This window comes from Dipodomys spectabilis, unplaced genomic scaffold, assembly GCF_019054845.1.
Source record: "Dipodomys spectabilis isolate Male_0828 unplaced genomic scaffold, ASM1905484v1 ptg000024l, whole genome shotgun sequence".
NCBI classification, from domain to species: Eukaryota; Metazoa; Chordata; class Mammalia; order Rodentia; family Heteromyidae; genus Dipodomys; species Dipodomys spectabilis.
Window position 1 is genome coordinate 33218127 of NW_024870701.1, and position 249374 is coordinate 33467500.

Here is a 249374-nt window from a genome sequence, read left to right on the forward strand (position 1 = left end):
AAAAATCTCAATTGGATGATTTGTTCTGTGAGGATGAAGTATAGGATTTGGAAATACCACTCCGTGGTAGAACATCTGTCTGGCATGTGTGAGGCCCTAGGTTTGATCCTGAACACTGAAACTAGGAAATGAAGTGTGTGTGGGTAGGAGCTGGGAAGGTGGCTCAGTGGTAGAGCGCTTGCCTTGCATGCATGAGTCCCTGGATTCGATTCCTCAGCACCACATAAGCAGAAAAAGCCAGAAGTGGGGCTGAGGCTCAAGTGGTAGAGCACTCGCCTTGAGTGAAGAGCTGAGGGACAGTGCCCAGGCCCAGAGTTCAGGCCCCACAACCGACAACAACAACAACAACAAAGTGTGCATGGGTATATATGTGTACATTGTCAAATACTTTCATGATTTTCTGTCACCACAAAATTCATTTTGACTAGAAGGAAAAGCCATGAGCCAGGTGCTAGTGGCTCAGACCTTGTAATCCTAGCTGCTCAGGAGGCTGAGATCTGAGGATCACAGTTTGAATTCAGCCCAGGCAGGAAAAGTCTGTGAGACCCTTGTCTCCAATTAACCACTAGAAAACCAGATATGTGCTGTGGCTCAAAGTGGTAGAGCACTAGCCTTGAACGAAAGAGCTCAAGAACACCCAGGCCCTCAGTCCAAGCCCCATAACCGAAAGAAAAAAAAAAAGTAAAAGCTATGAGAACAGAATTTCTGTAAAAATAAGTCATTTCCTTTAATACCAGAAGAACTCTCTTAATCAACAGGCAGTGGGAGGAATTAGTAGAAGCATCTTGTCTGAATTGGAGCTGTCACCAGGACTGAGATCTCTAGAATCCCAGCCCACTGGTTTTCTACTACATACTGCTGCCTTCCTGATGAGTTCTGTTGTAGGTAGGTGGATAGCTCACCTACGTTAGGTAGGTAGGTAGGCAGGCAGACATGTCTGTCTATATTGAGCAATGTGCCAATTTTCATTTATAATTATAGGACTGGCTGCAAGTGTCAGGAAGGAGACGTGTGGCTTCCATAGAAAAGACTGAAATTTCTTGCTTGTAAGTTCCTGAAACCACTGTAAAGTGATGAAATATTTGTTTAAAGTACAGAGATAGAAATGCTTTCGGAAGCTGCTTATCTGAATCTTGCAAACATTGATATGGTCTTCCATAATAGCATGCTGCATGTTTTTCTTCTGGGATTTTACTAGCCTTAGGAGATAATTTCCTTATCACTTTTGGTCCAATCTAATAGAGCCTTAAAAGACAACTGATAATTAAAAAAAAAAGTGACAAACCGCAGAGCCTTGCAGTGCAGGCAGGCCTCTACCACTTAGCTACGCCCCTAGCCCTGATTCTAACTTTAACAGTCTCACACAGACCATCCCAGACCCCCGGACTCCACTGCCACATTCTACCAGACATGAAAATGAGCACCAGCTCTTTGCAAGCTCTTCCTAGAAAGAGAACACTTCCCAACCCATGCTAGGAAGCCAGTGTTACTGTGACATCAAAACCAAAGACATCACAAGAAAACTACACACCAGTATCCCTTAGGAATATAGACGTAAAACTCGCGAACAAAATACTAGCAGGCTGAACCCGGTAAACTAGAAAGGAAGGACTATATACTACTCTCAAAAGAAATTTATCCCTGAAATAAAACTGGTTATATCCAAAACTCTACAGGGCGGATTGCCAAAGTTCAGTGAGGTTACATTTGGTAAGACCACACAAACATTGAATGAGTGAATTCAGAACCATTGAAGATACAGCGCTGCCCTGTGCGGCTCAGCTGGGAGCATGCGAATTGGGGGTCACTCAGATTTTTCTCTGGTCTGAACCTGTCCACCATGAACCACAAAAGTTCCACGAATACTGGTTTGGAAGTCATAAATGAATTGTAGCAAGCGGCTAAGATTGTAAATTCATAATATGAATCAGGATCCAACTATACAATGTTAATAAAAGACAAAACACACACCTTAATAAAGAAAAAGCACTGAATAAAATCTAACATCCCAACGGCATGCCGGTGGCTCAACTACAATCCTAGCTAATGAGGAGCTGAGATCTGACGATGCAGGTGCAAAGCCAGCCCATGCAGAAAAGTCTGAGGGACTCTTATCGTCAATTAACCAGCAAAAAGCTGTAAGTTGAAGTTGGACTCAAATGGTAGAGTGCCAACCTTGAGCATCAAAGGCCAAGCAAGAGCTCTAGGCTCTGAGTTCAAGCCCCAGTACTAGTACCAAACAAATAAAACCTATTTTGGATTTCAGGGATCTATGAGAGAATAAATTTCTGCTATAAGACACCAAGTAGTGGTAATTGTTACAATAGCCCTGGATAGCAGTGGGTAAACTCCCTTTATAAAAATCCACCTTTTCAAGAGAGGAACCAATGCAACAGTGACATACAAGACACTGTTGTTGGGGCGGGGGAGGCTGGGAAGGGATGGGAAGGGGAAGCAAAGAGGAGGCTACAATGCTTGAAAAGAAATGCACTCATTATCTTGCCCATGTAATTGTAACCCCTCTGTACAGTATTTTCACAATAAAAAAAGAAGACACTGTTGGAAATAATCTGTACAACTTGGGTGGGGAGAGGGAAAGTAGGAGAAAAATGAGGGAAAGAGTAACAAGTTTGACAAGAAATGTACTTATTACCTTACTTATGTAACTGTAACCCCTCTATACATCACTTTGACAATAAAAAGGAAACAGCTAACAACAATAAAAATTCACCTTTTCTGTTTCCAAAAAGCTTTAGCTTGAGGAACTTCTGTCACAATCTCTGGCGCCCCCTGCTAGCCTGATTTCTCAGATGGAATGGGAGCTTGGAGAGAATCTGGGAACTTAGAACCACAGTCATATGAAAACAACAACAACAACAACAAAAAGCCACAGTTTTCTATCTTGAGGAAAAGATCAGGAGTTTTTAGCACTCTTCCTGAAGTCTTATGTCCCAGTGTCTCTCTTTTTATTCTTGGGAACTTCAATGTCATAATGGCAACCCACACAATAACCTCTTTGTGACTTTCTCATCAACAAAAACCTCTTCTCATAATCTAGCTTTGCACTTCCCTGCAGATTGGACCTTGTCCTCACAGAACTCTTGCTTTCAAAACTTCAAGCCAACAATTGGTGGCTCACACCTCTAATCCCAGCTACTCAAGAGGCTGAGACCTGAGGATCATGGTTCAAAGCCAGCCCAGGCAGGGAAGTACATGAGACTCTAATCTCCAATGAAAAACCTGAAAATGAGAAGTGGAGCTGTGGCTCAAAGTGGTAGAGTACTAGCCTTGAGCACAAAAGCTCAGGGACAACTCCAGGCCCTGATTTCAAGCCACATGACAAAAAAAAAAAAGTAACTATGACTTCAAATTGTCTTCTCTGAACAACTGAATGAGGACCTCTAACCCAATGCTCCCTCAAATTTCAGTCAATCTCTCCTGACTTCCCTAACTTTGATTCATTTTCCTTTCTTTTTTTTTTTTGGAGGGGGGGCGGGTGTCGGTCATGGGGCTTGAACTCTGGACCTGGGCGCTGTCCCTCAGCTCTTCAGCTCAAGGCTAGCACTCTACCACTTGAGCCACAGCGCCACTTCCAGCTTTTTCTGCTTATGTGGTGCTGAGGAATTGAACCCAGGGCCTCATGCATGCAAGGCAAGCACTCTACCACTGAGCCACCTTCCCAGCCCAATTCATCTTCTTTACCTTGATTCATCTTATTACTCTCATGAATACCAACAACTCCTGCTGTTACTCACAAGTGGTCTTGGTTAGGTATCATCCCAGGTGGTTGGCATCTCAAAGAACCAAGTGAAATGTACATGCGTAAAGAGAGAGCACAGGTTTGTTGAAGTGAGAACAATGAGAAAATAAAGTGGAAGTTTGCCTCTCTGCATGGGAGCCACCTGAGTTAAGAGAGCGGTATGGCCCTGAGGAATGGAGTCTGGAGAGTTGAAGGTCAGTTGGGGCTGGGGGTAGAGCCAGAGAGGTCCTTCCCACAGAAGGGAGCCTTCATAAGCCGAGTGTGGTGGCTCACGCCTGTAATCCTAACTACTCAGGAGGCTGAGATCTGAGGATGGCAGTTCAAAGCCAGCCTGGGCAGAAAAAGGCCGTGAGATTCTTATCTCCAATAAACCACACAGAAAACCAGAAGTGGCACTGTGGCTCAAGTGGTAGAGCACTAGCTTGAGCTGAAGAGCTGAGGGACAGCACCCAGGCCCAGAGTTCAAGACCCACGACTGACCAAAATAAAGGGGGGGAGGCCTTCATGATGGACAGGTTTGAGTAGCAGGTGGTGGTTATATAACAGGTTTTAAGTTGTGTGTGTGTGTCCATTCCCACAATGCATTCTGTTAGAATAGTATTCAGTGCATAAACATGAGGCCTTAGAGGAGTCTCCTAAAAGTTCACTGAAGACCATGGTGTGCAATAGTAATGCATGTGCACCACTCAGGGGAATTTTATTTTTTTGAGCAAGGGTATTTGTGATCAGGATGCAATGCTCATTTGTCTGGCCTGCAAGACACTTGGTACCTTTTGGTGGTCCTGCGGTGGGGAGGTGAGCAGGGTCTTGGGGGTGGACCTGTGAGCAGTTCTTACAAGCAGCCATGGAAACCATGGGCCCTGTTTTATCTTCCTGCTTCACCCTGACTCACTCTTCTGTCTCCAACTCACCCATTTTCTTTTTTTCTTTCTTTTGTGCAGGTCCTGGGACTTGAACTTAGGGCCTGCGCACTATCCCTGAACTTCTTTTGCTCAAGGCTAGCATTCTACCACTTGAGCCACAATTCCACTTCCAGTGTTTTTTTTGTTGGGGTGCGGAGGGGAGCTAGTTAATTGGAGATAAGAGTCTCACAGACTTTTCTGCCCCAGCTGGCTTCAAACCATGATCCTCACATCTAGCGTCTTAAGTAACTAGGATGACAGGTGTGAGCCACCAGGGCTCTATTTTCATTCCACAGGCCTGACCCTCTTCGCCATGTTTGTTTCTCTCTTCAAACCCATCATTCCACCTCCCCTCTGGCTCTTGATGGTCAGCCTTAATCCCGCTCTGTCCTGGGAAAATGGAAACTATCTGCTGAGGAAGCAGATACCATCTATGCCTCATCACTGCTCGCATTTACAACCGTGCTGGCCTTTCTTCCTGCTACAAAGGCGGACGCATCCTCCTGCCCAGCCCCTCCGCATACACTCTGGGTTCCAACTCCTTTTTGTCTTTCCCAAACTTCATTTCCTCATTATCAATAATCTCACGTTAGTAACAAATGCCACACAAACCCATCGGAGTTGCCCAGGGACAGGACTTCTGAAGTTCCTTTCGGCTCGGGACTCATTTTGAGACTAGGCTGTCACTGCCTGTCAATGTGTGCACAGGGAGCCAGTCCTGCTGCTGAGAATCTTCCTTGATTCTGCTTCTGCTCTCTAAGCTACCAAAGAAACATCGTCTCCACTTCCATTTGCCTCTCACTCCAGCAACTCAATTCAGTTGACTTCCTTGACCTCAGAAAGGGTCCCATCACAATGCTTCGCTCCTGAAAACATCCTCACCAGAGTTTCCAGTGGCTTCCGATGACCACAAATGCTTTTCTAAACTTAACATCTAGATGGGCTAGATGGAACAAATGCTTTTGTCCCTGAAGGCTTTCCTCTTTGGGATCTACCCTATTCCCCATCCTGAACCCCACTGATGGCTTTCCTAACGCTGTTCTCAGTTGTTTTGGAATTTGTGGGGAGGGGAGGGGGCTGCTGGTCATGTTATTTTGTTTGGGGGTTTGTGTTGCAGCTTTTTGGTAACCAGGCCGCTAGTCTCTAGACTAGGCCGCAGGAATCAAGGGCCTAAAGTCTGCCTGGGCTCGGGGTAGTACCTGGCACGTAGAAGTCACTCAATGATATTTATTGAGTGAAGGAATGAATATGCAATACAAAAATCTTAATGAAAATTCAAGTCATCAAGAATGTGCACTGCTTGCTTTGGCAGCACGTCTACTAAAACTGGAACAATACAGAGATGAGCATGGCCTCATCTGATGATAGCAAATTCATGAAGCATTCCATTTTTTTTTAAGTATAAATTAGCTGGGCTTCCATGGCCCCTCCTGAAGTCCTAGCTACTCGGGAGGCTGCAATCTGAGGATTGGGTTCCCAAGCCAGTTCAAGCAGAAAAGTCTGAGACTCTTTATCTTCAATAGACTATCCAAAAGCTGAAAGTAGAACTATGCCTCAAGTGGTAGAGCACTAGCCTTGAACAAAAGAAGCTTAAGGATGGCGCCCAGGCCCTGAGTTCAAGCCCTAGGACCAGTACTCACATGTGCACACACGCATGCATATGCATGTGCACGCGTGCATACACACAGTATAAATTAAGCAGGGAAACATGTTTGTGGCTAGTAGGGAAATTTTTTAAAGCTAGAAATAGCTGATGGGCTGAGAAAAAAGGGAGCAAAAAAAAAAAAGCCAGGCAATGCGTGTGTGTAAACGGGGCACACTAGCACAGGAGCAGTGCGTGTCGGGCTGCCCAGGTGGGTGCAAAAGCTCAGGATTTCTAAGACAATGCTGAGAGTCCCAAGTGCTTACTGACTTGGGGGAGGGATGGTCCTAAGCCGTGGGTGTGGGTCATGGGGATTGGAAGAGAAGATCGAGGACCAGGCGCTGCTCTAACCCAGCTGGACCGACCGATTGGACAAACATTCATGTAATCAGCCTGACAGCAGAAGCGGGGGGGGGGGGGGGGGGGGGGGGGGGGGGGGGGGGGGGGGGGGGGGGGGGGGTGTCAAAGAGAAGGCGTGGCCAACATTTTCCATGAACAATAATGACACTTAAAAAGTGCCAGGTGCTGTTCTAAGTGCCTTATCTATTATTCATTCGCTAACCACTTTAAAAGAAGCATGGTATGCCTGCCATTATCTTCATCTTAGAAATGAAGGCATTGAAGCCACAGAGGTCAGTGAGGTCAAACAGAGAGCGTGTAGGATAGAGCAAATCCGGGCTCCGAAGTCCTCGGACTCTTCGAATGACACGAAGGTGACAACAGAGAGGGAATCGTGTAATTAAACGTGGAGAGGAAAGCAAAGAACTCCGCCTCAAGGGCTTTGGATTTCATGCTAAGCTTTATAATGAGTCTCTTGGCGATCGGCTGGCTTTTAAGGAGCTCAGGCAGTGGCAGTATGACAGGCTCGGCTGAAAGCTCTGGGTGGAGCCGTCTAGCTTCAGCGTTGACCTGGCCTGGAGACTGGAGGACTCTGCAGAGATTCTGTGATGACAGAAACTAATGGTCTAGGTCTAGGGACATGGAACTTTGTTTTTGGAAAGGAAGTTGGGGGTGGCATTGGCAGAGGAAGGCGGGGCACACTAAACAGGCACAAAACTCCCCAGGAACGAAGCTCACCTGGCCTGCCAGGGAATGCTTCTGGGCCACACAGAGGCGGGGTAACACCCTGGGGGTCCCAGCTGGAATGGGCTGGCTGAGAACCTACATGGGGGTCTCCCAGGATCTGAGGTGCCCCTCCCCAGACGGCTGCCATCGTCCTTCCCTTGGCCTTCTTCCTAACTGGGAGAGGAGGAGGTGGGATCTGGCCTTGGGCTCCATTTCTCCCAGCTCCGGCAAGGCTGTGCGCCAGGATCCCCAGCAGGGGGCAGTGCAGGCTTGCCTTCCTCATTGGCTCTCCAGCCCTGTGCTCTTCTGCTTTCCTAATTTAACTCAGAGCAGTAGAGCGAGGAGGAGAGGAAGGAAGGCCCGGGGACTCTGAGGTTTGAAAGCCTGGGGAAAGCAGCCATGGCTGCAGAGCTGTGTTTGGACTGAGCCAGCCATGAATGAGCCTCCATAGAGGGCCGCTCCTCGCCCCTTCCTTCCCTCTCCCACCTCCTGCCAGCCACCAGGGCTCCCTGCGGGAGCTCCTGCTTTGGGAAATGGTCAAGAAGAGACCTGTGGGCCCCATCTGAGCGTGGAGACACAGAAGCAAAACAACAACAACAACCAAAGCTCCAGCTGAGCCTTGTAACCTACTGGCCCTGCTGGGAAAGAAGGCTTGGGGGTCATGTGCGGCAGGGTACAGAGATACACCTGGGCAGAGCTGCTCTGAGGAGGCTCAGAAGCTGCAGGCAGAGTGAGTTCACGGCCTCTGAACACAGCCCCTCACCAGTCACTGGCAAGGCAGAAACGCACTGAATCTGACCATTTGAACCCAAGTCTTCATATTGCTCCTGTAACAGATCTGCAAACACAGGCGGATGGCACACACACACACACGTTCACCAACTATCCTGCCCCATCTCCTCTGACACTCTGTTTCCATCTTGGTACACAACACTTGTTTTTGTGTTTTGTTTTTGGTCCTAGGACTTGAACTCTAGGCTCTGGTCCCTGAACTTCTTTTGCTCAAGACTAGCACTCTACCATTTGAGCCACAGCACCACTTCTGGCTTTTTCCGAGTAGTTTATTGGTAATAAGAGCCTCGTAGACTTTCCTGCTCAGGCTGGTCTTGAACCAAGATCCTCAGATTTCAGCCTCCTGAGTAGAGAGAATTACAGGCATGAGCTACCGATGCCCAACACACTTGTTTTGATGTCTCCATAGGATGTGAGTAAATCTAGACTGTCTTCATCCCCCAACTTTCCTGGGACTACACGGTCTACCTGGGGAGAACTTCCTTTTGCCTGTTTTTCCTGTCATCCTAGATTTTGCTGCCTCTCTTTAAGGGACTGAAGGCTATCTGAGGCCTGGTTAGGGACACAGCTATTGAGGATGGTGCTATCTTTTGATCCAAAAGGGCAGGGAAGAAGAAAAACTAGAATCCAAAATAAAGAAAGATCGTCTATTTCCCTAGACTTCGTTTTTACACATGCATGTAAGCCAGGCAGTAGCTACTCAGGAGGCTGAGATCTGCGGACCATGATTCACAGCCGGCACAGGCAGGAAAGTCTCCAATTAGCCAGCAAAAAGGCAGAAATGAACATGTGACTCAAGCGATAGTGCACCACTCTTGAAAGAAAAAGCTATGTAACAGCACTCAAGCTCTGAGTTCAAGCCCCATACTAGTATAAAACAGGTGACCAGAATAGGTCTTAAAAGGTTGGTATTTAACTGGCTGCTGGTGGTTCACACCTGTAAGCCTACCTCTCCGGAGGCTGAGATCTGCGGATCACTGTTTGAAGCCAGCCCAGGCAGGAAAGTCCCATGAGATGCGTATCTCCAATGAACCACGGAAAAACTGGAAGTGGGGCTGTGGCTCAAAGTGATAGAGTACTAGCTTCGAGGGAGGGCGGGGGCGGAGAGCTCAGGGATAGAGCCTAGGCCCTGAGTTCAAGTCCTGTTACAGACAGAAAAAAAAAAGCTGATATTTCAGTTGCCTCAGACAGTTGTGCACAGCATAGCTTTATACTCTCCCCTTTCTCTGCCTGGTCTCACCTTCTCCAGCAACCCACACCCACTTGGAAAGCCCTGGACACAGCGAGGCCAGCAGCCATTGTAACTGGTGCCGACTGACAGCTCTTGTCACTGCCTAGCTGTACTCATCACGGAACAAAAAGAACCTCCTCCAGTGCCCAAGGGCGTGAAGCACCGCCTGCTTTCCTTTGTCTGTGTAAGGGTGCTCTTTGAGAGCATGGGGGATGGACGTGTCTCTGCAGATGCTGGGGATTCCAGTCGGGTCTCAGGAAGTGTTTGCATCTGAGGCTTTCTTCCAGGTCTCTGCCAGATGGCGATGCTTGCATCGGTCATCGACTGCATTGCCTGGCTGTGGAATTTCTAGGCGTTTTATAGTAGGTCATACTCCTGTGAGCCCCTGTCAAGTGCATGCACCTGCACCTGCCTACCTGCCTGTGGCGCCTGGATAGCGTCTCTGTCCCCAGGACTCTGGGAGCTCCTGACCCAGAAGTGCCCACAGCAGGCAACCTGGGCTCAGGAGTCCAGGTAAAAGCACAATCCACAGGGCCGGGTTTTACAGACAAAGGTATGTGATTTCTGGGCTGGGTGGATTCTGTTCTCTTGGGATTTTCTCCTGACATCCTATTGGATCCACTTAAATATCCGTTTTAACATGGGGAGGCGGGGGAGGTGGTATGGGCATGCGCGCTGGTACTAGGGCTTGAACTCAAGGCCTGGCCACTATTCTTTAGCTCACTGTCCCTTTGCTCAAGGCTAGTGCCCTGCCACTTCATTTGCCGCTTTTTGGTGGTTAATTGGAACAAGAGTCTTGTGGACTTTTCCTGCCTGAGCTGGCTTTCAACCTTGATCTTCAGATCTTAGCCTCCTGAGTAGCCAGCATGACAGGCATGAGCCCCAATCCCCCGGCCTGGTGAGAGGCATTCTTAAGTGTCTGAATGAAAAGCTACAAAAGAAGAAGAAAGTGATCACCTGTGCAAAGAGCTAGTAGAAGCCAGCCCACAAACAGAGCTTAGCGATCTGCCCCACGGAGGAGGCAGGGAGCGGCCCACAGATCCGCCCCATCTTCATCCTTAGCTACAGACCCCAGGCCCAGCCGACCACCCTCCCCCAGGGCCTGCAGGCCCTTCTGATGGTCCCCACCCTCCAGCCACATCCCCTCCACGTCAGGAGAGGTCAGGAGAGGAAGGAACAAGCGACACCCTCCACGTCCCCCCTCCGCTCCCAGACGAACCCTGAATGGTGGGTCAAAGCTGTTCCTCCTTTGCTTTGAGACAAATAAGGAGCTTCTAGGACACGCAGTGCCAATGCCTTACAGCTCCCTTTAACTGCTCCAGACTCAGCTTCGAAGAACTGCCAGCACCCTGCCCCTCCTCTCCTGCCATGTCTCCCTGCCCCCCTCTCTCTCCCCTTCCCCTCTTCCTTTCCCTCTTCCTCCCCTTCCTTCCTTCCCCTCCTTCCTCCCCCCCCCTTCTTCCTCCTCCCTCTCTCTCCCCAGAGCTCTCTTCTCTGGCCACACACTTCAAGGGCTATAGCAAGGACTCGCCAGGGAACATATGGAAAGAATTCCACAGACTTCTCCATAAATAAAAGTCTCACAACTGGCTGGAGCCAATGGCTCTTGCCTGTAATCCTAGTTATTCAGAAGACTGAGATCTGAGGATTGAGGGTCGAAGGCAGCTAGGGTAGAGAAGCCCAGGAGACTCCTATCTCCCATTAGCCAGCACAAATCTAGAAGTGGGAGTTGGAGGCATGGCTCGCTTGGTGGAGCACTAGTCAATGGGTGTAAGTGGCAGGTACGGGGAGAGGGAGAGGAGAGGGGAGCTAGCGAGGGGGAGGGGAGGGAGAGGGAAAGGAGAAGGTGGGAGAGAGAGCAAGCCTCCAAGCAAGAGCACAAAGCCCAGAGGGCAAGCCCCACTACTGGCACAAAAGCAAAGGAAGAGAGAGAGAATATAAAGCTTAAAATAGAAATGAAACATTTAACACACTGAAAGCTAAAAATGCACAGTGACAGACAGTGGCTGGAATCAGGTTCTGAACTCTGGCCTGGCCTCTCCATTCCCTGCCTCTCTATTCCCTGCCTCTTCTTACTCCCAGTAAGCACCCGGTTGTGGGTACTGAGACCCTCCAGCTCAGGGAGTTTGTTGGGAAGACAGTTCTGATCATTGTCCCCCTCACCGGGAGGGCCCCGGGAATACTGTAAGCCGCTTCTCAGAAGTGCATCTCTGGTTTGGATCATTTCTGAGAAAAAGTCAGGGCCTCTAGACTGTGGGGAGCCAGAGGAAATAAGTGTAGAACTCAATTTGTGTGACTTTGTCCATTAAGGGGTGGTGGTGTGTGTAAATCGCCACCAGGTGGCGCCATGATTCTCTTCAAACAAAGGCGAGTGAGTGGGACATGGTGTCTATGGGCTGGTGTGTATGTCAGTGCATGTAGGGAGATGTACGTGGCATACGTGGTAAATGCGTACATGGTGTATCGTGTCTGCATGTGTGATATATGTGTGTGATATAAACCTGCCATATGTAGCATGTGGTGTGAGCTTCATGTATAAACACACATGCATCGGGGTGAAGAGACAATATCCCCCTCACCTACCCCCATCTGTGAGCTAAGTGCTCATTATCATGCACCATCACCCCCACACCTTCCTCTAGCCACTCACCCATCTCTTCCCTTTATTCTTGGGCAGAAACTAGCAGCAGGAACATGGACTCATGGAACCAATAACAAGTTGGAGATGATTTCCCAGGATGCCTTGGGAAGAAGCTCAACATTGTGTAGATTTCCTTGTTGGAATATGCACTGGCAAGGAGAACTCCGGCCAGGGTGAAGATCCCAAGGGAAGGGTCATGGCCTGGGGGGAGGGGGTGCTCTGCGATGATCTAACTGCCCTTGCCCCTAATATCACTCTGGGAGGGGGAACCCAAATCCTGCCCTTGTGTGAATAGATGTCAGGAGCCTAGACTCTGCCCAGCCATCCCTGAGACACAGCAGGATGGATGCACAATTCCTGCCCACTGTTCTTGCTCTCCTCACCTGCTTAACAGGCATTAAAAGCCATGCACCACGGAACTGCCTGTACAGAATGCACTGCTCTGCAGAGCAGACCTCCTGGGACTTAGAGTGGACAAACCATGTATAATACCAGCCCCAGGCAGGGGAGGCTAGGGATGGTCTGTAAAAGGCTTTGGGTTAATTCAGATGACTGCTTTGGATTCAAATCCAGAGGCTGAGATTTGAGGATCATGATTCACAGCCAACCCAGGGAGTCCATGAGACTTTATCTCCAATGAACCACCCAAAAGCCACAAGTGAAGCTGTGGCTCAAGTAGTAAAGTGTCATCCTTAAGTGAAAAAGCTAAAGCCCAGTGCCCAAGTCCTGAGTTCATGCCCCAGTACTGGCAGGAAACAAATCTAGTCTCTGCCATCCAAGTGCCTAGGTGATCCTGGGTGAGTTACTGAACCTTCCTGTGCTTCCATCGGTGCGGCCACCAGAGGGCGCCAGCTCATTGGGCGTCCTGATAACACCCTGTGTTGCTGGGAGTCCTGATAATGCAGTGTCTCATTGGGAGTCTGGATAAGAGAAGATGACACAGGCACCTTCACAAAACAGAAAGGTGAAATGCAGTTCCCTCATGTACTGAGCCCCTAGTACTCTGCTTCATGCATGTAAGTTATCCTTCTTTAGTTTTGGCACTGGGGCTTGAACTCAGGGCCTTGCATATGCTGAGCACATGCTCTACCGCAAGCTACACTCCTATCCCGGGACAAATGATCTGACCCTTCTCAATGGGTCTGTAGAGCCCAGGGGATGCTGGGAAAGCTGAGCTGGCCCAGGGGTCCAGGTCCTTCCTATAAGAAAGACACTGGGCATTTTTATCCTGGGTGGGGAAAAAAAAGGTTCTGGGAAGGCTTAGATTTGGGCTTACAGGCTTTGTGGCATTAACATTGGGTATTCAACATGGAGACTGCCACTTCAGCGTGCCACAGAGGATCATGACATTGTCCAGGCCGAAGCAACATCACCATGCAAATGGCACTGTGGCAGTTATTCAAAACAGCCATGGATCCCTTCAGAAGAGCTTCCTCCCTTCCTCCTCCTTCCTTCCTGAGTCCTAACTCCCTCTCCCTCTTCCCCTGCCTCTTCTCCTCCTCTCCCTCTCCTCCTTTGTTTCAGGTGGAATTTCACTGTAGTCCTCAAATTCAAAATCCTCCTGCCTCAATCCCCTGGGCGCTGTCCCTGAGCTGCTTTTGTTCAAGGCTCACACTCTACCACTTGAACCACAGTGCCAGTTCCAGTTTTTTTCTGTTATGTGGCACTGAAGAATCAAACCCAGGGCTTCATGCTTACAAGGCAAGCACTCTACCACTAAGCCATATTCCCAGCCACAATTTTCTTTTAAAGTGACTTAATTATGCCACATTTATAAGACCCATTAGCATCTTTTATTTTCACCCCTGGTCCTGGGGCTTGAACTCTGGGCCTGGGCGCTGTCCCTCAGCTCTTCAGCTCAAGGCGAGTGTTCTACCACTTGAGCCACAGTGCCACTTCTGGTTTTCTGAGTGGTTTATTGGAGATAAGAGTCTCACGGACTTTCCTGCCCAGGCTGGCTTTGAACCTCGATCCTCATATCTCAGCCTCCTGAGCAGCTAGGATTAGCTTCTATTAGCATCTTTTTCTCGGGGTGGGGGCTCAGAAGGGTGGTGCTTGTGAAGAGCTCAGCTCTTCAAGTACAGAGGCATGTGTGAAAGCCGGTGCACCGTGTGCTATCTGGTGTCTCTGAGTTCATGAAGTTTATTCACATTTTTTTTTTTAGCCTAGATGGTTTTACTGACTCCAGGGCACCATATACTTTTATTATCCTGGTGAAAACTGACACTGGAAAGAGATTTCTGTTGTTTTTGGAACAGGAGAGGAAAATGATAGGAAGAAGGAACGTGGGAGAGACTGGGCCAGGAGGAAAGGGAAGAGAAAAGGGGGAGAGGGAGAGAAGACCCCCTCCAGGTGGGGTAGAGACACAGAAGATGAAGAGTCTGAGTCACTACTGCAGAAGAGACTTAGGAAGCAGGCCTTTAAGAAGCTCAGAAAGGGGGCTGGGAAGTGGCTCAGTGGTAGAGCGTTTGCTTTGCATGCATGAGGCCCTGGGTTCGATTCCTCAGCACCACATAAGCAAAAAGAAAAAAGCCAGAAGTGGCGCCGTGGCTCAAGTGGTAGAGTGCTAGCCTTGAGCTGAAGAGCTGAGGGACAGCGCCCAGGCCCAGAGTTCAGGCCCCACGACTGAACCAAAAAAAAAAAAGGCTCAGAAAAAGCTGGGCCAGTGGCTCAGGCCTGTCATCCTAGCTACTCAGGAGGCTGAGATCTAAGGTTCAAAGCCAGCCCGGGCAGGAAAAGTCCATGAGACTCTTATTTCCAATAAACCACCAGAAAACCGGAAGTGGCGCCATGGCTCAAGCAGTAGAGCACTGGCCTTGAGCTGAAGAGCTCAGGGACAGCGCCCAAACCCAGAGTTCAAGCCCCATGACCGACAAAAAAAAAAAAAGCAGCTCAGAAAACAAAGATGCTATGAAGACTGTATGGGTTTTTATTGTTGTTGTTGTTGTTGTTATTATTATTTTATCTGGTACAGGGGTTTGAACTCAGGACCTCCCACTTTCTCAGCTGGTGCTCTACCACTAGAGCCATACCTCCCTCATACCTTTTGCTGGGTGTTTTGGAAATGAGTCTATTAGTCATTTCTGCCCTGTCTGGCTTTGAACCTTCATCCTCTGGATCTTTGCTAGCTAGGATTACCGGTGTGAGCCACTGGCACCAGGCCTGTGGAGTGGCTTTGTTTTCGGGTTTTGGTTTTGTCTTCTTTTGTGTGGGTTTTTCTTTTGTTTCTTGTGGGTGCTGGTGCTGAAACTCAGGGCCAGCATCCTCTCTCTCAGCTTTTTCCACTCTAGGCTGGTGCTCTACCACTTAACCTACACTCCTACTTCCAGATTTTTGCTAGTTAGTTGGACATAACGGTTGCAGACTTGTCTGCTTGGGGTGGCTCAGAACCTGGATCCTCAGAGCTCAGCCTCCTGAGTGGTGAGGATTACAGGCATGAGCCACCGGCCTGGACAGCAGTCGCTGGCTGGGGCAAGCACATTGGCCCAGAAGACGGTGAGGGGGGCTGGAGGAGGAAGAAACAAGCTCTTTGCACACGGGCCCCTCTGGCCTGCTCCGCCCAGGGAGGAGATGAGGTCCCCAGAGGCACGGGACTCCGCCTCTGAGAAGGGAAGGCCTGGAAAAGCCATCTCCTCCCGCCCTTCCCCTGCGGCAGGGCCTCGGCTCGCGGCGCTGGGAGGGGCTGCCTGGCCAGGTCGCCCACTGGGGCCCTGGGAGAGAGCAGCTGCCCATTGGCCCAGAGGAAGCGGAAGCCACAGGGCCCAGTTGTCTGTCTGCTGTCAATCAGAAGCCCCGGCTCAGCAGGCCGGGGCGCAGGACAGGGGCGCCAGGGCCAGGCCTGGGTGCTTCACTCCCTGGATGGCGTGTGCACACACACACACACTCCCCCCTGAGGCTCACAGAGAGGTGTCCCTCCCCAGCTCCCCTCTTCCCCTGCACCCCATGGCCTTGTAAATGGCCCCACTTGCCTGCCCCACAGATATATGGATTTCATGAGGCCGGGGTGGGACCCAGGGAAGGCCATGATGATCTCACAGAGTCTCTGGTCTAAGGACACTGGTGGCTGGTTCTTAAATTAGCCCCAAGGCAAGGCATGGTAGTGCACATCTGTAACCCCAGCATCTGGAATGAGGGAAGAGGGGAAGAGGAGAGGCAGGAGGACCTTGAGTTTGAGGCCAGCTTGCGCTAAGTTGGAAGACCCTGTCTTGAAAACCAAAAACAAGCCAAGCGCGAGTGGCTCACACCTGTCATCCTAGCTACTCCGGAGGCTGAGATCTGAGGGTCATGGTTCAAAGCCAGCCTAGGCAGGAAAGTCCATGAGACTTTTTTTTTTTTCTTTTTTGCCAGTCCTGGGGCTTGGACTCAGAGCCTGGGTACCATCTCTGAGATTCTTTTGCTCAAGGCTGGCACTCCACCACTTGAGCCAGAATGCCGACAGCTTTTTCTGTGTATGTGGTACTGAGGAATTGAACCCAGGGCTTCATGCATGCTAGGCAAGTGCTCTACCACTGAGCCACCTTCCCAGCCCCCTACTTTGAGGCTCTGATGTCCAATTAATTACTAAAAAGGCAGAAATAGAGCTATAGTAGAATACTAACCCTGAGTGGGGTGGGAGGGGGAGAATGGGGAGGAGGGGGAAGAGCTCAGGGACAGCTCAGGCCTGAGTTCAAGCCCCTGGAATGTCAAGAAAGGAAAAAAGCGGATGTAGTGATACATTTTCCTCCCAGCACTTGAAGGAAAATGGAGAGTTCAAGACCAGCCTGGGTTCCATTATGAGAACCTGTCAAAAAAGCAAAAAAAAAAAAAAAGTTGTAAGTAATACTTATACTTGTTTTGATGCAACTTTTGTTGTTGTTGTTTTTAATGCAGTACCAAGGAACTGGACCCAGCCTCATGCATGCTAGCAAGCACTCTTCCACTAAGCCCCATTCATAGCCCTATACTTACAGAAATGTGTGCAGAACGAAAGCACCCATAACCCTCGACCCTGGAGCCAGCGACGCCAGCACGGGGCTGTCTCGTCATTCACTGCACATACACGATGTAGAAAAATGGGTCCCACCACCAAGATACCAGGAGCCTCTCTCCGCTTCCTTCAAACCCTGCGTGGGGAGCGGGGTCCCTCACACTAGTGTCAGGAATATTTTAATTTTTTTTAACCCTTCTGCCCACTGGTTCTGATTCTAGGAGTCATCTTCCACCATGACCAGATATATGCAAAACCTTGTTTCGATGAGCTTTTGTTTTCATGCTATTGGCAATAACCAAAATTGCCAAACTCATGTATGTAAGATGAAAAAAAAAAAAGGAATCGGACAGTTACGTGAGTTGTGGTTACTCATGAAGTGGAATATTCTTTGGTCATTGAAAATGGTGCATTTCAAAGACGGTGACATGCTTATGATCATCTTTCTCTCCACCCTGGGATACTTGTCCGAGTTCAGCACGTCTTACAGGGACTCTCCCCCCGTGCTTTGATTCTACTGTAACCCTTTGCATGCTCCAGGACCCACGTGTGTCCCCCAGCTCACACAACACGTTTATTCTCAGGACCAAACACTCTATCAATTTATTCATTGTGTTGCTTTTTTTAAACTTCTTATAATATGGGGGGAGGCTTGAACTTAGGGCCTAGAGTTCCTGCTTAGCTGTTTTTGGCTCAAGGCTGGAGCTCTACCACTTTGAACCACAGCACCACTTCCAGTTTTTGAGTGGCTCATTGGAGATAAGAATCTCATAGGGACTTTTCTGCTCAGGCTGGCTTCAAACCACAATCCTCAGATTTCAGCCTCCTGAGTAGCTAGGCTTACAGGTGTCAGCCACTGGGGTAGAGCAAAATATCAGCTTCTTGAGTAGCTGGGGTTATAGGAATGACTCATGTCTTTTTATGACATAGCAAGTACTTGCTCTTTGGTTTGTACCTAGTTGGCGGGTGGGGCTGAATTGATATGCGCATGTGTGACTGTATCTGTTTGTTTAGGTTGGAGACAGAGTCTCCCTGTGGAGCCAGAAGATCCTCCTGTAGAATGACAGGCACACACTCAAGCCCAGCTGTGTGACAGTGCAGGTGTGTAAAACACAGGGCGCAGGACTACAAACTACCTGAGGACGTCTGAAATCCAATTCATTTTCCTCTTCTGTTCTGATTATATCACACACACACACACACACACACACACACACACACACACACACAAATGCATAATACTCTCCCAACTAGTTCTGCATTGCTAGTCCAATCAACTCTCCTTTGAGACGCCAGACTCAAATGTGTTTGAGTTGCTGGCTATGGAACCCTCCCATGGGAGTTTCTTAAGGGCTGACCACATATTCCTTTCTGCTCCCTTGGTCACCACTCCAGGCCACAATTCCCCCCTTGCTTGTCTCTTGGCAAGCTCTGGGCATGCTGGGCCATCTGCCTCTAGAGCCCATCTTCTGTTAACCCTTCTTAGGTCTGTGGATCCCGCCACCCTGCTAAAAAACCATCACTCTGTACTTTGCTTAAAAAATGGCCATTGTGAAGCCAGGCATTGGTGGTTACCTCCTGTCATTCTAGCTACTCAAGAGGCTGAGATCTGAGGATCACCATGTGCAGCCAGCCCAGGCAGGAAAGTTTCTGTGAGACTCTTATCTCCAATGAACCACCAAAACCCCGGAAGTGGAGATATGACTCAAGTGATAGAATTCCAGCCTTGAGCAAAAAAAAGTCAAGTCGAGAGGGCAAGGCCCTGAGTTCAAACCCCAAAAGTTCAAACACATGCACACAAAAAAGGCCATTATGAAATAAAGCGCCGTGGTCTTATTGCAGCACGGGGATCTGTCCTTAATTTGATCCCTACACAGCCATCTTGTTGTTTTGAGTCACAAAAACTCCCTCATGAATGTCCCTAACTCCTGCTAGATCAGCGGGGTACACCAACCCCAGGACCAGCCTGGATCTTCGAGATTTCTCCACCCGTGTGATCTTGGCTAGTTTCCATAACGTCTTCCATCTCAATCCTTTATCCATAGAATGGCGACAATGGTAGCAGAGCCTCTTTAGAGGACTGTCGTGAGAACCAAGCAGACGTATGAATGGAGCAACTGCTGTTTATTTGCTTATAATGCTGTAACCTGAGTGGACATTGGCAAAGACAGCTCATCCTTGCCCCAGTAACATCAGCTGACGTGGGCCAAAGGCTGTAGAAGAGGCGCATGAAGCAGGCTTTCCCACAGAGCTGGTAAGCCAGTGCCATGCCAGGTCACCAAGCTGGGGTCTCCGTCACAGGGAACTATTCAGAGTTTCTCACAGCACATTAGCTGGGACCCTAAGAAATAATAGCTGGGCAAAGTGGTTCATCTCTGGCATCCTAGCTATTCAGGAAGCTAAAACCTGGAGAATCTGAGTTCAAACCAGCTTGTGCAGAAAAGTCTGTGAAACTCTCTATCTCCAATTTATCAGCAAAATGCAAGGCTGGAGACATGGCTCAGGTGGTAGAGCACCAGCTGAATGAAAGTGCAAGAGACTGAGTTCATACCCTGGTATACTACCACAAAAACAGATCAAAGAAATGAGCAGCAGAAACCACTGTGCTCTAAGGCCAGGCTTCTAAGGTTCTATTCTATTCTTCTATTTGTCAAGACCATCACAGGCTTGATGGCAGCCTCTGTTGGGACAAGATGCCATCTTAGAGTCTCTGCCACTCCTGTCTTGTCTAGCAGAACACATATTTCACCCAGTGTCTGTAGGTGTCATTTGTCACAAGATGGCTTGGACGGCTGCCACAGACCAGATTTGACTTTTCCCTCTTGCTGTGAGTTGTCATGTTCTTCCAACCCAACATTAAGCTCTTTGAGGGCAAGGCTCCCATCCACAATATACAGTATTTCATGCCCCTTCTCCTCCTCTCCCCCCCCCCCCCCATGGAGATTTACACATTGTAAACTCCTCATAAATATGCAACTCTTGATTTATTTTCTTCGGACAGCCCCAGGACCAGGAAGGGAGCATAAGAGTGGCTTTCACGGACTTTGTGTACAAGGCCAGGCACTGCAGGCTCTGGGGAAGACAGAGAAACCAGCCTTTGTTCTCCAGCCCAGCCGCAGAGCTGAGCCCTCAGCCCAGCAGAAGGGGAAGCTGGGGAGGAGCGGCCCACAGTGGAGGGCGGGCGAGGAAATTCCATGCAAGACCCTCATTTCCGAAAGTGCTCTGTGATTAGCCTGGCTCTGTGCCCGGCCAGCCCAGCGCCAGGGAGAGGCCAGCCTTGGGTCATAAAAAACACAAAAACAAAAACAAAACCCACCGGGGAAATACAAATGCAGGCGCCTTTACAGCCCTGAACAGGAGGTTAAAGGATTTGCTTTGTTGTTTGTTTAGCTCAGGATGAAGACAATGATCCCCAATTATTTAACAGAAAGAAAAAAAAGTTTACTGGAGATTGTAGCTTGTGTCTTTTCCCCCCTAAACAAGACACCAGGTTTTTGTCTTTTGGTTCCAAGCATGCACACTCAGTCTCTATGGTAGGGAAGGCCGCCCGGGGTCAAGTGTCAGAGGGCAGAGGGCAGGAACTGACGAATGGTTGCCAAATGTGCCCTGCAGTAAATTTGAACTTTGCGTGGCGGCTCCGGGCCTGAGGCCCGCACGGAGGGCACAGCTGGGATGCGAGGCTGAGTTCAAAGGCCGCCACTCTGGTTTCACTGGGCCTAAGGTCTCAGACTTCAAGTGGGCCTTGTGTATACCCTGACCTCGAGTGCGCATGCGGGGGGAGGGGGGGGGCGGGACTGCGGACAGACACTGTCACTCAAAGCAGAATCATGGTGTTGGAGCCAGGAGCCACGCAGGATCAACATCAGAGGCTGGAAAAAAACTCCAGAGGCCTAGGAGTGTTTATCCACAATACCCAGAGTCACCCAAGGCTGCCTGTACCCACCCCCCTCACCCCCACCCCCACCCCCGACCCCGCCTCAGTGTAAGACCAGCCAAGCGCTCTTAGCTTCCCGCCTCAGCCAATACTGTGAAGAGTCACTAATGTCATGACACCATCATCCTGAAATGAAGCTAGATTCTAGCCTCACCCAAGGGGAGAGGAGGTTTTTGCTAGAGTGTGAGTTGGAGAGGAAGTAAAAGGTCCCCAGGGATGCCCTCAAACAATATCTCCACTGAGGCAAAAATCTACCCCAAGTGTGATGTCCGCTTTGCTTATTGGCATGGGAAAGTATCGAGGATACACGGTTAATATACACAGATATTTTTTTGGGTGGGGGAGGCCCCAGGGGGTCAATCATGGGGCTTGAACTCTGGGCCTGGGCGCTGTCCCTCGGCTCTTCAGCTCAAGGCTACTGCTCTACAGCTTGAGCCACAACACCCCTTCTGGTTTTCTGATTGATGTTCTAATCACTCATTGGTGTATTGTGTTTAACACTTTGTATGTACTCGGTTGTTGAAATAGTGTTAATATTTTTATTCCTGTTGTTCACTTTAAAAATCCAAGAAGCCAGGCACCACCAGTGGCTCATGCCTGTAATCCTAGCTACTCAGGAGGCCAAAATCTGAGGATTGTGGTTTGAAGCCATCCCAGGCAGAAAAGACTATAAGACTTGTATTGCCAATTAATCACCAAAAACCCAGAAGTAAAGCTGTGGCTCACATAGTAAAGAGCTGGTCTTAAGCAAAAACACCCAAGGACAGCGCCCAGGTCCAGAGTTCAAGCTCTGGACCAACACAAAAAAGCCAGTGCAAGCTGGGAACCAGTGGTTCACACTTACAATCTTGGTTGTTCAGCAAGCTGAGATATGAGACTCAATGTTTGAAGCCAGCTCAGAGAGACAAATCTGAGACTCTTATTTCCAATTAACCGGGGGGAGAAATGCAAGAAGTGTGAAAGAGGAGCCCACACATCCATCCCAGGGGACCACACAGAGGCAGGCAGGCACAGGAGAAAGATTACTATAAGGTTTATTAGAGGAGCCATATTTCCCCCAAGAGGGAGCACATGGCCTCTGTCCCCATCCGGTAGCAGGAGGGTCTGAGGGGCCAGAGGTGAGGTAGATCGGAGTTCAGGTGGGTCTGGCCGGAAAGAGGGAGGGGCCAGCTGCAAGGCGGGAATGGGAGTGGGCCCAGGTGTGGGTGGAGCTGAGGACCAAAAGTGAGCAGAATACTAACAAAGCAGAGGTACAGCTCAAGTGGTAGAGTTCAGCCAAGGGAAAAATCAAAGCAAGAGGCCCTCAGTTCAAGTCCCCAAACCAAAGAGAGAAATCAGTGAAAAATAAGGGCTGGATACGTGGCTCAAGTGACAGAGCACTTGCTATGCAAGCACAAGGTCCTGAGTTTAATCTCCAGGACAGACAGACAGTCAGATGTAGATAGCTCACACCTATAATCCTAGCTACTCCTGAGGTAGAGATGGGGAAAACTGAAGTTTGAAGCCAAAAAGAGCAAAGAGTTACTGATATCCCATCTAAGTCAATACACAAGTGTGAGGGTACACACTTGGAATCCCAACTACCTGAGAGGCATAAGTAGAAGGATTGCAGTCTGAGGCCAATCATGGACAAAACCATAAGGACCTATAATGATTATGTTTTTTTTTTTGTCGGTCGTGGGGCTTGAACTCTGGGCCTGGGCGCTGTCCCTCAGCTCTTCAGCTCAAGGCGAGCACTCTACCACTTGAGCTACAGCGCCACTTCCGGTTTTCTGGTGGTTTATTGGAGATAAGAGTCTCACAGTCTCTCCTGCCCGGGCTGGCTTTGAACCGAGATCCTCAGATCTCAGCCTCCTGAGTAGCTAGGATTACAGGCGTGAGCCACCAGCGCCCGGCAGGACCTATAATGAAAGTAAAACAAAAACAACTAGGGTATGGCCCAAGTGTAGAGTGCCAGCCTAGCAAGTAAAAGGCCCTTAGCTTAAATCCTAGTACTGCCAGAAAAAGAAAACAAGTATGACAACATGGGTTAGGGGATCTCAGCAAGCTTTCTCGTCTCCTTTCTATTCTGGAGACACAGAGAAAAGACTCCACAAAGTAAAAGACATTCCTCAGCCGGGCGCCAGTGGCTCATGCCTGTAATCCTAGCTACACAGGAGGCTGAGATCTGAAGATTGTGGTTCAAAGCCAGCCCAGGCAGGAAAGCCCATGAGACTTTAATAAGCCACTCAGAAACCCAGAAGTGGTGCTGTGGTCCAAGCGGTAGAGCACTTGCCTTGAGCTGAAGAGCTGAGGGACAGAGCTCAGGCCCAGAGTTCAAACCCCACAACAGACAAAAAAAACAAAAACAAAAACAGAAATTCCTCATCAAAACTCACCATACTAGCATCCTGCCCTTGACTCTCAACCTCCATAGGACTGTGAGACATATGGACAAATAAATAAATTTCTTCCATATATTTATTGATATCAGCACTAGGGCTTGAATTCAAGAGCTGGGCACTGTCCCTTGGCTCTTTTTCTCAAGTCTGGCACACTGCCACTTGAGCCCCGCCCCCACTTCTAGCTTTTTGGTGGTTAATTAGACATCAGAGTCTCAGGGACTCTTTAGCCTGGGCTGACTTCAAACCATAATCCTCTGAGTAGCTAGAATTACAGACCTAAGCCACTAGTGCTGGGAGAAAAATACGTTTCTCAGTTTTATGAGACTCACAGTTTATAGCATAAGTGTGCGTCCGGTGTCACATTCTTCCCAGGATATGTTCTGAAAATTTTGTCATTCATTTGTCTCAGTAGCTGCACAGGCCTCATGACCTGTGCAATTGAGATGACAACAGCATCAGTACATGATGCAGTCTTATGGGACCACAGTGCCTGTCCTGTGTTACATTCTTCCCAGGATATGTCCTAAAGAATTTGTCATTCATTTGTCTCTGTAGCTGCACAGGGCTTATGAACTGTGCAATTAAGATGGTGGCAGTATCAGTAGACAATGCAATCTTTTTTGGTTTTTTTGCCAGTCCTAGGGCTTGAACTCAGAGCCTGGGCACCATCCTTGAGCTTCTTTTGCTCAAGGCTAGCTCTCTACCACTTACGCCACAGCGCCACAGTGAACCCAGGGCTTCATGCATGCTAGGCAAGCACTCGAGCAGTAAGCCACATGCCCAGCCCAACAATGCAATCTTGCAGTCTGCTACACAGTCCGTGGCTCCCCAAAACCTATTTTGGGGCTGTACTTTGCTACTGCAGCCCACTCCTTTTTTAAAAGCTCTATGTCCAGTGTTAGACAGGGATGTGGGAAGTGACCACTGAGCCCTTCTGTCTTGGGCTTGCTTTCCAACTGACCCTTCCCCTCCCTCTCTCCTTTCCAAGGTCCCGGGAATTGAAAGTAGCCTACCAATTATCTCCCTGGCCTGCACTTTGGAGGGAAGCTTCTAGAATTGCTACTTCCCACACTGGACTTCTGCTTAGCTTCACTGGATTCTTCTGATTAGGACTGACCTCATGAACTCATTTGCATAAGCAAGAAAGAAACTGCCGGCCAAATCAAGGATGCCAGCGGAGAGGAGGCACCCAAGAATCACAAGGTGAGTCTCCCCTGCCCTTGCTAGTCACGTGACCCCAGGTAAGTTATTGAAACCCAGCTGTAAAATGGCAACGGTCCCACCTATCTGATTGTGATGTGACAAGAGTGAAACTAGAGGCCAAGCATCTAGGCAAAGCCCCACCGGAGTAGCTACTACCCACTGGAACCAAGGAGCTCGTAAAATGTCAGGGACGGGGTCGGAGGTGGGGCTCAGTGGAAAAACATTTACCCAGCATGCCTTAGGTGCTGGGTTCCATCTCCTCCACTGGGGCTAGAAGCAATGTAACTACTCTGGAGGCTGATATCTGAGAATTATGGTTTGAAGCACGCCCAGCCAGGAAAGTCTGTGAGACTCTTATCTCCAAGTTACTAGCAAAAAGCAGGAAGTAGGCTGTGGCTCAAGTGGTAGAGCACCAAGCTGGAGTCAAAAAGCTAAGGGATAGCTCTCAGGCCCTGAGTTCAAGACCCAGTAGTGCACTAAAAAAATTAATAAATAACAATGGACATTACTAACTTTTCTCCGTTGATATTCTACATTGGTCCCATAACTAGCAACCACCCAGGTGACTCTGAGCGCTCTCTGAGATGGACTGACCACATTTTGAGAAATACTTATTTGAAATGTTTTTGAATGAAATAGAGCTGCAATTACAGTATTCGCCCTCCTTAGGCATTCTCCCATGCCTTTGATTTTGCTGTGCTGGAGATAAAAACCAGCACCTTGAGACTGCTGAGCATGCGCATGCGCACTGAGCTATTAACCCCCTGCCCCCCACTGTTTGCTTTCAAGTAGTTAGTCTTATTGCATGATACCACAGGCTGCCTCAGGTTGGATCCGGCCAGGCTTGGATGGAAGTTGGAGTTTGCACTCCACATGTCTGTCATCCTTCTTGGACCAGTGAGTACCCACGGCTTATTCCTGGGTCACAGTTGCTGACTTTCTATTAGCCAAGCAAACACATGGCCACACCCAACATCCTTTGGAGGATCAGGCTGCTATTAGACCATCTCAGAGGCAAATGCTTGTTTCTGTGAACCAGGAATCGGTAACGCCTGGTATGCAGCCAGTTTTACATATAGTCCACAAGCTATGAATGAATGAATGCCTTTTACATATTTCACAGGTCGTAAAGAAAATAAGATGAATATGTAACCAAGACCATAGCTGGCTCACAAAGCCTAAGAAAATGACTGCCTGGCCCTTTAAGACCAAAGATGTTGATCCTTGCTATATGTCACCAAAATGTGAATATTTTTGTACACAGCATTACTACACAAACAGAGGTGTATAGTTTCTTTCTTTCTTCCTTTAATCAAGGAGACTTAAAGATGTTTCTCAGGCTAGAGGAAGAATAATAAGTGCTTAGCATGCTCCCCAGCTCTAGGTTCTGTTAGCCCAAAGAGCTCCCTTCCCATAGCTTAGCACGCTCCTTCCCCTCTCCACAGCTTAGCATGCTCCCTTCTTAGGCAAATACTGGGCCCATGTAGTAAAGGCAGTAAATAATCAGCCTCCAACCCCCTTTACCTTAGGATGGCACTTCTCTGGGGCAGCTACCACCATATAAGGCAGCAAGAGCCCCTTAGAGTGAGCTTCAGGTCTGGGCAGCTGCAGGACCCTTATCTACTATTTGGTCAGCAGCCATCAATCCTAGTCTGCCATGATGAAGCCCTGGCCCACATTCCACAGCAGGGTCTCTGCCTGCTAGCCCCCTGTAGCCCCTCCTAACCCTCCTAGGTTATATAGGTCACCCCAGACGATAGCCGGCGCTCACTCTTCCCTTGTGAGAAGGGGTCTTTCCCGGCCCTTTCCCAGCAATAAACCTTTCTTTGTTCTCTGTACCTGGACATTTGCATGATTTTCTGGCAAAGTCTAAAGTAATCTAACAGGTTCAATCCCAGGCACTTAAAAATAATATAGCAGGCAACAGTGTCGCATTCCTGTAAACCTAGCTACTCAGCAGGCTAAGATATGAGGATTGTGGTTCCAAGCCAGCTCAGGCAAGAAAGTCTGAGATTCTTATCGTCAATTAACCACTGAAAAGCTGAAAATGGAGCTGTGGCTCAAGTACTAGCTTGGAGCAGAAAAGCCCAGGGACAGTGACTTGGCTCTGAATTCAAGCCCTAGGACCTGCACACACACACACACACACACACACACACACACACAAATACATACATACATATATGTGTGTATAGGTATATATATATATACACACACACACATATTTACCTATACCTATGTTTATAGGTGTGTGTGTATACATATAGGAATATAGGTATAGGTATATATGTATGCATGTAACACACACATATATACCTATATATAAATATATATATATATGTCAATATATGTCAGTGTAGAGTAGGAACCAAGGAAAGAGGAGAGAAACTATTCTCCACATGTCTGTCATTCTCAAAAGACTGTTAGTTAAAGATGAATGTTCTGGGGTCAGTGGTATGACTCAGTGGTACATGCCTAGCAAGCAAGAGGCCCTGTGTTCAAGCCCCACCACCAGAAAAAGAAAGAAAGGTGTCTTTTCCTGTATACATCTTATGTTCAAGGGACTCCTAACAACAGCCTAATTGACAAGAGAAAAGCATGTAAACTTTATTCTAAAGTTCACAGGACATAGGTGTCAGCCTAAGGCACAAAAGCCCAAAGAAACAGATCAGTCAGAGAATCTCATGGTTTTAATGAAGAATGAGAAGTTGTGGCAAAATATGATTAAGTACCACAATGTGATCTCGTGGTAATAAATGGGAGGGGGGAGAGAGGGAGAATTAGCAAGGCCTTTTTGATTCTTCCCCGAGTCCCAGTGGACACTTCTCATGTGAAGGTCTGTGCCCCATTTCAAAGTCCAGAGCATCCTTCCTAGGTTTTACAACCCGTTTCAGAGGAGAAGAGCAGGAGAAGGTCAGAGAGACCTTCCTGACATTCTCTTTTTGAAATTCTTTCAATGCTGTACATTTTAGGAGAGCATGTTCTGAACCCCACCAAAGGAACACCTTTTCTTCATGAAAATAAGTTGGGATCTTATCCACCTGAGAAGATGCTGAGGTGGGATTGTAACCGGTACTTAGGATCGATGTTTCCAGCACTGATTCCTTGCGTCCACAAATTAACGAAAAGCAGGAGAAAAGCCTGGCGTCTCTGCTTCCATTTTGTATCTGTTTTTGCTCTGAGTCATTCTCTTGGCAGCCATTCTGCAATCACTTTGGAATGCAGGAAGGATAGGACTCCGGATAACATCTTTACAAGGAGAAATGGAGGAAATGCACCAGGAAGAGCCAGAACTCCAATTCTGGTCTTCTTGTGGTTAACTAGAGATAAAAGCCTCACGGACTTTCTTGCTTGTCTGGCTTTGACCCATGATCCTCAGCCTCTTGAGCAGCTAGGATTACAGGCTTGAGCCACCAGCATCTGGCAAGGGTAGATTTTTTTGTTCTTGTTCTTGTTGGCCTGAACTCTCAGTCTGAGCGCTGTCCCTCAGCTCTTCAGCTCAAAGCTAGTGCTCTACCACTTGAGCCACAGCGCCACTTCCGGCTCTTTCTGTTTATGTGGTGCTGAGGAATGGAAGCTCATGCGTGCAAAGCAAGCGCTCTACCTCTGAGCCACCTTCCCAGCCCCAGATTTTTTTTTACACCTAACTGTTGGGTGTCCCATGGACCAGCCTGTTTTATCTGTTTTATTTGTCATCTTTCTTTTCTTCTTTAAGAACATCACAATACCTTTATCTTACTCCTCCTTAAACCAATTTTTTTTGGGGGGGGGGTCAGTTGCGGGGCTTGAACTCTGGACTTGAGCGCTGTTCCTGCGCTCTTCAGCTTAAGGTGAGCACTCTACCGCTTAAGCCACAGCACCACTTCCAATTTTCTAGTGGTTTATTGGAGATAAGAGTCTCACAGACTTTCCTGCCTGGGCTGGCTTTGAACTGTGATCCTCAGATCTCAGCCTCCTGAGTAGCTAGGATTACAAGTGTTGAGTGCTCAGCTTAAACCAAATTTGTAAGCCACAGGCCTAGCTGGGCCGGGATGGGCCAGCCCAACCCAGGCAACAATGACTATCATTCTGACCAAAGGTTCTTCCTCAAGTGAAGACAGTGATAATAATTTCTTTAGACTCTGTCTATCATGATCAACTAGACCCCAGGACTACTAAATAATTATGCATACCTCTCCTGCCCCCAATTCTTTTTCTATTTACTTATCTGTTCGTTTGTTTGTTGTTTTATCAGTTGTTGGTCTTGAACTCAGGGTCTGAGTACTGTCCCTGAGCTTTTTTTTTTTTTAATTTTGCCAGTCCTGGGGCTTGAACTCAGGGCCTTGCCTGGGCACTGTCCTTGAGTTTCTTTTGCTCAAGCCTCACACTCTACCACTTGAGCCACAATATTCCACTTCTGGCTTTTTCTGTGTATGTGGTACTGAGGAATTGAACCCAGGGCTTCAATCATGCTAGGCATGCTTTTTGGCTCAAGGACAGCGGCACTCTACTACTTTGAGCTGCAGTACCACTTCCTGTTTTGCTGGTGGTTAATTGGAGATAAGTGTCTCCCTAACCTTCCTGCCCTGGCTGGCCTTGAACTGCTATCTCTCGATCTCAGACTCCTGAGTAGCTAGGATTACCTGTATGAGCCACCAGCGCCCTGCTTTCTGTGTCTATTTAAACTAAAGCTCATGCTTATTCTCCAAAATTGGCTGAAGATGAGCTGAAGTGTTTACTTTGCCTCTTGCCATGATGGCCAATGTCAGGTGGCAACTCTCCTTTCTGTTACCCCACCCCAACATCATGTGTGCCTTTGTTTGGCATATGGAGCCTAGTGACTGGACTTGACATGAAGAAGCCCAGGAGTTTGGGCCTAGGACTTAAAACTCTGGTTTCAGGAAGGAGTAAGTTAAATGGGTTGTGATGTTCTGTGTGTGTGTGTTTAATTGTAAAAATGCTGTGCAGAGGGGTTACGGTTACGTGAGCAAGGTAATAAGTGCATTTCCTATTGAGCATTGTTGCCTCCTCCTTTGTTTTTCCCCTACCATCCCTTCCCTCCCATTTCCACAACTACCCCGCCCCCCAACCCCGCTGTGATGTTCTTAAGGAAGAAAAGAAAACTGACAAATAAAATGGGCTTGTCCTTGGGACACCCAACAATTAGGTATCTGAAAAAAAAAATCTGTCCTTGCTGGGTGCCAGTGGCTCATACCCATAATCCTAGCTACTCAGAGGCTGAGGATCATAGATCAAAGCCAGCCCAAGCAGGAAAGTCTGTGAGGCTCTTATCTCTAGTTAACCACCAGAAAACCAGAATTGGCGCTCTGGCTCAAAGTGATAGAGCACCAGCCTTAAGCAAAAAAGTCCAGGGACACGGGCTGGGAAGGTGGCTCAGTGGTAGAGCGCTTGCCTTGCATACATGAGGCCCTGGGTTCAATTCCTCAGCATTATATAAGCAAAAAGAAAAAAAATCTGGAAGTGGTGCTGTGGCTCAAATGGTAGAGCACTAGCCCTGAGCTGAAGAGCTGAGGGACAGCGCCCAGGCCCAGAGTTCAGGCCCCACGACCAGACCCTCCCCCCCCCCAAAAAAAAAAGTTGAGGGACAGCACCTAGGCCTTTGAGTTCAAGCCCCATGATTGACAAAACAAAAAGAAAAAATTAAAATATTGTCAGTCAGGCGCTAGTGGCTCACCGTTCAGAGCCAGCTAGGAAAGTTCTTGAGACTCTTATCCCCCAGTAAACTACTCAGAAAAGCCAGAAGCAACTCTGTGACTCAGTACAGTGTTAGCCTTGAGCAAAAGAAGCTCAGGGACAGCACCCAGACCAGAGTTCAAGCTTGTGCAATTCCTTTAGCTTTTTCTCTGAAGTCTATAACTCTACCACTTGAGCCACACCTCCACTTCCTGCTTTATATGGCTTGGGGGTGGGGGTGGAGATAAGAATCTCATGGACTTCCTGTCCAGGCTGGCTTGGAACTGCAATCCTCAGAACTCAGCCTCCTGAGTAGCTAGGAATAGAGCTAAGAGTCACTGGCACGCAGCTTGAGCGTACAATGTGTCTCACCCTTTGTCGGACAAACACACAAAAAGGAAACAATGCCATGATTTACACACTGTTTTATTAGCTGTAAGAACTATTTTAAAACCCCATCATTTTTTTTAGAATAGCAGTAATCTCGTAGAAATGCAAATGAATTTTGTCAGGAACCGGGCACCCATCCACCCCCGCGCACCCTCCTGAGGCAGACAGTTCCAGGTCCCTTCATAAACCTACTCAGCATTCCTCAGTAACTACACAAGTCTGCTGTTTCGGCTTCTCTTTTCATTTTTAACATTTTACTGCCTGCAGTAATTAATAAGTCAAATAAAAATCTTTAGCTACTTGGGAGGTGGAAATGGAGAGGATCACAGTTCAAAGTCAGCCTAGGCATTCGCAAGATTCCATCTTAATAGGCCAATGCAGTGACTTAAGTCTGTCTTCTCAGTTACCTTGAGAGGCATAATAAGAAGGAGGAGCATGGTCTGAGGCTGATCGAAGCAAAAAGTGAGACTCTAAGAAGGACTGGTGATGTGGCTTAAATGGCAGAGGACTTATCTAGCAAGCACACGGGACCCCAGTTCCACTACTACAAAAAATAAAAATAAAAATACCCAGGCACCTGTGGCTCATACCTATAATCCTAGCTCTCAGGATGGTGGTTCAAAGTCATCTGGGGCAGGAAAGTCCATGAAACTCTTATCTCAAATTAACCACTAGAAAACCAGAATTGGTGCGATGGGTCAAAGAGGTAGAGCATTAGCCTTGAGAAAAAAAGTTCAGAGACAGTGCCTAGGGTCTGAGTTCAAGCCCTATGACCAATCAAAACCAACCAACCAGACTAAAAACAACTTTGACATGTGTCTATTTTATAGTTATATAAAAGTCATTTCTAATTTAAACATCATCTCGCATTTTAAACACTCTTAAACAACATTGATATTGATAAAGACAGGCCATTCTAATTGTCCTTTTTTTTTTGGTCAGTCTTGGGGCTTGAACTCAAGGGCTGTGTGCTGTCCCTGAGCTCTTTTGCTCAAGGCCAGCACTCTACCACTTTGAGCCAAAACACCACTTCTAGTTTTCTGGTGGTTCATTGGAGGTTAAGAGTCTCATGGACTTCCCTTCCTGGGCTGGCTTTGAACCATGATAATCAGATCTCAGCCTCCTGAGTAGCTAAGATTACAGGCTTGAGCCACTAGCACCCAGCAAACAGTAGTTCTATTTATTTATTTTAGTACTAGTTTTTGTTTATGTGGTACTGAGGAATTGAAACCAGGGCTCCATGCGCGGTAGACAAGCCCTCGACCACTAAGCTACCAGCCTCCGCTTGTCATTTTTATCCTTGCACTCTTGTGTGTGCTGTGTGCCATCATCACTGGAGCTTGAACTCAAGGCCATACCTCCACTTCCAGATTTTTGTTGGTTAATTGGAGATGAGAAGCTCACAGATTCTTCTTCCCTTGCTGGCTTTACACTGCAACCCCTCGTTATCTCAGCCTCCTGAATGGCTAGGATTATGGGCCTGCATCTCCCAGGTCAATCTATCTCCTGTATATTGAGGGTGTCAGAATTGAGGACCATGTCCGAGTGACAGAATCAAGCCTGGGACTTAGGGAGTCTTCTAACTCCAGTCCTCTTGACCTTTCCCCTGTTAACAAAGGAGAGGCCCTCTTCGCACTGCTTACTTACTCTTCTCTGACCAGTGCAGGGCCTAGCATGGCTGAGGTGCCATCCTGGACCACGACAGGAGGGAACAGTAGTCTGCCCAGAGCTGACAGCACTTGAAATCAATAATCCTGCTGGGGCTAACGGAGGCAGCAGGAAACTGGTATCTGATGATTACTCCTCTCATCAAAATTCTCACAGCTAAATGTCTCACCTGAATCCTCCAAAGCTTTTATTGCTGTGTGTGTGTGTGTGTGTGTGTGTGTGTGTGTGTGTGTGTGTGTGTGTGTGTGTGTGTGTGTGTGTGTGTGTGTGCGCGCGCGCGCATGCGTGGTGGTTTTTCTGGTTGGTTTGGTTTGTGTTAGGCTAGGGCTGAATTTAAAGCCTGGGCGCTGTCCTTTAGCTTTTTTTTTTTTTTTTTTTTGCTCAAGGCTGAATGTTCTCCCACTTGAGCCACACCTCTACTTCTGGCTTTTTAGTGGTTAATTGGAGATAAAAGTTTCAGGGACTTCACTGTCCAGGCTGGTGTGGAACTATGATCAGATCAGAACTAATCCTTTCAGTCTATTAGAGAATTCTGGAAAGTGAAACAAACTATTTACCCGGACATTGAAGAATATGTAAGCATATGCCTAGTAGAGAAATAGGAGGTTTCCAGACAGAACACTGAACACAGGGTCGCTACCAGGCTAAATACAGCTCAGAGCGGAGATGCTGTAGCGATCACTTGTACAGTGAACTATTCAAATTTTCCGGGGCTGGTGGGACTTGAACCCACGATGGGTGAAAGGGGTCATCAACATTCAATCAAGCTAGGAATCGTTTAATAGCCGCTGAGGCTGCCCCTCACTATACCAAGACAGTGAAGAACAGCAACCAAGCTCAAAATGGGGTAGGCTTTTATAGGAAAAAAGTGGCCAGGGGGCCACCCATAGGTGGCCAGTAGTAGTTTCACAATTGGCAAAGAAGCAAGTTACAGAAGCAGAGCTAGCAGTCCGTGATTACAAAATGGTGGTTACAATTCCAATCATTCCAATATCCAAGGCAGTAAGTCACAAGGCAAAGTCCTCATCCCAACTTCCCTTTTTCTCAGCTCCAGGTTTGGGTTTGATATTGACCAGAACACATTCCAAACTTACTTACCACACCCAAAAACCCAACCACCTTCTGGGTTTTCTGGCTCTTTCTGGGTTTCAAAGTTATTTACTGAATTCCTGAAACCCTGGGTTTAACTCACCAGTTTACTACAAGTCCTTATCTTTGGAATTTCTCCTTTTAATAACTAGCCTGGAGTTTTTGTGTTTTCTACCAGGAGATCCTGCCTTTCCAGCCTGGCCTTATTCTTACTCACTTTGCAAATCTCAGTAAATACCAAGCTGCAGTTTATTCCCTTCCCAGGGGTCGTACTTCTTCTTAGGTCTTGGGACTTATCCCAGCTAAATTTCCTTCTCCCCTGGTCTAATCAATACTCTATCTGCTTAATTTTGACCGGGTCCTAACATTTCCAATGCCTCTTTTGCTAAGTTCTGAATCATGAGCACCTTTTCATCTCCTCCTGTTGGAGTAACTGCTGGTAAGGAGTTTGAGCATGCAACACCATTAGCTTGACTGGTTGAATTCTCTACTGCACATTGCACTTGAGACCGTTTAATTAGATGTGGACCAACAGTTATTGCTAGAAGCAAAAGAACTAGGCCACCAAAGGCAATGATCAGGATTGTTGCCCATGAGGGCTGATACCAATTGTTACTTTCTTGCCTTTTTCTTTCTCTCTCATTTAAGTTATTTTTAACCAGGTCTAGGGTTTTTCTAATGACTCCTGAATGGTTTGCATAAATGCAACAAGATTCTCCCAGGGCCTCACATAGAATTCCTAGTTTCATGCCTTGAAGGGCCACTTCTGCTGGCAAATCCACTTGTGTCTCCAGTCTAGTTGGGGAGTGTCCTAAGTGTCTTAAGTCCCTATCAATCTATTCACTCAGTTCTCTGAGGATTTGATCTCCCACAAGTAAATCAGATATTCTAACTGGACCTGGTCCTGCTATTCCTGCTGTCCCTGGGGGGGGGGGGGGGGGGGAGGGGGCACCAAGGCTTATACTGCTCTTTTTCGTCTTGGTAAAGCTGCCTTTAGGCCCAAATGGACTCTCCCCTCCTCCCTGCTATACATCATGATCTGAGGAAGAACATAGACTAGGATGCAAAGGTCATTTCCTGGTCCTAAGGAATCAGTTGGGAGGCATCGTTCTAAGTCCATGGTACAAGCAAACCATGTATTAATTTGGTGCCCTGAAATATTTTCTGCCCGTTTCATTGGGATCCCCTCTCTGACCAGAGTGCAGCTATCCTGGGAGGGAGAGCTTTTCATGTCCTAACTGGCAGACACGAAGCATGTGCCCTCCCCCTAGGAGTCCCCCAGAATAATCCCAGAAGGATGACTCCAGTCACAACCCTGCGGCCCAGCCTGTGGAGTAAGTGTCAAGTGAACACGCAGGCCTATGTAGTAAGGAGGGTCTCGGGATGAGGCAAAGCCAACCATCCTGGTTCAGGTCAGGATGGGAATGATGAGGACATTATACACTCTCTGTAACATGGTTATCACGGAAGCGTGACCCTCTGGGACTGGAGAAGGCCAGGCTTTTTTAAGCTTGGCAGTAAAAGCAGAAGTGGCCTTTGGCATAGTAAAAGGGCCTTGTGTGCTCCTGGGGAACTTGAGTCCCGAGTCCTTGGGACCCTTAGGTATGGGCAGGAAAAGGCCTCAGTTTGGGCCTATAGGGTGGATGTTCTTCTGGGGGAGCCGCTTTTGTATGGTGAAACTGTTCCCTGGGTCTGTCCCAGTCACACACAACCTAATTCCAGAAGTTCTTCCAGTTGCTCAGGAGGCATAGCTGGTCAGATTCCATGTTTTAACTCTTATCTCAAAAGGGTTACGTCGGCCTACTCCACATCAGGGCTACTGTAAACGGCCATCAGCGGGAGTCCAGGAGGCTTCCGCTTCACATCCCCAGGCCGAGCAATGGAACCGACCGTTCCCTTGGCACGGGCATACATGGAATTGAAGGGCTTGTAATTTTTTCTCAGACCATAGCTCACCACAGCCATACCCTGTCACCAGCCTAGCTGGATATGCCTGGCTGATGCCTCCAAGCGTGCCTGGGAGCAATCCCAGGAGATGCCAACCTGAAAAAGAGGTTGCTTATCCGTGGTGACCTGTGCCAAAAGCTGGCCATCCCCAGGCCTTCTGAGCTGCCAGTCCCGGACCTGGGGTTTTTTCTGGTTCCTAGACCATGAGCCGGTATCCACACCTAGGGGCGAGAACAAAACTATGAAGGCTAACACGAGGGAGTTCTTTGGTACAGTCTTGTCTTTGTGGGGTTGTTCGGGTCCACTGTGCCATCCATTGCTCTCACTGGTCTGAAGTGGTCTGGTGGTTGTAGGCTGCCTCTATTTGGAAATGGGGGATCCAAGGAGTCTTTCCAGCCACCTTCACTGCCGTGGGGGTCGTGAGGATGACGGTAGACAGTCTCGTCCACTTAGGCTCGAGTGCTGGGGTCTGGTGGCTGCAAATCCACACCTGGGTGCCTGGTAGCAGGGGACAAGTAGTCTCATCCTTTGGTGGCGTCAGGAGGGTGCTGGTCTCTGGGGAACGCAAGCACCCCAAAGTGAGCTGAAGGGCCTGTAAAGACTGAGGCAAGCTGTGATTAGTAAAGCTCTGCAGTTCTACTTCCTTCAGTTTTGGCAACAGAGGAGGTGGACGCCCAAACGTAATTTCAAAGGGGGTTATCTTTAACCGAGGTGGTACATCTTGCCCACAAAAAGGCACGGAGAGAAGGGTCACCCAGTCCCCACTAGTCTCCGCTACTAATTTTGTCAATGTCTCTTTAAGGGTCCGATTCAGTCTCTCTACCTGTTCTGAGCTCTGGGGCCTCTATGTACAATGCAACTTCCAGTTCAGTCCCAGAGCTCGGGAAATTAATTTGATAGAAGGGGCCACAAAAAGTGGGTCCATGATCTGAGCCAATGACCTGGGGGAGACCAAACCTTGGCACTACCTCTTGCAACAATTTCCTTACCACTACCTGTGCTGTTTCTGAGTTGGGTGGGAAATGCTTCTACCCATCCTGAAATTTTTTTGTCCACGAGGACGAGGAGGTCTCTATAGCCAGCTTCTCCTGGTTTTACCTCTGTGAAGTCTTCTTCTCGAAATCCGCAGGGTGAAGTTCCTCATCCTCTGATTCCTTCCTGAACTGGGGTGTTTGGGCTGCTTACCAGCCTTCAGTTGGCACACCAGGAAACAGTACTATGCACAAGGGCTTTAAGGTGGAAGGTATAGTAAGTCTGGGATGACAGCTGACAAAGCTTGCTCTCCCCGATGTGGCTGTGTTGATGTGTCTTCTTTATAAGTAATAGTCCACGTGCTTGGGGAATTAAAACCCTCCCATCCGCCAACCTTTTCCATCCAGATGGTAAAGTACATGGCGGTATCTGGTCCCCAACTTTTAAATCGTCCTCAGTGTAGTCTGCCTTCGGGGACAATGCAGGGAGTGGGGTCACCAGCAGGAGATCTACAGGCTTTACTTCTTCTTTTGGCTTTTACTTCTGTTTGGCTGCCTAGTCAGCCGCTATGTTTCTCTGGGCTTCTGGTGTGTCAGCCTTTTGGTGTATAATAGCCATCTTTCTCGGTAACCAAAGTGCATCCAGGAAGGCCAGAATCTCCTCCATATTTTGTATCTGTTTTCCAGCTGAGGTTAACAGTCCTCTCTTCTACCGCCCCTCTCATATATATATGTTTATTTATTTATTTATATATAATGCCCATGGATGCAGGCAGTGGTGAAAGTGTACTAGCTGTTGGTATAGATGTTTACAGTCTTTTCCTTAGTGTGCCTTAAAGCCTGTATTAAGGCAACTAGTTCTGCTTTTTGAGCCAAAGTTCCCGTTTAAGGCCTGAGACCACACTGTCTTTTCCTGGCTCACCACTGCCGCCCCTGCGTACCTGTCTCGGTCCTGGACGCAGCTGCTTCCATTGGTGAACAAGGTCTCCTCGGGGTTCTCCAGGGGCACATCACCAGCAGCTGGCCGGTCTCTTCCCAGTCATGGGAGTGGCCCAGTGGTGGAGGCATCCAGGAGCAGGGAGGCAGGGTTTAAAGTACCAGTTCGGATAAACTTAAGTCTTGGGTGGTCTAGCATTTGCACTTGGTACTGAGTGACACGTGCATTAGTGAGCCATCGTCCCCATGGGCCTTTTAACAGGGTCTCCACTGCATGCGGAGCTGTCCCTAATAACGCTTGCCCGAAAGTCAACTCATTAGCTTCCTTTACTAAAGTTGAGGTGGCTGCTACTGCCCAGACGGAGGCAGAGGCGCCATCCTGAGGCTGCAGGGTCTAGTCTGTTAGAAATAGAGGCCACAGGTCTCTTCATGGCCCTCGGGTTTGGGTCAGCACGCCCTTGGCTACTCCTCTTTGTTCTGAGACCAAAAGCTGGAAAGGCTTTTGTCGGTCCTGAGGTGCCAGGGCTGGTGCTGATGTCAGGGCTAGTTTTGGGTTTTCCAAAGATATCCTGGCTATGGCTGAATACAAATCCTAGAATCTAGGGGCGATAGTAACTGGCTGCTCCTAAGAGTTCCTGCGCCTGCTTCTTTGTCTTTGGTGGAGAAATCTTTTCTGTCCTTCTCTGAGATAGTTTCCCTTGATCCTCCTTTAACTCAGAGCCCAAATAAGGCTCGGGGTAGGCCCAGCTGTGTCTTTTTTTGCTGAGACCTTGTAGCCTAGTATGTCAAGTTCCTTTTTTTTTTGGTTGGTTGTGGGGCTTGAATTCTGGGCCTAGGTGCTGTCCCTCAGCTCTTCAGCTCAAGGCAAGCGCTCACTCTACCACTTAAGCCACAGCGCCACTTCCGGTTTTCTGGTGGTTTATTGGAGATAAGAGTCTCATGGACTTTCCTGCCCGGGCTGGCTTTGAACCACGATCCTCAGATCTCAGCCTCCTGAGTAGCTAGGATTACAGGCGTGAGCCACCGACGCCTGGCTGAGTGTCAGGTTCTTTAAGTAAGTCCTTGGTTGCCACCCCACACTCCTCCTCACTGGAGGTAGCTAACAGGAGAGATCATCTACATACTGTAAGAGGCTTCCCTCAGGATGCTCTGCTTGGAATGCTGCCAGGTCCTGACTTAGGGCTTCATCAAAAGGGTTAGGGAGTTTTTGAAGCCCTGTGGAAGTCTTGTCCAAGCCAGATGCCCCAAGAATCCACCGTCCAGGTCTGTCCATTCAAAGGCAAAGACGGGCTGGCTGCCTTTTGCCAAAGGCAAGCTGAAAAAAGCATCTTTTAAATCCAAGACAGCATGCATGGTCTTTTCTGGAGGAGGCAGGCTCAAGAGAGTGTAGGGGTTGGGCACTGTGGAGTGCATACTCTCCACCTGTTTACTTCCTTCCGTCAGATCCTGTACAGGGCAATCACCATCTGTCCTGGGCTTCTTTACAGAAAGGAGCAGTGTGTTCCAAGGGGCGTGGCGGTTAATGTGCACCACCTTGCCTCTCCGCTTCTTGAGAATCAGATACTGCCTTCCCCTCACTGGCTGAGCTCTGCTTGTCAGCTGGACCACAATGGCAGCTCGGTGCTTTGCCAACCCTGGGGGGTTACATTTCTGCCCATACACGCCCCCCCCCCCCCGTACTTGTTCTCGGAGGGTGCGTAGGAGGGAGGATGTGTCCCTTGACTCTTCTGGAAGGAGGAGGAATTCTTCTCCCAAGGGAACAAGTGGCCAAAAGTGTCACAGGGGGGTGCTCTCCTACCACCACACTCGTTTCAGTGCCCAGGAAGGTGATGGTGGCTTGCAATTTACGAAGCAGATCTTGTCCCGGGGATGACCAGGAAGGAATGCGGCACAATGTGCTGACCCATCTTAATGGCCCTGTCTGTGGTCCATGGGTGGGAATTAACCTTGCCAGTAGCCCCTTGCATCTTAGTTTTTACTTTCGTTATCTGTCCTCCTGGTTCTCTTAAAACCAAGTAAGTCACCCTAGTGTCAATTAAAAAACTCAACGTCTTTCCCCCAAATCTCCAGTTTTACCATGGGCTCCAAGGTGGGGTTTAGAGCCCTGACCGCCTCAGGCTTCCAGGTTGAAGACTGACCCATTCCTTCTCTTTTTGGGACATTCCTGTTTCCAGTGCCCATGCTTCTTGCAAATCCCGCATGGGTCCCTTCCCAGGGGGGTACTGGGAAGCTGCTGTCCCTGCTGTCTGTCTCAGGACTCGCATGGGGCGGGGGGAGCGTCCCTGTCTTTGGTCTGTTGCAAGGCTGCTATTACTGTTCTAGTAATCCTTCTGTCCTGGTCTCTTTCCCTCTTCTCTTTTTTTCTGTTCAGCTTCTGCCTCCTCTCTATTCACAAACACTTTCTGAGCTACTACTTCCACCAACTCTGACAACACTTTCCATTCAAATCCTTCTAACTTCTGTGGCTTTGGCCTGATGTTGGGAGTAGCTTGTGCAACAAATGCCATATTAATCATTCTTCTGTTTTCTGGTGCTTCAGGATCTCAGGGGGTATAAGCGCAGTATGCCTCTGTGAAGCACTCGAGAAAAGCTGCAGGAGACTCATCTCCTTCTGAAAAACCTCACTGACTTTTGCTATGATGATGGGCTCCTTGCTGCTGCTCTTACCCCTGCCAACCGAGACTGGCAGTACCTGGTGACCACCTCCTTACCTGATCCTGACAAGTAGTCCCGCTCAGGGCGGAACTCTTCCTTGGTCTAGCCATCGGTTGTTAAGGTCCCATCTGGTCCCAAACTGTTTTTAGAGTTCCCTGGTGGACTGGATCGTGCTCCTCAGAGGTAAAGAGGGACTGTAGGAGCTGCTGGCAGGCCTCCCAAGTAGGCTATGTGTAAAGAAAATAGTCTCCAAAAGCTGGAGGACGGTCTGGGGTTTCTCTGAGAAAGGAGGGATCTGATGTTTCCAATTAAAGAGGTCAGTAGTGGAGAAAGGAACATGCATCATGTGACGTGTCCCCCCTGAACAGGAACCTGCCTGCGGGGAGAAGGCTTGGAGGGGCTGGCTGGTGATAAGCTGGCATGCTACAGGTATGGGAGGGACTAAGAAGGGCTGGGCTAGGGGCTGGGGGCTGGGTGGGCAGCGTCGTGGGACTAGGGGAAGGGTAGCAGATGGTGGTAAGGGGAGGTCATCCTCTGGGTCCCTGGGTCAGAGAACCAGGTGGAGTGGAGTGTTATATTGTTGAGGAGGCAATGTTTCTTTTAGTCTCCCCGAATCTCGAGGCTTGGCCACTGCCATGAGCTGGGCTTCCCCTGTTTCAGATTCTTCTTAATCCAAGAAGGATTCTCTGTCACTATGTCAATCCAGGCCATTATATAGAGAATCTGGTCAGGATGACCAGGAGTCCCCAAAATGACCCTGCAAATGGCATAAAGAGTGGTAAAGGCCTAGAAAGGTGGCTCAGTGGTAGAGTGCTTGCCTTGCATGCATGAGGACCTGGGTTCAATTCCTCAGCACCACATAATCTGAAAAAGCCAGAAGTGGCGCTGTGGCTCAAATGGTAGAACGCTAGCCTTGAGCTGAAGAGCTGAGGGACAGTGTCCAGGCCAGAGTTCAAGCCCCATGACAGACAAAAACAAACAAACAAAAGCAACCCTCAGATGGCCAGTGGACACCAAAATCCAGCCATCAAGCTCACACAGAGTGTACAGCTGGCCCTTGGTAACCGGGTAGCCATAACCACCTGCTTTGTTCTTGACATCAGAAAAATGTTGGAGCATTAGTTCCAGGGGGTTGGTATTAGCCCAATGAGCTCCCTTCCCATAGCTTAGTACACACCTTCACCTCTCCACAGCTTAGCATGCTCCCTTCCTAGGCAACACTAGGCCCATTTAGCAAAGGTAGTAAATAATCAGCCTCCAGCCCTCATTACCTTGGGAAGGCACTTCTCTGGGGCAGCCACCATCATCTAAGGCAACAAGAGCCCCTTAGAGTGACCTTCAGGTCTGGGCAGCTGCAGGACCCCTTATCTACTATTTGGACAGCAGCCATCAATCCTAGTCCACCATGATGAAGCCCCTGGCCCACACGTCCACACCAGGGTCTCCGCCTCCTGCCCCTTCCAGCCCCTCTTAAACCTCCTAGGTTATATAGGTCACCTCAGACAATACGCAGTGCTTCTTCACACTTCTCCCTTGTGAGAAGGGGTCTTGCTTCTTCCCTAGTCTAATGAATGCTCTGCTTAGTTTTGACCTGGTCCTAACATAGAGAAGAATCCAACTATTAGAGGAAAAACATGGTCAGAACAAGTTGTGTCAGGCCACGAGGAGACAATGTCCCTTAGCCACCATTGAGGGAGACACTGTACCCAGAGCCTCAACAGTACCCAAAGACGCCTTCCAGGGTAGGCAAGCACCCCTGGAGGACAGAGCTATACCCTGGTGAGCAAATCAAAGACAAGGTCCATTCTCAATGTATCACCCATGAAATAGGTTCTCTAGTTCCCAAGATACACACTCAGTCAGGTACTAGTGGCTCACACCTGTAATCCTAGCTACTCAGGAGGCTGAGACTAAGAATCATGGTTTGAAGCCAGCCTGGGCAGAAAAATCCTCCAAAACTAACAGCGAAAAACTAGAAGTAGAGCTGTGGATCAAGTGGGAGAGCACTGGCCTTGAGTGAAAAAAACTAAGTAAGTGTGTGAGGCCCTGAGTTTAAGCCCCAATAGAAGCACAAAAGGAAGGAAGGAGGGAAAGTAAGGAGGAAGGAAGGCAAAAAAGGAAAGGAAAAAAGGAAGAAGAAAAAAAAAGAGATATATATGTTCCAGTGAAGGGAAGCTAAGGAAATTACTTCTGCCATTGGAAATACCTTTGGTCACTGGGTTATTTCTTCAAGATCTGAAGTCTCCATGCAGTGCTTTGCTGTTTTTCATATTTTAGTTTGGGGAAATAGGGCATAGTGGGTTTGGGGATGTGACACGTTTGCAAATCAATAGCAACACACTTAGACTTAATAGTTTCAGTTCGTTTATTTAAGCACTTCAAATACCATCCAAACTAGTAACTAATTCCAAGGCTTAATTCTACTAAACACGTCCCAGGGAAGCTCACGTGTCAGGTCACTTGGTCCGGAGGTCGAGGGGAGTCTGTTGAGGGTGTCCTCCGGCTGCTCCGAGTTGCTGAAGGGAGAAGCGTGGAGGGTGGGTCCGACGTGGAGTCACTCGCTCAGGGAGGACGTCACACTGGGTCCCTGCTGCCCTGGGTTTTTATGTTTTAGGCTGGCCCTTCATATCTGGCTATGTCTGGTTGTCTGATTACCAGGGTTGTCTTGGTGACAGTTTCCCTTCTAGTCAGGTCTGGTTATCGATGAAGGCAGGGCTGGCTTACCTCTGGCTGAGTCTGGTTATCCACCGGGGCTGGTTGCCTTGGTAACGACTCTGCAGGCTCCCTGGGTGTGTTCTGATCTACCCATGCCATAATTCTAGCTTCTAACGTCCAACTCCTAATTTAACATTGCAGGTTATTTCATAGCACACATACATCAATATTTCCCTTTAATAGTTCAATATTTAATATCATGTCAATATTCAATAAAACACTATGTCTGCACATAAAGAACTAAGGAGGTCAGGTCTGGCCGGCGCCATATTGGCCATAGGGTGGATGGTAGGGTCTGGTATCTTGTCTTCATGCTGGGGGAAGGCCCCCCCCATCACCTGCCTCCCAGGTAATGGGCGTGCTTGGACCCCTGGAGGCAGGGGCAGGCACTTGGCTGATAGGTTATTGAATCTGTCAGTCTAGTGCCTGGGACTGGGAATTTCCTGAGGATCTGCCCCCTGTGCCCACCTATTTAGGCACAGACCAGCATAGCTGTGCGACACACCATGCTATGTGTGTCTTTGTGATCATGTCCTGTGTCCTGTGTCCTGGTTCATCTTTAGTCATCATGGCGTCCCGATTCAGCTCTCAAATGGAGCTGAATTGGCTTGTTGGTATTGTTTTTGTTGTTTCTTTCCTCTTTAGCATGTTTCCCAGCTGTGTTATTGTATTTGCGTGCTGCAGACCTTTGTAACAACTGGCGGCCTGCAGCCTGTTGTAATAAAGACTCCAATATTCTATATTTTAAAATGTGGCTTCTGGGATTTTTCACCTTACAACAAAACTATGTCAGTATTTAATAAAACACACCATGTCAATATTTCTAATGTTCACTATGGGAGAATATGGCAAAGCAAATTTTGAGATTAGCGAAATTATAAGACACAAAACAAGAAGTAGATTCCTATGGTTCTAGCTGTACAAGGGGCTGGGGCAGGAGGATTATAAATTCTAGGCCAGCCTGGATTACATAGTAAAACTCTGTGTCAAATAGATAAATAAATAAACAAGCAAGCAAGCCAGCCAGGCATCAGTGGCTCACACCTGTAATCCTAGTTACTCAGAAAGCTGAGATCTGAAGATTGAGGTTTAAAACCAGCCCAGGAAGACAAATCCAGGAGACTCTTATCTCTAATTAACCCGTGAGGGTTGGGGGGCAAAGTGGAGGTGTGGCCCAAGTGGCAGAGAGCCAGCCTTGAGCAAAAAGCTAAGGAAGAGCACTGTAGCTCCGAGTCTAAACCCTAGCACCAAAATATAAACACACATACATACCTACGTACATACAAGCCAATGGGTTTCTTTGCCACCCATTCAGCCAAGACTTCGGTGATGCTATTGGCAGGATTCAAACGGCCACCTTAAAGGCCACAGTTCAGTGGGCCTGGGTTTCCTTCTCTATCCATCTGCATGGCCCACCTCCACTTATCCCCTGTCCCTGCTTCGTAGGAGGTTGCAGACACATTTTCCTCACTGGCATGCTCCTCCACCCAATTTCCAGGGAAGAGACTGCAGAGATAAAAAGAGAGGGGATTCATGTGTTCCTCCAAGAGAGCCTGCCTCAGCTGGCTGACAGCTTCATCTCCCTGGGGTTTCCAACATTGCTTTGTTAAATGTGCTGATTTTTTATGTTATAAAGTACTGTTGAAAAGAAACAGAATTTTGAACAATTAGGCAGTAGCGGTGTTTCTCACAGCTCAAGCAGTTCCACTTTATTAATGACCTTTGTGATAAACACCACTGGAGGGGATAGGGGAGGGGCATAGGGGAGATTAGCTCATTAATTTTTAGCAACAAGTGTTATTTAGCCCTATCTCTTTTCCTTGATTTAACTTTTACTTCCTGATTTCTCCTCCATTGATGCTGATGTTGAGAAAACAATTGCTCCCTTCAAACATACTTGTCCCTTTATAGATATGTAGATCACCCTCAGGGCTCTCACACCAATTGAATGTTAGAGGTTATGTTATCATTGGACCCACCTAGCTCACCCCTGGCTCCAGTGTCATCACCATGGCCCATAGACTTGGATTGCCCATGCCTCCATTGCTGTCTTTAGTTCTATCTCTCTCTTCAGCAGCCTGCATCTCTTGTCCCAAAATCAAGCTTCTGGAAGGCTGCATCTCTGTTTCCATTCTGTCCAGCCTCATGGCTGACTCTTGGATGCTTGGTTCTGAAACAAATGCTATTGCTCTGAAACAAATTCCCACAGAGATGGCTCTTACACAACCTCGATTCATAAGCTTATAGTTCTTGATGTCAGAAATCCACACAGGCTCAACTGGGGTCTTTGCTCTGTGTCTCAGAAAGCTGAAACCAAGTTAGTAGCCAGGCCAACCCAGGCCCTAGGGAAGTTGGAATCTCAAAGCTCCTTCATGTTGTCAGCAAATCTAGTTCTCAGCATCCATAAATAAGCTTGAGGTCTTGTCACCTGCAGGGTGGACACAGGTCACTTTCAGGACTGTGCTGTGGTCTTACATATAGCCCTCTCTGCCTGCACGTAAGGACCCTGCACCCAGGCTTTCCCTTGCTTTCAATCACTCTGACTTCCCAGTTTGCTGCCAACTGGTAGAGCTCTCTGTTTTTAATGGTCTTATGATTGGATTGGGCCCCCGGAGATATCTCCCATTGCTTCTCTCTTTTTTTAATTTTTTTTTTTTTTGGTCGGTCATGGGGCTTGAACTCTGGGCCTGGGCCCTGTCCCTGAGCTCTTCAACTCAGGGCGAGCGCTCTACCACTTGAGCCACAGCACCACTTCTGGTTTTCTGGTGGTTAATGGGAGATGAGTTTCACGGACTTTCTGCCCAGGCTGGCTTTGAATGGTGATCCTCAGATCCTCAGATCTCCACCTCTTGAGTAGCTAGGATTACAGGCATGAACCGCTGGCACCTGGCTTTTATTTATTAAGGAGTTGTACAAAAAATCTGTAAGTCCGCTAAGGAGTCCATTGCTTCTTGGACAATGTCACCCCTTCCTTCACTTTCTCCCTCCCATCCTTACCCATAAGTTACATAGTTTCATAGTGTATATTGAATACAATGACTGTATTTGCTCACTCTTCTTCCTTCCATCCCTATGCCCCCACTATTTGTCCCTCTTAAAAATATATTTCTAAGGGCTAGGAATATGGCTTAGTGGTAGAGTGCTTGCCTTGTATGTACCCTGGGTGGTTTGATTCCTCAGCACCACATAAACAGAAAAACCAGAAGTGGAGCTGTGGCTCAAGTGGTAGAGAGCTAGCCCTGAGCAAAAGAAGCTTAGGGACAGTGCCCAGGCCCAGAGTTCAAGCCCCAGGACTGGCAATAAATAAACACACACACACACACACACACACATTTCCAGCCAGGCACCGGTGACTCACGCCTGCAATCCTAGCTACCCAAGAGAATGATATCTAAGGATCGTAATTCAAAGCCAGCCTGGGCAGGAAAGTCTGTGAGACTCTTATTTCCAATTAACCACCAGAAAACCAGAAGTGGTGCTTCCATTTCCTGGAATGTATTTTGATAAATAGTCCCTTATATGGTCAGAGCAGTTACTCTGTGTTTAGGATTCTCCCCTGAATATATCCTCCTTTTGCTTTTCTGTTTGTGTGTAAATGCATACAGCCCTGAATATGTTATCATGTGCAGTTGTGATTTTTTTTTTGGTCAGTTGTAGGGCTTGAACTCTGGGCTTGGGTGCTGTCTTGCATTCTTCTGCTCAAGATGAATGCTGTACCACTTGAGTCACAGAGCTACTTCTGGTTTTCTGGTGGTTAATTGGAGATCAGAGTCTCACAGACTTTCCTGCCTGGGCTGGCTTTGAACTGTGATCCTCAGATCTCAGCCTCCTGAGTAGCTAGGATTACAGGCATGAGCCACCAGCACCCAGCTGCAGTTGTATTTTAAATTTGTCTTCCACATATGAAAGAAAACATGCACTGTTGTCTCTATGAACTTGGCCTACCTCTTGTTTAACATGATTTGTTCTAGGTCCACCCATTATTCCCTACAAATAATATCATATTTCTTTTCTGTGCTGGTCCTGGGGCTTGAACTCAGGGTCTGGTTTGTCCCTGAGCTTTTATGCTTAAGGCTAGTGTTCTACCACTTTCAGCCCTGGCACCATTTTCAGCTTTTTGATAGTTAATTGAAGATAAGAATATCACTGAATTTCTTGCCCAGGCTTGTTTTGAACTGCAATCCTCAGATCTCAGCATCCTGAGTAGCTAGGATGAAAAGCATGAGCCACCAATGTCTGGCGTATTATTCTTTCTAGCAGATGAATAAAATCCTATTGTGTGTATATACCACATTTTCTTGTAGGGCATCCGGGCTGTTTTCGTAACTTGGCTGTTGTGAACAGTGCAACAACGAACATGGATGTGCAAGTGTCTTTACCTACCTTTTGATTGAATCAGCTGACCAGTAAACTCCATGACATCTGCAGAATCCAATTTTGGGACTGATTGGAACATAATCAGGGTATGCTCGGGCCCTGGGGTTAGCATAGAAAGTGTTATGAGTAGGGGACATTTGGGGATTCCTCCTCCCTCAGGGATCTCAGAATACAGACAGTGCATGAATGTCAGGGGTAGGAGAGTCCTCTGGTGTACTTTTGGTAAATGATGTTTTGCTCAGCCTGATACTGGCGGCTCACATCTGTATCACCAGCAACTCAAGATTCTGAGATCTAAGAATTACGGTTCAAAGCCAGCCTGAGCAGAAAGGTCTGTAAGACTCCTATCTCAGTAGAAATCAACAGAAAGCCAGAAATGTAGGTGAGATAGAACACCAGCCTAGAGAGAAAAAGCCAAGCGAGAATGTGAGGACCTCAGTTCAAACCTCATTACCAACACAAAAAAATGTAAAATAGGGTGGCATTATCCAGAAAGAAATGTGCTCCCTTTACCTGACTTATGTAACAGAACACCTTTTATAAATCTTTTTTTCGGTTGGTCATGGGGCTTGAACTCTGAGCCTGGGCGCTGTCCCTCAGCTCTTCAGCTCAAGGCGAGTGCTCTACCACTTGAGCCACTGTGCCACTTCTATTTTCTTGGTGATTAATTGGAGATAAGAGTCTCACAGACTTTCCTTGCCCGGGCTGGCTTTGAAACACAATGCTCAGATCTCAGCCTTCTGAGTAGCTAGGATTACAGGCGTAAGCCATTGGTGCCCCGCCTAAATCATCTTTATAATAAGAATTTTTTAATTCTCTTTAAAATGCAGGACAAAAAATGGAAGGAAAAGTATTAAAAAAAAAAAAAAAAAAAGCCAAATGCCAGTGGCTCATTCTGATCAACCTAGCTACTGATGAGGCTGAAATCTGAGGATTGTGGTTCAAAGCCAGCTCCGGTAGGGAAAGTCCATGAGACTCATATCTCCAATGAACCACCAGAAAACCAGAAGTAGAGCTGTGGCTCAAAGTGGTAGAGTGCTAGCCTTGAGCAAAAGAACTCAGAGACAGTACCCAAGTCCTGAATTCAAGCCACATGACTGACAATTTTTTTTTTTAAGAGAGAATTTGTGCTTAGTAATGAAATGGAAACATTCCCTTCCGTTGGGAGGTTTCCCAGTCTAAAGACATCTTTAAAAAATCAACGTCTCACAGTACAAGCTACTGTCAAATTTAATTACTAAGATTCCAGGTCTGCCAACAGTGAGCGATAGAATTCCTTTCTTTTGTGAACTACAGCATTCTCATTGTTTCCCACTAAAAGAGACACTTAAATTTGCTTCCCACCAGGTTTGAGGCCGATGCCTAATGTGGCTGAAAATGTTTTGAGCCTAGAGAGGAAACTCAATGGCCCAGGACTGGGACTGAATGGTGACCTTGTTTCATAGCACATTCTCCTTTGTCTGCCTGGGATCTCAAATGACATGTTTGGACACAAAGCCTCTTAGGTGGAAATTACTACATTGGCCAGCACTCCTAATTTAGACTTCGGTTTATTATTTCCAAGTCTTTTTTTTTTTTTTTTTCACAATTGCAGTACATCTGAGAAACGATCCTCATTTGAAAAGATGTTTTATTATGATATTTATTTATATTCTTGCCCTTCCCCCCAACCCCCACTCTCTCTAGGTTTTCTCTGATGGAGAGCCCTGTGCATTGAACTTTGCCAGTGAGGATTTCACTTCCCAGCTATCTAAGGTCGATTCCGTAACCTCTCTGAGCTATTCATCATGAGTTTTGTACTTTTCTGCGTGAAGAAAGCCTGCAGGGGCCTAGTGACGGGAATGAGGAAAGGCAGAGCCCTGGGGAAGCTGGGAGGAGACCAATTTCCTAATGACTCTTCTTCCAAGGCCAGTAGATTAAATAGTTCCTGAGCCATCTGAGCAGGTCAGAGCCAAAGGACACAGGAGCCCAGGAGTCACGACCGTATTGAGAGCTGCCATGTGTGTGTGTGTGTGTGTGTGTGTGTGTGTGTGTGTGTGTGTCCTGGTGCTTGAACTCAGGCTCTCGAACTTTCACTTGGCTTTTTTCTGCAAGTCTGACATTCTGCCACGCCACTACTCTGCCACTACCACAGCTCCACTTCAGCTTTTTACTGGTTAATTGGAGATAAGAGTCTCATGGTCTTTTCTACTTGGGCTGGCTTTGAACCTTGCTCCATCCTCAGATCTCAGCTTTATGAATAAGTAGGATGATCATTTGTGATCCTAAAGGCTGGCTTTGTGGTGTTCTTGATGTTCTAAGATGTCCTCACACTGGGGCCACACTGGCTGCTCCTCTTGGGGTGCTAGTTCTTGGAAATATCTAGACCCCACCCTGCAAAGCACTGGTTATCTTACATTCCCAGAGACTCCAGTCTTCTGCTATTCAGAAAAATAGTTCTTTAATGGCCATTGGTCCTGTACCTAAAAGGATTTGGGAATTAGTATGGGAAACAAATTCTTAGTATAATCATTTGGATATACAGCATATTGAGCAAGACAGTTTAATTCCACCTTCATTATTATTATGTCATTGCTTAGTTCATTAAGACAGATAAATCTGTTTCAAAAATTCATGCATTAATACATTCTCAGAATCTACCAGCAATAAACCTCAAATGGATTTGTAAGTCTTCTTTTGTTCCCCCATAGCTCCTCAAAGGAAGCTTCTAGCAAAATGACAAAAGGTCACAAGGTGGAAAGGAAGACCCACTGGCACATTGGTGACTCATACCTATAATTATTTCTAGCTACTCAAGAGGCTGAGATCTGAGGATTGAAATTGGAGGCCAGCCTGGGAAGAAAACGCCTTGAGTCTCCCATTTTCAACTACTCAGCAAAAAGCCACAAGTGGCAGTATGGCTCAAGTGCTAGGGTGCCAGCCTTGAACAGAAAAAGCCAAGCAAGAACTTGAGGCAAGCCGGGCATTGGTGGCTCATGCCTATAATCCCAGCTACTCAGGAGCCTGAGATCTGAGGGTTTTGATTTGAAGCCAGCCCAAGCAGGAAAGTCTCCTAGACTTATCTCCAATTAATCACAGAAAGAGCTGGAAGTGGTGCTGTAGCCCGTGTAGTAGGGTGCTAGCCTTGAGCAAAAGGAGCATAGGGACAGCACCCAGGCCCAGAGTTCAAAGCCCAGGAACAGAAAAAAAAAAACCTTAGGCAATGAGTTCAAGCCCCAGTACTGGCAGAAGGAAGGATGGAAGGAAGGAAGGAAGGAAGGAAGGAAGGAAGGAAGGAAGGAAGGAAGGAAGGAAGGAAGGAAGGAGCACCCATTGCAGATAATAATTTTTTAAATTAACTAAGTTGCTTACAATAAATTTCATTCTAAAGATTCCCTAGTATCTTATTTGCATAAGACAAATAAGCATGCTGTTTGACAAAAGTCGCCTTGTTTTTTAGAATATATCTATTTTGAACACAGCCAGTTGTACTTATAAGACATGGGTGTCCTTATTATAGCTTTTCTCTTGCTATAGCCCCTGCCAAAGCATCTTGAAATAATAGACTCATTTGTCTATTGGTCCTATTCGCAGGCTCCACCCCAGGTAATCCAGGTTTCCTTTTAAGCAAACATTCATTACTCATCACTTAGGTTGCTGTGGCTCAGCACTGCGGTTGGCAAGCATCAACTTTCATACACCACTTGCACTCTGTCCTTCATTAGCCTAATCATGTGTCACCTTGCATTGTCTGATGGGATTATGGGGATGCCAGATCATGACAGATCTAACCTTTTTGTTGTTATTGTTTTAGCATTCTGTTTTGAGGTAAGATCTTGTTATGGAAGTAGCTCAGGCCCAGGCTGGTCTCACAATCCTCCAGCCTCAATTTCCTTCCTGAATAACAGTGTGTGTGTATGTGTGTGTGTGTGTGTGTGTGTGTGTGTGTTCTGGTCCTGAAGCTTGAACTCAGGGCCTTGTGCTCTTTATTTGTTGTGCTGGTCCTGGGGCTTGAACTCAGGGCCTGTATGCTGTCCCTAACCTTTTTGTATGTTTGGGGTTTGGGGTTATTTTGGCTTTTTTTTTTTTTTTTTGCTCAAGGCTAGCATTCTACCGCTTGAACCACAGTTCTGTGTCAGACTTTTTTAAAGAAGTCATTGGAGATGGGAGTCTCTTGGACTTTGCTATTCAGACTGGCTTTTTTTTTTTTCTTAATTGTGAAAATACTGTACAGTGGGGTTACAATTACATGGGCAAGATAATGAGTATATTTCTTTTTTTTTTTTTTATTTTTTTTATTTTTGGTCGGTCATGGGGCTTGAACTCTGGGCCTGGGCGCTGTCCCTCAGCTCTTCAGCTCAAGGCGAGCGCTCTACCACTTGAGCCACAGCGCCACTTCCGGTTTTCTGGTGGTTTATTGGAGATAGGAGTCTCACGGTCTCTCCTGCCCGGGCTGGCTTTGAACCTCGATCCTCAGATCTTAGCCTCCTGAATAGCTAGGATTACAAGCGTGAGCCACCAGCGCCCGGCTTGAGTATATTTCTTATCAAGCATTGTAGCCTTCTCCTTTGTTTCCCCTTCCCATCCCTTCCCATCTCCCACCCCCCCCCCCCCCGCCCCCCTTCAGACTGGCTTTGAACTGTGATCTTCAACTCTCAGCCTCCTGAGTAACTAGGATCACAGGTTTGAGCCACCAGTGATCGGCCTTTGTATTTCGTTTCTTCTAATATCTATCATTCTATCACTTGAGCCACACCTCCAGTCTAAGTTGTGTGTGTGTGTGTGTGTGCGCGCGCGCGCGTGTGTGTGATTAGTTCGAAGTAGAGTCTCAAAATTTTTTTTTTAATCTGAAGCGGCTTCAAACCTCAGCTTCCTGAGATGCTAGAATACAGGTGCAAGCCACCTGCACCAGGCCAGAGCCAGGTTTTCATTGTGCCCTGCCAATGTAGTGGGGGATATCTTGCCAATCTTACATTTATTTATTTGTTTGTTTATTTATTTATTGCCAGTACTTGGGCTTAAACTCAGGGCACTCTCCCTTGTCTTTTTCGTTCAAGTCTGGCACACTACCACTTGAGCCATACCTCTATTTCTGGCTTTTCAGTAGTTAGTTGGAGATTAGAATTTCATGAACTTTCTCACTGGGGCTGGCTTTTAGCCATGACCCTTAGATCTCAGCCTCTTGAGTGGTGAGGATTCCAGGTGTGAGTTAATCTCTAGATTAACTCCTTACTGTCCTCTCCTAGGGTTTTCACCAACACTGCAGACTCCTCTTAACCACAAGCAGAGTAATTCCTCTTCCCTTCAGACACTGCTCTTCCCAATTGTTTGAGTTCTGATATGTTTGTGGTCACCAAATCTCCACATTCCCAGTAACCCTGATTAACAATGTCTCCTCTTCTTCTTCCTTCTCCTTCTCCTCCTCTTCCTCTGTCTCCTAGTTCTTCTTCCAGCTTGTTAAGCAAGCAGTTGCCATTAATCTATGTCCCTACTAGTCCTTTTTTTTTTGGTCATGGGGCCTAATCTCTGGGCCTGGGCGCTGTCCCTCAGCTCTTCAGCTCAAGGCTAGTGCTTTACCACTTGAGCCTCAGTGCCACTTCTGGCTTTTTTTTTTTTTTTTTTTTTTGCTTATGTGGTGCTGAGGAATTGAACCCAGGGCCTCATGCATACAAGGCCAGCGCTCTACCACTGAGCCACCTTCCCAGACCCTCCCCAGTCCTTTTGGATTTTCATTTAAGACAGGTTTTCATGCTTTTCCTGGATGGGCTTCCCATGGGGCTGGGATTACAGGTGAATTCCTTCACCCCAGGTTCCAGGTCCTGCTGTCTTCGCCCCTCTCCACATCCCAGCTCTGGTTTAGACTCTCATTATTGCATTTCTATCACGGCTCCTTAACTGCTTATCTTACCTCTTTGTACCTCACAGGGGCAAAGTCTACTTTCTTGTCAATGACTTTTCTTTCACATACGTATGTGTAATGTCATTCCTGTGCCTTCAAAGCACTGATGGCTCCCTGGTGCAATGGAGTACAACCCCAATTACCTCATAATCGCACCCTGGACTACTTCATCTCCTGCCCCCAACCACGTGGATGATACATGGAGTCCATTTCATGACTCCAACCCTTCATGCCATGCACAGTCTCACACCTACTTCTCCTTCTCTTAGCACAGCTTTCTCTGGCTAAGGATACCTATGTGCTTCTCAAGTCCAAATTCCAATTCCAAACGATAGAGCCCAGCCTTGAATTCCACACTTAGCCTACCTGAACTCACACCAACCCCTACCACAAATGAAACACACCCTACCCAGGAAATCCAATGCATTTGTTCCTACCTTGGAGGAACTTTGCATTAGGAGCTTCTGGCTTTTTGCTTAGAAGGAGGCTGTGGCAGTATGGGTAGGTGGAATTACGTTTGTCGCATCCAATGCTAGTTCATGACTTGGCTCTCTCTTCTCAGACAAAGACCTGATCTTTCTTAGTTTTACTTCACAGTGCCTTGCATACATGTTGGCTAAATTGAAATGAATTGTTGAGGATGTATTAAAGATTGCACACCAGAATTTGGAGAGAATGAGAAAGAAGGAAATTGTATTCGAGTCAATAATAAATTTTATCTACTTCATATTTGTAAACATAGAGATACTCTCAGTACTCAAAAGTTTAATGAATGAGTTGGGCTGATAGTTCAAGCCAGAAGTAACACCCCTGCATTTTGCCTATTCCGGAAGTCACATCACTGTTCCTTGCCTACTGTTGGCATGGTCCTTGTCATGTGTACCAACCTCCTATTTCTTACTGACAGACAATGTCAGTAAGGTTGGAATTCTCTGTTTTCCAACTATGCGTCATCTTAGCACAATCAAGAAACCTACATGTATTTTTTTCCCAAGAATTAAGAAATCTATTCCATTTTGGAGATAGGCTCTCATTACGTAGTTCAGGCTGGCCTTGAATTTACAATCCTCCTACCTCAGCTTCCCAAGTGCTAGGATTACTGGTGTGAATTACCACACCAGCCAAGTAAACAAAGTAGTCTGTAGTAGGCATTTTTATTGTCTTTATCACCTGAGGTTATTGTTATTGTTGGCATTATGGTTAATGTTTAAAATTTCTTTTTCTCTAACCTAAGTTCCTAAGTTCCTTGAAAGCAGAGACACTGTATCTGTCGTATATTAAGTGTCCAGTACATGTTTTGTTGAAGTTTTAGAATGATGGATGGATACATGGATGGATAGATGCATGGATGAGTAGATCGATGCATACGTGGATGGATGGGTAGACAGATACAGGCATACGTTCATAAATGGGTGGACAGATGACAATTGAGGTGAATTGTTGCTGTCTCTCCTCCCTTATAGTCAGAATGACATAGTTATATTTCTAGGTAAATAAGAAAGAACAGGCACATAAATTGGCTGCACATTAAAGTAATTTGAAGGAGCTTTCCAGAAAATATAAACCATAATTTGTGGAGGAAGATTCCAGATGTCAGTATTTTTAAAAGATTTTTCCCACGGGATTTTTAAAATGCATTCATATTGTACTTATTGTACTTTATCTTGTTTGTTGGAATTTGCTTTATTTTATTATTTATTCATTTATTTATTTTTGGTATGGGTATGAACACTGGTACTAGGGGATTGAACTTAGGTCCTAGAACTCTCACTTGGCTTATTATTATTATTATTATTAGTCTCTCATGGGGCTTGAACTCATGTCCTGGATTATCCCTGAGCTCTTTTTGTCAAAGGTAGTGCTCTACTACTTTGAGCCACAGAGCTACTTCCAGCTTTCTGGAGGTTAATTGGAGATAAGAGTCTCATGGACTTTCTTGCCCAGACTGGCTTTGAACTGTGATCCTCAGCTCTTAGCCTCCTGAGTAGCTAGGATTACAGGCATGAGCCACTGGTGCCTGGTTTCACTTTTTTTCTGCTCAAGGCTGGTGTGCTGCAACTCTACTTCTGGCATTTTGCTGGTTAACTGGAGATAAAAGTCTCATGAAGTTTTCTCCCTTGGGCTGGCTTTAAACTATGATCCTCATATCCTAGCCTCCTGAATAGCTAGGATTACAACCATGAGCCATCTGCACCCAGCTAATTTTTCTAAATAGTTTTGCTACATACTTGATAGTTACTACTAAACTGTCCAGTGGAGATTAACCCTGAATCCAAATTCCAGAATTCAAAGACTAGAATGTTATTATCGTGTGTTAGATACATATATTAAAGCATGCTTACTGTATTCAAGTATAAAATTAAAAACAGGGTAGCAATGACAGAAGTGATTTATCTGTCATAATTCAGATTGGTGGTGACTTCTGGATAGGGTTGGCTGCTCACTTTGTTGTTGTTGTTTATTTTTCCCCCTTACCATTAAAGAGTTTTGTTCTGAGACAGGAAACAATCTGGACTCTTTGATGTGGTTCAGAGAAAAGGAGGGCAGTACCACATTTTGAAACACTTTGTAGTAAAGCATCCAGACCCGAAGCAGCCCTCCAGGGCTCCCAGAGCTGTTGCCCAAATGAGAGATGTCTGCAGAGAGGGAATGTGGGGAATCTCCCACCCTGCACCACGTTCTCATTGGAAGAAAGCACAAAAGCAAACAGTGGGAGGTGCCACACAGTTGTGCTTTATTTGAATAGGAATAACTTTCCAATCCCAGTGAGTCTTTACTTTGAACCTCTGCCAGACACTGAAGACAGGAAACCAAGCCTTGGATTAGAAACACACTCTTGTACAGAGGTATCTGCTTTGGGAAGTACAAACCAGACACCCTCTTGGAAGTGATTGCATTTTCACACCATTATACCTTCCTGTGACATTTCTCTCTCAGCTTCCTTTCTCTAATCCTTCCTTCTCCCCTTCTAAAAGAGACAGAGTCGGATGAGAATGACAGAAACATGGAGATATAGAGGAAAGAGAACAGATTTCCCTTTGGTTGTGACCTGGTTTTAAAATTGCAATCCAGGGGCTGGGAAGGTGGCTCAGTGGTAGAGTGCTTGCCTTGCATGCATGAGGCCCTGGGTTCGATTCCTCAACACAACATAAGCAGAAAAAGCCAGAAGTGGCACTGAGGCTCAAGGGCTAGAGCACTAGCCTTGAGTTGAAGGCCCAGAGTTCAGGCCTCACAAAAAAAAAAAAAAAAGCTATCTATGACATGATGAAAGGAAGAGCCCATGATAAAATAGGTCATTTTTATGTTCATTTTATGTTCAGTGAGATCTAGTAGTAGGACTTGAACTCAGGACCCTGCCCTTTTGCTAACCTTTTTTGCTCAAGGCTGGTGCTCTACCACTTGAACCACAACTCCACTTCTGGCTTTTTGCTGGTTAATTGGAGATAAAAGTCTCATGGAGGGGCTGGGAAGGTGGCTCAGTGGTAGAGGGCTTGCCTTGCATGCTCAAGGCCCTGGGTTCGATTCCTCAGCACCACATAAGCAAAAAGAAAAAAAAGAAAAGTCTCATGGACTTTCTTGCCTGTTTTTGAACTGTGATCCCTAGGTCTCAGCCTCCTGAGTAGCTCAGATTATATCTACTGGGAGATCTTGCCATTCACTGGCTTTTTTCATAGTCCCAGGAAGAATAGTCTGGCTGTTTTGGCTTTGTCACTTGCCTACTTCCTGTAGTCAGGGGCTGAGTCTGGTATCAGCAAACCCTGAGGGAAGCTGGGAAATAGTGCTGTCAGAAATGCAACCACAACCCCAAATCACCTGTGGTTTGTAAGCCTGTGTGTTAGAAGTGGTTCATAGTGGCATCCCATTCAGTGGCTCGTCATCCCTATATGTCATCTTCGGGAAAATTTGTAAAAGTCTGACTAGAATAAGGATGGGACAAAACTGTTCATGAGGAAGGGTGAACATCATTTGGTCTCATGCACACTGTTATTTTATTTACAGTGGGTATTTATTCCCTTATTTTTTGAGATGGGGCCTTCCTATTCTACCCAGGAGTCCGCGGCTCCAGAAATTCTCCTTGCCTCAACTGACTACAAATACAGATGTGTGCCAACATGCCAGGTTTGCAAGCAGCAATTTTGTAAAAGCAGTGTAACAATATTTAAACACCTGTGTTCATAGCAGCATTAATCACAACAGCCAAGGGTAGAAGCAATCTAAAGGGTCCCTTGATGGCTACGTGGATAGATGACATGGAGTATGTACCTACAATTAAATATTGTTGAACCCTAAAAAGAAAGGAAATTTCCAGGGGCCAGTGGCTCATGCCTCAATCCTAACTACTCCGGAAGTGAAGTAGCCAGCCCAGACAGAAAAATGCAATATACCTAGCAAAAAGAAAGGCTGGAGATGTATGTGGCCCAGGGGTAGAATACCAGCCGAGCAAGCAAGTTAAGCAAGCATAATAATTCTTGAGTTCAACCCCCCCCCTCCTCCCCGCCCCGCCACACACACACACAGATAAATAGGAGGCTGGCGTATGTCTGAGTTAAAGCACATTGGTTTGTTACTTAGCACTACCAAGGGGGGAAAAAAGGTGAAAATAATAGTAAATTTCATGTTATGTACAGCTTATCAAACTATTAAAGAAACAAGACTGAAACTGCCCAATAGTAGAAATACCTGAAGAACAGTAAGGAATCTGAAAAAGGAGAAGACAGGTGTTTTTTTTTTCAAACAAGGTGCCCTGTTCCAAGGTTTTGGACAGTGGATTGACTTGCCTTATCCCAAGCTTTATAATTAGTCATTCCTCCCTCTTTGTGTTTCTGTGTGTGTGTGTGTGCCCACGCACGCGCGCATGTGCACATGTGAACACATTGATCCTGCAGCTTGAACTCAGCGCCTGGATGCTTCTTCCTAAGCTTTTGCACTCAAGGCTAGCACCCTAACACTGAGCCACAGTTCCATTTCCAGGGTTTTGGTTTTTGTTATTGTTGTTGTTGTTATTGTTTTTGGTGGTTAATTGGAGAAAAGTCGCAAGGACTTTCCTGCTCAGGCTAGCTTTGAACCTTGATTCTCAGATCTCAGCTTCCTGAGTAGCTAGGATTACAGTTATGAGCCATCATACCTGTCATTAGTCATTCTTTAATGTACAGAATTAAAAATTCATGAGTTCACATGAAACTTCCTTTCGTCGTCGTCGTCTTCTTCTTCTTCTTCTTCTTCTTCTTCTTCTTCTTCTTCTTCTTCTTCTTCTTCTTCTTCTTCTTCTTCTTCCTCTGTCCCTCCCTCTCTCTCTCTCTCCTCTCTCTCTCTCTCTCTCTCATTCTCTCTCTCTCTCTCTCTTTCTTGTCCTGGGGCTTGAACTCAGGACCTGAGCACTGTTCCTGAGCTTCTTTTGCTCAAGGCAAGTACTCTACCACTTGAGCCACATTCCTAGCCAAATGAAACTCTTTCAAGACCAGGAAACATGTTCCTACCAGTCAGGCTGGTAATCCGAAGCCTTCCTGCATGCACACAGGCTTTCCTCACTTGCTTGCTCTGTAGGACCCAGGATAAACATAAAAACTTTATGGCCAGCAGCACTATTTCATTTCCTTTCTGAACGCCACCCATGACAGGCCACCCATGCAGCCTTTTGCAGCTGTGAGCAAGAGGGTGAACCAAAGAGACTGTATCTCAGTTCCCCCTAGGTTGAGAAAGCAAACCAACCAAACAACAAAACAAAACAAAACAAATGCCATGAATATAAACTCCCTACAAGGTCTGGTTTGCATCTTGATAGCTTAAAATCAGTGGAGCTGTAAGGTTATCTGTAGTCTTTCATGTGGTTAGTTTCAAAATAATATTTATTATCTTCCCCTGACTGTGGTTTTTTGCCTTTTCTCCTTTTTATGGCTTTCTTTCCGGGTAATTGGCCTCCTAGCCTTCAAAGACTATTGTCTATTCTAAAACTCACCAAAATGATCAGCATCCTTTCGAGAAATCTTCCTGAATTCCTTCGTTCAGAGAATTGCCAGGACTCTAATGACTTTCTTGCTTCCCTATGACCCCACAGGATTTGGGGCTATCAACTCAAAGCATCAGTTGCAAAAAGTGATTCTCATCCAAAGGCAGAATGAACATGTGTGGATTATGTAAGTTTACACGTGTGGATTAAATGAATTCAGGAGCTCTCGGGAAGGTGGTAAGGCTAGCTCCAAGGACAATCGGATGAACAGAAGTGCATGTGACCCCTGTGGAAAGACATCCTGCAGTATGTTTTCTCAATCACAGACAAAAAGCAGAATGTCCTAAAGAGCAAGGAAACTATGACCTTAAGAATTATCTTAAGCACCAGTGGCTCACACCTGTAATCCCAGTTACTCAGGAGGCTGAGATCTGAGGATGATGGTTAGAAACCAGCTTGGGCAAGGAAGACCATGAGATTCTTCAATTAATCAGAAAACAAAACAAAACAAAACAGCAACAAAAACAAACGGAAGTGAAGCTGGCCGTGGTTAGTGGTAGAGCACCAGCCTGGAATGGAAAAAGGTAAGAGACAGTGAATGCTCAAGCTGTGAGTTCAAGTCCCAGTACCGGCACACATGCACACAAATCTATCTTTGTCACTATTGTGTGTGTGTGTGTGTGTGTGTGTGTGTGTGTATGACAATACTGAGGAGTGAACTCAGGGCCTTGTGTTTGCTAGACAGACAAACTTCCTCTTGAACCACACTGGGCAACATCTAGGCCCTAAGTTTAAGCCTTAGGATTGGTGCATACACACCCAAAAATGCTATCTAAACTTGTTCTTCATGAGTTGGGTTTATGAATGCTTTAGAGAAGGATCCAAACGACAATAATAAAAATGTAGAATGACTATGGTTAAAATTTTTAAAAATAGCTAAACAATTGACAAAAGTCTTGCTACTTTAATTACATATGGCATTTTAGGATAATAATTTTGGTTGATAGCATTATATTAGCATTATCAGAGTCTTCCTGCTTTTGCCTTTTGTTGGCCTTGTAATTTCTTTTTCTTTTCTTTTTTTTTCTTTTTTTGGTCGGTCATGGGGCTTGAACTTTAGGCCTGGGCTCTGTTCCTGAGCTCTTCAGCCCAAGGCTAACACTCTTACCACTTGAGCCACAGTGCCACTTCTGTCTTTTGGTGGTTAGTTGGATAGAAGAATCTCACAGACTTCCTAGCTCAGGCTGGCTTTGAACTGTGATCCTCGGATCTCAGCCTTCTGAGTAGCTGGGATTATAGGCAGGGGCCACTGGTACATGGTAGAGAGAGAGAGAGAGAGAGAGAGTGTGTGTGTATGTGTGTAACACTCAGGCTTAAACTTAGGGTCTTTTGCTCTTGCTGGCTGTTGGTGGTACAGCTGGTGACATGAGCCAGTTCCAGCTTTTTGCCAGTTAATTGGAAATAGAATCTCTCAGCTTTGTCTGTCAGGGTTGACTTTAGGCCACCATCCTCAGATCTCAGCTTCCTGAGTAACTAGGATTATAGGTGTGAGCCCTCAGCGCTATCTCCTCTCTTGAGGAGATAGTTTAATCAGCCCACTGGAGACTCCATGACATCACATTACCCTACTTGATTCTTGCAACATTTCTGCCTAGCGATGACTACTTTGCTCATTCTGTAGATGAAGAAACCAAACTTGAGAGATAGTTCACATGTTTTCTGAGGTTGCACGTGAGCAAGCAGAACTAAGCTGAACTCCAGAGTCTGTTTTTTAAATGTCATTCATTGCTGTCTCTCTGCCAACAAGCAAGATTGGAAATCTCTGCTCTAGTCAGAGCCGATGCTGATCTTTGTCAGTTGATGATGAACATACTTCCTGGGGTTGGAAATTCCATATGTTTAAGTTTTGTGTTGATCTGGTTTTTATTTTCTGTATCCTATGATATAGTGACATGGGGGCAGGGGGTAGGGGGACTTCTGGAACTATAGAGTTCCTGTGGGGTAGCACATTAATAAGAATGAAGACTATAGGCCCAGCCGGACACTGGTGGCTCACGCCTGTAATCCAGGCTATTTAGGAGGCTGAGATCTGAGGATCACTGCTCAAAGCTAGCCCGGGGCAGTAAATCTGTAGGACCAACAACGATTGATTAGGAAAAAAAAAAAAAAAGGCTGGAAGCAGAGCTGTGGCTCAAGTAGTAGAGCACTAGCCTCAAGCTGAAAAAGCTTAGAGACAACTCTCAGGTCCTGAGTTCAAGCCCATGCCAGGCAAAACAAACAAAAAACCTACGTGTTGATGAGTGTTTCTCCTAAGCAAACCAACTAATCCTAAATCTGTAGCCCTAACCAACTCCTACCAAACTCCCACACCAAGCCAGTTTTCCTCTACCCTAAATCATGCCAGACCCAGACCCTAACCAGCAACCAACCACTACTGCAGCCCCAGGCCTGCTGAAATTATTCAAACAATCCAGTCCTGTTCAGCTCACCCAGCCTGGCCTCATCTTCCCTTAGAAATCCTGATAAAAGCTCTGCCCTGACTGTCTCCTCATTCCTACTTTGTATTGGCTGAACAAAACCCAGCATTCCTTCCTCCCGTGAGTCTGGGGAGCACTGTGAGTAAGCAGGGGGGAATCTTGTGGCTTGGAAAATTACCCAAGCCATATATTACAAACAAACAAGATAGGCCCAGGCTCCCTTGTTGGGATTCCTGCCCAAGCTGGCCAACTTCACCTCTAACTAAAGCAGTCATGAAGATGGAAATTCATTCATGCTGCTGCTTGTCACAGGCTTTTTTTTTTTTTTTTTTTTGGTCAGTCATGAGGCTTGAACTCAGGGCCTGGATGTTGTTCTTGAGTTCTTTTTTTTTTTTTTTTTTGTCGGTCCTGGGGCTTGAACTCTGGGCCTGGGTGCTGTCCCTCAGCTCTTCAGCTCAAGGCGAGCGCTCTACCACTTGAGCTACAGTGCCACTTCCGGTTTTCTGGTGGTTTATTGGAGATAGGAGTCTCACGGTCTTTCCTGCCCGGGCTGGCTTTGAACTGCGATCCTCAGATCTCAGCCTCCTGAGTAGCTAGGATTACAGGCGTGAGCCACCAGCGCCCGGCTCTTGAGTTCTTTTTACTCAAGGGTAGCACTCTACTTTGGGCCATGTTTCCATTTCTGGTTTACTAATGGTCAATTGGATTTTTAAGAATCTCTTGGATTTTCTGCCAGGTCTGGCTTTGAACCATGATCCCCATATCTCAGCCTTCTGGGCAGCTAGGATTATAGGATTATGGCTCTATCTGCCCTGGGGCCACAGCAGGCTTTTATTGATCCTTCTGGTGTGGGCTAAAGTCTGGAAATTGTCCATTGGTGAAGGACTTGGTTTTCAATGATGTTTTTCCTCTTGTGTACAAGCATTCTGACTTTGAGGCCCAAGGTGGGAACTTAACTCAAAAAGTGTTCCCTTCCTCTTACTATAGCTGCCGTTCTCTTGTGTAAGTGTGCTGGCTTCTGGCTGAGGAGCTGTAGGTATTTAAACTGCCAAGGAAGCACACAGTGGGGTAGATGAAATGACTATCTGCTTCAGTAGGTAAGAGGCCAAGTTAACCTTTTGTTAAAATCTTACAAAACATTTTGAATGGTCAACATGCCTATGTGCAGACAACCAAAGACAGATAAAATATGAAGACAGAGATGCCAAGCCTTTTATCTCATTTTAGTCATCCATCAGATATCTGTAAGGCTCTGGTAAAGAGCTAGTGTATGTGTGTGTGTGTGTATTATATTATTATTATTATTATTCTGGCCAGTCCTGGGGCTTAAACTCAGGGCCTGGGCACTGTCCCTGAGCTGCTTTTTGTTCAAGGCTAGCACTCTACCGCTTGAGCCACACACAGCAGCACTTCCGGCTTTTTCTGTGTATATGGTGCTGAGGAATTGAGCCCAGGGCTTCATGCATGCTAAGAAAGCACTCTACCAGTAAGCCACACTCCCAGCCCCAGAGCTGGCCAAAGGTGGCGGTCAAGTGCCTATGGAGTAGCCTAGGCAACTGTTACACAATCAATAGGTGTTATCTCCAGGTGGTTAATAGTGTCATCTCCCAATTTAGAGTTGTTGTTGTTGTTGTTTTTTAAGCTGACGAAACAAATGTTGTGTTCTCAGATCAGACTGCCTCACATCTAAGTTAGTTCTGGGAGTTTGTCAAGTACATTTTAAGAGGTGAATTTTCTCCTTTTCAGCCATTTCCCCTTGCCTTTGTCTGAGATTGTGTCAACATCTCACACTGCACCAGTCTTAGCTCGGTTAGTCACGGGGGCTCTAGGCCATCCACATTCCAGTCCTATCATCCAAGCTCAAGTTTCATGATAAAGCTACAGATAGCATGCTTGTGAGGGGTAACAGGTTAAGGTTCTGGAATTTGTGTGGCTTTTGTTCCCTTGTGCTGGTCCCTATCTGTTCTAGAATGGTATGCCCCTTTAAGATCTCAGGTACAAATTGCCTTTTTCTTTTGAGTTGGTTCTGGGGCTTGAATTCATGGCCTGGGCACTATCTCTGAGCTTTTGTGCTCAAAGCTAGTACTCTACCACTTGAGCCACAGCTCCACTTTATAGCTTTTTTGGTGGTTAATCGGAGAGAAGAGCCTCAAGGATTTTCCTGCCCAGGCTGGCTTTGAACCATGATTCTCAGATCTCTGACTCCTGAGCAGCTAGAAGAAGGCATGAATTTCATGAGCCAACAGTGCCTGGCACACTCTCTCGCGCTCTCCCCCCTCCCCCTCTCCCTCTTCCTCTTCTTTCCTTCTCCTTTTCCCTCTCCATCCCTCGCCCTCTGTGCCAGTACTGGGGTTTTAATTCAAGGCCTTGCACTCACCCTGCTGGGTGCTATATGACTTAAGCCATGCCATCCACCTGGTTTTTGCAGATTAGTTTGGGGATAGCGCTCAAGTGGTCTTTTTCTGGGAAGGCTGGCTTCAAACCACAATCCTCTAGATCTTAGCCCCCAAAGTAACATATTAGAGGAGTGAGCCATCAGCACCTGACATACTGTACTAATATCTTCATAGTTATATGTATTAGCTTATCTGTTACAGCTCACTTGGGAACCCGTGGTCTCTGAGACAAGATTTTGAAATCACTTTTAATATAAAATTATATCCATCAATGTATTTCCTGCTATATCACTTGGTTTATTCAACATCTTGTTGATTGATTCTTATAACTACAGTCTAGAGAATTCCAGGAGCATATTATAAGGCAGAGATTACCAATTCCCAGCCATATTTATTTTTCTCATCTTTCCTGGTAGTAAAAATTTCAGTGGTGCTCTTGGCCACCCAGAAATGATGGATTTGCTGGCTTCCCTTGCAGGCAAGTGGGCCTCTTGACTAAGTCCAGGCCAACGGGAATGATGGCTGCAGTTTGTGTGGCTTGCAACCTTTTCCTTCTCTCTTGTTCATTGTCCTTTCTTGTATCCAGACACTTGGGAGGTGGTTGTCACCCTGTCGAACGATAAGAACTAGACCCTGGAGATTTCTTGGAGCAGATCACTTAAGTGATTGTTATTTGGGGTTTTCTGTCACTCACAGCCATACCAAATTGTTACTAGTTCCGTGACAAATGGTATAAGTGGAATAGTCTAGGATGTGGCACTGGGTGATGAAAGTAATACCTGCCTGGCTGAGTTGAGGTGGTACCATATGGACCTCAGCAGCTGTAACAATAATGATTGCTTAGAGGAAGGGACTTGGCTCTGAGCAAACACAAGGCTTTGAGCTCAATCCCCAGTTACCCTAATAAACAAAAAAAGAATGGCTTGCTTTGGGAGTGCTTTATAATTTCAATGCAGGTTCACACTCGTTTTCTCTTTTGATCTTCATGATAATGACTATGTAGGCCACAGAAATAAACACTTTGTTTGTGGCCTTTAAACTGAAAGCTACTTTCTGACCCTGAGGGCTCAGGTTTTTCTGCCCTAGCTTACACCTGGCTCAATTGAGCCAATTATTGGAATGGTAGTTCAGCTGACATGACCTAAGTACTTCACCTTATTATCACCTAAATTATTTTAAAGCTAAGCCCAGACATTATATCATCTCCTCTGCAAATGTTGTAGCACCAGTCTAAAAGATAAAGACAATTCTTATAACTATTTGTTTACTTCTTTTCAACACCAAAACCTGTAAACTCTGTAAGAACAGGCTTTCTCCTCTTTCCTTTTTCTCTGGAAGAGAAAATAGCAGGCAGGTGACTTGTACATTATATAGGGCTCATGAGCCCATTCCTCAGGCTTGGTTTACTGGCCTGCCTGCCATCCTGAAATTCGTGTGTGTGTGTGTGTGTGTGTGTGTGTGTGTGTGTGTGTGTGTGTGTGTGTGTGTGTACCAGTGCTTGGACTTGAACTCTGGGCCTGAGCATTATCCCTCAGCTGTTTTGTTCAATACAGGCACTTGACCACTTTTGGCTTTCGGTTGTTCAATTGGCGATAAGAGTCTCCCAGACTTTTCTTCCCAGGCTGGCTTTGAACTGGCAATCTGCAGATCTCAGCCTCCTAATTAGCCAGGGTTATAGGCTTGAGCCATCATCAACCTTCTCAGCCAGCACTCAATAGCAGATGGTCCCACATCCTTCCAGATGTGTAGATCTAAATCCTAAGGGTCATCTTCTCTTCCTCTCCCTCAGCCTTCCATCCCATACCACGTGACACATACACATCCTGACACAGGCAAACACAGAATTCGGTGAAGGATGGTTAGGGAAGGGAGAGCTAGTTTTGAGCTGTCTTTGCAAAAAGCAAGCATTCTATTTCTTTCAGCTCCTGTTGGTTTGGGTGACCTACAGGATGGTGTCTTTGTGTTTGGATTCCTCCAGGTGCTAGTGCTTTGCTTGGGAGGTGATTTCAGGAAGCACTGTGAGCGGATGGGGAAGTGGGACAAGGAGGGGAATGAGTCACATGTGCTAATGAGTGGGGTACTTCTGTAGACACCTGGGGTTGGATCTTGTTGGGTATCCTCTGAAAGACGGTGGAGGACTCACTCTAGCATCATCCAACTGAAAGGAAAGGAAGCTGGGGGATGTATCCACCAAGTCCTATGTCCTGTTTGGCTTGTTCATTTTTTCATCAGTCCTGATACTGAATACACTAAGGATGTGCTCACCACTGGCTACATCCCCAGGGCCTGTTTACTCATGATGGCTTCTGGGACCTTTAACCCTCCAGCATTTGCAGCTGTGTGCATGCTGGCTTAGCACACGTCTGCTGCTATGGAAGGCCCGCAGGCTTGGTAGACAAAGGGCTTGAGCCAAGAAGTCATTGGGGCATAGGAGAACTCTCTCTCAGATCTATGGCTGAGCTCAAGGTGGACTGAAGGATTATGGGCAAATATCAACAACATCTCCTTTAGAAAGACGATGGAGATTGCATATCCTCTCCTTTCTGGGATCCCTTCAAAGATGTCAGACATCTTTCCACTGCCGAGCCATCCTCTTTCCACTCCTTGGTCAGTCCTTTGCTACCTGTATTTCCATTTCACCAATCTAAAAGGTGGGGTGAAGTGGTAAGAAGGACGTTTTTCAATCTTTGATTTTCTTTTTGTCGGTTGGGGTGGGTGGGGGGGGGGGAGCCTTGAACTCAGGGCCTGAGCACTATCCCTGAGCTCTTTTTGTTCAAGGCTAGCACTTTGAGCCACAGCACAGCTTCTGGTTTTTGAACTGCGATCCTCAGATCTCAGCCTAGAATTATAGGCATGAGCCACTAGTGTCTAGCTAGATTTACTTTTATAATAACTTTTTAAATATTAGTAAGGTGGAATTTTAGGCATCTACCTAGGAGACATTTCTTTTGTGGGGAGGAGGGATGGGTACTAGAGCTTGAACTTATTACCTTGCTTGGCTTTTTCATTCAAGGCTGGCTGGCACTCTACCTCTTGAGCCACAGCTCTACTTCCAGCTTTTTTGCTGGTTAATTGGAACTATGAATCTCTTGGATTTATCTGCCCAGGCAGGTTTTTAGCCATAATCCTCAGATCTTAGCCCCTACCAGTATTATCCACCAGCACCTAACCATTTTTCTCTTTCTATTGAGAGTATGTCTCTGCCAGGGAAAATGGACTATGGTGTTTATCCCTAGGAAGTTTTGTTACTTGTCAAAAACATCCATAGGCTCCAGTTATGAGAGAAACGACTGTGTTATTTTATCTTTTGTCTTGTTGAAGGCCACTGGCACACTCCACTATGCCACTTCCTTTCCTTAGAAAGAAAATTGGCAAAGTCTTCCTAGATTTGTTTGTTGTCAAAGCAACCCATACTTTTGGCTGGAATACTCTCCATTTAGCGAGGAGAGGGAATGACTCTGAACCTGTTTTGTGTTTGAAAATGTTGCTAGTAGATGAAGTCAAGGAACTGCTTTTTTGAACCCCAGCCACAGTGCTAGCTTTCGTGGTTAATTGAATCTATGCTTACTGAAAGTCAGAGCACCTATTACTCTACCACACCTGTGGGAAATTACAACAGAGTTGGAATTAGACCAATATACTCGGAATTCAGTCAGTCTCCCAGTAAGAGAATTGCAATCCCTCTTATGTCTATATTTCTTTATCTGTAAAATGGGAAGAACATACATTTTTTGTAATTAATTTGACATACAGGTATCTACCTATTTCTAGAATAGGGAAATGCAGAATTTAACCACCCATTTGGATAACTATTATTCAAGACAAAAACAAACCAGGCTCAGATGGCTCATTCTTATAATCCTAATTACTTCAGAGGCTGAGATCCAAGGATCTCAGTTCAAAGCCAGCCCAGCAGAAAGACTCCATCTCCTATTAGCCAGCAAAGAGCTGGACTGGAGTTATACTCAAGTAATAGATCACCAACTATAAAAGAAGAGCAAGAGTGCTAAGCCCTGAGTTCAAATCCTAGTACTGACACAAAAACATTTTTTTGAACTGAAGGATACCAGCTCTCAACCTTTCAGATTGCGGACTTTTATCAATTTATCTAAAAGTGGCCAGATTTTTTAATGATGATGTAATGGTGATGTACAGAGGGGTTACAGTTACGAACATCAGGTAATGAGTACATTTCTTTTTGAACAATTACCCCTCCCTCATTTTCTCTGCTTTTCCCCTCCCTAGCCCTTTGCTGCCAAGTTGTGTAGTTCATTTTCAACGTAGTGTCTAGAGTATCACTGCTGAATTACTTCACCCTTTGTCCCACTATTTCTGTGCTTCTCCTTCTCAGGAGACCAGATATTTCCCAACAAATTTTCTAAGACCTGTTCCTCAAACTGGAGGTATAGCTCAGTGATAAAGCAAGCGTGAAGCCCTGGCTTTGATCCCCAGCATCATAAAATAAAATAAAAATAAAGGAAAAAGTGCACAGTTTATTTTGTTCTAAGGTATGTGGATTTTTAAAAATCATTTTAATCTAATTACTGTATATCTGTTTTTCAAATAACACATTAGCTGTAGTGAAGGAAATGAAGAAATACAAAGTCTAGAAGTTAATACAGCACCTGCTAGGCCTGGGCTGAGCTAATAGACGAGCGCTTGGCTGCAGCACGGCAGACCTGAGGTCATCCGTTCACGTCAGATTTTATTGGGTGGAACCACACAGATGTGGTAGATATACTGAGTGGTACCTTTAGCGTTTTCTGATTGCTTATTTGCATCCACAAATAATACATACTTAGATCTGATGGCTTTTTAATGAGCTGTATAAATGTCATCTCAAAACAGAGGAAATTCAAGGCATCTCATTTCTGGGACACTGGTGAATTTCTTGCTTGGTTAAATTCAATTTGAAACTGTTCAACTCATGACACTAGCATCCCAAATTGTGTGAACTCTTTATGCATGCCCTTTGGAACCTCATATGTACATACAAGAGGAAGATTGTTTTTTGGGGGTCCGGTTGTGGGGCCTGAACTCTGGGCCTGGGCGCTGTCCCTCAGCTCTTCAGCTCAAGGCTAGCGCTCTACCACTTGAGCCACAGCACCACTTCTGGCTTTTTTCTTTTTGCTTATGTGGTGCTGAGGAATCAAACCCAGGGCCTCAGGCATGCAAGGCAAGCACTCTACCACTGAGCCACCTTCCCAGCCCAAGAGGAAGATGTTTATACTGCCCCCAACCGAATATGGGGAGCAGGGTGTTGCTAATTAACCACTTTCTCAAACTTTCGTACAGGTATGGCTGACAGTGCTGAACATCTCTGGGCCATGATAGCTAAGCAAAAAGCTGCTTGGAGTTTTCTAGAAAAGATTTTCATTTCCTGATAAAAGGGCTGGTGGCTCACACCTGTAATCCTAGCTATTCAGGAGGCTCAGATTTGAGGATGGAGGTTCAAAGCCACCCTAGGCAGGAAAGTCTGTGAGACTCTTATCTCCAATTAGCCACCTAAAAACCAGAAGTGAATCTGTGGCTCGAAAGTGGTACAGTGCTAGTCTTGAGCAAAAGGGCTCAGGGACAGTGCTTAGGCCCTGAGTTCAAGCCCCACGACTGACAAAACAAAAAAACCCAAAAAAATCCCCACAAGCCTTAAACTTTAATAAGTTCTGTTACAAAATGAAAGAAGCCAGTTCCCAAAGACTGTGATTCCTGTGCTGTTCTTTCTCGCCAAATGAGGCCTTTTCAGCTTGGCTGCTCTAAAAGGAAAAACTATGAAGACAGTGCAAAGATCACTGGTGGCTGGGGTGAAGGGAGGATGGCCAGGATGCTGGGGGGAGAGGAGGAGGGGAGGGAAGTAGAGAGGATATTTAGAGCTCTTTTTATACTGTACTGGTGAGTGCATATCTATGCATCCATTGGTCCAAACCAATAGTTAGAGGAAAATTTTAAGGTGTCTAAATTATACTTAATAAACCTAATTAAAACTAAAATGAATGTTGGAAGAGGGATAGAATCTGAGATGAGAAGAACCCCAGAGGGCGTCCTGTACCTGTGGCTTATGCACATAATTGAAGCCACTCAGGAGGCTGAGACCTAAGGATCATGGTTCAAAGCCAGCCCAGGTAGGAAAGTCAGTGAGACTCTTATCTCTAGTTAACGACCAGAAAACCAGAAGTGGTGCTGTGGCTCAACATGGTAAAGTGCTACCTGTGAGCAAAAAGAGCTCAGGGACAATGCAAAGGACCCAAGTTCAAGCCCCACAACCAAAAAAAAAAAAAAAAAAGCTGTAAGTAGTAGAGCATTAGTCTTAAGCAAAAAGCTAAGTGAAAGCATGAGCCCTGAGTTCAGTTCCCAGTAGAGCACACGCGTTCGTCCGTGTGTGTGTGTGTGTGTGTGTGCAAACACACACACACAGTACCCACCCAGAAATTACCTAGCTCCCTTAACTCTCCCAAGCAGGGGGGAGGGCCCTAGCCTGCCTATGTGAACTTAAGATGTGATTCTGTTCTGCACTTTACTAGCTGGATTGTATTGCTTTCTACAAAAAAATTCCATTGATGTTGCCTTGATATAAGAAGCTTAAATAGAAGCCGGGCGCCGGTGGTCACGCCTGTAATCCTAGTTACTCAGGAGGCTGAGATCTGAGGATCAAGGCTCAAAGCCAAACGGGGCAGGAAAGTCCGTGAGACTCTTATTTCCAATAAACCACTAGAAAACCGGAAGTGGCGCTGTGGCTCAAGCAGTAGAGTGCTCGCCTTGAGCTGAAGAGCACAGGGACAGGGCCCAAGCCTAGAGTTCAAGCCCCACGACCAACCAAAAAAAAAAAAAAAAAAGTTTAAATAGAGAAATTCAGATGAGTGAAATGATCAAACCCTGTTTAAAAAAAAGAAAATCCCAGTGACTGTGTGGTGAATCAGGAGACAGTACCAGGCTTTAATGTCTACCAACTTCAAAATTGCTCTGGGCAGCCATGAGCAGGGCAGCCTGCTAAACTAAGTGAAGACCTCAGGATCTGTGCACAGTGGTTCTTCCATCCCTCTAAGCTGGCCTGGCCCAGCCAGCCTGGCCCTTCAACTGCTCCCCCAGGCCTTCGGAGCCCTGTTTAAAGACCTTGCCATTTAAAGGAGGGAAGAAGCAGCACATGCATAGAGTTGAAAATAAAACACTTTTTCTCCAGGGTTAAGCCAAGTGCCCGGGTTAAGACTTGTTAGTGGAGCCCACCTGCTATCCTTTCAAATAGATAAAAGACTCTACCCACAGCCCCTTCCACTCTCTCAAAACCTGCTTCCCCCACCCTAAAACCCTGTAATTAAGAAGGTTCTTTTCAGGATAGAATACAATTCAAGCACAATTTTCAAGAAAACCCAGCTCTGCTGGCTCTGCTTTCTTGGTGACTGACAACTCCCTTTGTGTAAATCTCATTAAATCAAACCAGTGATTCCTGGTTTTTGAGACAATTTGTAGGAAGAGAAAGCCATGTTGATTTAAGCAATAATGTTGCAAATATGAGGTATGAGACCTCTTTGGATTAGAAAGTAATATTATTTCTCTCTCTGAAATCATTAACAAATCAACCATGAAAAATTGATAATAGTTTTTGTCATCAAAAATCCTTTTTTCTAGCCCCAAGTGTTCTCCAGGCGTAAAAGAAGAGGAATACACACAGCTTTCTTTGAAGAGCTATTTTATTTTCAGGCCTTTCAAGAGACAAATGAAACTCCTGGAAGTATTGCTTTAGAACCCATTTTAAATTCATTTTCATCCTATACCTTTTTTAGTACTTAGGAACAATTTGCTTCTTATTTGATGAGGAAACAAAAGGATTCTTAGTCAAACCATAAGCAGCAGAGGGTTTGCTTTAAGCCTTGCAAAGCTTGAAAAGTAAAATGTTTCTTGTGTAAAATTAGACACAGCAATGACACTTCTTCTGTGCTTGGCTGAGCAACATCTACTATCAAAATTGTTAGCCCAAAGAGCTCCCTTCCCATAGCTTAGTACGCTCCTCTCCTTCTCCACAGCTTAGCATGCTCCCTTCTCAGGCAAATTTTAGGCCCGTGTAGTAAAGGCAGTAAATAATCAGCCTCCTACCTACTTTACCTTGGGATGGCACTTCTCTGGGGCAGCCACCACCATATAAGGCAGCAAGAGCCCCTTAGAGTGAGCTTCAGGTCTGGGCAGTTGCAGGACTTTTAGCTACTGTTTGGGCAGCAGCCATCAATCCTAGTCCGCTATGATGAAGCCCCTGGCCCACATGTCCACACCAGGGTCTCCGCCTTCTAGCCCCTTCTAGCCCCTCCTAGGTTATATAGGTCACCTCAGACAATAGCCGGAGCTTCTTCTCACTTCTCCCTTGTGAGACGGGGTCTTGCTGGCCTCTTTCCCAGCAATAAACCTTTCTTTGTTCTCTGTACCTGGATGTCTGCGTGGTTTTCTGGCCAAGTCCAAATCTAGCAGAAATCATAGGCATATTTTTAGGGCCTAGAAGATGTGGTAACTATTATTATCTTGTATTTTCTCTTTTAATTCTGTTATTTTTATCCCCATTTTAGAATTTCCAAAGTCCCTAACTTTTAGAAGTTTCCTTCTTGTTTATATACACACACACACTCACACACAATTTTTATTTTTATTGTTTTGATGCCAGTAAGAAGATTTGAACTCAAGGCCTGGGCGCTGTCCTTGAGCCTTTTTCCTCAAGGCTAGTGCTATACCAATTGAGCCTCAGTTCCACTTCCAGCTTTTTAGGTAGGTAGTTGGAGATAAGAGTCTCAAGGGCCTTCCTGCCCAGGCTGGCTTCAATCCAGGATCCTCAGATTTCAGCCTCCTGAGGATTAGAGGTATGATCCAATGGCACCCAGCTCCCTGACAGTTGTTACTGTCAAAGAATATAAATGGCTTAAGACTCTCCCTTAACATTAAATGTCCAAATAGAGCATGTTGGGCATTGTCTGGCTCCTACCAGGAAAGGGCAATGGTGTGACCCAACCCTGCCATTCTCGTCTCTCTGAGTTAAAGATGTGGACATCTTTGTTTGCTTGAACTAGAATCCCTTCAGGGTTACAAAGTTTTCATTTCAGACCCAAAAGTGGTGGTATACACTTATAAATGGAGCATGTGGGAGCCTATTGCAGGAATATCAAAGTTCCAGGGCAACCTGAGCTACATAGCAAGATCCTGTCTCAAACAAAAATGAAACAGGGCACCAATGGCTCATGCCTGTCATCCCAGCTACTTAGAAGGCTGAGATCTGAGGATTGTGATTTGAAGCCAGCCTGAGAAGTCCCCCAGTCACTTATCTCCAATCAACCAACAAAAAACAGAAGTGGAGCTGTAAGGTAGAATGGTAGCCTTGAATGAAAAAGCTCAGGGACATTGCCCCATTTCAAAGTTCATGTCCCAGAATTGGCACACATACACAATCCCCAAATGCCTGTAAATCTAGCTACTCTGAAGGCTGAGATCTGAGAATTATGGTTCAAAGCCACGCAGGGCAAGAAAGTACACGACACACATTTCCAATTAATCACTGAAAAAAATAAAAAAGCCAGAAGTGTAGTTGTGGCTCAAGTGTTAGCCTTGAACAGAAAAGCTCAGGGACAGTACCTAGGCCCTGAGTGCAGGCCCCAGTCTCCTCCCCTTCCCCCCCTCTGCCCCCCCCCCCCATCCCCTAAAAGCCAGGCACTGGTGGATCACACTTTTGTGATCCTACCTCCTCAGGAGGCTGAGATCTGAGAGTCCAGATTCAAAGCCAGCTGGGGCAAGCAAGTTGGTGTGAGATTCTTATTGCCAATTAACCACCAGAAAACCAGAAGTAGCACTATGGCTTGAAGTGGTAGAACACTAGACTTGAACAAAAGAGCTCAGGGAGAGCACTAAGGCCCTGGTTAAGAAAAAACAACAACAACAAAAAAGTGAATTATAAAGGCCTAATTTTTTACCAACCCTTCAGCCTTTTGTTTGCAGTGAAGGCTTTCAGCCTGCTCTACCTGGCATTATACCACTTGAGCCAGGTCTCCAGTCTGGCTTTTTATTGCTTATCTTAGAGACAGAATCTTGTGGACTTTCCTACCCAGTCTGGCTTTGAACCTCAGTCCTCCAGATCTCAGTCTAGCTACTAGCTAGGATTACAGGGATGGGCCACTGGCACCAGGGCTCCTCCTTCAGTCTTATACGGATCTTCCTCCTTCTCCATCTCATGTGAACCCTGGCCTCTTGGCTAACTTTGAGCACAGCTGATGCAAGCAATGACCAATGTCAACTGAGAAAAGAGAGACAACCAGGTTACTGATAAAAGATCCGCAGTGTGTGTGGAGGTGTAGCTCAGAGGTAGAGTGCTTGCCTAGCATGTGTGAGCCTCTGTCCTTCAGCTTCTAAGTTCAATCCTCAGCCTTGCAAAATAAACAAACAATAGTGAGTCTAAATGGTCTGGTAAGGAGCTGGCAGGAAGATTGTGAATGCCACGCCCGGCCCTCTCTCCACATCTCCAGGCTCCATCTGGTGCCAGCTGTTCCCTGTGTGTTCAGGCCTCTTTCCTCGTACATCTGCTTGGGAGCATTTTATCCAGTATGTTATTAAGGAACAGTTTCCCTGTCCCTACTCTGCACAGATCTGGGAGGCATCATCCTTCTGGGTGGTCCTCAGCTCCGGCATCACCGGACCTTCATGCCTTCCTAGTAGTGAAGACACTTTCCTTCCTATCCTCCTCTACCGGCCAGTGCAGACGCCTGAGAATTCAAATCTGTTAAAGCCCAATCAGACACATTTTACAAAAGAATAACCTTCTGGTAGAATCTCTTCTGAGGGAGATAAATAAAGCAAGCTTGGGCTCAGAACCAGAAATATCCTTCCCCTAGAATGAGCTTGTGAGGACCTAGGAAGACTTAGGAAGGCTTAGGCTCGGAGAAAAAAAAGTCTCAGACAAAGGGAGGAGAGAGGGCAGAAGGGAGCAGGATTATGGGGCACACCCTCTAGTGAGATGCCGAGTGATTAGCAGGGATGATGAATATTTATGAAGGCCTCCTTGATTATTTTTACTGGGCTTCATTTGAATAATCATGAATATGTTTCCATGCATTTGCACCTAATGCAGGCTTTAATGAGGCTATGGCGTGTGTTTGGAGGGTGGGGGAGAGGAGAGCTGGAGCAGAGAGGGGAGTGAACGATGTGGGTCACGACCCTTAGGCATGGTTTTTGTTGTTCGTGGCACAACCCTCTGATCCCTGCTGTTCTGTCCATCAAGAATTCGAGGGGAAATGTCTAAAATCAGACATGCGCCTACTGACGCATAGGCAGTCATTGGTTTTGTTGGGCCTGGGAAGAGGAAGAGGTCCCCGCAGAGTCTCACCTTTCAGTCCTTCCCATTTCCAAGATGATCATCTGATTTTCTGGAAGGTGAAGTGACCTTTTTAAGGACACATGACTGTATGATGGCAAACCAAGGCTTCAGTTCCTCTCTTGGTCTTGTCTAACAAACAGGCATGCCCTTCGCAGGGTCATTCTGCTGCTAGATAGCGAGGTCTATTGTTCTATCACAGTTACTGCTGCCCCTTTCACGTGTGGCACAGCCAGGGTGTAAAAAGCCCTGTAATCGTAGCTACTCAGGAGGCTGAGCTCTGAGGGTCTTGCTTCAAATCCTGCTGGGGCAGAAACATCTATAAGAGTCTAATCTCCAATTACACACACACACACACACACACACACACACAGAGCTGGAAGGGGAGCTGTAGCTCAAGTGCTAGAGCCTTGGGTGAAAAAGCTCAGGGACAGCACGTGAGACCTGAGTTCAAGTCCTAGTACCAGCACAAAAATAAAAATTCCAGCCAGGTGCTAATGGCTCACGCCTATAATCCTAGCTACTCAGGAGGCTGAGATCTGAGGATCATGGTTCAAAGCCAGCCCGGGCAAGAAACTCCATGAGACTCTTATCTCCAATAAACCACCAGAAAAGTGGCGCCACCAGAAGTGGCGCTGTGGCTAAAGTGGTAGAGCACTCAGCTTGAGCTGAAGAGCCCAGGCCCAGAATTCAAGCACCACAACCAACCAAAAAAAAAAAAAAAATCCAGAGAGGGGTTCTTTTGAGGCCTCTATCATTCAGAAAGGGAGTGTGTGTGTGTGTGTGTGTGTGTGTGTGTGTGTGAGTGTGTGTATGTGTGTGTGTGTGAAGAATAACTTTGGAAGTGAATCTCAATCTCCACCTGAGACAGGAAAGCAGATGGAAACCCCGCCCATCCCTCACCTCCTCCCTTGCAGAAGCAGACAATCAACTGAGTTACTTCCTAGGAATAGTCCAGGCAAATTCGTGTGGCCAGGATGTGCAGCCTTAGCAAAGTCCAGCTCATCTGTCCTGCAGCTGTAGAGGCTGGGCTCCGCGTTAGCTTCTCTTGGTATCTGCAGCTTGACCTTGGGCAAGTTCTCTCTGGCTCTCCAGGTTTCCAGGGCTGGAAGCTGCACTGTGGAAGGACAAAAGGCAGTGAAGGGTAGAGCCCAGTGCCCCACATGGAAACCGACCAACACAGGGCATCTATTCTTAGGCAATCCCTGCTGGCAGGAGCGGAATTGCAGCTCCCGGGAAACTGGATGGGGGTGGGGAGGAGGCAGGAGGTGACTCAGCCGCCGCCTCCGCATCCTTCCAGTGCCAGTTCCTGGCCACACCTGCCACACCAGCTGGCCTCTCCCGCACCGGAAGGTTCTGGGCCTTCGGCTGTCCACGCTGGATTCTGATTGGAGTTTATTTTTCAGGTGCTGTAAACTAACCCTCCTCCTTTTGACTGACACATTCTTTCACCTTCAATTATGTTAGTGTGGGCTGGTTGGGCTCTGAGGCTTTGACTCTTAAGGGGACTTTGCCTAGGCTGGGCTTCTTGCTTTAAAGTGGTTTTTGTGTTTTTTTTCTTTTTTTTGCTGGTCATGGGGCCTAAACTCAGGGCCTGGGGGTTGTCCCTCAGCTTTTCAGCTCAAGGCTAGTGCTCTACCACTTGAGCCATAGCATCACTTCCGGCTTTTTCTGCTTATGTGGTGCTGAGGAATCGAACCCAGGACCTCATGCATGCAAGGCAAGCACTCTACCACTGAGCTACCTTCCCAGTCCCTGTTTGTTTGTTTGTTTTACTAGTTCTCCTATGGGAGGCAAGTTCTAAACTTTGTGTCCAAGGTATTTCAGGGTGTGTGTATGTCACTGGAGGACGAATGAAGAGTCCAATCAGGTCCCCAGTTTTCATGAAAAATTTGAGGTTTGTTTTTTAAAAAAATTTGTTGTTGTTGTTGTATGTGTGTGTGTGTGTGTGTGTGCTGGTACTAGAGTTTGAACTCAGGCCCAGGCACTGTACTTAGCTTTATTACTCAAGGTTGGTGCTTTTTGGTAGTCAACTGAGGATGAGAGTCCACGGGCTTTCTTACCCAAGCTAGTTTGGAACTGTGATCCTCAGATCTCAGTCTCCTGACTTGCTAGGATTACAGACAGGATTGAGCCACCTTTGCCCAGGGGCTCTCACAGTTCTCGAGATCCATTCATGGAAAGCATTTCAGGGTGTTTCACAAAAAAGTAGAGTCTCACAAGGTCCAAGCTTTAGTAAAGGTTTATTTTCATATAACAAGGTTATTTATAGTAAGGAGACATAGAAAAGGAAAAACACGTTTCCAGCATCCAATGTAGGAAATGAGAGTTAAAGACTCAAAATGGTAAGGAAAGGCACAGAAACGGAGGGACAAAGGATGAACCAATGCCGCAGTGGTACTCACTAGATACTACGCTGAAAATGAACTGGACAGCTTGTGGTTGAAGACAGATGGGAAAATCTGGGAGAGAGTGACAGAAGGGGAGACATGGTTCAAAAAGAAAAGTACTCTTCTTTTGTTGTTGTTAAATGTGGGGCTTGAACTCAGGGCCCGAGTGCTGTCCCTGAGCTTTTTCCGCTCACGGCTAGTACTCTACCACTTTAAGCCATTCTCCACTTTGGTTTTCTGGTTGTTAATTGGGGATAAAAGTCACACAGATTTTCCTGCCCAGGCTGGTTATGAACTGCGATCTTCAGATTTCAGCTCCTGAATAACTAGGATTATAGGCATGAGCCACTAGCACCTGGCACTATAGGTACTCTTGCCAGGGGGTTGGTACTATGCTTTGTCAGTTTTAATGAGCTAGATCCAGGAACTGCCCTCAGGGAGCCTACCATCTATGAGGAAAAGGGACAAATAAGGCAATCCCAGTGCTTCAAGAGAAATGCATCCAGCAAGGAAATAGAGAATGTCATTGGCTACCAGAAGTCCCAACCTAGTGGTGAAATTCCCATGGGTCCACAGAGGAAGAGAACTCCAAGCTACAATATGACAGTGAGATCTGATCAGGCAGAGGTGGAGAACTTCCGGTAATCCCCAGTTAAGGGACCATCCTGGTAGAAGGCCATAAGGCAAGACTTTTATCCAACACTGGAAGTATAGGTGCTGAATCTAACCAATGCCATCTTGGCCACGTGGTGGATGATAGGGTATTGGACTTAACTGGAACCATCTTGCCTTCATGGTGGAAGAAGGGAAGTCCCACCTCCTAGGCGATGAGCATGTCTGAATTCCTAGAGGCAGGGACAGGGACTTGGAGATAGGTTACTGGGCCTGTCAATCCTGTGCCTGGAACTTGGGAGACTCTGGGGTTTCCTGTGACCCTGTCCCCTGACTAGACCCAATTTTAGGGTCAGAAGAGAGCAGACACCAGTATGCCAGGCCTCATGTGCTGTGTCATGTCTCCTGGATCTGCTTTGATCAATATGGTATCCTGTTTCTGCTCCCCATGGGTGGTTGGCATTGTTTCTCTGCTTTTTCTTTCCTCTAGTGCTCTCACAGCTCAGTTTTCCAACAGTGGAGCTGTAGGTCTTTGTGACAATAGTCCACTTGCAGATGCTGGCCTTTTAATAAAGACTCCCAATTCAGCCTCTTAAAATGTGGCATCTCTGTATCTCACTGACTGGATTCACCTCACAACACGAATGAAACACCAAAGAGCTACAAGGAGTGCTCCTTGCCTGGGACTTGGGCCAAAAAGGCTGAAAATGTCAACTTGGATTGTAATTTGGAGGAATTAAAAAATCCTAAAAGCTGCAGATACTGAGAAAAAATATTCCTAGAAGAGGTCTTGTTTCACAGGCATGAAGAAAGGCAAAAACAGAGCATGAAAGGAAGAAGTATAGGTGACTTCAAGTTTTCAAACATGAGTTCCAAATTCCATCATATGCATCAGACTGCCTGAGATTGAATATGGACTTAGTTGTTTGTGGTTGCCTGCTTGAGACCTTCGTGGTCTTTGTCTGTCTTTTATTGCTATAACAGAACCCCTGAGGCCGAGAGGCTTATAAAGAAAAGGGGTTTATCTAACTCACAGTTTGGGAAGTTGGAAATTTAAGATTGGACAATTGCTTCTACTTGGCCTTTTTTTTTTTTTTCTCCTTTTTCTTGTGCTGGTACTGTGGCTTGAATTCAGGTCTTAAGAGTTCTCACTTGGGGCTAGGAAGGTGGCTCAGTGGTAGAGCACTTGCCTTGCATGCATGAGGCCCTGGTTTGATTCCTCAGCACCACATAAGCAGAAAGAAAAAAGGCCAGAAGTGGCACACAAATGTACTCTTTACCGTATTTATGTATTCGTTACCGTATTTATGTAACTGTAACCCTTCTGTACATCACCTTTATAATAAAAAAAAAAATTAAAAAAAAAAGAGTTCTCACTTGGCTCTTTCTTTCTTTCTTTTTTTGGTTGTGGGGCTTGCACTCTAGGCCTGGGTGCTGTCCCTGAGCTCTTCAGCTCAAGGCTAGCAAGGATGGTGCTCTACTACTTGATCCATACCTCCATTTCCAGCTTTTTGCTGATTAATTGGTCATAAGATTCTTACAGACTTACCTGCCCCAGCTGGCTTCAAACTGCAATCCTCAGGTATCAGCCTCTTGAATAGCTAGGTATGAGCTACTGGTACAGGGCTTCTACTTAGCTTGAGACAGTTCCATGCATGGTAGAAAACTGGAAGACTAAGTGGGGGTTTGCAAAGAAGGAGAGCAATAGGGTAAGACCCAATAACAGCTTGCCTTAACAATAACTAACTTACCCTCATTGGGACCATGTTAATGCACTCACGTGGCCCAAATATTACTTCAAGTCTCACTCCCTCTCAGTATTGCTGCATTTACCATTAAACTTCAACATGATTTTAGGGACAAATTACATCCTATCCATTGTGGTTCTAGGACCTCATTTGTACAGTGGGTAATCCCAAGAATCTGTTCAGGGTCTTGTGGGAGAAGGGGAGTAGAATGAGATACAGCCATCTACAGCATAGAGGAACTGACAGGGAGAGGCCTGCCAACTCTTGGAACAGGGAAGCTCCGAGAGCTCATCCTCTTCATGGTGGTGACTTAGTTGTAGTAGGTGTTCAGGAAGAAGGGAGTTACTTGAAGATCTTCCTAGAAAGACAGAAGTAAGTCTAGAAGTAGGACTTCACTTGGGAAGAAATGTAAAGATCCTATGAAAAAGAAATACAAGATTTACAGAGGTTGAGCAAACTGGTCACTCAGAACAGCTGGGCACTGATAGCTCATGCCTATAATCCTAGCTACTCAGAAGACTAAGATCTGACAATCACAGTTCAAAGCCAGCCCAGGCAGGAGAGTCTGTGAGATTCTTATCTCCAATTAACCACCAGAAAACTAGAAGTCGCCATATGGCTCAAAGTGGTAGAGTGCTAGCCTTGAGCTGAAGAGCTCAGGGACAGTGCCCTGGCCCAGAGTTCAAGCCCCATGACCAACAGAAAAAACAAAAAACAAAAAACAAACCAAACCCTAATCCGGAGGGCAAGAGAATGATGCATTTAAAACACACTAAATACTTAACTGTATTCTAGAACAATTATTGAGGGCATGAAGGCTCTGTTCATAGTACAGTGTTTCCATGAAAGCTGGAGATTTATCAACCAATAATGTTTCATTTGTTTGGGGGATGTGTCTCAGTGCTAGGGTTCTTGTCTAGCCTATGTGAGGCCCTGGGTTCAATCCCTACTACCAAGAAAAAGAAGGGAAGGAGAAAAGAAGAAAGTTAAGCAGAAAGTGTATTTTAGAAAATTCATGAGTAAATTCAGTGCAATACAACCCTGTGTATATACAATTTCCAAGCCACAGTTCCAACCCAGCCAGCCTCTAGGCATTGCCCCTGTTTTGACCTTAAACCCACCCTTTTGCCCTCAGGGGTGGGGAGTTCTTAAATCTTTGAAATTTTCTTGTTGGGTTTATGCATTGCTTCTAGTTTTAAGTCACTGGCTTAAAGAAAATGTTAAGGTAAAAAACAAACAGAGCCAGACACCAGTGGCTCACACCTGTAATCCTAGCTACTCTGGAGGCTGAGCTTTGAGGGTAATGGTTCAAAGCCAGCCCAGGCAGGAAAGACCATGAGACTCTTAACTCCAATAAACCACCAGGAAACTAGAAGTGGCGCTGCGGCTCAAGTGGTAGAGCACTCAGCTTGAGCTGAAGAGCTCAGGGACAGCGCCCAGGCCCAGAGGTCAAGCCCGAGGACAATCAGCCAGGTGCTAGTGGCTCACACTTGAAATCCTAGCTACACAGAAGGCTGAGATCTGAGGATCATGAGTTCAAAACCCTCTAGGGCAGAAAAGCCCATGAGATTCTTATCTCTAACAAACACACACACACACACACACACACACACACAGCATTCATGACAATTTATTTGCATAAAGGCATATTTCTTTCTTTTTTTTTCCCCCTTGTCCCTTTAGAGATGTGGAGTAGGAAGAAGAGAAAGAAAGAAAAAAAATCTGATATCTTTCTAGGGGGAAACTTCAACATTCAAATGATGACTAGAAGCATTTATTTTCTGCTGCTGAATAAAGAGGTGTGTCTTTGGGGCTTTAACTGTCTTTCTGGCTTCCTGCCTGTGGAAATTGCTCACGTGAAGAATGCCATGGGTCAAAGAAATTACTTAGCTGAGTAAATACACTTGAGTGATTGGGAGAGAATTACAAAAGTCTTCCCTAAGTAACCAAATCAGAACTAACAATACCCAGTTGTCAGAACATCAGATGAAACTGCCACAGCGATCACCTCTATGCATCCAAGTGTTTTAAAGACTTGCTGTAGAGGACAGTATTTGATAGACTTAGTTTTGCTTCCTAGCTTAAAGGCACAGAACTCAATAGAGCAGGAGCAGGGATGGCAGAAAGGAAAATGAAGTGATTTTTAAGGGGGAGAGGGTTACAACTTGTCAACGAGGCAAGGATGGATGAGCAGAGTTAAAAAAGGGGAAGGGCATTGTTTTACTGCCAAATTTATGGCTCCATTCTGACTGGTATTAATGGGATTTGTGAGCTGCCATTTGCCAGGGGTTGGATGGTTTGATACTGATGCTCTTAATCTCATATCAGGACCAGAAGGCAAATAGTTGCATCATTGGAATCCCCATTGCAATTGAGAAATTTCCAAAGAGACCATTTCTGGTGGGAATGTGGCATGATCACCATCGCCCAGCTAGCACTTCCATTCTCAGCCACTGTGGCTTACGCCGCCGGCTGTTTTCCTTCTCTTCTGAACGCTCAGCTGGACATGCAGACAACTGGATGATGGGAGTTACTGGCTTGAGTTCAACAGGTGATGACTGCCCTCATAAAGTTTGCCTGCCACTTGAGTCACAGCTACACTTCTGGCTTTTTGGTGGTTAATTGGAGATAAGAGTCTCAGAGACTTTCTTGCCTGGGCTCACTTCAAACTGTAAGCCTCAGATCTCAGCCTCCTGAGTAGCTAGCATTACAGGCATGAGTCACCGGTGCCGGGCCAGTTTTATTTGCTTTATTACTATGCCAGGGCCCCACCCCTGGGCATCATGTATGCTAAGCACACACTCTGCTGTACGGGAACTACACCCCCACCCCACATTTAATATACAAACTCTGGTTGCTTAAGGACTGTTGACTGAGAAAATATTGGGTGAAAACAGTATGAGATTTGTGTTTGCCTCCCAGTGGCTCATGCTTGTAATCCTATCTTCTTAGGATGCCAAGCATGGGATTCTAAGTTAGACCAAGCAGAAAAGTCCACTAGACCATCTCTAAAATAGCAAGCAAAAAGCCAGGCTGGAGGCATGGATCAAGTGGTAGAGCATCACCTGACCAAACAACCTGAGCAGTCTCTGGATCCTACATTCAAATCCCAGTGCCTGGGCTGAGTGGAGGGGGGAGAATCCTTCAGGAATCTGGAAGAGCTCCGGTAAGAATAAGCTGTTTTGACTGCTCAAGTTGAATGACTTGCTGTGGTGGAGGGTAAAAGAGGAAGAGATACATTTTCAACTTCCTGGAGCAGCTGTGGGACACCTATTATTTGGCAACTCTTTATGATCTGCAATTAGAAGAGAGACCAGACCTAGTAACTCAGTTTAGGAATCATCTGAAGAAGCTTGAGGCTTTCATAGTGGGTTTTTGTTGTTGTTGTTTTTGGTGCTAGTCCTGGGGTTTGATTTGAACTCGGGGCCTGGGTGTTGTTCCTACACTACCATCTGAGCCACAGCTCCACTTAAGGCTGTGTGTGTGTGTGTGTGTGTGTGTATTCAATTGGAGATAAGAGTCTCACAGACTTTCCTGTCTAGGCTGGCTTCAAATAGCAATCCTCAGGTCTCAGCCTCCATTGTAGCTGGGATTACAAATCTATGAGTCACCAGTGTCTGGTACAAACTCCATTTTTAGTAGTGAGAGCAATTTTTGAGCAGATGGACGTAGCTGGGTGAATTACCTGAGAAGAAAGGACTGAGTAATCTCTGGAGACACACCTTTGAGGGACTCAGCTGGGCAGGATTTGAAACAAGATTACCTACCATGCCCTGGTGCCTGGGGCTGGGGCCAATGGAACTGGGAGCTTTGGTTCTGGGTGGCCTTTGGCGTTGGCTCAAATTCAGGCAGAGGGCGGAGCCTTTCTATCTCTTAAATCAGACCTTGTCTGTTTCCTTGGGAAGGGTGATACAACTAAGAACTGTCACAAGACGGTGACTAAGGTAATTTGCAGTGAGAGATCCAGCTGCCAATTTTCTCAGTAGCTCAGGACTGAAGATGTACATCCGGAAGACGGACCTAAGACAGAACACTCCAGTATCAACTAGAACAGCAAACTAAAACAAAAACAAAAACCAACTTGAGGCATAATTACTTTAACATGTGGGTTTAATTAGTTTACATCAACTAGGAGGAAAAGTGAAACATCGTGCCAAATGTTGGGGATACCATTCACAGGGGTGAACCAGGAGGCTGAAATGAGGAGGAATGATACCCAGGAAGTCTCTGTACCTCAAAGGATCCATGAGATCTCTTTCAGGGGGGACTGAGTCCCCAGCTCCTGTAACTCAGAAAATACTAGCAAAGGTCTTTTGCTAGGAGATGGTGGCTCTCAAAATAGTAAGCCTGATGTCTTTTTTCAAGATACCTTTTCAGCTTTTCCTTCTCTTTCTCTTCTGGACTTAAGAAAGTGGGAAATAAACAAACACACAAGTTCCTGTTAAGGATGTCCTGGCTCAAAAGGGCTAGGAAGTCTTTAAGAATTGTCAAACACCAGGCTGGGAAGGTGGCTCAGTGTTAGAGCACTTGCCTTGCATGCCTGAGACCCTAGGTTTGATTCCTCAGCACATAAGCAAAAAGAAAAAAAAAAAGAATTGTCAAACAGGTTTCTCCTGTGGGTTATAGTTTCTGGAAATGTTTCTTAGTTGTTCTTCCCAAACTTGTAGCTCTCCTTTGATTCCTAAAGGCACTGCTCAGACAACCACCCACTTTCCTTCCTCCCCCACCCTTTCCTTCCCTTGGACAAGGATATTCTTTGGAAAAAGTCAGCTCTTGGGTAGTTAAATTTCAAGAAACCACAGGACTTAAGAATGTATGGATTCAGCCAGGACCCAGAGGTCTTTCAAATATCTGGGGGCCTCCGGAAGAATGCCCTGTTCTGAGTTCAATTCTTAACCCCTGCAAGTCTTCTCCAGCGAAGGTTGCTTGGGTAGGGATGTGGAGAGGGGTGGAGTGCTTCTGAACTGAGCTTCAGAAAAAGGTGCTTAGGTTATGGAAAATCTAGGAAGTCACTAACCAAGGATGTTGAGAAACGTTCTCTTAGCCTCTTGCTGAAGCTTGGTTATGATTTCTTTCAACAGTCTGGCTCCCTGAGTTTAAAAGAAAATGGTAGCTTGTTTTCTTTTTTCCTTTTGTTTGCCACTCTTCTTTTTCCCTTTGTTGGCCACTCTGCCACGTATCTTAAAATTATTGTGCTAGGATAGACCATTGTAACAGTTCTTTAAAAAAATATTTAAAATGTCTACAAACACCTAGGCCTAGCTTGGTTTTGAGCTCAAAAGGGCAACCCAAGCCAAGGGTTGGGAGTAGTTTGCAAGAACAGACCTTTGATGGAGAGTTTAAAAAAAAAAAAAGCTTTTCTTTTGGTCCCTCCCCTCACCCTCCGGAACACACCTTTTGTGTGCTCTGCCAAACAAAGGAATTTCCCAACTTCATTGATGAAGGAGGGAAAAGTAGGAGATCTACCGGCTTCCGCCAGACAGGCTTCTAAGTACAAAGGATTACACGAAACAAAATAAAAAAGAACCCAGGATGCTTGCAATATACTAATTGGAGACAAAACCCGCGATACTTTAGAGTTAGCAACAAAAACAGCAACAGCAAAATCCTAAAGCATTTGGAATTCCTTTGGTTTCTGTTTGGCTTGAGAATCATATGATTTCTTTGTTCTGCTTTTCCTTATCTACTATGCTCGGATAATAGTTTTATTTCATTCACGTAGTCAAATTACTATTTTTCTTGTTGCAGAATGGTACACAAGGTGGTCTGACATAGAATAACAGAATAGATCTTTTTGCATTTGTGTGTGTGTGTGTGAAAGGGATGGAGAGTATTTTTTTTTCTTAACTTAGAAGCTTTTGTCAGCTATGAAATCCAGCCATTTGCCACATGAGCCAAGATGGATGCTTTGCTTTTTAACTATTGGTCTACCTGGCAAAGAGGTTTCTCTGAAATCCTCTTTGTGAAGATAGAACTGAAATACTCTGCTTGAAATGAGTGTTGTTTTACTTTTCAGGGGGTTGCTTGTGGTATTTAAAAGCAGATTCAATGCTATCTCTTGGCATTTGTGCAAATGATGAATTGTGCATTTAAAACAAATTTCCTGCTGTCAAAGGTTGACCAAAACATTGGTTTTATAGAGAGCCTCATTAAGTATTTGGTATTATGAATTGCTTATGATAAGCAATTCAGACTTTGGTTCTGAGAGTTCAACTCTTGTAACCATTCAAATGCTGCTTGGCTCTGATTTCTACTCTGAGAGGGTGTGGGGGAGGGGCACAAGGGCTTTTTAAGTAAACAAAGATTTCAAATCAACCGCAGATTTACTAGGGGGGGTATACATTATGAAATTCCATGTTTTGAAATGTGCATAGAATATCAAGACTTCAAATGAGTAGATCCTTGTATACAGTCCAATACACTTTTTTTTTTACATGCATATTAATACTGGTCTACCTTTAGGAGAATAAAAAGGCTTCCTTTCAAATGAAATTAAGCTCAGGTACAGTGGAAACTCTACACACAAGAGTACTGGCATTGTTTTCCTGGCTCAAAGAAGACAAGTTTCAATTTCATCGTCTTGTAACACTGATAATGGGATGTTGTGGCCGGCAGAATTGGCAGATCACCTAGGTTTTTCTAAATGCGTGTAAATATGTATTCCCACTCACATACATCCCCACATAATTTGCTCTTTGAAACTGAACACAACTCTTCTGTGGGATAATAATTCGGGTTATGTGCACGCAAGGTCTTATATAGCAAATGTGCTCTGTAAGGGTTACATCATTCAGTCTTCCTAGATCAGAGAACAATGGCTTCCTCCAGGGAAGTGAGCCAGAGTGGGATACTGAGATTTCTTTTCTTTTTCACTTTCTGCACACTTTGTGGACATTAAGCAATCAATCTGATCTAAAATAAAACACGCTGGAATGCCTTCTATGCTAGGGAGTCTCCACTGCGGCTCCAGTCAGATTATTGTCTTCAGAGTCAAGCAAACAGGAGGGGGCCTTTTTAGGAGGTAATGGTGACTTTTTTTTCCCCTAGTCCTTCCATTTTGTCGTTTCCAGTGTCAGCACAATTAGCTTGACATGGAGGGTTTCTGTGCGTGTGTGTGTGTGTGTGTGTGAGAGAGAGAGAGAGAGAGAGAGAGAAACCCTTTCAATGGAGGGCAACATAGGGACCAGGAACCCAGGTTGGAAAATAACATGACTTCATCAGGAATGGAAATATTGTTGCAGTATTCTCCCCCCCCCCCTCCGGTCCTCAGCTCCACCCAGACCTGAGCTCCACCCGGCCCCGGAGTTCCCGCCACATAGCTGGCCACTCCCTCTCCCTGCGCCAGGACCTGGCTACGGGCCCCAGAGCTACCCATCTGGGTAGGGGCAGACGCCATATTGCTCCCTCTCTCGGGGAGCTATGGCCCCTCTAATAAACCTTATAGTAATCTCTCTCCTGTGCCTGCCTGCCTGCCTGCGTGTGGCCCCCTGGGATGGCCGGGATGGATCCCAACAAAATACATTGTCTCAATCTCCACTGGATTGTGATTATAACCCTTCAGTGGCCTTCCACGTGTGCGCTTCAGTGTTTTGTAAACCATGGCCACCTGCTGTATGTATAGAATGTGCTGGTTACATTTTGTACAACATCTTCTTTCTAGAATGTAAAGATCCAGCGATTACATCTTGTTTACTCAATATCATTCCTCCATTAAAAAAACACAAAAATCCACCCCCCTCCACCAACCCCTCCATGAACTGAACATGCCATGTTTCAATCTGGCCCCAGTGGCTTTTTCTCTGCAAGCAAAACGTGTGTCTTTTCCACTAGGGCTTTCTCACTCCACCCCAGGGGTGTCTTCTATTCTTTTGTGGCTCAGTTTAAGGCGAAAAAGGCCTCCAAAACCCACTAAACTAACCCGAGGAGAACCCTGGCTTCCACCTCCAGGGAGAATTTCCGAGTTAATTCATCTGAAGATAGCGTGCTCTCTTCTTCTTACTTATTTGCCACCATTACGAGGAGGACAGAACACCACGTTGGCTTCCAGATCCTGGGTCTTTTGCAACCAACCCCGTCTCTGGCGAGGCCTTGCTTCCTTCCACTCGAGTAAGTTGCGGCTTGGGGCCATGGAAAGGACCGGGTGAGAGTCAGAAATGTCGTTTGAAAAGAAAAAAAACCCCATCCACAACAACAACAAAAAGCAGCAGCAGCAGCAGCCGCCGCAGCCGCCTTTCCCTCGGCCCCCCTTACCACCACCCGCACCAGCACCGCAACGCCCGGCTCTGATCTCCCCGGGCGGGCCGAGCCGCGCTTCCCGCAGCCCCGTGAGGGCGAGACCCGGCGGGTCTGCGGGGCGCCGCTCCGCCGCCCGCCGCGGGGCTCCCGAATCTCCCTTCCCCCGCGGCCGCCCCCTCCCCCTCGCCCGCGCTCCCTTTTGTTCGCTCGCCGCCGGGCCCCGGCCTCGGCGCCCCCCCCCCCCCGACCCCCAGTCCGAGCCGCCGCCGCCCTCGCCCGGGCCCGCACCCCCAGCCCTAGGCCCCGGCGTGGCGGGCGGGCCGCTGCCGCCGCCGCGCGGCCTAGAGCGCGCGGGGCCCGGGGAGCGCGGGGCCGGCCGGGCGCACGGCGAGGCCGCGGTGGCGGCCCGGGAGTCCGGGGAGGCGGCGGTGGCGGTGGCGAGGCCGCTCCACCGCACACGCACACACAGACCCGGCCGCGGGAATGCAGACGACACGCCCGTAACATGGAAGCCGCCGCCGCCGCCGCCGCCGCTCCGACGACAGCAGCAGCAGCAGCAGCAGCAGCCACAGCAGCAGCCGCCGGCGGCGCCGCGCGGAACAAAGGTCATCCGAGCTGCGGCCCAGACGCCCGGGCTTGACCGCTGCCGAGGCCGACCCGGGCCCGGGGGTGGGTGTGCGCCTCCGGGCTGAGCGCGTGGGGGGGCGGCCGGGGGGGTCGGCCAGGCCGAGCGAGGGGCGCGGGCGGACACCCGGGGAGCAGCCGGGGCGCCGGCCCCGCGTGCCACCCCCAGCCGACCGGGGCGAGCGCGAGGCGCAGGCCCCGGGGCCTGGCTGCGGTGGCTTGGCCCACCCTCGCCTCGGGGACGCTTGGCCTTCGCGCCCCACCACCTTCCGTGGAGGCGGGGGGGGGGGGTGTCCGGGCCAGAGCTGGCGGTGCTAGGCCCCACCGGCTCGAGAGAGAAAGGGGGGGGCACGTGAGCGCAGCCGGCCCTTCTTCTCCCCCCTCCATGGCTGGCTGGGCTGAGCTGAGTCTCCCAAGGCCTCTGTGGCCCCTCTTCACGTGCCCCCCCCCCCCGCCCGTCGTCCCCAGTCATCCCCGAGGTGTGCCACCCCGAGGTGAAGGCATTGGGACTTCTCCCCCCAGGTGCTTGAAAGAAGAGAAGGTTGGAGAAGGAGGAGGAGGAGGAGACTTGGGGGGGCTGCTGGTGCTGCTGCTGCTGCTGCTGGTGGTGGTGGTGGTGACAGGGCTGGGAGAGAAGAGAGGGACGGAAGGGAGGAGGGGGCTGGGTGGGGTGGGGGTGACAGGCAGAGAGGAGCCTGGTCAACAAGCCAGCACCACTCTGCTAGGAGGCCAGGCCGGCTCCTACAGCCGACGCATCCTGTGTGAGGAGACACACATAGATTGCTTTCTTGGGGGCTCTTTGTCAAGCCACCAACACTGAGAACACACACTGACACACACGTACACAAAGATCTGAGCCAGGTTGTGGGAGGTAAGTGGGGGAAGGAGAAGGAGGGGGAAAACAGTGGCTGCGGTGGGCTTTGGGGTGGTCAGGGACGGGGGGATGAGCCCTGAGGGGCCCGTGGAGTGCTTGTGAGGTGAACATTTCCAAGGCTGTGTGCTTGTGGGGGGGATGGGGGGGGGGACGACACACAGGATGACCTTCCCCTCCTCAGGAAGGCCTAGAAGGGAGAGGCAGCCCCCAGCGAGGTCCCCCCATGCTGATGATTTTCAGAGACTTGTTGGCAACTCAGGGAGGGTTGCCATAGCTTTTTTATGTAGGGTGACCAGAACCGGCTGAAACTGGTTTGAGGCAGATCAGCTCCTGAACACAATGCAGTCACTGAGCTACTACAGTGGGATAGCAGCTTCCTCCCTTCATGGCAGCCAAAAGCAGAGGAGCTTGCAGGAAGGTGCCATCCCTACACAGTATGTGAATGCACACTTAGACACCACACAGCACTGGTACGTGACTAATGGAACCCTAAAAAGATCCTGTGTAGAGACGATGGGGAAAAAAAAGGTGCAGGTTTGCAAGGTCTGAGATGACTTGGGCTTTTCCTGCCTTTTTCTTTTTGCTTAAGGGATGGACAAGGAGCTGAGATTTATGACCCTTATTAAAGAAAAAAAAAAGGTGCCTTGCTAGGGTGGGGACACTTGGTTTGTGCAGTCTCTCTCCCTCTCCCTCTCTCTCTCTCTTTCTCTTTCTCTCTCTCTCTCTGTGCTTTTTTTTTTTTAAACAAAACAAAACCAGGATGAACTGATGGATTCGTAATGGTAGTTTGTTTGTTGCTGGAGAATGCTACTTTGCATGCTTTTTTTCTCTTGCAGGGTATGTTCTGTTTTGTGCTTTTCCTTTTAGAAGCTCCTAAAGGGTGTTGGGGATACTTCTGACTATTATGAAGGCCAAAAGGTAACAGTATTGTTCTAGGAAATGAGCAGAAATGCAATCCAGTGATGCTGTTAGCCATACATGCTGTCTTTTTTTTTTTTTTTTCCTTGTAGGCCTGTTGACTGGGGCTGCTTTTAACCCTTTCCTATTTGCAGAGAATGCAGCCGTGTGACAGTAACTGAACACTGGCCCAAAGTCTTTCCCAAAGGTCAAGGTTCACAAGGTGAGAGATGCTATTTTTAGCATGAATTTAAATATTAATTTGCAGATCCATTCAGACACAGACTGACAGTGCATTGGTATCCTGGAAGTGAATGGGGTTCGGTGTGGAGAAGAAATTCTCTTAATGTTGTCTGTGTTTAAGTGGGATTTGAGTGGCTTTTTGATGGTATTGCTACCAAGGTGAAATCTGAATGCCTTCATTAAATCGCATGTGCCTGGGCATTTGAAACTTCAGGCCTGGAAAGAGGCTTGTTTAGAGAATGGTAGGCGGCTGGGCCTTGTGAGAATGTGCTGGTTTGCATACGACTGAAGCAATACACATGGACCATTCTCCCCATGTTTGAAAGAAAACGTGAAGAAGGGCTTTACCAAATTGAGGCAGCCTAGCTACCTTTTTGTAGGATTTGAGGAGCCTGGAGGTAAACTCGTCTTTTGTTCATTCATCACTTTTTTTTTTAAACCTTTTTCTCTCTGTTAACTTGAAAGGTTTTTCACTTGAGTCAAGTGGTGGAATGTCTTTTATTGATTTTGGGGGCTGTCGACGGTGAGTTCTTCATCGGATTATTTGTAACATACATTTTAATGTGGAATACTAATGGAAGACCAGGAGGAAGGAAACCGGGGAGTCTGGTTTCATCTCAGCAAAGATATCTCTCAATTCACAGCTTTACTGTAATGGGTAGTAGAAAATGTCTTAATGCTTTCAAAAGACTGCAGTTAGATTTGAGCTGGCATTTTTGTGCACCTTCCCAAACCAGAGGTTGGAGAGGGAGAGGAGAAAGCAGAGAGGAGGGTAGCAGAGTGAATTCAGAACAAAGGCTGGGGGAGCTTCCAGAGGAACATGAAACAATTTGCCTTGGGGGTTCCTTGTGAAAAGAAAGACAACTTCCCCAAACAGGAAACCTGTCTCTCCAGACTCTGATCCCACTTGAGCTCAGCCACAGAACTTGTTCTGCCCTTCTGCTGGTTTGGTTAAAAGTATAGTCAAGAGGTGCCCATAGGAGACGTGATTGCAAGTACATTTCTCCCTCACTTTGAAGTGGGTTATTTTGTGCCTCTCTGGGCTCAGCAAAATAGTCTTTTCAAAATGTCGTGGATCTCAGAATTGGTTAAGTCCTGTGCTGGCAGTTGGTGGGCAGTCTAGCTGCAGTGAAGGGTGTTAAGTATGCAGGGTTTTTTTTAATTATTGAAATGTTTTTCATTTGCCTGTAGTAATCCACTGGTAAAAGGGGGACAAGAGTACGTTGGTTAGCTTGGAAGACTTTGGGCAGTATTTAATGGAGATAAATGTAATCTCGGGTGGATGTACCAGCAAATAGCTTAGACGATGGAACAAAATTCTTTGCGAATCACTGGGTTAAAATTGGTTTTCAGTTCTATCTTATTTCCAACTGCCAGAGGTTCTGTGGATGACTGGGGCAGAAATATGCTTGCAAAGCAGATCGGAACCTATGTTGCATGATATGCTGTTTCGGCATTTCTGGTGCCAACTAAAACTCAGATGGCTAATATGATAAACCTTAATTAGCTTAATACAATAAGCTGTTTTACCATTCAGTCCTTCGTTCCTGTGTTTCTAGAGCTGGGGATTTTTTATTTAACTTGGACAACTTGCCTCTTGCAATGACTATTTCTTAAGAATATGTTAAAAAAAAAAAAACCAAAACAAAACAAAACCTTTTTTAGGTACTTCATGTCATGGAATGTTCTGGCTTACTTGCCTGATGGTTTTTAGCTTTGTTAACCCCCCCCCCCCCCCCCCCCACTAAGTCTCCTGAAAATAGCATTTGTTTTACATCCAGGCCAGTCTTTCCAGCTGCAAATGCTGCTTAAGGTTGGAGAGCTGGTTCCCCCGGGCAGCAATCATGAGCTCATCTTGGATTGGAGCTGGCCTCAGGTGTTGATCTCACGCTGGGCTCTAACAATGCAGCAGGCCCTGGGCTCTGGGGAGCGGGACCTGAGAATTCTGGAGAATATGCAAGGGCTTGTTCCTTCCTGGGCAAACCGGGAGAGCCGGGAGAGCCAAGAGGCAAGGCCAGCCCAGGCACCCACACTTGGGGCGGGGCCTGCACTGGAGTCTGAGCCTGGCGCCTGCTTGGAATTGCCTGTGGCTGTCTCCTGGGTGGACGACCCGCGGGCCTTCCCTCTGCAAGCTGGAATGTGTGGGTTTGGCCCAGGGTACACTGGAAAGAAAGTGTAACTGGCTCAAGTGTTGAACACTTCTTGTTTTTATCCTTTGCCTGAAATGTAGTCATATTTTCCGTGTTCAGGAACACTAGATCCAGGCTTTTATAGCTTTCAGCCTCACCTGGTTCAGGAGTGTACCCTTACTCCTCCCCCACCCCTTTCCCTTTCGACTTCTATTTACTTTAAAATCAGAATCTTACTATGCAGCCAGGCTGGCTTTGAACTCACGAGCCTCCCACGTATCTCCCAAGTGCTGGAATTATAGGCATGTGCCATTACTTCTGGTCACTTTTTTTTTTTTTTTTTGTCGGTCGTGGGGCTTGAACTCTGGGCCTGGGCGTTGTCCCTCAGCTCTTCAACTCAAGGTGAGCGCTCTACCACTTGAGCTACAGCACCACTTCCGTGGTCACTTATTTTTTTAAACGAAGGTCTAGGGAAGAGGTAGGTGGCATAAATACAACTTTTTGCATATACTTTGGGACAGGGTGATTTAGGAGCCTCGTTTTTCCATTCCCCTATACTTCTTCCTTTGAGCTTTCCTAGGAGCATAGGTTATTTTTATGGCTTTCAAATAGTGCCTTTCTCTATCCCATGTGCCCTGCTGGTGCAGAGGTGGCCCAGATGTGAAGCCTGGGAAGAGGAGACAGTACTAGGGAGACTGGAAGGACTTGAAGAATCCTTGGGGCTGTCCTTTCCTTACTTTCCTAAAAGCTCCTATTCCATGAATCTTGGAAAAGGAGAACAGCAGAAAGACACATCTTTGTGTTAATAAGGATGGTCTTCCTCCTCCCCTCCCCCACGGCTGTGCTGGTTAGAGGGGTTTGAACCCAGGGCCTCATGCTCCCTTGTTTATCCTTCTAGGCTGATGCTTTATCACGTCATCCATACTCTCTCCATTTCCCTCTAGGGCTGTTATTCTTCTGTTTATTTTTGTTTTGGCTGAGCCCTGGGCTTGAACTCAGGAACCTGAGTGGTGTTCCTGAGTTTTTCCCTTTCTGTTGGTTGTGGGATTTGAACTCAAGACGTGGGCACTGCCCCTGAGCTTTTTTGCTCAAGGCTAGTGCTCTTCCACTTTGAGCCACAGCGCCACTTCCAGTTTAATTGGAAATAAGAGTCTCATGGACTTTCTTGCCCAGGTTGGTTTTGTACTGCGGATCTTCAGATCTCAGCCTCCTGAGTTGCTAGAGTTGTATGGACGTGAACTATTGGCACATTAAAAAAAAAATCACTGAGTAGTATTCCACTGTATGGATGTACCACAATTTGTTTATCTGCTTACTGGTTGAAAGACTTTAGGGTTGTTCCCCTTTCTTGTTGATTGTGATGAAAGGTCTTCACTTCTCTGGGAAAATAGGGCACTTGCCAGGTCCTATGGTCTGTACATGGGAATGAGAAGTTTGAATGAAACAAACTGAGCTCATTGTAACAGCGTGGAACGATGTGACTTTGGCACACCCGTGAACACTGTGGACACTGAGGGATGATCATGATAATACAGCTCTTTAATGGGATGACATGCTTTATAGCCCTGAACTAATCGGAATTAGCCAAAATGGAAACAAAAACCTGCAAGTTGTAAAATATCCTTTATTTCCTCCAGCTATTTTTAATGTCTTCAGAACCATTTGGCTGTTTAAGTTTTCACATTTGTCTTCAGGTTCAGTTAAACAGCACCCAATAATAGAGCTGAAATTTTGGAAAATGATACCGGAGATCTTTGTTGAAATAAATCATAGTTGTGTGTAAATAACCTCTTCATTATAGTTTGATTTATTGACTGCCAAAATATTGGTGACACTCTACTTACTCTTTGAAGTTCTTATTCAGCTTTAATACCTTGTAAGGGAGTAAATATAGCAAAGCAAAGCAACTAAAATAGGGGCACTGGAGTTCGCAAGCAGATTATTAGCATTGAAAAGGATAAAATAGCTGGGGGCTGGGCGCTCACACCTGAGATCTGAGGATGGTGGTTCAAAGCCAGTCCAGGCAGGAAAGACTGTGAGACTTTTATCTCCAATTAAACCACCAGAAAACCAGAACTGAAGCTGTGGCTCAAGTGGTAGAGTGCTAGTCTTGAGCAAAAAAGCACAGTGCCCATGCCCTGAGTTCAAGCTACAGGACTGGCGCGCGCACACACACACACACACACACACACACACACACACACACACACACACACACACACACACACACACACACGAAAGGATAAAATAGCTTTCAGGATGGGAGAGAACCAGTAGGCAGAGGTCATGGTGGAGGACAGTGGTGAGCTGGGTTAATTCAGGGATTCTTTCAGCTGTTCACTCCATACTTATTGTTTCCTGAGCCCCCAGCATTGTGTTAGTTAGGTCTTGTGAATGCACAAGGCAAAGGAAACCAGAGAGAAAAATCCAGTGGGAAGTAGACTAGAGAAGCTATGAGAGGAATGCAAATGGCCTTATAATGCCAAGGGTCGCGAGGGGAGCCCCTGAAGAAGTGGCCTCTGAGCCAAACCTGGAAAGCCCTGAGTGAGAATGTAAGGCATGGTGCCCGGCAGGCCACCCAGGCTGAGGGGAGAGAGCGTGCAGGGCTGGAGTAGGGGTATGAAGGCACAGAGAACATGTAAGAAGCCAGGTTGGTACCTCTAGGCATCAGGCAAGGCCAAACTGCTGCAGGTCTTAGTACACTGCAGTGTAAACTTCTGTGGCCAGCATTGGCAGAAAGACTTGCCTGTCACCACAAAGGTCCCGTGGCAGTCTCTGGGTGGGAGTGGGGGGGTGGGATGGCGGCAGGGAGGATGAGTGTGTTCCCTGTAACAGTTCAGAGGAGAAAACCTGAGGGATATGTGGCTGTAGGGTTGGAACAGTAGGTAGTGGTTGGGCAGAGGGCCAGGTGTTGATAGGGTGCCCGTGAGTGGCCATCTGGGTCCCTTGGTTCTTTCTGTCTTGATGGCAAACCAGGAGAGATTTGGGAATGGTCTGGGAGGGGAGGTCAGGTTTGGGCTCAGTGGCTCAGTCTGGACGTTAGGAGGGTGTTTAGGCTGAAGGTCTAGGTTGGGAGGCCAGAACTGTCACTTTCCTCCACAGGACATGTTCCAAAAATGCCATTGGGCATCTGAAATGGTGCAGGGTACATAGTACTGAGCTCAGTGTGCACAGTACTGAGTAGATAGTACATAGTACTGAGCTCTGTGTACTGTTTTCTGTACATGCCTACCTGTGATAATATGTATGTTAGATACAGTATGAGAATAACAATAGCTAGTACTAGAACAGAACAATTATAACACTATAGTTATTTGAAACTTACAACTCATTTCTGGAAGTTTCCACTTAACTTTTCTAACTGCTGTTGATCCCAGGGGACTGGAAAATGAAGTCACAGATAAGCGGAGACTGCCTTAGTATAGAACTGAGGGGTGAGAAGAAGAAAGGCTAAAAAGGATTGAGTTAGGGGTCCTGGGAGGTAATGGTTTACATAGTGAAAGCCTATTAATAAGGAGGGAACTTAAAATGTATGCACCAGAAATTGTGGGAGGGCAAAAGTTTTTAGTGATAGAGTGCTTGCTCGTACAGGATATGCTCTGGGTTTGGTCTGTCTGCAGACCAACATTTCCAGAAAGGTTGAAAATAGTGTCCAAAGCTAACACCTATGGACATGCAATGTGGGAGTGATCCTTTGCTAATGAGATCACACAATGTCAATGCGATGAGATGCGCACCCTACAGGTATCCCCTATGGTACCAGTAGGGAAACTGAGTCAGGGGCCTTGGCTAACATTTCCCAGATCATAAATGGTGATTGAGGAGGACTGGAAGTATGGGTCAGGTCACTCACCTAGGGGTTCAGCACTAGGGCTGTAGGGAAAAGGATGGACCCCGGGAGTTAGCAGGTGTCAAGCAACAGATACTAATAGTGCTCAGATGAGGTGAGGCCTGGTTCCTGGGCCTGTGTAATGGTGAGGTTTGAGGTCCACCATCTTCATGTTTAGCCAGATCTCCCAGACTACCCTACAGAGGAGAATCTGCTGTCGGTAACAGAGCTCTAGCAATAGCATGTTGAACAATTTATGAAAATTCCCCCTTCCCCCTGCCCTCCAATGTCAAGGTTTGAACTCAAGAGGCTTGCTTTGGGCTGGCTTTGAACCTCAGTCTTCTAGATCTCAGCTTCTTCAGTTTCTAGGGTTACTGGTCTGAGCTACTGGCCTGTCAAGACTTTAACAGTTTTCCAGAGCACAAGGGTACAGGCACAGAATAAAAGCAAGGATTCTTCCTTTTGTCTTATGTGCTCTTTGAAAAAGAGAAGAAAAGTGAAATACACTGGAAGTCATGCTGAGAAAAATCCAATAATAAATAAACACAGTTTAGGGAATTATTTGAATCATCTCTAGGCCAGAAGTTCTAAATTCTGGCTGTCTTAGACCTCAGGGGATGGAAGTAAATTTGGTTTAATCTACATCTGGAGACTGAAATAAGTAATTGTAGACAAACTGTAAGGGCTTTTTTTTTTTTTTTTTTAACTGTCCCATGTATTCTCTACTGAGGAGCTTCTACTCAGTGGTTGTAGGCCCCCAAATGCTATTTTCATGTTGTTTTCTTTTCCATTATTACAACTTCATATAGTTAGAGCTTCTAAGCATTACGAATGACCTGTAGAGACCTAAAGACAATTTGATTGTACAGTTCTCAGTTCAGCCTTTTCTTTTTGGGATACAAACTTGTTTTTGAGGCTGATACTTAGGGTTAACAATGATTGTTGCTTTTATAATTTTCTTTTGAACAGGTTTTTTTTTTCCCCCCACCTGGAGATCTAAGTACTAAGAATTAGATTGTTGAAAACTTTTTTTTGCTCAAGGTTAGTGATCTAACACCTTGAACAACAGCTTTACTTCTGTTTTCTGGTAGTCAATTAATTGGAGATCGGAATCTCACAGACTTTCCTGCCCAGGCTGGCTTTGAACTCTGATCCTCAGATCTCAGCCTCTTGAGTAGCTAGGATTATAGACATGAGCCCCCAGTGCCCGGTGGTTGAAAATTTCAATAGGTGGAAAGTTTAACCCAGCCTGGAGGTGTCTTATGCCTGTTATCCTAGCTACTCAGTAGGCTGAGATCTGAGAATCATGACTCAAAACCAATCTGGGCAGGACTGAGACTTTTTTTTTGGTAGGTCACAGGGCCTGAACTCAGGGCCTGGGTGTTGTATCTGAGCCTTTTTTGATCAAGGCTAGCACCCTATCACTTTGAGTCTCAGCTCTACTTGTTTTTTGGGGGTGGTTAATTGGAGATAAGAGTCATGGATTTTCCTGCCCAGGCTGGTTTGGAACCATGATCTTTAGATCTCAGCTTCCTGAGTAGCTAGGATTACAGGTATGAGAGCTACCAGTGTCGCAGCTCTGTGAGACTCTTACTTCCAATTAACCACCAGAAAACTGGAAATGGTGCTGTGGCTCAAAGTGATTGAGCTCTAGTCTTGAGAGACAGTGCCTGACCCTGAGTTCAAGTCCCACTACTGGCCAGAAAAAAAAAAAAAGGTCAACGCTCCTGTTTTAAAGTCTCACATAGCTGAAAATAATTCAGATCTTTGAAGTTATCACCTCATTTTCTAGAGTGAACCCAAATTGTAGGGAAAGGCTCATCAGGAAACCAGCAGCTGGTCAGGTAGTAAAATCCTGAAAGCAGCCAAACTCCTTATTCTGGCCCATCCGCCATGCTCTTTTCTCTGCCTTCCATTTATTCTGTGTTTTGATGATAAATAATCTCACTCATGTTTATAATCCTGAATTCATGGGTTAATCAAATTAAACGTCTCATAAGCTGACCTTTAACAGTTGGGCTGGTTTTCTATAGCAGGAAGGGAGAAGAGGTCTCAAATGGTGATGCTCAGCACTTGGCCAACCCTGGGTGATAAGGCCATGCAGATGTGTAGGGCTGTGTCAGGTTCCTCATGACATGGTTCTGTGTGCTGACCCCTAGTGATACACACGTGTGTTCTGCCTGTTACTATTGTGAATGTGGCTCTAGCGGTGGGACCTGGAGCAAATGACTTACATTCCAAATCATGCTCTTCTTGCGGGTGGTTGTGAGGATTGAATGTATACACAGTGCTGTAAGTCTTTCATATAATTGTCGCTGTTATTCTGTTTCCTGGTCTCCTTGTTTAGGGAAAAGGACATTTTCTGTGCTGTTTTGGGGGTGGTGGTGGTGGTGGTGATGGTTGGTCTTGGATCTCCTCTCCAACCTCATTTCATTTGCAAGTAGATGTTTTTGACCATGAAAACACACAGTGTGTCACCTGCCTGTGTCCAAGGCTTCAGCTACAGTTTCCCTGTACCTGGATAAAAGTGGGTGAAATGGCTGGGTACTGGTGGCTCATGCCTTTAATCCTAGCTACTCAGAGGCTGAGATCTAGGGATTGTGGTTCAAAGCCAGCCCTAGCAGCAAAGTTCTTTAGACTTCTCCAGTTAACCAACAAAAAAGCCAGAAGTGGAGTTGTGGCTCAAGTGGTAAAATGATAGTCTTGAGCATAAAAGCCCAAGGACTGCCCAAGTTCAAACCCTAGGACCCAATCCTCCACCCCCCCCCCCTCCCAAGGTGTGTGAAATGTAGGTAAAAGGGTAGTATACATGTTCCTACTTGGTTGTAGTTTCATTTGTAGTTGGACGTCTTGCTCAGATTTTCTAATTATAATCTTGTACCTCAACTTTCCTGCTCATGGAAATAGTCCAATCAGGGCTAAGGTCATGGTTCCAGAGAACCTTAAATTCAAACTCAGGGAGAAACAAAAATTTAAAAAAAGGCAGCCCAATCAATGATTGACCATGGTCAAGATTGTATATTGTTGTCACTTCTCTTGACCAAAGTTTAAAACAGAATCAAAGTTAGCTGTGAAAATCTGCCAGGTTAGCAAATACCTTTCCTTTCATCCTACATTTATGTCCCAGTGACTGCACACTGGGATTTGGGTCTAACGGAAAGTTGAGTGGAGATGGCATTGACAGATCCATGAAAAGTTATTTTATTTTGGGAATTGCTGTGTCCAGTAGCCACTGGCCACCTATGGCCACTGAGCTCTTGAAATTTTGCTTAGTAAGATGCACACTCAGTTTTGAAGACTTAATAAAGAGGATATGAAATATATGATTGTATATTGAACTGAAGATTTTGGTTAAATACAATTATTATTTATTTTTTGTCCATACTGGGCATTATCCCTGAGCCTCTTTGTGCTCAAGACTAGCGCTCTACCACTTGAGTCACAGTGCTACTTCTGGCTTTTTTGAGTTGTTTAATGGAGATAAGAGTCTCACAGGGACTATTCTGCCTAGGCTGGCTTTGAACTGTGATTCTCAGATCTCAACTTTCCAAGTAGCTAGGATAACAGGTGTGAGCCATTGGTGCCCAGCTTGTTACTATTTTTTTGATGTTAGGATTGAACACAGCTTGTTACTATTTTTTTGATATTAGGTTAGCACATTCTAAGCACATGTTCTACTGAGTTATGCCCCCAGCTTCATAATTAATCATTAAAATTTAATCATTCTCCTTTTTTTCCTCTAAATTATAATTTCTACAAAACTTAGAACTATAATTTTCATGTTTCTATTAGTGCTGGTCTGGAATAAGTCAAGCTGTATTTCTGTGTGCAGTAGTGTTCATATTTAGTGATGTTGTGGATCTCTCCCTTAGGTTAGATAAGGTAATAACTGTGTTCGAGAGCTAGGTGCTAGAGGCTCACACAATGGAATCTTAGTTACTCAGGAGACTGTGATCTGAGGATCACAGTTTGAAGCTATCCAGGACAGAAAAGTCCTTAAGACTCTACCCTTCAGTTAACCACTACAGAGCCAGAAGTGGAGTCGGACTCAAGTGGTAGACACCAGCCTTGGGCAATGCTCAGATACTGAGCTTAAGTCCCAGTACGGGCACACAGAATCCGCTTCATGAGAGGAAAGTGGGAGCAGTGGCCAGCTCTTGGTGAGAAATGGTGAAAAATGAGAGCCCCACTATGAGTTGAAGGATGACTCAGCTACTTTGGGAAAACGGAGTTAGGGAAATGGGCTGCTTTTTGATTTCTGTGTTGTTAGGGCTCACAGCAAGCCAGGCAACTGCATAGCCTTATGGTCTTGTGCCAGGGAGATTAAGGCTCGGAGAGGTTAGGAGTATGCCAGGAACAAAATTAACTTGACAACCAGGCCCTTCTAATCTGAGCTCTATCTTTATCATTCTCATGCCAGGAGCCAAGATGGATGAACTCTTCACAATGTAGAAAATGTGAATCTGAAGCTGGTGGCTCATGCCTGTAATCCTATCTACTCAAGAGGCTGAGATCTGAGGATCGAGGTTTGAAGCTAGCCTTGGCAGGAAAGTCCATGATACTCTTAACCTCCAATAACCTACTCAGAGAAAGTCAGAAGTGGTGATGTGGCTCAAGTGGTAGAGCACTAGCCTTGAGTACTGAGGCTGAGGGATAGCACCCAGACCCTTGAGTTTAAGCCCTAAGGACTGCCAAACAACAACAACCAAACAAAACACCCCCCACCCCCGTGTGAATCTGCGCGCTCTCTCTCTCTCTCTCTCTTTCTCTCTTTCTCTCTGCCATTCCTGGGGCTTGAACTTGGCCTGGGCACTGTCCCTGAGCTTCTTTTACTCAAGGCTAGCATTCTACCACTTGAGCCACAGTGCCACTTCCGGCCTTTTCTGTTTATGTGGTATTGAGGAATCGAACCCAGGGCTTCATGCATGCTAGGCAAGCACTCTACCACTAAGGCACCTTCCCAGCCCCAATATGTTCTCTATAAAAAATGATTCAGAATCATAAAACCAGCATCTTGTTTTTAGTATTTGCTCTGTAAATGCATGGCTCATACTGGGTGTCTGAGCAATGTATTGGGCAAAGGCATCGAAGGAAGGAAACGTGACCAAGTGACTGGAGGAACTTTTCAGAGCTAATGCTAAGGGTCCCTCATGGGATCTAAATGTACAGGCGAGGCCTCTGTGACAAAGGTGTGTATCTGCGTCTGTGGTGGCTGCACAGGTGCACATGGTGTGCGACTGGGCCTGTTATAGTATGTATAGTATTTGGCAAAATGCTAGTCCGGTTTTCTGGTGAGTGTTAATTTTGGGGAAGATTAAACACATAGTTTAGTGTATGACAGCAATGAACAGGCTTTAATGGTTTTGATTTAGATGACTCAGAATTAAAACAGCATTTGTTCTCTGATCTTGAGCTGTTGGATATTGTTGACTCTGGTTGGGTTTTGAATTTAGCTGTCACGTCTGGTTACACAGGGCTCAGGTTTCAGGTCATTGAGGAGAGGAAAAACCTTGTCTGCATCTGTTTTGTTTCTTAGAAGACCTTGCTGGGCTGCCGGTCTCTACAGGCCACATTAGGATGTGCTTGACCATGCTCTGTGTGTTATTGGCTCTTCTGATGACGTCTGTCTTCTTACTGTCTGCACGGGTGCGTCAGTGTGTGCCTTACTTTCCTCCAGACCTCTGTGCTACAGTCTTGTCCCTGAGCTTGCTTGCTTTTTTTTTTTTTTTTTTGGTCAATCATGGGGTTTGAACTCAAGGCCTGGGCACTGCCCCTGAGCTCATTTGCTCAAGGCTAGTATTTGACCACTTTTGAGCCACAGCTCTACTTCCAGTTTTCGGTAGTTAATTGGAGATAAGAGTCACGTGGATATCCCTGCTGGGGCTGGCTTTGAACCCTGATCCTCAGCTCTCAGCCTCTTCCTACTGTTTTTTGAGGCAAGGATTGTACTGTGTATCTCAGGCTGGGCTTGAACTTCCTGTGTGTACCAGGTTAATCTCAAACACATTTCCTCTTAGTCCCCTGAGTGTTGGCTTTCAAAACATACATACTACTGCATCCAGCTGGATTTTTTTACCTTTTTTTTTGGCCAATAGTCTACCACTGAGTTATGCCTCCAGCCTGGTTTTTGGTTGGTCATTTTGGAGACAGAGTCTCATAGACTCTGTGTGGGGGCTGGCTTTGAACTGCTTTCCTTCAGAGCTCAGCTTCCTGAGTAGTTATAGGCTTACTGACATGAACCACTGGTTCCCTGATGAATTTTCAGACTTGGAAAGGGAAAAGCCGGGACTCAATTTATCTTACTCTGATTCCTGTGTTTCTGCCTGCTGCAGTGTGCTGTGGTTTAGAAGTGTCATTTCTGTAGCGGTGTGGTGGAGGCTCAAATGTCTTTGATGTTCAGAGCCACTGCTTTGAGGTCAACCAGTGTTTCTACTGTTGTCAAAACCTAGTGTGTTCCTTGCTTGCCTCAGGGCCCTGATGTGGCTGTGGCTCCTGAAAGCCCGTGCTATGCTAAGTAGCAGTTTCCCTATCTTACCAGACCTACCTATACCTGCTTGTGCGCATGTACCCTGTCTAAATACACAGAGCCTGTTTTTGGCAGTACTCACAGATATCCCGCTGAGATTTTGCTGTTGTTGTTATTTTGCCAGTCTTGAACTCCGGACCTGGGCATTTCCCCTGAGACTTTTTGCTCAAGGCACTCTACCACTTGAGCCATACTTCCGCTTCTGGCTTTTAAAATAATCTTGATATCATTAAAATTCAGCTTCTGAAGAAACCTTTCATTGCTGTCTTTCCTATTTGGTCGAGCATGTATGCTTTTTTTTTTGTATATATATATATATGTGTGTGTGTATATATATATATATCATCAACTTCAGGTTGATGTAGAGTTGGCCTGCGGGGAAAAGCATGTGGAGTTCCAGTTGTCAGGGAAACAAATGGGCAGGCAGTACTTTTCTTTAATCAAACTCCAAACTGAACCATTTTCCTAAAACTAGCTCTCAAAGAGTCATTACTTGACACTTACCTCCAGTATAAGCAAATATGGTGCTTTGTGAGAGCTCCAGCATCTGGGAGGTCTGGGCACTTGGAGCACAATTCACTCCATCAAAAGTTCAGAGGACTGTGAGAAAAGGAATCATGTGTATAGTGTGTGTGTGTGTGTGTGTGTGTGTGTGTGTGTGTGTGTGTGTGTGTGTGTGTGTGTGTGTGTGTGTGTTTAGCCCAATACTCCCAAATTCCTAGTCTGTAGAAGCCAGCCTTCTTTTTTTTTTTTTTTTTTTTTTTTTGATGGATAGTTTTAGTAACCAGAGACGCATGCCTGGGTAACAGCATTGGATGCTATTGGTTGTCTTTTTGTGTATCTCCTGGTCCTAGGGCTTGCACTCAGGGCCTGGGTACTATCCCTGAACTTTTGTGCTAAAGGCTAGCTATCTAACACTTAAGCCACAGCTCCACTTGTGGCTTTCAGTTTTTGGTGATTAATTGGAGATGAGTCACCAACTGTCCTGCTCAGGCTGGCTTTGAACCTTGATTCTTAGACACCAGCCTCTGAGTAGCTAGGATTACAGGCTTGAGCCACCAGTGTCTTTGAAGCTTCTGGAAGATGGAAGAGACTTACTTGTGAGGAATTCTTAGAGATTTCATGCCTCTCCTCTTCCTCCTGCTCCTCCTCCTCCTGCTCCTCCTTCTTCATATAACTGTGATTTTTGAAATGATGTAATTCATTCTCTTGATTTTTTAAAAAAATCTGTTTTCTATCTACTCTAGGATGAGGGCTGATAGATGAGTTTATTTTAAATATCAGCAGTGGTAGACTGGGAATGATAACTATGGGGTACTCTTAGTCATTTTTTACAGATGCAAATACAGTATTTCCATAATCAAAAAAAAGGTTTTTAGTGAATTTGGCAGCTACGCTTGATCTCAGTTGAAAGGTGGAGAAACGATTGGATTTACCATCTAGTGAGAATTAGCATGGTTTTGGTGTGGTTTTGGGGACTCAGAACTGTAGAGATAACTTGCAGGGAGCTATTTGTCTATGCTCTCTCCAGCTTGGAGGGAGAGGAGGATGGAATGGAGCAACGGAGCAATGGCTTGCCACCATACTGAGAAGCCAGTAGTGCATCATGATTTAGAATTCTGAGTTAGCACCCAATGCTGGTGGCTCATGCCTATAATCCTAGCTACTCAGGAGGCTGAGATCTGAGGATCTCAGTGAGAAGCCAGCTCAGGCATAAAAGTCTGTAAGATTATTAGCTCCACTAAACTGTCAATAGGTTGAAAGTGGAGCAGTGGCTCTAATGATAGAGCACTGGTCTTGAGCAAAACAAAAAGCTCAGGGCAGCACCCAAGCCCCGAGTTCAAGCCCCAGGACCAGCCAGTACACATACAAAAAAGAATGCACTTGAGACATATTCCCAGTCCAAACTTTTAAAATAAAGATGTCAGTGACTAACGATTAAAATATTTAAAAAAATAAAGGAAAACAAATGAGAAGGAACAGGAAAGATTGCTTCTGGTGGCCACAATGTAGGAACAGGCTTCTGAGCAGAATTTAGGACTTGGGTGCAGACATTTTAAAGGCTTATTCAGGTGACAAAGGGAAATTATTTTAAAGTTCTTTCTGTGCGCAAAATACTACTTCTAATTTAAGAAATCTATAATTTGCTTCAAACTAAAATTGTAGAGGTGATGCTAAAAAGCATGAATATTATAAAACACCAAAAGCATCCTTTTACAGAGTAAACAAGGTTACTTTTAAGCATTTTACTCTTTTGTTACTAGTATTTACATGAAAAGGTAGTATCTTAAGACATTTTGGAATTTATCAAATGTGATTTATTAAGAGAAAGGCAGTTTGTATCTAACAGTGAAGATATTTAGACTAGCCCACTTTAAGCAGTCTAAATGCATTTTCTGAGGTTAATGGAGACAGACTTTGCTTAGACCCATTCAATCTTTGTATAAATTCATTAGTACACTGCTAGCACAAGGGTATCCTATCTAGTGGGAAATGGAGCTTATACAAAAGTGTCTTGACACAATTGTCCTGACTGATGGTTTTGACTTTCTCTAATTTTGTAGTAAATTGAAAATTTGTAGTAAATTGAAACTTGGACCTGTTTCCTTTTTTGTATAGATAGGAGTTTGAAAAATGCAAATCTTATCTATCCATCTATTCATGCATCTGTGCATACATCCAGATGAGCTTTTTTGGGGGGTGCTGAGCCTCATGCATGCTAGGTTAACTCTCACAGAGGTTTATCCTCAACCCATATAACGGGGAAATGTTATATTTAGTTTTTTTTTTAACCAGTCCTGGGGCTTGAACTCGGGGCCTGGGCACTGCCCCTGAGCTTCATTTGCTCAAGGCTAGCATTCTACCACTTGAGCCCCAATGCTACTTCTGGCTTTTTCTGTTTATGTGGTTCTGAGGACTCGAACTTCATGCATGTTAGGCAAGCACTCTACCACTTTGCCGCTTCCCAGCCCTATATTTAATATTTTATGTAAAGAAATTTTTCTTTAAATAGAGTAAAAGCTCAAAGTACTGTGACAGTTCTCCCCTGCCTTTTTCTAAATAAAAGGCAAAAGGTGTCGTGTGCTCTTTATAAGCCTTTCTGTGAATCTTACATTAAAAATATGACCTAGTTTTTCCTTGATGGTCTTTTTTCATTGTTCCAGGTCAGTAGTTTATAGTGACTCTGCCTTTTAATGACAGCACAGTCAAAATCATAAAATAGATTGTACCAAAGACATCATAGATGTCTCTAACACTTCTGAAGTGTATACTGAAAAGTGGTTAAAATGGAGCTAGAGATGTAGCTCAGTGGTAGAGCACTTGCCTGGCGTGTACGAGTCCTAGGGTTCCATTTCCAGGACCACAAAAACTAAACCAAACCAGATGGTTAAAATGGTGAATTTTACCAAATTTTTTAAAAGAAATTGAGTAACTGATATAGTCATTTGTATAGCATAATCATTTTCTTTTTTTTTTTTTCTTTTTGCTTATGTGGTGCTGAGGAATCGAACCCAGGGCCTCAGAGGCATGCAAGGCAAGCGCTCTACCACTGAGCCATCTTCCCAGCCCCATAATCATTTTCTTATTGGTAAACATTTATATAATTCCTAACGTTTTACCTATGTTTTACAACCAACTGTTCCCCAAGTTCTTTTTTTTTTTTAAATTAATTTATTTTTGTCAGTTGTGGGGCTGGAACTCTGGGCTTAGGCTGTCCCTCAGCTCTTCAGCTCAAGGCTAGCACTCTACCACTTTAGCTACAGCGCCACTTCTGGTTTCGTGAGTGGTTTATTGGAGATAGGAGTCTCATGGACTTTCCTGCCCGGCTGGGGCTGGCTTTGAACCGCAATCCTCAGATCTCAGCCTCCTGAGCCACTGGCGCCTGACCCAAGTTCTTTTTTGCACATATGCCCTTGAATTGAGCAGACCTTCTTTTTTGGTTTAGAACCTTGTTCCTGTACCCTAAAATCAATGACATGTCATCCTGTTGTAGCAGATAGAATCCTTGCTCATTTTTCTTTTTTTTTTTCTTTTGGGTCGGTCCTGGGGCTTGAACTCTGGGCCTGGGCGCTGTCCCTCAGCTCTTCAGCTCAAGGCGAGCGCGCTCTACCACTTGAGCTACAGCGCCACTTCCGGTTTTCTGGTGGTTTATTGGAGATAGGAGTCTCACGGTCTTTCCTGCCCGGGCTGGCTTTGAACCGCGATCCTCAGATCTCAGCCTCCTGAGTAGCTAGGATTACAGGCGTGAGCCACCAGCGCCCTGCCCTTGCTCATTTTTCTTTGCGAGTAATTATAGAAAGTGCTTTCTTTTTCTTGTCTAGATTTTTTTTTTTGGGGGGTCCGGTCGTGGGGGTCTGAACCCTGGGCCTGGGCACTGTCCCTCAGCCCTTCAGCTTAAGGCTAATGCTCTACCACTTGAGCCACAGCGCCACTTCCAGCTTTTTCTGTTTATGTGGTGCTGAGGAATCGAACCTAGGGTTTTATGCTAGACAAGTGCTGTACCACTGAGCTACCTTCCCAGCCCTAGATTTTTTTTTTTTTTTTTTGCCGGTCCTGGGGCTTGAACTCAGGGCCTAGGCACTGTCCCTGAGTTTCTTTTGCTCAAGGCCCGCACTCTACCACTTGAGCCACAGTGCCACGTCTGGCTTTTTCTGTGCAGGTGATACTGAAGAATCAAACCCAGGCCTTCACACATGCTAGGCAAGCACTCTACCACTAACCTTCCCAGCCCTCTGTCTAGATTTTAAGAATTTGGGTTGGTGCTAGTGGCTCTTGTTTATAATCCTAGCTTCTCAGGAGGCTGAGATATGAAAGATGATTTTTTTTTTTGGCTGGTTGAGGAGCTTGAACTCTGGGCCTGGGCACTGTTCTGAGCTCTTCAGCTCAAGGCTAGCACTCTACCACTTGAGCCGTAGCACCCACTTCCAGCTTTTTCTGTGTATGTGGTGCTGAGGAATTGAACCCAGGGCCTCATACATGCAAGGCAAGCACTCTACCACTGAGCCACCTTCCCAGCTCCCGAAAGATCATGGTTTGAGGCCAGCCTGGGCAGAACATTCATAGACTGTATCTCTAAAATAAGCAGCAAAAAGCAGTGCTAGAGGCATGAGTCAAGTAATAAAACCACTAGCCAAGCAAACAAGGTGATTGAGCTTGAGTTCAAATCTAAGCACCTCCAAAAAATAAACATTTTCAGGTGTGGGAAGCTGTTGGAGAGAAACCACCCCATAGCAATCTCCTGGGTTGAGGATTTTCTTTCAGTAAACAGACCACTAACTCAATGGATACCTGCGTAAGTCCTGTGTACTTTTTTTTACTGATCCTATGCCAGTTCCCTATGGCTGTGCACAGCTCATGTCTAAACCAGGTGGGTGACCTGGTTCTCAATGGCTCCGGCAGGTGAAATGAAGGACAGGACATCCACCCCCCAGGTGGGGGGAGGTATATATATACACACACACACACGCACGCACGCACGCACGCACGCACGCACGTACGTACGTACTTGCGCGCACATGGTCAGATAACCAGCTGGGTCAGGTGACTTATTTCCTGTTACAGTAGGGCCAGGGGCCTTAGGCAAGGGCAGATGCCAGGCCTCTCCACCCATGCAGTGACCTTGTATTTAGCAAAATCTGAATTCTGAGTTTTGAGTTTTTCTTGCAGATTTATCCTATAGAAGTTCGGAGGGCACTGTTCCTTTTAAATTTACGTTCTCTTTTCTACAGAGAAATACTGGGCAGGTATTTTTGGAAGCTTTGTATATTCCATAAGTAGATAGACTGCTGTTTAGAACCTTCATCTCGTGGCAAGTCAGCACAATTCTATTTTTGAACTCTTGAGCAAGAAAAAGAAAACATGGGTCATGTGGGTTGAGCAGAGTTGCTTAATTTGGATGTGGTTTGCTGCAGATTCGAGCACCTGCCACTCATGCGCTTGAGGGCAGGTGGGATGGTCTGATGGGGAGAATGAGTGGAACTGTGCCCTGCAGAGCCCTTGCCTTCCACCTGGGCTGCCACATGAGGCCACAGACCAAAACAGAAACCACCACGCCTGACTCCTGCTCTCACCGCAGCCGCTGTCACAGAGGCCTGGCCAGGATTGCTGGTTGTGGTTAGGGGGTACTTCTCCGTGGTGGCCCTGTGGGTGTTGGGGGCTAGCAGTCCTGGGGGCTGTGGTGGTGCTTCCTGGGGAAGTGACTAAGGCACTGGCTCTGAAGCCCCCCTATTCCCAGTAGCCCTGCGGCAGGCCAGGGTGGTAGAAATAATATGCAAATGGCTTTTCTTAAGCATGGCCTGAAATGAAAGGAGTCTGACACACACACACAGTCTTTTCGTTCGGCGACTGCTGTGCTTTCAAAAATTCCTTCCTCTCTGCTGTTCTAGTTCTCAGTCTAGAGAAAATAACTTGATATGTTTCTTTTTTGTTTTTTTCTTCTGTCGGTTGTGGGGCTTGAACTCTGGGCCTAAGTGCTGTCCCTCAGCTCTTCAATTCAAGGCAAGTGCTCTACCACTTGAGCTACAGCACCACTTCTGGTTTTCTGGTGGTTTATTGGAGAAAAGAGTTTCATGGACTTCTCTGCCTGGACTGGCTTTGAACTGTGATCCTCAGGCCTCAGCCTCCTGAGTAGCTAGGATTACAGGTGTGAGCCACATGTGCCCCGCTTAATATGTTTATAGAAACATAAAAGAAAGAATTTTCTAGGATTATAGTCGTTATAAATGATAAGATTTAGGATTAAAAAAATCACCTTACTTGAGTAATAAGATATACCTTCCATTAAGAGTTTTATAAGCCAGTCCCTAGGTAGCTCATTAATACAGGAAGACAGGAAGGTGTAGGAGAATATAATCATAAGATTGAATGCATATGAATATAAAACTAGGAAAATTGAGGGGCGTTGGGTTGGGAGATGGGGACAGTGATCATCTAGATGCATTGTTTTTTGTTTTTTTTTGTCAGTCATGGGGCCTGAACTCTGGGCCTGGACACTGTCCCTCAGCTCTTCAGCTCAAGGCTAAAGCTCTACCACTTGAGCTACAGCGCCACTTCTGGCTTTTTCTGGTGCTGAGGAATCAAATCCAGGGCCTCATGCATGCAAGACAAGCACTCTACCACTGAGCCACCTTCCCAGCCCTAGGTACATTGTTTTACTTTATCTCATTTTATAATACAAAGCAGCTTTATTAGGAAGATAATAATGATGGCATGCCAAAAACAATAATGATGGTATACTAACTTGTACCTCTGGTCTTGGCCAAGGAAGGATCTGAAAATTCCCCTTTTAATGTCTTCCAAGATTTGGGCTACATTTATATGTACTCTGTTCTTTCTTCAGACCTGGAAAAAATAGCCACATGTTTTAGTAAGTCATGATTCTTCCCTTTGCCATGTGCAGAAGTTCTGGTGATACTTCTTTTCCTCTTTTACCCTAGCCAGCTTTAGTGGGTTCAGCTTTATGGGCTTTAGAGCTAGGACAGAGGAGGTATGGCCTTGTGAATTTTTCTCCATTGGAAATTGGTTATTTCATTATCATATTGATAGTGGCATAGCCTGAAAATGCCTTGTATCATTGTTTCTATCTTTCAGTGTTTTTTCTCTTCTTTCTCTCTGTTTCCGGGCTGGGATGGAAGCCAGTGCTTTGTGCATACTAGGCAAGTGCTTCAGTGCACCACACCCCAGGGAAAGCTGCCTGTCTCATTCTGTCCTTCTGATCACCCTTCCTTGTTGTTGAATTTGCCATTTTCCTTCTCATCTAGCATGCTGCCACGTACCACCTTTGGCCAATGTGCTCTCTTTCCTAAGGATGATGAGCTTCTGGTTCATTCTTTCCTGGATTTGCGTTTTGGAAGATTTCTTTTAGGCTAAGATCCTAGGAAAGTGAGGGGATAAAAATGAGAATACAGGAAGTAGAGCTGTGGCTCAAATAGAGCCCTAGCCTTGACCTGAAGAACTGAGGGACAGTGCTCAGGCCCAGAGTTCAAGCTCCACAACTGACAAAAAAAAAAAGGAAAAAAAAGAAAGAGTTTTTTAGCTGGGTGCTGGTGGCTCACACCTATAATCCTAGCTACTCTGGAGGCTGTGATCTGAGGATCATGGTTCAAAGCCAGCCCCAGCAGAAAAGTCTGTGAGACTCTTATCTCCAATTAACCACCAGAAAACCAGAAGTGGCGCTGTGGCTCAAGTGGTAGAGCACTAGCCTTGAGCTGAAGAGCTGAGGGACAGCGCCCAGGCCCAGAGTTCAAGCCCCATGACCAACAACAACAACAAAAAAAGGGAATCCATCCAGTATGTAGTGACACAAAGGCAAGTCTAGTGCACTGTGAAATCCATAGCAGATGGTGTCTTTTTTTTTTTTTTTCCAGTCCTGGGGCTAAAACTCAGGGCCTGGGCACTGTCCCTGAGCTTCTTTTGCTCAAGGCTAGTGCTCTACCACTTGAGCCACAGTGCCACTTGTGGCTTTTTCTGCTTGTGTGGTACTGAGGAATTGAACCTAGGGCTTCATGCATTCTAGGCAAGTACTCTACTACTAAGCCACATTCCCAGCCCTCAGATGGTGTCATGATGGATGGAGTGATGGAAGTTGTTCCTGGGCACATGGTAGACATCAAGGTTATGATTTTTCATACTGCTGAGGATCAAAACCAGGATCTTGCACATACTTGACAAGTACTGTCCCATTGAGCTCCACCTGCAGCCATAAAGGTTGTGATTTAAGAACCTGAATAAATTATTTTAATGTCTCTGTTCCCTCCTGTTCTCTAACCCTTCATTTTACCCTCTGAGTTTAAAATATATGTTCAGGATTTTAAAGCAAATGGGTGAAATTCAACACTGTATGTGTTAAAGGTTATTTTTTGAAGTGTTCTTGCTTTTGCCAGAATTCGTGAAGGCGCATCTCTTGGGATCCTTACTTTGCCTTAAAAAACAGCTTGGAAATACCAGAATCTGAATATAAAAGGGTAGTCTTTATTTTTTAAGTGTACATTAACTATATAGTGAGGATTGCCTTGTTCCTAAAAGAGTACTTTTGAACAACTTTGTATGTTTGAGTTGATATAGAAGCATGTCTGTCGCTGTGATGAGAGTGCACAGGTGTGCACTTCATGTATGTGTCAAAGCTTAGGGTGTTCAAGTGCTGGGTGTGTGTATTTATGATCGTATGTGTTTAGAGATCTCTTTCCCAAATGGTACCAGTTTCTGTCTGGTGAGTTGGCCTCTCCAAGGCTTTTGCCTTCTGCCGCTGAACTTGTGGGTCTCAAAGTTTAGGAAAAGAACATGTGTTACTCTTGTAATATAACTCAGTAATTAAAGAAAGGTGCATTTGAACATGGCAAAATTGGGCTCTGGTAGTTCATGCCTGTAATCCAAGCTACTCAGGAGGCTAAGATCTGAGGATTGTAGTTTGAGGTTAGCCCAAGTAACAAATCTATACTATTTCTTTTCTTTCTTTTTGTTTTTGTTCCCCCCTCCACCCCGGTTGTGGGATTTGAATTCAAGGCCTAGGTGCTGTCCCTGAGCTTTTTCAATCAAGGGCTAGCACTCTACCACTTTGAGCCACAGGGCTACTTCCAGTTTTCTGGGGATTAATTGGAGATAAGGGTCTCATGATTCCTGCTCCAGCTGGCTTTGAACTGTGATCCTCAGATCTCAGCCTCCTGGGTAGCTAAGATTACAGTTAGGCACTCCTGGTGCCCAGCTTCAACTTGAGTTGAAGCTTCTATTTTGAGTATCTATAGAGGGTTTTATGCTTCTATAAGAAGCTGAGAGAGTGGTGATTAGTTGTGTGTAGATTGCTTGAATGATTCCTCCATTTTCAGATTCTTCAGGAAAGCCACGAACATTTTCCTGTCCCGAATTTAATGTTGGTAGTGAGGTAGAAGAACCATTTTCCAAATGCCCACCACTTAGCGGAGGAAGAGATGCTCTGCTAGCTATTTCTGTCCTAGAACAGGTTGATGGCTGTCTGCCCTCATTTATCCACCATTCTTTCATACTTGCATATAGAAGCACGCAGATGTGATTTTCTTCTTGCCACTGAAAACTGAAAGACTGTCTAGGAAGGGCTTAAATAACTGATACTACTCTTATTAATGTATTCTTTTGAGCTGTGGCTCATCCTGGGATTAAGGTGCTGGCTGTGTGCATCTTGACCTTCTTCTTCCTTAAGGAAGTGATCATCATTTGCTTATTTGCTTTTCCTGCAGCTTGATTTCCTCTTCCATTTTTATTATACACAGAACTGTCCTTGACATTACAGAGTTCCTTGCATTTTAATAGCATTTACCTGCCAAGTTTTTTTTTTCCACCTAGATAGTTTGACACTTTTGTCTAGATTTGTATTGTTTCTGACCGTGGGGTATTGTAGAGATTAGTGTATGTTAAAATTTTAGGGGCTACTATAAAGAGTTTGTAATCTTTTTTTTTTTTTTTTTGTCCTCCCAGTACCAGGCTTGAACTCAGTGCTTGCTTAACTTGCTTGGTTATGTCTAGTGCTATACCACTTGAGTCATACCTCCAGTTTGGCTTTTTTTTTTTTTTTTTTTTTGGTTCTGATACTGATTGGGACTTAGATTCAGATCCTCACACTTTCACTTGGCTTTTTTTAAATCAAGGCTGGTGCTCTACCACTTGAGCCACACCTCTGCTTTTGTCTTTTTGCTGGTTATATCATAGACTTTTCTTACCCAGGCTGGGTTTGAACCTTGATCCTCAGCTCTCAGCCTCCTGGGTAGCTAGGATTACAAGTGTAAACCATCAGTGCCTGACCAGCCCAGCTCCCCGGCGCAGCCCCTCCTCCCCCCATTATTTTGTAGATAAAGTCTTAAAAACTTTTCTTCTTAGACTGGCTTTGAACTGCAGTCTTTTAAATCTCAGCCTTTTGGGTAACTAGGATTACAGATGTGAGTCACTAACCTTAATTTACAGTTTGTGGTCTTTTAAGTATGTGGAACTCAGGAAAGTTAGCAAGTTGAATCTTCTAGGAATGAACAAAGAAAACTGCCAAAACTTACACCACATTGCTATGATACCGGGCCATTGGCAGAGGCTCCTGCTGAGCTTTTCTCTGTAAGTTCTTGCTACAGCTTAAACTACCTTGGCTTGCTCAGCTTGGATTGTCCACCAGGGAGCCAATCACAGAAGGCATCAGTGGCCCTGTACTTAGCAGTAGCCAGGTCATTGGCCTGGCTGGCTGAGCACTGCATTTGGCAGTAAACCAGCAGACCCATTTCTTGAAGATAGTATTTCCCAAGGCACAAGCAAGGTCCTGTGATGCTCGTAGGGGTGAAAGGGTGTGGAGATTAGATCCTGGTGAACAATTTATTCTCTAGACCTTCTTTTGCCAAGTTGAAGGGGGAAAAAAGCACATTAATACATTATAGATCACATAAGAGACTGAAAATGGGGAAGTGTTGTGGTAAAGAACCAGTTTAAACTTTGTTTAGCTACTTGACCTTTGACTCTTCTTTAATATCTGAACATGAATATGCTGGTGACTTGTGTGTGTGGAGTAGAGGTGGCTTTCTTTCCTTGTATGCAGGGCTCTGTTCTCGTGTTAGAAGTGGCTCGGGGTGTTGTATAGGGGCGTCATGAGGGCAAAATTTATTTTTGCAGAAAGGTGCCCTATCAGCCAGACACCTGTGAAGCAAGCACACAGAGCCGGTGGGCTTCTCTATTCCTAACACAGAGGCTCTGCTTCTGTGCTCAAACTGGCCAGGCACAGGTTCACAGCCTGCTTGTGACTGGCTAGTTTAAAGAAAGTAAGATATATCTTATATATTTACACAGAGTGACCATTGAAAAGACTTTGAACGAAGAGTAACAGTACACAAGTAATCTCTTTTTTTTTTTTTTTTTTTTTTTTTTTTTTTATTGTAAAGCTACTATACAGAGGGTCACAGTTACATGAGTGAGGTTATGAGTACACTTCCTCTTGAACATTGTTACCCCCTCCATTGTTTTCCCCCTACCATCCCCTCCCTCCCTCCCTTCCCCGAGGTTCTTTTTTTTTTTTTTTTGATTGTGATTAAATGATTACATAATTTCAAAGTCACAAGTTCATTCTAACTTCCCTGGAGCAAATTGTCTACCACAGTCTGTAATATATAACAGTGTTCACATGTTATATACCATATTTGTGATCAGCAGCATGAGGATATTTAGTAGTGGTTCCACCAGATGAGCGGGAGTTCTTTGTTTCTTAAGTCCTGTTAGTTTTGTCGTATCACTAACCTTTTGGATTTAGCATCCACTTATGAGGGAGACCATGTACCGTTTGTCTCTTCGTTCTTGGCTTACCTCGCTCAACATGATTCCTTCTAGCTCCATCCATTTCCCTGCAAATGCCATTATTTTGTCATTTCTAATGGCTGCATAATATTCCATTGTGTATAGATACCACAATTTTTGGATCCATTCATCTGTGGTGGGGCACCTAGGTTGTTTCCATATCCTAGCTATTGCGAACAGTGCTGCAATAAACATGGAGGTGCACGTGTCCTTGTATATTGGTTCCTGTTGTTCAGGGTAGATGCCTAGAAGTGGTATGACTGGGTCGTAAGGGAGGTCAATCTTTAGCTTTCTAAGGACCCTCCAGACTGCTTTCCAAAGTGGTTGTATAAGTGTACATTCCCACCAGCAGTGTAATAGGGTTCCTCTTTCTCCACATCCCCTCCAGCATTTGTCGTTGGCTGATTTGTGGATGTGGGACATTCTGACTGGGGTAAGGTGGTATCTCAGGGTTGTCTTTATTTGCATTTCCTTCACCACCAGGGATGATGAACATTTCCTCATGTGTTTCTTTGCCATTTTTATTTCTTCATTTGAGAAGTCCCTCTTTAGTTCCCTTGCCCATTTAGTAATTGGTTTGTTAGGTTTGGGAGGGATTAGTTTCTTGAGTTCCCTGTATATACAGGATGTTAACCCCTTGTCTGATATATTGCTGGTAAATATTTTTTCCCAATTAGTTGGTTGTCTTTCTAGCTTAGTTGCGATAGATTTAGCTGTGCAGAAGCTTTTTATTTTAAGGTAGTCCCATTTGTCGAGTCTCTCTCCAACTTGTTGTGACCCTGGGACTCTGTTCAGGAAGTTCCTTCCTGTGCCTATTAGTTCAAGTGTCTCTCCTACTCTGTCCTGCAGTAGTTTCAGAGATTCAGGTTTAATGTTAAGGTCTTTAATCCATTTTGAGTTGATGTTGGTGCATGGTGATAGGCTGGGGTCCACTTTTAGTTTTCTGCATGTGGCTGCCCAGTTTTCCCAGCACCAGCGGTTGAAGAGGCTGTGTTTCTTCCATTGTATGTCTTTGGCTCCTTTGTCGAATATCAGCTGGCTGTAGGCCTGTGGATTTATATCTGGATCTTCTATTCTGTTCCATTGGTCTTCGGGTCTGTTTTTGTGCCAGTACCATGCTGTCTTTGTGATTATAGCTCTGTAGTAGAGTTTGAAGTTCGGCATGGATAGCCCTCCCATATTGTCTTTATCCCCTAGAATTGTTTTGGCTATTCTAGGTCTTTTGTTGTTCCATATAAATTTTTGGACTGTTTTCTGTATTTCAGTGATGTACGTCATTGGGATTTTAATAGGAATTGCATTGAATTTGTATATTAATTTTGGAAGTATCACCATCTTTACTATATTAAGTCGGCCTATCCAGGAGCATGGGAGGTCTTTCCATTTCCTAGTGTCTTCTGCAATTTCTTTCTTTAACTTTTTATAGTTCTCATTAAATAGTTCTTTTACATCTTTGGTTAGGTTAATTCCTAAATATTTTATTTTTTGGGAGGTTATTGTGAATGGGGTTGCTCCCTTTATTTCCCTCTCTTCCTGTGCGTTATCAGTGTATAGGAAGGCAACTGATTTTTGTGGGTTTATTTTGTATCCTGCTATTTTGCCGAAGTGACTTATGATTTCTAAAAGTTTGGGGATGGAGTTTTTGGGATCGTGGAGGTATAGTATCATGTCGTCTGCAAAAAGGGATAGTTTCACTTCTTCTTTCCCTATGCGGATCCCTTTAATGTCTTTTTCTTGCCTTATTGCCCTGGCTAAGGGTTCTAGGACTATGTTGAAGAGGAGTGGAGACAGTGGACATCCTTGCCTTGTTCCTGTTTTTAGGAGGATTGGTTGTAGCTTTTCCCCATTAAGTATAATATTGGCTATTGGTCTGTCATAAATGGCTTTTATTGTTTTTAGAAATGTTCCTTCTATTCCTATTTTCTCCAGAGCTTTTAGCATGAATGAATGTTGAATTTTATCAAAGGCCTTTTCTGCATCTGTGGCGATAATCATGTGATTCTTGACCTTGGCTCTGTTGATATGCTGGATTACATTTATTGACTTACGTATGTTAAACCATCCCTGTGTCTCTGGGATGAAGCCTACCTGATCATAGTGTATTATTTTTTTTGTGTGTTTCTGGATTCTGTTAGCTAGAATCTTGTTAAGGATCTTTGCATCTGTGTTCATCAAGGAGATTGGCCTGTAATTCTCCTTTTTGGTTGGGTCTTTGCCTGGTTTGGGGATGAGTGTGATATTGGCTTCGTAGAATGAGTTTGGGATAGCTCCCTCCTTCTCTGTTTCTCTGAAGAGCTTGAGGAGTATGGGTATTAGTTCTTCTTTAAAGGTCTTGTAGAATTCTGCTGTGAATCCATCTGGTCCTGGGCTTTTTTTTGTTGGAAGACTTTTGATAGCTTCCTGTATCTCGTTATAGGATATTGGCTTATTTAATTGGTTAACTTCTTCTTTGCTCAGTTTGGGTAACTTGTATTTCTCTAAAAATGCATCCATTTCCGCCAGATTTTCTTCCTTTAGAGAGTATAGCTTTTGAAAGTAGTCTGTTAGAATTGTTTGGATATCTTGGGTACGTGTTGTGATGTTTCCCGTGGCATCCCTAATCCTATTAATATGGGTTTCCTCTCTTCTTTTTTTAATTAATCTTGCCAACGGGCCATCAATTTTGTTTATTTTTTCAAAGAACCAGCTTTTTGTTTGGTTTATTTTGGTTATGGTTTTCTGATTTTCTAATTGGTTAATCTCTGCTCTCAATTTGGTTATCTGGCTTCGTCTAGTAGCTTTAGGTCCCATTTTTTCTTGTTTTTCTAGCTGTTTTAGTTGCAACATGAGATTATTTACTTGGTCTGTCTCCATTCTCTTGATGTGGGCACTGAGGGCAATAAATTTGCCCCTCAGGACTGCTTTTGCTGTGTCCCACAAGTTTCTTTGTGAGGTGTTTTCATTTTCATTGAGTTCTAGGAAATGCTTTATTTCTTCTCTGATCTCTTCTGTTACCCAGGCCTTGTTAAGGAGTGTGCTGTTCAATTTCCATGTATTAGAGAAATTTCTGCGGTATGCTTTGTTATTGAGAGCTAGCTTGATTCCACTGTGGTCAGATAGGATACAGGGGATTATGTCGATCCCTTTGTATTTGCTTAAGTTCCTTGAATGAACTATGATATGGTCTATTTTGGAGAAAGTTCCATGAGCTGCTGAGAAGAATGTGTACTGTGTTGTTTTAGGGTGAAATACTCGGTAGATGTCAGTTAATTCCGCTTGAAGTATGGCCTCACTTAATTCGGTAGCTTCTTTGCCAATCCTCTGGTTGGTAGACCTGTCCTTTGGTGAGAGTGGCGTGTTAAAGTCTCCTAGTATTATCGTATTGGGATCTATTTTATTCTGTAAGTTTGAGAGCATTTGTTTAACATATCTGGGTGCACCGATATTTGGGGCATATAAGTTGATGATGGTTATATCCTCCTCTTGGATTGTTCCCTTTATTAATATGTAATGTCCGTCCTTGTCTTTCTGTACTGATTTTAATGAAAAGTTTATTTTGTCAGATATCAGGATAGCTACACCTGCTTTCTTATTGGGGGAATTTGATTGGTAGATCCTTTTCCACCCCTTCACTCTGAGTTTGTTTGTATGTTTGGCTGAGAGGTGGGTCTCCTGAAGGCAACAGATGGATGGGTCTTGTTTTCTGATCCAGTCCTCAGTTCGTTTTCTTTTAATTGGCGAATTCAGCCCATTTATATTAAGAGAAAGTATAGAGAGATGCATTGTTGTCCCTGCCATTCCGTTTTCCTAAGTTTTTCTTCTTTCCTTTCCTCCTGTGCTTGCTCAGTTAGACTTTGAGTAATGCCTGTTTGGGGCAGGTCCCAGTTCCTGGTTGCTTTCTTCAGGTTGTGTCCCCCCTCTTAGAATTCTTTGTAATGCTGGCTTAATGTTTATGTATTCATTTAGTTTTTCTTTGCTATTAAAAGTTTTCAGTTCTCCATCGAATGTGAATGCTAGCTTTGCCGGGTATATCAGTCTGGGTTGGCAGTTATTGGCTCTCAGGGCTCGTATGGTGCTTTCCCAGGCTTTTCTTGCATTCATTGTTTGTGTGGAGAGATCTGCAGTGATTCTAATTTTTTTCCCGTTGTAGTATAGCTCCTTCTTCATTTTTGCTGCATGCAGGATTGTTTCCTTATTATTCAGATCCATCATTGTTACTATTATGTGCCTAGAAGTGTTTCTCCTGGGATCTTGCTTGTTGGGTGTTCGATAAGCTTTTGTGATGTAGTTAAGATGGTCGTTTTTGAGGTGGGGAAAATTTTCATTGACTATCTTGTTAAATAGGTGTTGCATTCCCTTGCTCTGGAATTCCTCACCTTCGTCCACTCCGATTATGCGAAGGTTAAATTTTTTAGCATTATCTGCTTGCTCTTGAATTTCCCTTTGGTTTAATTTGAGTGATTTTTCCATATCTGTCACTTTTTGGTCCAGTTGGTGTATTCTGTCTTCTGTATCTGACACTCTACCTTCCATTTCATTCACTCTGTTGACCGTGGCTTCTATTGTGGTTTGCATGATGGAAATGGATCCCTTTATGGATTCAATGTTGGTTCTCAGAGTACTGATCTCACCTCTCAATGAGGTGATATCAGTATGCATTACCTCTAATTTGGCGTTTATCTCACTTCTTACTGAGGTTTGTGCAGCTTCTATTTTTGCATCCAATTTTTGTTTGATATCCTGTATATCTTTTGATAGTTCATCCTTGTGCTCTTTCAATTTCTGATCCATTTCTCGCTTTATTTCTTGAGTCATTGCCTCCAGCAACCCTTGGATGTAGTTTTTGTCTTCCATTCCTGCTTTGCTCCCACTGGGGCTCTCCCCTTCGTGGCTGCTGGCTTTTGAGGTGAGCTTGCTGTCCTGGGTAGTGGTAAACCTTGTGATTTTTCTCTGTGATTTTCGCATGGGGGTTCAGGAGACTGCTCTTCAATCTTGTTTTGGTGTGTCTGTCTTTGCTTGGTTGCTGATTCTCTATTGGTAGAGAGAGTCTGTGTCTGATCTGGATTCTGTTGGGAGCCTATTTCCAGCTGCTATTCACTTAGGATTCTCAGCTCTCTGCTGTAGCAATTCCCGCCTTTGGAAGGGTTGAGCAGCCTAGACTGCTTGTGTTTGCTCCTGCGGGTGCTCTTGGGAGGATCAGATGCTCTGGATGCACTCTCCCAAATACTGGAGTCTGCTATGGGCTCCTGATGTGTTTTTGTTTGTTTTGGGCTGGTTGTGGGCTTGACCTCTAGGTTTGGGTGCTGTCCCTCAGCTCTTCAGCTCAGGGCTGGCACCCTACCATTTGAGCCACAGCCCCACTTCTGACCCTTTTTGCTTTGTTCAGGCGCCGGTCCCCTGGCCTGGTTCCGGCCCCAGCCTGGAGCGCGCTCGTTAGGCCTGTGCTAATGTGTATACCACCTTGGTTATGCAGCCTGGAGGACACAGTTCAAATTTCTTCTACTGTTGGTAGTCTTGACCCAGGGGCACTGTTCCTGGCTTGAGCATTTAAGCTCCCTTCCCGGGGCGCTCTTGCTCTGGCCTGGCCAGCAGAGTGTGCTCCACCGGCTGGTGGGGCTCTCGAACAGTTCCCAGTTTTAGTGGGTCCTGTGGTCCGGGTGTTGGGGTAGGGAGTCTAGGTCAGGGTCTGGGGATTCCCTCCAGCTCTGGTCTCCCTTGATGGATTCCCTGTCCCCTGATGGGTACTCACCCTGTAGGTCGTCAGTTGTTGTTGCAGTCCGTCAGTTGTTGTTGCAGTCCGAGTTCAGTTGGGGTGGTTGCGGGCTGGGTTGGGCGGCCCCCCGCCGGGTCGTTGCGATCGCGACAGGTCCCTTTGTGGCGCTGCTGGTGCCGGGCGGCTTTGGCGGGATGGAGCCTCTCCGCTCCGGTGGAGAGTGATGGGTGGGGTGGGATCCTCCTGGAGACTCCCGGCTGGTAGGTTTCTCTGTTCCTGGCGATCTGCTGTTCTGCAATCCGGTACCTGGTGATCTGCAAGCAGCCCCCTGTGTCTCTGTGGCTCCGGCAGCCCCTGCCGGGCCGGCTGGCCGGCGGCTTGGCGCACTGCCGCGCGGCCAGTAAAGGTTGGGGGAGGGGTCTTCGCTCTTCTCTGTTCTGAAATTCTTCTTTTCCTCTCTTTCTTTTTTTGTTATTTTCCACCTCTGGTTTTTCTCTGAGTGTTCGTCTTTTTGTTGTTGTCGGTCTCTTGGGGAGATTAAAGGTTGGAACTCGAACTCTCTTTTTGGTTGGAGAGAGCTGTGGCGTTTCCCTACTGCCCCGTCGCCATCTTGAGAACTCTACACAAGTAATCTCTTAACACACACCTACACCCTCTGCTATTTCTTGAACAATCTGAGGTGTGTCTTAACTTCATCTTGGAACAACAAGTTAAGATAAAATCTCACATTTCAAAAATCCCTCCTTATCCCAAAATAGTTCTTCTTTCTCCTTTTTTTTACTTGCTGATATTGTCCTAGCAAAACGATCAACGAGTGCCAAGCTACCAGGCCAAACCCGGAACCCTTAAGCAACCCACTTCGCTAGAAAATAAAAAAGAACAGCTTTTCCCACATCTGTGTGCCAGCTCATTATGTCCCTTTTCTCCATTCCATTCTCTTGTAATGTCCTGCCAGTAGCCTAGAATACACATGAAGAAAGACTTCCTTCCTTCCTTGCTTCCTTCCCTCCCTCCCTCCTTTCCTCCTTTCCTCCCTCCCTCCTTTCCTCCTTTCCTCCCTCCCTCCCTTCCGTTCTTCCTTCCTTCCTTCCATGCTGGGCTTGGACTCAAGGCTTGGGTTCTATCTCTCAGCCTTTTCCTCAAGGATAGTGCTGTACCACTTGAGCTCCAATTTCTGCCCTTTTTTGTGGCTAACGGGAGAGAATAGTCTCATTGACTTTCCTGCCTGGACTGGCTTAGAACCATGATCCTCAGATCTCAGCTTCCTAAGTAATGAGGATTACACATGTGAGCTACTACTGCCTGCCTTTTGTTGTTTGCCTTTTATATTACTTATCTCATTACCTCATTCTTCTTTAGAGTTATTTAATAAATAAGATAACATCTGGTATACATAACTATTGAAAAGAATATTGAGAAGACTAATGAAATAAAAGAATTTGAAGGCGATTGGGATGAATCAGGTATATGATGTTGACAGGGTTTTGGACAGGCCAGAAGGAACTCAGGAGAGGCTGACACAGTAAGATTAGAAAGCAGGATTAGAAAGAGAGGAGAGCCTTGTCCCATGTGACCATTCGCTAGGTGGAGACATGAAGAGCGCATGGTCTGTGCCCTTCAAAGACTGCAGGCTTTGTTCTGGGGTCCAATCTTAGGTTATGAGTCTGTTTCTTTTTTCTTTGTGCTTTTCCCCCAGGGCCTGGACAGATACACAAAAAGTTCTCTGGGTTGGGATTTCTCTTTGATGTTGGTAATGTAATGGTATAAGAGGGCGATTGTTACTAACATTGCATTTTGTGTGCTCTTAGAGTTGATAAGTTTGAAGCAAGAGTTCCTATGTATCTGAATTATTATTAAATTTAATAATTTTATAACCTATACAGTTTTCAGGAATATAGATAACCCAAAAGAATGCATATACCAAGGGCTTTTCTTCCCTATTTCCCCTTCCTTTTATTATATATTATATTTGTATAAAAGGAATATTTGTGTGTGTGTGTGTGCATGTGTGTGTGCACGTGTGCGTGTGTGCACGTGTGCGTGTGCATGCACCAGTCATGAACTCAGGGCCTGGGCGCTGTCCCTGAGCTTTTTTACTCAAGGCTAATGGTGTACCACTTGAGCCACAGCTTCTCTTCCAGCTTTTTTGGTGCTCTATTGGAGACAAGAGTCTCATGGGCTTTACTGTGAGATCTGGCTTTGAACCATGACCCTTAGAACTTAATCTCCTGAGTAGCTAGGATTACAGACGTGACCTATGGGTACCCGGCCTCTTTTATTAAACAAAACACTCACTAGATGAGGTTCTTAAAAACACTGAGATTGAGAATAGTGTTGGAAAAAAGAAAAATACATCTAAAAAGTACACCTACATATTCACGCATTCTAATTTTGCAGTCTGAAATTGATTTTTAGTTAACATTTTCTGCAAGTAGAATTGATTGTATTTTACTATAAACAATTTTGGAATCACACTAAATGCTGGATTGTTCTTAGGGTTGCAGTGAGTAAAATATTTTCTCCCGTGTTAGACTTATACTCATATTAGCAAAAACCATAAATTCCATACTTTGTGTTTTTAAGTTGTTTCTACTGAAGGAAGAGATGTGAAGTTAGGGTTGTTAATTTTTCAAAACTTTCCAGTGAGGTTTTTTTATCCTCCAAAGAAAATTACATATAACTTTCCATTTTGGTTTGTTACTCTATTATTGACTCTTTTCTTATTTCTGTATAATATGCTCCTATCACTAAATTTGAACTTCTTCATTGTAGGTATCTGTGGTCATAGAGACAATTAGAAGCCTGGATTTTGGAGACAGAGGTATAGATTTGATCTCAGCCTCCCCTTCCCACTACTTAACTGCTCCTTGAGCAAAGATAATTTCTCTCCTTACATAATAAAGTAGGGATGGTGATGGTGATGATGATGATGATGATGATGATAGCATTGCTCACAGGCCTGTCCTTGGTGTTTGTAAAACTTAGGATAAAAGTACAAATAGAGACCAGAGGGCTAAATATTTAAAATGTATAATTAAATATTTAAAAGGTACATTTAAATATTTAAAAGGTATATACCATATGCCTAAATATTTAAAAGGTTTAAATCAAGCTCTGTTTGTCTTGGCCCTGTTGTCCACCCAGGCCGGAAGTGGGCTGTGCCTGGACCTTTTAGGTCCAGTGATGTCTGAGTAGCGCCAGCTTCCCAGGGAGCTCGGATGGCTCATGACCACCCAGGATAACTTGCTTATATTTTCCCCACACCTCGCACCTCCCCAAACTACCTCCTGTGTGCAGACAGGTCTGGTTGCTCAGTTACCTGGGGTTTCCCCTTCATGTCTTCTATTTCTCTGGTGACCCAGACGGAGGCTGTGACCTGCACTCACAGGCCTTCCCGCCCTCCCCCCTTCCCCCCCTACTTCCTGGCTCTCTTCCAGAATTCCCATCTGCTCAGCTAGTTTCCCAAATTAAAACCAGTTTCCCACGAGACTAAAAAAAACACAGTCTTCTGATTGTGTGCTGGAGATAAGTGGTAGAGCACAGGCCCAGAGGCTCCTTTGTCTGTGCAAAGGTACTCCGTGCACTGTGATTGCTGGGGCACCGTGTGATGAACCTGCACAGCCTTCAACCTGTGCCTGGCCGCGGTGAGGCTGGACCATGTTGCATGTGTCTGCTGCTCGGGTTCCCTGAGGGCCATGTGCACTCAGGCAGTGTGGACCTCTCCGTTTGTGTCTTGGGTCATCCAGGGAACTGGATTGCCAGGTTGGCCAAGTAAAAAATACAAAATGCCCAGATATACAAGGGAACAAACGTGCACTGAAGAATTACTAGTTGCTTATCTGAATTTGGCAAGTAATTGAGCATCATGTGGTTTATCTGAGGCTCTGTGACGGCACTTTCAATGACTCCTTTGGGCTCTGGAGTTCTTCCCCCTTTATGTGGCTTGAACTCAAGGACTTGGGCTGTGTCACGGCTGTGTTTTTTTTTTTTTTTTTGCTCAAAGCTAGTGCTCTACTGCTTGAGCCGCACCTCTGTTTCTGGCTTTTTGTTCTGGTGGTTAACAGGAGACAGTCATAGATTTGTTAGCCCAAGTTGGCTTTGAACCTCTATCCTCAGAGCTGAGCCTCCTGAGTAGCTAGGATTACAGGCGTGAGCCACTAGTACTCAGTTGGAGCACTCTTATTCACTTAGATGTTAGGTCAGCTGAATTGAACTTTTGATTTTGAAGCTTTTTTCTAATGTTCTTATTTCTTTTTTAGTTCTGCTTTCTGAGAGAGATTCTGTTTTCCACCGGTTTTATCTTCTATTTTGGTCCCAAATATAAACTTCTAAAAGTTTCTAAATAACTCAAAAAGATAGCAAGTGTATATACAGTAATCTGCTTTGTGCCCCAGTGCTCCCTGCCTGCCCTCCCCACCCCCCCCACCCCCCGTTTTATTTTTCATTTATTCCCATTTTTTCTGTATTCAAGGCTCATGCCTGTGGTCAGCTGGAGGGATGGAGCTGTGGGAAGCGACGTGGGTGCTGGACCCACACACAGGCAGAGCTCACGTTTGGGGGCTCTGATTTCTCAAGGGTTCGGGTCCTCACTAGAGGATCCACAGGCCAGCACCTGAGCCCATTCCTCTGAGCTGTCATTTCCTGGGAGACCTCTTGGGTTCCTGTGTGGAGCACAGGGCATGGCGTTGGTCTTACGGGCAGGAAAGGGGAGAACTGGTTCTCAGCCCCACCTCCTCCCTCTCTCAGCTTTACTGTGAGGCCTCTCAGCCTGGGTGACCTTGAGAAGTCCCTTGTTCCCCGCTCCCTTTGGGAAAGGTGCTGCTGTTTGGATTCCTTCCATGTAGCCCTGATGTCAGATCCACCCACTTCTTTCTACTTGGCTCTCCTCTGAGGACAGAGGCCCCATCATCCCTGTGTGGGACATGCTAGCACTGGGCATCTTCCCTCTGAATGGCAGCCTTCACACACCTCTATGTGGAGTGTCTCCACCCAGGATATAGCTACCCTCCCTGACCTCTTCTTTCCCCAGACTGCCCTCACTCTTACCTTGGCTTTGACTTGGTCCTGACAGCCCTGACCTTGAGTGTCTAGACTGTATTTTGGTAATAGCTACTGAGATACAATTTATGTGCCACACAGCTCAACTATTGACAGTGTATCATTCGATAGTAATTACATCTTCACCATCACCTCAGTCAATTTTAGGTCTTCTTTTCACTTCATGAAGAGCCCCTCTTTTTTTTTTTTTTTTTTTAAAATTGGTTGTAGGCCTTGAACTCTGGGCCTGGGCACTGTCCCTCAGCTCTTCAGCTCAAGGCTAATGCTCTACCACTTGAGCCACTTCTGGTTTTCCATGGTTAATTGGCGATAAGAGTCTCATGGACATTCCTGCCTGGGCTGGCTTTGAACTGTGATCCTCAGATCTCAGCCTCCTTAGTAGCTAGGATTATAGGTGTGAGCCATCAGTGCCTGGCTGAAGAACCCCGCTTAATGAGCCAGGCATAGCAGTGTATATCTATAATCTCAGCTACTTGGGAAGCGAAGGCCAGGTTCAGTACCCAGTATCAAAAAAAAACAAGATAATCTTCCTCCCCCCCCCCCCCCCTGCCCCCCCACTAATACTATATACTTTGGGCTCCTTTGGTGTTTTTCCAAATCCCTTGTCCTAAGCAGCCACTAATCTTGAGAGAGGTGGGGAACAGAGGGGCAGGGGTGCCGGGTGCGGAGAGGGAGAGAGACAGAGACAGAGTGCCAAAGTAGATTTTACTTTATTTTTTCAGTGCTGGGGCAAAACCTAGGGCTCATGCATGCTGCCACTGAGCTATATATAATACTATAGCCTCATTTGCTTGTTTATATCATTTTACTTTATTTTTGTGCTAGTCCTGGGACTTGAACTCAGGGTCTGAGTGCTGTCCCTGAGGTGTTTTTTTTTTTATGTGCTTTTTTTGTTGTTGTTGTTGGGGCTTGAACTTGGACCCTGGGCACTGTCCCTGCTCCAGGCTAGTGCACTACCACTTTGAGCTCTACTTCTGGTTTTCTGGAAAGAGGCTCACAGACTTCCCTGCCCAGGCTGGCTTTGAACTTTGATCCTCAGATCTCAGTCTCCTGATTAGTTAGGATCACAGGCATGAGCTACCAGTGCCTGGCATCCCTGAGGTTTTGCTCAAGGCTAGCACTCTGCCACTTGAGCCACTTATGTCTTTATTTGGTAGTTAATTGGAGATGAGTCTCAAGGGTTTTCCTGCTTGGGCTGGCTTTGAACCATAATCCTCACATCTCAGCCTCCTGAATAGCTAGGATTATAGATGTTAGATAGTGGCACCCAGCCCTGGCTTTGTTTGTACCTTAAAAACATATTTAATGTCATCTTTGTAGGATATCTGGAGGGAAGGAAAAGACAGTCTTGGATTCCATCCACAATGCTCCTGGGTAGCCATCCCCATGTGAAAATCTCAGTATGGAAGACACTGTGCTGAGAGACCCATGGTATGTGCTGCCTCCTCCCAGCCATCCTGTGCTCTGCAGCCAGGTGTCAGTGTGAGCGTGGGGTCCAGGTACAGGCTGGGCAGGGTTAATGAGGCTGTGTGTGTGTGATGACATCACAACTCTTCCCAGAATAAAGCTGATCTTGAAGACACTGACTAGAGCCTTGGAGCGGGACTCTGAGGTAATGTGCTTGAGATTGATGAGAGTTTACTGCATTCTAAGAGAAAATGGTGCCTCTTTTCCATATGTGACCTCCAGAGGCCCTCCCAATGATGGATACTTACGGTAGACAAGAGGCAGGTGCACATTGGGAGAAAGCTGCCCATTTGGAAGTGAGTGCCTTCAGCCCGTTTCCCTGCTACTGCTGACATGTCACCCTCCCAATTCCTTCACCACTGCTTCTCAAAATGGCGATGTCTTATTACAACTAGCAGAGGAAGAAAATAGAATTTTAGTGTGTGCGCACTGCACATTTTTCACATGCTGCTCTGTTTACTGAACAGCCCTGAAAAGGCTGCTGTCGTTAGAAGTTGGGAATGGAACCTGGTACTGGTAGCTCATGCCTATAATCCTGGTTCTCAGTCAATTAACCACCAGAATGTTGGACAGGAGGTTTGGGTGGTAGAGCACTATCTGTGCACCAAAAAAGCTGAATGAAAAGCTAGGCATCAGTGGCTCACGCCTGTAATCCTAGCTACTTAGGAGGCTGAGATCTGAGGATCATGGTTCAAAGCCAGCCTGGGCAGGAAAGTCTGTGAAACTCTTATCTCCAATAAACCACCAGAAAACCGGAAGTGGCACTGTGGCTCAAGTGGTAGTGCACTCTCCTTGAGTTGAAGAGCTGAGGGGACAGCGCCCAGGCCCAGAGTTCAAGCTCTGAGACTGATTAAAAAAAAAAGAAAAGAAAGCTGAATGAGAGAACAAGGTCCTAAGTTCAAGCCCTATCATTAGCATATTCACATGCATGCGTGCACACTTACATCCCCCCCTCCCCCACACACACAAAGAAGTTGAGGAGGAGGAGTGGGTTATGGAGACTAGATTGATGGAAGTGTGTGTGGACAAGTGCGTATGTGCGTGCATGCATGTGTGTATTTTCAAGGTCAAGCAAAGCAAGAACCAGCAAGGAAGGGCGAGAATGCTGAGACACGCAAACCTGCTGGGTTAAGGGCTCAGGTTGGAGTCCAGCGAATTTGAACTTAGTTTGGAAGAGAGTTCAAGGGTTTTTAATTGGGAGAGTGACAGGATTGAAATGAGGTTTGAAGATCGATCTGTCTGTTTTCAGTGAGATGATGGAGAATCAGAGTGGGAATTTCTCTGGGTGTTGATAACATGGTTCCTCTGTGAGGTGAGATGGAACTTAGACAGACCGCACATGCATGGGAATTTGGCTCAATAGAAGAGCACTTACCAGGCAAGTGCTTGCAAAGCTCTGAGTTTGGTCCAGGGCTGGGGCTGGGCGTGGGGTGGAGTGGAGGAGGGGACAGTGGGTGGGGGGGGAGGGGGGGAGGGCACATGTAAACCAGCATTTTGCCAGTGAAATGCCCAGAGTGTGGCAAAAACACAGAATGGGAGGTGCAATTTTTACTTTGAGAAGCTGATCACATAGGAAGGAGGCTGGTGCCAGGAAAAGATGGTGAATTCTGCTGATGGGTTTTTGTTGCTGTTTTGTCCCTTTTTGCAACGTTGTGGATAGAAGCAGGGCATTGTACACTCTAAGTAAGCACTGAGCTGCATTCTCAGAGCCGGATGGTGTTTGAAATGGCTGCATGGTAGCTCATTATTTGGATCATTGTTCAGGTCCCTGCATATAGGTATTCTAAGAATCAACACAAATTGCAGGGGAACCTCTGTGAAGGGAAGTAACCATTGCATGAGGTGAAGGTCACATCTCAAGTCTAAGCCTTGGAGATGGTATGCATTTATAAAATTGCCTGATAGAGGTTTCTAAGAAATACTCAACCTGTGCTAGGACAGTTCAACACTTTTTCTTTTGGTTCTTCATGTTTTCACTTAGTAATAGGTGGAATTTTCATTTTTTTCTTTTATAATTTTGTGTTTCATAAAAAATTAAATATATGTAGTTCAGATAATGTTTTTTAACAACCAGTACTGAGGTTTGAACTCAGGGTCTCTAGCTCTTTCTCAGCTTGTTTGCTCAGCTGATGCCTAATACTTGAGAGCTGGATCTCCTGCCCAGCATTTTTCTGGTTATTTTAGAGATGGACTTGCACGGACTTTTCTGCCTGAGCTAGTTTTGTTATTGGGGAGCTTCTCAATCGTTTTCTATGCGGAAAGCATAGAGAGTGTGAACTTGAAAATTCTTTTTTTGTTCACCTTAAAAGTTGCTAAGTCATTTGATTAGTCTGACCTTGCTTAGACTGGCCTTGAGGGCGCTTATGGTAAGAGGATAATATGGAAAATTAATCTCCGCATATAAAGAGCTCTTACTTGAACATGGCAGCAATGAGTAAGTTGTTTTTTTTTTTAAATTATCTTTAAGCAGTTGTACAAAGGGGTTACAGTTCAGCATACCAACTTATAAGTGCAATGTGTATCAGGATACATTGTTACCCTTCCATCCTTATCCCTCATCTCTCCTAACCCTACCCATCCCCTTAAGTTGAACTACCTGCTTCCATTTTCACATTTGCACATTGAATATTATGACTGTATTCGTCCACCTTTCCTCAATCTATCTGCCCTCCCTATTCCCCGCAACACTTGTTCCAGCTTCCTGGTATTCGTTTTGTTAAACTATGAGTAAGTTGTTTGAGGGAGCTACACCATCGCAATCCTCCCCTGCATATACTGTGCAGAAATGATTTCTTGCCAATTTTAGTTGTAAATAAAAGGATTGCAGTTTGTTGTTATTGCTTTTTGGGGGGAGTTGGGGGGAGAGTCAGTTGTGGCACTTGAACTCAGGGCCTGGGGGCTGCTTCTGGTTTTCTAGTGGTTAATTGGAAATAAGGGTCTCATGGACTTTGCTGACTAGGCTGGCTTTGAATCATGATCCTCAGATATCAGCCTCCTGAGTAGCTAGGATTATAGGTTTGAGTCCCCCAGTGCCTGCCTAAGGATTATATTTTATAACCCTGCTCATCCTAACTCTATTCCTTGCGTTTTCAGACTGTCCCGTTCTTTCGGGCTATTCATCATTTCCATCTTGTTTAAATAAAATTAAAGAGCCCGGCTCCGCCCCGCGCCGGCTCCCCCGTTCGCCCACCATGGTGAACCTGGGCCTGTCCCGTGTGGATGACGCCGTGGCCGCCAGGCACCCGGGGCTCCGGGAGTACGCCGCGTGCCAGTCCCACGCCTTTGTGAAGGGCGTGCTCACTTTGCTCGCAGTTGTTGGTTCTGTGGCAAGTTATGGGGTGACAAGAGTGGAGACCCAGAAATGCAGCAACCTCTGGCTTTTCCTGGAGACAGGGCAGCTCCCCAAAGACAGAAGCCCAGATGGCCGCAGCTAGGCGCACTCCAGCTGAGATGTGGAGGATCTGGGACAGAGGCAGCCCTGAAACACAGCCCTCTGCACCTCCAATTCCAGACCTTGCCCCCACCTGCACAGGTGTGCGGCCAGATCTGACACACCTGAGACCTGCCAAGGAGTTGGCTCAGAAAAGGTTGGGGTGGTGAGCTCTACTCCAAGATGACAAGAAACAGGGTCAGCACCGTGAGCCAAGGACCCTGCAGCAGCCTGCAGGTGGAGGAGACTCCTGCACTGTCCCAGGAGCTCAGGGTCACCTTTCAGCCCCCTAAACCTCCGAGACTCAAGGGGACATTGGGTACTGGGACATCCTTTCTTCTGAAAAAAAAAAATAAAATTAAAGACCATGTTTTATCTAGATTTCCTCAGGCTCCTCTGTTTTGATGACTGGCAGTTTTTTGTTTTTTTTTTTTTTTGGATCTGATCGTGGGGCCTGAACTCTGGGCTTGGGCGCTGCCCCTCAGTTCCTCAGCTCAAGGCTAGCACTCTACCACTTGAGCCACAGCACCACTTCTGGCTTTTTTCTTTTTGCTTATTTGGTGCTGAGGAATCGAACCCAGGGCCTCATGCATGCAAGGCAAGCGCTCTACCACTGAGCCACCTTCCCAGCCCCGATGACTGGCAGTTTTGAGCAGGGATTGTTTATGGTCAGGGATTGTGTGACTATGTCTCGGGTTTGTCTGCTGGTGAGGCTGGGTGCTGTGTCTGGGACAGGTGCCGTTGCTCTGGGCTGTACTGTCAGTGTGACTTCTGACTGCCGATATTGACCTTGGACACCTGCTGGGAATATGTGTTGATGGGTTTCTGCGCTATAAGATGACTTCTTTTCCCCCCTTCTGCTGCTGCTGCTAGTATTTTTTGGGGGGGGGGTGTTGTTCAGTGTAGAGCACTGTGTTTGTGTACACTGTGATTGTGTTGTGATCCGGGTCTCTGGTCAGGCTTCTGTTGGCTGCTGCTTCTTGAGGATGGCTGAGCATCTTTTCCATTCACCTCTCTGACTGTGGTCCACAAGGTCGGTCATTTGTATATCAGCCACTGATTCTGATCATTGCTGAGTGAACAGATACCCCAGGTTTAGGCTGTGTTTGACAGGGTTGAGCCTCTGATCGCACTGACCTCCAATTCCAGTCTTCCCCTCTGTGGATGATACTTTCTCAGCTGCTTCTTTCTCTAGTCCAAAGCCAGGGATCTGTGATGTAGCTGGTTAATGATAAGAACATCACAAACCCTTGTCTAGGATGTCCCCCCAACCTCTCATCAATGGTGGGAAGCAAAAAGTAGGAGCCTTCCTTAAAATTCTATAATCACGTCCTCATTATTATTATTATTATTATTATTATTATTTTGCCAATCCTGGGGCTTGAACTCAGGGCCTTGGCACTGTCCCTGAGCTTCTTTTGTTCAAGGCTAGTACGCTACTACTTGAGCCACAGTGCCACTTCCAGCCTTTTCTGTTTATGTGGTACTGAGAGCTTCATGCATGCTAGGTGGACACTCTACCACAAGATAGCCACATTCTCAGCCCTCCTTATTTTAATGGATACTACTTTTTTTTTCTTTTTGGTCCTGGGGCTTGAACTGAGGATCTGGATGCTGGAGCTGTAGTTCAAGGCTAGCATTCTACCACTTAAGCCACCACACCACTTCTGGCTTATTCTGAGTAGTTTGTTGGAGCTAAGAGTCTCAGCCTTGCCTGCTCAGGCTGGCTGGGAACAGCGATCTTCAGTCTCAGTCTCCTGAGATTACAGGTGGAGGTACGAGGCATGGCATGATTACTGTTTTATGCTGTGTGTTTGACTGTCATCCCTCTAAGGATCATATTCTTCTCCATGTCCCTTTAAATGCTCTCATCCTCTTTTTACCTGCCCATTTGTTTGTCTGTATATTTATAGATAGAAACTCCTTATGTAGCAGAGGCTGGCCTGGAGCCCTATGTAAGTGAGCTGGCCTTGAACTCATGATTTTCCTGTCCCAGCCTCCTTAGTCTTCCCATGCGTGGCTTAACTTTGTATTTTAGGGGGGAAAAAGACCGGAAGCCAAGGAGATACGGTGTTATGGTGTTGGGATGGAATTGTGCTGGAGGGGGTACAGTGCCCTTCCACCTAGGGTATCCTAGTCCTGGGGCTGGAACTCAGGGCCTGAGTGCTGTCTCTGAGCTTTTTGCTCAAGGTGAAGTACTCAAGGTTAAACACTTGAGCCAAAGCTCCACTTCTGGCTTTTTTGGTGCTTAATTGGAAATGCAAGTCTCCCACAGATTTTTCTGCCCAGGCTGGCTTTGAACTTTGATCCTCAGATCTCAGCCTCCTGAGCAGCTAGGATTTTAGGCATGAGCCGCTGGCGCCCGGCTTACCTGGGCTGTTCTGTGTTTGTGCCCTCCACTAAGAATTGTTCAGATACTCAGCACTCTTTTCTTGCCATCCTTGGATAACTGACAAGAGAACAGAGTGGTAAGTTTCATGAGCTGCAGAATGAAGTAAATAGCCAATTTTCTTAGGTTTTGCCTTTTATTCATTTATCATTTATTGACCAAACATTTCATTTATACCAAGTAAGCTTTGAAATAGTCCTATGGAAATTGAAATATTAAAAGGTACCATTTTGAGTGAAGTTGTATACATGTGTGGGAATGTCACAATAAAACTCCCCCTTTGCAACCAATGTATGCTAATAATGAAATAACAAAGGCCCTATTTTGTTGCCTTTGACATCAGCTAATAAATATTTATAAAACTAAAGAACAGATGCACTAAATATAACTAATGCGTGACTGGGAGCTACAAAAATTTTGTATCCTTTTGGGAAATCATTTTGGCAGTTATGTTTATGGCTCAGGAAAGGTGGCCTGTAGCGATATCAAAATCTGTGAACTGTCTAGCATCACTTTTTTTTTGAGATTTAAAATATTCGTTAGTATATATTAGAGGCTGTGAAAGAAATCTGTTTAGAAAAACAGAGTATTTGTGGTTTATTTCAGTCCTGTCCTTGTAATGACCTGGTCTGAAAGGCCACTGAGGGTTTGTGTGTTCTCAGAGAAGGTGAACGCCATGGGGAAACAAAGCCAGGGCTGGAAGAGGAGCAGACTGTAAGGAACAGCAGTGTTTTCACTTAAGTGTGGCATCCTATTAGGAGAGCCATGGAATATGAGTCTGGCACAGGGCAGGATGGCTCCTAAGGTAGGAGTAGGCTGAGTTCCTGTGTGACCCTAGGAGTTGTTGATCCAGAGTCTGCGGGGACCCTGGAAAGAGACAATAAACTCCTAGGAAGATAGCAGAAGCTAACTCTCAGCAGTGCTGTGAGGTCCGTGTTGGCACTGGGGATCAAGCCAGGGTGTCACCTGGGCAAGGCAGAGCTCTTCCACCAGCCACACCCTGGCCCTTTGTAGTGTTTTCTAACTGCCAGACACTTGTTTTCTTTCATGTAGCAGCTCTGTGCTGTTGGTGGAGGGAGTGGTCTTCATATGCAGTGCTTGGGGCCAGAAGTGTTTCAGATTTTGGACATTTTTGTAATTCTGGAATATTTGTATTCATAAAACTGGTGTTAGACTTCCTTTGGCATGACAGAATATCTGAGAAACTCAACTTGCAAGGAGGGAAAGGTCTGTTGGTTCTAATCTATGGGTTCAGGGCACAGTCCTCCTCCCCGTGGTGAATGAAGCTTCATGTGACAGGAATGTGGTAGAGCCAAGACACTCACCTCCTGCCAAAAGGAGGGAAGGGAAGGTGGAGAGAGAGGAGAAGGAGATAAGTAGAAAGGAAGGAGGAAAGGATAAAGAGAAAGGAAGGAGGAAAGGATAAAGAGAAAGGAAGGAGGGATAGGGGAAGGAGGGGGGGAAGGGGGGAAAGTCATCCCTTTTCTGTTTAAGGGTACACCCTCTCGGGACCTAGTTCCTCTAGCTAGGTCCTACCTCCTAAAGGACCCCCCCCCCCCCCCCCGAAAGAAAATCCACTGGTACAACTAGACTACAGCGTTTATTTGGATTTTTAGCAGTTTTTCCACTAACCAGGGAGAAAGTATTTGTCTATACTTCCTTTCCTCTCCAGCCTTATAAGACTTATCATCAAATTTTTATTTTCTAGTTCTTTCATTTAGTTGGCCATACAGGAGTTTGAATTCAGGGTCTCAAACGTGTTCACTTTGCTCACTGGCTGGTGATCTATCACTTGAGCCATACTTCAAGCTCTGCTTTCTGCTAGATATTTTGAAGATGGAGTCTCCCATACTTTTTCTGCCTAGGCTTGCTGCTTCTACTCTGATCCTCCAGATTTCATCCTTCTGAGGAGGTATGAACCACTAGTGCCTGGCTGTGATCATGTTCTTAACTCACAATATGGATAGGCTCTCTTGTTCCAGGTGGTCTTTCATGTTGAGACTGTGTGTGTGTGTGTGTGTGTGTGTGTGTGTGTGTGTGTGTGTGTGTGGTACTAAGGTTTTAACTCAGGGATTTGCTCTTGCTAGGCAGGCACTCTATTGCTGAGCTTCAGTCTTTTTTCTTTTTTTCTGCTGTTTATTTAAAAACAGAGCAAGCTTTTTTGAAAATGAAAGGAAAGTAGCAAGACTCTCAGAAGAGAGGGTCCGTAACAAGAGACCAGTGGAGTCCTCTAGGAGGATGGTTTTGATAGTATGGGGCTCTTGCTGTGTCTCCTCCCATATGCTTGTTTGATGGTATACAAATGAGCCACTCCAGCTCTTTTCATTGGTTAAATGGGCTCCCAGGGCATTATGGGAAGAAGTGTTTGTGTGGGACCGGAACAAGAAGCACCATGATGGGCTGCAGGTGGGAAGGTCCTGGTTATCTTGGGATTTGTCTCAGTGTTGGGAAACTTGACAAGGGGACATAGAGTCACAGCTTCCTCAGATGAGACGGAAGGAGCTCTGTGTGCCAGCAGACAGGAGATAGGAATGACTAAATATAGAAGAGGAGATTAGGAGGATCCACAGGGCCAGGCCAGCAATGAAGAGAGGAAGCAGCCCGGGGAGCCATTGTTATCTTTACCTGGAGAAAGAAAAGGGGTAGAGTAGGGAAGATGGAACAATTAGACAGAGCCTCTGCCCCTGGCACGATGAAGTTAATAAGGAAGTCAATAAGGAAGACCGGAAGGACTTTCGGTGCTAAATGACATTGAAATCCTGCCAGAGGGCGAAGAGCAGGATTTGTGCATTTAGGCCTCATGACATTTGCTGTACTCTAGGGCTTCCCTTGGCAGTTGCAATGATATAACAGCTTGTTCTCGCTGAGCTTCCTTTTGGCCCAGGTGTGCTTGGAGGAGGCCAGTAAACTCTTTGGACAGGGCACAAAGGCAAGTAGGCCCAGGAGGCAGGTTGAGCTGTGGGGAGGACTGGAGTTGTTCAGGAATCCTTGCCTAGGTGGGGGGCTGCAGCCCCAGCTGCTCCTGGAGAATGGATAGGGCCTTGAGGGTAAGGGAAGGGTAGAGAAGCTTTGGAATGGCCTGGGGCTGGTTTATGTTTGTGTCCCCCTGCCCTGATTAATGCCATTAGTAAGGGATTCCAGGCTTCACTTTCCAGGAGCAGTTTGGTGTTCACATCTGCTTTATTTCACATCAGAAATATTGTTAACTGAAGAAGGAAACATTCCATTGGCCAGTTACCCATTTGTATATTCTGCGTAATAGGAACTATATTTGCTAATGTCTTGTAAATGGACACACAGAGTAAACATGTGTGTTCTGATGTCCCCCGCCCCACAACTGAATTGCATTTGGAGTGGGCCGTAGAGTGGACCGTTCAGAAAATGAATGAACTATTCTCAAATGGCAATGCCATCAGCTCCCTACCAGGGCTGCAGGGTACCCAGATTAGGGTGCCTTTCATGTTTCTTAGGAAGTATCCTGTAACCTACAAGGCCCTGAGGCTTTGAGATGAGCCGAGAGGCTGGCTGTTGTGAAGGACACAGGACTGACCTTCAGATGGCATGTGATTTTTAAGAGATTCCATAACTTTGAGTTTGGCTTACTTTTCCTGAAAACTTAGCCATCCCCGGGTGTGTTTGAGGTCCCATTATCTGTTAGTTTTGGAGTTTAGTCCTTCCTCCAGCTTCTTCTACAGAGCTATAGTGAGCCAGTAGCAGCAGGGTTGCAGCTGATTTTTTAAAAAAAATTATTCTTGTTGTTAACCCATTCACCTCTGGCTTAGAAGGCGTGAGAAGAACAAGACAGACCTGGAACAGAACGGAACTGGCTTAGTATTACAGATGGAAAATATTTTTTCCTGGTAACCAATTCAGATGAATTGGAATAGAAACAAAAGGTCAGTCAGAGAAAGAGAGGAGATGAGATTTCTTTCTTCCCTTGGTTGGAGTAATGGGAAGAGGGAAGGTTGGATAATGCACATGGAGGTAGGCATGGGAGGCCAGTCCCTGTATTTTCCTTGAAGATGCTGAGGACTGTTTGCTTGCTTTTTTTTTTTTTTTTTCCTTTATTCACAAGGAATAACCTAAATTTGAAGTGCTGTAATGTAAATGTACAATAAAATCACATTTTATATCTGAAGGGAAGAAAAGAAGGATACAAAAATGAATTAGATCCATCTAGCTCTTGACTTATTTAAGAATCCAGTGGAATTACAAAAGACACAATGATCAGATAGTGCTAGAAAATGGTGACAGGAAGTCCCCAGAGAGAGTAACTGACCTTGTATGAACACAGTTGTCTTATGGGAAGTTTGTAGAATACTGGCAGGATGATGGTTTGTAGAATATTTGGTTTTGCTTTTAGTAGGACTGCTGAGATTTAGAATACTTATTCCTTTATTGAAGAATCTGAAGCTTTTCACCAGTCAGATGTGCTTACTTGGGGAGCAAACTGGTAACTGGATTTAGGGCTATGTCTTTTGCTTGGGAATTATTGGAATTAGGATTCAATGGCTTGGGTACTCCTGAGCCTTTCAATACTGACTTTTTCTAGCCAACCTATTGCAAAGAAGAAACAGTTTTCTTGTTTCTGTTGCAACATAAAAAAAGCATGATTAGGAGTGAGTGATAGGTTCTTTTGAAAGTTTTCTTCTGGCTTGATAACTTCTTGTGTCTGCCAAGAAAAATGAATTATCTTTCTGTAATTTTCAGAGGTTTTGGTAGGAAAGGGGATATTTTGTCTGTTTGATAGGGAATAAAGCAATCATTCGGCAGCTCTCAATTCTTTTTATTTCCTCCTTTTATTTATTTTTATTTTTGTGCTGGTCTTGGGGCTTGAACTCAGGTCCTGGGCACTGTCCCTGAGCCTCTTTGCTCAAGGCAAGCACTTCTCCACTTGAGCTATAGCTCTACTTCCAGCTTTTTGGTAGTTCATTGGAGGTCAGAGCCTCAAAGACTTCCTGGTTGGGCTGGCTCTGGACCTCCATCCTCAGATCTCAGCTTGACCTCAGTAGCTAGGATTATAGTCATGAGCCACTGGCCCTGGCTTCCATGTCCTCCTTGAATTGGGTCTCACATTTTCTCCTTAGAATCAATGAAAGGGACCTTGGCTGAAAGGACATTATACATTAAGCACAAATGCTATTAGGGATTTATAGTTATTTATATAGGGTTTAGTTTAAATTAAATGACCATTGGTGCCTTTGTAGGAAGATATATTTTGTGGGTTATAAATGAAATGAAAGCCATTGTGATCATAAGTAAAGCTAATTCTGTTTGAAAATCCAAGTGTTGGATTTACACTATCAATTAAAAGACAGATTTATCACTACAATATTTTTAGGCAAATGAGTCTATTTTAAGATGGTATTACTTAAGAATTGGGGTAGAAAATGAAGGAAATCTTCAGACATAAATGTCCTCTTTGTATTCATTATGACTGGGAAATAGAGTAGGAGGAAAGCATTTCCCCCCTCTCCAAGTAGAACATTTGTGCTTGCCTTCTACTGTGTGAAGAGAAAATTAATAGAACAATGTGAAAAACATTTCTAGAAACCCAAAAAGAAGTATGAAGTTACAGAGAGCGGTTTTTATTACGTTAATCATACAACCCAGAGAGGCGGGTCCACTTCCTCAGCCATCTCAGGTTTCTGGTGATGTGCAGAGCCAGCTACTGCCTTAAAGCGCCTTTCTACCTGGGCTTCCTTCCATGTGTGTTGTGTGCACGCACACGCGTGTGTCTGTGTATTTTGTGTTCTTTGAGTCAGGGTATTGACTCTTGGTCCTCTTGTTTCTGCTTCCCAAGTGCCTGGATTATAGGCATATTCCACTAATACTTGGGCTAGTTTATACTAACATCCTTTTTTTTTTCTTTTTTTGGTCCTGGTGATGGAACTCAAGCCTCCAGCCTGCTAGGCAGATGCTCTACTACTTGAGTCGCCCCATAGTCTAGTAATTCATCAGCAATATGTACCATTCATTGGTTCACTGTGGGCTCACCTGTCTTCTTCGCTTTGAGAGAAGAGGATCAATCTTCTTGACCCCTAGGGGATTTGCAGGTGGCATGGGTTTCTCTGGAGCTTCCTAGACCTTCATGCTGCTTGAGCTGGCCAGATAGCAGAGGATGTGGGAGGCATAGGGACAAGCTAGCCCTCACTGGAGGACCTAGTCATACTGCTGCCTGTGTGTGTGCCTGTGTTTGTGTGTGTGTGTGTGTGTGTGTGTGTATCAGGAGAAAGTAATAGGGCTCAGGGTTTGATTGTGCAAGTGTCATAGGAGTACTTGCCAGGTGCACTGCTGAGCGGAACTGACAACTACCCAAGTTTTGTTTCATGTGGTAACTTTTTACTATATCTCTTGGTTGTATGTCCTGGGCCTTGGTTGTATGAATTATCTATGAATTATCATTTTGCTCTGAACAGACTGTCCTGTGGAATGAACAGTGTGAAACTGTGTGATGTCTTTGGCTTACCACATCATACAGAGATCTTTAGTGGCACAAATCCTTCTGGCTAGAGGGACTTAGGCAGGGCTCAGTTACTACTGGGGACTACAGGAGCCTGAGTCCCAGCTTCAGGTAAGTGGTAGCACTGAATAAAGACCTACCTTTCAGACTCTTTCAACCTTGGTGATTTGGGGGAGAGATTGGTCAGGATTCTGAATCATTTATTTTATTTTTGCCAGTAAGGAAGTTTGAACTCAGTGCCTTGAGTTCACTTGGCTTGCTTGTTTGTCTGGTGCTCTTATCATTTGGACTAGTCCTTGAGCCCTGCTTTTTGCTGGTTATTTTGCATTTTGGAGATGCTCCTCTAGACCTCAGTCTTCTGAGTATCTAGTATTACAGGCATGGGCACCAGTGTTTGGCAAGGTTCTGTGTCTTTAAGTTTCTAAAAAATAGTGATATATAATCTAGGGGTCAAGATAGATGGACCACAGGACACTTTGAAAATATAGCTTGATTTGGTATATTCAGTTCACAATAGCAAAGTGGTTATTTTACGATAAAAGATTTTTTTTGTAAATTTTCAATTTTGCAGTGGGTGAATTTCCCCAGGCTGACCTTGAATTCTCCTCCTTGCCTTCCTAGTTCTAGGCTTACAGGCACAAACTACCACTCCTGGCTCCAGGATTTTTGTCTTCCTTCCTTCCTTCCCCTTCCCGCCCTCTTCCCTCCCTCCCTCCCCCTCTCTCTTTCTCTCTCTCTCTTCCTCCTCCCCCTATCTTTTGCTTGCTCTCTCATTCCTTCTTTTTTTTTTTTTTTGTTCTGGTACCTATTCTCTCTTCCTTTCCCTCCTCCCCTTCCCCCTCCCCTTTCCTCTCTCCCTGGCTTTTTTCTTTTTGCTTATGTGGAGCTGAGGAATCGAACCCAGGGCCTCAGGCATGCAAGGCAAGTGCTCTACCACTGAGCCACCTTCCCAGCCCTGACTTTGAACTTTTATTCTTTTTTTTTTTTGGGCCCGGTCATGGGGCCTGAACTCTGGGCCTGGGCACTGTCCCTCAGCTCTTCAGCTCAAGGCTAGCGCTCTACCACTTGAGCCACAGCACCACTTCCGGCTTTTTTCTTTTTGCTTATGTGGTGCTGAGGAATTGAACCCAGGGCCTCAGGCATGCAAGGCAAGCGCTCTTCCACTGAGCCACCTTCCCAGCCCTTGAACTTTTATTCAGCCTCCTGAGTACCTAGGATTACAGGCATGAGCCACCTGTGCCTGGCCATAATTTATTCTTCGTTGTTTTTGTGGTGCCTGCCTGGGGCTTGAATGAAGGGCCTGGGCACTGCCCCTCTTTGAGCTTTTATTGCTTAGTGTGGTGCTTTACCACTTGAGCTACAGCTCTACTTCAGGCTTTTTGGTAGTTTCTTGGAGATAAGAGTCTCATGGAGTTTTCTGCCCAAGCTGACTTTGGGCTTTGATCTTTAGATCACAGCCTCCTGAGTAGCTAGGATTATAGGTATGAGTCACTGGTGATGGGTCAGGATTTAACAAGGAGATTCTTAACATGGACACATTATCTCACAGATGGATTTTTAATTCCCCAGAGTTTGCAGTTTTGCCTAATTCAATTTTAAAAAGAAAATCATCATCACAGTTCCTCCTGGTTATGATTTCTCCTGGATATTTTCACATCAGTATCACTTAGGAAATTTCCATGTTTTATTTCCTGTGTGCCTTTTATGTTGAAGGTGACTTTATGCTGGGGATATTGTTGTTGTTTGGTTGTGCAAATAGAGAAGAGTGACCGCAGTAGTGTTCTTTAAGCAAAGTACCAAGCACACAAGACTTCTCCAGTGTTGTGTAATTGAGACATGTACAAGTGGTAGGTGATTTATACTTGAACGCCTGCTTAACTTAAATGTTTCTTTCATTTGCCATGGTAGATTTTTCCCTGTGAGAATCTTAGAAGTAGTTAGAAATGTCTCCAGAGTGAGTTCATATGCTGAGGGTCTTAGCAGCCATTGATGCATTTTTTAAAAATAATTTTTTATTGAGATTGATTACATAAATTTCACAGTTTCGCAGATAGTGATAATTAAAGTCAGAAACACATTTTAACCTCCACAAGGCAAATTATCCACAAGATCATTATCATGATCTATAATGTTTGTGAATTCTATGAGCTTTGACAATACCAGTATTTCTTCCACATCTGGTGATATGTACATTTCTTTCCTTTTGCTTAGTGTAAGCTGTTCCCTTTTTCCCTTTTATTCCCTCCCTCCACTGATGCATTTTATATGAGTTTTCATAGGGATATATATTCTCATCTGTAGAGGTTCTACCTTGACCCCGTGTTGTTGCCTTCATAAGGAATGTCTGATCTTTTATAGATTGTACAAGAAAGAAGGTCATTAGCTACTCCAATTAAATGTGTTAGACCACTTCTCAGGGACCACTAACACAAGTTTAAAGGAGGAACAACAGTAAATACTGAAGTCTAGGAATATATGCCTACCAATCAGATTTTGTTGTCTGTCAGCTGCAGTCCTTCCATTGTTGATTGCTTGCTTATCTCTCCCCCCCCACCCCCCTTTCCCTGCCTTTTTTTTTTTTTTGGGTCTGGTCATGAGGCCTGAACTCTGGGCCTGGGCACTGTCCCTCAGCTCTTCAGCTCAAGGCTAGTGCTCTACCACTTGAGCCACAGTGCCACTTCTGGCTTTTTTCTTTTTGCTTATGTGGTGCTAAGGAATCGAACCCAGGGCCTCATGCATGCAAGGCAAGCGCTCTACCACTGAGCCACCTTCCCAGTCCCCCCCCCCCCCCCTTTTTTTTTAATGTCAGTCGTGGGGCTTGAACTCTGAGCCTAGGCACTCTCCTTCAGCTCTTCAGCTCAAGGCTAGCGCTCTACCACTTGAGCCACAGTGCTACTTCCAGCTTTTTCTGCTTATGTGGTGCTGAGGAATTGAACCCAGGGCCTCATGCATGCAAGGCAAACACTCTGCCACTGAGCCCCTTTCCCAGCCCCTTTCCTTGCTTTTCATTCTCCTTTGTTCTTTCTTCTGTCCTTACCCCAAATACTTTTCCTCCTAGATGCTTGCTCTACTGCCAAAGCAAAGACCAAGTCCAAGGAGATTTCCTGTGGTTCTGAGTGCTAGTAAGTGACAGAGCTGAGCCCCTGTTCAGCTATAAATCTAGCCTCTAACCTTGTGGCTTGTTAATTATATCACCTGTCCTTAGGCAGGTGATAGGCCAGTAGGTAAGAAGAGACAAGGACACTCATTAGAGGACAGGTCTAAGATGGGGCATTGTGGAGACTGTTCAATTAGCCTCCAAAGGTGGGATAAAAGGCTCCCTTTTAGTGACCCCAACACTCTGTATATTTATGTGTCTTTCATCTTTGGAAATGCTCTCCATTCTCCCATGGAGAGTATCTCTTATAACCTAAAAGGAAAAATTAGATTTAAATAAAAATGGTTGGAATCAACTCATATTCCATTTCCTTTTTTACTTACAAATAAGAAAAGTTTCTTTCCATTTTTTTGGGGGGTGGGGGGTTGGTCCTGGGTACTATCCCTGAGCTTCTTTTGCTCAAGGCTAAAACTCTACCACTTGAGCCATTATGCCACTTTTTTTTTTTTTCTGAGTAGTTTATTAGCGATAAGGGTCTCATGGACTTTCCTGTCTTTTTTTTTTTGGGTTGGTCCTGGGTGCTGTCCCTGAGCTTCTTTTGCTCAAGGCTAAAACTCTACCACTTGAGCCATTGTGCCACTTCTGTTTTTTTTTTCTGAGTAGTTTATTGGCGATAAGGGTCTCATGGACTTTCCTGTCTGGGCTGGCTTTGAACCATGGTCCTCAGATTGCAGCCTGCTGAGTAGCTAGGATTATAGTGGTGCGACACCAGTGCCTGGCAAGAAAAGTTTCTTTTAAAATATAACTTAAGGGTTCCTCCACCACCGGGGTCTGTCTGCCTCTCTGGTTTTCATCTCTTGACATACTCCTTCATGGACAGCTTAGGGGTACTTGGGGAACTTTGGGGTCTTAAAAAATATCTCCCAATTGGACTTATGTCTATCTGGTGGCAGGTTTGTATGCCCATTTCTTCTGTGGATGAATATTAACATCTATAATACCCTTACAATCTCTTTCTTTTAATTTACTATCCCAAATAGTATGATGACTATGGTAATGATGTTTTGCAAATGGGATTAAATGCTACCAAGATCAAAATATGTTTGGAAGCCAGGTAGAGTGGCTAATACCTGTAATCCCAGCCAAGAGGGAGAGGTAAGGAAATGTAGGTCTTAGGAGGATTGTAGACTAAGGCTGGCCCACAGTATCTGAAAAAGAAAAAAAAAGCCAAAAAAGAGGTTGGGGGACTGGAGGTATTTGGCTCTAGTGGTAGAGTGTTTGCATAGCAAGTCGGAAACCCTGAGTTCAGACCCCATTATCATACTCCCAGCCCTGAGAGAACAAGTTTAGGGATTAAAAAACAGTCTGGAGACAAAGCTTTATATGAAAACAGTGTGAAAATGACGCTTTCTCGTTTCTGCACTAAAACCTGCTTTTCTGTGCTATCACAGCTTCAACCAACTTCATTCTTAGGTGCACTGGTGATGCTGTACGACATTTTGGAAAGGTTCCTTTTGGAACTCTGAATGATGGGGGTTTTGTGCGGTCTGTGGATGCCACTTTGACTCAGGTTCCCATGGTTTCCCTAACTGCTATTACCGAGTTGAGTTGCTCTTTCTTGCTGTTCCTCACTGTGTTGTAGAAACTGTCTGGTGGGATTTTTGACTCATCGTCACAAATGTTCATCGCTGATGGATTTCTTTCCCATTCCTTTAACAGAACATCTGATCAAATTCATGACCATGGGGGATATGAAGACCCCAGACTTCGATGACCTCCTGGCAGCATTTGACATCCCAGATATGGTCGATCCCAAAGCAGCTATTGAATCCGGACACGATGACCACGAAAGCCACATCAAGCAGAATGCTCACGTGGACGACGACTCGCATACCCCATCGTCCTCCGATGTGGGTGTCAGCGTGATTGTGAAGAATGTGCGGAACATCGATTCCTCCGAGGGTGCGGAGAAGGAAGGCCACAATCCCACAGGCAATGGCTTACACAACGGGTTTCTCACAGCGTCCTCTCTGGATGGTTACAGTAAAGATGGAGCCAAGTCCTTGAAAGGAGACGCACCTACCTCAGAGGTGACTCTCAAAGACTCGGCATTCAGCCAGTTCAGCCCTATCTCCAGTGCTGAAGAGTTTGATGACGATGAGAAAATCGAGGTGGACGACCCCTCGGACAAGGAGGAGGTGCGCTCCGGTTTCAGATCGAATGTCTTGACGGGGTCTGTTTCTCAGCAGGACTGTGATAAACTAAAGGCACTGGGAGGAGAAAACTCAGGCAAAACTGGAATGGCCACGCCAGGCAGTCTAGATAAAAACAAAGTCAAGAGAGAAACAGAGAGCAATTCCATAAGTCTGAGTGTTTATGAATCGTTTAAAGTCAGAAAGCTGGAGGATAAGTTGAAGGAGAACTCTGAGAAGGTGCTCGAAAATAGGGTCCTTGATGGGAAGCTGAGCTTGGAGAAGAACGATATCAGCCTTGCTGGGCTTGCACCATCCAAGACCAAGGCGGCCTCCAAGCTCTCGTCCTGTATAGCCGCCATTGCGGCCCTAAGCGCCAAAAAGGCGGCTTCTGACTCATGCAAAGAGCCTGTGGCCAACTCCAGGGAAGCATCTCCCTTACCGAAAGAAGAAAATGACAGTCCGAGACCTGCTGACAAGTCTCCCGAATCCCAGAGCCTCATCGATGGCCCCAAGAAAGCCTCCCTCAAGCCATCGGATAGTCCCAGGAGCATCTCCAGTGAGAACAGCAGCAAAGGGTCCCCGGCGTCTCCTGCAGGCCCCACACCGGCCATCCCCAAGGTCCGCATCAAGACCATCAAGACATCTTCCGGGGAGATCAAGAGAACGGTGACGCGGGTTCTGCCGGAAGTGGACCTTGACTCGGGGAAGAAGCCTTCTGAGCAGACGGCGTCTGTGATGGCTTCTGTGACATCCCTTCTGTCATCTCCAGCCTCGGCCACTGTCCTCTCCTCTCCCACCAGGGCGCCTCTCCAGGCAGTTTCCTCTGCCGAGCTGACCCCCAAGCAGGTCACCATCAAGCCCGTGGCCACCGCGTTCCTCCCCGTGTCCGCCGTGAAGACAGCAGGGTCCCAAGTCATCAATCTGAAGCTGGCGAACAACACGACGGTGAAAGCCACGGTCATCTCTGCTGCCTCTGTCCAGAGTGCTAGCAGCGCCATCATTAAAGCTGCCAATGCCATTCAGCAGCAAACCGTTGTGGTGCCAGCCTCCAGCCTGGCGAACGCCAAACTCGTGCCAAAGACTGTGCACCTTGCCAACCTTAACCTTCTGCCTCAGGGTGCCCAGGCCACCTCTGAACTCCGCCAAGTGCTAACCAAACCTCAGCAACAAATAAAGCAGGCAATAATCAATGCAGCGGCCTCGCAGCCACCCAAAAAGGTGTCCCGTGTCCAGGTGGTGTCCTCCTTGCAGAGTTCGGTGGTGGAAGCTTTCAACAAGGTGCTGAGCAGTGTCAACCCAGTCCCAGTTTACATCCCAAACCTCAGTCCTCCTGCCAACGCGGGCATCACGATCCCCACACGCGGGTACAAGTGCTTGGAGTGCGGGGACTCCTTCGCGCTGGAGAAGAGTCTGACCCAGCACTACGACCGGCGCAGCGTGCGCATCGAAGTCACCTGCAACCACTGTACCAAGAACCTCGTTTTTTATAACAAATGCAGCCTCCTTTCCCATGCCCGGGGCCATAAGGAGAAAGGAGTGGTAATGCAGTGCTCCCACTTAATTCTCAAGCCAGTCCCAGCAGATCAGATGATAGTTTCTCCGTCTAGCAATACTTCTGCTTCCTCTCCCACTCTGCAGAGCTCCGTGGGAGCCGGCACACACACTGTCACCAAAATCCAGTCTGGCATCACGGGGACGGTCATATCAGCTCCTTCCAGCACACCCATCTCCCCAGCTATGCCCCTAGACGAAGACCCCTCCAAACTCTGTAGACACAGTCTCAAATGTTTGGAGTGTAACGAAGTCTTCCAGGACGAGACATCGCTGGCCACACATTTCCAGCAGGCTGCAGATACGAGTGGACAAGTAGAGTATCATTTACATTTTGGTGTTTCGGTGACGAGTCTGTAGCCATGAGTGCTCAGTAGGATGTCTTGTTTTTGGGGTGGAGGAGCGTGTGCGCGTATGTATGCTAGCAAGGCACAGGGGAGGGAGAAAGAGAGGATTGTTTCCATAGAGCAGAAGCAGTGCTGAAACATGGAGATACAAAGTCTATACACTGGTTTGGGTTGTGGTACTTCAGTTCAGGTAATTGTTTGGTTATCGGAATATATGTTGCTAGTCCAAGGTTTAGCTATCAAATTAGTGTCACCCCACTGTCAGGTTACCTGGCCTTATCTCCTTAGTTATTAGCGACGATTTTTGGCATTTTTACAAGTACTTCCTGTGGTTACTTACAGTACTGAAATGTCTTTTCTGAACACATCTGATGGGTGCCAACTTTTCTAGCATATCTGCTTAAGACAGTGGTTCAGCAGCATATTCAGTGGATTTAAGCTACGGACGACAAACCAGCACTTCTTACCTAAAGCTGCTTTTGCAGCTCTTTTGTGTTTCTGCAGGTTGGTGCGTGTGAAAGGCATTTCACAATAGGCATCAGGCTTGCCTCCCCGTCGTCTCCAGCTCTCCATGAGGCAACTAGATAACATGTTTGACAAATATGCCTATTATTTGGAAGTAACTGGACATGCTGAATCAAATAATTTCCAGCCAGGGAAACCATAGGACATGCAGTCTGGATCGGAACCTGTGTGCTGTTCGGAGGGGGAGGGGCGCTAGTGTGCACTCATGTTCACTGCTACTCGGACTTCTCTTTATGAAGAACCAGTGGGTTTTTTTCCTACTGTTTGTTAATTAGGAGATTTGTGCTGTGGTCAGAAGTCCTTCACTGTCTTGGTAATCCAAGACAGTGATCCCTTTGAGTATGAGGAAGAAAAGATCAACATGACTTCACTTTATATTCTGGGTTTTCAGTTTAGTGGCTGTGGAAGTGAGAGTTCTGACTAGCTTCTGGCAGGCTTGGTGTTTATCCTGTCATTGGTTCCCACAGTAGATGTTTCAGGACGAGAACAGCAGTGAGCTCAAGGGAGAAGCAATGGCTGTGGCTCTTGGCTCATGTCCTAGTGACAATGCCCAGGGTCTCTCCATCCTGCTGTTCCCTTCTCTTGCCACCTCTTCATCAAAAGGGTGGAAGTTCTTTCCATCTTAAAAGAATGCAGTAAAAGGAAAAAAAAAAGGCATCTCTTTAGTTGTTTATCCTGTCTTCTGCTGTGCTAGGACTCCATGGCCTCTGGCCTGGCCCAGGAGGGTTGGCATGGAGGTCCTTGGTTGGAACTGCCTTCCTATGTTCTTCTTTAGGACACTGCCTTCTCCAGAAACATGCAAGACAGTGGGCTAAGGGTTAAGAGTCTCGCTGCTCTCTGTGTTCCACCAGGTTTGGTTCTGGATTACTTTTGGAGGCTCAACAGCCACGCCAGGCTCAGACAAGGATGAAGTCTCTAACTGAGAGAAGAAGAATGTCCCTCACTGCTGGGACGAGTAAAATGTGCACGCCACGTGGAGTCCTTAAGTATAGCAGGCTGTACTTATGGTCAGATATACATGTACTCCCTAGTCTCTTGCCTACCTAAGTTGTACACTCAGCACCTCTCAGAGAAGATTTATATCTAGTAAGCATCAGCCGACTGGTCAGCCAGGTGCTTATGGGGCTGGCCACATGAGCATAAGTCCATATTATGCTTTCCTCCCATAGCACTCGTGGTCAGGAGACCCTGTATGCATTTCCTGGTCTGTGCAGACTCAGCCTTTTAGTTCTCACCTGGATGGAGGCGGGAAGTCTGGGTTCTAACTGAGCCCCAGGCCGTGGTAGCCCTGTGTGAAATGGCTGTTTTTCCACTTAGAAGCACCGCCTCTCTTTCCCTGCTACAAGAGGTCTGTAGAGTACCAGTACCACAGTCTACTATTGCACTTGAACTGGGGTTCCTTCTACATCACTGTCACAGGTGTAATATTGGTAATTGGGGTGGCCGGAAGTGGGGCAGCAATAAGAAAGAAGAGAACAATCATTCCATCTTTCTACTTACCAGTCACATGACCCTTGCCCAGTTTATAATTGTAACCTTAAACTCAGTTGAGAAAAAAAAAACAAAAAAAACTTTGCCTGTGTGAATGGGACTGAAAGCCTTGTGATTTTTTTTTTTCCCCCTACAAAATCTAGAAGATGAACTAGTGGCTCCGCTAGGACCAGAGACTTTGCTGACTTTACCGAACCTCTTCTTTCCTCTGTTGTCTACTGTGTTTCTAGATTTAGAACTTCCCTTTACATCCCCTGTCCCCTAACCCCTGTGTTCTAGTAACTTATTGGTAAATTGGGAAACAAGGACTTCCCACTGTTGAGTAGTGGCATCCCCTGTAGGTAGGCTTACACCCTAACCTGTCTTTCCCCTGCCAGTTCCCCATATAGGCAAAGCCTCTGGCCTGCAGTATTGGTGGTCTTGAGTTGGGCTTGGGCTCTGCACAGCTGCCTGGTTTATATCTACACTGTTGTCAGTCCTGAGAAGGGCCTAGGGTGTGCACGCTGCCTGGTCTGCAGAAGCTTCCCCACGAGCCCTTGCTGCCAGCGTTAGGTTCTATAGGAAGTCCACTGGTCCTGGCTAGATCTGCAGATCACTGCCCGTCAGGCATTGCCTTTCAGCTCTGGTTAGCCAGGCCTGAGGAAGGAGGAACCACTGCTGGCAGCTGGCATCGTTCTTCCTTCTTTCCCTTTTAGTTTGAGGTAATGGTAGACTCATAGAAGTAACAGGCACCCGTCATCCAGTTCTCCCTAAGGATCACAGCTTACAAATGCCAATCAGTATCACAACCAGGGTGCTGACATCAATACAGTCAGGAAAGAGAAAAATCCTATGATATGAAGCTACTGTTACTGCCCATTCCACTGTAAGCCCTGGTAACCACTACCTGCATTTCTGTCATTTTGAGAGTGTTACCTGCCTGGAACTATACTGTGTGCATAGTCATTAGGATTTTTTTTTTCTTCATTCACCATGATTCCCTGGAGAGTCTTCTAGGTTTTTGCCTGTGTGAATACAGATGCTTCTCTGCTCATGACGATGGTACTACCTTCTTGATAAGCCCTTTGTAGGTTCAAAGTACTGTATTAGCCAAAAATGCATTGTATGTTCCTACCCTGCCACATACCCTAGCTTAGCAACACAATATGCTGTAGAGTATCAGTTCTTTCCCCAGTGGTGGCTCACTGGCTGTGGCTACCTAGCATTGCGAGAGAATGGAAGACTGTATTGCTAGCCTGGGAAAAGATCAAGATCCAACACTCCAAGTATAGTTCTATTCTGAGCATAATTCTATTGAAAGTGTATCACTTTTACACATTGAAAAGTGATAAGTTAAACGATTACAAGTTGGGCCTTCTGTATCTTATTCCTTTTTATTACACAGTGATATTCGAGTCTGTTGTTACACCGTAGTTTTCTTTAATCATTTGTGGTGGGACTTGTGCTTCGTTCCTAGTTTGGGGCTGTTAAGAATATGGCTCCCATGAACACTAGTGTACACGTTTTTGTGTGAACAGGGTTTTTACTTCTGTGGTATAGTAACCAGGAGCTTGGCTAAATGCTGGTTTTTATGTGAGTTGCATGTTTAGACTCTTAAACTGTTCTAGAGTAGCTATCCCCAGGAACCATCAAGTTTCTCTGTAGACTTGCCAAAATTGGCTGGTGGTACTGTTTTTTTATTCCTTGCTTATTCTGGGCCTTGTGATATTGCTTGGCCTTTTTGCTCATAGCTGCTGCTCTTACCATTTGAGCCTTGCCTTCAGTTCCAGCTTTTTGCTGGAGTTAAGAGTCTTGGACTTTACTGCCCAGGCTGGCTTCAAATCTGTTCTTTTAATTGTGTCTACCTACTCTGATAGGTATATTATTTCATTGTGTTTTCCTATTGGTTGATTATGTTAAACATATTTTTACAGATTTGCTACCTGTGTGTGTATATATGTGTGAGTGTGTGTGTGTATATGTATATGTATGTATGTATATATATATATATATATATATATATATTTGGGAAATACCTTTTTATATCGTTAAGTCTATTTTCCAGTTAGTTTAGTTGTTGTTTTTGTTTTTCTATTGAGGTTTAAAAGTTACTGATAAAAATCTAACAAGGGTCCTTTGCAGGGTATGTGTTTGCAAGTCTTTACTTCCAGTCTGCATCTTGTCTTTTCATACCCTCAGTAGCCCTTTGGCCTGTTAATGAGGTTCAGTTCATCAGTTTTATCGCTTGTTTATTCCTTGTTCTTTTTGCTTTGCTTAGCACTAGATTTTTGAAAACTTACTCTTTTTTTTTTTCTAGAGGGTTTTTAGTTTTGAGTTCCACATTTAAATCTGTGATACATTTCAAGATACTTTCTGTGTAAGACATGAGGCTTAGGTTGGGTTTATTGTTTTGGTCTATGTGTATTGAAAAGTTGGTCTCTCTCCAGTGAATTGCTTATGTGCCAGGTGAACGTATTTGTATGGTGCTTCTTCATTCTATCTAGTCCGTTTTTCTCTGTCCTTAGACCAATATCACCACCCAGGCTTGAGTACCTAACTATATTATCTTCAAGTCCAAGGGACTTTCTTCTTTTTCAAAATTTAAGTTTTGCCTTTTCTGGTTCTTTTGTCTTTCCATATAAATTTTAAAACAATCTTGTCCATATCTGCAAAAAAAAAAAATCTTCCTAGTATTTTGACAAAAATTGCACTAAGCTCAAATGTCAGTTCTGCAGAGAATAGACACCTGTATTGTGTTGAGTCCATGAATATAGGCTCTCTGTCCTTTGATTTCTTCCATAGTTTTCTTGTACATGTTTGCTTTTAGTTTTTAATTTTTTTTTCGGTTCTATGGATTGAATCCAGGGCACCATGAAAGCTAGACATCTACTGTGCTATACCTAGTCCCAATGTTTTTCTTTTTTTGTCAGTCATGAGGCTTGAACTCTGGGCCTGGGCGCTGTTCCTGTGCTCTTCAGCTCAAGGCGAGCGCTCTACCACTTGAGCTATAGTGCCACTTCCAGTTTTCTAGTGATTTATTGGAGATAGGAGTCTCATGTTCTTTCCTGCCCAGGCTGGCTTTGAACCTCGATCCTCAGATCTCAGCCTCCTAAATAGCTAGGATTACAGGCTTGAGCCACCGGCGCCTGGCTCCAATGCTTTTACTTTAAGTAACTATAAAACATTATACTTTTAGCATCTATGTATTTATTGGTAATATATAAAAATACAATTTATTTTTGCATATTCATTTTGTATCTTGTGACTCTGTTGAGCTCATTTATTGGTTTTAGAGTTTTTTGGGGAGTAACTTGTGTTGGTTTTTCAGATACTGGAATGGTTCTATATCCCTGGAAGTACTTGGTAAGGCTGCCTAATTCCTGTCTGTTTTATAAATCATACTTGGTACTATTTTGTTGTCATTTCATTTATTTTATATCTGTAGTTATGTAGATTCCTTTCCCCCCATCCTTTTCTAGTGTTGGGTAGTTTACTACAAGCTATCAAATGAACCAAGAAGTGCCCCGTTAGGTGTTTTGTGGATGAATATGTTATAATTGGTATTAGGCATTTATTAAATGTTGTAGAATTCTCCAGCAAAATCACCTGGGCCTGGAGATTTCTTCTGGGTCATTTATGCCTGCTGAGCTCCTCACCTGCTCCTCACCGCCCCTGACTCCAGCTGTGCAGGGTGCTGGGACACTTCACTGAAGTCCGGGAGGGCTGGGAGTCTGGCATGGCGTGGTGGGGCCGCAGCGTGTCCTATGGGGTTTGGCTGGAGTGGAGCAGTGGTTGTCTAAACGTTTTCTCCTTCCCTCGGCTGTCCCTTTCCGCTCCTTTGGCAACAGAAAACAGGGTTTTGTTCCACAGAGAACAGGGGGTTTTGTTTCTTTGTGTTGACATCACCATCACCGTTGCCAGCTTCTTCAACGTAAGCACCGGATATGTGAGGCCAGGGGAAATGTCCAGCCCTCCAGCCTCCGTTCTTCCATCCTGAACTCCCTGACTGGTCTGCCCTCTTGCTCCCCTTTCCGAGTCCTTCTGTGGCTGTTCAATGCCCCAGCTTTCTACTTGCCCTCCATGGGAAGGGTAGGAAAAGCACTTTTGTTTCCTAGAAGTGAAAGTTGTACTTCATTTTCTTCTCTACCTCTGTTGTCATCATCCTCTTCCTCTCTTTCCCTTTTTTAAAGTGGTTTTTTTTTTTTTGAGAAGTGTGTGTGTGGTGTGTGTGTGTGTGTGTGTGTGTGTGTGTGTGTGTGTGTGTGTGTGTGTATAGATCTTGAACTCTGGGCCTGAGTGTTGTCCCTGAGCATTCTTTCTTACTCAGAGTTAATGCTATACTACTTTAGCTACAGCTCCGCTTCTGGCTTTTTGATTAATTGGAGATAAGAGTCTTTTCTGCCAGACCAGCTTCAAATCTTGATCCTCTTATCTCAGCCTCCCACTTAGCTTGGATTACAGGTGTGAGCCACTGACACTCTGCAATTTTTTTTATTTTTGAGATATACTCTCAGGCCTCTACCTCCGGCGCACTGGGATTACAGGTATATGCTACCATACCTGGCTGTCTGCCACTCCCTTTTTCTAAACTTTGGAGTGTCAGGCTCTGCCTGAGACTTGCAGACAGTGCTTTGCACTATGGGAATTTGAGAATCAGACCTCCTGTTGTTTGACATTATGAGGTTTCTCTCTGAATCACAGTTGTTCTCTGTCCCATCTTCAAAGCAGTTAGGAAGGAAAATCTCACATCCGGTATACCTGCTCAAGCCCTTGGCCTTGCTCCCAAGAACAGCCTTTTCTCGATTTAGCTCAGTCCATCCTCGATAGCTCACTTTGCCACTGAGCCTCACCCTAGCCTGCTCCCCTTTTTTCTTCGTCTTCTCTCTGTTTTCCTTTGCCTCCTGCGCCCACAGCATAGGCCTTTTTGTCCCCCTTGCTTGTGCAAACCAAGACTCTCCTGGACATGTCTGGTTCTGCTGACTGCATCTCCATCCATCTGCCAGCCCCTTGCACGCAGGTATGCAGTCTTCTGAGGCTGTGCCAGGCTATCAACACCCAGGGAAAGGCTTTGCTTCCTGCTGTCTGTCCAGTAGGCCCCCCGCCTTCCTCCTCCCCTCCTGTGGATATGTGAGAGGAACTATCGACCTGGCGCTGCAGAGCCGTTGCCCTTTGTTAGCTCTGGGCCCAGCCACGCCCTGCCTGCTGCGGCTCTCTGGCTGTCTTGGAAGGAATTCAGGCTTTAGCTTGAGCCTTCTTTGTTTCTTAAGCTTGGGGATTTTATCGCACTCAGGAAGGTGATAAGTTCCAGAGCTTAACTCTTGCTTTGGGGGCAGCTCTGATCACCCCCTACCTGAGTATAGGTACCCCACTGAGAAAGTCTAAAGTGAGGGAAGAGAGCAGGGGCATGGAATCAAGCAGTGCAACGCCAATGGAGCTTATTGGGAATTGGCAGGCACACCCACACATCTGCCTCAGTTGGAGGCTTCTGGTTTGAACTGTTTCATAACCCTGGCTGTGGGGAGAAAGGCAGTGGGCAGAGGCCAGGGAAGCAGGCCTTCTCTCCATGAAGTATTTAAGAGTGGATGGCTGTCAGTTTAATAATTGATACTCGAAATGTATTGGAATGTCTTTGCTTCACTCTTAGTAAAACTGTGACTAAATTTAGCCAAGTACAGTCTGGCAGTGCATACATACTGGAACCTTTAATTGCTAAAATGTGTTTTCTATGGAATCTGAGTCAGCCCTAAAAAAAAAAAATCAGAGAATGTGGTAGATAGATCCTTTGCTCTGCTTGTGTTTTGCAATTGGAAAAACAATGTCCAGTTAGTGGCAGAAGCATATTCAAGGCAAGGTTTCTTTAATGCTGGCTCATGACCTTTTCTTTTCATCATTCCTTTGGCTAGAGAAACAGAGTTTTACAGGGACAGAGACCTCAGTGATCAGAAGAATGGACTCTTAGGATTAGATCCATTTTGGCTTCAAGAGTACAGTTAGAGGAGATAGATTTGAGCTGCTCCTCCTATGCTGATTCATTTCAGATTCTGGAACTTACCATAGCACACCAATATATCAAATGCTATTGAGAGTTAATTCTGACAGCTAGGTATACTCTGCTACAAGTGTTTTCTGCTGTCTCTGAGGCCTTCTTCCCTTCCTCAGACGTCATTGTTTAGGGCTGGGAAGGTGGCTTAGTGGTAGAGTGCTTGCCTAGCATGAATGAAGCCCTGGGTTCAACTCCTCAGTACTACATACACAGAAAAGGCCAGAAGTGGCGCTGTGGCTCAAGTGGTAGAGTGCTAGCCTTGAGCAAAGGAAGCTCAGGGACAGTGCCCCGAGTTCGAGCCCCAGGACTGTCTGTCTTGGTTTGGGACCCTGCTCTCCCAAGTGCTAGATGTTTCCGTTGTTCAGACTAGCTCATATTTTAGTGTTATCAACCTTTAGTATATGTATATTCTCCAGTGATAATCACCTAAGTAGATTATACATGTCCATCATGTAACCTTCTGTAAATTTGGTCATTTAATTGTCAGCCCTTCTTGAGGCTTTTAACTGCACATGCTTTGAGAACAAAACTGCCACCAACTAGCTTTGGGAACAAAGGGATTTTGTAGCTAGTTCCTCTGTAATGCCTTGTGTTATTCCCATGCAAGTGTGAACTGAAATGGAATGTTTTCTCTGTGTTCTTTTTGTGAAACTGGATGGATCGAAAGGCTAGGAAACATATCTCTATGATGACCATTGTTTTGTTAATTGTACTGTGAGCAGAGCTTAGGAAGCCGCTGTTAATGAGGCGGCAGTAATTTACTTAGCCTCTGGTTGACTGTGAAGCTGGTGGTGTTTTGACCTCTAGATTTAGTGTTCTGAGCTGTCACAGGCTTTGGGTCTATTTGTATAAATGCATGCTTCACTTACCACTCCAGCCTCTCTCACCCTTCGCCTTTAATTTTCCCAGGCTATTTTTCCTCTCTAAAATATGAATGGAAATGCAATTGTTTTGCTTGTTACTCAGATACCTTCTCACTTAGGGGAAGGGCAGTAAGCCCCATGTCCTTGAGTCCTGAATGCCAGCCCTGGCATTTGTGAGCTCGTGATTCATTTCAGTGGCAGGATGGGGTAGAAAAGGCTCAAGATGAATTTTGTAGCATGGAATGGGATTACTGCTTCGGTTTTCTTTCCCTGTACCTTTCTAATAGTACCCGACTCTATTAAAAACATTTACTTTAAAAAGGAATTATCTCTTGTGCAAATGAAACTTCTCCGGAGTAGAAATTAGTTGTTTATTACCTAAGGATGAAAAACATTTTTGTTGGCATAAGTAAAATATCCAGAGACACACAAAACCACTGGAATTCGTTTTATCAGGTTTTCTTCTGTTCAAAAGGCAGGTGATCAACCAAGACTGCTTCCTTAATAAATAACTTCAGCTTATGTGATGGGGAGTTAGGTTTTTCATAGATATTTTAAAATGTGTTTATTAATCAATCACTTAATATTAATCCATCAGACGGATTATTCAAGCAGCTATTAATGTTGCTATGAAAATTTTATTGGCATGATTTATTTGGTTGAAAATTTTTTTATTAAACAAAAGTATTTTCAGTAACATAAAGAAGGGAATTTGGTGCTGGTGGTGGCTTCTACTGGTAATCCTAGCTTCTCAAGAGGCTCAGATCTGAGGATCTCAGTTAGAAGCCAGCCAGGGCAGGAAAGTCTGTGAAACTTACCTCGAGTTAACCACCAAATAGAGTAACCTGAAGTTGAAGCGTGACTCAAGTGGGAGAGCACTGGCCTTGAGTGAAAAGCCTCTAAGGGACAGTATTCAGGCACCAGACTCAAGCAGTACTGCCATCCGGGATTAAGGGGGGAAAGGTAATAAATTAATAAGTAAAGAAAAGGAAGTTACAGTCAGATTCTTTAGACTACAAGGAAATCTTTGTCCTCTATCACTTTGCTAAAATATATCCCCTAGATCTAGAAATCTCTGTCATGAAATTCAAAGCATCCCAGAAAAGCTATTGGAGAACACTGCTGTACTGTGGGGAAGCAGTGCACTTGGATGCAATGACATCTCTGTACCAGGTAGACAGGTAGTTTGGTTCAGTCAGTGATTAAGTCAGTGATGTCATATGAGTTTAAAACAATTGTACCATGCAGACACCAAGAAGAGAATGTCTACAACCAAAAATAGCATACTTTCTGTCAAAATGAAACAGGCTAGCTGTGGAAACAGGTAAACCATGAGAGAAAAAGTAGGATCAGGTGCAGTGTGAGCACAAGATCACGAGTGCGTCTCTAAACTGAAGGTCAGAGCACAGCAGCATGATCTCCAGGAGCCAGCTTCCCCCATTTCACTGCTTTTTTTTTTTTTTTTTTTAATCTGAGTTTGGTCCTTACAGTCTCTCACCTTTTCCTTCGTGTCTCCCACAAGTGAGGCCTCTGAGCTGGTGAAGGTGCATTTGTGCTTCTTCCTGTGGTCAGCGCAAAGGGGGACATCGGATGGTGTGGTGACCATAAGCTTAAGTAACTAACTCATTGCCCATTTTAGGTGTGTTAGGAAGAGTAACCTACAGTATGGAAAGATTCTTTTTAACTTTTAGGTAAACACATACCTTATCCCTCTCAGATTTTCGTTTTTTATTTTGTGCTATTATAAAAGTAGTATGATCACATTACTTTCGATAACAGACACGCTAGCGGGGGAGATGAGGGCAGATTCTAATGTTAACCTGTCCTCCTTGGCATTCGGTATACTTTCGGTATAGTTTTCAACCCCGTATATTTTGTTCTTTGTTCCTCGTGACATCCCCTCTCCCTCAGTAGAGGCCTCAGAACTGAATCTCAATAGCTGTGGGGCCTTGGATAAGTGTCTTAAGTTTGCTAAGCCCGATTTCCTCATCTGTAAAATGGAGGTATTGTGGACTTCATAGATGAAAAAATAAATGAGATAATGTATTTAAGGCAAGTGCTCTACCACTGAGCCACCTTCCCAGCCCGAGATAACGTATTTAAATTTTCTTTTATCGTTAACGTACCTGATTCACTATTTAGCTCATGGTGAAATGGGCCCAATCCATATTTACATTTTACATGTACACGCACATTGTGAACATATGTATATATATGTATATATATGCATATATGTAGACGGATATATATGTATAGATATGTAGTCTTTTTTTGTTGTTGCTTACTTTAATTTGAAAGTATGAATTTTTATCCCAAAAAAGTGCTAGGCCTAAGATGTCTGTGGAAGTCCAGACATCATAATTCACTGCCTGGAAGGAAGGAATTATGGTGTCAAGGTAGATAGATAACATTAATTCAAAGAAGCAGATGATGGCCAGTAATAATGTCGATACCTACAGATACCAACGGGATCCTATAATTAATGAATTTGTCCATTGGATTTCCTTATGGCTTATTTTAACCTTTGACATGTGTGCTATCAGAAAAGGAATGCTATTTTTTAAAAAATATGCTTAATCTCATCAAAGCTGCCTGTAATGTTATTTTGTGATTATAATAAACATTTTATGGGATAAAATTTGTATTTTAGTCCTTTCAGGAGAAAACCAAGAAAGAATTTTCAAGTGAGTTTTCTATTTTTCTTAGTCTAAGGTCCTCTAAAGTTTAAAGATCAATTTTTGGGGGGCTTGATTTAAAATAAATATGAAGAATAAGATATAAAGGCGCATTCTTGATTTAAAATAAATATGAAGAATAAGATATAAAGGCACATTTTAATCTATATTTGAGGCTTTCTTGTGTGTTTTGGAGGTCCTTGTTTTTGCATGAATATCTGAAAATCATTTTATATGCTGTGCTAGAAGAAAGAAGTCCTCAGTTTATTTTACTTTGAGTACTTTTGGGTTTGTGTTTAAAAATATATATATTACGTCTAGGTTTTTATAAAGTGGTGAAAAGTAGCATTCTGGGTAGTTAATAATATAGACACATTTCCAAAGATGGTTTCAGTCATTAAACACAAAAACATGAAATCAGCCTTTAAACTCTGTAACATGGTAACTTAACCTATTTGAGTTTGAGCTTATTGGTTTTAATTATAAATCATATTATGGCCACTTAATTTAAAGGCCAGTTTAAGTGCAAAAATCAAGTGGCCATTCATATAATGGAATTGATTGGCAGAGAAAGAAACTAGACTAGCCTCCAGTTAATTTTTATTATTTTGAAGAAAGTTGATGAACTGTGAAACTGTTAATACTGTCAAAATTCACATGCCTATGGACTTGTTAATATAAAATAAACTTGGTTTGCTAACATAATTCGCAAGAATACAACTTCGAATACTTTTTTGCACTAAATAAAATGTGAGGTAATGAAGCTGGAACCATTTAAAGCTGAAGTTCCCAAGAGTTCTTATTTTGGAGCACTGATAATTTTATTTTACACAGTTAAGAGTTTTCCTTTGAACATGTAATTTTCAAGTTTGCTATTTCCCCGTGGGCTTAGAATCAATAATAGTATTCAAAATGACAAGACGCGTAATTACTGTGAGGTTTAACTAAGGTTCTTTACGTATTAGAAACTACTTAGCAGGACCAACCCTGTTTCCCCCTTTGGTTTATTTAGAAGACTTGCACTATCTGCCAGATGCTGCTTCCTAACCAGTGCAGTTATGCTTCACACCAGAGAATCCATCAGCACAAATCTCCCTTCTCCTGCCCTGAGTGTGGGGCCATCTGCAGGTCGGTGCACTTCCAGACCCACGTCACCAAGAACTGTCTGCACTACACACGGAGAGTTGGTTTTCGGTTAGTATCGTTCACTTAACGTGCAAGTACAGCTCGGTCGCTAATAACCACACTGCCAGTTGAGAGATCTGTGCACATAGCATTCAGGGGCAGACGGTGAGGCCTTCATGAACAGATCCTCTGGGAACCCAGTTCCTTCATAGTACAGTTTACCTCTAGATCCTTTTCACGCAACATTGGCCTTGCTGGTCAACACATGGGGGGAGTGGGCCCATCCTTTTAGATGAGTGTGCGTGCATGGAGGTTTGGCTTTGAATGACCCACAGAACCTTTTCGGACCTTTTTCTGTTGTCACACTCTTTACCTTTTATCCCCTATAAGAATACCATGCATTCCTTCACCTCTTAATACTTCCCCTCTGCTGAGGAAAACAGAAATGGTAAGACTAGTTGTTTTATCCACATGAAGAGGATCACATGCACATCCTTTCCTAGCATCGCCCATTTTGGAAGAATTTCCACTCCAATTAACCTTCCCTGCCTCCTCCTATACATACCTGCTTCCGGGTTTCTCTCTTCTCTCCTCTGTGAGCTTTACCTCGGCTCTTTACTGCCCCCCCCCACCCCCCCTGAAGATTCACAGATGTGTATTTGCAACATCTGGCAGATTTAATGGTAGCTTAGCTAGTGTTGTACTGGAACTTTATTCACCATTTTATGACCTTCTGGGCTCAGTTTCTCTGCCATTTGTATTTTGCCCTGATGAAAATCCTTCAGAACAGGTCATCGGAAACACCGTGCCTTTGTTCACAGAGGTATTACCGAATCGTATGTGTATCTGAACCATTGTTAGGTTACCTGGTAACTTTCATATGAGGCTGTGAGTCCACAGTATTTCTTTTAGTTGTGATTTAGTTATGTTTGATGAAAATGAAACCCAGTCGGCATGAATTGATCATTTCATTGCAGTTTAAGTGATGAGATCTTTGAGTGCTGGTTGGTGGCTCTGCCCACTTTTCCTAGCACTAAAAAAATAAGAAACTGACTTCCCATTTTTATCTCCTGCCTCCAAACCTGCAGCGCACACATGTTTCATGGACTGGAATCTATGAAGCAAATGGAAGCTGGTAGGAAGCACTTGGTTTAGGAACCAAGAAACTGGAGCTTTTTTGGTGCTAATTTGCCTATAACTACTTGTGTGGGATTCTCATGGATTCTCCTCGTGCTGGTACATTGCCCGCCTCTAGCTCCAGAGGTGGGAGTGGAGGGGGAGATGTGATAGTTAAACAGGACAAAAGGTGCCTTAGGGTCCACAGAGTCTACACAGAGTAACTCTTTGGTTCTTACCATCACATGCATGGAAATTATTAGTAGATTCTACAGTAGTAATAGAAAGCAGCATTGCAACAGCGTACAAGTGCTGGCCTTTTCTTAAAGCTAAACTCCCCTCTAGCATTGAGTTTATTCTCCTAACAGAATGGAAACAAAGCTAGGTTGGAATGACTAAGGGAAGTTAGCCTTCCGCCGTTCGTGCGATTCCTGGTTTCTTTCCTTAAATGAAGGCAGACGTTCCAGATGTGCCCCGATAGCAGCCGCCTCCACTGGGGAAAGACCTCTGGGCTCTCCTTTTCTTCTGTCCCATTCTCAGAGCTCTGTATATTTGGGGCCTTAAACTGTGTGGCTTTTAAATTTTTACTGAAAGATCTGGGTTAAATATAGGGTTTTCTTCCCTTGAGGCTCTATGAGCTGTCAACATAGTGTATTTGTTACAAAGTTTAGTTCATGTTAGAAGAGAAATTTGAAAAAAAATGGCTTAAACTTATTTTTTTTTTCTTGCTGTTTTACATAATGGCCCAGTGTAGCTGGATTGGAGCTTGGCAGCCGCTAGTCCTTGCCCCTCCCTCTTTGGCTCCATAGTTACTTGTTTATTCTTTTCTTCTGACACTTCCCTTTGTCTCATCCTGATGCAAGTGCCTTGCTCTTTTTCTCTTCTCTTTGCTCAGGCTGCATCTCCCAGATCCTTAGAGGCTGGTCACCTCTGGCTCCTGGTTAACCTGGAGCAAGTCAAATATTGATAAAGATGCAGTATTTTTCTAAATTTTCCTGCATGGATACATTGGCTGTCCATCTAGAAAGAGGATTATTAGAGGATTGCATTTGATGAATTTTTTGTGTTGTTTTTGTGCTGGTGGGGGCTTGAACTCAGTGCCTAGGCACTATCCCTGAGCTAATTTTGCTCAAGGCTAGTGTTCTACCACTTGAGCCACCGCTCCACTTCCAGCCTTGTTTTTTTGGTTGGTCATGGGGCTTGAACTCTGGGCCTGGTTGCTGTCCCTGAGCTCTTCTGCTCAGGGCTAGCGCTCTACCACTTGAGCTATATTGCCACTTCTGCATTTGATGAATTAAAAAAAAATTTTTTTTAAAGTTGAGTGATAAACTAAGGCCTCTTAAATACGTGTTAATATACCTGAGTATTATTTGTAGTGTGATATTATTTGTAGTGTGAGCTCTGCCATAGTGAACCTGACATGTTTCTGTCCTGTGGGCAGATCCTTTATAACTTTGTCCTTTCTTAATAAGACCTAATTCTCTGTGTTCTCAGTTGTAGGAAGGCTTTCTCTTGGCCTCTGCTCTTTAGACTGATTCCTTGTAATCTCATCAATGATGTTACGTGGAATATAGACTAACTTTATTTTATTTTTGTGACAGTCCTTGAACTCAGAGCCTTGGTACTGTTCCTGAGCATTTTTTGCTTAAGGCTCGAGCTCTACCAATTTGAGACACAGCGCTACTTCCACTTTGTTGGTGGTTAATTGGAGATTAGAATCTTACAGACTTCATTGCCTGTTCTGGCTTTGAACTGTAATCCTCAGATCTCAGCCTCCTGTGTAGCTAGTATATTACAATTGTGAGCCGCTGGCACTGAGCTCCTTCATAATCTGTAGATTAAACCTTCCTCTTATTCCAACTGACTTGAGGTGATTAGTGGTTTGTTTTCCTTTTTATCCTTTGGTCTTTGGCCCTTTGTATACCACCTTACCATGATTGACGGAGAGATCATTGTGGCTGGTGGCGTGGTGGATCTTTGGATTTCACTAGTTACCTGTCTGTCTTCTTTGGCATAGTCCCTCCCTCTTCCTTTCCCTTGAGTCAGGCTTTTAGAGTGGGAAAGGATGAAAAAACGATCTGTGTCTTCTCATTTTACAAATGAGTAACTGGCTTGGAGAACAGCATTAATGTGATCAAGATAGCACTGTAACTTAACTCAAAACGACTTGAGTGTGCTCGAGTGGCTCCTGTATTTTCCAAAAGAGCAGTTGCATTAGATAGGGGAAATAAAACTTTCTACCTATTCTGGTCTTTAGTGGTTTTACTGTCTATGTTTTCTGGGCACTTGGACTTAAGACATCAAAAATGCTGATGCATACATTGTGATTTGTATAAAATGCTCATAACACCTACACATGGCCTACTGTATAGAATATGTACAATGTAGAACCCACTTGTTCCTGTGTGGTCTTGGAAGCAGTTCCAAGATTTAGAAGCATGATGCTTTGAAGCAGAGATACTTTGAGTCACTGCAAGATCCTTAGGCACTGTATCCTAGCAGGCAGGTCCTGTCTACAGCCTCGCTTCCCCTGGTGACTCACACACATGTCCAGGAACACGTGTGTTCCGTCATCCTGAATTATTATCGACAGTGGTTCCCAAGAGTCTAGTGGCCAAACTTAAATAGTTTTCAGGTGCGAACCAAGAAGACTCATTACATGGAGGGCTATGGGTCCTTGTGCAAAAAAAAGGTGAGATATGAGAGAGATGTCTCTTAGTTTAACTTGGTTTCTGTGGAATTAGATGACTAAGGAATGAGCTAAATTGTGCGTGGGGAGGGAATTAGGAGTTCAACAAGAAGAAGGTCAGTTAGGCATTTTTTAAAAAGAGAATTATTTTTCAGAAGCTTACAATTCATGTAGTTTTATTAAAAACAAATACAAGTATATTCACATTTATTTTCCAGGAGACAGAAATCCTGAGGTTGATTCCACCCTGTAGGTTACCATGCATTTATACCTTATGTCCATTACATGCTTAATCATACCAGAGTGCACTGCGAGACGGTGTACACCCAGAGACAGTGGCCCAGTCCTTCTCTCTTCCCCACTGTCAAGGGCTTGTAGGTTTAGATGTCAAAAGCATCTTCCATTGGGAGCCTTTAGGGCATTGGGATGAATGGCCCTGCTGTCTGTCAGAAGCCAGCATCTGGAAGTCCTCAGAGCCAGGAGTCTTGAGGTCATGCCGTGTTCCCTCATCTTCATCTGACCCCACCCCCACCCCCATAACTCATTCTCCTCAACAGACTGGAGTACACACATCATTTCTAGAAACAGATGTTCCCCCCAAATTGACCATTTGAGTTTTGCTTTCCTTCCTCATGATCCTCTCTCTTCAACATCTACTTTTCATCTGCTGTACATAGAAAACAACAACAAAACAACCTCCAAATTCAAAACATTTCCACAAAGCCATTTGAAACCTAAACTGGCTGTGAACAATGTCATTTTACCTGGCTTCATACACAGTGAAGTCACATGTTTAGTGGTCTGTGCTAACAACGGTGTTGTTTCTCTAACAGATGTGTACATTGCAATGTTGTGTACTCTGATGTGGCTGCACTGAAGTCTCACATTCAAGGCTCTCACTGTGAAGTCTTCTACAAGTGCCCTATCTGTCCAATGGCGTTTAAGTCTGCCCCAAGCACACATTCCCACGCCTACACACAGCATCCTGGCATCAAGATAGGAGAACCAAAGTAAGTCATCCCGACTGCCGAGTTTTACTCCCCTTCTGTATGAGTCATTTAGAGGAGATGGTCGTTCTATTGAGTAAAATTTCAGATATGAAGTTTATGCAGCTGTGTCAATTTTGATAACTTTAAATTACAGCTCCTATGTAGCTCACCAAAACCTTTCTATTTTTTTCCAGGTAAAAAGCCTTTGTCAAAAAATGTCACCTATCATTTATGCTCTTTTCATCAGTTTTGGTCCAGTAGATACTTATCTATTTCATTCTTCAGATGATTTTTTTTAACCAAAAAAGTTGAAAATAAAAAAAAATACATCCCCAAACACCCAAACCTCAAAACTGTCCTCTACGTTTTCCCATAATTTCTGTCTTACAGGATATACTTTTCCCTGTAGAATTTAGAAGAGAAAGTCAACTTAAAATGTTGGTTAACAAATTTAACTTTATAGTCAGTCTAAGTCTTTAGTTAGTAGGATTAGTAAAAGTTAACTTTACTTTTGCCTTAATCTTGCTCATCCTGTGAGCAATAATTGCTTTGCGAAGTCTTCAGCAGTGAAGTGGTTCCTTGACACTTGGGTGGGCTGCCTGTCCGACCTGGGGAAGGTTAGCAGGATAGTTAGGAGTACAGTGTGGGCAGGCCAGAATCCCAACACCTACCAGCTGTGTGACCCAGGGCTCTTGCCTATCTCCCCTGTAGCTTTCTGCCTGGTACAGTGAGGATCATGCTGCATCCCAGGGTTGTGAGAGGTTAAATGGGATGGCGGATTTAACGTGTAGTACTTGGGCCCTCTGTGGGAGTGCAGAAGGCTTTGTAAGCATTAGTTCCTTCCTGTGTTTCTCTACTCCTCTTTGTGTATGTAGCACTGGTTCAAATGCTCTGGGTTATGTTCATTTTATTCCTGGATTCATTGTGGAAGTGTAGTTTCATAATCACTGAAGGCTAGATTTGCTGCCTAGACAATCTGTAGACAGATGTTTGCCTATAAGTCCATTACCAAGGTCTTATTGTGAGAAGATCTGTAGGTATACAAACTTTTTTATTTTTTTAGTTTTTGTTGCCAACCCTAGAACTTAAACTCAAGGCTAGTATTCTACCACTTGAACCACAGCTGCACTTCCAGCTTTTTGGTGGTTAATTGGAGGTATAAGTCTCATGGACTTTCCTGCTTAGACTGGATTTAAACCACGATCCTTAAGTCTCAGACTCCTGATTAGCTAGGATTACAGGTGTGAGGCACTGGTGCCTGGCATAACTTAACCTTTTAATGTAGTATTTAGGGGAAATACTATTGAACAAATATATAAGTAACTTTACTCAAAACAGCTACGTTAAAATCTAACTTTATTCTAATAGGAGTTTCACCCCAATCCTTTGTGTACTAATCCTTAAAGTAAAACAGATGATAAATTATGCAACTTCATTTGTTTTATGTATCTTTTCGGCAATACTGGAATTTAAACTCAGCACCTAGCACTTGCTAGGCAGGTGCTCTACCACTTGAGCCACACCTCTAGCTCCCAGCCCCCATTTAGGTTGTAATGCCTGACTGAAGACAAGGATTAGTATCTTCAGTGTTTGTGATGCTATGACTTCTGGAAATGAATGCAACTTTTTCTTACTAGTGTCGTACTTCTTTATTTGTAAATGGAATTTTACTGTCTGGAATGAATATGAAGTCTGGAATAGTAGTTGTAACCTGAAAATATAGGGCAGTGATGCTTAAAATATGCTAAGGCGGTATTTGAGTATAGTAGTCTGCTGCCACTCCCATCCCTTATCTAGAATTTCACTTTCTGTAGCTTCAGTTACCTGTGGTCAACTATAGTTTGAAAATATTAAACGGAAGATTTCAAGCATGAACAACTTGTAGGACTGAGACTGTGCATGATTCTGAGTAGTGTGATAAAATTTCTCAATGTCCTGTGGCACAAATTCCCACTTTGTCCAGCATGTCCACATTGTGCATGCCACTTACTAACTAGCCTGGCATTGGATTGAGGAAGTGCAGCACTTGTGTTCACGTGATTTACGTAAATGGTCCCAAAGCACAAGCATAATTATTCTGAAATGCCACAAAGTGCTTCCTTTAAGTAAAATCATTGAAGTTTTTTGATCTTTTAAAAGGAATGGGTAAGTCAGGTGCTGGTGGCTCAGGCCGATTATCCTAGCTACTCAGGAGGCTAAGATCTGAGAACCCTGGTTTGAGGCCACACCGATCAAGAAAGTTCGTGAGACTCTTACCTCAATAAACCATCAAGAAGCTGAAAGTAGAGCTGTGGCTCAAGAAGTAGAGTCCTAGTCTTGAGTAAAAACACTCCAGTACAATGCCCAGGCCCCGAGTTCAAGCCCTAGGACCAGTACAAGTAAAAACAGGATAGATGCTAAGATGCATGCTAAAATAAATCTTGGGTGTGTGAAACTATGACAAAGGGAGAGGTTAGTGCTAGTCTTGCTATTGCACCTCTAAGAGGAATAGACACCGCCACGGTGCCGACATGCTGCTGAGATGGAAGAGGCCCTCAGTCACGGTGTGGGTACTGTCCACAGCTTTGGGCATTCCAGGGGCCTTGGAATGGAACCTTTCTCTCCTGTGAGTGAGAGGGGTCTGTCGTCACCTCTCTCAAGCCAGGCTACTGTAAGACTCACCCTCAAATCACTGGGCCTGCATTTGATCCAAAAAGTTCATTTTGGAATTAAGTCTGAAATGAGTATGCAGTCTCTATCTCAAAGAGACCTGGGACTTGGAAATCTCCTAGCAAGCTTTGGTTAACAGTGGTTATGCAAATGGTGACTAAAAATTAATGCAAATCGTGTAAATTATTAATCATCATGATAAATTAGTATTAAATATTTCCCACCCATTTTACCTTAGTGGATAATAAATGGCTGTCTGAAAATGTTCCATAATGTCTGTAGCCCTAGCCCCTGAATCCAGAAAACACCATACAGGATTTTGACCTACTTTACATTTGTAGATTTATTTTTTCCTCCTCCTGGTGGTTCTGGGGATTGAATTTAGCCTCTTGCTTGCTAGACAAATGTTCTACCACTGATCCTGAGTTCCCTGCCTCCCTCCCCTCCTTTGTCTTTTCAGAAAATTTACTTTGTGCCAGGCGCGATTGTAAGCATCTTGTTTCTCAGTGTATGAGCAGGTATATTTCCTTGCTATCTAAAAGGAACCTTTGTACCTCATTTGTTTTTTTGCTAGAGAGCTCAAGATCATGTCACTTGACTACTACTATGTTTTATGGGGATAAAGACTTGTGTCTTTTGAAAAAATATATAATTTTATTGTTGTTATTAAGTTGTTGTACAGAAGGGATACCATTTCATAAGTCAGATACTGAGTACATTTCTTTTTGTCACCCCTTCCTTCACGTTCCCCAAGTGTCTCCCTTCCATTCCTGCCCACAAGTTACACAGTCCATTTTCTACATAGTGATCCTGAGTGCCTGCATTTGTGTCTTCTATTGATTGAGCTTAACATCTCAAATGTATGTAAGTGTTAGAACCTCAAAGTTAAGAGACAGAGGTTTTAAGCAAGTTCCTAAGAAATGGTGCATGTAGAATTAGAATTGCGACTGGCAGTGGGTCATGCACATCTCAGAAAAGGCTGACGTTGAACCTTGGCCCTGGGGTTTATTGAACGCCGAACAAATAATCTGCTGTCTCTTGAGTCTCAGTGTACCGCCTGGGCATGATAGTAGTGTAAATTCACCTCGCCAAGGGTGTAGGAGGTCTTGTGAGGGTGTAAAGAATGGTATACATGGGAAAGGATTTAGTCAGTGGCTTACAACCCTTTTGCCATTTGTTCACATCCAATTTACTTGTAGTTTACTTGTGGCCTGCAGAGTTTGCGTTGCTGTAAGTTTGACTGGAATCAGTGTGTGTGGTTTTAGTTTTCTATTCTCTTATTTCCTTCCTGTTCTACCTCTCCTTTCTTTCTCTCTCTCTCCCTTTTTGTTATAATGTAGTTACCTGGCCCCCTCACAGGTCTTACAAATAGGGTTAGGTTTTAGGGTAGCTTTCCCTCCATACCCTATACCCACCTCACACCCTGGAGACCCAGTTACCCTGGGGTCCTCACGGTCCCCCATAACATGCTCTACCCTTTATAGGAAGGGATCTTCTCCTATGGTAGACCTTCCTGTCTCTCTGCTGGGTTGGCAGCTGTGTGCCTGGGCTTTCCCACTGTGGTTTTGGAGTTTGTTTCATCTTCATGATCTGTCCTTTAAAAAAAGTTAATACTTGTAAGCCTGTAGTACTTGTGTTCTTTGTTTTTAATGTATTAGCAGCAGCTTTTTTGTTATTGTTGTTTTTCATAGTTTTTGTCCAACAAACTACTGGATTAATGAGCCGAGACCTGTATATCCTGGTTACAGAATCTGGTTCTGTCCATCACTGATGAGTCCCATCCTCACCGTGCACACCTAGGATGCTTGGGTGTTTCCTCTCCTTCCAAAGCATGTTCACGTAGGTCATCACCACACAGGAAGCTGGTGTGGACTGTAATGCCAGCTGGCTCATAAATTGTTTTCCAGTATTCCCAGTGCTCTAACATCCTCATCTGGGTGGAACCTTTGGATTCAATTACCCTATGTTTCCTCTGGCTGCCAACTAGCTGTCCCTCTCCACCCCTCCCCACTCCGCTTCTTGGTTCTCCCAAAGAGGATGCGAGATTCATCCTGAAGATGGTCTTTCCATGCCATCACTGCTTTCTTGCTAGGAATATCTCAGGAGTGACATTCTCTTCTTAATGGGCTTCACTGGGGGCTTGGGCAGTACCTAGTTATAATGCCAGCCTTCATCATTGACCCAGATTGGCATCTACCAGGTCTCTCCACTTACCTGATTTTCCCTTAATATTCAGTAGTGATGTCATTTGTTTTGAAGCTGGTCTCAAACTCATAAGTTTCCTGCCTCTGCCTTCTGAGTGCTGGTGTTACAGCGATGAGCCACTGTGACTGGCTATAGTGTTTGGTAAGGAACTTTTCTGATAGCATGCTAACAAGCCATTCCTCAGATGCCAAGTAAACAGCTTGTCTCTGTTTAATACTTTCTCTGTTGATAGGTATAAGACTTCACATCAAAACAACCCAGGGTTGTACCTAGCTACTCAGGAGGCTGAGATCTGAGGTCTGAGGATTGTGATTCAAAACCAGCCTGAACAGGAAAGTCTGTGAGATTCTCTTCTCCAATTAACCACCAGAAAACTGAAAGTGGTGCTGTGGGTCAAAGTAGTAGAATGCTAGCCTTGAGCAAAAGAGCTCAGAGACAGTGCCCAGTCCCTGAGTTCAAACCCCATGACTGACCAAAAAAACAACAAAAACCAAAACCAAACAAACCAAAAATCCCCAACCCTCTCCAAAGGAATGTAACATGAATAAAATGAGAGCCATGTCATATTTTATAAAATAGTTATTTCTTAGCCCAGTGTTAGTGGCTCACACCTTGTAATCCTAGCTATTCAGGAGGCTGAGATCTGAGGATTGAGGTTCTAAGCCAGCCCAGGCAGGAATGTCCGTTAGACTCTTGCCTACAGTTAACTACCAAAAAGCTTGGAAGTGGAGGTATGGTTCAAGTGGTAGAGCATCAGCATTAGGTAAAAAAGTTAAAGGCAACCTGGCACTGGTAGTTCACACCTGTAATCCTAGTAATTCAGGAGGCTGAGATTTGAGGATCATGGTTTGAAGCCAGCCTGAGGAAGAAAAGTCCCTGTGAGACTCTTACCTCCAATAAACTACTCAGAAAAAGCTAGAAGTAGCACTCTGTATCAAGTAGTAGAGCACTAGCCTTGACCATGAAGAGGTGTGTGCGTGCACATACACACACACCCCCAAAAGGTATTTATAAAAATGTAAGAAGAGAATCCTGAGCAAACTCTTAGTCCAGCTAATCTCAGTGGTTTTCTTGAAGCTATTGGCTTTTGTAATAGTTGTCCTCTAATTATAGAACACCCAGGAAATGCGGATAGGCAAAACTAGAAAGAATGCAGATGGTATAATCCAGTGGAGATGATGATGTTTTTATGCTTTCTTATTCTTTTCTACAAGTACTTTAAGAAATTTGATCAGCCGGGCACTGGTGGCTCACACCTGTAATCCTAGCTACTCAGTAGGAGGCTAAGATCTGAGGATCATGGTTCAAAGTCAACTCAGGCAGGAAAGTCTGAGACTTATCTCCAATAAACCACCAGAAAATCGGAAGTGGCACTGTGGCTCTATCAGTAGAGAGCTAACCTTGAGCTGAAGAGCTGAGGTTCAGTGCCCAGGCCCAGAGTTCAAGCCCCACGAACAAAAAAAAAAAGAAAAGAAAAAAAAAATGTGATCATATCATTAAGCTATCTTATATCTGTTGTTTTAGTTTTCACAGAAATCTTTCCTGTCATAGGCCTATGTCTATAATGTCATCTTAACAAATCTTTATTTGCACTGTTTAAATACATACTTTATTGGGTACTGGAACCATTTATATCCCTACATACCTACACATTTTCAAACACTGAGGAAAGGAACAATCTTGGACAGCTGCTCTCATTGATAATGGCATCCCACAGGTCCCAGCACAGGGCTGGATAGTCAAGCCTTTGAGACTGAGTCTGGTTGTAACTCCATCCATCCTATCAAGACGTTGGGAAAACATGTGCCCCTCCAATTACATTTAGAAATCTTCAGTGTAAAGGGAAGGTAAATGGGCCAGGCTCATGCCTGTAATCTTCCCTCCTTGGGGGTCCGAGATCTGAGGATTCTGGTTTGAAGCCAGCCCAGGCAGACAAATCTGAAAAAGCTGGAAGTGGAAATGTAACTGAAGTGGTAGAGCACCAGCTGTTACCCAGAAAGCCAAATGAGAATTCGAGAGGCCCAGAGTTTTAAGTGCTGGTGCCAGCACAAAAATAAATACAATAAATAATTTTAAAAAGTGAAGTGAGTAAGCTGTTGTTAACAGAGCATTGTACGGTGATGTTTGAAGCTATGGGAGAAACACAGTATTAAGAAGAGCTGAGAAGGAGGTCTCTGACTACTGTAGAAACACCAAGACAAACAAACCTCAGCTTTTCTTCTTTTCTCTGTGACCTTCACCTTCAGCCAGTTTTCCTCTGACCTTTTTCTAAGCTGCTTCTTAGATTCTCTATGCCACATTAAACACCCCCCTGCCCCCCCCCCCCCCCCCCCCCCGGTTCTTTAAAGGATAGACATATTCCCACAGGACTTTTTACTAAGGATCAGGCTGACCCTGAGCATCATGTGGTGCAGGTGTTCACACGTGACCTGTTGGAAGTGAAGGGGGCCAGCTTGAATCCATACATGCCTCTTGCCCCAGACTTCAGTGGAGACTACAGATTGGTAAAGAGAAGTCTTTCCAGGAGACGCAGATTGTTGAGTTAGGGTAAAGAGGTTGTTATATAAGAATCCTAACACAACTATGGAAATATCTGGCAGCAGACAAATATCTGGCAGTAGACAAATATACAGTGCCACTTAGTTTTTGGTTTTTGAGCTAGAGTGTTGGGCCTTGGATGCTCTCCATCCTCCTGCCTTCCCCTCCTGAGTACTGGGATGACAGGTGCTACAAGGGTGTCCACACTTGAGGTCATTGTTGCCAGTGTTAAAAGAAAACTTGTAACAAGTAGTAACTTGTTCCAGCATTGGAGTTTAGTGGGCCTACTTAACTCATTAACCAAATGCTTTTTTCAAGTTAGGGTACCACCACTGAGCTGTTAAGGTCCCGTCTTCCCCTTGCCCACTCCCCACCACGCCTTCCCCCTCCCCCCCCCAAAGATGCTTTTGCTCCAGAGAAACATCCAAATGATCCAGGTATCGATTTATAAGGTGTCAAATGGTCTTTAGTTTAGACTTCTCAATAAATGTAGCCTAATGCTTCTTCCTGTGGAATGGTAAGATTTATTTGTAATTGAGTGCTGCCAGCTGTCTTGAAAAGTTTGTTCCAAAGCTAAAATGTTGTTCTTTTAATTGTCTGTGTGTTCTCAACGTGCTTCTGCCTCCTGAGTCCCTTAGATGTCAAGTAGCAGCTCCTTTGACTTGAGATGAGGCTGACTGACGTGATCTCGCTGCACTTCTTCTATTTTAGAGTAATCTATAAGTGTGCCATGTGCGACACTGTGTTCACCCTGCAAACCTTGCTGTATCGCCACTTTGACCAGCACATTGAAAACCAGAAGGTGTCTGTTTTCAAGTGTCCAGACTGTTCTCTTTTATATGCACAGAAGCAACTTATGATGGACCATATCAAGGTGTGTGTGCATCTCCTCTCCTCTCCTCTTAGTGAGTTGCAGATACTTAAGCCAAGGCTGAGCCGCAGCCATCTGCAGGGCGTGTTGCACTTTCCAAAGAAGGGATGGAAGCTGTTGTTGTCAATGAGCAACATAGGAGCCTGTCTTCCTGTGTTCATGTGATGTGGGCGCTGTTTACACAGGGTCTGGATCTGCCTTCTGCAAAGATGAATGCAAGGGAACAAATGCATGCTCTGATTTTTCAAAGAATAATCAAGCATTTGGGCACATGTATGTATATAATACATACATATATATATATTATATACATATATATGTATATATTATAGTATTTTGAGTACTCTACTACATATGATATTTAGAAATCGGTAAGAATTATGCTAATTCATACAAATACTACTCTATTTCTTTTTTTAAAAAAATGAAGATTTTGCTCCTTGGTATTATATCAGCAGTTCAATTTGATGCCCTTGAGTTTTTAGTTTAGGGTTTTTGTTTGTTTTTTACTTAGCCTATGAAGGTTGCATGTAAAAATGAGGATTAAATATTCAGGCTAGGGTGGGTGCCTGTGCCTGGTGTGCTGTTGGGTTAATGAGGAGCACCATGTCTTACTTGGACCATCTCTGTCTGCTCTCGAGGGACTCTCAGCTGTATTTTCAGCCTTTTGAGCTTTCTGAGGCCAGTGTTCCCTCCTGGCCTTTTGCCTGTTTGCTGGGACACTGACAGGTTACCAGTTTTGTTCCTTGAGTACTTAGGAGGGAAGGTTCTCTGGCTTTCAGCAGTTACAGGGACTTCTAGAAAAACAGGAGATCCAATGCCATCATCAACTCAATCTTTTTCTTAACTTTTTTTCTTCTAAAAGTGTATATTATAGATCGATCAATCAACCGATTGATAGATAGCTCATTCAGTTAAAAGTCAAATAAAGTAATCGGACACTTTGGCTCCTGCCTTCAATCTTAGCTACTTAGGAGGGAGATTGAGACCCAGAGGAATGTGGTTTAAAGCGAGCGTGGGCAAAAAAGTCCAAACTCCTCCTTTCCAGATCCCTACCAGAGAGCTACCAGGTGTTAGTGGTTCACACCTGCAATCCTAGTTACACAAGAGGCTGAGATCTGAGGGTCGTGTTTTGAAGTCAGCCCTGGGCAGAAAAGCCTAGGAGACTTTATCTCCAATTAGTCACTAAAAAGAGTTGAAAAGTAGAACTGTGATCCAAGTGATAGAGTGCTTGCCTGGGACAGGGCCCAGGTCCCGAGTTCAAACTGTAGAACTGGTGCACGTGCACACACACACACATGCACACACACGGGACCCGAGTTCAAACTGTAGAACTGGTGCACGTGCACACACACACACACACACACACATACACACGTGCACACACACACACACACGTCCCGAGTTCAAACTGTAGAACTGGTGCACATGCACACACACACACACGTGTGTGCATGCATACACACACGTGCACACACACACACGTCCTGAGTTCAAACTGTAGAACTGGTACACGTGCACACACACGCACACACACACACACACACACACACACAAACATGGGTCCTGAGTTCAAACTGTAGAACTGGTGCACGTGCACACACACACACACACACACACACACATACACATGCACGCACGCACGCACTCCAGATTGGAAACATGATTCAAGTGTAGTTTGCTAGCCAGACAGCAAGCTGAGAAAGCATGAAGCCCTGAGTTCAAATCCTGGTTCTACTTGGGATCACAGGATCAAATGAAGTGTCTTAATAATTTTATTTTCATGTTCATTAGACGAATGGATTGTTAATTCTTGAAATTTCCTGTCTTAAACCTATCCGGACACATGTAGCTTGAACATGCATAGCCTGCTGTTGCTAGGGAGTATGAAATGTACTGGGAGAGGGAGATGCTTCATTTTTAGTTGGAAGTTCAGTAAATCCTCTTAAGATATTTTAAATGTTTGAGCCCAGATGGTAATATGTGTATGTGTATATGTGTGTGTATGTGGTGTTAGGAAATGGAGTGCAATGCTTGCTAGCATTCTAGGCAAGTACTCTACTACCCAGGATCCCCAGCACTTTTTGTGTGTGTGTTTTTTGTGTTTTTGTTTGTTTTTAGAACTCAGAATTCTTCTGCCTTTGCCTCTCAAGTGCTGAGATTACAGTGTGTACTGTAAAATGGATAGGCAGTAAATAATGATGAATGACAGGACAATAAAATTACTAAAATAAATACATGGGCACATTGGATCAAGCTGTTTCAATATTTTATGTGCCAAAAAAGAGAAGAAGGAGGAAGGCATGAAGAAGAAGGGAAGGAAAGGGGGAAGGAAGGGAGGGGGAGGAAGAAGAGTCTCTTGGAAGAGTCTCACAAGGTTCTGCCTTTGGAAGTCACCAGCCGATGAGAGGGTGGGGAGGGGTCTTTGTGGTTAGGGTTTCTTGTGAATGCTGTGGAGTGGTAAAATCTTATGGCCGCAAGGAGGACACTAATGTTTTCAGTCGTCCAATGCTTTAAGAGCCTCTGTGATACAATGGAAATGCTCACTCACTGAGGTTCTCTGTTCAAACATGGATTTTTGTTGTTTTTTGTTGAGACAAGCTCTCATCATGTAATCCAGGGTTGTCTAGAATTTTAATCCTCCTGCTATAGCCTCCTGATTGCTGGGATTACAGGCATGTTGAACCATGCCTGACTTTCAAGGATGATCTGTGCATCTTAAAATATTACTCTACATTTATGCAATTTGGGTAGGCAAGAATAAAGTTCTAGCTTATCATCTTTTTAATGATATATCTAGTTCTGGCTCTATGTGGTTTCCCTGATGCCTGGGAGAAAGGATTGAAGAAGAAATGGAATGGGAGTGGGGCTGTGGCTACTCACAGGCACTCATTTACAGGTGGCTCTTTGTTCTGTCAAAACAGATTTATTTACTTTTAGGTCCTGTGTGCCATTCACATTTGCAGTAAGCCTTTTAGTTACAAACTGTCATTTATTGTAAGAGCTAAGGAAAAAAATCAATTCTGCCTCCCTTCCTTCCTTCCTTCCCTCCCTCCCTCCCTCCCTCCCTCCCTCCTTCCCTCCAAACTCAAGGCGTTGTACAAAGAACTCTAACTCTACCACTAAGCCACATCTCAGTTGTATTTCCTTTGTTGTTGGTGGTGGTGGTTGTGGGGCTTGAACAGAGCCTCAGCACTGTCCTTGAGCACTCCCACTTTGAGCCATGGCTCCAATTGTAGTATGAGTGGTTAATTAGAGATACAAGTCTCATGGGGACTTTTCTGTCCAGGCTGGCTTTGAACTCAGCCTCCTGAGCCACAGGCCACCCAGCCCAACTGTCTTCTTTTACTTTAAAAAAAAATTTTTTTGTTTTAGCCTTTTTTTTAAAAACTACATTGTATAAATTAAGTGAATAAAAAATTTAAAAATCTAATTTTAGCACATCTCTTGTAGTCTTCTTTAGTCATGGCAGAAGTTTTACTTTTTTTTTTTCTGTAATTTCTATAGGACTTTAGAATTATAAAAGATCCTCTTCAGTCTCTTCATTGAAATGCATTTGTCTAGATACAACGTTTTATTGGAAGGTTTTAGACTTTGTCTCTTTGTGTTTAAAACGGCTTAAAATGTAAAAAGTTAGCTTCTATTTTGAAAGAAGACCAAACGTAGAAGCTTTGTGCCTGCTTCCCTGGTAGAGATAAGACCGGTGCATAGTTTTGAGCTGACTGAAAATTCTTTCTGTCCAGCTTTTCTCTGAAGAGGAAGACTCTGAGGCGGACCACTCTGTCCATGCTGATCCGCCAGTTTAATGTTTATCTGTTAGTTAGGCCTTGTGACCTGCTAAAGAGAACATCATGGCAGCCTTTTCTACCCAGGAATGCGGGCCAGCTAATCCTGGTGCTGTTTAGATAAGCCCTTTGCTCTGAGAGCTGGAGCAGGCAGAAGGCATTGTGAGCTTGAGCTTCAGCAGGAGTGTGGCGGGGAGGTCATGGAGCCAGGCTCTGTGATTTAAGGGACTTGGGTTTTTGGGGTCAGAGTCCAGGTCTTGTCTTCTGTAGGCTCAGGGATGTAGAGGCCAGCTGCCATTCTGCATCCTATTCAGCAGAGTCAGGCCCCATTGGAAGATAAACTGTCAGATAAACTGAGTAAGGCACACACTGCTTCCTTTTATTGTTGTGGGCTTTATGCCCTGAGTACATAAAAGACAAAAACCACAGTGAACCCATCTTTACAACCAAATAGCACTGATTCTTATACCTCTGGCATTTGGTGTCTCGTGAGTTTTAGGTTGCTGTTTTGTCTATTATGCTAATAGTAATAAATAGCTACACAATTAGGTACCTTCTGTGGAGGGTTCACAAATCTGGGTGCTGTTAGTAAGAAGGGATGCATTCAGATAGGAGCTGGGGAGATGAAAATTACCCCCACCCATCAGCAGAATCCTGCAGAATCACAAGTGTTCGGAATCTGGGAAAGGGAGAGAGAAAGTTTTGCTGCTAACTGAGGATCTTAGAAATTGGGTCATGTTGGTAAGCCATGGTATACTAGCCCATTAAAACATTGCTGCAAATCAGAAGAGAAAACAGTCCAGAAATGGTCTGTTGGAGAGAGGACTCAGTGCAGGCCAGGAGAGGAAGAGTACCACGACTAATTTGATTTGAGTGTGGGGATCTGTCTTTAGAACATTTTTAAATGGCATAGGTATATAAAGTTTAAAGAACTATTTGGAACTAGAAACACAAGACAATTACCAAAATTCTCTTTTATCTCTTAGCTTTTTTTGTTTGTTTTGGCTTAGCTTTTCTTCTTTGCTAATTAGGAACTATTCCTAAATGATTTTACAAAAATCCTGTTGAAATGTCTGTAAAGTATTAAGACCATCTACATGTGCTTTCTTTCTACGGTGTGACTTGTGATAGTTATTTCTTTTCTTTTTGTAATGCAGTCTATGCATGGAACATTGAAAAGTATTCAAGGGCCTCCCAACTTGGGTATACACTTGCCTTTGAGCATTAAGCCTGCATCTCAAAATTCATCAAACCACAGCAAAGAGGACACCAAGTCCATGAATGGGAAAGAGAAATTGGAAAAGAAGTCACCGTCTCCTGCAAAAAAGTCCGTGGAATCCAAGAAGTCGACCATTCTTGGGTGGACTTGTTGGGAGTGTGACCGCCTGTTCACGCAGAGGGAAGTGTACATCTCCCACATGAGGAAGGAGCACGGGAAGGTCAGTAAGAGACAGAGCCACGCAGGGAGTACAAGAGTGCCGGCGGCACTGACCACCTTCCAAGACCTGGTTCTTGGCTTGGCTCTGAGGGTGATTAGTAATAGTGCCAGCTCAGAAATCCCTCTGTCCCTTTGCCTCTGTGCCTCAGTTTATCGGACACTCCCAAGCCCTCCCACTACTGTTGTGTGACTTCCCCCAGCAGCCTTCACAGCGTAGGGGTAAGTTGGCCCACCACGTGGGTGTTTAGAGCTGAGCCAATGGAGAGCAAGATTCATGCAGCTCAGTACATTGTATAAATAAGTACTGTTAGGTAAGTAACTGCTGAGCAGGTCTGTGCATCTGAATGGCATCCTGGGATGGGAAAAGAAGGAGGGCCTGGTGGCCCACCCACCAAGAACCTCTGGTAGCTTTCGTTCCACTTGCTTACCTAATCTTCCTTGAGTTTGTAGAGTGAGAAGAGGAGCCCAATCCTTCAACTCCCAGGAGTTCTGCAACTCGAAATCATGAAAACTCAGTCACAATGTGTATATTCTTTCTCTTTTTTTTTTTTTATTAAACACACACACACACACACACACAGAGAAATAAGTGCATTGCCAGGTGCCGGTGGCTCATGCCTGTATTCCTAGCTACGACTTAAGAGGTTGAGTACTGTCTGATACCATGTTTAGGTGTAATCTTAGGTTGTGTTTGCATTTTTGTTTATGTAGTTGGGAATCCAGGAGTCCATATTCTATATGGTTTTATAATTTAAATCATCTCCCTTCTGCCCTCCCCGCGGCCCCCCCTTTTCCCCACAATAGTGTTCCCTCCATTTTAAGTTTTAATATGCTGTTGATTTGTTGTTGAGTTGTTTGGTCTATGGATTAATCCTCAAATTACTAGGTTTTGATAATTGCTTGTTTTTTGACATTGTTTCTTGTTCCTCTTTATCCCCTAATTTGTAAATTTTGGTTATTCAATTTGATGATTTCAGATGGGTATACATCAGAGGGACATAATTGGTCATGAAGAACCTAATGCCAGCTTATTTCACTCTGAGCCATATACTGAGGTGGATTAATAAATTCAGCGGTTTGATACTTTTAAAGAGAACCATCTTACTGCTTCATCCTTTAATCTCGCTTTGTCTTTTAGCAACCTGTGTAAAGTGTACATAGGAATTGGCTTATAATGAGTATATACTGGCTCTTTCTTTAAAACTTATTTTTAAATTAGCATGCATTTGTCATCTGAGGGGGTTTTACTATGATGTTTTCATATACTTGCCGGTTCCCTGTCCTCTGTACTTCTAATCATTTTCTCCCTACCTTCCTCCTTTTTCAAACAGTATTTGGCAGGTTTCATGATTCTGTCTTCATGTATATTGAACTGGAGCTTTGAAAAGTTTATTTTATGAAGTGTTCGTCGTAATGATGAATCTCATTTACTGAATGACTCGTATTACCTCATGCACATCTAAATGGTATAAACTTGTCTTTGCACAGCCGTCACAATGATCACAAATTAAATAGAGATTTGTTTTTGTTGCGTTTTGTGTATTTGCAGTATGTTTATATAATGTCATTTGGCTTGAGTGGCATGTCGCTTATTGTTGTGATTTGGGTTTTATTGTAAGTACTGGGCAGTTCTTAGGAAGCATTGTCTTTTCAATCCACTGTATTAGTTCTTTTAGACAATCATTTCAGAACTGTACATCAGCAGAAACTAGGATGTTGATTCTAGAATCTTTTTTACTTCATACCAAACTGGGTTTCATAAATGTTAAAAGTAGGCAACTTTAGTTATCACGTAGTCTAATTCTTTTTTTCTCTTCCTTTTTAAATACTCATTTACTATATATGTATGCTGGGGATTGAACCTAAAGCCCTGGGTATGCCACTTGAGCCACAGACCCGTCTCTGACATCCTGCTTTCTGAAGTGCAGAATACCAGATTACATTGGAGCTTTACATTGTGTTCACTCAGTCTTCTGAAGGAATTGAGGGACTGTGGAAGAAGGAAGGAAAGAAGACCTGGCATTACAAATTAGTAAAATGAAAGAGTGTTGAGGGCCAGTTAGAAACCAGTGTTGCCATCAGACTGGAGCCTTCAACTTTCCATCATCCTGCTTACAGGACACTTGTGTTTATTTTGATTATTTTGTCAGAATACTCTTGCTTTAAAGCCCACACTTTGAATTATTGCACCTATGTTCTCTTCTTCAGGTCCCAGTGTAGCAGGGCACTCTCTCCATGCTTCCTGCCGACATACTCCCAAGTTGCACCTATGAGTTGATTTACACCTCACTGCCCTCGGCAGCTCGGTTAGCTCACCTGTTTGTTGAATTCATTGGATGTGCTTTGAGCTTTGCTTGGATCAACCCCCTGCTGTGTTTCATGATTGGTGGTTCTTTCCAAAAAGCACTTTGTGTCCTTGTTGTTGAACTTCCCCTGGTTGTCTAGAAAACCCATCAGGTTTCTTAAATGTTTTCTAAAACCTTTAAAAAAATTTTTTTTAACTTATTTTAAGTAGTTGTACAAAGGAGTTTGAGTGCAGCAAGACAGATATGAGTACAACGCGTCTGGATCAATGTCATCCCCTTCCATCGATCACCCCATCTTTCCCAGTCCCATTCTAAAAACATTGTAACTCTCTTTCTGGAAAATGGAACCACTCACAGAGCGTCACTTCTCATATCTATGCTGATAGCACCCTAATCTGTGTCGTAAACTGTGTTTTCTTTTTCTTTTTTTTTTTTTTTTTTGGTCGGTCGTGGGGCTTGAACTCTGGTCCCGGGCGCTGTCCCTCAGCTCTTCAGCTCAAGGCGAGTGCTCTACCCCTTGAGCTACAGCACCACTTCCGGTTTTCTGGTGGTTTATTGGAGATAGGAGTCTCACAGTCTCTCCTGCCCGGGCTGGCTTTGACCCACGATCCTCAGATCTCAGCCTCCTGAGTAGCTAGGATTACAGGCGTGAGCCACCAGCGCCCGGCATAAACTGTGTTTTCTTCCTGAATTTTCGTCTCCAGAGTTTAACCATTGTTAATCTACCGTGTTCCTCTATTCTACCCTAGTGCATGGTGCCCTGCTTGACTCGGGGATTTTATGCCTGTCCCAGTTCCCAAACCCTAACCATCACCAAACACCACTAGCCAGTCATTTCTCTTTTTGCCTTTGCCTAGACAGCATCAGTTCTTGCCTGGATTGTTATTCTCGCTGCAGGCCTGGAGCATTTTCTGAAGGACAGATCTGATTGGATCACTCTTAGAAAGTGTTACGTTCCCATCACCTTCAACACAGTGAAGTGTAGGTTTGGTGATGTAAATAGTTTTCTACTCATTTGTTTATTTATTTTTATTGACTGGTCCTGGAGTGTGAACTCAGCTGGGCTCTGTCCCTGAGCTTTTATGATGAAGGCCTAGTACTCTATCACTTGAGCAGCTTCACTTTTGGGGTGTGTGTGTGTGTGTGTGTGTGTGTGTGTTTGTGTGTGTGTGTTTGTGATTGGAGATAAGAGTCTCATGGACTTTCTTGCCTGGACTGAGGTGTGTGTGTGTGTGTGTGTGATTGGAGATAAGAGTCTCATGGACTTTCTTGCCTGGACTGAGGGGTGTGTGTGTGTGTGTGTGTGTGTGTGTGTGTGTGTGTGTGTGTGTGTGTGTGTGTGTGTGTGTGTGTGTGTGTGTGTGTGTGTGTGTGTGTGTGTGTGTGTGTGTGTGTGTGTGTGTGTGTGTGTGTGTGATTGGAGATAAGAGTCTCATGGACTTTCTTGCCTGGACTGACTTCACACTGCAACCCTCAGATCTCAGCTTCCTGAGCAGCTTGGCTTGTTGGTGTCACTAATTCACTTGGTGATCTCATCCAAGCTATTAGCTCTTCCTAGAGAGGTGTCTACACACAATTTCAGTTGGGTTATACGCCTCTTGGTATTCTGGTCTTTCAACGAACCTCAAAGTAAGATTCTTTGAGTAAGATGGAATCTGAGTTCATTTTTATAGATAAAAGCACCTGTAATGCTGTGACTTAATAGTAAAGTAAAAAGTAAAAGTCATCTATACTTGTGCATAAACAAGTTAAAAACTGCAGTGTGATCTGTGGTAATAGATGAGCCTTTCTATTTACTGCCGGCTACCCCCCCCCCCCCCCCCAAACTCATGAAGGAACTGTGACTCAGCTTGTTCATGGGAAGACCGTAGAACAGAGTGGCATGTTCAAAACTATAGAGCTTGGCTCCATCTACATGAATCTTAAATCCTTTTGTGAAGTGGCTAAGTTCTGTCTGTAATGTGGGAGAAACCTGGGATTTTGGAATTTGACAGAGTTTTCTTTGAAATTGATCATCAGCACAGTAGTGTGACTTTGTAAGATTATAACCATCCAGCTTCTTTTTCTGTTATCTAGAACAGAAGTAATAGTGTTCACCACAGAAGGCCCTCTTGAAGACTAAATAACATGAAACCATGTATGTATCTCCTGTGGTACTGCATATAGTAGCTATTTTCTCTCCATATTTCCTCTCAATGTTAGATTTTTAAAAATGATTTTTTAAATGTGATTTTAGATAAATCTTATTATCTTCACAAATCTTGTTTTTCTTTTTTTCTTAAACTGCAACAGAGCATGTTGGACTCAGCAAAACTTTTGGCAGGTGTAGCAAGGTGTTGGATGGGGCGTTGACTTTATAGCTGACTCGTCGCTCAATTGCTGTGCTGGACAGAAAGCTTCTACTTTGGATCAGGTTTTTCCTGACATTGTAGGGACAGAAGCTGTAGGCATTTAAAGTAGATCTTACATAAATGCAGGGCTTTTCACTTACATATGTAGGTATGACATGAGGTAGATATGGCTTTGTTATGTGAATATATGTCTTTGTGTGTTAATTACCTTTCTTTTTTGTGGGTTATAAGATAGCTGCCTATCTGGGAAGCCAGTACCTCTTTGTGATGTGGCACCATCATCTAGTTCATGGTTCTCAGATCTTGATTGTGTATCAGATTCCTCTGGAGCTTGTTGGACTCCCCGAGTTTCTGATTCTGCAGGTCTGCACCTGATCATTTGCATTCATGTGACTCAGGTGTTGGATGCTGCAGCTGCTGGTGCGGTGGGGACCACCCTTTGAGAACCATTTGATTAGACTGTGTGACGGGAAAATCCTCAGAAGCTCATTGATGCCCACAGTGCAAGTTTCTTGCACATGCAGGGTTTGCTTTGCCTACTGAAAACGGTTGTTTCTCCACTTCCTTAGTATAGGTATTAATAATGGGAGAATAATAGCTGGCCTTCACAGTCTCTTATTCTGATGTGACACAATCATGTGAGCAGTCCATTGAAGGATTCTAATATGTGTGTTCTTCTCTTTGCACCCCAGCAAAGGTGGCTCTGGCAAATTTGATTGCGCATGCTCGGGTTCTCACTGCACAGGCATTTAAGATGCATACTGATAAGCTAGCACTCAGAGAGGGGTGGCCAGGATGGCTGGAGACAGTGCCTTTCAGAATGGGTTGTGGGGGGAGGTCAAAGGGAATTTTCATAGATGTCTTTAGAGATCTGTGTTGTGCACTGGAGGACCCATGTGGATGAGTTACAGGCATTCTGGAGCTGGTCATGTCACTGGCATTCTTCAGGCAGTGGCCAGATGGCCACTTGTAAAGGGATAGACTGGGGGGAGATTCTAGAAGACACCAAGAGCCTGGTGTTTCAAAACCTGCTTAAATTTCACCTCATCAAATGTTCACAGGAACCAGTTAGCAAAGACCCCTCTCCATGCTGCGTTTCCCCTGTCTGCACTGGTCATGGGGCTGAGCTCTGTTGTGGTTGCAGCTGGCTATGTTAACCCTAATGAATGAGGCTTCTGGTGATTGTCTTTTCTGGAGCTGATTGCAAATGTTTAACGCTGATATGGTGTAATCAATCAATTGGGCATATCTTCCCACAAAATCAATGCCATTTTTTAAAAGAGTGGTATATATGGCTTAGCTATTTTGCATGCATGATGTATATGCATGCTGAGTAGATTAGGTGGTTGGATAGTTAGTTCTCAGAGGGGTGTGGCTGTAGGGGTTGGGGCCAGGGCATCGTGGGAGTGAAGTCTATTTCTGGCTTCTCCTGAGTTGTGGAGGCATGCACACACTCACCTTCCTTCCCTCTCTTCTGCCCCTTCTTACCCTGGAAAAGTTCTGCTGCAAAGGAATTAAGTCAGCTGACAGCTGAGAGAGAAGCTATTTAGAGTGCTTAGCTCTTCATGCTACAGAACTTGGAGAAACTGCTCTAACAGGAAGACCATGTTGGAGAATAACTTCAGATGGGGAGATAATGTATTTTATTTTTTTATTTTGTGGTGCTGGGGATGGAACCCAGGACATGAGTATGTTAGGCATGTGTTCTACCACTGAGCTACATCCCCAGCTCTCTATATTACAAACAGAAAGATCACAGGTTTTTAACGTTGGCCTTTACTTTCTATTTCAAATGTTTATCTTAAAAATCATAGGTGTTAGCCAGGTGCTGGTGGCTCACACCTGTAATCCTATCTACTCAGGAGGCTGAGATCTGAAATTGTAGTTGGAAGCCAGCCTGGGCAATAAAAATCTGTAAGACTCTTATATCCAGTTATTACCAAAGAGCCAAAAGTGAAACTATGGATCAAGTGGTAGAGCATTAGCCTGGAGCAACAAAGCTCAGGGACAGTGACCAGACCAGAGTTCAAGCCCTATGATCAGCACACACACACAATTGCATGTCTGAATGTTGGCTTATAATAATTTTCAGTTAAACTATTTTAGCACACCAGTTTATTTTTGGATCATCAGCAAGAATCTGGAAAGTGCCAAGCTTGCCAGCACAAGGCAGGTCTACTGCATTGTGCTAAATCTAAATAAAGCAAAGTATACAGAAGGAGCTACGGAATTGGGAACTCTAAATGAAAAGAAAATGAAATGGCAAGTAACCAATTTCCCCTTGTAAAATTTGCTGGTTATTCCACAAAGGACAGAAAAATAGAGAAAAATCTTGCAAGAAATGTAAATGATTTGGAAACTTGATTCAAGCAAGGCTGTCAGCTCTTATTCTTTGCATTGCTCATAGCCAGAAGAGGTGCATTTTAAATGTGTTTAAGTATTTGCTCTAGAGTCCATCATTGGTTTCTGGTCAGATGTCTGTGTAGCCATTTGAGAGGCATTTTCCTGTGAACTCACTTGAGTTTACTTCACAAAGAATGTAGGTATGGATTTATTTGTGCTCTAAAGGAAAGGACGTGGATTTCTTAACTCCTTTTGTAGTCATGGGGAGATACTGTTTACTTCGTATAATTGCATTGTATGAAGGTATAGATAGAAGTACATTGCATTGGTTATCAAGTTGAAAAACCCCAAATCAAAGGAGATTCTTGTCAAGTTTATAACAAAGTAGTAAAGTAAATGAGTTGAATTCTAGGATGTAGATCACTAGTTTCATCCCAAAAGTCTTTTAAAATCTTAAAAGTCTTTTAAGGCTTAGGAGCTGGAATGCCTAGAGCTTGAATAGTGAGGGTCCTCAGAAGAACCAATCTCCTGTAATTCTAACCTAGGATAGTTGTCCCTTGAATTTGAGTCTCCTCTCCCCCAAGTCCCTTTTGTAGAACAGTGTATGATTTGTGAACACCCTTCCAATGTATGCTGGATCATCTCTAGATTACTTATTTTAAAAAAAGGTACAAATCCTATGCAGATTCTTGTTATACTGTATTGTTTAGGGAATAAGACCGAAAAAAATGTCTGTCCATGTTCAGTACAGATGTAGAGTCTTCCCCGCCCCCGCCCCCCCCCCCCCCCCCCCCAATATTTTCGCTGGGATGTTGGTTGGATCTGAGGATGTGAAACCAATGTGGGTTCACTGGGCAGTTTTAGACAGTGAAAGCACTCCAGATGTAAGCACACAGTGCATCCTTGCATATGAGATGGGGCGCTTGGAGAGTCCAGACTTGACAAGGAGTGGAGGCTGGAACTGGTTGCGCTGGGTGCTTGGACACAGTGAGTCAAATGTTTAGACATGCAGACACATGTGGTGCACGGCCTGCAGGCCGCAAGCATTTTGGAGACCAAGGAGGAAGCTTCCTCCTCAAGCCTTTCCTGTTTATGTCTAGGAGGCTTGGGAGGAAGGTAGGGGGAGGCGCCCTTGGCACTGGGCTGCTACTGTTGCTAAGACAGGACCTGCAGGATCCTGGTCCCATTACAGTCTCCTTATTTAAGCCAATGCCCAAAGCCTTGCTTGCTTGAGAACATTTCTTATTAAAAAATAACACCACTGGCCAGAGCACAGACAGCAATTTGCCCTGGGTTTTGTTCCCAATGCCTGTGTCTGCAAGAGTTCCATTCCCTAGGTCGCCAGTTCATCTGACTTATTTGAGTTTTGCTGTCTTTGTGCCGTGTACCTACCACACAGGGCGCCAGCCTGCCTTGGTTCTTATTCTGAGGCTTCCTGCCCCAACCCCACATGGCTGTCCCTGCTGCGGAGCCTGGCTGCAGCTCCTGTGGGGTGGGGGGATGTTGGAGCTTTCCTCCCTGTGCAGTCCAGATTTGCCCTGAGAGGAGTTTCTTGATGGGATCCGTGCTGAAAATAGTCGTGATTGTGCTGATCCGGGATTGTGGCGCCAGCCCCTCAGTTTCAGCTGGTAGAAACCTGCATGGTGTGATTAATTTTAGTACTTAAATTATATTCTCAAAGCTTCTATGTGTAGGTGGCTTGGGTTTCCTGTGCTGTGTGCATCAAAATATGCTTTGTCTATTCTTGGATCTAGTGAAGTGGGAACTGGAAAATCTTACCAGAGCCCTAGATACTGCATTTCACACTAAGTCTCCAGAATTTATGTCCTTGTAATATTCCAAACTTCTGGGAAGGCTACTTCTTGTCTGTGTAAAGGATCATTTGCTAAGACAGCAGGAGTGGCTTGGGTAAGCAGGTTTATTCCCTGTAATTTACTGTCGGTAACTGGAGGTGATGTTTATATAACAGGAGTCGAAGCTTGCCAGTTACCATACCCAGATTTAACAGGAGTGAATGAGAAACGTTTTGTACGTGTGTATATATGCTGGTCCTGGGACGTAAACTCAGGGCCTAGCTGCTGTCCCTGAGCTTTTTTGCTCAAGGCTAGTACTATACCACTTGAGCCACAGTGCCACTTCTGTTTTTGTTTTTGTTTTTTGTGTGTGTGGTGTGTGTGTGTGTTTAACTGGAGATAAAAGTCTCACCAACTTTGCTATTTGGACTGGCTTGAGGCATGATCCTTGGATCTCAGCCTCCTAAGTAGCTAGTAAGCTACTGGAGCCCAGCTGAATGAGAAACTTTAATACCTATGACTACTCAGAAAAGGCCAGAAGTGGCATGGTGGCTCAGGTGGTAGAGCATTAGCCTTGAGCACAATAAGACTCAGGAATAGTGCCCAGGTTGAGTTCAAGCCCCAGGACCAGCAAAAAAAAAAAAAAGTATGCTGGGAAGTAGAGCTCTCAGTTCAAGGCCAGCCTATAATTCCAGCTAGTTGGAAAGCTTAAGTAAGAGAAAGTGGTCTAATCCAGCCTGGGTAAAAGAAATGCAAGACTCTTATCTGAAAAATGACTAGAGCAAAGGGTTGGAGGCATGGCTTAAATAGAAGGGTACTTGCTAAGCAAGGGTTTGAACTCAGATCCTTGAGCTTGTTGAGCTTGCTTAGCTGGCACTGTACAGCTAGTGGCATGGCTCCAGCCTGGTATTTTAGAGGTGGAGTCTCATATACTTTTCTGCCCAACTGGTTTGAACTATGATCTTCCAGATCAGCTTCCTGAGTAGCTAGGATTACAGGTATAAGTCACTGGGACCCATGTAATATTTCATTTTTAAGTGAGTCTTAAAAAAATATCATATCTTAAAGTGGAGCTGTGGTTCAAGTGGTAGAATGATAGCCTTGAGCAAAAGTGCTAAGGGACAATGCCCAGGCCATGAGTTCAATCCCCAGTACTAGTACTCATTATTCAATTAATGAAAGAAATAGCATCAGTAGGTTTCTATTTTCTGGAAAAGCTAGTATATTTTAGAGTGTTTTTTTGGTCATGGGTCTTGAACTCTGGACCTGGGTGCTGTCCCTCAGCTCTTCAGCTCAAAGCAAGCGCTCTACCACTTGAGCCACAGTGCCATTTCCGTTTTTCTGGTGTCTAACTGGAGATAAGAGTCTCATGGACTTTCCCTGCCTGGGCTGGCTTTGAACCCTGGTCCTCAGATCTCAGCCTCCTGAGTAGCTAGGATTACAGACGTGAGCCACTGGCGCCCAGCTTAGAGATTTTCTTTTTTAAACTCATTCAGTGTATCTGTCTATTTTACAAGTTGGGTTTTCCTTTTCCAAAATGTTTGAGTCCTGAAATACGTTTCAGATTTCAGGTTATTGTTATTTTTAACATTGGAATAATTGCATAGACCTGACTGGTTTTTCTGGTTGGAGATTATCAGTCTGTCTTTGTTCTTCTCTTTCTTTTTCCCTTCTTTTCTTTTTCCTCATTTGTTTTCTTTCTTTTGCCCTGACACTTGGATATTACAGATGTAGTATACAATTCTGAAACGGAAAACAAGCCATTTATTTGTATCCTGGGGATGTTTAACTTATAATCATTTTTTTCTTTTGTGTGTATCACTTTCTTTTATTTAGTAAATACGTACCAAGCATAGCTTTTCCTATGAGCCATATAGATGAAGCTGTGCTCTACAAATACTTACAGCGTGGTAGAAAGAGAAAACAAAAACATTTTGAAAGCTTGGACGAGTTTGAAGAGTTGACCATCTTAGATCATGTACTTGGTAATGTAACAAAGGGCTCAATGAGCCCTTTCTGAGTTAGATTTCAGTTTGCTGAGACCCTGTGACTAGACTAATACAGCCAGATGTTAAAGAGGTAGGAGAATGGAAGGAAATGTGGCTGTTCAGTATGAGTTCAGAAGAGTTCAGAGAGTTGAGGGTCCCACAGGGCTGGGCCATTCCAGGCAAGGCTCCACACAAGTCAGATGACTCAGAGCTGTGTTTGAAGGATGAGCAGGAGGAATTTGCTTGTGTGCCGAGAAACCAGAAGAGGTGAAGTGGTACCACGCAGAGCCAGACAAACTCTGACTGCTGGACACCCAGTCCTCTCCGTGTGTGGAGGGAGGGAGGTTAAGACTGGAGAGGAGGCCTCGCTCCTGAAGGCCGGGGTGCCTCAGCTGGCTTTAGGTAGTCGCCTGTTGGGATGTGAACTTTCTGTGGTTTGTGGTTTGCTCTGATAGCAGTGTGGGATGGAGAGAGGAAGAAGAAGGGACTGTGGTAACAGCAGGGGTCAGAAAGCTCTCCCCCTCACCCCATAGAGCTGAGGTGGGCTGGCTTGAATGGGCCTCAGGAAGAACAAGGCTGTTTCAAATGGGCAGGAGGGGTGGGTCATGGTGTCTTAACTCAGAGAGATGGCTGTACAAACCCTTTTATGTTTGGATCTCTATACTCTGGCCCCTTCTGTTCCAAGGTTGATGCTGGGTCACCCCAGACTCTTTATTGATCATCTAGGTGTCACAGCACACTTGTTCTCTCTTGCTTGTGTCTTCAGATTTTTTTTGTCTCCCTTTACAACCAATCTTACAGATGGAGTCTTTCCCCCCCACCCATCTCCTCTGTGCCATCAGCGTATCCAGAGATGCAGGTCTCCAGGACTTGATTCTCAGCCACTGTCTTCTGGCTGTGTCTGAAGCACTTGTTCTTGAAATGCTGATCGCCAGGCCTTCGGGTTACCGTTTTTCTCTAGGTATTCCTGCTTTATTGATAGCTACTGCTGTACTGTCTGAGTGTCGATGTATCCATTTGTTCTTGGATAGTTTTTACCCTGGCCCATAAACATCACCTGAGGTTTATGTCTCTTATTGGGATTTATTTCCCCCAAACTGTAAACAACTTGATGTCTATTTGGTAACTATCGATCAGTAAACTAGAGAACATCTCTATATGTGGCATACTTCTCTGCAGTGAAAAAGAATGGACAACCAAATTGTCCATGTTTTATGTTGGATGAAGGAAGCAGACCCCAGGAAGCCACCTGCTGCTCTACAACAGGTGGGAAAGCAAAACTGAAGGGATAGAAAACAGGGCATGGAAGCCAACAGCCAGATGTTGGGGCTGGCTGCAAAGGGGGGTTACATGGGGCCTTAGGAGGTAATCTATATCTTGATTGTTGTGGCACCTTCTCAGCTCTCAAAGCTCACAGAACTGTAGTTGAAGATGAAATTTACGTTCTGTAAACACTTCCTCAGCAGGCAAAAAAAAATCCCTTTATTAATATGTACTACAGTCACATGTTTTAAAAATCCAAATAGGGCCAGGCGCTGATGGCTTACACCTGTAATCCTAGCTACGCAGGAGGCTGAGATCTGAGGATCGCAGTTCAAAGCCAGCCCAGGCAGGAAAGTCCATGAGATTCTTATCTCCAATAAACCACCAGAAAACTGGAAGTGGCACTGTGGCTCAAGTGGTAGAATGTTCCCCTTGAGCTGAAGAGCTGAGGGACAGCGCCCAGACCCAGAGTTCAAGCCCCATGACTGACCCCCCCCCCAAAAAAAAAAAAAAAAGAAAGAAAGAAAGAAAAATCCAAATAGGGAAGAATGCAGCAAGGTATGTGTGTGTGTATGTGTGTGTGTGTGTATGTGTGTGTACATGCACGTGTGTGCTCTTTTACTACCCATAATCACTAAGTCTTATAAGAAGTTTCTTTATACAAATATGGTGATCCCCATCTACCATCTAGTGGAAAATTCTAGAAACAAATCCATTTTTAAGTTGTATGTCATTCTGAGTAATATGACAACATCTTGTACTGTCCTACTTAAGTCTTCCCTCCGAGGAACTGAATCATCCCTTTGTCCAGCATTTCCAGTTTTGGAGATTGATTATCTATCTATATGTAAATACTATACTGTCTGCCATTTGTCACTATCTTGCTTATCAGGTCAACGGTTATAGTTTTGTACAGTAGTAGCCTTTATTTGTCTAATTATGTCCCCAAAGTACAAGAGTTGTGATACTGGCAGTGCAGAGATGCCAAAATGTGCTTCATTAAGTGAGGTGAAAATACATTGGTTCTTTTGGAGGAGAAGGGGAGACCCTATGCACGTCTCGTTAGAGCTTGATTTGTTCTGTTTTATTCATTGTTAACCATTTGCTTCAAGTCAAAGCTCAGCAAAATAAAACTCCAGGAAGTGAGTACTTGAAAGGGATGGGTTGGGGTCGAGGGTAGAGGGGTAGACAAATGAAGAAGTGGAGGATGCAGTCAAGAATGCAGTGTATATCCCACAGAATGAAGAGTAAGGGAAGGGATGGAGAGAGGAGGGCTGGGTGAGAATGTTGACAGGCGGGACCCTGATGAAGACAAGTTGTGTTCATGAACTCCTTGGTTAAATGGCAACTCTTTGTACAACTACTTAAAGGTACTGAAATTTAAAAAAAGATCAGAGTTTATCATAAGTGTGTATGTCCAGACTGTCCTCAATATTCAGTGGTTTGGCTTTCAGTCTTTCAAGTTTATAATGGATTTATTTGGGTACTAAGTGCATTTTCCACTTAGGGTGGCAACCCCATCACAGACAAGTAGCCCCAGTATGTGGAAGAACTTAGTCCACACGGGCTCCAGTGCTGATCAAGGCTTCAGGCAGCCTTTGGGAGACTTGGCATGTACCCCCTGGAGTGGGGTGTCTCATCGTAGGACAGATCCCAAATGGAAGCGTTCAGAACTTAGAATTCTGAGGGACTATGGCTGTGAAACACTTCAGATGTGGAATTGGTTTTGTGTGTCCTTTTTTCACAGAGTGTAGTGGCAGCCGAAGGGTTTGTGTGGACGTGGCTGGAGAACAGTGTTCGCCTGGTGTTGTAGGTTGTGGGCGTAAGGAACCCCTTCCTGCGGAAGTAAGGCTGAGGCCGCGAGGAGGTGAAGCAGGGCTCTCACGAAAGGCCAGGGGTCTCTCCAGATGCGCAGGCGAGGTTGGGGTCCCTTTCACTCTCACAGTGTCTGCTGTGGGAGAGCCAGTGGCAAACCAAGGCACGCTCCCCACAGCCTCCACGGGAGGGGTCGCAGCACTGAGCTGGGTCTCTCCCCCTCTGCCCCTCACAGCAGAGGGTTTGCGAGCAGAATGAAGCAGTGAAGTTGGGATGCGCGGGGAGTCAGAGATCAGGGATAAAGTTTAGGAAGTGGACACCTTGTTCTCCAGCTCCGTGTGAGCATTTTTGGGCTCTTGCCTGCTGGCAAGTTGTTTCTCTCAAGAGTACCACTCAGCAAGCAGAGTAACTGGACATTGTGTGAAAAGACATGCTCCTTTTCTGTTAATGGTCCAAAGCCTCCTCAGACTCTTTCTTCTCTCTCCACTTCTACATGAAGCCAGAAGGAAAGCAAAAGCCAGAAGCATCCTAGACACAGAACGACAGCCTTCACACCTTCTTCACACTGGTTTTCGTTGGTCTGTGTTTTTTCTTTAGTTGCTGTGTTTTTGGTTTTTTGAAAGTGGGTTGTGCCTTGTAGCCCCAGCTGGCCTCAAACTGAAGCTCCCCATTCTTCTGCTGAGATTACAGTCATATACTACTATGTCCGGCCTGTTCTTCTGTCTCTTTCTGATTTATCAAAGTTGTTTTTGGTGTCATAAAGTAGCTAGCTGCTGTGAATCATAGTTTTGAAGATAGAGAGTTATAAAAAAAAATCCCTAAAGCATACTTGGATGCGAATTTGAAGTTTAACAGGGAAGAAGAATGGCACTTGTCTTGATCTGGAAAGCAACATTGAGCTCTCTCATTTTCTTGTCACCAGTAAAGCTGAAGTCCTGCCTGTTTGGAGATTGTACAGCTCAGTTCTGTGTGCTTTCCTGAAGATAAGAGAGAGGAGGGTAGCTTATGCTTGTGTGCGGTGTGAGAACAGACTTTCTACTCTCTGAGGACTGGTTCCAGTATTGCTCCATGCAGGTTTTGCTGCGATGTTAGTATAACTATGTAGCAAGACGTGGGATCTTAAACACCTTGAGAACAAGGCCGCTCTTGCACTTTTACCAGGAAAGGTGTATTTCCTTTCTCAGCATCCATAAGGAATGTTTCCCAAAGCAGTCTTTTAAAAAAGATGGCTGTGTTTTGGCCTTTTGGATCAGTCTTAATATTGTTGTCATATATACATACATACACAATTAGAAAAAGATGAAGTATTTGCTTTTTAAAAACCATGATTGAGACATAAAGCTATTATTCATGCATCTGTACTTCAGGCTTTCCTTTAATAAAGACCTATTGCCCCTTCCTCATTCTTTGGCTACATAAATAGATCAGGGATTGCTGACAGTGTATTTATGTGATCAAAAATGTTTATGAAGAAATCTCTTTGGGTGAGGATGAAGCATAATGTGATGCATAACTGGTCACTTTATTCTTTTTTTGGGGGGGGGAGGGTCTGGTCGTGGGGCCTGAACTCTGGGTCTGGGCGCCGTCCCTCAGCTCTTCAGCTCAAGGCTAGCGCTCTACCACTTGAGCCACAGCGCCACTTCTGGCTTTTTTCTTTTTGCTTATGTGGTGCTGAGGAATCGAACCCAGGACCTCGAGCATGCAAGGCTAGCGCTCTACCACTGAGCCACCTTCCCAGCCCAGTTTATTCTTTTTTAAAAAATACAATTTTATTATTGAAGTATTTACAGAGGGATTACTATCCCATAACACTTTATTTTTCCCCTCAAATTATATGCCAAGGAAAACAGTATAAGGCATTGGTGGTACTGAGGATTGAGTTGAGGGCCTAGTGCTTACGAGGCAAACACTCTACCAGTTGAGCCACTTGCTGTTTTACAGGAGTTATTTTCGAGGTAATGTCTTGCTTTAATTGCTGGGCTAGTCTGTGCTTCTCCCTTTGTTGCCCGGATGACAGTCATACACCACTGTATCCAGACAGGGGTTGAGACAGAATCTCACAAATTGTTATGCCTCATCTGACCTTCAACCACAATCCTCAATCTCTGCTTCCAAGTGGCTGTGATCACAGGCTTAAAGCACCACACCTGGACAAGGAAGGCATGTTTGTGACACCTCCCCCCCCCCCCCCACCTCCTAGGTGAGGAAGTGACTACTGTGTAGCTGTACTCTGTCACACTCTGTCTGGCCTTGGTGTCAGCCTCTCTTTGGTTCTGTCCAGCCAGACGCTGCTCATCAGATTAAATATAGACGCACTTGTCGGCTAATTAATTGAAGTTTTCAGAAATATGATTTCTTCCTCCGTTATCTTGTAGTTGCATGTGTAGCTCTCTTGCTGCCAAGAATGGTAATATTATCTCACATGAGGACTGATTTTCAGCCTTATTTTTAATGAGGGTCCATGCCAAATTGTGGGGGATTTTTTTTTTTCTTGTTTCCGTTTCCAGGAGTTCATTTTCATGCTCCATTGTGTCAGCTCTTAGGATTCTGTTTCCTTGTGACAAGGCTGCTTGAAGAATGTCATACTCAAAAGAATTTGTTTTAAAGCTAAGCCTCTAATCTATTTCAAAGATTCTTCATGGACACACACTTAGCATAGCTATGTCTTCACCAAAGTGGAAACGTAAACGTGGAAAGTTATTCGATCTACTTGATAGCGCATTTGTGAATGTGTCAACTCTGAATCTCTCTCTCACATCACCCTACACATACATCCTGAAAGTGACTCCAGCGTTCTCTGTAATGACAGTGTGCGGAACAAAAGCCCTTATTCCTATACTGAATAATTTAGTCATTAAAGAGGAAAGTTTAAGAAGTGTTTATAATCAGCCACTGGAAAAAGTGGCATCTTATATTTACAACACATCAAGTAATAGTCGTAATTTGTTATTTGTTAAAGTATATTTTTCTTGATATTTTAAATACTAGTATTAGTCTTTTGTAAAAAAATTATATTATGTGCTGTTATTAAAACATCTGTGTATTTGTGTCAGATTAAATAAAGTACTGGGAAAGGGGGTAATCTCTTAGGTAGTTTTAGCCTATCTTCCTGAAATTAGTCCTTTCCTCAATAGTGTGGTACTGAGGATCCATTCTAATTACATCTTTAAAAAGAACCTTGTGTTTTATTGATACTTTCCTAAGCAGTGATTACTGGACTTAGACCATGATGGGCATCCTTTAAGTTCTTGCAGTATTTTTAGGTCTGGGGGTGTAGTTTAGTCAGTGTTGAAGCACTTGCTAGCATGCATGAGGCCTCCAGATGGATCCCTAGCACTGCCAGAAATAAGGAGATAAAATAGTGTTTTTCTCTTCACTGCCTCAAATGGCCTTCTCTTCTCTCCTGACACAGCAAATGAAGAAGCACCCTTGCCGCCAGTGCGACAAGTCCTTCAGCTCCTCCCACAGCCTATGCCGCCACAATCGGATCAAGCACAAAGGCATCAGGAAAGTCTACACCTGCTCGTAAGTCGCGGCTCCTTTCCTTGGCCTTTAAGTGACAGGAAAGTTTATTAGGACAGAGAAAGGAGATTGCGTGGCCTGAGGCCACATGATCAGGGCGCCCGAGTTTACCTCCGGCCATCTTCAGGGTCAAGGTCAGTCTGTGCTTTCTAACATGAAAGTACCGTGGACATACCATCAGAACATCTCAAAAGATCATCCCTTCTTGCTGTCTACCTCTGAATGCCCTGGTTTCCAGCTTACAGTTTTTACAGTGTTTAATTTTGGTTGGCACACAGCATTTTTCATTGGGCAGAGACAGAGAAAGGGTGAAGTGGCAGCAGTTCCTCACATACTCCATGCCCAAGTACAGTCTGCTACCTAAGGCAGACGTGAGGCAGACTGAAACCATTGACAGACACCAGACAAGTGCAAGGGGCTGAAGGGCCCATGGAAACCCTCCCTGGCTACACGTAAGCCAGTTCTTGATAGAGGTGACCAGGATGAGCTTTATTATGGCTGGTGGAGAGTCTTTATCACCTACAAGCCAGAACTGAGGGCCCTCAAGATGACTCCTTAGCATGAGTGTAATGTGGCAAAAACCTGGTGGGGGCAGGTGCTGGGGCCCCATAGATAGATAGCTGCTGGGTGAGGAAGAGTGTTCTGGAACTTTGTTTCCTGGGTAAGAAGAGTATCAAGGTGGAGAGGGATTCTAGTAAGCTGTATTATATAACTAAAGCATGTATGCTGACTGAATAAAAAGAAGATGCCCTGGGCTGAGAAGGAGAGGAAAAGGAGGCCACCTGGGTCCTGTGAGGTCCCTGTAAGGCAGTAAAATGTCAGGTTTACTTCCAGCAAGCACTTGATGGGAGAGCATTTTTATTTTATTTTTTGTCCGTTGTGGGGCTTGAACTCTGGGCTTGGGCGCTGTCCCTCAGCTCTTCAGCTCAAGGCTAGCGCTTTACCGTTGGAGCCACAGCGCCACTTCCAGTTTTCTGGTGGTTTATTGGAAATAAGAGTCTCACGGAGTTTCCTGCCCGGTCTGGCTTTGAACCATGATCCTCAGATCTCAGCCTCCTGAATTCTAGGATTACAAGCGTGAGCCACCGGCATCTGGCTGATGGAGAGCATTTGTGTGGGGGCTGGGATGCGTTCGCTGCCAGTCATCACAGAACCCCGTGAAGGCTTTCAGAGGGAGCAGTTGTGGTTGTGCATAAGAGCACAAGATGCGTTCCACCCCCCTCGCCACTTGCTGCTCTTCTCTGTGTGATGGACATCAGCCATCGTCACAGAGCCTCGGGGACGATGGCTGGTGTGCTTTTGGCCAAAATTGTCTTATTGAGAAACAGTCATTTTACACCTTTCAAAGAAGCTGCCTTCCTAATCTATAAAACGTAAATAATTTTCCTGCCTTAGATAAATGTTCTATTTTCTACATTTTAGCCCAGTGAACAAATGTTCTCAAGGGCTGTGATGATGAGCACGTGCGTCCATCTGTGTTCTGATGGGTCGTCAGCGCTGTCTTGTCACACAGAGGGGACAGGGACAGTTGAACAGCATCAGGGCCAGGTCCGCAGTGGGCTATTTTCAGCCTGAGGCACGTGACATGATGTCTGTTCTGCGGGCATTCTCCGAGCCATGCTAAAGAAACCTTGGGAAGTGTAATTCCTTTACAAGGCAGTGGAGAAGTACAAGTTAGGCAAACAAGTAATGCACTTCCATAAGACTTCCTAAGAAGCACTAAACCAATCGAGCTTTATACAGTAGCCATTTCGAGGGAGGTGCTTAGCCCAGGGACTGGCTTGTTCTTCATGTGCAGCCCTGATGTTAATCAGCCCTCCTGACCTGGGTGCGAGTTCTGCTAGCCAGAAGCTACATGGCAGTGATAGTGTTTTCCTCCTGCCTTGTGCTCCGCAGGCACTGCCCGGACTCGCGGCGGACTTTCACCAAACGGCTGATGCTGGAGAAGCACGTTCAGCTCATGCATGGGATCAAGGACCCTGACCTGAAAGAAATGACAGAGGCCACCAACGAGGAGGAAGTGGAAATAAAGGAAGACACGAAGGTGAGACACTGCACCTCTTTCCTGTACCAGGGTTGTTCTTTCTTTCTCTGCTCATTCCCTTCCCCTACATTTGGGCTTGAACTCAGGGCCTGAGTGCTGTCCCTGAGTCAGTTTTGCTCAAGGCTAGTGTGGTACACAGCACCACTTCCACTTTTTGAATGGTTAATTGGAGATAAGAGGCTCCCGACTTAACCTGCCCGGGCTGGCTTTGAACCATGATGCTCAGATCTCAGCCTCCTGAGTAGCTGGGATTACAGGCGTGAGCCACCGGCGCTGGGTGGCAATTACACAGTGTTAAACATTACTTTCTACCTATGAAGGCATAAAATACCCCTCTTTACAAGCTCCCCTTCTGGCTTGGGCCTCCCTGGGTCCCTCCGCTGCTTCCCTGCCGGGTCACCCCGTCTCGTTCTTCACCCCCTCCCTCCCTTGCAGGCTCCCAGTCCCAAGCGCAAGTTGGAAGAGCCGGTTCTGGAGTTCCGGCCCCCGCGGGGCGCCATCACGCAGCCCCTGAAGAAGCTGAAGATCAACGTGTTCAAGGTGCACAAGTGCGCGGTGTGCGGCTTCACCACGGAGAACCTGCTGCAGTTCCACGAGCACATCCCGCAGCACAAGTCGGACGGCTCGTCCTACCAGTGCCGCGAGTGCGGCCTGTGCTACACGTCGCACGTGTCCCTGTCCCGGCACCTCTTCATCGTGCACAAGCTCAAGGAGCCGCAGCCCGCCACCAAGCAGAACGGGGCCGGCGAGGACGGCCAGCAGGAGAACCAGCCGGGCCCCGACGACGAGGCCGCCGACGGCGCCGTGTCGGACCGCAAGTGCAAAGTGTGCGCCAAGACCTTTGAAACGGAAGCTGCCTTAAACACGCACATGCGCACCCACGGCATGGCCTTCATCAAGTCCAAGAGGATGAGCGCCGCCGACAAATAGCCCCCGCCGCGCACGGTCCAGGCTGCTGCAATATCCCGCCCTCGCCGCCCTCCGCCACGCCCCGGAGCATCCACACAGTATTTGCGTTGAAAAGAGTTTGTATATATTTAAATGACAACTTTTTATACTCTTTGTTACATGTTTGTATCAGTATTTAGTAGAAGATGTTTTGAGGTGTCTTTTGTTGTTGTTGTTGTTGTTGTTGGTTGGTTTGTTCAGATGGGTTTCGATGTTTGTTTTTCTTCCTTTCTTTTTGTACCGTTTCTTTATAACAGAGTTCTTAGTCCTAGGGGCAGTTCCTGAATTCCAACCCAACCCTTTTTGTATGGCCACCAATTGGAATGGGTTGCTGACCAAGTAACAGGCTAACTAATGTGATGCCTTTTTTTAGTGTTTTTAAGTTTTTTAGAATCCACTACATAATTTGTAGGTGGTTGTGGCTCTCACAACACTAGAAACTTTGAAGTGTCTTAGCACCACCCCAGCGTGCCTGCCCCCAAGGAAGCCAGGGTGCTGGGGGGGATACCCCGCTCCCGTGGGCACCTGGCCTCCGGTCAGGCCGTGCCCAGTGGCAGCCAAAGCAGCCTTGCAGGGCCTCCTCTGTCCCCAGGGCTGGCTACAGCAGGCCAGAATCCAGTGAGGAATGTAGACTTCCTCAGTTCCATCCTAAGAAACGGGGAAGGAGGGAATTGCAGAATGGGGAAAACCAGGCCTGATGGTTTTCCAGGCAGATAGGCAAGGCTGATTTAAAGAGCACAAGGAGATACGCCAGGAAAGGGCTGGACTACTGTAAAAGTTATACCTGGAGAGTCAGACCTAGCTCCGTCTAGTCAGGTTAACTGTCATGTAACTTATTACCTATTACAAACACAACAACTACGAGTATCAAGTATTTCTCTCTGGCTCTTGATGGGGGAAAAAAAAAAGTCAATAGTTGACTTACCCCTTTGCCGTCTACACAGTTGGCGTTTCCTGTTCTGGGTGCTACTGCCAAACGTTCTGGTACTTAGAGTTGGGATGCACAACTTCAACCACCGAGCTGTCAGTGCAGGAGCCTGCTGCATTGGGCGATTGGCCATTAGATGACGCACTGAGCCACCACCGGCTTTCCTTCAGCATTTCAGTAGTGTAGCTCCTGTTCGTGGTTCTGTTAGCTGAGGCACCACACAGGTGCTCTTCTGTCCCTTCCGTTCATAGTTCTCTGGGAGAGTTATAAACATATTATATATATATATTATATATACGTATATATGTGTATATATATAATATTTTTGTCTTTGAGTTTTGTGTTTTCTTTTGCATTTTATACCTTGTACTTATCCCTGAACATGTTTTATACTCTTATTTTTTTTCCCCCCTATGAAAAGGAATTCTTTTGTGTATATATAGATACTTGCATGATAGACTGTAGTCGATGTTTGGTTCCTCAAAAGGTCTTGCTGCTGTCAGGTGTAGGCCCCACACCTATCATGACTGTATTCAACACATTTCACATGTAAATAAACATGAGACATTTGGCCTTGTGCTTCTATGAGAGAGTTATTGATGGTGGGGCTGACCCTCCCTGGAGTTTAGGAAGCGATGCATTGCTGGATGGCATAGACTACCGGATGCTGCAGAATTCTTTCCATTCTGAAGAATGGCCTCCTCGTTCTCCTCAGTCACCAGCTGTTCTGTCACTTTCTCGTTGACTCCATCCGTACATCGGTACAATCGGAGGGTGTGACGAAGTATTCCTCCACTTGAAGTTGGACCGCTGTTCCTTGTTTTGTTTGTATTGCTCTAAGTCGTATTCTTGGCACTTTCACATTGCTTCTGCATTGGAACCTTGCAATAAGCCTGCGTGGAGGCCGCGCAGGTCTGTACAGCCTAGATTTACAGTTGAGGAAGCCGAGCTCTGATGACGTTCTTTGCCTAAGCCCTCCTATCTGGCGAGTGGCTTTGAGTATTAGAACCCAAATATTTTGCTCTAAATCTAGTGCTCGCTCTTTGTGGTTATGTACATATCGACAAATATTCATTTATTCAACAAATAAAAAAAAAGTATGTGCAAAACACGACCCTAGAGCTTTTTGTTTTTGGCATCCTGGCTTTTATAAGATCATGTCAGTCTTCCTACTTTTAAAAACTCAGGAAATACTTGATAATATGGAATTCGTATTCAATGTCTGGTTGAAAGCATAAAGAAAAATTTTTAAGTGCTTAAGGGTCCCAAATGAAGCAGCTGAGACGCAGACAAGAAAAGCACCATGTGGTGTGGGAGCTTGGGGCGGGGATGGGGGGAGCTGGGTGGTCAGCTCTGGGGAAGGGGGGGGGGGTCAACTGGAAGACATTTGTGGGGGGGAGGGGAATCAGTGGGTTATAGCACAGAGATGAGGGTTAGACTCTGGAAGAGAGGTTATAGAAGTCAGGGTGTCAAGTGCTAGTGACTCACACCTGTAATCCTAGCTACTCAAGAGGCTGAGATCTGAAGATGGACGTTCAAAGCCAGCTTGGCCATGAAAGCCCATGAGACCTTATCTCCAATTAACCAGTCAAAGCTGAAATGGAGCTGTAGCCTAAGTGGTAGCATGCCAGCCTTGAGTAGAAAAGCTAAGGGACAGTGCCCTGGTCCTGAATTCAAACCCCAGTACTAAAAGTCAAGAAGGACAAATTAAAATCCAATTTAGGGTCAATGGGAATTCTAGAAAGAAGGAAATAATCGAGAGTGTGAAAATACCTTAGGCATTAAAGAAAACCATGAAGAATCCCTGGCTTGGGACTGTGAGGCGTGCACAGGGAGTTCCTAAGGAAGCCATTCACCACAGTGGAAGGGTGGGAGCGGAGGCCAGAATGGGTGGGATAGGCCTTAGAAGAATCTTTGGAGCCAGTTTCTGGTGGCTCACGCCTGTAATCCTAGCTACTCAGGGGGCTGAGATCTGAGGATCTCTGTTCAAAGCCAGATGGGGCAGGAAAGCCCATGAGGCTCTTATCTCCAATAAACCACCAGAAAACTGGAAGTGGCGCTGTGGCTCAAAGTGGTGGAGCAGTAGCTTTGAGCTGAAGAGCTTAGGGAGACACACTAACTGTACTTGGACAATTAGAAATATGTTACATGGTAAAGCATGAAGACCCTAGATGGGTTAGTGGCGGTATGTATGCTGGATGGGGGCACTGTGGAAGCAGAGCAAGCAGGTTTTTATATGGTTACAATCTCAAACGGCTCAGCTCAAGACTGTGTCTCTCTGATCAATGCCTATTCCAGGTTGGCTGAGGCACGCCTCTCTATCTCTTAATCCTATTTTGTCAAGGTCACAAAAATTGCTGGGCTAACCGGGGCAGAAGGGTTTAACTGCTGTGGTCCAGAAGTAATAGCTCTTCTCACGACTCAGCCACAAACCACCACCTGCATCCACACAGTCCCCAGCGCTGTCCTCCCCTGCTTAGAAAGCTGAGAACAGTGGATGGCATAAATGACAGTCACAGGCTTTAGCTCTGATGCTAACCCAGTATGACGATATGACCTAAGGTAGCCAGGACTGGCTTAGAAACAGTTGTAAGTAGTATTAAGGGTTTCATACAGTGAGATAGCGAAAGAGATTCTATTTGAAAGTTGAACTTGGGTTACTTTAAGTAACAATAAAGAGCTGGTTATGAGGAAGATGGTGAGTTGTCTTTTTTTTTTTTTTTTTTTGGCAAAGAGAGATGTGGCCAGCAGTAGATCTCGTTTCAATGAGAATCCTGGCACAAGATAAAGCACAAGAGAAGCCAGTATCCTGTGGCACACATGTATAATCCTAGCTAGTTAGGAGACTGAGTTCTGAGGACCAAAGTTTGAAGCCAGCCTGGGAAGGAACATCATGAGACTCAATCTCCCACTAGCCACCAAAAAAGTCAGAAGTGGGGCTGTAGCTCAAGTGGTAGAATATCAGCCTGAGCAAAAGGGCTACAGGACAGTGCCCAGTCCTTGAGAGCAAGCTCCAGTTCAAATATGCACACACACAGCACAGCACAGCAGAAAAGGTTTAACTGGGGAATTACTGAATGGAATACATACAGAGTTATGGGCTGGAGCAGATGTTGAAACATCCTGGGACTAGCAAAATGGGAGCCCTCCTCCCATGTCATGCCTGAGAACCTAAGCAGGGAGCCATGGAACAGGACAGGACCACTCAACAGAGGCCACTGCCAGAGCCAGGGTGCCCCAGGGATGATGTGGGGAAGAGAGATTTTTAGGCTCACTCTCCTGACAAAGACTGTTGCCTGAACCTACCATGATCAGCACCATGTAAAGAGAGAAGACAAGGAGGCCATAGTATTAGTCTGCGGACATCACTGTGCTGGGCGCAAAGAAGACAGAGAAGAGTGGAGGAAAGAGCTACCCCTGCTTTCCTGTCTACAAGCATCCCTCCCCTCTAGGTAAGCTGTCAGCACAGAGTACTGAGTGCGGATTTTACCTTTCTTTTTAATTACTCCACCTGGTTATCTGGAAATTGCCCTAAGTGGTTATTTTCCCTCAAGGAAACAGAATAGTATTTCCCGGCAAACATTCTTTTAACTTTCAAAATTCATTTTATGAGTTTAGTGCTGAGTCCTATAACAGGGCACTATTTGTAATGTTTCATGATATTTAAGAGAACTGTAGACTCAATTTGCTTCATTGTTTTACAGCAAGCTACCTATCCCCCAGCTTTTCTTATAGCTCTCCTGGCAAATTATGCACCAGGTCAGATCTGCTTGCACACACAAGATAGACCATGTCTGCAGGACTGAGTTGGGAAAAAGGCTGTATTTAGAGGCCATCACAGTACATGTTCCATTCAGCCCCAGAAATTGTGGGTTTAGCTCAAGAATGGTTTTCTGACCTTGAGGTGAGGTCAGGCTTCATTGGACTGGAGAATAAATAGCACCCCCAGAAAAGAACAAGGAAGGCTGATGTTGATAGGAAAGGATGGTATGAGGTTGACGAGAGCCAACAGACAGCGAGCAGCATTTGCTGCTGCTGTAGGAAAGTGGAAGATGGGTTGGTCATCTGGGAGGATCCACGAGTATTTAGCCACTTCAGCATCTGAACTTCCCATCCAGTGCTAGGGAATTTGTTATTGTGTGACTCTTGGCAAGAGGTGGGTCTGGTCTACCAGGAAAGCTGGAAGGTCATTCGCCTGCCTTCACCAGCCTGGCACAAGACGAAGCACAGGATCATAAACCACGCCCCTGCTCTGACTCTCAAGTGAGGTAAAGCAGCAGGGACAGGTGAAATGTGTGACATTGGGGGCATGGTAACCACAGTCTGATTTGCCCATGTGGTTGGGCTGAGGGAAGATGGCGGCCTCTAAGGGGCCCCTGAGTCATGTTGGGACACAGTGAGGTTTAGACCCTGGTTGCTCTCTGAATAAAAGCCCATCCAAAGAACGTGGGGATGCCAGTTATTGTAGGAGGCACTCGCCCAGACAAAGGGAAGTGACATTCATCCCAGGAGACCTGCCTCCCCCACATCTTGCTTCATGCCTGACCTCATCTCCTGCCACTTCCTTCCTCCCTCAGATGCAGCTCTCCCATTCCTATCCCATCCCACACCTTGGCACTCACAGGAATATTCTCCACTCTTCTGGAACATTCTTTCCCCAGTGGTTCCCATGCAAGCTTTTCCCTTCCTTTAAGTCAGTTCAGGATTGCCCTGCCCAGAAAGCCTTCCTGGGGTCCCTCGCTGAAGCCCATTGCAAGCTTAGACTCCCCAGCACTCAGCCTTGCCAGACATGGCATGCCTGTTTACTGTCCACCACCCTCTGGACGAATGTTCTCAGCTTTTCCGTGGACTTCTCTTGCTTCCAGTCAGGCTGTGGCCATTCTCTCTTACCACAGATGCACTTTTTCCCTTTGCTGCTGAGAGCAGCAGGAATTGGGTACCCTTTTTCGATCACATCACTCCTTATTTTTGTCAGCAAAGGCAGACCATGTTTTCTCCAGGTCCTTGCTGAATGATGCAAGGCCCCGTGCCTTTTCTCTCTCAGTGGCCATGGTGTTTGTAACAGCATTGCCAACAGCAGCTGCTTCTTCAGGAAATGACAAGGGCCTGCTTGCTGGAAAAGAAGGCAGCAGTTATTTCCCTGTCCTAGTTTTGTATCCCCCTTCCCCGGCACTGTCTTGCATAAAACCGGTACCTAAAGTATCCTTGTGAAATGGTTGCATTGCTTTAAATTTGGACTCATTTTATTTCTTAGAGCTTCGGCCCAACATGTGAAGAGTGTTGAACCATTCATTACTCAAAAGTACAATGTTCTTTCTTCTTATTTTGGTGGTTTGGCAAACCATTCTAAGGGGTTGTGACTGTTGAAGGCACATTTAACACTGAATCCTAAGAGTTAATGTCATTCTGATTGTGTGTGTGTGTGTGTGTGTGTGTGTGTGTATGTGTGTGTGTTTAGTAGAGGATAAGAGTCTCCTGGACTTTCCTGCCTGGCTGGCTGTGAATGGCAGACCTCAGATCTCTCCTGATTAGCCAGAATTATAGAGATGAGCCACTGGCTGCTCAGAAGTGTGTGACAGGCATCGTGGGCTAGCGGCAGATGCAGAGGACTGTGTACTGTTTGGATCTCTTGCCCAACTCCCTGGGCCAGTCAACCAGTACCTCAGCCCCTCTAGTCTGGAGCTCTGTTCTGGTGAAGAAGCCTGCCTATTTCTGAACGATTTTGATGACTAGAAAGCTTTGTTCTGTTGTTTTGAAGTTAACTGTTTTATAACGTGATATAATAATTTATTTCTTCAAGGGACTATTTATCCAATGGTGGCTTAACAATTTCCACGAGCTTACTCCCCTCTATCCACCCCCTTAAGACCCATAACAACTAAATAGTTGCAGTTGTTACAGTAACAGATCTGAGATGGCAAGGTCCCCTTGTATGTATATTATATGAATTTCTAATATATATCTGTGTGTGTGTGTGTGTGTGTATATTTGTATACACACACACACACACACACACACACACACACACACACATATGTATACTGGTTTTTGTCAATTGTGGGGTTTAAACTCAGGGCCTGGGTACAGTCCCTGAGCTCTTTTGCTCCAGGCTAGCATTCTACCACTTTGAACCACAGCGCCATTTCTGGTTTTCTGGTGGTTAATTGGAAATAAGAGTCTCATGACTTACCTGCCCAGGCTGGCTTTGAACCATAATTCTCAGATCTCAGCCTCCTGAGTAACTAGGATTGCAGGCATGAACCACCAATACTCAGTTCTGATAAATACATGATCACCTAAGAAGAAACCCTCCTGGGCTTCCTGGAAGAGGCGACACCTACTGAGAATAAGGAGTAAATGAATACCACCAGAAGACAGTGGGGAGAAGAACACCTGGCACAGGGGCCCTGTGGGAGAAGGACCCGGGAGTGTATGCTTGGGAAGATACCATGGTTGGGATTCCAGAAGCAACTCTGAAGCCACAAGGACCAGGAAGCACAGGCATGTTTCAGCAGCATAGACAAGGCACGCAGACATCGTGCCACGTTTTTTTATTTGTGTGGGTCCTGGGGCTTGAACTCAGAGCCTGGTGATCTCGCTTAGCTTTTCCACTCAAGGCTGGCACTCTACCATTTAAATCATACTTTTACTTTGGACTTTAACTGGCTGAGTGAAGATAAGAGTCTCAGATTATCAGCTTTGAATCAAGATCCTCAGATCTCAGCCTCCTGAGTAACCAGGATTACAAGCATGAGCCACCAGCGCCCGTGTGCCACCCTTTAAATAGAGATAGAGTATACTATTTAAAGATGGGCTTTTTTTGGAAAGAGTACTTACACTATGAGAAATCAAAATCAACACAGTTTATGTTTCCCAAAAGTGGCCGGCCAGCAGCACTAACATGGGCACATGTGCTTTTTGTCACAAACGTGTGTCATAAGCCCACACATGTGCGTACACATGCATTTGTCCTGTAAGATCTTCTTCCCAGGGGTGAGGGCGGCATTCCTGCGCAACACCACTTTCACAGCTTGGTGAATGCATTCACAGATGGATGGCCAAGCTATAGGACCACAAAGAAGCCCTTGTTTGCTTAATATACATCCAAACATTTCTCAGTTGGATTTGTCATCATTCCTGGGCAAAACCCAAATATTGTTACTTAACGTCATCAATATATATATATATATTTAAACCCAGAGATGTACACCAGATCCTCAATAGATGTCAAGTTTTATTCATGTTAATCTGCATAACTAAAGAAAGCCAGGTGGTCAGCGGGCCCCACCTCCGCACTGCTATTTTATTCAGCAATAACAGGCTGTACATAAATTGGTTTCCATGGTTTGTTTATCTCGGCCGCTTTGCAGGTGGCTGAGGAGATGCGGCTTGTCTCCCTGCTTGTTACGGAGTGAGTAATGTCACATTTACCACCGACGTGTTGTAGACAAGGGCCTCATAAATATAAGACTCTCCATCTGAGAAGGGAGGTTGATCCTGACAGACTGAGACAGGGGGATGGTGTTCACTGCATTATTTTGTCTTTTGTTCTTTAAATTTCCTTTTGATTTTTTCCCCCTCCACAAGGAACATTTCTCTCAAGTGCATGCAAGATACCAATGAATTCCTTTCTGATCTGAATTCAGGGAAGCCCAAAGAATATGCTCTGAGAAGTAAGTAGGCACACAGGCCCATGGTAGGCAGTCTGAGGGGTGTGGTACAAGCATTTTAGATGACCTCATGAGAAATGAAAAACACAGCATCAAGTCAGGTTCAGTGGCTCACGCCTGTAATCCTAGCTACTTGGAGGGGATATGGATTATGATTTGAAGCCGGCCTAGGCAAAAAACTCTTTAACCAATAAGAATCTAGGTGTGGCCGTGTTCAATTTTTATCCCAGTTACTCGGGAAACCTAAATAGGAGGATTGTGGTCCAGGCTGCCTGAGGGGGTAGGGGGTGGGCGGGGAGGGAGGACTATTTTGAAGAAAAATTAACAAAAGCATAAAAAGACCTGAAGTATGGCTCAAGGGATTAGAATGGCTGCTTGACAATACTACACTGAACAGAGAAGAGCCTTAAACCTTAGCTCATGGATGGCACCAGGCTTCAGAGTCTAACCATGGGAATAGCATAAGGACCAACATTCTCATAGGAAAAGAATTATTTATAAATCGCATAATATTGATTATTATGACTGGAAACAATAGCATTTTGCTGTCTTATGGTGAAGGTTAGTTTCTTTTTCTAGATATGAACTCTGCTTGTGATAATAAGGTGTTTTATTATTCAGGGAAGCCATCTTGCTCATTGCATAACTGACTGGTATAGGTAGCTATAGGTACATATCTGTGATTGGCTCAGATGAGAAGCAATGATATGCAAGTGTACCTCCTTGTGGTATAGATGGGCTTTAGGTGGTTGGGTTTTATATGCTTGCCAAAGTTATTTTCAAAATTAAGGGGACTCACAGCTTTCTACCAGTGTGGAGATGGGTTTTCAGTGGGGTAAACTTTCCTTTGAGAAAATGCTTCATTGTTGTTTCTAACAAGGGAGGGAAAGGTAAAAGTTCATTCCGGAGCCAGATAGCCTAACACAGCGATTTCTATTTCCATGTAGAAGGTATGGCTGCTTTGTACTGAAAAACACTTCACAATATGTATCATCTAAAATAGAAGTTTTCAATCATGTGGAGAGAATTCCACGTAGCTGCTCTGAAGCAGTTGCCATTGTAATCCCGAATAGGTAATTTAATGAGATGGTGGTAAAATATAAATCCAATCAATTCAATTGCTGTTTTCTTCAAGTCATAATTTGGAATTGATGACGGTTGCTACAAACACTTAGTGACATGGATAGGGAACATGGGGACAAAAATGGGCCCGAAGAGGCTAGTCGGGAGAATCCAGAGATGTGCTGGTTGGCTGGGATTTCTGATGAGGTGACAGTGAATATTGTCCTAATTGGTCACGGCCAGGCTAACACATTATAGTGCCTTGCTGGGTCCTCTACTCAGGCACCACGCGTGTCTCCTCTGCAGGCGACTGAAAACAGAAGAGATTGTTGTCTTGTTTTGTTAACACACATTTCCCCAAGATAACTGGTCCCAGACAGAATTGACTTATGGAGATGGGCTTAATGACTGTTAAAATTTTGTTTTGTTTTGTTTGTTTTGTGGTGCCAGTCCTGGGGTGTGAACTCAGGGCTTGAGTGCTATCCCTGAGCTTTCTGCTCAAAGCTAGCCTTCTATCACTAGAGCCACAGCTCCACTTCTGGCTTATTTTAATTTTATTTTTTGTCAGTCATGGGGCTTGAACTCAGGGCCTGGTCATTGTCCCTAAGCTTTTTTGCTCAAGGTTAGCACTCTACCACTTAGAGCCACAGTGCCACTTCCAGTTTTCTGGTAGTTGATTGGAGTCTCTCATACTTTCCTGCCTAGGCTGGCTTTGAACCTTAGTCCTCAGATCTCAGCCTCCTCCTATGTAGCTAGGATTTCAGGCATGATGCATCAGTGCCTGGCTCTGTTAACTTACTTTAATGGATAAATACATTTGTGTATAGTTGCTATGTGTGGTTTTCATTCTAATGTATTTATATTTGTCATTGTTGCTTTGAGATTTTTCAGCATGGCACACAATTCTGACCCGGATTTTCAGCATGGATTTCCTGAGAGCCATGTGGATGGGAAAATAAGAGTCAGTGCATGGTGTAGTTTAACACAGCAGCAGGTGTCCCTCAGAGCCCGGTACGGGAGCTGTCCCTTTTAGTGCTCAAGCCCCTTATTTAGGGGAGGAGAGAGCCATGATAGGCTATTTTGTAAAGCAGAAAATGGAACCACAGTGATGTAAAGGTTCTTGCCCAAAGTAGGTGGTAGAGAGACAATTCAAACCCATGTTATTGGACTCCTAAGCTTATCTTTTGCATCATTGCCTAAAATAATCAATGGTTAAAAAAAACAAAGCTGAAGAATGGAAAGGAATGAGAGACACCAGTACATCAGTACAGTGGGGGAGGTTCCAGAAATAACATCAAGGAGGAAAAGCAACTGGGCATGGTGGCACACTCCTGTAATCTCAGCCCTGGGAAGGCTAAATCAGGAAGATCTTGAGTTCAAAGCCTGCGTGGGCTACATACCAAGATCATGTTCAGAAAGAAAGAAAAATCAAAAGAAAAAAATCTTGCAAGAAGATTATGTATAATACCTAAGTTTAAACTAATACAAATCAAGGCTCTCTGTTGCTCAATGTATGTAGAATAAATGTTAAGAAATGCATGCAAATGATAACCTCCAAATTCGCCTTTGTCCTCCATGTGTTCTCATTCCTTTTTTTGTCTTGTTTGTACTGGAGTTTGATCTCTAGGCTTAGTGCTTGCTTGTCTCGCTTTCTTAATGGGCACTCTACCACTCGATTCATGCCCCCAGACTATATTCTTTTTGGAGATAGTCACTTGGACTTTTCTGTTTGAGCTGACTTTGATCCATAATCCTCTGGCTATCAGGCTCCAAAGCAGCTAGGATTACAGGGGTGAGCCATCAACACCTAGAAATAACCTCCATGTGATTTCTAACAGATATCTTGACCTCTCTGGAAAGCTCTATTTGGACAATCTGTCTTTCTTCTTTCTCTGTCTGACCTGCACAACCTTCCCCCCAGGAAGTCCTTTCTGTTCCTCATTACACGGTTCCTGTAAACTAAAACAAGTTATGAGAGCGGCGGGAGCTGTGCTAGGCCACATCACCTAGCTCAACCTGCTCCCTCCCTTCCCCCCATGGCCAGCGTATTCCCCACTGGGGAATTAGAAAATTCTGATTCCCAGGCCCAGTAGAGTGCTATACAGGGTCTGTACTGACTTGGGAGAGCCAGTTTTCAAGCTGGTCGTTAAGCAGTTAATGATTTAATTTACCATTAAATCATGTTAAGGATAAATATTCAAAGAGTCATCATTTCTTGGACATATGTCTACATTTTACTAATTAGATTGGGGGGGGGGGGATGATGCCCGGGATGAAATCCAGGGCCTCATGCATTACTACGCAAGTGCTTAGCTGTATTATTTATTGATGCTTTGATGCCATTTCTCTGCCAGGTGTCAGCATGGCGGAGTTGTGGCTGCATTACTACACACAGCCTTCTAGCTCTGTGGTCAGCCGTATTTCATAGGGAGATGGAAGTCAGCGGAGCTGACATGGAATTTAGCAATTGCTACAAGTTGGAGCTTGATTTATTGTCTTGTTGACTGTCTAGACTTAGGAAACTGATGGAGACATTGTTACAAATGCAAGTTCAACTTAGAGATGTGTAATGTCTATAGTCATCAAATTATCAATTCCACAAAAGACAAGGGAATAGTCTTCAGGACTCAAACTGCCATCTGGTGCAGCATGCAAATTGTTCATGACATGGTCAGGTGCAGGCCAAGAACATCTTTGCTTCACATTCCTTTTATTCATGAAGGCCAGCAAAATACCAACTAGCATTCAAGTCAAGATTATACTTGTTGGTCAGTTGAAGCTATAGACTAGATATGGATAAAAAAGTGTATCCCCATCTGTCTCCAGTGGGGAGCGGAGATGTAGTGAAAGCACTCTGTGAAGTTGGCTCTTTGTGGAGTTATAAGGAGTACCACAGATTTTTTTTATTACTATTTGTAATTAGTGTCTGTTATGAGTTGAATCATGTGCCCCCAAATTCACAGGTTAAACGTCATAACCTCATTCTCTCAGCATGAACCTTTGTGTGGAGATAAGGCCATTAAAGAGATAATTATTCTAAAGCAAAGTAAGTAGAAAGGGCCTCAACCCAATGCCAGGTGCCAGAGGAGATTACAGCTGGGTGCTGGTGGCTCATGCACGTAATCCTAGCTACTCAGGAGGATGAGATCTGAGAATCACAGTTTGAAGCCAGCCCAGGCAGAAACGCCCATAAGACTTCTATCACCAATTAACCAGCAAAAAGCTGGAAGTAGAGTGAAAAAGCCAATTGAGAGCATGAGGTCTTGAGTCAGGCCCCATTACTGGCACAAAGAGAGAGAGACAGAGAGACAGAGAGACAGAGAGAGAGGAAAAAGAAAAGAAGAGAGTAGAACACTGGCGTGTTCACAGAGGGGCCATTTGAGGACACACAAGAAAGCAGCCATCTGGAAGCCCCAGACAGAGACCTCAGAAGAAACCAACTGTGCCTACAATCTGATTTGGGGCAGAACAGTCCACAGAACTGTGAGGAAATGAATTCCTGTTTCTTAAAGCACTAGCCTGTGGGGCTGGGAAGGTGGCTCAGTGGTAGAGTGCTTGCTTTGCATGCATGAGGCCCTGTGTTCCATTCCTCAGCACCACATAAGCAGAAAAAGCCGGGAGTGGCGCTGTGGCTCACGTGGTAGAGCGATAGCCTTTAGCTGAAGAGCTGAGGGACAGCGCCCAGGCCGAGAGTTCAAGCCCCACGACCAAAAAAAAAAAAAAAGCACTAGTTTGTGGTTATGGCAGCCCTAGCCAGCTAATACAGAATGTCACACGTCGTCTTTTATCTCAGGACAATCTGGAACAGCACACACTTGGAGAGTATTGTAGGCTGAATTGCCCCAAACGAGGCTCTCTGGTTCCTGTGGCTGCCAGCTTATTTTGGAAATAGGATCTTTGCAATAATTCTATCAGGGTGAAGTTCTAGAGCAGGTTAGGGTGAGCCCTGATCTGTGATTGGCGAGATGTTGAGAGTACTGGTTGGGGTTTTTGTTTATCTCACTTAATCTAAACTGAAAACAACAAAGATGTTCATCAAAACTGCACACAAGCCAGGTGCTGGTGGCTCACATCTGTCACCCTAGCTACTCAGGAGGCTGAGATCTAAGGATCACATTGCAAAGCCAGCCCAGGCAGGAAACTCTGTGAGACTGATTTCCCATAAACTACTCAAAAAAGCCAGAAGTGGTGCTGTGGCTCAAGTGGTAGAGTGCTTGCCTTGAGCAAAAGAAGCTCAGGGACAGTGTCCAGGCCTGGAGTTCAAGAAAAAAAAAAACACCACCAACAACAACAACATCAAAAACAACTGCACCCATCTCTCCAGGATGTGAGCAACCTGGGCACTGAAGCCGACAGCCATTTTGATTCTGGTGAATATAGCTTCCTCTTTTTGTGGTGTTGCTAATATGATGGAGCTTCAGACTTCCAACAGAGGAATTGGGAGAACACACTTCAACCCATTCTGCACATGAATTACAATGAACACAATGAAATCTGCCATATAAATTCCACAGAGGCAACTGACTTTAAGAGAGGGATGCTGGACCCAGAGAGACAGCAGAGCGAAGCCACAAGAGGCTGGCAGCCAGTGGAAGCTGGGAGGCTGGCGGGAGCGGGGGTGGGGGGGTGGGGGGTGGGGGGGGGTGGACAGGAAACAGCATCCTCTGCCAGCCCTAATGGTAGACTCTCAGTCTCCAGCACTGTGTAAGAACACAGTTCTGTTGTTTTAAGCTACTCCGGCTGTGGGGATTTGTTAAAATGGAGCTAGAAAATAAATACAGAAATGAATTCAGATTGCCACAGCCTCCCAACACCGTCTCTAGAATTAAAAGCAGATATTTATCACCTGGGATAGAAAAGAAGCCAATCTACCTCTGAACCTCTCTTTTCCCTGAAGTGCAGCAGAATCACGTGAAGCTTTTCTTTGTTTTGTTTTTATGTCCGTACTAGGGCTTGAACCCAGGGCCTGGGTACTATTCCTTAGCTTTGCCACTCAAGGCTGGCATTCTACCATTGGACTCCACTTCTGGCCTTTTGCTGGTTTGTTGGAGAGAAGAGTCTCACAGACTTTCCTGCCCCATCTGGCTTCAAAACATGATCTTCAGACTTTAGCCTCCTGAGTAGCTAGAAATACAACAGTGAACTACCAACTCCCTGTTTCTAAGCTGCTTTTAATTATTTGAAAATGAAGACTTGGATCAACTGCTGTGTGATTTGAATTCAAGCGCAGGTGCAGTCGGGGCTTAGTTTCTTGTGTTGCTGCCTCAGGATGATTGAAAGCACATGGAGTTTGAAGGGGCCCAGGCCCTGCTATCTCTTAGCTCGCACCAGAACTCATTAGGATGGAGGCCAGAAAAGGACAACTTGTCAGTTTCAGTTCATAACTAGAAATAGATGCAACCTGAATGTTTGTAGAGCTGAGAAAATGAGCTCAAGTAGAAATACCATCAGTTTACAAAGCAAAACACCAACTGGAAAGAACCACAACTGCATGATCTCAAAATAAGGATCTGGGCCTCCATGTGTGTCCTTGAGAGTTTTTCTAGTGGAAAGACAGGCTCAGAACAGCTGTTACTATGCTAGTTTCTTCAAGTTTAGTCTACAGAATTTGAGCAACCTAATGAGGGAGAAAGTAACTTGAAAAACATGTTCGTTGATGTATCATAAATGCATCCAATGGTTTATAATTGTTTTGCTTTTCTGACACTTTCTGAGGAGCTGAGTTTGGGCCTGTGAAGTCATTTTTACCAAAGTTTAATTCAATTCAGCAAATATCCACTGAGCTCTTTCTCTGAGACACCTATTAGGTAAAAGATGAGCAACCTCCTCTGTGTGGGAGACAGAGAGGGACGCAGCCACAACGCCTCTCCTGGATGCCAGAGTCTGGACTATTTCCTGGGAGAGGTTGTCTTCCATCTAGGAGTAGTGACTCAGTATTTCCCAGCAGGCAGGAAGGACAGACAATCTAGGCCGGAAGATGGCAAGTGCTGACCTGGTATGGGTTTGTCCTTACAATGGAGGAAATGTAGTTGGGTTCAGGAGGATTAGACGGGAAGGGCAAAGAGCTTTTTAAGTGCCTGCGCAGGAGTCTGGAATAAGTGCAATGTTCAGAGTAGTAAAACCTGGCCGCGCTGTTAGGAACACCTGGGAAACGTGCGCGGCCCAAGCCCCTCCCTTGGCCTTGGGTGCACTCTGCGAGGGTGGAGCCTGTTACCAAAACATCAGCCAAGCTGATCTAACAGGAACCTGGCGTCCAGCAAGAGAAGAATTCAGACCTGAAGTGAATGTTAGTACAGGCGATAGGGAAGTGTATTAGGATAGAAACATGGCAAGAGAAAGGAGATTCTGTGCCATGGACATGTCACAGAGAGCCAGCACTCCAGTTCATCCTTTGCCTGAATCTTTAGGGTATGCGCATGAGCGTTAGGTGTAAGTAGAGGAAAAATTAGAGTCAGGGGATAAAGGTATGCACAGTTTAGGAGTCCCAGGTACAGTGGTGGTTTAGCTGGTCATTATCTCAGCTCTGCTTCTCCAAGGTTCTTAGAGTTGTTATTGCTTGTTGTCACTTGAAGGGACCAATCTGGTTCCCATGAGATGACTTCTCTGGCTCCGAGGTGCAGTCTGATCATTACAGGTAATTATCCTCATTTGGAGGCCATCTGTCCTGCAAGGTTCCCATAATCCCCAGGGGTAGCTTTAAAGTCCTTGGTCTTAGAGACGTTGTCTTTCTTGGAGCCCACGATGATTGCAAAGTAACGAGAAAAAACAGCTTAGAACAACGACAGGCATAATGGAGGAAGAGTTGCCAGCCTTTTCTCTTGTTTTTTGTTCATTTGTGGCAGCAAAAAGCAGCTTACGGACCTGTTACAAATACACTTTTAAGAGTGTATGGAAGAGGATAGTTCTAGAGAACAGCATTAGCCTTGGGATGTGAGTACTTACTGAGATGGCCTGCAAGAAATTCTTAGCCCTAGGTCCCAGTCTCCAGGGCCGCAGTCACTTGTGAATTGGGAAGTTTAATTACTGTGTGTTCGCCGAGCCTTTGTGATCTCATCCTCCATTTCCAGTTCTCTTTGCCCTTCCCTGTCTCTCAGGGTTAGCTGCCGCCTGAAAGAGCCTGAGCATCAGTGTTTATTTATTTTTTAATTGTGGTGGGCGATTCTAACACCCACCAGAGCTGAATGTAACAGCTATAAATACATGTCTGAAAAGCCGAAGGGGTCAGATCATAGCTGCTCTTGGCACTGTGGGCCAGGCAGCCTCTGGTGTAACTACCCCACTTGGCCATTTTGTGGGAAAGCAATCCTGACAGTATGAAAACATAGCAACATGGCTGCCTTCCAACGAGACCTTACTGACAGAACAAAAGGGGTCAGAGTTTGCCAAGCCCTGCTCTAGACAATAGAGGAATATGGAAAACATGTTGAGGTAATTTTGTTTTATCATGTTAACATAATATATGAATCTACCCGGAAAAGGAATCTAAACAATATAGACAAAGTACAAGACTTTTATTCTGTCATTCAAATACATGGCTCCTTGCTGGATAAAAACTTGTCAGCAGGGTATATAATTTCCTAGAAGGTTCAAGAATTTTCTTATTTATTTAAAAATTTCTTTCTCTCATCTTTCTTCCTTCCTTCCCTCCTCTTTCCTTCCTTTTTTCTCTCTCTCTGTCTCTCTCTCTGTCTCTGTCTCTGTCTCTCTGTCTCTGTCTCTCTCTCTCTCTCTGCCTCTTTCTTTCTTTCTCTCTCTCTCCCTCCTCCCTTTGGTAGTACTAGGGTTTGAATTCAGGGCCTTGTGCTCATTTGGCTTCCTTACTAAGGTGGTACTCTATTGTTTCAACCACACCTTCAGTCCTGCTTTTTGTTGGTTGTTTTGGAAACAAAATCTTATGAACTTTTTTTGCCTGGGTTGGTTTCAAATCTTGATCCTCAGGATCTCAGCCTCCTGAGTGGCTAGGGTTATAGATATGAGTCACTGGTGCCCCGTTGCATACTTACTGTTCTTAAACTTGCTTTCTCTCCATATAATATATGATGATGATGATGATTCTGTTAGTCCTGGGGCTTGAATTCAGGTCCTGGGCACTGTCTTTGAGCTTCTGTGCTTAAGGCTAGAGTTCTACCACTTGAGCCATAGCTTTATATCCAGCTTTTTGCTGGTTAATTGGAGATAAAAATTTCAGGACTTTCCTGCCCTGGCTGGCTTTAAAACTCGATTCCCAGATCTCAGCCTCCTAAATAGCTAAGATTACAAGCATGAGCCACTGGTGTTTGTCTTATGTTTATTTATTTTTCATAAAGTTCTGAAATTTAATACCCTGCTGCTCATTTCACTATTTCCTGAGAACTGGAATGATTTGAACTTACCATCATTAAACTGGTTTGTCCTATAAAGTTGTGTTTTCATATGACTTCATGTAATAGTCGGTGTCATGCATTTATGGCCATCCAAGCATTCCTATCACAAGCATCTTTCTATGTATACTCATGTGTGTTTTCCTAAAGCACAGTTTGAATCTCTAGGTCCCTGGGTCCATTAGAAGGAATCTTTGGTAAAACCAGAGACACTAACTCTGTCAAACTTTGACATGAAAGGAAGCTATGGGCAGGCCGTGGGCAGCTCACAGGAGGGAAAGAGCAAAGGCCTGGTGTCTGGACCAGTCCGGACCAAGCAGGCTTGATTCTACAGCCTCTTAGCAAGCCACTGGTGGGTAATGCAGGCCAAGTTTGGCTTTGTCCCTTGTCTACTCCATTCATTCATGGGACAGGGTTGATCTCATGTTATGCTGAAACCACTTAGCTTCTCTATTGAGAAAACTTCATTTTATTTTCAAGAGTCCACACTTCTGAAGAATGGTATTTATTTAAAATAAATCTGGTTACTGTGCAATGGAAGAATAGTGTCCAGGAGGCCAAATAGAACTATTTCTTCCTATTCTTACCTTGTAAACTTTTGCTAATCAGATGGGTAAAGAGGAGTGTGGTGATGTAGCGTGAACAGCTTCCTTCTAGTGACTGGCCAGCTGTATTTTCTTCTCCAAGGGTTTATTGTTCATATTTTTGGTTGATCTTAGATACTTCTTTGGCTTTTTAAAGATGATTGATTTGTAAAGGTGCCATATATATTCTGAAAGCAATTCCCTTTCTAAGTTATAAATGTGGTAAACTTGTTCTTTTCTTACCTTTTATCTTTGTTTCTGGGGCTCTGGCAAGTTTAGTCTGTCTGTTCATTTATTTATTTAAAGTGTATAGTGGTACCGGGGCTTAAACTCAGGCTTAAACTCTTTTTTTTGGGGGGGGGGGTTCTGGTCATGGGGCCTGAACTCTGGGCCTGGGCACTGTTCCTCAGTTCTTCAGCTCAAGGCTAGTGCTCTACCACTTGAGCCACAGCGCCACTTCCGGCTTTTTTCTTTTTGCTTATGTGGTGCTGAGGAATCGAACCCAGGGCCTCAGGCATGCAAGGCAAGCGCTCTACCACTGAGCCACCTTCCCAGCCCCTCAGGCTTAAACTCTTGCTTAACTTTTTCACTCAAGGCTGGTGCTTTACTACTTGAGCCCCACCCCCACTGTTGGCTTTTTGTTGGCTAATTAGTGATCAGTCTCACTCATTTATTTGCCTGATCTGGCTCTGAACTGAGATTCTCATATCTCAGCCTCTTCAGTAGCTAGGTTTAAGATATCTGTGCCTGGTTGGAGGTTGTCTTTTTAGTGTTACTTCTTTCAAATAATTTTAGAGAGAAATCCTGCCTTAGAGAGTTGTCTAGGAGAGGAACAGTGAGGTTACTAGTGATTGTGTGCTGTTTGAGCTTTCTGCCTAAAGCTCTTGCTCTCTTCTCCACACTTGGGAGGGACACACACTGGAGTCTGGGCTCTACACTGGGCCAAAGGGAATAAAAGTGCATAGGCCACAACATCAAAATTTCCAAAGAACCAACACATAGAAGAATGTTAACCAATAGAAGAAATGTGTGTACTGCATGAAGTGGAATTATTGAAACAGATAAGCCATCAAGAGATTAAAATAAGCACAATAAATATGATCAAAGAGATGACAGAATATTGGTAATGCAAAGTTTAACAAGCAATCATAAAAAATCATGAGGTACTGCTAGATATTAATGATATCAAAGATAATACAGCTGAAATAAAAGCCAATTAGGTAGAATAAATAGTCTGATATAGCCCTACCCCAAGAAAGCTGAGAGAGAAGATGAGTTGATAGCTCTTTGAACATTTAGCAAGAAAGAAAAGTAAAAGGGATGGAAAGTGAACCAAAACTAAAATCAAGATAAAACTATGATCGAGGGACCAGAAGTGCCTTGACTGGAATATAGAACAGGAGAAGTAGAAGTGTAATGAAGTGACTATATTTGAGCAAGTAATGGCAGTATTTTCTTCAGCAGGAAAGAGTGATAAAAGATAGCAGATAATATCAAGGATCCCCCAAAAAGCTGGGCTAGGGGTATAAAGCTCAGTTTTAGAAGACTGGCCTCGTATACAGGAGGCCCGGGGCTGGGAAGATGGCTCAGTGGTACAGTGCTTACCTTGCATGCCTGAGGCCCTGGGTTCGATTCCTCAGCACCACATAAGCAAAAAGAAAAAAGTCGGAAGTGGCGCTGTGGCTCAAGTGGTAGAGCGCTAGCCTTGAGCTGAAGAGCTGAGGGACAGCGCCCAGGCCCAGAGTTCAGGCCCCAGGACCGGACCCAAAAAAAAAAAAAAAAATACAGGAGGCCCAGGTTAAATCCCCAGCACCTCCAGTAAAACATCAAAAATAAGAAAATGTAATTAGTGCAATATGCTATGTGATAACTAGATGATAAATAGACAAATACTGAATCTGTAAGTGCATCAATCAAGAGAGAGCCGACTCATCTTCACCTAGAGGTCTCCAAGCATGACTAACATAATTACAATTTTTTTTTTTTTGTCGATTGTGGGGCTTGAACTCTGGGCTTGGATACTGTCCCTGTACTCTTCAGCTCAAGGTAAGTGCTCTGCCACTTGAGCCACAGCACCACTTCCAGTTTTCTGGTGACTTATTGGAGATAAGAGTCTCATGGACTTTTCTGCCCAGGCTGGCTTTGAACTGTGGAGCTCAGATCTCAGTCTCCTGAGTAGCTAGGATTCGAGGCATGAGCCACCAACGCCCAGCTTCATAATTACTTTTTTTTTTTTTCCAGGGCTGAGGACCGAACCCAGGGCCTTGCCCTTCCGCTGGGCTAAACCCCCAGCCCCCATAATTACATTTTTAAGAGAGAATTTGATACTGGTACAATCTGTACCTTTAGTCCTGTGTTATTAAAATGTGTGTTGGGATATGTAAGCTTGATTCCAATTAAGATGTGCAATAGGGGATTAGAAACACAAAAACCATTCATATAAATGACAATACACATACATGAAACAAAACACCTACAAATTATATATATATATATATATATATATATATATATATATATATATATATATATATATCTCAAACATATAGTATGGGAGCATTTGGGGAGGGGAGAGGAAGAGACAAAGAAAAGCAATATAGTTCTGGTAGTTTGGGATTGAACTAAAGGCCTCATGTTTGCTAGGCAGGTCCTCCACTACACTCCAGCCCCCTTTTGCCGTGATGGTTTTTGAGGTAAGGTCTTGCTTTATGCCTGGACCAGCAGAGGCTGTGATCCTCCTACTTGTGCTTCTAGAAGTGAACTGTGTGTGTGTGTGTGTGTGTGTGTGTGTGTGTGTGTGTGTGTGTGTGTGTGTGTGTGTGTGTGTGTGTGTGTGTGTATATACGCGCGCGCACGCGTGTGCGCATGCGCTAGTACTAGGAGTTGAAGTTAAGGCGTGGTGTTCTATCTTGGCTTTTTTGCTCATCATTGATGTTCTACCACTTAAGCCACACCTCCACTGCCAGCTTTTTTATTTTTATTTTTATTTTTTATTGTGAAAATACTGCACAGAGGGGTTACAATGACATGGGCAAGATAATGAGTACATTTCTTATCAAGCATTGTAGCCTCCTCCTTTGTTTACCCTTCCCATCCCTTCCCAGCCTTCCCCCGCCCCCCCACCCAATCCTCCCCCCCCCCCCCGCCCCCCCACTGCCAGCTTTTTGCTGGTTAGTTGGAGATGAGAATCTCATGGACTTTTCTATTAGGCTTGGCTTTTAACTTTGATCCCTAGATCTCAGCCTCCTGAGTAACTAGGATTATAGGAGTGAACCGCTGGTGCCCGGCTGCAAGTATATATTTAAAAAAAGAAATCAAACTGAATCATCTTTTTTCAGCAATTGCTGACAGACAATGAACCGGTAGGGGAACATACAGTATGGGCTCTCTCCAGGTGATAAGCAAGGCCATAATGCAAAACATAGGTCAGAGACATCTGAATAGCGCTCTCTCTCTCTCTCTCTCTCTCTCTCTCTCACACACACACACACACACACACACACATCTAAGTTAGGCAGGTTTGGAAAGTGGAGTCAGATTTCTGTAAATTTGTTTCAAGGAGACACAAAGCAGACAGCTGACTGTGGTGTCTCCTTTTGCTTTGGAATCCAGTGTATGACCCGTGGGGAAGCTGGGGAGCAATGTCCTTAATAGCAACGTGACAGGCTGGGATCCCACAACGCGTGCCTCTCCATCCACAGCCCCTCGGGGAGCTTCCCAGGGCGGTACTGTAAGCTCCATATACTGCAGGTGAGCGTGGGGACCTTTATTGTAGGGGAACTTGTATTGTGGGGGATGTTTATTGTGGGGGGACCTGCATGCTTGCTTTTGAAAGACAAGTGAATGTCATGATATGGAACACACTTCAACTCCACTAATTGCTTTTATTAATTAGGAAACATGAAAAAGGATTATAATGTTTTGTAAAAAAAAAAGTTAAAATTAAATTTTAAATAGGATAAACATGCTCAGCCTCTTCTGAGTGTGGGGCATTATACAAGGCACTTTTCCATAAATTGCACAGGCCTGGAGACATTTCTTCTACCATATTGTATGTGACAAGACCTTTGGATGTCCTTCACAGGGAATTCAAGGTTGAGCCCTGCCAGCAACTTCATTAGGGAGATCTGTATATGTTCTTTGGGCTCACTGGTAGTTCTGTCTGCCCTTTTCAGCCTTGATCCCTGATGGGGTCCATGGAGTCTCTCCTGTAGTCAGACTGGGATCTGTCTCATTCTTCCCACAAAGTTCCTACTCAACATTCTTATCATCAAAGAACCACATCTTTGCTTGGAGCAGTGGAAGTTAAACCAAGGAGGTTGGAACTCAGTTTTTAAGCACTAGCTCTGCATCTCCACCAGTTTTTTTTCCCCTCACAGAAACAGAACTCTAAACATGAATCTAACAGGTGGACTGTATCTTTATGGACATGTTAACTAAATCAGTTGACCAACATTGCAGAGTCGTTTTATGTTTTTGTTGTTGTTGTCAGGTGTAGGGCTTCAACTCAGGGGCTGGTTACTGTCCCTGAGAGTTTTCACTCAAGGATAGCGTTCTATCACTTTGAACCACAGTGCTACTTCTGGTTTTCTGGTGGTTAATTGGAGGAAAGGGTTTCACAGTCTTTCCTACCTGGGCTGGCCTTGAACTGTGATCATCTGATCTTAGCCTCCAGAATAGCTAGGATTACAGGCATGAGCCACTGGTGCCCAGCCTGCAGGGCTATTTATGTCAATCCTTTTGTTGCTGCTCAGAAAAAAAATAAACTAATATGAACACAACTTCTTGTGTCCCACAAGACTAAAAGAAAATTGCATCCCTAGTCACCTAAAAACAATTGTCTGAAATGGCAATAAGCAATGCAAGCGCTCTGATATTAACTCTGTAAAAAACAGTTACAATGGTCGACCACAGAGATGGAGATAACCTCCTTGCATCGTTTGTCTTGCTTGAGGGCTTCATTACTGTCTACAAAGGTCATTTTCAAATCAGATTTTTTGGTTTTAATATCAGAACAAAAGGTTAGGCCAACACAATCCTATAAGTAATATATTTAGAACAACTATGCCAGAAATGTGATTTATAGGTGGATCTTATCTTCATTGGCTCAGGCTTTCTAATTATTAGCTCGATTTGTAAATAAAATCTGCACTTGATGCGCAGCATCTCTGCTACATTGAGACACCAACTTGGCAATTGTGCTGAACTTTGAACTAGCCTCGCTTTTCATGACCTCTGGTCTGGAGGCTAGATCTAAAATGATTGCCTTCTTTCTGAATAATCAGCTGCATGAAAGCTGATGGAGTATTTTATTTTAGATATAGGTTTGCTGTTATTGTAGAAAATTCACTTGTACCACTTCATAATGGAATTCATGTCTTCAGAAGTGAGAAATCTTTACTTTTCCCCCAACCCCTTTTCTTCCTCCCCCAGTCTGCTTCCTGTGGGTCGTGCAGGGACGATCTTGCTTTGAAATGACTGTGCCTCTGTGCATTGTGTTTCTAGGATGGAGCCAGATATAGTGTGGGCATGTGTGTCCCTGATTCCTGTGCAGAAGGTGTGTCTAAGATGTTCCAGCTGGGTAGGTGCACTAGAACACACAGCAAAACCATGTCTGGTCTCTGCCTGAAGTGTGAAAACTCCCAACTGCTTAGAGCTGAGAAAGGCAATTCCTTCACAATGGACTCAACCTTTCATCCTGAGAATCATGAAGGGTTGTTTTGTTTCTGTTTTTGGTGGGGTGGGCTCAGAATCAGAAGAGCTGGGATAGTAATGGAGTAGGTAGGAAAGCTGTAGAAAAGGCATTACAGAAGAGACTGGGTGATTGGAAGTGAAGTGATGTAATAAAAATTTAATGATAAATGATCTTCCCTCACCCACAGCTTCCTGGGTAGGCCTGGAAACAGGAGGTGGGTGGTATCTGACTTCAATATTGTATGCTCTCTGCTCTGGCCCATGTGTTTGGCACCTGGCTGCAACAGAAGGCCATTTGGAACTTGGATTGTATGAGGCCAGTGAGTTGTAGAGGATTAGCACTGAGCGCCCCACATTTGGTCCTGGTTGTCAACTCCCACTGTGTGATCCTGGAAAAATTACTTCATCTCCCCTCCCGTCTATCTCTTCCTCTGCTCATTGAGGGCTGGGTTCTACCACTCAGGGGCTCTTTCTCTGGCTCTATAATCTCTTCTGATCTTGTTATGCAAGATCTTAGCTAAGCAAGAGCTTTAAGGCTTAAATTCTCTTTGCCACTAGTGTCTTTTGCATTTATTGTGGTCTTGTTAATAAGAACTAATGTAACCCATGATGAAGAATTGATCATGATTAAAGTGTTGATACTGTGTGGGTGGGTGTATGACTGGATTGTGTAAATGTATGTGTGTGAGTGTGACAGGACTGAGGCTTGAAATCAGGGCCTCAAGCTCTCACTCAGCTTTTTAGTGAATGGCTGATGCTCTACCACTTGAGCGATGTTCTGGCTTTTTGCTAGTTAATTGGAGATAAGAGTCTCTTGAATTTGTCCATCCAGGCTGGCTTCAAACCCTGATCCTCTGATCTCAGCCTCTTGTGTAGATAGGATTTACAAGCATGAACTACTGTAGCCTGGCTGTAGCTGGTTTTGACATACTTACATTGTTCTCCCACTAAGATGATCCTGCAGTGCCATGAGCATCTGCTTTGCCTCTCGCTCTGGATGAACAACATCAGTGCCAAGAGCAGATGCCTGGTGTTGCTGAGCTGGTGTCCCCACATCTGTAGAGAAAACATTGGCAACCCCATCAAAAAGCCTTAAGAGCAAGCTGACAAATTCCTTCCAGATGGAGTCATTCCCTCCCCACTCACATCTGAATTCCACCCATCACTGCCTCTCTGCAGAAGTGCCTGCCCCCAGCACTAAATTCCACCAATGCCTACCCTGGTCAGCTCTGCTCATCCTAACCACTGTCTCCCCACCCTCTGCTCCCTCCGGATCTCCTGGACTCTCTCAAAAGTATCATTTTATCAACAACCACTGCTTCAGGTATTCTATTTTATTCTATGTCAATGATGGCTGGTAAAGCTAAGTATTAGCCAAAACCAAAACCAGAAAACCCATGAGAGTAATTGGTAAATCTCTTACATCAGAAAGACTATCCATTAGACTTAGAGAGTCATCTACTGACTTGAAAAGCTGATTCTAGAACTACTAAATACTTGTGGCTAGGATATTTATGCCTTGTCCAACAAAAACTAAAATTTGACATCTTTTTCCATGACGATTCTTTTCTCCTGCGTTGGGAATAGACGCAAAGCCTCACACGTGAGACAAATGAGCTCCTAAGAGTAACAAAAAGGAAGTGGCGCTGAGTCTCAAGCGGTAGAGCACTCGCCTTGATCTGAAGAGCTCAGGAACAGTGCCCAGGCCCAGAGTTCAAGCCCCACAACTGACATTAAAAAAAAAAAAAAGGAATACTCTATTGTGGAGAATCTAGATCAACTTTGGATGTGATAATTACGCAAACTGGATCTAGGCTGTTTCCTTAAAAATTCAGATTCATACGTTTTGGTAATACTAGCTGAGATTAATGATCATAGAATGAAGCCACCCTGAGTGGGAAAGTCTGCGAGACTTGTCTTCAATTGACCAATAAAAAGCTGAAAGTGGAGCTGTGGCTCAAGTGATATAGCACTTTAGCCTTGAGCAAAAGGCTCAGGAATAGCACTTAGACCCTCAGTTCAAGTCCCAGGACTGGTACAAAAACAATAAAAACAAAAACAAAAAACCCAAACCATTCACATAGGACTTAGGGCCTATCTAAACTCATATGATGTTGTATTTGCTTGATTATATTTACAAAGACCCTATTTCTTAATAAGTCCATATTCACATGTACCAGGAATTAGGAGTTAAACCTTTGGGAGCCGGGACACAACACAACCCCAGACACCCACTACCTAACATCAACCTACCTGGTCTGGATCTCTGGTCTGAATTTTCCTAGACACAGGAGAGAATTGGGAAGATGGCATGTATAGCTACTTTATCCAGGGCCCTGAACTTGAAACTGAAGTTCAAGTGGTAAGCTCGTTACTCTGCTGGTCACCATATTGCACAAGAGCTAAAAAAGAAGGGGCTTCTGTCAGCCCCTAAGTCACAAATTTGTCCCACAGCCAAAGCTGAAGGGATACAAGGATACAGTCTATTCTCAGGAACTGTAGCTCACTCTGTCCTATGAGAAATTGTATAACATTTTATGATGATTACACTGTCCTGTGGCCAAAAGCACTGAGTTAAGAGCTGCTTAGAAACAATGTTTAATGCTTGTTTAAAGTCAGCTTTAAACTGCCCCTTTTCCTACACTCTATTAAGGCTGACTTCATTGCTTCTCCTCTAATAACCATAATTTCCTAGCCTCACAGTGAACAACAGAGCTGGCCCTGCACAGGATGAGTTTCCCCTCAGGTCTTTCTCACAGATTCCCCAGTGCCCATGGACAAACTGGAGTTATTTTAACAGCAAATCCTTGAATTACCCACGGAAGGGCCTTTCTGACTTTTCCAAATTCAGAAGGAAGCCCAGAACATTTCACAGAATAAAATTTTCTGTTCTGTTTAATTCAGGAAGCATTTATTGAGCAGTTCTATATCTGGCTTTTGTCTGAGACATCCTGCTTGTATGTTGGGAGCCCAAACCAGGGAACGTTACCTATCCCACCCCAGGAGATCTACAATGCTGGAAATAAAGTATGTCAGGAATTGGTAGGAGCTCTGACACATTCGATATTTCTGTGTCACTATGATGAAATGCTTAAGGGATTTCCTCTGGCTTATGGTTTCCAAGGGGTCAGTCCATAGTTGGGTTGGTTGGGCAGAACATCATGGCGGTAGGAATATGTGGAAGAGGAGGCTGTTCATCTCATGGTAGACAGGAAACTGAGAGAGTGAAGCAGGATCCAGGAATAGGTGTAACTTCCCAAGTCATGACCCTACTTCCTCCAGGTAGGCCACACCTCCTAAGTTTCCAGAACCTCCCAACATAGCACTGCCAGCCTGGGACCAAGCATTTGACACATGAGCCTGGGAGAGACATTTCATATTGAGCCCACAATACACAATCAGGACATGAACGTCCGGTTTCACAATGAGCACTAGCAGAGAGCACAGAATCTCAGGGACTATAGGGAATGTGGGGGAGGGGAACTGTAAGCATGGGATAGGGGGGCAAGGGAGACTTTCCAGAGAGGATGTGGGAAGCCTTGTGTGAGGGAAGAGGTGGAAGGAGAAGGTGGTGGTTTCCAACAAAGGCTTCCTAGTCCCCTGTGTGGCCCTGGGGCCTGGGACTGCACTGGAGGCTGAGTGTGCCTGTGGGTTTTATTGGCTGTGGTGGAATGTAGAGTCTGGTGTGGGGCTGGTCCACAGACATGCTGTCCCCAGGGGCCTAGGACCAGCTGTCAGCCCCTGGGCTTCCTTAGTGGATGATGGTGGTGTCTGTGGAGGATGGAGTCTCCCTCTTGAGTTGCTTTTGGAAACTTGGAGCTTAGGTCAACACTATTCGTTCCATTCTTTTCCGAGGATGTCTTTTCTTTTCTTTTTCTTTCTATAGCGCAGGGTGACCTTGAATCCATGATTCTCCTGCTCTAGCCTCTGAAGTGTTGGGATTATGGGCATGTATCACCATGCCTAGCTGTGGATTCTTGTGGTCAGCTGAGGCTAGGTGGATGATCAGGAGGAAGGAGGGGTGATTTCCCCAGCACCGCTTTCAGAGAGAGGCAAGGAAATCCAGGTCTTATTCTTTACACTCTCCTCTGGCCATCCTCCCCCAGGGTCCATGTCTGCAGCACCAACAGGACATGGCCCCTCCTCTTCTGGTCCACATTCCGAGCATCTAGAACTCCAGGATCTCTGTGCTGTGCTGGCCTGAGCCCATGTTTGAGGACCTGGCCGGGTAGAGCTGAGATTGTGCTCAGGCTCATGAGGGAGACACCGATGCTGTAGGAGTGGATGTGGGAAGAGAGTGGAGAAGGCCGGGAACTGAGGCACAGGTCCTCAGAGGCCCCAGGCCTTGCTGATGTGCAGGACCAGAGCTGAGTGTTTGGAGGCCAAAGCTCAAAGTGTTGACAAGGTGAAGCTTTCTAATACATGTGCATAATACTCTCTCACATACACACATGCACATATACATTCATATATGCACATGTGCTCACGGACACACACATATGTGCACATTTATAGACACTCATACACATACAACGACTAGGAATGTGGCTTAGTGGTAGAGTGCTTGCCTAGCATGCATGAAGTCCTAGGTTTAAATTCCTCAGTGCCACATAAACAGAAAAAGCCAGAAGTGCCACTGTGACTCCAGTGGTAGAGTGCTGGTCTTGAGCAACAAGACAGTGCCCAGGCCCTGAGTTCAAGCCCCAGGACTGGCAAAAGAAAAAGAAATGCACACAAGCACACATACATAACCCCATACAGGTATACTCGTGCACACATTCATATATACAGGGACACACATATATGCATGGACAAATGTGCACACACATTCAAATACACTCGTACACATGCACATAAGCACACCTACATGCAAATCCACACACACATGCAAACACACACACACTTCTCAAAAAGTTTCTAACACTCTTCTGGTTTGGGTGGGGACAGACACAATCTGGAGGTTTCCAGCTTACTGCCAAATTACACAGTGGCTGTGGGTACATTGCTGGGAGGAGCTAGAAAATTTGGTGTGTAGCCATGAGCCCAGGACAAGTCTGGAGAGAGGGGTGCCACCCTGCCAGAAGGTGGGGGCTTCAGGGAGGCAGCTTCAGTTTACACACAGGACGTCTGCCATGGAGAATAGCCGGGCACACTTCCAAGTTGAGCTCAGCCTGCTCCTTTTGGACAGTGAGCAGACACAGTATCAAAAGGGACACTTTTCGAACAATGGAAGGCAAGGAGAATCTAATCTGGAGTCCTAGGCATATTGATTTTCACTTCATTCTTCATCCTGTTATCATTCCCTTTTTGATGCATGTAAGCAGGAAGTTAAATAAAATTAAAAAAAACTTTTTGTGACAGTGTAGATAAACTACAAAGCTTTTACATCTTGGTTTGGGGTTTCCCTGGCCTCCAGTGCCTGCCACATAATTAAAAAGAGACAAGAAAACAGGCATGGTCTCTTGTCTGTAATCCTAGCTGTATGAGAGGATTGAAGTTTGAGGCTAGACAGGCAGAAAGTTTAGGAGACCTTTTCTCCACCCATTGCTGGGCTCAGTAGCATACACCTATCATCCCAAGCTACATGGGAGGGCATTATTGCAGGCCCAGAGGGAGACCTGCTTAGTTAACAGGGGTTGGCAGGCTTTAGGACAAGAACAAGGTCTGGAGTCTCCAGATTGCTTTATTAACCAAGACAAAGCAAGCAGAAAAGGAGCACAAAGATCCCAATAAGACCCCTAAAACCATTCCACACTTGCTTCCTTCCAAAGCAGAAGCTAAACTTCCAAGGTGAGGGGCTGTGTGCTGCCTGGCTGTGCTTTCTCTGGGAGTGGGGAGCTTCAGAAGCCCCCAGGCCACAGATTCATGGGTGCTGGAGGTGGAAGGGACATTTGAATACAGTGTCCAGCCTACCCTTCCTTATTATACAAATAAGAATAGAAGACCCAAAGAGGTGAAGTGACAAGCCTAGAATCATACAGCAAACCTACCTCTAACCCAGATCTAGTCTGAGCCATGCATATAGTGTGGTGAGAGGAGGTAGAGTGAAGAATGGCCAGCACTTATGAAGCTCTTACTGTTTGCCAGGTATTGTTTTACATGTTTTAACTTATTGCATTATTTAGTTCTTACAACACTTCTATGAAGTAGATACGCCTGTCATCTCTGTTTTGCTCAGGGTGTTTTTTTGGGGGGTGGGAGACAACACTGAGTTATTTTAAGTTTATTATTATTATTAAGTTATTTTGAGTTATTTTAAGCTTAAGGAAGTTACTTTAAGTCATTTTCCCAAGGTCATAAAAGGAAGGGGTGGGCCTAGGGTCCAGAGCTGAAGAATCTGTATTCTTAACAAGTATGCTGAACTTCATGAACTTATTTGAGACTGAGTTTTCTCATCTGCAATACAATAGTTACTTGAAGAGTTGTAGAAAGATTAGAAATAATTCAGGAGGCTGGCCTTGTATCTGGTAGACACTTAATAAATGGAAGCATTTGTTGTTATGCATTATTGGCATCGCTGCTATAGGAAACTGTTTTGTCCCCACTCTTTGATGAGACTTGAGAAGTATCTAGTTCTTGGCCTCAGTGTGCAATGTAACCTGCAGACTTGCAGGATTATAGAGCCCTAGGTTGGATCTGGTCCTAACTGTGGAAGGGGGAGACAGACAGCAAGCTCTCCTCCGGCCCTCTGGCTCCTTCTGAGGCTTGCTGACATTAGAGACACTGCCACTGTCTCAGTGTTAAGATCTCTACAGGTGATTCCTCCCAGAACTCATCAGCCACATTCTAAGCTGATGCTTCTGAGCTACAGTTTCAGAGGGCCTCTTCCCAGAGGCTGCCCTCCACTGTCTTATTCCATCTTCCATTGTGACTTTTTTCTCTCTCTCCCTCTCTGTCTCTCCCTCCCTCCTCCTCTCTCTCTCTCTCTCTCTCTCTCTCTCTCTCTCTGTTTCTCTATCTCTCTCTGTCTCTCTTTGTCTCTCTCTGTCTCTGTCTCTATCTCTGTCTCTGTCTCTGTCTCTCTCTCATGGGGTCCTGCCCACCAAGAGATCTGAGCCAGCAGCAGTGCGCTTTTAGGTTGCTATCCCCTGTGTTGCATGGTGGGAAAGGTGGGAGAGACAGGCAGACTGAGTGCTCCAGAGCCCATGGTCTTGTAGTCATGCTGTGAATTTCACCATCTTTGTGCTTTCCTTTCCCTATATCTATAAAGCAGATAGATTCGTTTGTGGGTGTTCAGGGTGGGTTGGACTAACCAGTACAACAAACCATAAACCCTAGGATACCTAAGTACATCCTCATGTTCCAGTAACTTTGGGGAGAGCACACCCGTCTTCCCTTTTGTTTTATGCTACTACTAGGGCTTAAACTCAGGGCCTGGGCACTGACCCTTAGCTTTGTCTGCTCAGGGCTGGTGCTCTACCACTTCTGCCTTTTTGTTGCATCATTGATGTTAAGAACTTTTCTGCCTGGCTTTGAACCTTAATTCTTAGATCTCCGTCTCCTGAGTAGCTAGGATTACAGGCATGTGCCATGGATACCTTTGTAAAATATAATTCTCAGCAAAGCTTCTGTGAAGAGTTGTGATATTGTACTGAGTAGGCAATATTGGAAGGTCTGTAAATATTCACTAGAAATGCAATATTTTTAATCATGTTGCCAGTCTGAGGCTCTTTACACCCTGGAGAGCTGTCTGTGTATGAAGCATCAGCTTTCCTTTGCATGTCCTGGTTTTGTTTGAAGTTATAGGTAAGAAAGCCTTATCACCCACTACAATGCTAATCAGTCTCTTTTGTTTTCCCTTGATAGATATTTTAAGATTCAGAAACACTTCCTTCTCGTGCTCCTTCCCTCTCCCTCTTTATTATGAATTCCTCCCTCTCATCTGTTGAGAGTACAACCACATGTGCTTCCGGAATGTTCCCCCTCTGTGCTGGCTGCCATGTGTCTGTGAGTATGGGCATCTGCAGTACCCAAATGCAATGTTGTCTGTCAGTACTGTCCGTCAACTTCCCCTTGCCAACTGCATTTTCCATTTAGTTTCCATCACTGGATGACTTCTGGCCGGCATTGCCTATTTTCAGGGTGTTGTGATCTGAAAGTTTGTCTCCTCAAATTTATACTTTGAAACCTAACCCCCCAGTATGATGTTACTAGAAGAGTTCTTTGCAAGTGATTAGGTCTTGGGCTGGAGCCCTTTTAGTGTTTCATAAAAAGGACGTTGGAGCACTCCCTGGCCCTACCTTCTATGTGAAATCAGCTAGAAAGCACTAGGTACCAAAAAGACCCTTCACAAGACCCTCATTAACTGGTACCTTGACCTTGCACTCCCAGCCTATACCCAGCCTACACAGATGTCAGTAATGTAGTTCACAAACCACCCCATCTGTGTCCAAGAGGACCAAGTCACAAGGGCATCATCAATCATTGGCTTTTTTCTTCCTTTGTTTTCAGTGTGTAGGCTGATACTGGGGCTTGAATTCAGGGCCTGGATGCTTTTTATGCTCAAGGCTGATGCTCTATCCCTTGAGCTACAGCTCCACTTCTGGTTTTATGGTGTATAATTGGAGATAAATCACATACTTTTCTATGCAGGCTGGTTTGAACGATGACCCACAGATCTCAGCCTTCTGAGTAGCTAGGATTATAGTCAGGAGCCACCATTGCCCAGAAACCATGTGAAAAAGAGAAGCTGAATCACACCCAAACTCAACTCAGTGTCAGGACTGCTAGGAGATGTAGAATGTCCCCAGATAATTGTACCAAGTGAAGATTAACTTCTTTGACTGGTAGCATTGCCTCTCCACACATACTACAACAATTATGTTCCCTGTCACTTAGATGCATTTGGATTGTTTCTTAGGACAAATCAGACAGAATTGCTAGGCACAGTAATTGAGTAATTTGATGTTGTTTGTATATTCATTTATATCACCCCAGTGGGAACACTCACATCTGCCTCACCCATCCTTTCTCCAGCACCCAGAGAGCCACATTTACAGACACTAGCACCAGCGTGCTGAGTTAAATAGGTTGGCTTAAATTCCATCTGAAAATAACCTGGTGACAGCCAGTTGCCGCTGGCTCATGTTTATAATCCTAGCTGCTCAGGAGGCTGAGATCTGAGGATCATGGTTCAAAAGTCAGATCAAGCAGAAAACTATGTGAGACTCTTACCTACAACTGACCAGCAAAAAAAAAATTTTTTTTAAATTACAAAAAACCTCAAAAGTGGAACAGTGGGTTCAAGAGATAGAGAACCAGACTTGAGTTAAAAATCAAAGGGACAGAGCCCAGGCCCTGAGTTCAAGCCCCATACTGGAACAGACGTGCGTGCACACAAGCGTATACACCCACCCCCAACCCACACCCCACACAAAGTTGGGGAGGAGGTGGCTTTTTCCCCTGTATTTATTTGCCTCTTTTAATTTTTTTCTCATGCAAATTACTCTTTCTGTATCTTCCTTTTCTGTGTGTGTTAGTTGGGTTTTGTTTTTTTTTACTGATTTTTACAAGTTTTTTATTATTATTACAAAGGAGATTATGCATAGTCACACTATTACAAATATCTTGTACCATGTTTTGGTTTCTTCTGGTTTGTTTATGGTAATTTTCATATTGATGATAAGTTCAGTGCAATTCATTATTCTTTTCTGCTCTAATTTTTTAAAAATGATTTTGATTCTTAGAATGTTATTCCCCCTAATGCTAACTTGCGAAGTATTTACTTACGTAAATACTTGTGTGAATTGGCGTTTCATGGGGCTGTTTTCTCTGAACGTCGATTCGGTGATGTATGAGAGAAGGTGGGCCGGGCTGTGGGTCTTCTTCCCGCAGGTTCATCACCTTGCTGGGCCTTTCCCTCCCTCTGGCCTGAACTGTGTATATGGCTGCCAGGGAGTGGGGCTCAGCCCTCAGGACATGGCCAGCACATGGGGTCCCTTCTGCCAGTTATGGGCATTTGTCTTTGAGAGAGGTGGAACCCAACAGGCCTAGGAGCAGGATCCAATGGAATGAATTGCTAGAGCCATCTTCTCTGCTCAGCAGCCTGGAGCAGAGGAAAAAGTAGGCATTTTACTGGACCTCGGACCACCCAAGAGAGGTGACTTAAATGAGCATGTGGTTAGAAAATGATTCCTCCAGTGCTGGAGACTGGTGCAGGCCCGGGAGCTTCAAATGTCAGTGTGGTGTTTGGAGCTCTGCTCTTACAATTCAGACTTTGTGGAGCACCAATGTGTTAAGGCAAGGCAAGGGCGCTGAAAATGCTGCTTTATTTCCGGGGCACAATGAGCCAGTGTGTTATGCTAGTTAAAGAGTAGGTCAGGAACACTTCTAGGATCCCAGCATCCATTTTCCAAGCTACGGAAGTACTCATGCTTCATAGACACCTCTGTGTCACTAAGATAAACGATTACATATAACCTGAAGCCAGGGGGTGAGTGTGCAAAACCAGTCATTAATATCTGATAACTCACAAATAGGTCATCCAGCACAGTTACGTCTATGATGAGAGGCTGAATTTCAGTGAGCCACAAAGCATGTTTTACTGGAACATCAAGACTATTACCTCCATTTCCACTTGCCTGTGTGGAAGGGGAAAGACAAGAGATAGATGATAGATTTAGATATCTGTCTCCAACAGAGAGATACAGATTTTGTCCTTATCTATCATCTATCTTCCATGATCTATCACCAGTTATTTATTATCTCTGATCATCAATCTGTAAATGATCATCTATCATCAGTCTATCTTCATCATCATCATCATCAATCTATCATCCATCTATCTATCTATCAATTAATCAATCATCTACCTCACACAAGAATTTCCTAGTGCTACACATACTTTTAGAACTTGTGGCATGATTTCTGGTAGATTCCTTTTACATCCCTAGAATTATATTTTCTTACTCCAGAGAGAAGGATAAAGATGAAAAAAAGAAAGCACAGAAATTACAGTGAATGGCCCAGAAAAATATGAATATGTGACAAAAAGACTTCAGGGAAGATGCCCAGTGTGGAAGACACTGCAACGAGTTGGGTTTTTTTTTTTTCAGATCTCATTTGCATTTGAAACAAAAATATCAGCAACAGTTATAACAGTAAGAAAAACAATCTAACACATTTGTGTGAAGTTAGAGATGCTCTACAGGAGAGCTGAGAATGCTTAGTGGTCGCTGGCACCAGCTGCTTCTCAATGTAGGAAGCAGTTCTGCCTGCCCTTGAACTGCCTATGATGGGAAGTGCTGGGTGTTAGGCTTCTGGGTAAGGGACAGTCCCTGCTGCCTCCCAGGAGGTGCAGAAGACAAACCCACTGACCTGGTTCTGTTGCAGTGCATTTAGATAGCCAGAATGGTTCTGGTGGCCTAGTCCACATCTCAGACACACCCAGTGACTTCCCACTGAATGCCCCCACAAACCTCACTATGCCCTTGGCTGCCCTGTGGATAGGTCCAGATTGGCCTGGTGGACACAGCATGGATTTCAAGATCCACATTCTGACTGGCTTTGGTTGTAAATACTGACCTTGATCACATTTTTTTGGCCTCAATGAACCTCAACTTTCACATGCATACAAATAAGGGTACAAAGCTGGGCACTGGTGGCTCATGCCTATAATCTTAGCTACTCAGGAGATCTAACGATTGTGGCTCAAAGCTAGCTTGAGCAGGAAAGTCTATCAGATACTTAGCTCCAATTAATTGACAAAAACCCAGAAGTGGAGCTGTAACTTAAGTGATAGAGAATGAGGCTTGAGGAAAAAAAAAAAACTCAAGGACATGATTTCAAGCCCTAGGAATGGCAAAAATAAAATTACAAAAAAATTGACTTTGGTTTTCCAGAGCTTGGCTATCAGCTAGATCTTGTTTGTGAATACATTTTTATTCTGAAAGAACACCATAGTATTCACAGTGTTTGAGGCACTGAATTCTGTCCAGCAGAAAATATGAGCCTCCAGGAGCTGGCTTGAACTGTGCAGACTCCTGTTCCACAATTGTAGCCATTGATTGGCTCTCAGGATAGGTTTAAAAAATCAAACCAAGGGGCTGGGAAGATGGCTCGGTGGTAGAGTGCTTGCCTCCCAGGCATGAGGCCCTGGGTTCGATTCCTCAGCACCCCATAAGCAGAAAAGGCTGGAAGTGGCACTGTGACTCCAGTGGTAGAACACTAGCCTTGAGCTGAAGAGCTGAGGGACAGCGCCCAGGCCCAGAGTCAGGCCCCACAACCAAAAAAAAAAAAAAGACCAGAGCAAGAGTGATTAACTCCTGTTGTTGGGGTGTTGTGGCAAGAGGCACTGTTAGAGTTTATTAGACTTTGTCAGAAAACCGCACAGACATCCAGGTACAATAAACAAAGGTTTATTGCCAGTAAAGGGACCAGCAAGACCCCTTCTCACAAGAGAGAAGTGCTGGCTATTGTCTGAGGTGACCTATATAACTACTGAGCCTAGGAGGGACTAGGAGGCGGAGACCCTGGTGTGGAATGTGAGCCAGGGCTTCATCATGGCAGACTAGGATTGATGGCTGCTGGCCAAATAGTAGGTAAGAGGTCCTGCAACTGCCTAGACCTGAAGGTCACCCTAAGGGGCTCTTGCTGACTTATATGGTGGCGGCTGCCCCAGAGAAGTGCCATCCCAAGGTAAAGGGGGTTGGAGGCTGATTATTTACTGTCCTTACTAAATGGGCCTAGGAAAGGAGCTTGCTAAGCTATGGGAAAGGGAAGGAGCATGCTAGGCGATGGGAAGGGAGCTTATTGGGCCAAAGGCACCCTTGGGAGAGCCTGGGGCTGGCATTTAAAGGGAAATGGCAGCTGTGTGGATCAGGCGATTTCTCCCTGATTTCTCCTTCCCCCAGCCTAGCAGCGCTGGAAAGCAGAGCGTGGTCAGGGCATGGTGGCCAAGGTCTCTGTGGGGGTCTAGGCTCTGGTCCAGGGAGCAGTGTGGATGGCTTCAGCCTCCGGGGTGGAGGGTAACAGCTTCCTTCTTGCCCAGGGTTGCTCGGAGCCACTGATTATGTTCAGCCATGCTTTTCTTGGCAGAAGCGTGTGCCGGCCATCTGGACCACAAAGATGTGGGGAGGCCCCTGCCCCGCCCTGCACGGCATCCGTGGCCTCTCTCTCTTCTGGATGTCTCCGGACATACCAGCCAGATGACCGCCTGGGGGCCCTTGGGTACGAGCTGGCACCAGCTAGGAGCGGAGGGGAGTTTAAGCTCATGTGTGGGTGATGCCAGGCTGTAGGATAGATGGTTGGCAACGTTCCCAGGATCAGGCCTCTTCCTCTCCCTCCTCCTTCCTCTCCCCTCTCTCCTTCCTTCCTCCCCCCTTTTCTTTCCTCCCCCTTTCTCCCACTTCCTTACTCCCTCTTCTTTCTCCTCGTTCCTCCTCCCCCTTCCTCTATCCCTTCCATTCTCCTCCTTTTCCTCCTTTCCCTCTCCCCTGCTCTTCCTTCTCTCCCTCTTCCTCCTTTTCTTCTTCCCTCTCCTCCTCCTCTTTTTCTTTTGTGCCAGTACTAGTGTTTGCACTCAAGGCATGGGTACTGTCCTCTAGCTTTTTCATTCCATGTTGGTACTCAGCCACTTGAGCCACAGCTCCATTTCTGACTTTTTGGTGATTAATTGGAAATAAGAGTCTCATAGGCTTTTCTTCCCAGGCTAGCTTTGAACTGCGCTTCTCGCATTCAGTAGCTAGCGTTATAGGTGTGAGCTGGCACTTGGACAGCCTTTCTTCTGATCTAGAGACATAGCTGTGACCTTCCACGCTACGTTTGCCAGGCCTGTGTCCATGGGTTCCTCCAAATTCTCCTGGGGTTCCTGGTTATTGTCTGTTGATTGGCTGGAGCTGGGTTCTCTGTGTCCCATGGATGGAGCCAGGAAATAGTGGGCCTTACCTTCCTTCACAGCAGGCACGCATCAGTAAACAAGCTGCCCTAGCAGAGCGCAGGGTAACTCAGCCTCCTGTCAACCTCAGTGCTGGGCCGGAGGGGTGGCTCAGTGGTAGAGTGTCTACTGAGCAAATGTGAGTCCCTGGTTCAAATCCCAGCATTGCCATACCAAGTACTCCAGTCTTCTCTCAGTGGGGACAGAGAGGAGTCAGAATGAGGGGGACAGCACAGAGCAGCTTCGAGGAGTTCCTGGGGGACACATACTTGGTCCTAACCGGAGTGATATCCAGCAGGGCCGCAGCTGTCATGAAAGCATAGTGCTCATGGCCCGAGTGACAGTTAATGGCCTCCACCACCTTTCTGCCAACTCTCAATCTCTCAAGGCGAATGACACTGTCTCTTCAAGATCTCAAAGTTAACAGGTTCCTCTGGCTTTTTCTGAGGGGGGGGGGGAATCACATGATTTTCTGCCATGCAGGGCTGGGGCAGATCTGGCCTGTGGGTCGTCCAAGGACCATGAAATCATTTGATGCACGATGCCTGTGCTTCATATATGCTCGTTGTCGGCTGCCATCTGCCTGTATTGATAACTTTGTTTGCCCTGAAAATGTTATAACTATCCAAATGGCCCCTTGTCAGGAAGAGCACTCTTAAAAGACCTTTGCTTTTGAATATTTGTTACAGATAATGTGCTTGAGTGGAAAGCCAGAGTGCCTGGAAGCCACTGTACCTGTGTTCTCAGGGTGGCTCGTTCTGTCGTGGTGCGGATACGTTCTTCCTGATCAGGTGTATGCTCTGCAAGGTGTGCGTGTCGCAGGCTGTTCTCACGTTAGTGAGGACACCTCCATCATTCACACACATGTGCCTGGGCCTTTGTTTCTGTTTCTATACACTATTACGCCACACACGGTTGGGATCTTCAGATTACTAAGTGAGTGATGATGACTCTAAGGCATGGGCCTTTGATTAAAAATGGTTTCTATTGATCACTGTCCCTTATTTCCATTTCTCAGAGACAGGTTCCAGATTCTCACTACAATGACATGTGAAAAATCAAGAATTGGTGTGATGTTTTGTAAGATAGTTTATTCCAACTATTAAGAGTTAAAATTTCTCAGTTGTTCGGTAAGTGGTAGGCATGGTTTTATATTTATTTATTTATTTAGGTCGGTTGTGGGGACTGAACTCTGGACCTGGATGCTGTCCCTCAGCTCTTCGGCTCAACTCTAGCAATCTACCACTTGAGCCACAGTGTCACTTCTGGCTTTTTCTGCTTATGTTGTGCTGAGGAATTGAACCCAGGGCCTCATGCATGCAAGGCAAGCACTCTACCACTGTGCCACCTTCCCAGCCTTAGGCATGGTTTTAAATATTAGCTCATTTAAGCCTCATGGTACCCCTGTGGAGTGGGGATGGTGTTAAAATTCCCCATTTTGTTTTTTTTTTAGAAACTGAAGTGAAATTTACATGGCATAAAACTAGCCAAAGTGTGAAGTCTGGTGGCACTTAGTGCATTTACAATGTGGTGTGCCTTTTCTTGTCAATATCAAGCATTTTCTTTACCCCAAAAGGAAACCTCATGCCCACTGGGCAGTGAGCCCTGGTGTCTGATCTCTCCAGATCCCAAAAACCACAATCTGCTTTCTTCCACTGTGGATTTTCCTGTCCTAGAATCTGGAGATTCACACTCATGGCTAGAAGGTAGCCCTTTGGGCCTGGCTTCTTAGCCTGGTGTTTTTGAAATTCATCTTCACTGTAGCATGTAGGGTCTTCGTCCTTGCCACGAAAGATGGACAGGGTCCGAGGAAAGGCAAGTGCAGCCGCTCACCCGTTCCCCAGCCTCCCTTAGCCCAGGAGACAATCAGATGCAGTGGGGGTCAAGTCAAGCAGGAACTCATTTGTTACCACACAGCAAGCCCTTTTTAAAGCAAAGGACTGCAGAAGGGGAGGAAATGGAACCAACCAATCACTGTAAAGGTCACACCCTAGCATGCACCTAAGCTTCCACGAGCTGTTTATGCACTGAATGTGTACCGATCAGGCTCTGCCCACTCAACTTCCTCTCAGGGCCATCTTTGCTGCCTGTCTGCCCCACAGTAACGTATATCAATGACTCATTCTTTTTTACAGCACAGTAATATTCCATTGTCTAGAAACACTGTACAGTCCCCACTGAAAGATAGACAAGTTGAGACTTTGAGATCCAGAATCTAAACCCAGACATTGTAGCCCAGCGCGCATGCTCTTAGCTACTGTACTGCTCCGTCTCACCCTTTTCTTCATAGAGAGACGGTGTGTTCAGTCACCCAACCATTAAGTATTGATTACCTGTGTGGCAGACATTGTCCTGTGCTCTGAGCTTACCTCCATGTATAAAGCAAATAAGGACCTCTCCTGGTGCTTCATAACAGGGGGGAGGAGGAGTGGGGAGGGGGAGATGAAGCCGGGGAGGGGAGACCACAGAGGTCCCATGGCCACACTGAAGAGTTTTGGAGTTTGGGGTTGGGAAGTCATTGGGCACGGATGGAGAAAGGAAGCCAGTTAGAGGACCTTTGCTGTGGATTTCAGATGAGAATGAGCAAGGCTGCCACAAGCCCTGTGGGCGATCCTGATGACCTCTGAGGTCAGAGAAGCCCTGAGGAGCTGGGGGGGGGGGAGGGGCGGAGAGCTGAGGATGACAGAGGGGGGAGGAGCGGGAGGGAAAAGGGGAAAGCCACACCAGTCCTGATGCTGATCTAGAGACAACGTCATTTCCGGTCTCTCTCCTTATCTGTTTCCGTTTCTCTGTCAGTCTCTGTGACTACCTTTCCTTGAGCCACAGCACCACTTCCAGTTTTCTGGTGGTTTATTGGAGATAAGAGTCTCATGGACTTTCCTGCCCAGGCTGGCTTTGAACCGCGATCCTCAGCTCTCAGCCTCCTGTACAGCTAGGATGACAGGCGTGAGCCACCAGCGCTTGTTCTCTCTCTCACCGGTGTCCATGTTCTCTTAGGTAAAATTTTCTTTTGAACAATAAAACAGTGGTATCCCAGTTTTCACACATAAGGAATTTGATGCTCAGAGGGGAAGAGATTTACCTACCTTCCCAGCTAGGAAGGTTCAAATTAGAACCTAAGAGTCTGAAAGGCTAAAGATACCCCGCAAAATCTGGAGCGCCTTTTGAGCATCAGTAAGATGTCACACGTAGGAAGCGCTACATATGGCCTCATGGGACAGGTTGCAGATAAAATTCAGGTGTACTGACTTACAATCCAGGCATTGTGGTTTGAGTCTATAGTCTCAGCTACTCAGGAGGCAGAGATGAGGAGTGAGGCCAGCCAGGCTAAATGTTAACGAGGCTCCAATTCAATCAATAAGTTGGGTAAGGCGGCCTATGCCTGTGATCCCAGCTGTTTCGTAGGTACAAGTAGGAGGATCATGGTCTAAGATGAGCCCCACACCTGAAGACCCTACCTGAAAAATGACTGGTGCAAAAAGGCCCGGGGACATGGCTCAAGTGGTATAGCACCTCTTTAGCAAGAGTGAGACCCTGAATTCAAATCCTAGTACTTCCCCTTCCCATCGTAAAAAACAGGTGCACTAAGAGTATTGTGCAAAATTACCTTTGAGCTATGTGTATCAGAAAATTATGAAACACAAATGAATTTCATGTTTACACTTGGGGTCACCCCCGAAATATCTCATTATCATAGCTACCAATATTCCATGCCATTTCTGGTCCTAAGCCTGAAGGTCCCCAGCCTGCAGCTGGTTTCCCATAGACAACCCTGTTACTGACAGCCACATACACGCTGAAACCTCTGAGTTTTTGTTATCGTAACTTTTGGTTATCCATAAGAAGAGCTGCTGGGTATGTGAGCTTATTCCTGTAATCCCAGCACTCGAGGGTGAGGCAGGAGGATTGAGAGGTTGAGGCCAGCCTGGACCACATAGTGAAATTCCAAAAACAACAAAAAAAGGAAACAATAAAAAAGGAGAATGAGAGAGAAAGAGAAAGGAAGGAAAAAAGGAAGAAGAAAAGGAAGGAAGAAAGGAAGGAAAGAAATTAAGAAAGAAAGAAAAAGAAAGGAAGGTAGGAAGGAAGGAAGGAAGGAAAGAAGGAAGGAAGGAAGGAAGGGTGAGGATAAATACAGCGGCTCGTAGAGGGGCTGTGGGGGAGCCTTTTCTGCGCTCCAGCTGGCTTCCTGCTTGTGCACTGAATGATTTTCTGTTTTCCATTCTAATTAGGACTCTGGACTCAGCCCCTTGCAACTTGTTCTCTTGTTCCCAGCTCGTTTCCTGCCAGTCTTCTTGGTGGCCCCCTCTTTTTGAACTTGAAGGCTGGTGGTCCATCTCCATACCCAGAGTGTGGCTCTGCTTAGCAACCCGGCTGGCAGGGTGGGGTTAGTGTCACTGAGAAGAGAAGGAATGGCCTGGACCTATCGCCCCCTGACATACAGAGGAAGCCAGCATCAGCACTGGCTGCCCCATTTTCCTGCTCAGCACTTCCATTTAGACATCCCCACGAATTGGGTTCCTGCCATAACGAATCTAACTTGATGCTTTTCAAAGGAAAATCTAGACAGCAGAGAATAAAGACATCCTCCAACCCCCCAGTGTTCCTTCCAAGTCAGGCTAAGCACCCTCATCATTGCTTAGCAAGGGGAAATACATTTCTCCCATAACATCCACCACCTGCACTGGTGTCAGTGTCAGAAGGCTGGGAAACTCATCATGCACTTGCTGATCATCAAGTTATAACTCAAGACGGAACCTTGCTTTCTCTAGCTGAGCATTCTGGGTAGCGTATTTGCCATCAGGAGATGTTGGATAAGAAATCTGTGGTCTTAGGCAACATACCATTTGTCTTTACTTCACAGGGCTGTGCATTTGGTTCATCATTCATTCAACTAATATTTAGTGAGAAGTAATTAAGTGAAAAACTAAAATGATCTTATTAGTGAAAGCCTTAGAGAACTCATGTAGTCCTTTAGCAATGAAAGTCTTTGATGCTTTTTTTTATATTTAATTAATTACTTAATTATTATTAAATGTGCTGGTACCCAGGCTTGAACTCAGGGCCTAGGTATTATCCCTTAGTATTTATTTTTTGTTGTTGTTGTTCAAGCTGGCACTCTACCATTTGAGTCACACCTCCACTTCTGGCTTTTCAATGATTCATCGAGATAGAGTCTGGTAAGCTGGCTTGGAACCACAATCCTCAGGACTCCTCCGTCTCCAGAGTAACTAGAGTTACAGGAGTGAACAGTTGGCATCCAGCTTGTTATTAGTTTAAAAGACCAACATGGTAGCTATTGGCATTGTTGGTCAAATATTTCTGACTTTTTATCCTCCAAGGAACTTCGGAACATTCCATATTCTTGGCCCCAGTGTTGCTGGATGGGCTAGGCCATATCACTGTGAGTCCTGACCAACAAGTGGTACCTCACACTACCATGATGCTAAATGCTTTCAATCTTTGAGAGTTTCACACATGTCACTTTCAGACTAGAGCCTTTTCTCTTGTCATCTGAAGTCAATGGGGAACTTGTACATAATGGCTACTCCATTTGCCATAGTGAGGGAATCACAAAGCCCCAGGCAACTGATATGAGCATACTACATGAACAAAAACGAAAAAAAAAGAAAGACTGTAGCTTTAAGACTTGGAGGTGTTTTGCTGCTGCAGAAACACTTAGCTTATCCTGACTAATAACTCTTGAGACTGCTCTCCTTTCTCCTAGTGGCTGGTTAAGGGCAAAGTCATTTCTAAAGAGTGTCAGAATTCAGCCACTGGAAAAACCCTTAAGGTCTTACTCAGATACTTTTTCAACCACCTCATAAGGAGGGTGTACTTATAGCTATCAATAATTTACTTTTTTTCTTTCAGTGCTTAACAGTTTTTTTGTTTTTTGTTTTTGGTGCCAATCTTGGGGCTTGAACTTAGGGCCTGGATACTGTCCTGAGATTTTTTTTTTTTTTTTTTTTTTTTACTGTATCACTTGAGCCACAACTCCACCTCCAGCTTTTTGGGGATTAATTGGAGATAAGTCTCAAGGACTGGCTTTGAAATGCAATCCTCGGATCTCAACCTCCTAAGTAGCTAAGACTATAGGCATGAGCCACTGGCGCCCTACTTACTCTTGAGAGAAATTTCAATGAAAAATAAACAGGAGATACTTTTATCCCTTAAATAGGGTTAGTTTTTGCTGGCTTAAAATGGTTCAGAATCCATTAAGATACGTGCTGTTGATTGCTCAGCAGATAGGAAGCGGTTCCGTGACGTGTGGTTAATTTGACAGTACCTGTATTCTGCAGGCCAATCAGTCTGGCTGCAAGCTCCTATGAATCAGAGTATGAGAAAAATAAAACCCAACACAAGCAGCTAGGCACTGGTGGCTCATGTCTGTAATCCTAGCTATACAGGAGGCTGAGAGCTGGGGATTGCAGTTTGAAGCCAGCTGGGGCAGGAAAAGTCTGTGAGATTCGTATTTCTGGTAAGCCAGCAAAAAGCTGGAAGTAGAACTACGGCTCCAGCTTTGAGTGAAAAAGCTAAGGGGAAGTGCCAAGCTATGAGTTCAAGCCCCAGTACCTGCACACACAAAAAGACATAAACAGAAGAGCAGCTGGGTGGTGCTTGGGGTGGCACAGCAGTACCAGTGTAGGGTGGCTCTATGTGGTACCTGTGCCAGTCTGAGTTACCCCATGGGAAAGACACTTTTGTCACTGTATGAGAGCACCTGCACCGCACCAGGCCACGCCCACAGAGACAGGCCATGTCCACAACACAAGCCACGCCCACAGCCGCAGACTACACCTGCCACATCAGGTCACACCTGCCAGGCCTCACCTCACCTCCAAGTGAAGCCTGTTCAGTTTCAGGCCAGACCTGGCAGAGCTGGGGTAGAGTGACAGGATCTGTGTAGGTTGTGACCTCTCCTAACGAGCGTGGAATGAAAGTAAGTGAAGTGGCCTTGATAAAATCATGTCACCAGTTTCCTGAAGGTCTGAAGAGTGGATTGAAAAGAGAATTTCCAGTGTATGATCCATCCCTAGTTATGGCACAAAGCCACTCACTACCAAGATGGTCACTACCCAGTGGCTTGGGCAGGACCGCCTACTGCCACTGCCTGGAGGTGACAGAGTCCCCAGGGACGGACAGAGCTGGCTGGTGAAAGAAATTGCAAGGAGAGCATCCATTTGCCTTCTTTATCCCCTCCTCCTCCTCCCTTCTTCTCCTACTCTTCTGCCTCCACCTCCTCCTCCTTCTCCTTCTCCTTTTCTTCTTCTTCCTCCTATGGAGACCTGGCTGACCTTGAACTCTTGATCCTCTTGCCTCTGCCTCCCAAGTGCTGGAATTACAGGCAGGCACTACCATACCCGGCTTCCACTTGTCTTTGAGGTGAAGCTCCCCTTAAATCCTTGCCAGGACCTTGGGGCGTGACACTTTCCCCATCATGAGAACGTCTCTTTGAGGACAAAGCTGACTCATTTCTTGGTGAATCTGGAACTCCTTTGGGGCCCAAGGAGTAGGAACCAACCCCACAGAAACTTCCTTCCACGGGAGAACGGAATAGATGCAGATAACGACCTCATTTCTCACAGGGCAGACTGTGTGTGAACCCACGTGTCTCGAACATGTGGGTCCTTCTGTGGGAATCGAGGACTTTTCACCACAGTGTTGTCTGAACCAGGCTGTGGTCCGGCAGGGACACATTCTTTCCACCTAGAGATGCGGGAGGGGCCAGGCGAGGGGCCAAAGCCCCCCCCCCCATGCTGCATTCCTGGGACATGATGGAGACCAGTTCCCACGGCTCTCCTAGGAGACCCATGATGATTCTGTTTCTACAAACACAAGAGGAAACACAGCGGAATGCTTGCCTTGTAAAGCAGTAAGCTCACCTACCACCCAGGCTGGGTTTAAGGAACAATGAGATGGGGAAGGGGAAATATCTCCAAATCAAATTCAGTTCTCCTTCCCTAAAGTCCACACCATACCCCAGGAACCTTTCCTCCCCTGCTAGGCAGGTGAGAAAGGTGGGCAGACCGGGGACCTCAAGGGAGGTGGTCACTCTCTTTTTCTTTCTTTCTCTCCCCACAGTGCAATGGTTGGACTTGGTACCACCGCTGTAACACCGCTGTTCATCTTTGTCTATGGAAAGTAAGTGGACCTGGGGTTTGTTTCTCCCCTTGTGACCCCTTTCTCAAAGCCCACAGATGACGTAGAGGAAAACTTCGGAAGTGAGCTGGGTATTCGTGGCTCACTCTATAGTCCTAGCTACTCAGGAGGCTGAGATCTGAAGATTGTGGTTCATGGCCAGTTGGGGCAGGAAAGTCTGTGAGACTCTTATCTCCAATTAACTACCAAAAAACCAGAAATGGTGCTGTGGCTAAAATGGTAGAGCACTAGCTTTAATCACTAGGGATAGGGACAGCACTCAGGCCCTAAGTTCAAGCCCCAGGACTGACACCAAAAAATAAACAAAAAACCCTTAAGAAATGAATTCTGCTATTCCCACACCTTCTTCGAATCTCAGTGTATATTACAGACTTGCAATCTGTGCTCAGCATTTTCCGTTCTAGTTCTTATACACATGATGCTATGACCTGTAAATCTGTCAGTTTGAGGATTTATGCACCTTTTTTTATGGCTGGGCACCTAGATTGCGCCCATTTTTTTCATGATTATAAATGGCACCGCCATGATTGCCTTTGAACACACATGATTGTTTTGTTTCTCGGGGTTATTTCCTTGGGGACCTGTTTCTAAGTGGAATTATGGGGTCAAAGGCTAGGAGCAATCTTGTGGTGCTTGTTACACACTGCAATTGCCCTGGAAGGAATTTACAGCGCCCTCAGTGAGGGGTGGGTGTACACGCTTCTGCATAGACTGTGTTTGTCACCTTCATTTTTGTTGGTTTAAAAATCACCTTACAGCCTCACTAATCCATGGGGAGGTTAACTGTGTGGACTCCTCATGCCATCTTTGAAGAGATTTAGTATTCATTTTGTGTTAAAATATGTGTTCAATTTGGGAAATATTACAAAGGATTATGACTAAGAGGGGGAATATTCATTCCAATCCTTTATCATTCAGGCATGGTAAAATCACTGTTACTATTTTGGTGTCTAATCTGATAGTTTTTTTTTCTTCTGATCAGTTTTTTATACATGAAAGCAACACACACACACACACACACACAAGCTTTAACATCTTTTTTATGTATGTTCCAGTACTGGGACTTGAACTTGGGGCCATGAACTCTTCCTTAGCTTTTGCTCTCAAGGCTGCTGCTCTGCCTCTTGAGCCACACTCTATTTTTGGCTTTTTATTGGTTAGAGATAATTCCTTTAGTAATTGGAACTTTTCTTTTATGTTTGTGCTGAGCCTGGGGCTTGAACTCAGGGTCTGAATGCTGTCTCTGAGCCAATTTTGCTCAAAGATGGTGCTCTATCACTTGAGCTATGCTCTACTTTTGGCCTTTTGGTGGTTAATTGGAAATAAGTGTCTTGTTTGGGCTGGCTTGGAACCCAAATCCTCAGATCTCAGCCTCCTGAGTAGTAGGCTTACAGGTACCTGGCTTTGGAGATTAAAAAAAATAATAATTGGAGAGACTGGCTTTGAACTGAGAGCCTCAGATTTCCACTTCCTGAGTAGCTAGGATTATAGGTATGAGACTCTCATGCCTGGCTTAACATCTTTTTAAGATACTTTTGTGATATCTGCATTTCCCTGTTATTTTATTTAATAATTGCAGTGTCTACCTAACATTTCATTTCATGAATAAGCTGTAATTTATTCATCCCTTCTCTCATTGTTAAATGCTTAGATTATTTCCATATGCACTCTCATAAATATTGGCCTGATGAATAGTTTCGTGGCAACCGTTCGTCTCCAGCTTCAGTGTTTCTTTAGAATACATGCTCTCGAGAGGCATTACCAGATCAAAGAGCATGAATAATAATGATAAATGACTTTTTTCTTTTTAAACGGAGACATCTGTGTTTGACATTTCTGTTACTGTCGGTCCTTAGTGCCTGCCTTTCCATTGTGAGCAGGTAAGACAGTCGCATCAACCCCCCCAGCCCTCACCCTTAGAGTCTGTGCTCACTTTCTTCTTTCTTGCTGCAGAACCTGTCACGGTTCCAGCTAGGTCTCCTGCAGGAGACCTGTAAGAGATGCACAGTTCCGCAGGATGATAGAATTAATGTGGCCACCCTCAACCCTTGATGACTTGAAGATATTAGGAAAATACTTTTCTCCTTCACATCACTCACCTGCTCCCCCTCCCTGCCCCCCCCCCCCCCCGTTCTGAATGTCATTTCCTGAGGCTCTGCAGAACATTCTGGAAGAGCTCAGCATTGGGCCACCTTGATAACATAGCCTGGCATGGCTTCCCCTGTCATGCTATTCCTCTGCCCAATTCTTTATTCCCTTCCCACGTGACTGTCCCACAGTCTGCTAGGATTTCCTTCTGTATTCAGACATTGCATTGCCTTGACCACATCCTGTAGAGAATAAGGTAAATTAGGGAGGATTTGTTTTGGCCTACAGGTTCAGAGGGTTTGGGCCATAGTTGCTTGGTTCCATGGGCTTAGGCAGAATATCATGGCAGTACAGCATAGGGTGGTAGAGACTATTCATCTCATGGTGGACAGGAAGTTAAGTGGAGGAAGGAGAGGATGTGGAACAAGATATAGCCCCAAGGATGTACTTCAGTGACCTAGTTCTCCATCTAGGCCCCACCTCCTAGAGTTTCCAGAATATTCCAGAATAGTTTCACCAACTGAGGACCAAATATTTCAATGTGTTCCTATGGGGCCATTGCATATTCAAACTGTTAACGCCTTTCTATTATATCATCCTTCCCTGTCCTTGGAATAAGTGTCCACTTTGTGTCCTATCTTGCCTCCTACAACTAATTTCTCTCCTACTTTGTCACTTAAGTCCAGTGTTTCACAGGTGACAAGGGACAGTCCCAAGCATGGTTTTATTTGGGGCTACATAGTAAGCTTCTAGGTGGGGCAGGCAAGGACATTATTACTGCCTTCAGCCCTACTTGTAGACAAGGAGACTCAAGCCAAGGATGCACAACTAGCGAATGGTCTCCCACCATAGCCCAGCTCTCCCCGTTCATCAGAGACCCCTTCCTCTCACAAAGCAAGGCCACCGGAGATGGTGTCCACAAATGGGATGGCCACAGTTTATAAATATGCAGGAAACTCTCTGTGTCCTCTCTTCCTTAAAGAAGTAAACATGTCCTTGTCCTCCTTGGGGTCATGCTGTCCTTGGCATCTTTCATAGTCTCTGCTCTGCTCACCCTGGCTTATAAACTTCCTGTGTGTCTCCATCAGAAGCCAGGTAATGGGGTTCCTGTCCCTTGCCTGTCCCTTACTAGGGTGGAGACCTCCCAGGGAGAGTGGCTTCAAATGCCATGCTGTTTGCATCCTGCACATTGGCTTGTGAGAAAGTGGGTAGGAAGTCTGGATGAGAAAGTTTGATTGGGTTTTGCTTCCGAACCTCTGGATCTTGCAGCTCACTTGCCTTGGGAGATTTTTTTTTTTTAAACTGATTTTGCCCATGGAAATGCTTCTCAGAGGAAGGGAGCACCCCCTTGTGGCTGAAATGTGTTTGTCTTGTTTTATTATCGGATGGAGAGAGCGCAGTTTAAGGAAGAGTGGGGTTACTTCTTTGAAGTTACACAGCTGGGGGTGTGATTTGAACCCAGGATTAACCCCCCTCCCCTCAGTGAGTTCTGTATGCCAGTTCTTGTTTATAGCCTCCCTATGGGTTACATAGGAATCATTGGTAGGATTCTCTTATGGCTTATTCTCAATTCAGTAGTCAGAGTATCACAAATGAAAGTCAGACATATTAGTCATCAACTCAGATTCCCTCAGTGGCAGGCTGGCATTCGCTACTATCTTCCTGCTCGCTGACTCCCGGACGATTATTTCACCTTCAAGACACCAAACACCTTCCTCCTTCAGAACCCATGCACTTATTCCCCCAGCCTAGACTTTAAGGTTTCTTCAAGACTTCTCCCTCGCTGTTGTCAAACGAATATGCCAGTGTCACATTCCCAGAGCTTACGTAAATAAGGGCTTCCCAACATAAAACAGTCCACTCAGTGGTTCATGCCTATAATCCCAGCTGATGGAAAGTTAGAGACCAAGAGGATGGTGGTGGGAAGATTGAAGATCAAGCCCAGCCTGGGCAAAAAGTTAGCAAGGCCCCATCAATAAACAAGATAGGAATAGTGGTGCATACCTGTAAGTCCAGAGATGTGAAAGGCATAGGTAGAAAGACTGAGGTGGTGAGGCTAGCAAAAGCTTGAGACTCTTTCGAAAAGTAAAGCAAAATGGACTGGGGCTGTTTATCATATACAAAGGCCTGAGTTTAAACCCTTGTCCCACCAAAAAGAGTGAAGAGGAGGAGGAGGAGGGGGGAGGGATAGGGGAGGAAGAACAAGAGGAAGAAGAGGAGGAGGACAAGGAGGAGTCAGAGGAGAAGTAAAAGAAAAAGAGACCAGCCCAGAATTGTGCCTAGCCCCTAAGGATTCAGTCTGTGTTTGTGCATGAGCAAAGCATGTGGTAAGTGAATGAGTAAAGGAAGGAAGGAATGCCTATACCACAAGCCTAGCTGGTGCAGCCCATACCCTTCCACATGCTGTGAGAGGCGAGGCTTTCTGGGTGGGTCTAGGTGACTGGGGGGGACGCTTACTCATGCCTAGTCCCATGATTCTGACCATGGATGCACCTAGAGTCCTGCCTTAGGCCCAGAGTCTCTGGGACTGGAGCCCAGGCAGC

At 45.2% G+C, this 249374-nt stretch overlaps 2 protein-coding genes, 1 non-coding gene and 1 pseudogene across 5 annotated transcripts; 3 read left to right on the forward strand and 1 right to left on the reverse strand.

Annotated features, from left to right (window-relative positions):
* Positions 1-5962: 5962 nt before the first annotated feature.
* Positions 5963-6057, forward strand: LOC122104454 (annotated as a pseudogene).
* An 81536-nt stretch (positions 6058-87593) lies between these two features.
* On the forward strand, positions 87594-200448 carry Znf532 (zinc finger protein 532). 3 transcript variants are annotated; one of them, XM_042675175.1, is made up of 11 exons: positions 87594-87824; positions 90288-90369; positions 90504-90571; positions 144682-147023; positions 159644-159825; positions 164395-164571; positions 172654-172816; positions 177756-178037; positions 195308-195420; positions 197314-197461; positions 197897-200448. In XM_042675175.1, exons 2-11 carry the CDS (start codon positions 90356-90358, stop codon positions 198389-198391), a joined length of 3984 nt encoding a protein of 1327 aa, XP_042531109.1. In that variant the 5' UTR covers positions 87594-87824; positions 90288-90355; the 3' UTR covers positions 198392-200448. The 3 variants fall into 3 exon arrangements, with proteins under 3 accessions (XP_042531109.1, XP_042531108.1, XP_042531110.1); XM_042675174.1 differs by lacking the exon at positions 87594-87824 and having other exon boundaries at positions 89611-90369; XM_042675176.1 differs by lacking the exons at positions 87594-87824; positions 159644-159825; positions 164395-164571; positions 172654-172816; positions 177756-178037 and having other exon boundaries at positions 89611-90369.
* LOC122104459 lies at positions 110455-110592 on the reverse strand. The gene has a single exon (XR_006146925.1). It is a non-coding gene; the product is annotated as a small nucleolar RNA SNORD22 (small nucleolar RNA).
* On the forward strand, positions 130751-131132 carry LOC122104343 (transmembrane protein 141-like). Its single transcript, XM_042675177.1, has one exon. It carries the CDS (start codon positions 130775-130777, stop codon positions 131015-131017), a length of 243 nt encoding a protein of 80 aa, XP_042531111.1. The 5' UTR covers positions 130751-130774; the 3' UTR covers positions 131018-131132.
* Positions 200449-249374: the final 48926 nt, after the last annotated feature.

Coding starts and splice junctions, on each gene's coding strand:
- LOC122104343 (XM_042675177.1), top strand. CDS start 130,775: ATGGTGAACCTGGGCCTGTCCCGTGTGGATGACGCCGTGGCCGCCAGG.
- Znf532 (XM_042675175.1), top strand. Junction 90,572..144,681: donor CAAAGGTCAAGGTTCACAAG/GTGAGAGATGCT, acceptor TTCCTTTAACAG/AACATCTGATCAAATTCATG. Junction 197,462..197,896: donor AAATAAAGGAAGACACGAAG/GTGAGACACTGC, acceptor CCTCCCTTGCAG/GCTCCCAGTCCCAAGCGCAA.